Below are 288,358 nucleotides of genomic sequence, written 5' to 3' on the forward strand. Positions count from 1 at the left end.
AGACATTTCATAGGGTTACCTTTACCTAGTGGACACAGGCTCCGATGTTTCGCTGCTGCCTACGTCCTTAGCGTCGTCGAACATCTGCCCTCATCATACTTCACTGCAAGCCGTGAATTCAACTAAACTACAATGCTCGGGTTCAACTTTTCACATCGTCTCACTCTCCACAAACTACAAACTCGAGTGAACTTTTTTAGTGTCCGAAATTGACGAACCTATACTAGGCATTGACTTCTTGCGACACCACAAACTTTCACCGGACCTAGTGCGAACCACCGTGTTTCATCATCCGTCCAAGACTCACTTCCCCTGTGCTCCGTCAAGCAACCCCCCACATGACACATTGGTCCGGGCTCATCTTATCCGTACATGCTCGTCTCTGTCAACGACGTTACAAGAAGCCACGCACAAGTGCCTTTTCGAGCTTGAACAAGTCACTCGCCTATGCAAGGAAAACTTTGAGCTCTTCCTCCCACTCCACGAAACACAGCTCCAGCTCTCCAATGCAGCAAAGGAATTACAGACACTACAGCAAGGACAAAGCAAGGTCAGTAAGTGCGCTGAATCTGCTTGCAATCCAAGCAATCGAGCCTCCGTGTGTTTACCTCCCACTACCCCTCACAATTGTGCTATCAAGACTGCCATAACACGTACTGATAGTTCCACAGGGTCACACCCTCCTAACACAGCAGCGTTTGACACTCGGCCGGACACAAGTGCGCATGCGTGACAAGCATCACGTGTTCCAGAACTGACGGCTCCTACCCCGCCCCTCGTGGACAGCGCCTCAAACTATTCAACTTTGGCTCCTGTGCGCTGCCGTGCAGCCGCCACTGACAACACAAACAGTGCACTCATGCCAATCGTTTCACGCATGACCGTGCTGCCACAGGCCGCACCCTCAGACAATGGACTCACTAACGGCTCACGGGCTCTACCAAGCTCACCCGACCACAGTGCCAATGCTTCTGGCCGGCGGCCATCTTGTCACCTTGACTCCTGGGACACTTTGCCGCCTTGGCTCCCATCGGATCCGCCAAGTGGCTCCGAACACCACGACCATGCCTCACCTGCCCCGCCCGCCACACATTGTAAACAAACCACCTCCCGTGCCGCCGACAACATTTCCGTCATCACCAACGGCATGGTTAACAAGCTTCGCCTCATGACAGGTCCCCTGATCTCCAGTAAACCACATTGACTTAGTCCCGAGCACCTCTCCGACCTTAAAAATCAGATTTCTGAACTACTAAGCTCTGGCGTCATTGAACCCTCTGCCAGTAGCTGGTCTATGCCCATACATATGACACCCAAGAAAGACAGGTCCTGGTGCATGTGCGGAGACTACCGTCGACTAAATGCATGAACAATTATGGACACCTACCCCATACCCAACAATGCCGACTTTACCAGTTCCCTCGCAGGTACGACCACGCTCTCTGTCATTGATTGCAAACGGCCCTACCACCAGATCCCCATGGCACCCGAAGACATCGAGAAGACAGCAATCGCCACCCTGATCAGGTTATTTCAGTTTCGATTCATGCCCTTCAGTCTAACAAACGCAACACAGACCTGGCAACACTTGATCAACGAAGTGCTATTCGACCTAAAATTCTGCTTTGCATATCTTTATGACATTCTTGTGTTCAGCTCCTCCATCGAGGACAACATTTGACATGTGCAAACTGTTATGAACACTCTCACGGCAGCAGGTATCGAGACCAACCAGGACAAATTGCAGCTACATCAACCCACTTTCACTTTTATTGATTTTCGGGTCTCTGCCAACAGCATTTCACCGCCTCCTGAGAAAGTACAAACAATACTAAACCTACCCAGACCTTCATCATTCAAAGAGCTCTGGCGCTTTCTGGGGACGGTTAATTATTATCGCTGTGGAGATCCAGGCTCCACTGACAGATGCCTTGGCAGGCACCAACACTTCTGGATCACGGCCCATTCCATGGACCCCTGCTATGACTGACTCTTTCATTGCCCTCAAAAATCTTCTTGCCGAGGCCTGCACCATCATGCATCCTCATCCCAATGCGCAGCTTTTCATCACCACAGATGCGAGCGATACTGCCACTGGCGCTGTCCTTAGCCAGACAATCGATGGCCAAACTTCGCCTCTGCAGTTCTACTCGCGCAAGCTCACCAATGCACAACGGAAATATTCCGTGTTTGACAGGGAGTAGCTCGCCATCTATGAAGCGATTAATCATATTAAGACTGACGTTGAGGGACGCCCTTTCTATGTTTTAACAGACCACAAACCCCTGGCTGCAGCCATTACAAACCCGCCTGCTGACCCGCCTGCTCGCCGCTTCAGATACATGGACTTCATATCTCACTTCACACCAATGTCAGACACAAAGGGTGCTGACAATATAGTTGCTGATTTCCTTTCACGGGCTGACACTGTCCATTCGCTGTTAGACCTCTCTGAACTGCCTAACCTCCAACCCGCCACAAGGAAACACAAAACCTGATTTCAGACTATTTCTTCACTACACTTTGTCTGCACCACCTTCCCTGGCATTTCTGATGAGAACTGGTGCGATGACAGTATGGGCACGTTACACCCCCTCATCCCAACCAAGCTTCGTCGAGCTGTCTTCAACGCAGTGCATAATCTAGCCCACCCTGGTTTATGTGTGTCCGCCCGCCTCATAGCAGAGCGCTTTGTGTGGAGAAATGTCAACAAGAACTGCCAGCAATTGGCACGATCCTGCATTGCGTGCCAATGCTGAAAAGGTCACAAGCACACTTCACCCCCCCTCGGCGCCTTTTCGATCCCTCCTGGGCGTTTCCAGCATATTCATATTGATATTGTCGGCCCTCTCTCCCCGTCTTAACAGCTTTCGTTATGTTGTCTCCTCTATCGACCGATCAACTCGCTGGGTCGAGGCTGTCCCCCTCCCCAATATTATGGCAGAAGCTGTTGCTCGAGCTTTCGTCGAGTCATGGGTATCACGTTTTGGATGTCTAGCTATCATCACGACTGACCAGGGCAGACAATTTGAGTCAGCCCTGTTCAACGGGATTTGTAACATTTGCGGCATCCGGCGCATCCATACCACAGCATATCACTCGCAAAGTAACGGGCTAGTCGAGTGCTGGCACTGCACTTTCAAGGCGGGTCTTTGATGCCACAACTCTCTTTGGACAGAGGCCCTTCCCCTTGTGCTACTCGGCATTCATGCGATCTATAAGGAAGACCTCAAAGGCACAATAGCCAAGTTTGTATATGGCCAGAACATTGTTCTCTCTGGCGAACTTGTGAGCCCTTCTGCTTCTCTCCCTCAGTCTGACTTACCTTCCTGCATGGACCGTGTCAGACACCACTTCATCAACCTCCACATCCCTTCGCCTGCCAGCCATTCCCGCCCTATGGTTCACATCTCAAAATATCTGAAAAATAGCGAGTATGTCATGCTCCGAGATGACACTGTCCGTGCTCCCCTCCAACCCCCATATACACCTATGACATCCAGATAAAAGATTCAGCTGTTACAGTCTATCTCAACAGACTTAAGCCTGCTCGTGTCAAGCCCGCTTCTAGCCCCCTTCAGGCCATGACCACGCCACTCACTGTCATGGCTCACGACGCTTCGACTACTCACTCCACGTCAGAATTACTCAATCAGTTGCGTGACTTCCAGCTCCAATCATCGAGCTCTTCTCTGACCTCGCCCTCTACTCCAGTCTCACGCACTCCATCGAGTGGTCACATGCTCCCCATGGCGAGCTTCCCTATGATCACGCCCTTGCCACCGGGCCCCTCTCTGGTTCTTTTGAGCTCTCCCCCATCGCCTGCCTCGCCCTGTCAAGGTTTCTCACGCCCTTCCCCATCTTGAACGTGCCCTCGCTCGAGGTGTTTGTGCCTGTCCCCCCAGACATAATCCACGACATCTCTATAATGCTATGCAATGACACACTGTTTGTCGTGTGTTTCCCTTCATCCGGTTCTCATGACACAACCTCCGCCATTCCCTGCCATCTGGTGAAATGTGTTCCCCTCTCGCCCAACGTCGACCTGGACATGCTTCGTGTGTTCACCACGCACACCGGAGACATCGTCGTCGTCGCTCCGTTCCTCCCTCAAACCGCCGACCTACCTGTCGCTGCATGATGAGCACACCTAGTACGACACACAGCGTGCTTCAACGACTTCCAGGTTCGGTGGCTGGACCTTCCTTCATGACATCTAACCACACGGCTCCCCAACGATGCTGTTGAGCTGACCGTGGTCCGGCTCCTGTGGACCACACCTACCGACATCTTAGTCAGCCCCCCCCCCCCCCGGCCTCTCAGAAGTACTCCGCACTGCAGTGGGGGGAGGGGCTATGTGGCACCGATGAGATCGACACCAGTATCGATCTTAGTATCATCTTTGGACTAAGCAAAACATCATCTTTGTGTTGTTCCGCTACCCAGTTCTGTGTAAGCCTTTGTTGTGTGAAGATGTGAATATATGAACTCCTGATTATAAGGTGTTGTTTGGTGTATCTCACCCGAGCATCCACCTCAGGCATAAACTCCAACTAAGTTAGTAAATACTTTCGGCAACTCTTTATAACAACTTATTTCTAATAGAGTAACACAACACCGTTTGAAGTGAAGAAAGAATTAAAAAGTATTGTGACTGAGGGTGAACTTGCTGAGGTTCATATTACTGCAGAACAGTCAATACTATAAAGGTGTATTTTATTTCAGTATAATGATGATAATTTTTTGCTTTAGTGATCGGGTGTTTGTATTGGAACTATCATTAAGTAATGACTGTTATGCAGTGTAGTACAAAGTTTGGTTGCAAAATTAAGTACAGTACTGCACTGGAAAAACAAACGTATATTTATAGCAACTGTGACCTATTAGAATCTTGGCAAAGCCTTAAAATAAAAACAAGGCTGAACTGTTCAGACAAAAACCTTACTTTCTAATATTCATTCCGGTGTAGGGAGGGGGGGGGGGCAAACCAGTATATCTCCCCCATGTAGCAATTTCAGGACCACCAAATTCATATTCTTTAAGGAAAAAACCTTGTTGCACAAAGCGCCTAGCATCCAATGCATGTTGGTGTATCAATTATTCATATCATTTTGAAACGCATCTGTTGGTTTTTGAACACTTTCTAAGTTGATTTCTGAATGAATCGTAAGTTTATTTTTGGATGTGTGCACAGTGTACGTGATCTCTGCCAGGGGAATCCCCATCACATCTAGAAACAGAAAACTTTCTTACAGACAAAAGGCGACAGGGCTATAAGAGTTGAACCAGATAAATGCGAGCGGGTTTTCGCCGATCGTTGTTTATTTATATGGTTGATTGGGTGTGCAAATGATCAGCGCTGTTATAATTATTAGTAAAATCCATAGATTCAGTTTACCAGAGTAGAATTAAAGGCCTAACAGGAAAACAAGTAAGAAAGATCACATGTTAATCTTCTCAGTGTATCCAAGAAAATGAAATTATGTCAGAAAATTTTTGCCAGATCGCTACACTACTAAGGGCGAGTTTTACATGCCCTGGTTAGCAACTGCATAAGTTCTTTCTCCGAATAGCGTGGAAAACGCGTTTTACGAACACATAATGACGCCCAACTGGTGAATAAACGCGTGATGGCTAAACTGGTGATTCTTGCAGGGTTAGTGAAGTTAACCGAAGAATAAATTTTGACAATGGCAGGAATAGTTACAGAATTAGTAATGACCAGATTGTTTGTTAGAACGAGGTGGGAGAAGGAACACAAAATCTCCAAATCATAGGGATGAATATGACAATTTCACATTTATTTAAAAATTTCGTTCTACTGCTTTTTGATCTCGTGCTTGAGAAACTGGAGCACGAGGGGAATATGAAACCTTTTCCTAATATAAAACTTTTTGCTTGTAGTGGATCCAATAGGCATTTGATGTTGGTACTTCGTGAATTATAGGCTGTCGTGTTATTTATGTACATAAGGTAAATAACAATGACCATTGGAGCCAAAACAGTCTCACTTATTTGACATGTGCTACAAATGCTGCATGTTACATTTCGTTTGATCTAACAGCCAGCCAGAAGAGGATCAAGTAGGTAAAAAGACGAGGGCTAGTAGAAATTCTTGGGTAACAGAAGAAATATTGAATTAAATGAAGCAGGCAAAAAGGAATAAAAACGTCTCAAAAATGAGATCAACAGGAAGTGCAAAATGGCTAAGCGGGGATGGCTGGAGGACAAATGTAAGGATGTAGAGGCTTATCTCACTAGAGATAAGATAGATACTGCCTAAGGGAAAATTAAAGAGACCTTTGGAGAAAAGAGAACCACTTGTATGAATATCAAGAGCTCAGATGGAAACCCAGGTCTAAACAAAGAGGGGAAAGCAGAAAGGTGGAATGAGTATATAGAGGGTCTATACAAGGGTGATGTACTTGGGGACAATTTTATGGAAATGGAAGAGGATGTAGATGAAGATGAAATGGGAGATATGATACTGCCTGAAGAGTTCGACAGAGCACTGAAAGACCTGAGTCGAAACAAGGCCCTGGGAGTAGACAACATTCCATTAGAACTACTGACAGCCTTGGGAGAGCCAGTCCTGACAAAATTCTACCATCTGGTGAGCAAGATGTATGAGACAGGCGAAATTCCCTCAGACTTCAAGAAGAATATAATAATTCCAATCCCAAAGAAAGCAGGTGTTGACAGATGTGAAAATTACCGAACTATCAGTTTAATAAGTCACAGCTGCAAAATACTAACGCGAATTCTTTACAGACGAATGGAAAAACTAGTAGAAGCCTACCTTGGGGAAGATCAGTTTGGATTCTTCAGAAATGTTGGAAGACGTGAGGCAATACTGACCCTACGACTTATCTTAGAAAATAGATTAAGGAAAGGCAAACCTACGTTTCTAGCATTTGTAGACTTAGAGAAAGCTTTTGACAATGTTGACTGGAATACTCTCTTTCAAATTCTAAACGTGGCAGGGGTAAAGTACAGGGAGTGAAAGGCTATTTACAATTTGTACAGAAACCAGATGGCAGTTATAAGAGTTGAGGGGCATGAAAGGGAAGCAGTGGTTGGGAAGGGAGTGAGACAGGGCTATAGCCTATCCCCGATGTCATTCAATCTGTATATTGAGCAAGCAGTAAAGGAAACAAAAGGTAAGTTCGGAGTAGGTATTAAAATCCATGGAGAAGAAATAAAAACTTTGAGGTTCGCCGATGACATTGTAATTCTGTCAGAGACAGCAAAGGACTTGGAAGAGCAGTTGAACGGAATGGATAATGTCTTGAAAGGAGGATATCATATGTACATCAACAAAAGCAAAACGAAGATAATGGAATGTAGTCGAATTAAGTCGGGTGATGCTGAGGGAATTAGATTAGGAAATGAGACACTTAAAGTAGTAGATGAGTTTTGCTATTTGGGGAGCAAAATAACTGATGATGGTCGAAGTAGAGAGGATATAAAATGTAGTAGACTGGCAATGGCAAGGAAAGCATTTCTGAAGAAGAGAAATTTGTTAACATCGAGTATAGATTCAAGTGCCACGAAGTCGTTTCTGAAAGTATTTGTATGGAGTGTAGCCATGTATGGATGTGAAACATGGACGATAAATAGTTTGGACGAGAAGAGAATAGAAGCTTTTGAAATGTGGTGCTACAGAAGAATGCTGAAGATTAGATGGGTAGATCACATAACTAATGAGGAAGTTTTGAATGGGATTGGGGAGAAGAGAAGTTTGTGGCACAACTTGACTAGAAGAAGGGATCGGTTGGTAGGACATGGTCTGAGGCATCAAGGGATCACTAATTTAGTATTGGAGGGCAGTGTTGAGGGTAAAAATTGTAGAGGGAGACCAAGAGATGAATACACTAAGCAGATTCAGAAGGATGTAGGTTGCATTAGATAATGGGAGATGAAGAAGCTTGCACAGGATAGATTAGGATGGAGAGCTGCATCAAACCAGTCTCAGGACTGAAGACCACAACAACTAACAGACAGTGACAAAATAGATCTAATCAAATCGAGAAACCACATCAGTCTAGGGTACTATTCGTATTAACAGCTTTTTCAGTGTTGGACAATCACATTTCGATTTTTCATGTAGAAAACTTTGATGATGTGATAGATTCTTTCGCAGAAAGGAAAGCATCCCGTGAAAGCTCTAGCAAGATCAGAAAGAAAAAATGATGGGACCTGAGTATTGAAGAACTGTGTACTGTCTTGCCTGTGTCTTGTCTTTGCTGATTTTATGTTCTTTACATTATGCAAAAGAGAAAGTTATTAGATAGTAGTCAATAAAGAGTGCAACCTTTCAGAAGAGTTCTTATTCTCCCAGTTATAAATAAACCCAGTCAGTATTAATTGCGAGTTTTTTTAAATGGAGGTAGAATGTCAAATTGGCCAACGGTGAACAGAAGATGTACCATATGACATTTTAATTTCCAGGATTGATGGTTCCCATTACATAATATACCTGTCTGAATTCCATGGAGCAAAATGCAGTGACATATGACAGAAGAGTGTGGTGTGAAGGGTCATGGCACTGCACCTTGCCACACTTAAGACCACACTACAAAATGAACATACTTTTGAAAAATCTTTTTTTTTCCTTTTTAGCGTCCAATCTCAATCGCCCCTGGTGGTGGTGGTGGTGGTGGTGGGGGGGAATGACACTATCACGTTTTTGCCCATGTTTGGAAATATTGCAGATCTGGAGCTATAGTTTACAAAAAAATTTGGAAACAGTGCTCTTTGGTATGCAATACATATTCTAACAGTTCTGTCACTAAATGTAACTGGGTTTTCTCTTTTGATGCTAGTCAATTGTCAGGATGAGCATTACTGCAAAGGGCATTTGACTCTAAAGCATTATGTCAGGGTGAAAATAATAAATAAATTAACTTTTCTCTCTTAACAACATGTGGGCAGGGTGGGTTCTTCCTTGGCTTGGGTATGAGGTAGAATGAAACAGCATTTTTACATAAGATAACTTTTATTGAAGATTTGTGCAACTGTTCCCTTACTCAACTGTTCTGGCTCAGAGAGCAGCAGCTGTGTCATTTGCGAAGCCTTCTGCAGCGGCAGCGGTGGCGCCTGATTACGCCTGGCGGAGTGTATCTCGTGTCGCCGTCTCGCCCAGTTGACTGGAGACGTGCATCGTGCTGTGGCCCGTTTAATTATTGAGAATGAAGTCGTGAATCGGATGGCGATACCTTGGATATGGCGTCCCAGTGTTTCTCTTCTTTAGTGGCCGCATGTGTCAGTGTTGTGTGTCGGCCAACGGAGCGGCGCGGCGGGGGAAGGCCAGTGTCCCAGACTCGAACAACGGACTCCCACTTGCCAGTCTTCGGCTGTCAGATCTTCATCCCAGCTCACAGGTGACTGCTAATGTGAAGCCGTCTCCTTCCCGTCCTCACGAGTCACCCGGGTACGTAAAAATCAGACTTCAAATACCTTTTAACTTCTGTCTTCTGGTGCCAAGGCTGCTGCTTGCTATTCCATTACAGCGGTGGACTTGGTGCGTCAGCCGGCTGTGGTGGTCTAGCGGTTCAGGCGCTCAGTCCGGAACCGCGCGACTGCTACGGTCGCAGGTTCGAATCCTGCCTCGGGCATGGATGTGTGTGATGTCCTTAGGTTAGTTAGGTTTAAGTAGTTCTAAGTTCTAGGGGACTGATGACCACAGATGTTAAGTCCCATAGTGCTGAGAGCCACTTGGTTCGTCTGTGTATGATGTAGTCTCTTCTTGCATGACGGTCTTCAGCACCGAAACTGACTGAAAACTACTGCTCTTCTTCCTTCTGGGGCCCACTGCGTCTCGCGTATTTATTCACTTCAGTTCACTGGAGGTGAATGACTTCACGGTCATTGCCTCTTCTGCCACGTTGAAAAGCTTCTCGAAGAATCTTCTTAACATCGGCCATTGGCTCTTGGAATGTAGGTGAGGGCCTTTGATCACATGTGACAACTGAGAAATATGTGAGCCGGTCATTGCCTCTTCTGTCACGTTGAAAAGTTTCTCGAAGAATCTTCCTAACTTCGGTCATTGGCTCTTGGAATGTAGACAAGGGCCTTTGCTCACATGTGACAACTGAGAAACACGTGAGCTGGTCGGGCGATGCCCTGACGGCTGAATCAACAGCATCCGCTTATGTGGGGAGGACGATGGCTTCTCCTGAACTTGCTGACTTCACAGTCATTGTCTCTTCTGCTCTGCCCGCTGTTTGCCAGTATGTAACTCTCTAACTAAACAAAGTTTTTCATTTATTTTCTAGTTTCTACTTCACTTTGATTTCGCTAATTTATTTACTGATCTTAAGTACCACTCAACATTCCTCCGCCCTTCGGAGAAATTCGCCCTCAAATTTACCACTCAACATTCCTCCACTCTTCACAAGGCAAAAGCACTAACACAAGCAATGAACAACTCTCGACTTAGAAGATTACACACGCTTCACATTAAGAATGTTGAAAATACTTTACCACTTTACTAAAGCACTGTACGCTCATGAATCACATAGTTCACACATAAATGGTTATATTAAGTGTAACAAATCTTGATGACAATGAATAAACAAACATAGTTTGTTCACTTAGAAAATTACATAGCAACACCTGTTTAATCTACCCTATATTAATGAAAGGATATCTATTCTACAGTATTGTTTATTTTAACATGAGACTGTTTAGTAAAGACTGAGTACAATAAACAAAATTAATACACTAATGCTCAAAAGTAACCACTGAAGTACACCAGTTAAGAGTGTGGTACCCAGTTAACAGGGATTTGATGAAGTGGTATATTATTATTTGACTTATTTTTTCGTCTTAAATAAAAGAAAACTGTACAAAGCAGAAACACCAACACAAAAGTTCCAGATATACCTCTTCCTAGCATTATAATTTTAGTTTTGTGTTCACTTTTTAATTTTAAGACATGTTGCAGCATAACATTCTCATCAATTTTACCTTGCTGTGAGTTTATGGACATATCTAATGACTTCAGAAGGGAACTATCAAGGGAGTCATTGAGGTGGGATAGGTTTTATGTAGGAAATGCTTCCATGGCGTTTTCTGAAAAAAGCAAACAACATGGTTATGCGCCTACCAACCTAGGAAAAACAAAAACAAAGAAAAGAAGGAATACATTGTTAACTACAAGATCTACATGTTTCTACGTTCAACAGTTTTTTCTTAAAAAATAAACCATTACCATTTAATAATTATTTACATTTGTATATTATCCACAGTCTACTATGATTGAACTAGGACATTCGCACCCTTGGTCGAAGATTGTATGGTGCCATGTATGTATGTTGTGCTGGCGTGGCCACTCTTTTCCCTCTTTGGGAACTTCCTACAACCTTCGGAAAGGCAGACACTATTGTTGAAGGAATTACATCTGGAGCGCCCTTAAAAGGTTTTAAATGACTTGCATGGACAATAGTAGTTCGGGTGGGCAGTTGCAGTTTAACGTTGACTGGTGACATGATCTCAATAATTTGATAAGGACCTTTGTAGTTTGTTACAAATTTCTTCGTTATTCTTTTTGCAACGTATGGAGTTGATAGCGTCACCCACTGACCGATTTTGTAATTTGGATATTTAGCTTGGGCATTACCTAATCTTTCCTGTCATTCCAAAGCATTTGTATTAGATTTTTGAATCTTTTCCCATACATCCTTCATCACTCGACAGAAATCTTTTACTGTTTCTCCGACTTTTCCGTTTTTCTGCCTGATTACATCAAAAGGGGACGGCATTTTTCTCCCATAGACCACTTCATAAAGTGACACGCCAGTTGCTTCATGCGTTTTGGCGTTGTATACCAACACGATTATTGGTAAATACGTATCCCAATTAGAATGTTGTTCGTTAATATAATAACTAAGCACCTTGCCAATTGTCCGATGAACTCTTTCTGTGCGTCCGTTGCACTGAGGGCGTAACGGAGTTTTGCGTAATTTACGTATTTTTAGTAAGTGGCATAGCTGTTTCAATAATTCAGGCATAAAATTAGATCCCTGATCTGTGATAATAGCTTCAGGTACGCCAAATTTAAGTATACAGTTGTTAACTAAAGCTTGGGCAACTGTATTTGCTTGCTGATCTGGGAGACTGACAATAGCTAGATAGCGTGAAAAGTGATCTATAATCCTAAGAACATACTTATTACCAGCAGGTGTTTTATGAAATGGGCCATAGAGATCCACTCCGCAGATTTGAAATGGACATGAAGCCTTGGGGAGCTTCTGTAAGGGTATTTTTAAACGAGAAAGTTCAGCTTGTTGTGCGCACGCAATGCAATTACGAACGTACTGCGCAACATCCTGCTTTCTGGTTTGCCACCAAAATCGCTCTGCTACACGTCTTTCGGTTGTCCACTGCCCACCGTGTCCTGCAAGGATATGATCGTGGGCCTCTGCCATTATTTCTTGTTTAAGGTGTTAGGGAACAACAATTCGCGGTCCAAGTTTTATTTTACGGCATAATACACCATCTTCAAAGCAAAATTGTTTTTGAGTTGCGTATTTTTTGCATTCTGTATCCTCATCTTGTGCCTTTTTCCAGTCCTCAGTATCTCGGCCTGTTGCTTCCAAAAGTGCTATTTTCCGACTTAGGCAATCTGCATTCATATGTTTTTTGCCTGGTTTTTGGATAACTTCGAAATCCATTTCGGAAAGGCATAGGACCCAACGGGTAAGACGAATAGATGGATCCTTTAAACCAATCAACCATTTTAAAGCTGCGTGGTCTGTTATAACCTTGAATTTCCTACCATACAAGTAGCATTTAAAGTACAGGGTGATTCAAAAAGAATACCACAACTTTAGGAATTTAAAACTGTGCAACGATGAAAGGCAAAGCTAAGCACTATCTGTCGGCGAATTAAGGGAGCTATAAAGTTTCATTTAGTTGTAGATTTGTTCGCTTGAGGCGCTGTTGACTAGACGTCAGCGTCAGTTGATGCTAAGATGGCGACCGCTCAACAGAAAGCTTTTTGTGTTATTGAATACGGCAGAAGTGAATCGACGACAGTTGTTCAGCGTGCATTTCGAACGAAGTATGGTTTTAAACCTCCTGATAGGTGGTGTATTAAACGTTGGTATAAACAGTTTACAGAGAATGGGTGTTTGTGCAAAGGGAAAATTTCTGGACGGCCGAGAACGAGTGATGAAAATTAGCACGCATCCAGCAAGCAGGAAAATCGACTCGCAGAACTAGCAGAGAGCTGCAAATTCCACAATCAACTGTATGGAGAGTCCTACGAAAAAGGTTAGTTATGAAACCTTATCGTCTGAGCCACCACATTGGCACTTATCTGTCCGTAACTACCTGAACGTCAACTACCCGAGGCGATGGATCGGCCGCCAGGCAGCCCGTGACAGAGCACTTCATCACTGGCCTCCAAGAAGCCCTGATCTTACCCCCTGCGATTTTTTCTTATGGGGGTATGTTAAGGATATGGTGTTTCAGCCACCTCTCCCAGCCACCATTGATGATTTGAAACGAGAAATAACAGCAGATATCCAAACTGTTATGCCTGATATGCTACAGAGAGTGTGGAGCAAGTTGGAGTATCAGGTTGATATTGCTCGAGTGTCTGGAGGGGGCCATATTGAACATCTCTGAACTTGTTTTTGAGTGAAAAAAAACCTTTTTAAATACTCTTTGTAATGATGTATAACAGAAGGTTATATTATGTTTCTTTCATTAAATACACATTTTTAAAGTTGTGGTATTCTTTTTGAATCACTCTGTATTTGATGCCATAAATAACACTTCACAATTCTTTCTCCATTGTGAAATAATTTCTTTCTGCCGTTGTTAGTTGTCTCGAAACGTAGGCTATGGCGTGTTCCATGCCATTAATATTCTGACTCAAAACAACTCCTACTGATTGACCACTTGCGTCACAGGATAAAATAAATTCTTTATTATAGTCTGGGTAGGCTAATACTGGACTGTGTGTTAACTTATCTTTAAGGGTTTGAAATGCTGATTCACAATCTTCAGAGCAATGAAATTTTGCACCCTTTTTCAATAACTGGGTTAAGGGTTGGGCAATTTCAGCAAAATTTTGAACATACTTTCGGTAATATGATGCGAGACCCATGAAACTTTGTACTTCCTTAACGCGTTGTGGTGTTGGGAAATCCTTAACTGCCGAAATTAATCGAGGATCTGTTTTAATTCCTTTTTCACTAACGACATGCCCTAGGTATGTAACCTCTGTCAATGCAAAACTACATTTTTCCATATTTAATGTTAATTTAGCTTTTCTAAGTCTCTGAAAAACGTTACGCAGACGCACAGCATGTTCATTAATGTCTTTGGAGAATACAATGATATCGTCTAGATATACACAACATTGCTGAGTTTTGAGTCCTCGCAATACTCCATCGAGTAGTCTTTGAAAAGTTGCTGGTGCATTTTTCAAACCAAAAGGAATTCTTTTAAATTGCCAGTGGCCTCCAGGGGTCGAAAATGCTGTTTTATGCCTATCTTCAGGTGCAACTTCCAATTGATGATAACCGAGCGAGGTGGCGCAGTGGTTAGCACACTGGACTCGCATTCGGGAGGACAACGGTTCAATCCCGTCTTCGGCCATCCTGATTTAGGTTTTCCGTGATTTCCCTAAATCGCTTTGGGCAAATGCCGGGATGGTTCCTTTGAAAGGGCACGGCTGAATTCCTTCCCCATCCTTCCCTAACACGAGCTTGCGCTCCGTCTCTAATGGCCTCGTTGTCGACGGGACGTTAAACACTAATATCCTCCTCCTCCTGCTCCTCCAATTGATGATATCCGCTACGTAAATCGATTGTTGAAAAGTATTTACTGTTACCCAAACTGTCAATGATATCTGTAATGTTTGGAAGAGGATAAACATCTTAGATTGTTTGTTAAGGTGTCTGTAGTCACAACAAAATCTATATCGTTTCGTACCGTCGGGAGACTTCTTTGGAATAATTACAGTATTTGAATTATAAGGCGAATCAGAATATTCTATAATTCCATCTTTTAGATGCTGTTCTAAAAATTCATCCAGTACTGGCTGTAAGTGATGCGGAACTCCATAAGGCTTCCTATAAATTGGGGGGCTAGTTCCTGTTGGGATCCTATGCTGTGTCATATCTGTTGCTGGCAGTGGACCTTCTGCATTAAATAAATCTTGGAACTCAACTAAAACTGCTTCTATCGTGTCTCTATCATTTCCTTTCAAATGCTCAATCTTCTGGCGTAATGCGGTTTTATAGGCGTCTGGTTTCTGACCATCAGTAATATCTGACCAAATGAAATCTTCTTCTTCAAAAGTATTGACTGTAGCTACTAATATTCCCTTATGCAACTCTTTGTCCTCCACTCTGAAATTGTCAATATGTACCGGTACTTTTCTTTTTCCTTCATCATCTTGAACCTGTACAATACTTCTACATACAAAACAATGTGATACATCCAATTCCTCATTTTCCTCTAATGGCTCTATTAGACATATTGTATCTGTAGGTACCTCGGCACCAACGGTCATCCAGAAAAGTTTTCCTGAGCCAAATGGTATCATATCCCACAAATCAACCTTCAAGGATGATGCACGCAGTGAAGTTGATTTTGCCTTCCGGTTGGGGGGAAATCTTGCGGCAGCGGGCCCTTTGCAGCAGTGTCACCTAGTTGAAACACTATTCCGCTAAGTTCTACAGCTTGCTGTCTGAGGTCAATTTTAGCGTGATGTTTATTCAGGAAATCCAGCCCTAGGATCGCATCGTACCCGTCAGTTACCTTTGTTACCACTTCTACATCATCTTGAAATTGTACACCGTGTGCCGGCTGAAGTGGCCGTGCAGTTAAAGGCGCTGCAGTCTGGAACCGCAAGACCGCTACGGTCGCAGGTTCGAATCCTGCCTCGGGCATGGATGTTTGTGATGTCCTTAGGTTAGATAGGTTTAAGTAGTTCTAAGTTCTAGGGGTCTAATGACCTCAGCAGTTGAGTCCCATAGTGCTCGGAGCCATTTGAACCATTTTTTGTACACCGTGAATATAGAAAATCAATGATGTACATCCTAATGACTTCACTGTACATCCTCCTACCCCATTCAATCTATACCTTGGAGAGTCATATTTCTTTTCTCCAATGCATTCATTACTCACTATTGATATGTTTGCGCCTGTATCCACCAGTATCCTTGCCTCTTTATCCTGTATGGTAGCAGATAACCAGCATTCCGCCTTCACGTTCACCTTAATGGCATGAAATTTTATGGGGAACGCCTGGCAGCGGCTCCAACATTCCCATTTGAGTTTAACTGGTTTCTAGTTCCAAAAACTTCCTTAGACCTGCATTCCTTGAATGTGTGACCTATTCTTTTACAATTAGTGCATTGAGGTTGTCTGCAGTTTTTTGCTATATGTTCCTGTCGATCGCACCTAAAAATTCGTACTCCTGCTGAAAATACATTTCGCTTCTCCTTGTATCTGGTGGCAATGTCTATTTCTTCGAAAGCCGTTGCTCCAGATACAGCTTCCGCTAAATTTTTTGGGAACTCTGCCCTGACACGACGGGACGTTTGAGGAGGTAACCCATGTAAAAATGTATCCAGAGCTCTATCTTCTGCCTCTTGTAAAATGACTTTATTTGCTTCATCAATAGTTGTCAACTGATAGGTGTTAATATTAACTTTTCTAATCCTATCTACAAAGCTTTCTAACGACTCGTTTTGCCTCTGACTCATAGTGTTTAATTTTTCTCTATAAAATCTACAGCTATTCTGTTTTTGAAAACGTTTAAATAATCCTTTCTTCAATTCCTCAAATGTTGGAGCATTCCGTAATTCTTCGTGGTATAATACGTGTGCTTTAGCCTCTCCTAGCAATCTTAACTTTGTCATTTGTAAGAGCTGTTCATCTGACCATGATCCTAACTTTGCAGCTGCTACTAAATCATCAAAAAAGGCTGTTATGTCTTCGCTAGGTTTACCTGAAAAAGGAGTTACCAAGGCTGCTGCTGAGGAATCTAGGGTGGGAGGGATTGAACCGGGTTGTCTAATCTCACACAACTGTTTAAATAATGCATTATTATAATTTTTAAGCTGTACTATTTCATTAACTAAGCTCTGAATAGCTTCCTCAGTAGAAACCGCTTGTGGTGCTGACTCTGACTTTGTACGATTTCGTGTCATCGTTTTACGAACTATTAGTTACACAATCTTACTACACTGAATTAAAAAGATGTTTAAATATTTTCGACAAACTCTTAAAATTATGAGAGAAAATAAACTTCTAAATAAAGAAAATATTACGACTGCTATGCACACCTCTATCCTTTCACACATTAAACAATACTAACTGTGGACCTTTAGTGACTGTCTTTCACACCTCATATTGAGCCAAGGGTTTTTTCTCTGACACCAAATGTAACAGTTCTGTCACTAAATGTAACTGGGTTTTCTCTTTTGATGCTAGTCAATTGTCAGGATGAGCATTACTGCAAAGGGCATTTGATTCTAAAGCATTATGTCAGGGTGAAAATAATAAATAAATTAACTTTTCTCACTTAACAACATGTGGGCAGGGTGGGTTCTTCCTTGGCTCGGGTATGAGGTAGAATGAAACAGCATTTTTACATAAGATAACTTTTATTGAAGATTTGTACAACTGTTCCCTTATTCGATTGTTCTGGCTCAGAGAGCGGCAGCTGTGTAGTTTTCGAAGCCTTCTGCTGCGGCAGCGGCGTCTGATTACGCCTGGCGGTGTGTATCTCGTGTTGCCGTCTTGCCCAGTTGACTGGAGACGCGCATCTTGCTGTAGCCCGTTTAATTATTGAGAATGAAGTCATGAATCGAATGGCGATATCTTGGATGTGGCATCCCAGTGTTTCTCTTCTCTAGCGGCCGCGTGTGTCAGTGTTGTGTGTCGGCCAGCGGAGCGGCGCGACGGGGGAAGGCCAGTGTCCCAGACTCGAACAACGGACTCCCACTTGCCAGTCTTCAGCTGTCAGATCTTCATCCCAGCTCACAGGTGACTGCTAATGTGAGGCCGTCTCCTTCTCGTATGTAAAAATCAGACTTCAAATACCTTTTAACTTCTGTCTTCTGGCGCCGAGGCTGCTGCTTGCTATTCCATTACAGAGGCGGACTTGGTGCGTCTGTGTATGATGTAGTCTTTTCTTGCATGACGGTCTTCAGCACCGAAACTGACTGAAAACTACTGCTCTTCTTCCTTCTCGGGCCCACTGCGTCTCGAGTATTTATTCACTTCAGTTCACTGGAGGTGAACGACTTCACGGTCATTGCCTCTTCTGTCACATTGAAAAGCTTCTCGAAGAATCTTCTTAACGTCGGTCATTGGCTCTTGGAATGTAGGCGAGGGCCTTTGATCACATGTGACAACTGAGAAACACGTGAGCCGGTCATTGCCTCTTCTGTCACGTTGAAAAGTTTCTCGAAGAATCTTCTTAACGTCGGTCATTGGCTCTTGGAATGTAGACGAGAGCCTTTGCTCACATGTGACAACTGAGAAACACGTGAGCCGGTTGGGCGATGCCCTGACGGCTGAATCGACAGTGTCCGCTTATGTGGGGAGGACGATGGCTTCTCCTGAACTTGCTGACTTCACAGTCATTGCCTCTTCTGCTCTGCCCGCTGTTTGTCAGTATGTAACTCTCTAACTAAATCAAGTTTTTCATTTATTTTCTAGTTTCTACTTCACTTCGATTTCACTAATTTATTTACTTATCTTAAGCACCACTCAACAATATAGTGCGGTGACTCCAGTTGCCAGATATTTCAATGTTACTTCTAATTTAATGTGGGCTGCAGTGGCATCTCACATATTTACATTAGACTTTTGTACATAGCGTGATATATTAAGCTCTTCATCTAAAAGCTCCAAAACTCCCATAAAAATTATTTCTGTTGTCACCATCTTAAAAGGTGTATACTAGTATTAAGTACCATTTCAGCATGTTAAAAGCATGTGAGGTTTGTCACAATGACAAAAAGCTTCCATCACTATCATGTCACATCATCAAAGTGGAGTGCACTCACAAAGGATGACAATCACCGAATTTTTTTTTTTTTTTTAATCCAAGCGCCATCCGTCTATATGGATTTTGAGGAGATGGTCATTATCTGTTAACTCTTGAGCTGTAAAAGAAAATGTAATAAAAAATAATAGTGAGTACATACTTTTAGTGTGACAGGCTAATAACTGGAAAGTTTTACACAATGTTTCATAAACCTTCACAACATTCAAAGAATTTAGTTTTCAGCATTTTAGAATGAGTGTTTAAAGCCTTGATGAAAATACTTTGCATCTCACCTGCATTAACATATGTCAAAGTCTGACAGATAGTCAACCAGAATTTAAGATCAAGTTATGAGAATTTATCAATGACAACTCATTCTACTCAATATATGATATAAATTAGTAATCACATACTCATTAAAAGAAGTTGAATTAAGACATTTAAAGAAACATTTGGTAAATGGACAATTTCCACATCATTACGAAGTGTCATATTCATGATGTATGGAGCAAGTTTTAATCTAATTAACAAAAATATGAACATGATATTTTCTGTCCCAAATGAACTGAAGTTGTCCCAAGTTTGTGAAAATATTGTTCAACTGATTTCTTCCCCTCCTTTAATTTTAATATTTCAGTTCGAATAATGCTTCAAATTTGTGGAAAAGTGCTGGCCTTTTTTCCACCTCTGCTATAAGAATAGCATAATCAATATAAAATTTGTACATAGTCACATTGAGCAAAGATATTGATGCCATGTCTTTATGTCACTGTGTCGATAGTTGGAAATCAAATGGGTAGTGGAAAATCCACGGAGAGCGACAATTTTGTCACTTGCATGCAAAAAGCTATTAAAACCTAGCAGTGCATATACAGTTTTGTCTTGGCTTGTTTGTGAGTTGGTTGACAAAAAGGCAACCCGGTTGTCATGTTGTAACATGCATGAATCTATGAGTATCTATGCACAGACTTGAGAAGTGTGCAGAGGCAGTCATGGCGACGAAAAGCACCCATTTGTGGTAACCATAACTTGCATGTAAGCATAGTGGTGCAGGAATGCACATGTAAGTAATTCATGTCTGCGGAAACCTGGTTTAGACACATCTGGAGATAATAAACAAGTAGAAAAAAACAGTGCTGCTGCCTTTCTTCTATAATTTTCTGTAATACATTATCCCCACATAAAGATGAAACCTCAGTCTGTGCTCTCCAAGATAAACAGTGTGCCATTTATTCACGTTTGTCTTGACAGCGTTTAACATAAATTGTACAGTCTCATAAAAACGGCTCATGTTTAGCCAACAACTAAATTAACCCCAAGAAATTACCATTATCTGGCTCTCCTAACTGATGACTGCTTCCCCTAAATAGTATACTTTGTGAGGATAAAAAGATGGTAAGATCTAAAATTCTTTTTAACAGTCATGTAAAAAGTCTCTTTTTTTCAACAATAGTTTTTACATCGTGAAATGCACACTGCTACCTGTTAAGCTTTGCTTGTAACATAACAAACTATTCTCGTTATCAGGAAAAATAGAGTATAACTCTTTCCAACTTGTTTTTGTGTAATCACATACCTCATCTAGTTTAGCTAACAACTTGTTTTTGTGTAATCACATACCTCATCTAGTTTAGCTAATCTTGAAGTAACAGGCTTTTTGGGATCATTCTGAAATAATAGGCACAGTCAACAGAAGGGATTTTTTCTGACTGTCACTCCACATGAACCATCTCTTTTTACTCCAGTTTTGTTGTTAGAGCATTCTTTTCTGCTTTATCTACAAACTGTTGAAATGTTCGAAGGTCAATAATTGAAACACCCTTTCCTAAATTGTTGATATTCCTACCTGGAGTTTCTACTGTTATTAATTCGATGTGGACATTGTCCATTATCACTTGCATTCCAGTCTCAGTCACTATATCCATCGAATTCAGATTTTTGTTCGTTTACCACTCATTCATCAGATGGCAAAATGCCTACACCAGGAACAGTTTAGGTTTTTACTCAGAACAAATTCCTGCTGACATTGAAGGGTTACTTATGTTCGACAGTGGATTGTCTTTTGGTAAAAAGGAGGTAACTATTTTTTTATTTTCTCTAGCTCTTTCACAAGTTTTTCATTGCTTTTACATTTTTCTGATTGCTCCTGTGCACCGGATTTACGTGTATAAGCTGACATTATCCTGGAAATAAATAATTAAAATACCTATTGAAATATGTTCATACAAAAAAGGAAAGCTTTAAATAACAGTGAAAGTGGTAGTACTAAATTATTTTTTAAATTTTGTAAATACCTCAGATTGAAAACAATATAAAGAGAACTGCCTGATGGATTCACAGATACCTGTAGTACCTGCAAAAATGAAGCCCAATTTTTTCAAAAATAAACAAATTCCATAATGCCATCACTGGTAATACTAAGTGAATAAATGAAAATAAGCACAGACTTAAATCAGAAACACACCACATGTAATACACCAGCCACTAAAAAAAGAGCCAAGTGTGAAAACAAAGGCCATCAGTAATGTTGCCATTTTTACATTGTACAATCACATTAATGTTACCACCTGTTAGAACCTTTGTCAGTGCGGACTGCTGAGGAACCTGCAGAAAGAGAATCAATGAGGTTGTGGAAAGTACTGACAGAAATGTGGAACCCAGCTGACTCCAGTGCCATTGGCAACTACGCTAGCTTCCTCAACTGAGTATCCATGCCTGAAAAGCCCAATCGAGATGTCCCGCAGTTTCTCGGTTGGGCTCAAATACAGGTAGGTGCCACTGTGCTGAGGAAAATCAAACTGCATGTAGAGGTTGACGTGGACACCAAGGATAAATGCATACTTGTATTGATCCATTGTGCCTTCCAGAATGATGAGATCATCCAGGGAATCCTAAGAAAATATTCCCGAGATTATAGTGCTCCTTCTTCCAGTCTGGACCCTTCCAACGGTTGTCACAAGGTGTTTGTTTTCAGACGATGCTGATGGAGCATAAAACGTGATTCACCTGAAATGGCTGCCTGTTACCAAATTCCAGCCTTCATCGCTGATAAACAGCTGTCACCATAGGTGCACGAAACAGGCGTCTACTGTCGTACGCAGCCGTGGTTGCTGAACGATTACTGAGAAGATGCTGTTGGTAGGCCCTTGGTTCATCTGTATGGTCAGTCGCATAACAGTGGTACATCTATTTGCCCGTATGCTCTCCACAGTTGTCGTTCACTTTGTCATCTATGGACCATCATGCACCACAGTTGCTTCAGTGCCTGTTTTGGATAGCGCCATTTTGCCATGCATGATATATTTTAACCATTGAGTCATATGAGCAGTTTACAAATTTGGCCATTTTGTAAATGCTTCCGCCCTTGGCCCAAAAGCCAATTCTCATGTCCTTTTGATGTATGATAAGTCACATTATGACAATGACTACATTTCTTTTTGTGTCTTTCAGACATGCTTTATATCCCGCCGACAGCTAGTGCTGCCACCTATCATTTGTGAGTGATTATTGTATGTTGACATCGAAAATAGGTGGTGGTCACATCAATGTGACTGAACCGTGTATGAAAGTAGCGAAATCACAGTAGTAGAGTCACTAAATTCCTGTAGGCTTATTATCAATGGAATAAACTTGATTTTTGTCATCAAAGGGGTTTTGGAAAGTCACTCAATCCATTTTTAAGTATATTTCATCTCTATAAAAGCTAACGTTATTTGTCTCTGACAAACGTGACAGATGCCATTTGTGGAGATTTATCATTTAATTTGGCGATATTAGTGTTCAGTCATCACCGCAATCGATTATCAGTGTGTTGTACAACTGATTTCGATAGCTGGAGGCTGTAGCTTGTCCAACTTTACTTGAGTCGTATCAGATGGTAGTGCAGGGAATGAAGGGTGGCCGTGGGGTGAGGAATGTCAAGTGGGGAACATTTCCAGCAATGATGACAACATTGTAAGCTCGCACTACATTCTGGCCATGTGCTGTAAAGCAAATGATGCACAGAAGTAACAAGGCTTCATGAAAGTATGTTCAAATAATGTTCATTTTCACATGTTGTACTTACTTGCAGCAACAAAATTGGTATGAAATTTAATTACGGCCATGGTTCAATGTCAAACAGTAAGCGGAGTATTGCGTAATTGATGCTGCAGTGCCACTCAGTGTCATCTTGCATAGATTGTTAGCAGTGAGAAGCACAATGGCCAACATTACAAAACTTAAGAGCTCTGTCTATGAGAACCAAGAAGTATTAGGGGGCATTGCCCCACGAAAAGTTGGACAAGTTATAAGATATTTTGATTGCATCAGTGTATTTTCTGTCACTTTAAATTTAGAAACTAAATAAAAGAATGTCTAGCATCATTGTCACTCAAACAATCACACAGCTTAGACACAGAAATATAATTTTTTTCCATGGATTCCCCAAAAATCCCGTCATACCAATATTCGTCGAAGTTGCAACTGCCTCCCCCCCCCCCCCCACCCACTTATAGGCGACCCTGATGACAGAACACACTGCTGAGCACAACATGCTAGAATTTAATGGCTGATTCATGTGTGTGTGTGTGTGTGTGTGTGTGTGTGTGTGTGTGTGTGTGTGTGTGTGTGTGTGTGTGTGTTCTCCAGAAGCATGTACTGTTACTAATATTAGAACAAATATAGGCAAAATATGAGGGCCATTTCAAAAGTCATGTACACTGCACATGCGCGACCATTACGGTGACATGACGAAGTTGAAAATTGTGAGTGACACTTTAGGTGCAATGGTCGTATATATATTAGCTGGTTCGCGTACCTGTGCTTTGAGTAACTCAGTTTCAAAATTAAGCTGAAACCGAAGCAAGTCACATTACATGTAGTGATCAGAATTTCTACGTGAAAATCGAATCCCTATGTGGGACGAACCCAACAGAAATTTACAATGCTTTGAGAGACGTGTAAGGGAATAGTGAAATAGGTTGTAGCGCAGTATCATGTTCGTCTGCACGTTTTCGTGAATTGTGCGTAAGCACTGAGGGCAACCCACGAAATGGAAGGCCATCAACTGCTGCAGAATAAATCTTTCAGGTAATTGATAATGACATTTTGTGAGAGGATCTACGAAAAAGTCAGGAAATTGCATATAATGTCAGAATGTTTGTCCGTTCAGTTTAAGAATCATAAGTTAATTGGTATCAAGGTTCATAGAGGCTCTCCAAAAAATTTCTTTACTGATAGTGTTATAAATAATAACACCAGTGTCATCACAAAGTAAATCTAATGTTTCCAGAATTAGATTTTCACTCTGCAGCGGAGTGTACGCTGATGTGAAACTTCCTGGCAGATTAAAACTGTGTGCCCGACTGAGACTCGAACTCGGGACCTTTGCCTTTCGCGGGCAAGTGCTCTACCATCTGAGCTACTGAAGCACGACTCATGGCCGCTCCTCACAGCTTTACTTCTGCCAGTATCTCGTCTTCTACCTTCCAAACTTTACAGAAGCTCTCCTGCGAAACCTTGCAGAACTAGCACTCCTGAAAGAAAGGAGACGAGATACTGGCAGAAGTAAAGCTGTGAGGACCGGGCCTGAGTCGTGCTTCGGTACCTCAGATGGTAGAGCACTTGCCCACGAAAGGCAAAGGTCCCGAGTTCGAGTCTCGCTCGGGCACACAGTTTTAATCTGCCAGGAAGTTTCATATCAGCGCACACTCCACTGCAGAGTGAAAAATCTCATTCTGGAAACATCCCCCAGGCTGTGGCTAAGCCACGTCTCCACAATATCCTTTCTTGCAGGAGTGCTAGTTCTGCAAGGTTTCGCAGGAGAGCTTCTGTAAAGTTTGGAAGGTAGGAGACGAGATACTGGCAGAAGTAAAGCTGTGAGGACTGGGCGTGAGTCGTGCTTCTGTAGCTCTGATGGTAGAGCACTTGCCCACGAAAGGCAAAGGTCACGAGTTCGAGTCTCGGTCGGGCACACAGTTTTAATCTGCCAGGAAGTTTTTTAAATCTAATGTATTTATTCTGTTACAGAGCTGGAGATAGTATCCATTAAACTTACATCGCTTGCTTTTCTCTGTGGTTTCGCTGTGGAGGAAATTAGAAAAGGAGTTACTTGTGGATCGCACTGTAGCCCAATTCGATAAGAAAATTGTAGTCCTCCACTGATGGACATTATTTTTAAACAAAATAAGTGTAATATTTTCTTGTATCATTCAGAATTATTGGTTTGGTTAGTAAACTATGTGTACGATTTTGTATGCGTAGATTGCACAGTTTTAACTATGTCAGTTCTTACAACATGGTTCAAGTGAGACTGCAGATCATACTGAGAAATTAGGCCAGGTAATCTGCAATACTATTATATCAACCCTCTTATAACGCTGGAGACGAAATTACTGAACGTTTCCGAAAGGTGAAATATTTAAATAACAAAACGTTCAGTAGAAAAGTAAATTGACTGCAGCGTATGTGATAAGTCCGTGTATTGTTCTGGTACACAGAAAAAAATACAAGTACCATTTCTGTATACTATACGAAGCTGTGTTTGTTTAGTTTACAGTTCATTGTTAGCTATTGCCTTGTACCTTCTAACTCTTTCATGCAAGGTAAATTTCACAATTATTCTGCAACGTTTACATATATATTATCTGTACTGTCACTAAGGCTGCTGACAAATAAATTTCCTGAAAGACAAAACCATATAGCAATACAAAGTGTTCAAAACACTGACATGAAAAATTTCTTACTATAATCAGCTCATCAGATATGGGCAATCACAGTAATACGTTTGATTCAAAGTGCATTTCTCTACACCCACTGAGAAAGTTCTGTACACATCATCAGGCAACAAAACTGTTACACCAGTGCTTTGTCGCTAATTTCAGATGCTAATAGCGGAAAAATATTTAATGTTAATATGAATCACTTTACAGGGTGTTATGTTAATAGGCAAGAATTTTGGGGAGGGAAGGAGGTGGTCAAATTAGTAATATGGAGACATCAAATTTTGATACATTGTTTTTCTTCATTCAGTATATATTCACATGTCATACTTTGGCAAATATAATTAGCTTCCCCAATGTTTGCCTCATGTGAGAATAGTCACCCTGTGCAGCAGCTGTTGCTTTTCTGTGTTTGCCTTTAATCTAACTTGGAGGTACACAATAGCAATACGTTTAATTAACTGTGACTCATGCATGTCATCACAGGTAGTGGCAGAGATTAGCGTATGCACTTTGCTAAATACATACATCAAAAAAAGTTTTGCATCACCCCAGTTCCCAGAACTCATGAAGATAGACGTTGACTGTGGTTATTGTATCACAGACACAGTCCCTTTGACTGTTCAGAGATGTCACTAAGCCGCCCAAAGATGTACACAACGATACATGAGCAGAGCCTATTAGATGGAGGGGATCGGACAGCTGATCAGTTCCAGTCAACCCCCCAAGAAGGAGGTAAACTGCTCATGATGTATGTAGTTTAAGCATGCCTAGACAGTCAATACCGCGGTTCGATGGCGTCTGCCTAGTTACTTTGTGCCAGGAAGGGCTCTCAACAAGGGAAGTGTCCAGGTGTCTCGGAGTGAACCAAAGCAATGTTGTTCGGACATGGATGAGATACAGAGAGACAGGAACTGTCGATGACATGCTTTGCTCAGGCCGCCCAAGGCTTACTACTGCAATGGATGACCGCTACCTTCGGATTATGGCTTGGAGGAACCCTGACAGCAACGCCACCATGTTGAATAATGGTTTTCGTGCAGCCACAGGATGTAGTGTTATGACTCAAACTGTGAGCAATAGGCTGCATCATGAGCAACTTCACTCCCAACGTCTATGGGGAGGTCCATTCTTTGCAAACACGACACCATGCAGTGCGGTACAGATGGGCCCAACAACATGCTGAATGGGCCGCTCAGGATTGGCATCAAGTTCTCTTCACTGATGAGTGTTGCATGTGCCTTCAACCAGACAATCGTCGGAGACGTGTTTGCAGGCCGCCCAGTAAGACTGAACGCCTTAGGCACACTGTCCAGCAAGTGCAACAAGGTGGAGGGTCCCTGCCATTTTGGGGTGGCACTATGTGGGGGCGACGTACACTGTGGGTGGTCATGGAAGGCGCCATAACGGTTGTACCATATGTGAATGCCTTCCTCCGACCAATAGTGTAACCATGTCGGCAGCATATTGACGAGGCATTTGTCTTCATGTACGACAATTCGCGCCCCCATTGTGTACATCTTGTGAATGACTTCTTTCAGGATAATGACATTGCTTGACTAGAGTGGCTAGCATGTTCTCCAGACATGAACCATATCGAACATACCTGAGATAGATTGAAAAGGGCTGTTTATGGACAAAGTGACCCACCAACCACTCTGAGGGATCTACACCGAATCACCGTTGAGGAGTAGGACAATCTGGACCAACAGTTTCTTGATGAACTTGTGGATAGTGTAGCCATGACAAGTACAGGTATGCATCAATTAGAGAACCTGCTACTGGGTATTAGAGGTACTGGTGTGTACAGCAATCTGAAGGTCTTGCTGTATGGTGGTACAGCATGCAATGTGTGGTTTTCATGCGCAATAAAAAAGGTGGAAATGATGTTTACGTTGATCTCTATTCCAGCTTTCTGTACGGGTTCTGGAACTCTCGGGCCCCAGGTGATGCAAAACTTTTTTATATGTGTGTTATACACTCAAATAAGACAACAGAATTATAAACCTCCTTTTACAGGTGACGTGCTGCAACAGTACGAAATTTTTTTGGGAATATAGGATATTAATGCATTGTTCCGTTCACTCTTCTCTACTGCTTGCTATGATAAAAGTAAATGACTAATGATGAAGTTAATCACTGTTGTTTCCACAAGACATTGTCTTGTGAGCTCCCACATCCATCTGCACAAATGAAAAACTAAATGATGCAGAAAAAACACTGTTGATACGGCCTCCTAATGCGTGGTTGAATTTTAAAATTTTGGCTATGTCTTTGACCAGGGGACAACCAACGCATTCATCACATTGACCCAAATGAAATAAGTCACAGTTTAATAAATATTTAGGCAGGAAAGTGTGCTGAAGGCATATTCACTTCTCACTTTTTACAGACTGAATTTATTGCAGAAAAATTAAAAGAAATGTCCTTTCACACCATTCACATCAATGTATTATTATAATAATACTATTATAATAGTATTTCTCAGAGCGAGACCCTAAATGAGTTCACCAGCATCACATGTTCACTTATCATTTAGGAAACCTATGGAAAATATTTAAAGTGCTTCAGCACACTTCTATGTTGAAGTTCTGTAATCACATAATAAATATATTTTTAATTGTGGGTCACCATAAAAGTTAACTTCAGAAATGTTCACAGAAATTTATATTAAGGCACCAAACCTAAAACTGTTCAGTGTCTTCACACAAATAATTGTTTCAAATTCTTTGTGACTGAAACTCGTGAAATGTTTACAAGTCCCAACCAGCCAATTCACATGATAAGATTCTTCAAATTCCACACAAACTAAAAAGTATTTCAGAGTTCCTCATGATCATCATACATGAAACATTTACAACTCCATGACTTAAGACTACACACAGTGGTGGCTTGTGAAAAATTTTGCCAGTATGCTACAATATTAAAAAATAGACAGAAAACAAATTCATAAAAAACATATTAAAATAAAACTAGTACTCATTCAGTGACGAAAAATGAAGCTGATAAACAACTGTTTTCTGCTGTAGAATTTATCTATACTTCTGGAGTTGAAACCCTCAACATTGGTTGCCATATTCCTCTCAGTGAAGAGCATTGTAGGACCATTATGTCATTACGCTGACATGTTAATCCAAAGAAAGGTCTTGGTCCTCTTCAGAGATGAAAAACAACTTTAGTTCAGCAGTGTCATCAGAATGGTCACTATTATTTTCAGACGTTTTGCTACCTTAGAGAAGGTGTCCTGCAGATTGTTGTTGGATACAGCGGTACTGGGCACTATTTACTGAAGTTTGAATAGTTTGGCTCGAGCCCCCACGTGCTATGGCACGAAAATATATATATTTGTTACACTCAGCTTAATTGAGCGGCCCAGAGATGTGACTGGTCTCAATGTTTGGCTACGTTCTTCGTCATAGGGTGCCAGCTCACACCTGTCATAAACTCAATTTTGAAGCTGAAATAAAATATAAAAACACCATGCACGCCTGTATTGCAGTGAAATTTAAAATATTGAGTCACTCACGTTGATTTATAATTTGAACAAGTAGTTTAAAATGTAGTCTGAGCAGCTCTTACATAAGGGCCGTTTTTAACAAATGATGCTACAACACTTCATATGTCGCGATCACGGCACTCGACAGTCTGTTCACAATTCACAAAATGCACTTTTGTCTGCTGTCCTAAACCACTATATTGTGCTCCACTTGATCCCTTTTGAACGTGTCTAACAACCCACTATTACCTCTAGGTGCGCAGCACCTCTTAGCATCGCTCAGGATTCACCCTTCCCCAGACGTGCAGCACGTCTGGCTCTTAGCCTCGCTCAAACTCAACTCCCCTGTCATCAAAGGTGGCCGCCCTATGCACTGTCTAACTCAAAACAATGTTTGACAAAAAGAATTACGAATACTCTAAAACTAAACACAAAAAAATATGATACATTGAAATATATGGAAAATTTCCGGGCAATAACAATTTAAATTCCAATTTTCTGTATCTGCCACCGTTTTTTCACAAATAATGTTCTTGTGGCATGATATTGCTTTTCCCGGGTTTTTATACTAAACATAAATAAACAAATAAAAATACATACTTAATTACTGATCTACCTCATTAAACTTTAGAATGCCACTGCTAGTTTCGTCTCTTTAAATTTATTTATTACCAAAAACACAGTTTCTATCAGTCGAATCCTAACACACTATGATAAATCGGCTCTGATTGCTCGATGCAGCCCTACTAGCCGCATCTGTAGACACTATGTTCATATTAATCAGCCAAAGCATTGCCAAGATAATAGCTTTTGAACTTTCATAAATTTACAAATTTGAAGACAACAATAACTTTCAAACTATATTTTTGTGGCGCATCTAGATAATTTAGCTTTACATATTTTTCTCTCCGTGTGTGCCAACTCGCACCTCCATGTCACTCTTAGTTTTGTTTTTATCAACTTTTCTCTGGCATATAAATTTCTCCAAGTGCGCAGACACGGCCATATGCACCCCTGCCAGTTCTTGGGTTTTTCCAAGGCCGGGCAGATGCCAGCCGCTCGCCATGGCTCTGTAACAACCGTCAGCCACGTGCTCAGTGGCTGGAAACTGGAGTAGTGATGCAGGTACAGCAACCTGAAGTCTGATTGTTGCTATAATACCAAGAACTCAATCTTTGGCCTTCATTTCTTGTACATGGTGTAAGCCTTGACAGGAACATTACGTTCTCTCACAGGGAAATGTCTTGAGTATTTTTCAAACTTTGAGGACATCAACATTGTTGCTGTGCGTAGATGATCTAGGGTACGGAAACGATTGTGGGCCTCTCTGTTCATTCCATTGCAGACTTCGTATGCATCAGAATGTCAGCAATGTCTGCTGGTGACTCTGTGAGGTAGCACTTGTTGTGACTGCAGAATGAAATGGGGTACTGAGCTTTTGACTCTTACAGCATTGGCTGATCTTGCCTGCAACTGACAGTACATGACAGCTACATGAGGCATTATTTTTGGAAGACTGCAAAAGAGAAATTATTCATATTATAGATTGTGATGGAGTGCAACTGCTTGACAACAAGTTTGGTCAAAGGTCATTTTTCCAGCACTGATAAACCCAGCAGCAAGGTTTTATTAATACACATTACATGTATAGTCCGTGACTTTAAATTCTATCTGGTAGCTGGTCTTCTAGGAATCCTTCATGCGTGAATGCCTCTAATGTGGAAAGTCGTTCTGGCTGAAAAACCTGATGAATTTGTAAAGAATACCACAGCTGACCGATTTTGTGAAGCAGGATGTTCCATTGTTAAACTTAATTGCTGCACATAACAATGCACAGTATGAGCATTAGGATAGACTGTTTTAATTTTTGCTTCCACCACACTTTTACAACCACTCATTACAGATAAACTGTCACATATTTTTGCAAGAATTTTGTGTGGCATGTTTTTTAACAAAGGATGTATAACATTCAAAACAAATGTTGTTAGAACATTAGCATTACACCCTTCAGGATTAGGAAAAACTTAGAATCTTTCATATGGAATACTATTGTGCTTTCATACTGCAACACTTATTCTAACTGCATATTTTCAGAAACATGTCTTTTTGTCTGCCATTGTAGCAGCAAACTCAGCCTGCTTTATTTCTTCCAAAATAATGTCATGAGATTTGTACACACATTCAGTAGCTCATTTTGGATGGATTTTGGAATACCCTCAAAAACCTAATTACTCTCTGTATGTTCTTTCATAGCACTGTCTGTATCAGAAATGAAGGCTATCAAACCCAAAATGTCACCCATAATGTGATTCTGATTAGTCAAGCCCTTTCAAAGCCAGTTAGAAAGCAACAAAGAGTTTTACGTGATCGATATTTCTAGATAGCACGTATCTGTTTTTTCTATTTGCTGATTGTGTTTAACTACATGGTCATGAAGGTGCGACTTAAAATTATTGCAATATTAGCTTTGCCTAATGCCCTAAGATCAAGTATGTTTTTCGTATGTTTATTATTTCCACTATATTTTTTATTAATCCATTAATATGTCCTAGGTCTTTCACTCCCTATGTACCCCATCCATCGTCGTTCTCAAAAAACAATGATGGGAAAGAAAAAAGTGGATTGGAAACATTACATTTGCAGATTTAACTATGTCCCTCCTATAGCCTTTTGACTTACATTTAAATTTGGAGTAGGTTTTCCTAACTCTTTGACTTTCATTTTCTCCTCCAAAGATCTGCTGGAAAGGGGCTATTTAGTAGATCATTTGCAGAATTCGCCATGTCGCCTGCTCGCACATCACATACACTTCCAATAAAAAACACACTATGAGACACTTCTTCCAAGAAACAAAGCACTCCATAACAGCACTCTACTGATGTAAGAATGGAAATAAAAGGGATCTAGCCGTATCTCCATCACATCATCTGAGTTCTAACGAAGCCATCAATGAGAAGTTGTAAATGGAACGCCAATCGAAAAGTAGTGTGATTCACTCTCATGTGGTTTTTATTGCTAATGTTGTTTTTAGTGCATTGGAGAATTTCACTAAAAAGTCACACTTGGTATGATTTCTTGTAATTAAATATCAACTACTGATGCAGTGGGAATATAAGCCTTCAGAAGATCCTAACATGACCAATAATATTGTTGCCACTGCAAGATGGCGTCAGTAACAGCATTGTGTGATAGTTTCTCTCAAGAAAACAGTAATTCTAAAGTAATCGTGTGTGTAATCTGTAATTCAAATGTGCAAAATGGTTTCAGACTTTGCTTAGAATCACAAGTATGGATACATTCTGCGTGTGTGAGATTCATTAATGCAAAAACTGTGTTTTCATGTGAATGTGATCAGGGAAGTTGTAACGGATTTAACGCCATGTTAGTCGCTTACGCTACCGGACGTGAAATTAATGTGTTACAAAGTGTGTTGTATGAATTGCAAAGTGCTAAAAAAACAATAAAAGTCCTAAAAGCAAAGCTTCGTGAATGTGAATTGAATGGAGTATCATCACTTATCACAAACTCCGAAATCTACAGCACATCTATTCTTCCAAAAACGAGCGAAAATTTAAAAAAATACGAACTAAAAGCAACTAAAAAGATCGCTGTACAAAGCAGATACAATGCTCGGGAAATATGTGATGAGATAAAATCTTGCGGAGAGAGAGTGGAAGCAGTAAGTGTCGTGAGAACTGAAAGTAAACAAGCCTCCGAAAAGTTCGTTACACCAAACATACAAGCAACTGTTAACAGAAACCTCGAGCGAAAACTTAACAACTCAGCCTATAATGTGCTCAAAACGTTAAAATCTGTTAATAATATAATACATAGAGACTGTGAAAAGAAAGAAGATCGTATAATAGACTGCAAAACTTCGGAAGACTTGAGCACAACAAATAATGCTTTTACTGTACATATACTTGCCGACAGTCTCGGAAAAAGACTGGCAGAAACCCTATATAACTCAGGATGCAGTGTTACTAGCGTAATAAAACCTGATGCTCCACTGAAAGAGATCGTCAACAACTGCGAAAATCTGAGTATCAAGATAAAGAAAAATGATTGTGTTCTAATCCTAGGGGGCGGAGTAGACGTCCGCTGCAATGATGTATTATCAGCAAGACGAGCGCTAAGAGAGACGCTCGAAAAGCTCAAAAATGTACATGTGATGGTAACCAGCATTCCATACGATTTTTTTAAGAAATCTCGTGTTAACGAAGAAATAAAAAAACTAACAGACTGCTTCACAAAATAACAAAGTGCTACCCAAATTCAACATTTGTCCAGCTAGATTTCAGAAAACATCATTTCATAAACAGTGGAGATCTCCTAAATAGAGCAGGACAACTGTATGTCTGTGCTCAAATTATGAAAACAATAAATAATTTCAATGATCAACACAAACTGCCTGGTATCCTCACCATAGCAGTAACTGAGCAAATGGAAATTTGCAAGGAAACGTCTAAGATGAGAGAGATACCTAACATACCGGTACCAGTATCTGAAGGAGTGGTAGAATATGGGGTACCAGCAGAAATGTCAGGAACATCCAGCAGAGTTGAAGAGGAAACAATTTCTTCAGATGAGAAAGCCTACAAACCTAGTGTAAACTCATGTGCACCTGAAACCTCCAAGGATGAAGCTGTCAGCACATTCGACACACTCGATGCTTCATGCTCACTTGTAACTAGGACTGCAACCACACCAACAGCCAAGAACCCTTCAATTAGATCCAGAAACCCATCAGCTGCTCTGCAGACATCTCAAAGGAAGAGCCTCAGGATAAGAAGAGCTGCTGTGCGTAGTGACTATTTTTTATGGGACCTTCACAATTTGAAGAAGAAGAAAAGGCAGAATCTTTACAGTGTCAGCAACAAGAAAGTACAAAGGTAAATAGTGCAGCAAATCCACTACATGAAACTTTAACAGTTGTATACCAAAATGTGCAAGGACTAGAAAGTAAATTAGCTGAAATAGAAGTTCTATTAACTGACTATCTAAAAGACATTAACATACTATGCATAAGTGAGCACTGGGTAAAAGAAATGCAAGCGTATAGCATAATTATTCCAAATTTTGAAATGATTAGCAAATTTTGTAGAATCAACCATAAAGGGGGTGGGACATGTATTTATGTTAGGACAGGGCTAGAATCAAAAGAAATTAAATGTAAACTAAAATGCATAGAAAAAGATTTTGAATACAGTATATGTGAGCTAACCAAATTAAAAATTACTATTGTGTGTTTGTACCGATCACCACTGGGCAACTTTGCCATTTTTATGGAAAACCTTGAGGGACTGCTGAATGAACTTAAACATAATGTAATTGTTCTTGGTGATTTTAATGTTAACTTTAAGAATGATTGTAGTAAACAACAGCAACTGTGCAATCTGTTTTTGTGTCATAATATGATCGCAACTGTAAATGAAGTTACCAGATGCGGAAATATGTCTGAAACTATAATAGATCAAGTATTTATAAACAAGGACAAGTGTGAATATAATACTGAAGTAATTGACACTGGTTTCTCGGATCACAAGGGTATCAAATTGAGTTTAAATGTCACATCTTACAAGGAGCCTGTTATCAATAACAATTACAGAGAAAGGAGATTTATAAATGATGACAGCATAAGAATTTTTAATTACATTCTGGAAAATAACAACTGGGGTAGTGAATCAAGTGGTGATGTCAACAGAAAGTTTGACTCATTTCTTGAAAGCTACAAACACTGCTTCGATGTTGCCTTTCCTATAAAAAGAGTCAAAACTAAACATAAAACCAAAACATGGGTTACACAGGGGATTAGAAAGTCATCAGACACTCTCAGAAAGTTAAATAAATCAGCCAGGAAGAATGTAGTACTGAAAGCACATGTGAAATGTTATAGAAGCCTGTACAAGAAAGTAATAATTGCAGCTAAGAAGCTTGATAATGATACCTATATTGAGAAAGGTAACAACAAAATGAAGTCAACTTGGGAGGTAATAAATAAAAATATAGGTAGACACAAAAGAAAAGATAACAGCTTTGTCATTAAAAGTGGGGGTAAAACTGTTAAGGACCCACTTCAGATTGCCAACATATTTAATGAACATTTCACAAATATAGCCATAAATTTAATTAAAACTAAATGCAATTCCAATAGCAAGGTAAAAATCCCCATGAATGACATGACAATGTTCCTTTATCCAGTATCTGATTCAGAGGTACTAAATGCTATAAATAAGTTAAAAAATAAAATGTCATGTGGGTGTGATGGGATTCCTGACAAAGTCATTAAGCAAAGTGCAAGAAACATAGCCTCGCATCTCACTGAAATTATAAATGAATCTTTTAAGACAGGGGTGTTCCCATCAAAACTTAAAATGTCTACTATAAAGCCACTTTACAAGAATGGTGATAAATATGATGTTAGTAACTTTAGGCCTTTATCAATGTTGTCAGGTTTCTCAAAAATAATAGAAAGGATAATGTATCAGAGACTATACAAATTTCTTATTAAGAATAGAATATTGGTTAATGCGCAAAATGGTTTCCATAAACAGAAAGGAATTAAATTGTGGATTGTTTTTAGACTTATCAAAGGCCTTTGATGTCATCGACCATAAGTTACTGCTTAGGAAGTTATATGCCTATGGGATACGTGGAGTTGCCCACAAATGGTTTGAATCATATCTGTCAGACAGGTATCAGAAGGTGGAGATAAGCCAGGCAGATAGGACATATTCATCAAGATTCGAGAGAGTTTTGTATGGAGTACCCCAGGGATCTGTATTAGGGCCATTACTGTTTTTAATATTTATCAATGACCTACCAAGTCATCTATCTGAAGCAGAGGCAGTACTGTTTGCTGATGATACAAGTTTGTTTGTTAAAGCAAATAGTGAAGCTGACTTACAGGAAAAAGTCACATTAGCAACAGACGAAGCAGACAGATGGTTTAATGAAAACAGACTCATTGTGAATGCCAAAAAAACAACGTGGATCAACTTCAGACATATTACAAATAAAATAAAAACTAACCTTACAGTAGAACTGGGTAAGTGTAAGATTGAACAAGCATCATACACTAAATTCTTGGGAGTATGGTTTGATGAACACTTAAGATGGGAAAAGCATGTAATATCATTGAACAAAAAATTAAGTCAAACATGTTATATACTTAGAATGCTTAAAAGCTCATGTAATATTAAAACAGTGTTATGTGTTTATTTCTCATTCATGCACAGTTTATTAAGATACGGCGTACAGTTTTGGGGGAACATCAGTCTAACAAAACACTCATTTAGACTACAAAAGAAGGCAGTCAGAATAATAAAAGGTATAGGATATAGAGACTCTTGTAGGCAAGCTTTCAAAGAATTAAAAATCATGACACTACCATCTTTATACATATATGAAAGCATATGTTTCTTAAAAGAACACGAGGAATTTTCTACATTAAACAGAGAATTTCACAACTACGAAACAAGGAATAGGAATGATTTCCACAGAGAAATTCATAAAACAGCTATGTATCACAAAAGTGTACTATACCAACCCAAAATCCTCTACAGTGCTCTCCCCAAAGAACTAAAAATAATACCAAAACTGTACATATTTAAAAGAGAATTAAAAAACATGTTATTAAGCAATAGTTTTTACAGTATTGAAGAGTTTGTGAATCGTTGACAATAAAAGCGCAGTTAATATTTCCCTGACATACTAAATATGTGTAATTGCTCACATTTAAATACTTGCTGTTTCTATGAAAGTGTGAAACTGTTAATGTAAGAATGTAAATAATCTTTGATGTGAGAATCACTAACTTTTTTTTTGTATGTTGTTATCCTACTTGTGTATTTTTATGTTAATGTTCTAAAAGTTCTATTAAAATTGTAATGTCTAAGTGACATGTAAATTCAATTACAAATTTTCATGTATATGTATTTTAAATTGTAAAGTTTATTGACAAGTCCTATATCATTTCGATGATGTACTACAAGGACGCTAATAAATTGAATTGAATTGAATTGAAGTATGCAGGGGGGTAGTAATTATCACTGAACTGAATACATTATTTTTGAAATATGTAAATTGAACTGTCTAAATATATTTAAATTTTATAATTAATTGTTCAAAATTGCAAGGATAAAATAAAATTAAAGAAGGAAAAAAATGTTGGTAGGAGTCGGGTATCAAACCCATGCTCAAAACTTGAGAGACAATGTATCTGACCACTCTGCCCTGGAGGCCTTATCACAGTTTCTGCTAAAATATCCCTCATACTCTACTCTTGCACAATATGATACAGAGTTTCAGAGAAAACTACTGACCTGTTTCTGTGAGTAATGTAGCGCTCCTAGTGCCAGAAGGAACGATGTCACATCACAGAATGCGCAGTCGAAAATAGACATCTGCTTCCCTTCTCTGAATTGATTGTGGCGGGACTGAGTATCATTTCACCACTCGACTCCAATTCCTAGTTACCACGGAGAGAGCACAAAGCAATATGTTTTTGTCCCTTTTATTTGCATACCAGCATGCATTCAAACAGAAATGGCGTTAATTTTAGTGGCATTTTGGGCTCACATTCGAAGAGAAATGGCATAATTTTAGTGCGATATTTACACTGTGCAGTAGCACATAAAGTAGATGATAGCCAGTCGCCATGGGTATACACACAAGGCGACTCTCAGCTCTGCATATTTCCTATCTGTATGTGAACTCTGCTCCAACTGCCTCTAACGAAGCAAATTATTACGAGTTGTCACATTGCATTGAAACCATAGCTTGCCGTGGAACCAGGAGGAGAGAAGATGTTGGTTCTCACGCTCGCACAGTTGATACTGGCTACTGGGCCAGGCATGCGGTGTATGTGCTTCATGCTGCGTACAATGCATTACACATAATCTCTATGAATATGAAGAAGTACTATTAAGTATTAATCGATGTTTTTCATACATAGAAAATGGAAATGAAGTTCCATGCTTCTTGACAGAGCATAGGGAAATGATGCGGGAGACCCGCACTGCTGTACTAGGCAAGGTACTAATGGAGGTGGTTTGCCATTGCCTTCCTCTGAAAATTCCTGACCCTGCAGGGAATGGAACCCAGCACCATGTGATAGGGAGGCGAGAATGCTACTACGACACCAAGAGCTGCGGAATTTCCATACATAGTGTACCAAACTCTATAGATAAGAGAACCATACTGCTAAAATTACAAATCAATAATTTCAATATCTTTGGAGACATAAATTTTTACCTAAAATACATAATAATCGTGCTGGCATTGTGGAACCAAGTAGGGACTGTAATGTATTGATCTGTAGTATCAACTGAAACTACAACAAAGAGGATACATTCATATAATATAATTTTTTGGAATTTTCTATTGTTTCATTGCCACAAATTTCTGATGTAATTAAAAGTAAAATAGAAAATTATTATTTCAATGTGTTTTGGCTCTGTGAGTGTTTTGGAGAGACTGAGAGAGTCACTATATATTGTTGTGTGATGGAGGAATTAGTGATGTATGTCCGAGTGAGCTTCATTTTTTTAGGGCAGCCAGAAGGGCCTTGAGTACTATGAGGGTGGTTTGAACAGCTCTCAGAACAGAATAGAAAAAAAGTACCTACATCAATGAAACTTTTTTTATTTTTCAAAGTAGTCTCCTTTTAGATTAATGCACTTGGTCCAACTATGTTCCAGTGCCTTGATCCCATCTCGAAAATGAGTTTCATCAAAGTCTGCAAAATAGTTGTCAACTCAGGCTATCAATTCTTCATCTGCAGTGACTCTTCGTCCACAAAGAAAAATTTTCACTTTTGGGAAGAGATGAAAGTCTGACGGAGCCATATCAGGTGAAAAAGGGGGATATGACAACAATTCATACGTAAGTTCGTGTAATATTGCCATGGCGACTGCACATGTGTGCGGATGCGTATTGTCTTGATGGAAGATGACTTCTTCCTTGCTAAACCTGGCCTTTCTGTGCGTATCTTTTGTTGCAGTTTGTCCAGGAGGTTAGCATAGTATTCTCTAGTAATGGTTTGTCCCGTGGGGAAATAATCTACAAAGAGAATCCCCTTCACATCCCAGAACACTGATACTACGACCATTCCCACTGAAGGAATTGTCCTTGATATCTTTCTTGGCGGAGAATGTGCATTCCACTGTTTTGACTGTTGTTTTGTCTCTGGGGTGTAGTAGTTCACCCAAGTTTCATCTGTGGTCACAAACTGGCGCAAAAAAATCTTGTTCGTTTCTCCCAAAACAGGTCAAACAGTGTTTTTGATTCAGCGTGAAAAGTCGCGGCAATATCTTGCAAATAATCTTTTCATTTCAATTCTTCAGTTAAAATGTGATATACCCTTTCTGATGACATCTGGCAAGTGTGAGCAATTTCACGCACTTTCAATTGGTGATCCTCCATGGCCATTTTGTGCGCTTTTGCAATGATTTCTGAAGTAGTGACAAATCTTGGCCGACAACTGCGTGGATCATCATCTAAGATCTCCGGACCGAATTTAAATCCGTCTGTCCACTTGGCAATAATTGAATATGAAGGAGCAGAGTCCCCCAGCGTATTCTGTAAATCAGTATGAATGTCATTTGTCTGCATACGTTTCTTTACGATTTACTTAATCACTGCTCGAATCTCGATTTATTCCATCTTCACAAATCACTATGGAGGAACAACAACAGAGCCACAGCTCTCTTCTAAGAACACTGACGTGGCATGTGTTTACAAGCAACAGTCGAATGAATATCACATGAACAACTCGTTGCACTAGCACTGACCTCTCGAGGTGATTCCGAGAACTTTTCAAACCACACTCGTAAATTTATTAGTAATTTATTTTGTGGAAAAGAATCGTATTTTGTTTCCATTAAATTTTATATAGTGTCGGAATTACGAGATTTATAGTCTGAATTACGTGTGGTAATCAGATTGGCTGACAATCGAAACACCACGTGTATAGAAGTGCTCGAGATGATTTGATTGGCTGCTTAACTTACTAGTCAATAGGAATTCAGCATTTCCCGCGCTTTGGAGTAGAGCTTCTAGAAAACACCTATCATAAACCACACTGATCAAAATTGTACCAAAATGAAGAAATGTGCGCATTTGATCGGTTCTCGTGTAGCTGACGAAAAGCGACTATATTGTTGAGTATTCTGAGAAATTTTGAGTTTTGTGAGTGATTTATTTTAGGAGATTTCGCGTTTGTACATTTCAAGTTGTTCATAAACTCCGTGTGGCCTGTTACGTGCAAATTACGAGACATTATGGCGAGCACTTCCTGTAGAAGATGACTACTGAACGATTGACTGTGTTAACTAGCAAATGAGCGAGGATCAGTGACTGTTTAGGACGTTTAAAATATTGGGTTCACCTCTTCGTCTGGAGCAAATCTATTGCACAAATGCCTCTTCAAGTCTCCGAAATTTGGAAATTGTGTGGGGGGAGAACAAGGCTGTATTGAAGATATATAAGTTCTGCTCAGCACAATTTCAGCAAAGGTGCAACAACCTTGGCAACATGTGGGTGGTTATTATCCTGCAACACAGTGATACCATCTGCCAATCCGCTGCTCATTGACTTTCTGGAATATTGTGCCACAATTAATGTGCAGCAGTTTGCGGACACTGTGAAAAACTGTATTGTACTGTTAAGTGCAAATGTGCAGGAATGTTGACAGACAGCATCATTCTGTTGCAGGATGATGCACACCAGCATGTTACCAAAGGTGTTTCACTACACTGCAGATGTTTTGCTGGAAAGCCCTTACCTATCCTCCATATGGTTTCAATCACTCCTCATGCTATTTCCATATTTTTGGATCCCTGAAGAAAGACATTCATGGCTGTTGATTTGCTCCAGACAAAGAGGTGCACTCCTGGGTACAATCATGGTTCTGTAGGCAACCGAAAAATATTTTTCCATGAAGGTGTTGATCATCTTTTCTCCCAGTGGGAGAAATGTATTAATAGTTATGGTGATTCCTTTTGAAATAATGAACAGTTGCTTTACTTTTTTGCATGTGTCTCATTTGCATTTGAATGCCCCGTACAAATAATACATGAAAAAGAAACATAATTATTATTATAATGTATAATGTTTAATATTTGAATTAGATTACTTAAGAAATAGTAACATGTTGTCACATTTATATGGGGTGCAAATGTTAGGGTACAGAATTTTTTCGAGGTTAAATTAGGATTTTTCCCTCAAGAGTAAGAGGTGTGAAGTTTTCTGTATGTTTGTATTGTATAAATGAGTAAAAGTGTTTCTTATTAATTTTATGTTTAATTTTATCAACTTAAAACATTATGCCCCATGTTGCATATTTTTATATATATGCTATTATGTGTTAGTACAGCTTGTGTGTTGTGTGGCAATTGGAATTCGCCAGCAGTTTCAATACAGCTATCAGCATCGAACGCATAGGAAAGACTTATAATAGGCAAATTTTAACATTCATAAATGAAGAATATCCAATGACAGAAGAAAGAAAACATTTTGTGAAATATTGGCATGTCGTTTTTAGGAATATAAGAAACAGTTGATGAATGGCACAACTTGTCTCATTGCTTCAGTCATTCACCGACTATTTTTAATGACTGTGGAGCTTACAAGATCCAACCTGGATGAAGTAATGTCAAGAATGTTCTCACAATGACATTTTTTTGTAAGGGTTCATGTAATAAATGGTCATAGCTGTGTAAATTTGTTGAAAGTTATTCAAAGTACATAGAAAAATAGTTAGTGAATGATATACTGAAATTAAAAGTGTGTCAATATAATTTTAGGCTTTAGCCTCCCAGAACACTCTCAAGTGGTATCTTATAATGTCTTGAAAATAAATGTTCCTTTTTTTGGGAAAGAGCAAAGGTAACTGTGAAGTAAATTAAGGCTGCATGTCAAGTCCTCTGTTTTTCTTATTTTTTCTGGGTAATTTACCATACAATCAGCAGAAACAGTGTTGTTTATCATAGAAAATTTGTCATGAACAGTCATTATGAATTTTGATATGATCATTAATAAAATTAATCACTGCCAGTTTCTTAAGTTTCAGTCACACTTGATGGAATGGAATGGCATTTGAAAACGTCCTACAATACATTTCAAATGGTGTCATTCACACAGGCCATCAATGGAACAGAACAGGATGTCAGAGTCAAGGTTTTTCTGGAAGAGTTGTGGGGGACATGGGCTTTGTCGTCATATGTTAACATCAGAAATTAATGTATACCTGTTGCCCTCAGTCTTTTATTGCTGTGGACTTCGTACTTTGGAGTCTTCGTAGTATGACTGAGATTAATAGATAAGTACACTGTGGAAGTAGAGTGCTCCTTTTACGATATGCTACCACACATATAAAAAAATAAAAGTATTGGCGAAATTCAGACACAAATTGAAATGTTACGAGACTATGAAACGTCAGTATCAGAATTTCTAGACAAACATCTTAGCAACTACCCAGCAACTGTATGTGCCTATAGGTAAATGTGACTAAAGCAAACACATGTACAACTTACGTAGAATCAGGCTCTATCTGTATTGTGTATCTCTGCTACAAATAAAGTATACAGAGTGAATCACATAAGACTTGTAACGCAAATATTGCAGAAACGGAAAGTGCCATTGATGCGCCGTTTTCATAGAATGGATTGGTAGCAGGGTTCGTATCGTTAGCCAATAAACAGATCGAAATAATACGTAGAAAGTGTATCTATTGTGCAAACATATACTTTTTTAAAATAGATCAATGCCTATTGACAACAACAAATTAAATGTAGGGTAAACTAAAATGTCGGTGGTGTTTATTGCAGGATTCTAGTGTGAGTCGTTTACGAGATATCGTATTTTGAAAAGTTCTCACATCGACACTTGTACGATACATGAGGCAGCACACACTAAACAACAACACAAGTGCATACACTATTTATGTGGATTCCGACCAGTGACGAGACAATTTACCATCACTGCTTGCGTGCAAAATGACCACCTTCAGCAGGAATACAAGGCTTTCAGTCTGGTATGGAACGACCACTGCACAGGTGCTAGAATTTCAGAGGAGATGTCCGAGACGGCTGCAGTAATACGTCGTCGCATATCATTGGGTGTAGTTGGTATGTCCTTGTAGAAAGCGTCTTTCAGCTTTCGCTATAGAAAAAAGTCTATAGACATCAAACACAGGGCGTGGGCAAGCCCAGTTACAGGTCCTCTGTATACAATCCAACGATACAGAAACAGTTCGTGAAGACATGCTGTAGTACTTAATGTACTGTGGGCTGGACAGCCATCATGTTGGTACCTCAGGTTTCTCCTGGTCTGTAGAGGAATGTCTTCTAGCATCAGTGGAAGACGGTCTGTTAGGTGGCTGCACGTTCTATAAAACACAGGCCTATGAGATGATGGCTCACTGTCTCACACCACACGTTTACACTCCATGGACGCTAACGTTACACCTGACAAAGCTAACAGGGATTATTAACAGACCAACAGCGTATCATGTGGTGGTTCATCTGGCAATGATTGGTAAATGTGGCTTCATCACCAAATGAGGTACATGATACATCTGGAGTATCCTGTCTTGACCACTTACAGAAATTAACACAATTGTCATAATTGTTTCCATGCAGCGCTTGATGGAGAAAGAAGTGACAGGAATGGAACCTATGTCCATGGACAATGCGTAGAACACGTGCCTAAGACATGTTACTTCCTCGTGCAATTGCTCAGGAGCTAATGTGTGGATGATCTGCAACAACAGCAAGAACATTGACGTCCTCCTCTTCTATTGTCACTTGTTTCCTTCTGTTACGTTGCCTAGGTGTTACACCACTACTTTCATGTAACTGGTTGAAGAGGTTGATAAATAACTGCCGAGATGGTTGACGTCTATTGGGATATCTTGTTGCATACACAGAACAAGAACAAACTGCTTTTTTCCTACACCCTCTATAGACCACGAGCAAGTCGGCTTGTTCTGCGTTTTTATATCCCATCGTCCACACACGATCTACTGGTTTAACTGTAACACACAGACTAGAAAATCGCAATACACACAAATTAAACATAAGCACACTGTAAGCAAATGTAACAACATTGTACCTAGAAATTATGCAGCTTGAGTGGCGCAAACAAGAGTCAGTATGGAAACTTTTCAAAATACCACATCTCATAAAAGACTCGCACTAGAATACTGTAACAAACACCACTGCCATTCTAGTTTACCCTACTTTTAGTAGTTGATTCCAATAGACATTGTTCTTTTTAAAAACACAATTTATAAGTATTATTACAATCTGTTTATTGACTAACAATATGAGCCCCTGACTACCAATCCATTCTATGAAAACTGCACATAAATGGAACTTTTCATTTCCACAATATTTGCAGTGAAAGTTTTAGGTGATCCATACTGAGGATGTGTGTAATGATAACAACTATACAAAGAAATTTTTCTAAGAATGAAGAAATAGATAAATTAGATAAATAAATGATTTTGCTTGCTTTCCTGCCACATTGAAAATGTTCTATGGTGACTTGGATTTCTTCCCTCAGAGTGTTTTTCCACAAGAGAAGCTGGATATCTGAAAGTGAAAAAGTTTTAGGTTATACAATACCTGGACTGAGAAAAAGTCTGTATGGTGTATAAATAAGAATGTAAATGTATGAAGTAAATTTCATTAAACAATCTTATTTACGAGTGAATTAGTCAGCTCTATTGCTGGATAAAATTAATTGTTTTCACAGTATTCCATTCTTTAGGAAAAAACCATAATGTTTAAGGTAGAGAAGCTCTACGGTTTGCCTTATAAATTCGGTTTGATGTATTTCTATGTGAATCTTGTATTTTTGCTATGAAATAAATGTCGATACTGTGGTGTTTATCGTGTTCCCTGGTGTGCTGTGTTTCACCTTACTTGACACCAGGTGTAACTCCACCTTCTCTTTAGGTGGTTATATGTTCAATATGTTATCACTGGATTGATGGTCGCCTACAATAATAATTATGAGCAGGACCTACTAGTCCATTCCACCTTGATTTCTTGCAGTGGTCAGTAACTTCTTTTCCAAAGTGTGACAGCTTCAATGAAAGAGAGAATGGTTTTTGCTGTCCTTAGCTATGTAAATTATTTTCGACAGAGACTTTGCTTTAAACACTGTATTTTCTCCACTAAACTTAAACAATTACAGTTCTCAACCATTAACAATAACTTTTAATCTTGACCTTCACCCAAAATCAATCAGTCTCTTTTGTGTCTGTTCTAGTATCGACTTTCTTGGGGAGGTCTACTTGTGTATAGTATAGCGGCCCTTTCAAAGCACTTTCAACTGGCGGCAGTATGGAATAGTGCAGCTAGTGTAGATTCCCACTCACTATTCAGGCTTCACACCCGGGCAGCGCCTTATCTCGCTTGACTCTCGTAGGTGTGCTATTTTTATAATGTCCATGTAAGCTGTATGTAGTACTTTATATTGCATTCACGCAGCATTCCTCCATACTTTGAAGAACCTAACAGTGTGCCTTGATCCCTCCCACAGAGACTTTATGGGACATTACAATATTTTTAAATTTTCGTAAGACACTGTTCCTATGTTCCACTTCTTAGCAGTTGGCCATACAAAATTTATGAACAACATCCGTTAGGAGGTTTGCTTTGTCCATTAACAAACTTTATCGTTGCTAGTTCTTTAATTCTTATACTATATTCTGACTTTTTGCAGTGCAGATGATATCTCATAAATTCACTTGCACTGTTTCACTGAGCTAAGCAAAGTGACATTTTGTTGACTTTCCAACTAATAAGAACAGACCACTGTTTGATGGTGACGTCTAGTGTGAAACGACCTTACTTCTGATGTTATATACCGCCTTTTTGTATAGCGGGTTACAGCTGATATTAGGTAATAGTCTAAGCAAAGTGACATTTTTTGACGCTCCATCTAGTGTGAAGTAATGAGCCCAATTCAGCAGACTAGGCTGAACGCACAACCATTTGCCGCTGATGTCGCGTTCTGTTCTGTTCCGTTAGCATAAAGTCCAAAGTGAATCCACCTGTATTAGATATGAATATCTATAGTAAGGTGAAGATAATTCTCTAAAACTACGTCATTTCCATGGTTTTTCTATCACCTACACACTCGCCACAGGGTGTATTCATTGCAAAACTTGTTTCATTGTTTCTTTACAATCTGAGTATGGTCACAGTCTAACATAACAGTCGCGACAATCACTGCTGTAAAAATTGTTACCATTTGACACGTGGAGCGACACTAGCGCACCAAGAAGCGAGAAAAGAGAACGTCACATGCGTCGCAAGCATGACGTTTGTTTTACATCCCTTTCCTACGTGAATTACGAATTGCCTCCAAGCATATGTGTAATAACAGAAGAGATAGATGTTTCTAAAATAAGAGCAAGTAGGAATAAAAGTCATGAATTCAGTGGCAAACTTCAACACACTCATGAAGAAACATTTATGATGTTGGATAGAACTGCAGTTTACCATATTGATATCAAAAGAATATAAGCACACAGATCCACACGTAAGAAGCACAGACACTGTGTGCAAAAGTGATCGATGCCCCATTTGTTGTTCCATAGGCCTACCGTGTTTCAGTCACTGTCGCCTGTTGTCACATTATATTATTCTAAATGGGACAAGCAACTGCCAAATACTGGGAGAAATATTATGTGCGTGTAAACCCCAAGTCCTCAAAGACAATAACATTGTCAGAATTGCTGTCATATACTAAATTTGCCATTAGAGACATTTCATCCAATGATATATTCACTACTTTATCAGTATCGCAGAAATGCTGTGCCTTCTACTTTAAAGGGTGGAATATATTGTCACTTATTCCACATTTTATTTGTATGCCTTCCACATCCCTCTGTAATGTATGCACTGATGGAAGCATAAAACATTTTGACAAAATCTGTATGCCTGAGTGCCATAATACAATAAATTTAGAGTAAACATCTTATTTTCGTCTTTCCATCTCACATCATATTTCTCTTCAGTGGCATTTGGTTCGGTTCGGTTGTTTGGGGGGAGACCAAACAGCGGGGTCATCGGTCTCATCGGATTAGGGAAGGATGGGGAAGGAAGTCAGCCGTGCCCTTTCAAAGGAACCATCCCAGCATTTGCCTGGAGCGATTTAGGGAAATCACGGAAAACCTAAATCAGGATGGCCGGAAGTGGGATTGAACCGTTGTCCTCCTGAATGCGAGTCCAATGTGCTAACTGTTGTAGTTTATGCAGATTAATGCACCTAAATGACAGGTAACACTATTTGTGGGACAAAATAAACTTATGCTTTATTCGCACAACACATATTTATACATTTGACTACCAAATTATATTATGTTGCCCCATCAACAAACACGGAACATGTATATTCCATAGAGTCTAATGCACTCTGCACATCATATCTTGTGCGCCACTATGCACGCTGGAAAATGTTTTTTCACATATCCCCAACACTCCCCCTTGAACAACACTATACATCCCAGGTTAAACCATAATGTTTCACCAGCTTCTGAAATTTGTCCTTACTGAAAGACTTGGTCAGGAGATCAGATAGCATTTCTTCCATGCATAGATAACTGATGATTTTATTCCCCTGTTTCACATGAAGTCTTATAAAGTGATGCCTTAAGGCAATATGTTTGGATCTTACACTGGTGGCATTATTTTTTGCAAGTTTAATAGCTCCCATATTGTCACAAAGTATCAGCGTTGGCTTTAATGTTGGAGGAGATTCTATTTCACTCATCAGTGTACAGATCCAAAGAGCTTCTTGGATAGTGGAGGACAAGACCATATATTCAGCTTCTACAGTACTCAAAGCAACAGTTCTTTGTCTCTTACAAGACCATGATATCAATCCTCTCATTAGTCTAAAACAACTTCCAGTGGTGGAGTGTCTGCTTTCCAACTCATTTCCCCAGTCACTGTATCCTTCCAAATTTATATTTCCAGTTTTAGAATATTTTAACTTATAATCATTTAAATATCTGAATATTCTCCTGACTGCCAATGAGTGCTTTTCTCTCTGATCACTGCAAAACGTGCTTACTGCATTTGTGGAAAATGCAATGTCTGGTCTGGAATTCTGTGCTAAGTACAGTAGCCTTCCTACAGCTTCCAAATAGGGTAACCTTCCTTACATTTCTTGTTATCATCAGTTATTAGCAGTTTTGCATTGTTTTCCATAGGAGTACAAACAGGTTTAAAATGTTCCATACTGAAATTTTCTAAGATTTTCCTTGAGTACAGAGGTTGATCAATCCACAACTCTTCTCTGTTGGCACTTCTTAGAATATTCATGCCTAAGTATTGATTAATTTCACCTAAATCATGCATATTAAATTCTGGCCGTAACTGTTCTTTAAAAAAAGTCCATCTGGCTTTCACTATTGGTTAAAATAAAAAAAAAAAAAAAAACATCTACCCATATGACCATGATTGCAATTTCTTCATTGCTACTTTTATGATTTATACTGGGATCTGCCTTTGACTGTAACGTGCCTAGTTTTATCAAACTTTTATGCAAACATTTATTCCAGCAATGACCACTTTGCTTTAATCCATATATGCCTTTCTTCAAACGCCAAATTCTCCTTTTCCCCTTATAAGGTCGTTTAACTTCGTCAGGTGGAATCACATATATTTCCTCTTCCAGTCTTCCATTCAGGTTTGCTGTTTTTACATCCATTTGATGAATTAATAAGTCTTTCTTTATGGCCAGAGCTAACAGGTATCTTAATGATGAATACTTCACCACTGGTGGGGAAGTTTCACTGTAATCTATTCCTTCTTTCTAGGAATATCCTTTAACTACCAATCTGGCTTTGAATTTTGGTATTGCACTCTCAGAATTTTTAATACTAAACACCCATCTTGTTCTTAGTGGCTTTTTATTTTCAGGCATGTCAACCCATTCATGAACCACAAAAGATTGCAGCTACTTTTCAATAGCCTTTTTACAAACTCGAGCATTTGAACTTGCTAAAGCTTCATCAACTGTGATTGGTAAATATTTGATTGTTTGGGCAGCATACATTTCATAATGTGGATATTCTTTTCGTTTTTCTATATGTGAAGGCTGCTTTAAACTGACTTCTTCTGTTGAATCTTCTTCCTCAATTTGATTCTCAGGTAGCACATCAGCTTCCTCTTTCTTCCTCTGTTTCAGTTTCCATCTCTGTTTCAGCACTATCACACATTATGCTTGGTTGCACTAATGTGTCATTTTGTCTACTTTTCTTTAGTTCAGGTCTATAATCCTCCAAAAATACTACATCTCTACTACTTATTATCTTCTTATGCACATGATTATAAAATCTGTAGCCTTTTGAATTCTCACAGTAGACAACAAAAATATATTTTTGGGATTTTGCATCCCACTTTCCTCTTAATGGTTTTGGAATCTGCACCATGGCTTCACATCCAAAGACTTTTAAATCCTTTAGATCCAGTTTCTTCCCAGACCAGACTTCATAAGGTGTCTTGTATCTCACAGCTTTGGTAGGTGATCTGTTAATTAAACACACTGCTGTTGACACAGCCTCTACCCAAAATCACTTAGGTAGCTCAGCATCGCTTAACATGCTTCTTGCCTTTTCTGCAGTTGTTCTGTTGGCTCGTTCTGCAACTCCATTCTGAGAAGGACTGTAGAGAATGGTGGTCTGATGCCAAATACCCATTCCATTCAACTGTTCCTTAAATCATCTATTTACATATTCTGATCCATTGTCTGATCTAATAATTTTGATTTTCTTCCCAGTGTGTATTTCTACCATTTTTTAATGAACAACAAATACATCATTCACTTGATCCTTGTTACTTATAAAATAAACATGCATGTATCTAGAAAAATCATCTATGAATGTCAGGAAATAGAAGCTACCTCCTAGGCATTCATTCTCCATAGGTCCACAGAGATCTAAATGTGTGAGTTGCAAGACGTCGGTAGATCTGCTCTGACTCGATTTAAATGCCAATCTAGCCTGTTTCCCTTGCAAACACACCTCACATTGCACATTATTCATTCCATAATTTTCCATCCAGTTGCCATATTCTTCTGTAAAGTCAGACTTTTCCTATTCAAATGTCCAAGTCTCCTATGCCACAAGAAACCTTTTGCAGCATAAACAGAGTAATTTCCTGTTTCAGCAGTATTTTGAACTTTATTCACTTTGTAAATACTTCTTACATTACTTGCAGTAGCTACAATATCACCACAAGAGTCTATCACTTTGGCTCCCTCTGTATCGAAGATAACTTTATTACCCTTCTTTACTATTTCGCTTACTGACAACAAATTAGTTGCAATATTCTTTACAGAATTTACTTTATGAGCAGTAACAATTTCCTGTTCCACATTCACAAGGAAATTAAGATTCACTTTTCCTGCCAGTTCACACCTTAACTTAGATCCATCAACTGTAGAAACTCCAATGTCAGTCCTTGACTGAACATCATACAAACCTGACAGAGCTTTGGTAACGTGCACAGATGCTCCTGAATCTAGAAACCATTCTGCATGATCGTCACTCGCTTCATTAAAAGAGCCAAAAAGAGAAAATGCCTACCTTTATCAGTAGTCTTTCTCTCAGGACTACTAGAATTAACATGCTTCTTTTCTTTTATACTTAACTTTTCGTTACACTTTGAAGCAATTTGTCTAATTTTCTGGCATCTGAAACATCTTATTTGCTTCTTCTTCTTGTACTTAGAGTATAATGCCGACGCTGTTTCATTTTCAGAAGCGTTGGAATCTGGTTCATTCTTCACGTCCTGTAGAATCTTTACTTTAACACTATCCGCTGTAATGGATATTCCCGAACTTTCCAAACCCATAAACATTGGCAAATACTTCTCTGGTAGTCCAGCTAACAATAAAGTTCCAATCCATTCATCCGCAATTTCAAAACCAATATTCATTCAGACGATTGGAGATTGAAATTATTTTATTAACATATTCACCAACGCTTTTACACTTATTCAATCTTGTGGTTATCAGCTCAGGAAGTAATCCTGCTTTTCTGGTTAAACCACCATCTTCAAATGCGTTTCTCAGTTTGTCCCATACTTCCTTTGCTGACACAGCCTTTACTATATGAACATAATTCACTAGATCAATCAAAATGATTAGTTTTGATTTCGCCTTCCGATCCTTAGTAGCAAAACTTGATTCCGTAGGTGTCAATTTACCGTTCACGACGTCTCATAAGTCATCCAAGTGCAAATACACCTCAACGGCAATGTTCCAGGTCGCGTAATGTTCGCGCCCTACAAGCCGCTCTATTTGCGGTATCTGTTTTGTACTCATTTTAAAGTTATTTTCTTCTTCGTATAGCATACACAATCCAAGTGTATACGAACTCCCGCGCACCTTTTACGCAAATACATGTTACCTTAAAGCTTATTATTTCGCTTTCATCCAGTACCTGGGCCCACAAACTGTTATAGTTTATGCAGATTAACGCAGCTAAATGACAGGTAACACTATTTATGGGACAAAATAAACTTATGCTTTATTCGCATAACACATATTAATACATTTGACTGCCAAATTATATTACGTTGCCCCATCAAGAAACAAGGAACATGTATATTCCATAGAGTCTAATGCACTCTGCACATCGTATCTTGTGTGCCACTACGCACGCTGGAAAATGTTTGTTCACATATCCCCAACACTAAGCACTGCGCTACCTCGCTCGGTTCAATGACATTCTAATCTGACTTGACAACAAGGCAAAGGCATTCTTTTTAAATATCGAGATCCTATAGTCTTCCAAATTTGTTTGTCCTTCTTCACTCGATCCTTGTGATTCAATTTCTGTTGCTGTCTGTACTTAAAATGATAGGCGCTCTTCCTTGTTCCGTAGTAGTTTTGCACGAAGTCTAGCGATCTGCACATTCTGACACTTCACGCGCTTTTGCAAGACATGAATAACTGCTCTTAATCTAACCATTTCATCGTCAAAGTAGGTCTGTGTTGGCGATTCAGATGAATCTGGTACTGATATATGGAGAGTTGAACTGGCTGCTTCCGTGCTGTAGAACTGTTTTACAGCTTTAGACGGATTATCGGATCTTTATGGAAGTTTCCTCTTCGTCGTCAGTTGACGTAGCTTCTTCGGGATGTCAAACAGTGTAGGTACTGCATTCCACATGAGTTGGGATGTCAAACAGTGTGGGTACTGCATCCCACAAGAGTTTATTATTGTCTGCAGTCATGAACTAGTTTGGTTCAAAGTGTGGCGAGCAAAAAAGCTTAACATTATTGTAAAGGTAAATAGGGTATTTTTTCATAAGGTCTTCTCGTCTGCTATTCACTAACCATTTTCAGCTCCTAAAACGAAACATTAATCATTAATACATTTTTAGTTTGCAAGCGAATCATGATGATACAGTTTAGTAACATGATGGTGTATACCTCTCAGGGTCCTCAGGAAACCTAAATAAAGACAGATGCAGTATCATTTTCTTGTTGTGGCTGCATGTTAGTGCGATACAGACGCTCCCGTTTTTAAAAACCATTTTGCAAACCAAAATAAACGACTACCATTAGCTTTCACGATTGCGCCGAACTCAATAGTTTTATACGTAATGGCTGCTTGGCGCGTTGCTGGCGCAGTAGGCAACAAAATCGAGTCGAAATGTGGCGACTGTTATTTTAGGCTGTGGTATGGTGCGGAAGCTGCTCCTGCGATTTTATTGTGATGTGTACACTTTCATCATAGATTTAGCTGTTGCGCAGAGTTTAACACATCTCTGGCGCATATGTCAGTAGATTGTGGCGTAAACAGTTTGTCGACAGTGGGTGTACCTTTTGTTTATATGATATTACCACACTATGTTTATTAAGTTTATGATAATTATTTCATTCGTGTGTGTTGGATACGCCAGGATACATAAGCTGGAAATCAAGGTTAGTTTGTCAAACTGTCTTTACGTCGTGTGTCACATGAAACTGTTTTAACAAATCTTTGTCACTTATTCCGTAGAAGCGTGTATTTTGGTTCTCGACTTGCAACGCAAACTATTTTTCCCTTTTATGGCTGTGTTCATCGCAACGTTGCTAAGGCATGGTTTGTGTTACTTTAAACTGTTCACGGCAACATTCCTAACTCATCCATCCATCACCATTTACGTGCAGCCGACGTCTTCATGAGTTATTTGAAACAACGTGTACACTGGGAATTGACATGTTCTACAAAATGCTTACGTGTTGTATAATACTACCTGCTGTTAACTAGTCTGTAAAGGATCAAATAACAAATGTATATAAATTGTATGAAAGAACATCACAAGAAGAAATATATAGTTTCTTGATTGATAGTATAATCATTAATTCGGTTGTCATAGTGCTAACGTGGTTTTGAGTTTAGGTAGTTGGTGTGATAACGTGGGTTGTGGAAGAATTTTCAGTGAATTGTTACGATTTTTTAAAATATAGATCTGATTAGTTTAGTGGTTTTTGTGTGGAAAGAAGTCTAATTTTTTGAAGTTGCTTTTATGTTAGGTATGAATATGACAGTTAAGTTCATGAGTGTATCGTTACGTTGTGAGATGGGTGGTAATTTCAGCAAACAGTTTCTGCAGATGTTCGGTCTTATTGCTGAATATGTTAGATGTCGTGTTTGTGGCAACAACATGAGGTTGACGAGAGTTCCATCTGCTCGAGCCCTGGACATGTGTATGTGGCGTTGTTGGAGCGCGCGGTGGCGTGTGTGTTGTAACGCAATGCCGTAAATTAATTGTTTTATGATATTATTCGTTTTGGGATGGTGCGGTGTTCTTGTTGTTGTACATTTAACACGTCCTCTCCCTAAACTCCCAATTTTCCTCTGTTGTTTTGCAAGTTTCATTTTATTGTTGGATTATTGATTTATTTATTTTAATTGTATTTATGGACCTCTGAATTAATACTGTACATGACATGCACATGGTGATGCAAGTACATACATTTGATGTTGGACATTATGATAATTTGCTGGTGAAGTTTACACAAACATGAGCTTACATACATATTTTCTGAGAAGTTATGAACACACAAATTATATACTCAGTTACACATTTATATTTTAGTGCTGTATTCCTGTGACACATATATACACAACAGTATCTGGTCGGATATTCTCTCTGCACTTAATTTGTTTAGTAACAGATGATATATATGCAATATTTTTATTCTTTACAAAATTCTTTGCTGCAATATGTTTCATGTTTCTTTCTATCAAAGGGCCCAAAACTTAGGCAGTAAGAATCGTTCCTGTCGACATGAACTACAATTGGCAGCCAGTTGTTCCCATTGTGTTCAGTTGTCCCGGGCAGAGCCTCCTCCACATGTTTGACAAGACATTTCAGCAACCACAGTTTGTTCTTATTTCCTGACCTGCCTGCTAGTTCCCTGAATGGTGCCATTAACTGCATAATGTTGGAGCTCCAACTCAACATTTGGTTTTAAATATTTCACATGCTATTGTGCCATATTTCCGTGTATTCTATTGAAAGTCCCTATGAAGTCCAGTGCATGGAAAATTTTAATGTGTTTAATAGTTCCACCTATTAAAGCTTTTGCTGTACAACCTTCACTTCTTTTTGAAATATGTTGATGAACCCATCTATCAGCATCCTTAGGGAAAGGGGGGGGGGGGGGTCTTAGGGTGCCACCAGTTGCAGGTGTGTTACATTTGAGCAAATAATTCGTAATTTCTTGACAATTAGTCATACTTGAGCAGCCTTGCTCATGAGGTTTAAGTGAAGTTTTAACAGGTGGAACATAGAGCATGGAACTGAATTTGTTTATGAGCTACATATAAGTTCTGAGCCAGATAGTATTTAGACTTACTTCAGGGGAGTAAGGAGAACAAGGCCTCTTTGAGTGGGGAGGTGTATTATACACAAGTATCAGTGATGCTGTGCATGAATGGAATACAGACAGTGGTTTTCTACACCATGGATTCTGCTTGCCAATTGGGATAGAGATAGCAACAGAGAGCCTTAGAATATCATAGTAGAACCAAAATGTTTCAGACAGATGAAAATTTAAATTATTAGTGATGAACAACAAAAGCTTTCATGAATTGTACAGAATTCGAAGGACTTTTGTAAGTCAGGTGGATTAACATAAAACTTTGTACCAAATGTCAGAAAAAACTCAAAATTGGTTTTAGAGAAGACCTCAGGGTGCAACTATATGGATACTGAAATCACAGGTTAAAGTGGATTGATGTGGATGTGATCTTAGCCACTATGTAAGCAACTAGGGTATAAGCTGATTGTGTTTAGAGAATTGTTTGTTTAAGATTCTCGAAGAATGAGCCATAAATATGAAATTGGACATTCTGCCGGCTGCCAGATTCACCTGCAGGGTTAATGGGGAACTTGAGCATACCTCAGTCTTCAAGTACATTTATTTAAGGCTTCTACATTCCTGTAATAGACTGGGCAAATTACAATTATATATATCATTTATCATTGATAACTTCCTTTGCAGGCAGTGTTAAACCCTTCCACGAAAATGACCAGCAACAGATAGTTTAAAAGTACATTTCCGATGAAAATATGTTGATGGTTTGCTAATTAAACACTTGACATTATTGAGGATATTTGCATCTTGATTGGGATCAGTGATTGTGATGTGGCTGCAGTCTAAAGTGATCACTAAGATACAAAGGGCTTCTAGAACAAGTATTAAATAAAATATGTTAAACAAATTCCGCAGATCACATCAGGCAGAAGAGGCATTGTGATCTGAGGTATTGTTGTTCCTGAGGAGAAATATTCCTGAATAGGCCAGTAATTGGATCTGCAGAAGAATTGTGCACTGAATTAAATTAAGATAAGAAGAGGACAAGGGAAACATCTCTGTTGGGGATTGCTGCATGGAATTTGAAGACAATGAATAAGAAGGTAAAATAGAAAATTTGGGTCTAGTGTAGCAGGGGATACAACCCGTCGGCTTTGGACAATGACGTCACAAGTCGCCAGATAGCAGTTTACCATTTTCGCTTTTGCTGTTATGTTTCAGTTTCGTTTTTTTACTGATTGCTTAATAAAGTGGATCTGTTTATTCTATCTGGTGAAATTTTTTTTTAAAAAGCCAAAAAACACTTATCAGCCACTGAAGGGAGCTACAACACTAAGAAGAATCGCTTCTCGATTGGCGACTTGTGACGTCAATGTCCAAAGCCGACGGGTTGTATCCCCTGCTACACTAGTCCCGAAAATTTGAAGAGAGAAATGGAGAGACATAATATGCTTCTTTTAGGGTTAAGGAAAAGGGGAATTTATTGTTGAGACTACAGTATGAGTTACAAAGGATTGGAGAGGAAGGAAAATGGGGTTGGAATTATGTGCAGGAAACATCTAGGCAAGAAGACAATGAGGGTTGTTCCAGTTTGCGACCGAGTGCTACCACTGAAATTAAAGAGTAACCCTGTGGTTGCATTGATCATTCAAGTTTAAGTGTCAAGATCAGATGTAGAAGAAGAGTAAGTGGACAAAATATTCGAGCTTATTGAGAAAGTAAACGAAGAAAATGGGAAAGAACAAATAAACTGTAATGATAGGAGACTGGAATAGTATCGTGAGAAAGGGAAGAAGATAGTTGGAGACTATAGACTGGGAAAGACCAATGAAAGGAGAGAAACTGATCGCCTTCTATGAACAATTTGATCTCTGGATTGGTAATATATGGTTTAAGCACTATCAACGAAGATTAGACAGGGTGAGTCACTAACTATTGCTACCAAGAATAACTCTGAAAGTATGATAGGAGCTGAAAAGTTTGTGGGACAAAAGTTGCTTGGGACAACAGGGGCCATAATATGGCATTGGTTTCTCGTTGCTAGGTGGGGTCGCTTCAGAGATACGAAGGTCAACTTTGTTTTTTTTTTTTTTTTTAATGGGATGCTATAGTTTGGTACTTATATTCTGATAGCGGCTATTGAGACAAATCCAGTTATGTGCAACAGTAAGGTCTTTGAAGGTTAATGAAGGTCACAATTGTGGCATGAATGTACATTTAGAGGTGTTTGAAGTGATGACCATTGGTATCAATGAATTGCTGCAATCTTCTTATCATGGTTTGAGTGGTATGCCTTATCACAGCAGCCCTTATTGAAGCACATGCTGTGAACATTTCCGTGGTTCGTGAATATAGCCTCATCAGTAAATAAAATCAAATTAATAAATGTGTCGTCCTTCTGAATCTGCAGTTGAGCCCATCAGCAGAATTCAGTGCAACACATACAATCTGTCTCAGTTAATTCTTGGTGGAGACTGATATGGTAAGGATGATATTTATGGTGATGCAGAACACGAACAACATTGCTCTGGCTCATGCCAGATTCCCTTGCAATTTGACATGAACTGACACAAGGATCTCGAACGACAGTGGCAAGAGTACTCATTTCCGTTTCCTTCTTAGTAACTTTCCTTTTGCCAGATATGTTTCCGATGCGTTAAATATCCAGTTGTTCTCAATTCATCATACACATATTTACACGTATGACATTTAGGGTGAGTACGTTGAGGATATCTTTCAGCGTATAAGTCTATAGCTCTCACCGAATTTTGTTAGCATTCTCCGTAAATGAGAAGCATATTGACTTGTTCTTCGAAGGAATACATCATTCACATTCTCTTAATTCGACAATACTAGTCTTATGGCTTCTATTAGTGTTGTATTGTGAAACCGTCGAATCGTGTTTACATGTCAGTAGCACGTTAGATGGATACGCATTATTTAGTGAATATTTACTATTTGCATGATATACAAGAGAGAATTGTCAGAGCATGTGCTTCGATAAGTGCCAAAGTGATGAGGAATACCACTCAATCCATGATAAGAAGACTGCAGCACTGCATTGATAACAATGGTCATTACTTCGAACACCTTGTGTAAATGGACGTTAATGCCGCCTTTTTTACCTTCGTTGACCTTCAAAGACCTTACTGTTACATATAATTGGATTCATCTTGATAGTTGCTATCAGAAAATAAGTACCAAACTATAGCATACCATTTAAAAAAAAACAAAGTTGACCTCCATATCTCTGACGCGACCCCACATAGCAACAGGAAACCAATGTCATATTATGGCCCCCATTGTCCCATGCAACATTTGTTCTTCAAACTTTTCAGCTACTATCATACTTCCAGAGTTATTCTAGGTGGCAATAGTTAGTGACTCACCATGTATATGTGGAAAGCTACAGGAGATATTGCTAGATATCAAATAGACTTTGTTATAATCAATCAGAAAGCCAGAAACAGCATTAAGAAGCCAAAAACCTTTCCAGGAACAGACACCGGTACAGACCATGATTTACTTGTAGCAGATATTAGGACAAGATTACAGTATTTTAAGAACAGATTATAGGTAAAGAAATTGGATGTTGGGAAACTGAAGAATGAGAACTTTAAGAAAGAGTATAGTCACTATGTCAAAAATAAAGTGGAATGCTATAGCTACCAATTTTGTGTGTATGCCACTCCATAGTTAGTGAATGAAACTTGTGATTGATTTGGTCACTAGAGGCCATGCAGCCTGCTAATACAATAGCAGTTGCTTGTGCAGCCTGCTGGCTGCACCCCCTGTTGGAACTAATGAATATATAGCGCAAGGCTCCTTGTGCCTTTGTATTGCTAACTGTGTTGTACCCTGACTTCCATGTGTGTGTGCTGTTCAAATAATAAATTACAGTGTTCTTGGGTTAGAATATGGAATGTGCATAAATCAATGGAGAGTGATATACTATTAGAAATACAATGTTGAAAGGATTAGAGATAGAAATTGGAGAAGTGAAAAGATCAAGTAATAAGGAGAGTGGATACCAGGAATTTGTTGGATAAAATGAAGTGCAGGAAATTGAGAACCAACAATTTGGAAGAAGGCAGAAGACAGTACAGAAATCTGAACAATTAACTAAGAAAGTTAACTGACTAGGCTAGAGATGATTGGATGAGGAAACAATATGAGGAAATAGAAGAATTAGAATAGAACATAAAATTGGAAGAAATGTACAGAATGTTGAAATCTTTAACCAGAAGAGAAGTGAGGAAAATAACCAAACAAGGAATGTTTAATAACCATGGGAAGAAGACAGTATGTGTAAAAGAAGAGAAGCAAGTTTGGAAGGAGTATTTGGAAGAGCTATACAGTACAGTGGCAGATAACACCAGGCTTATTTTGGAAGATGAAGGGGCATAGAATGAAGAAGATCAAGGTCCTAAGATATCAGAATGGGAATTAAAGAAATTAGTCCAGCAGTTCCTGGAGCAGAAGACATTAGGCTGTCATAGAATACCATCCGAGACACTGGAAGTCTTAGCTCCAGATTCAGTAGCCCCATTAACTGAGGTAGTAAACAGAATTCGTGACACAGGAATTTGACCTCAGTGGCTACCTAAGATCATTCTACTACCTTTACCTAAAAAGTGCAATGCAAAAGAACGTAAAGACTGTAGGACAGTTAGTTTTGTCAGTCATGTTACAAAGGCTGTAGAGAAAGTTGTTCTAAGGAGAATTGAAAAGAAAATTGAGAAAATACTTGGGAAGACCAGATCAGTTTCAGAAAGGATTAAGAAACAGGAGATGATACAGGTTGTCTAAGGGTGATTGGAGAAAGAGTAATAGAAATGAACAAGGAGGTGTGAATTTGTTTTATCGACTGGGAGACTGGAGTGTACTGCTGAGAATTTTAAAAGATATTGTTACAAATTGGAGAGATAGAAAGTCAATAAAAGAGATGTACACAAAGCAAAAGGTGACAGAATAGGGAATGAGGGGATGGAAGAGATGAGCATTGGAAGGGCTTGTAAGGCAAGGGTGCTCACTGTCACCAAAGCAGTTCAGCATGTATCTAGGAGAACTGATAGGTGAGGTACTAAAGGACACAGAAGGTGTTGTAATTGGAGGAGAATGGGTAAAGACTAATAATAAATATGTGGACAATCAAACAGTGATGGTGGGGTCAGATGATGAGGTACAGCAGATGTTGAAGAGTATTGCAAGAAGGAACGAGGTGTGTGGCATGAAGGTCAACGTGGTAAAGACAACAGTAGTGAGAATAAGTAAGAAGGAAGCTCCAGTTAGCATATTTTAGATGCAAAAAAGAGATAATAAGTAAAACTTAATGACATGGAATGGAAACTGTACAGATGGAAATAAGGAGGGCGGTATCTTTGGGAAAAAGAGCATTTGAAAAGGTGAAGCAGTTAGCCTGATAACATCTAGAAGAATTCCAGTGGAGATGAGGAAAAGATTGGTAAATGTTGTATCTGAAGTGGAGTGTTATACGGCATTGAATCGTGGCAGTTAGGGGGGGAAAAAAAAGGAGAAAGATATTGAGAAAGTTTTGAAATATGACTACAAAGAGGAATGCTTAAGAATGAAGAAGTAATGAAGAAATTAGGGGAAGCAAGATGATTATTGGAAGGAATCAGAAAGATGAAAATATCCTGGCCGGCACATGTACTGTGTAGGAATTGTTTGCAACACGAGTTATGGAGGGAAAATTGATATGAATGAGAGGAAGAGGTAGGAAAAGAATTGTAATAATGAGTGACATTAGAAGACGACAAACTTACAAGCATATGAAGGAAGATGCTCAGAAGAGGACACAATAGAGCCTCTAGTCAAAACGTTTCATAAGACACACACATTAAAGAAGGAGTTAGAAATATCCATTCTAACAGATAGCGTTTAGAGGAACTGTGCTCCAAGTTCATACACGTAATTGATGAAGTCCTAACCAAACGTCTATGAAGAAGGTCTGTTAAAGTTGCCAGAGAAGTACCTTCACCATTATTTCCATCTCCCTAGCATTACATAAAACAATAATGGAAAGAATGAAATGTTCTCAGTCTTCCAGTAATACTTTATCCGTACAATAAAAGGAAAGTTAGAAAAGGCCACTTACTGTACTGTACACTTATCAGTCACCATTATTGTGACACTATACTCGTCCCCCATGTGCATCTTTTCAGGGGTGCATTTGGCCTTGACTTAATTTTTACGGAGGACAATGCATGACTGAATTGAACAGCACAGGTCGAGGAGCTCTTGGAACGAGACGATATTCAATGAATTGACTGACCTGCTCATTCCCCCATCTTAAATACCATTGATCACATGTGGGATGCATTGGGCAAATGTATTGCAGCATGTCCACATGCACCAATGACCATCCAGCTGTTGTCAACTGCGGTGGTTGAGAAATGGAACACACTACCACAAGAACTGCTTATGAATCTTGTGGCCAGCATGGGAGCATGTTACAGAGCATACATTGTCATCCGCAGTAATCCCACACACTTAAGAAGTGTGTCCCAACTTTTGTAATGTCCAGGGAACCATCATAAATTGCAGAGACTTCAGTGTAATTATTGTGTTTTAATAAAAGTATCATTTCTGTTGGTCTGTGTATTTCTTTCAGTTACCTTCTGTACTATACTGTAGCAGCTCTGTCTATAGTCCAGTTACTGAAGGAAGATTAGGGGGAAAATTGGTTTAGTCATCAATCTTTGCATATGGTAGGGAAGAGTGCATACTAAAAATCCTGGCTGGTGGTTATGTGCGGATGTTTGAAGGTCACTTTTTATGTTTTTTGTGGCTAACAGTAAAACAGCAGCTACCAACAAAAATGTTTTCCAATACAAAATTTAACTACATGACATTTCCAACACAAAAATTTTATTCGTTTTTTTATTAGGACTAATAGTTTCCACGTTGCAAGGGATGGAAGTAGAAGGGAAGGTAGAGCGCTGATTTATGGTCATGCAATTTCCTTCTTCATAGCTCTGCAAAATGGAGAGTGAAGAGGTGATTTCCCAGTTTCTCTACTGCAGTGTGTCACAAAAAGCAAATACAGTGTATTTCACAAAATTATACTGATCCTTCCGCAGCACATCTTATGAATGATTGGCAGCACAGTGTACAGACGTGCCTGGAATGGGGGAGGGGGGGTGGGTTGCTTATATTCCACAAACACAACACAGAATACAGATATGAATTACTATAATACTATCACAGGAAATGTAAATGGACAGAATCTAAGTAAATCTCTGCACACTATTCTGCACTTCTAAAGAGGAAATTAATTAGCTTACTCAACCTGTACAGCAGCTGTGGTGTTCTTCTGGGAAAGCTGACTTCCTCTATTACCAGTGCTGCTCACTTTTCAGTTTACTTTCAGGCTATTCCTCCCCAGCATTTGCTGTCCAGTTTTCTTATTTGAGTAGACAAAATAAATTCACTGAGCCTGCATTTATGTAGGGAAGTTATTTTAGTTATGTGAGTATGTGTTTGCAGTTTTTAAGTGAGCTGTCATGGAAAAAAGCTCAAGAACAGGAGCTGTCATCTGCCTACCATACTGAAGAACCCCCAAAGTGTAACTTAAAAATGGTTCAAATGGCTCTGAGCACTATGGGACTTAACTGCTGAGGTCATCAGTCCCCTAGACCTTAGAACTAGGTAAATTTAACTAACCTAAGGACATCACATACATCTATGCCCGAGGCAGGATTCAAACCTGCGACTGTAGCGGTCACGCGGTTCAAGAAGGTAGTGCCTAGAACCGCTCGGCCACTCCGGCCGGCAAAGTGTAACTTCCCATCGTTATGTATTTTACAATGTTGGTTTCGTTGTTGTTGCTGTCAGACGCTGGAATACTTTTCACAGCACGAGAGGTATAAAATGCATCACCCAAGCCTCAGCTGTCCCAACATCTGAAGAGGCCAAGTGTTTTAAATTGTCTCCCTCTGCAACAGAAGTAGGCCACCTAGGTGTTATGCAGCTTCAGAAATTTCAACATCATTTAAGCAATGCAATACAGCAGATTATTGTTCTAGACTTGAACATGATCAGTCCCAATCCATCTGACATTTTCACATCCATCTTGTGAGATTGACTGTGGATGTGTGGTAAGTGGCTCCATTCAGTGTAGCCCACTATTCAAGTGCCAGCAATTCCCAAATGGAAGAAATTTATACAGTCCGTCAGTAACACAATGGTGGGAGAAGTGCAGTAACTTTCTGGTCATTCATCAATTCGCCACCAAGTGACAATAACATGATTACACAGCTCTACAATACTCAACCAATGCTAGGTAGCAGCAAGGTGTCACTTTTACCAACACAGCCCCTTTCCCAGCCACACTGCGTAGATCATTAACATCACACTTGCAAAATATACACTTCTCAGTGATTGTTTATAGGACTGTATTTTACACAAGAGCACACTTAAAAACTCCCATTTTAGTATTCACTTGACGAAGGGAAAATATCTCCACTGTATAAACATGAGCTCAGTGAAGTTATTTTTTCTGCTCACATAAGAGAACGAGACAGGAAATTCTGTAAACTTGAATGTGAAAGTAAGCAGCTCCCATTGTGGGAGAAATTGTCTTTTCCAGGAGAACGTTGCAATTGCTGTACAAAACGACTAACAATCAATTTCCCCTCTAGCATTGTAGAACAATGCGTAAAGATTTACATAGAATCTGTGTGATGTGTTTCCTGCATTTGTTTTATTAGCAACTCATATTTGTATTCTTTGTAGTGTTAATGCACCTAGTGGAAAATAAATACCCCTGGGCCTCTCTGCATACTGTGTCACCAGTGACTCATAAGGTGAGCAGCAAAACTATTGGGTTAACTTTGTGAAACACCGTATAATTGCTTCTTGTGACATAATCCTGTATAAATTATGTTATAGGGTGTGATGGGCTGGGGTGAAGGGTAGAAGTGCGTGAGAAGGCAGGTCGCCACATTGTGGTCGTGCACTTCCCTCCTTTGCAGGTCTGCTAACTAAAGAGCAAGCAGGCAATTCGCACTCTCTCTACCACATTATGTCACAAGAAGCAATTATATGGCGTTTCACAAAGTTAACCCTACCGTTCCGCTGCTCACCTTATGAATCACTGGTGACTCAGTGCGCCGATAGCACAATTCTTCTGCACTTAGATGTGCTGGACACATTTAATGTTTGTTCTCAACCAGTTAGATTAACAATAAATGTGAATTTTATACCATTAAACCATTATTTTTAATCATAGCTGAGATTTTCCCATCACCTGCGACATGTAAATTATTGGTCCTAGAAAAGAAAAAACAAAAGGGCTGTTTTTGTAGGAAATTAATTTTAATTTAATTTTGTGCATGGAGCCATTTTTCACTAAAACTGTGGTTTTCGGAGTATTCAAGAAAAACATAAAACAGTGACCACCTCACTCCCCCCCCCCCTCCCCCAACCCCTTTGCTCACACCTCACCAATCAGGATTTTTAGAATGTGCTCATGGTAGGCCATCCTACAATTATACAGAATTTTGTCTACACAAGTCTTTTCCCCTGTTCAATGTTTTTTGGTCTTCGTTGATTGGCCTACTTACTATACATCATGCAAAAGTTACTTTCATCCTTATGTTTTGCACACCAGTTTGCATACTGTTGGTAGTCCATATACATTGTCCAGAAGAATCTAGCTATGCAACTGAATGTTTCAAAGACAAAATTAGTTATAATAGAGTGTGTATCAATGCGGTCAATTACTTCGTGGACTTTCTGCAATTCCTCCCAAGGTAGCTATATATTGTTAAATCAGTCACATTAGTTTCTAGACAGAGGATGCACAGGTGAGAATATTTGTGTGTGTGTGTGTGTGTGTGGGCGCGCGCGCGCGCGCGCGCGCGAGAGAGAGAGAGAGAGAGAGAGAGAGAGAGAGAGAGAGAGAGAGAGAGAGAGAGAGAGAGGAATATATATTCAATTGTGAATGTTTTACAAAATGTGTTTGTTATTTTTAACATTTGATATAATACTTTGTTATTTAATGATCATAATTATAACTATTTATTGTTGCAGAATGATGCCAGAAAATACATTGCTCTTAGCACGTTTGGTTTTTACAAACGTGGAATATTAGATGTGAAACTTACAGACTTCCATGCACATCCTTTTGATGAAAATGCTGTTGTGAGTATAATACATGATTACTGGAGCTTTTACATTGTTTTTCTTTACATATCGAATTTTAATTTGTACAGATTGTGAAAGACAACAGCTGTATAGAGATGTATTTTTTCGTCATTTTCTCTGATTGTATGCTCTCGGCCTTCTTTCTGCTATTTGTACTTGGCCTTCAGAGGAATAGAAAACATGCATTATGACCTTGCTTTGCCATTTGTGTTTGCACACTACAACATGGACTGGCGCTTGAGCTTCAAGTACCCATGTCCGGAACACCATTTTAATATATCAAGCGTTTTCATAAAAGCTCACACTGCTGGATGAAATATTAATTCAGGACACTGACAGTGATGTTAGATGATACGTGTGTCTCCAGATATACTCCAGATAGAAACAAGAACATGCCGATGCGATTGTTTAAAGATTTATGATGACCTTTGACAACAGAAGATGCTCTATGTACAGGGTGTTCCAAAACTATTAACTGAGATTAATACAGGAGGTAGAGAACATCAAAACAAATATATTTTGGTAAGCAACATATGGTGTTTGAAGTCAACTTGTATTCCTAGGAAACATTTTTTTAGTGGTGCTGAGATAAGCCTTTGTGTTTGTCACTGACTGGAATATGTACTGACATGCAAATATTCACAATTCGCGTGTTTGGGCACATGTGAATCCATGTCGTACTCGATCTTGTGCTTATAAATAGTGATTCGGTGTTAAAAGTGTGGGCCAGCATTCTCGGTGATAGGTTGATTGGACCATACACTCTTCCATTCCACCTCAGTGGACAGAGATACTGCTTCTTTGTGGAAAGCATATTGCCAGAACTGCTGGATGCTGGAGTATGTACCTCCAAATGTTAGACAGAGGGCGGACTTGCAGCACAATGGGGCACTAGCCCATTTGAGCATTGCTGTGAGGAATCATCTGAGAGCCTTCTTTGGGAAACAATGAGTTGCCCAAGGTGGCCCTGTGGCCTGGCATCCAGGTCACCTGACCTCATGTGTCAGGATTTCTACCTCTGGGGACATATGAAAGAGCTGTTGTATGAAACTGTTGTGTAAACAGAAGACAACCTCATGGCTAGAATTTCTGTTGCTGCCCGTACCGTAAGAACTCACCAGGAATCTTTGGAGGCACAACAGTCAACGATCCGATGATGTACAGCATGCAAACAGGCCAGTGGTTGCACATTCGAGCATTTTCTGTGAATGCCACTGCTGTATTTAGCATGCTAAACTACCTTCTGTATAAATCATCCCTAGCATCAGAAATTGCTGTCAGGGACTGTATGACCTGAACTAAATATATTTGTTTTGATGTTCTCTATCTCCTGTATTAATTTGAAAATATAGTTTTGGAATACCGTGTGTACTTAAGTATTTATATTAACTGGAAAATTAAGCAAGAAGGTTGAAGTACTGATCAGGAATATGATATGTACTACTAGCACTATTATGCTTCAGTTAAAATAACTCTGTGATTAATGTTTCAGCAAGTTGAGGGGTATGGGCCAGGTGCCAGCCAGTTGTCTCTGTCTTTCGAAGGCCTTATTCTTACTGTGTCGTCTGTTCTGTAGGTGCAAGCAGCCCCTGTTGACCATGGCTGGCTGCACACTGATAACACTGCTCCCTGACCACTGCAAAGTGTCAATCCTAAATTTATTGTGTTCAAGCTGTACAAGAAGTAATAACACATTGAACAACATGGAGCATTGGTTAAGATGCTGTATTTAGTGAGGAGTGGGCTTCAGATACTTGCATGGCATCCCAGATTGAGTGTTTTTACAGTTTCCCGAAGTATAACGTCACAATATTTGTTGAACTTTATACACACTACTTTAAATGTATGGCAACCAAACCCAAAATATTCCATGATTTCAATAAACAGGACTGCTGTGTGACTTCGTAGGCTTTTCCAGCATAATATGTCTTGAAAGTCTCTTCAGATTTGCAGCCGGATCCAAAAACCAACTCGATTCAATATTTGAGAACTGTGCACCATCTTCAAGTGCTTATGCTGATGAGTCCCTCTAAGAACTGATGCCAGGCTGCAGATGGATGTTCTATATAGGCCTCCTTACCATACACGGCGCATGTGCTGCCCATCAGAGTTGCTCCCCTCCAAGACTGGACAGGTGATGCCACCCTTAGTAGAACACCATCACCAATGATATATCGCAGTCAGAGGCGATTTTCAAACACTAGGACTGTCTGTACCGAAGAATGTACTGTTTTGATGTGGGGTAGTAAGGGGTTCCATGTCCTGCTAAGAGGAAACCCATTGTCTCTATTAATTAAATTATCCACCAACCTAATTTCAATTGCCTCTTTACAGACATTGTTCCAAAGACCGGAAGTGTTGGCAATGATAATAATTTTGTAAAATTTCATACCATGTCCTTCGTTTAAGCAATGTTCTGCTACCACTGATCTTTCCAGCTGTTGTAGACTTCTATGATGGCAATGTTCCATGCACTTGTCATGAACTGTGCAAATCGAACAGCCGATGTAAGCCTTCCCACATTGACCGGAATTTTGTATGTACCAGGCTTCAAATACCCATATGGGGAGGAGATGGTGAAACTTGTACGGAAGTTAGATAAACTTCGGAGCAAAACTGGAAAGCTGTTGAGTACACCCGCCTTACAGTTGAACTTGTCATTGCAGTTTTTGAGAGATGTGTCTCCCTGAGTTGATGATTCCACATGGGCACTATCATATTGGGCACATCAGAGCACCATTACCAGACAGTCTTCTAAATTTGAATGGCTTCAGTCTCATCCTACAGCATCAGAAGGGGAAGAACACCGATGCACTGTGGTTAATCTTTTTAACAAAGCATTTGATTGGTCCACAGTGGCAATGTTGGAGAAACATTTAAATTTTGCTTGCACTCCAAAGAGACTTACTTTCACAGAGTTTATCTGTTACGTAGAACAAGCAGTACACAGCCTCCCAGAGAACCAGGTGGAAGAAATAAGGCAAGAGGTGTCCCACCATGGCCACCATGGGATAACATCTCTTCTGCAGAGAGAGCAGCCATTCGTCCCCTTAGGAATGATGATGAAGTCGTAGTTCTACCAGCTGACAAGGGGAATGCTACAGTTGAAGTGACATAGGATGATTACATCCTTAAAATGGATTTACTACTCAATGGCCTGGCTTACAGAAGACTATCTAGTGACCCCATAGAATGGATTAAGTGCTAGTCACTTTCACTTTTGAAAAAGAGCTCGTTGTCCAAAGATTTATGTAAGAAGGGGTTCCTCTACATCCTATTGTTAGTAATTTGGGTGCACCCACTTATAACCTGGCAAAGTATTTAACATTGTTTTCAGTCCTTATGTTGGCAAGTGTGAACAGCATATCTCCAATTCAGTGTATTTTATTTGATGATTGAAATCTGTGAGTCTGGGTCCTTCAGATTTGTTAGTGAGTTTTGATGTGGTATCTCTGTTTCCATGAGTCCCACTGGAAGAGTCCCTTAGTTTGAGTAGTGAGAAACTAGATGAAGAGCTGGTGAAGCTTTGTTGTCATATGCTGATATCTAAATATATTTTATTTAACAGTAACATTTTTGAACAGAATGACGGAGTGGCTATGGGTAGTCCTCTGTCACCCATAATCGCTAATTTATTTATGGAGGACATTGAGGATGTGGCACTGAGGACTTTGGCTTTGCGACAAACGTGCTTCTGGAGGTATGTGGATGATACCTTTTTTGTGTGGCCACATGGATGTGGTTCTCTCAATGGATTTCTGGACCACTTCAGCTATCTTCATCCCAGGATTAAGTTTACCATGGAGGTTGAAAGTGATGGGATGCTTCCATTCTTGGATGTTATGGTTTACAAAATATCGGGTGGTACTCTGGGACATACTGTTCACTGAAAGCCAATGCAAACAGATCGGTATTGTATTATAAGAGTTGTCATCCACCACACCAATGCAGTGGTGACCTTAGGACTCTGGTATGCAGAGCATATGCCATTTCCGATGCATACAGTTCAATCCAGGAACTTGCACATTTGCTTGCTGTTTTTATGGAAAATGGATACTCTGAGAAGCAGATTCATCAAGCTATGGAGATTGGACCATCACCAGAGATGCAAGAAGAGGAGCGTAGATTGGTGACCTTTATTCCTTTTGCTGGGGGCATATTGTTCAAGTTTGGAAGAATTTTAAGGAGTTTTAGCATTAAGAAAATAAGAGTGTGTTCTGTCCACCTTCCAAGATTAGGGGACCACTCAGCTCTGTGAAAGATGAGTTGGGGCTTAGGAAGCCTGGTATATACAAAATTCTGTGTCAATGTGGGAAGGCTAACATTGGCCGTTCGATTCACACAGTTTATGACAGGTGCATGGAACATCACTGTCATATGAGGCTACAACAGCCGGAAAAATCGGCAGTAGTAGAACGTTGCTTAAACAAGGGACACGGCATGAAATTTGATGAAACTGTGATCACTGCCAACACTTCCAGTCTTTGGAGCAGTGTCTATAAAGAAGCAATTGAAATTAGGTTGGCAGATAATTTAATTAATAGAGACAATGGGTTTCCTCTTAGCAAGACATGGAACCCTATACCATCCCACATCAGAACAGAATGTTCTTTGGTGCGACTAGTCCGAGTGTTCGAAAATCATTTCTGAGTGCGATACATCATTGCCGCTGGTGTTCTGCTTAGGGTGGCGTTACCTGCCCAATCTTGGAGGGCAGCAACTGTGATGGGCAGCGCACGCACCGTGTGTGGTACGGAGACCTGTATAGGACGTCGATTTGCAGCCTGGCATCACTTCTCACCGGGGCTCATCAGCAGAAGCAACATTCTCCTAAAGATAGTGAACAATGGGATCCCTGAAATATTGAATTGAGTTGATTTTAGTATCCGGAAGAAAATCTGAAGAAATTTTCAAGACTGCTGTGACTGTTAGAATTCATTATTGGATAACATGACCAGTTTCACAAATTAAATTTGCATCTTTGGGTGCTTCATGTCAAAAGATTAAAGGTTCTATTTAAACTGGGTAAAGCCATCTGTTGACAGTGGTTAGTTGGTGCTGGCAAGAGCAATGCTTCCTCACCAGGCTGTCTACAATGGAGGTTGGGGATGGTCCTAGCCCCCAGTACATTTAATCATAGATGCTTGCACATTTGTGACTCAGAGATTTTAAATACCAGTGTATAAAAGTTGGAAATGGCTTTATCTGGTTTAAATAGAACCTTTAAACTTGTGTCTTGGAGGACCTGAAGATGCAAATTTTAATTTGCCAAACTGGTCATGTTCTCCAATAAATAACTCTGTCACAGTGGTCTTGTTTATTCAAATAATGTTCGACTTTAATAAAGTAATACACTCTTTGTAAATAATAATAATAATAATAATAATAATAATAATAATAATAATAACAATAATACACTCTTTCAAATTCTGAAGATAACAGTGGTAATATACAGGGAATAACAGGTACAGGTTATGCTCTACATGTACAGAAGCCAGATGGCATTTGGGAGAGTCTAAGGACATGAAAGGGCAGTGGTTGAGAAGGGACTGAGACAGGGTTGCAGTCTATCCGTACTGTTATTCAATCTGTACATAGATCAAGCAGTAAAGGAAGCCACAGAAAAATTTGGAGAACAAATTAAAGTTCAGGGAGAAGAAATAAGAACTTTTAGGTCAGCAAATATTATTGTAATTCTGCTAGAGGCAAAAAAGGACATGGGAGTGCAGTTGAATAGAATTGATAATGTCTTGAAAGGAGGGTGTAAGATGAACATTAACAAAAGCAAAACAAGGGAATGGAATGTAGGCAAATTAAATCACATGATGCTGAGGGGATTAAGTTAGGAAATGAGACACTAAAAGTAGTTGGTAAATTTTGCTATTTGAGCAGCAAAGTAGAAAGTCCCTCAGGTAAATGGTGATGACCAAAGTAGGAAGGCCCCCAGGGGCTCAGCATTCATTTGCTGAGTACGGGCTTGGCGACCCCGGGGTCCTGAGCTGGGGACTGGTCAGCGCCACCAGTCTCCTGTCACCGTAACCCCCAGACATGCTTCAGCGACCACCATATGGTGTGGCGGTGGAATGTTGTGTGCTGCGGGGAATGGTAATCTTGGCTTGACCGCCTGGATTGCGAGGAAGGTAAACCTCTATAAAAACCCCTCAATCTTACGGTGTGCTGCGCGCCTATAAGATGCATGGCTGTTGGGGTGGAACAGTCGCAAGTGGGCAACCTCTGGGGCACCTGCCGCATCCTAGTTGTATAAGGCTTACCTAGGCACACGGGGCTCTGTCTAGGTGGACTTCTAGTTCCCTAGCTGCTCTTGGGACTGAGATAGCTCCTTCGAAATCCTATTTTCTTCCTCCCAGTGGAAAGGGTGGGCCGCTGGAAGGTTCTAACACCCAGTCTCTTAAGAGGGCTTGTGCAGTCAGTCCCCCTGACTCTGGCAATTCTTTGACAAGTCGAGTCTTAAGTAACAGAATGCATTCTGGTAACCTGAACGTGTTTCTCATTGTGAAACAGAAGGAGGGTAGTTTCAAGAAGGTTTCGCCTTTCTATATACAAAAGGGTTTGGAGGGAATCTGTGGCTCCTTAAAATCGGTGAAGCGCTTACGTAATGGGACCTTGCTAGTGGAAACTTCCACTTCCCAGCAAGCAACTAACCTCCAGTCTGCTAAATGCCTTGGAGAGTATGCCATAGACACTGAACTGCACAGCACCTTGAACTATAGCAAAGGTGTTGTGACATGCCGGGATCTAGTTGACATTCCCAAGGAAGAACTGCAACGTGAGTGAGCTCCGGAAGGTATCGTTGATGTCCAACATATCATGAGGAGGGTTGATGGCAATCTTGTCAAATCCGACTCCTTTATTCTGACCTTCAGTAGCACGAAACTTCCTGAACATGTTAAAGCTGGCTTCCTTCCTCTTAGTGTGAGGCCTTATTTCCTGACCCCAATGCGCTGTTTCAAATGCCAGCATTTTGGGCATACCACCTTAGGATGCAAAGGCGAAGCAACTTGTGGCAACTGTGGTAAGGCTGCTCATGAAGGAGTTGGTTGCCCCTCTCCAGCCAAATGTATCAATTGCTCTGGGAACCACCCTGTTTGGAGTAGGGACTGCCGAATATTTTTAGAGGAACGCAAAGTCCAGGAAATAAAAACAACCAAGCGTATCCCCTATGGTGAGGCCAAGAAGATCTGTAAGTCGATGCAACCTCCCACATTTGCTACATCTTTTGCATCCCTGGTTCAGAAGCCTACTCCAAAAGTCGGTGCCTCAACGCAGACAGAGGTGGTGAGTGTTGGCACTAATACCTGCAGCTGTCAGTGCACTTGCAACGCAGCCAGTGTTTCAGAGCCAGTAGCCCCTATTCGAACGGCAGACAAAGGTACAGTGGCGAACTTGGGCCAGCCCCTGGCGCCTCCAACAGCTGAGGATGTTCCGAAGCCCAGTACAGCCATTACCACTCCCACATCAGCTCCCCCAAAGCCCACCAAATCGCAGAAAGCTCCCATACAGCAACAACAGCGGGTCAAATCCCATGGTAAACTGTCTGACCATGCAGATGTTGTTTTACGTGAGGCTTCATCTGACTCTTCCCCGGAGTTGATGGAATATGATGTATGTGTGGGGCAATCATCTCACCCCACGCCTGCCCCTCCACCTGCAGCGGTCTCCCCGCCCCATCGGAGAGACAGGATGAAGGTGCTACCCCCATCATAGATGGCTCCCATCCTTCAGTGGAACTTGCAAGGGTTCAGGGCGCATGTGGAGGAACTTTGTCTACTATCTCAGGGTAGACCACTGTGCCTATGTCTCCAGGAGACTTATTTCCATCCCTCTTACTCCCCTGAGATACGTGGCTATACACTCCACAAAAAGGACGACCTGCGTGGAGAGAGAGCTAGAGGAGGCGTAGGTATTTTCGTCAGGACAGACTACCACTCCTCGCCTCTCTCACTTACGACGACTTTACAGGCCGTCGCTGTGTCCGTGCATGTGCATCATCCATTGACTGTGTGTTCGCTCTACTTACCCCCACATGATGTACTTGAAGCGGCCCTCACTGACCTTCTTACACAGCTCCCCCAGCCATTCATTATTTGTGGTGATTTTAATGCCCACAATGTGCTTTGGGGCTCTGCAATTACCTGTCCAAGGGGTAGAGCAATTGAGAGGCTTCTCCTGTCATCCTGTGCCTACTTGCTCAATGGAGGACAGAGCACTCATTTCTGCACGGCGACTGGGTCGTTCTCTGCCATTGATCTCTCGCTTTGCTCTCCAGCTTTTGCCGCGAGTGCTCATTGGGAAGTGGTCGCTGACTTGCACAGCAGTGATCATTTCCCAATCTGGATTCACCTGCCAGATCGCGAGGGTCCCGAAAGGAAACCACCACGATGGGTGCTCAGTGGAGCCGACTGGACATTTTATAGCCAGCTGGCCCAGTTCAAACACTGTGCGAATGTTGAGGCGTGGGTGGATCATATTACCAAAACGGTCCACCATGCTGCTGCAGCATCCATTCCACAGTCCACAGGCCACCGGAAGAGGCCACCTGTCCCTTGGTGGAGTGCCGAATGCCGCTCTGCAATCAGGACCAGGCGTGCGGCTCTGTGTCGGTTCCAGTGTCGGCCGACTGCTGACAATCTTGCAGCCTTTCAGGTGGCTAGGGCAAGATGTCACCGCATTATTCGCGAGAGCAAGAAGAGGTCGTGGCAAAAGTTCCTGAACACCATTAATCGTTCCACCAAATGTTCCATTGTGTGGGAGAGGTGGGAGGTGCCCCATAGCTGCTGTAATGAATGACGGCACTCTCCACATGGATCCGCGAGACATTGCCCAGACTATGGCAGTGTATTTTGCCACAGTTACTGCAACAACCAGTCAGGATCCAGGTTTCCAGCACCATAGAGCGGTTGCTGAGAGATGTAGTCTGGACTTCCAGTTTACAACTGCCCATTTTCTATGTGGGAGCTGGATTCTGCATTGTCTGGAGCTCGTGGCACATCCCCTGGTCATGACAGGATCCATTACAGTATGCTATGGCACCTCACAATGCTCAACAGAGAAATCCTCCTCGCACTTTTTAATGCCATTTGGGTGTCAGGTCACTTTCCTGACGCATGGCGTGAAGCAGTTTTAATCCCTTTTTTGAAACCTGGGAAAGACCGCACGAGCCCAAGTAGCTACCGTAGTGTTGCCCTCACTAGTTGCATAGGGAAGACCTTGGAGCGGATGGTCAACCGCCGCCTTGTCTGGATGTTAGAATCCCAGCAACTCCTTAGTTGCTTTCAAGTGTGGGTTCAGGAGGTTTCGTTCCACCTTCGATAACCTTGCCCTCCTGGAGGCGGCTATACAAAAAGCTTTCCTACGCCGTCACCACCTTCTAGGTGCATTTTTCGACATCGAGAAGGCCTATGATACCACTTGGAGGCGTCTCATCCTGGAGCAGCTTCACGAATGGGGTTTTCATGGTTGTCTTCCTCTTTTTATTCAGTCTTTCCTCTCGCCACGATATTTTAGATACTGAATTGGTGACGTCCTGTCTGATCGCTTTAAGCAGGAGAACGGTGTCCCTCAGGGTAGCATTTTAAGTGTGACTCTCTTTGCCATCGCTATTAATAGCATTACGTCCATAGTGAAAAGTCCTGTCCAGTGTTCTTTGTTTGTGGATGATTTCTCTTTGTTTTGCTCTTCTTCAAGCCTTGCAACGACAACTCGTCAGTTGCAACTTACGATTAGGCGTTTGGATGACTGAGCGCAGAAGAGTGGTTTTAAGTTTTCCACCGAGAAGTCCGTATGTTTTCTTTTTCACCGTTCTCGTTCAATTTTAACCTTTCCTGAGTTGCAGATGAGGGACACTATTCTTACTTTTAAAGACACGGTGAGATTTCTGGGGTATCATTTTTGACTCAAAGCTCACGTGGTTACCTCATCTTAAAGACCTGAAACGGCGGTCGCTTCAGGCTTTAAGTATTTTTAAATGTCTTAGCCACAGTACATGGGGAGCTGACAGGACTTGTCTGCTCTAGTTTTACAGGGCGTTTGTGCGAGCTCGGCTCGATTATGGGTGTATGGGTCTGCAAGGCCTTCTTACTTAAATATGTTGGACGTTGTGCACCATGAAGGGCTTCGGTTTGCCACTGGGGCATTCCGAACTAGCCCCATACCAAGCCTCTGTGCAGAAGCTGGTGAACTGCCACTTCATATGCGGCGGCGGCTACTTACAGTACGCCAGGCGTATAAAACTTTGTCCACCCCATACACACCTGCATCCCATACCGTTGCTCAGTCTCCTCTGGCACGGTTATTTCATAACCGAAAACGTGCAACGCAGCACTATGGGATTCGCGCACAGGATTGCCTCGCTGCGATGTCTATGGATGGTCTTCGTGTTTTACGTCGCGGTTGGAGCAGATCTCCACTTTGGCTCCTCCGGAGACCCAAACTTATTTTAGATTTGACTAATTTTAAGAAAGATAGCACACCAGATCTTACATTCCAATCTCTGTTTTTTAACATTTCAGATGTGCATCACGGTTTCACTGTCGTTTACACTGATGGCTCCAAACAGGAGAATTTCCTTGGCTGTTCTGTAGTGTTCCCTGATCAAGTTACCCGAATTCGCCTCCCTGCTGAATATACCGTTTTCGCAGCAGAGCTCCACGCGATCCTGAAGGCACTGGAGCAGATGAATCGTGTTTGGGGTGATAGATTTCTTCTCTGCTCCGATTCTCTTAGTGTCTTACAATCACTGCAGAACCTGTACCCGACTGAGGAGATGGTCTGGCTGATATATGACCAACTGCACTTGCTCCAACGGTGGGGTGCAGAGGTATCCTTCTGCTGGGTGTCTGGTCATTTCGGCATATGGGGCAATGAACAGGCCGATTGGGCTGCCAAGGAGGCCTGCAGAGAGCAGGATGTGGTCCAGTGTCCTATCCCCTTGCAGTCTGTCATCTCTGCACTCCACAGGAAGTGCATGGAGTTGTGGGAGGACGAATGGCTGGCGGTGACGGCCAGTAAACTGCGGTTGGTAAAGTCAACCACTCGGCCATGGCGTTCCTCCTGCCGGTTGCTCAGGCAGGAAGAGGTGGCCCTCACACGTCTTCAGATCGGGCACTGTCCTCTCACACATAGCTTTTTATTACGGCGGGAGGATCCTCCATTTTGTGATGCTTGTGGTGTGCACATCTCTGTCCGCCACATTTTAACAGACTGCATTTTATACCGTGATGCAAGGGCAGAAGCACAAGTTGATGGGGATCTGGCTTGTGTTTTAGCTAACGATGAGACGTGTGTGTCTAGGGTTTTTAAGTTTTGTGATGTGTCTGGACTCTGGCCTAAACTTTTAGGCTGGAGGTTTTAGTGTATTGCAGAGTGGCTGACTCCACCCTTTTTCCTTGCGGTCAGTCAGCCACTTCCATCTGCTACTTTGTTTTAGCTCTCTCTACCATTTTCTTTGTGTGTTGTCCATGTTTTACTACTGACGCCTTGCTTCATCCCACACTTCGGTGTGGGTGAGCACATATTTTTCAATGATTGTTCCCCGTGTTTTATGTTCCGTTTTATATAACTGTTCTGAGTTTTTTTCTTGACACCCGTCTCACTATGTTACTGAACGGGCGCTGAAGACCTTGCTGTCGTGCACCCAAAAACCCCTCTACTACTCTACTACTACAAAGTAGAAAGGATATCAAATGTAGACTGGCAATGGCAAGAAAAGCATTTCTGAAGAAAAGAAATCTGTTAACATCAAATATAATATTAAATGTTAAGAAATATTTTCCAAAAGTATTTTTGTAGTAACACGATTCACATTTTCCGTCGCACTTCACCTAGTGTAGACCGGGAACTGTCTGCTAGGCATGCCCGATGTGAACTGACTGGGCATGGCCCGTACTTCCCAAGTTGTTGTTCTGCCGGCAGAGGGCGCGGCTGAATTCTCGCGTGCCCTCTAGTGGACGGGACTTTACTTGCAGCAACTACTGTCTGTGCCATGCCATGCCGTGCCGTGCCAATGTGCCCCTCCCATGATCTTTCTGGTGGCCACTGCACTCCTCCTCCTTCGAGGGGTGAAGCCACTGTGATCCACTGCATCGGAAGGTGGAGCATCGTGCAGTAGCGATGACCTCCACGTCCGTTGGAAGGCTGGAGTCAGGGGGATCTGCAACCCTCGAGCTGGAACCTTCGAATACAGTTGGAAGTGACCCACACGAAGAGGACCCAGTCATCCCACCACCGGAGCCCGGGACAGAACGGGCGACAAGCCGTCGAACTCCGGATCCCGGTCCACCTACAAAAATCCTGGAAGGTCTGCGAAATAAACTGAGGTCCATTGTCCGATACCAGGGTGACTGGGAGACCTTCTACAGAAAAGATTTTTGCTAGTGCTTGGATTCCAACTTCTGAAGTGGTTGAGGAGCAGCGAACCACATATGGGAATCGGGAATAAGCATCAATGACAATGAGCCAGAAGCCATTGAGAAATGGGCCTGCAAAATCTATGTGAACACGTTCTCATGCCTGGGTTGCAGGCAGCCATGAAGAGAATGCTGACCTGGGAGATGCCTGTTGGCTTGCACACTGGGAACAGGTGGCCACCAAGTGCTCAATTTCCCTGTCAATACCGGGCCAGTACACATGTCTGCGAGCCAAGGTTTTAGTATGGGAAACACCCCAGTGCCCCTCATGTAATAACGTGAGGACCTCCATTCGCAAACTTGCAGGAACAACCACGTGAGGAGCTGTATCATCGGTAGCCAGAAGGAGAACTCCTTCCAAGACTGAGAGGCGGTCTCGTAGAACAAAATAATTACGAAGAGGGTCCGAGGCCCGACCTGGAGGTTGGGATGACCACCCCTGCTGAACGAGGCGAACTACTTGCTGGAGAACCGGGTCAGCTGCCGTTTCCCTGGCGACTCTAGAACTAGTGATCGGGAAGCCATCCACCGCTTGGCGGGACGCCACATCCAAATGAAAACACATAATCTCCTCCCGATCGAACTTAGGATCCGGGCCCACCAGAAGATGGGAAAGAGCGTCAGCATTGGCATGCTGTCCAGTAGAGCGAAAATGAATGTCATAATGGTACTTAGAGAGGAACTAGGCCCAGTGCTACAGTCTGTGGGCCGCTCTATCCAGAATCTGAGAGGTGGGGCCAAATAACGATACTAATGGCTTATGGTCAGTGATTAATTGAAACTTCGTGCCATACAAGAAAGGGTGACACTTGGTAACAGCGTAGACAATGGCCAAAGCCTCTTTTTCCACCTGGGAGTAATGGGCCTGCGCGGGACTAAGAGTTTTAGACGCAAACACCAGTGGCTGCTCGGAGCCATCCACGTTGCAATGGGCCAGGACCACCCCCACCCCATACTGCGAAGGATCTGTAGCCAGGACCAACGGCTTATTGGGGTCAAAAGTAGCCAAACAAGGCGCTGATGTGAGGAGGCCCTTCAACGAGGTGAACGCTCACTCGCATGCAGGCGACCAATCAAAAGGAATACCCTTGCGCAGAAGGCAGTACAGGGGGAAGGCTATGGTGGAAGCCCTGGGAATGAACCAGTGGTAATAGGCAATCTTGCCTAAGAAAGCTTGTAACTCCTTCAGCGAAGCGGGCCATGGAAGGTCAACGATACCTTGGACCAAACTTCCTAGCGGCTGGATGCCGTGCCGAGAGATGGTGTAGCCCACATACTCAATGGACGGTTGGAAGAAGTTCGACTTATGCAGGTTGCGACACAGACCCACGAATCTGAATTTGAGAAAGAGGGTTCGAAGGTTGTGCAAGTGTTCCTTCATGCTGTGGCCTGTGACAATTGTGTCGTCCAGGTAATTAATACAATGAGGGATTGTCGACATGACGTGCTCAAGATAACGCTGAAATATCGCCGGGGCACTGGATATTCCGAAGGCCAAACGGGGTGTTGACGACCGCCAGCCGTTTGGAGTCCTCATCAAGTGGTATCTGATGATAAGCCTCCGAAAGATCGATTTTTGAAAAATATTGGCCCCCCGCCACGGTGGAGGACAATTCCTCAGAATGAGGTGAGGGATAGGTGTCCACCACCAATTGGGAATTAATGGTGGCCTTGAAATCGCCACAAAGATGTAATTTTCCCAAGGGTTTCCTGACAATAACGAGGGGTGAAGCCCACTCACTAGAAGAAATGGGAAGAATGACCCTGAGGGCTGTCAGCTGGTCTAGCTCTGCTTTTACCTGAGGGTGGAGAGCCAAGGGGATCTGCCTCGCGTGTAGAAAACACGGGTGAGCCGACGCCTTCAACGTTAAGTGAGCTTCAAAGTCTGAAACACGCCCCAGGCCCTCCTCAAAGATATCCTGAAAGTCAGAGATCAAAGATTCCAATGATTGATAGGGAACGTCTTCGGAGACCAACTGTATGGTGTCTGTGATAGAAAAACCGAAAGCTTGAAAGGTGTCCAATCCAAAAAGGTTAGCGGAGCTCGCATCACTGACAACAATAAAAGTAAGAGGCCGAGTGACTGATTTGTAAATAACATCAGTAGTGAATTGACCCAGTAGGAGAATGAACTATTTACCATAACTGCATAGATGCCGGTAAACTGGTGTCAACGGGGGCGACCGAAGGTCGGAGTAAGTTTGTCCATTCAACAAGGAAACTGCTGCACCCGTATCTAGTTGCAGTTGTAATCGGCGCGACCGAACTGACACATCGATAAAGAGTTTGTGTGCCGATGCGTTGGGAGCCTGACCCGATGAAACTTCTTGAATGTCAACGTCCATGTCCTCCGTACCTGCTTCCTTCGATTCTTTTGAGGCTGAGCAGCAAACTTTAGCAATGTGTCCTTTTTTATTACATTTGCAACAAACGGCCCAACGCTGGGGGCACTCGGACCAATCATGATGTATATAGCATGACGCACAGGACGGTAACAGGGGCAGGCGGCCGGAACTCTGTTTACGCGCCGTGCGGGAGTGGCTGTAACGGCTGGATTGTACCGCTCGCACAGCGTCCACCCCGGACGCAGTGGACGCGGCCGCACCGCCCTGAACCGCCGCGACGTCGTACCACGCTTCCCACTGTTGACCTGTGGCGTGAGAAACTCCATACGATTGAGCAATGGACAGGATTTCCTCAAGGGAAGGGTCTTCCAACTGCAGGGCTCATTGCCGGGCCTCCCTATCAGGGGCCGAATGAACAATGATGTCGCGCACCATAATGTGGGCATATGACTCTCGCGACTGGTCTGTGACAAAATGACACTTGCGACTAAGACCGTGCAGGGTAGCGGCCCACGCCCGGTAAGTCTGATGGGGCTGTTTCTTGCATTGATAGAACTCGACCCTAGCTGCCACAACATGCGTGCGGCGGCGATAATATGAAGACAGCAATGAACACAATGCGTCAAAAGACAAGGCTGAGAGTTCCTGCAACGGCGCTAGCTGCCGCAAAACTTGATACAGCAAGGGAGATATCCAAGACAAAAAAAGAGAACGACATACTTCCGCATCGGCAACATGAAACGCCTGGAAATGCTGCCGAAGGCAATGTTCATATGCGTTCCAATCCACCGCCATCTCGTCATACGGGGGAAAGGGAGGAGGGAACGGCACTGCAGCAGACTGCGTGGAGAGCAATGCTGGAAGCACTTGTTTCATGGTTGCCATGAGCTCCGTCTGCTGCTCAACCAAAACCCGCACTAAATCCTCCATGCCGTGGATAAGCTGTGAAACCGGAACGACGCAACACGCAAAAGAACAACCCTACTCGTCGCCAATTGTGTAGTAACACGATTCACGTTTTCCGTTGCACTTCACCTAGTGTAGACCGGGGACTGTCTGCTAGGCATGACCATTGTGAACTGACTGGCACGGCCCATGCTGCCTGAGTTGTTGTTGTTCTGCCGGCAGAGGGTGCGACCGAATTCTCGCATGCCTTCTAGTGGACAGGACTTTACTTGCGGCAACTACTGTCCATGACGCACCTTGCCGATGTGCACCTCCCGCGATCTTTCTGGTGGCTACTGCAATTTTGCTGTAGTGTAGCCTTGCAAGGAAGAGTAAAATGTGGAAGATATGCAATTCACACAAGAGAATAGAAGCTTTTGAAATGTGGTGTTACACAAGAATGATAAAAGATTAGATGGGCGGATTGCATAAGTAATGAGGAGGTACAGAATGGAATTGGGGAAAATTGAAATTTGTAGCCTAACATGGTTAAAAGAAGGGATCAATTGTTATGACACATTCTGAGACATCAAGGAACCATCAGTTTATTATTGGAGGGAAATTTGAAGCGTAAAACTTACAGAGGGAAATCAAAAGATGAGTACAGTAAGTAGATTCAAAGAGACATGGATTGCAGTAGTTATTTGGAGATGATGAGGATTGTACAGGATAGAGTCATTTAGAGAACTGCATCAAACCAGTATTCGGACTGAAGCTTACAACAACAACAGTGATGAAGCATGGCTTTTCATTGATAAATTGATATTGACCAGTGTAATGATTTTTTTTCTTAACTTGATTCATAAAAATAACTCCATAATGCATCGAAGTATAAGTTAACTATCAGTAGGAATGATGAAAAAGCTGTAGGAACTTGTTTTATTTCTGGAGAACACTGCCTTAAAAGTGGTGATATCAGCTTGATAAAATCATAGGCTACAATAAGCAGAAAAATCAGGTTTGAAGAATCATGCATTCTAGTAGAGCAATGAAAACTTTGACGGAATTTTAGTTGCTTATACAAGGATCCATTTTTTTATAGTCTACTTCTTCTTGGTCTTGTTAGGATGATTAGGATGTGTGCATGCAGTGTGTGGAGTGGGTGGATGCAGGAGGAGCTGGCCGCAGTTTATGAACAGCTGAATGGATTTTCAGCTACATTCAGTCACCTTCAGGCTGCTGCCTCAGGGTGTAGTGGTGGCGGAGAACCTGGCTCGTCACATGGGACACCTCAGGTATCACTTGTTTTGCCCATGGGTTCTGCTTGTGAGGCAATTCCCAGTCCACCCGGCACAGTGGATCCAAACTCACAGCAGTGTGAGTGGCAGATGGTAATGCGTCCATGTAGCTTGAGGCGGAGGGCCAATGTGGAGACAGGCCATCGCCTGGCCTCGCCCTTTCTCCCTGTGAGTGATGTATGGTCGCTTCTTCAGTGGACTGTAAGCTGTTACACAAGGGGGAGTGGGGGTTTACTAGCTATCAGGAGCTCCAACGTTAGACATTTTGTGGAGCCCCTTAGGCAGATAGCATTCGGGTCTGGAAAGAAAGCCAATGTGCACTTGGTATGTCTGCTGGGGTGCCTCATCTGAGATGTTGAGGTGGCTTTGCCTGTGGCTATTGAGCTTGCAGGATGCAGTCTTCTGCAAGTTGTGGCTCACGCCGGCACCAATGACAACTGTCGAATAGGTTCTGAGGCCAATGTCTGTTTACATTGGCAGCTGGAGGAGGTGGTGAAGACTGCTGGCCTCACGTGTGGGGTGCAACAGAGTTCACAATTGGCAGCATTGTTCCTATAGTTGATAGGGGTCCTTTGGTTCGGGACCAAGTGGAGGGTCTCAACCAAAGGCTTCATTGACTCTGTGATGGTCTTGGCTGCAGATTTCTAGACATGTGTTATCATATTGGGATTTGTAGGACTGCCCATGATAGGTCAGGGGTGTACTACACAAAGGAAGCAGCTATTCAGCGAGCAGATTACTTGTGGAGTGCACATGAGGGTTTTTTAGGCTACAAGGTAGTTTGAGATGCCCTGATGAACACTCGCCAGTCAAAATGCAGCAAAGGGAATCAGATGGCATTTCAAATAAAGACACTTCAACTGTCAAAATTGTATCAGTAAACTGTTGAAGTATTCATAATAAAGTTCCCGTAATAAAGTTCCCGAATTACTGCCCTCCAGGAAAGTTCACACACTCAAATTATTCTTGGGACTGAGAGCTGGCTGAAACACGATATGGAAAGCTCTGATATTTAGTGAGTCTTGGAATGTTTATTGGAAAAGACAGGTTTGACACCATAGGAGAGGGAGTTTTCATTGCAGTTTACAAAAATATTGTCTCTATTGAGGTCAAAGTTGGGTGTGAAGTGAAGTTATCTAGTTGCGTATAACAGGTGTAGGTGAAACCAAGTTAATTATTGGATGTTTTTACAGGCTACTTGATTCCGCTGTGACAGTTCTAGAGTCATTTGAAGAAGGAGCCATTCCTGCATTTGCCTTGAGAGATTTAGGGAGACCTAAATCCGGATGGCGTGGTGGGAGATTTGAAATAGCACTCCTCCAAAATATGAGTCCAGTGTGCTAACCACTTGCTCAATCTAGATAGGACTGGGGAGAAAAGAAATTCATGACACAATCTGACTACAAGAACAGATCTGTTAATAGGACACATTCCAAGACATCAAGGAATCATCAGTTTTGTATTGTTGGCAGGGAGGGAGGGAGAGGGGAGAGAGGGAGGGGGGAGGGGAGAAAGAAAGAGAGAGAGAGAGAGAGAGAGAGAGAGAGAGAGAGAGAGAGAGAGAGAGAGAGAGAGAGATTGTGTGGAGGGGCAGTAGAAGTCACAGAGGAAGACCAAAAGATGAATACAGTAAGCGGTTTCAAAAGGATGTAGGTTGCACTAATCATTCATAGATGACGAGATTTGGACAGGATTGAACGGCATGGAAAGCTGCACTGGACCAGTCTTCAGACTGACAACTACCACCGTAGCAACACAACAATGGCAGCAGCAACAACATGAGAAATTCTGCATCCAATTGCTTTTTGCTTCCATGTGCAGTTTTGTCTTTCTGATGCTAGAGATCATGGCGTCTATAGTTATCTGTGAGTTTGTTTTACTGAATTTGTCACATACAGCTATGAAGGGAAAACATTCACAGGAGACACTAATGAACTGTGATAAGAAATAATTATAGTTCACACTTATTTAACTCTGGTTGCTGAATTAGCAAAAAGTTTTGTTCAGTTTCGGGACAAATATATTAATGTTTCACTGAATAAAGTTCCTGAAATTTCACTGTACAGGTTCAAATAAACTGGGACTGAGATAAAAAGGGCTGAATGGTCAGATATTTCAAGTCTGAAATGAATTTTTTTGAAGGACCGCAACTGATACTGATTACAATATTACACAGATTCAATGCAAGCTAGGTGATGGGCCATGCCGTACAGTACTCTCTGTAAAACTGAAATAGGGTTCCATCGAGACCTAGTGATTTATTTTCTTTCAAATTTTTTATTTGTTCCTCTATGCTGGGAGTGCTTATTATTATGTCGTCCGTACAGGAGTCTGTCCGACGGTCAAATGACGTTATGTTTGCTTGATCCTCCAGTGTGAATGATTTCTTAAAAATGAAATTTAAAACTTTGGCTTTTATTTTGCTATCTTCAACTGACACACCAGACAGGTCAACAAGGGAGCAAACTGAAGCCTTGGACCCTCTTAGAAATTTTACATAGAGCCAGAATTTCCTTGGGTTCTCTGGCAGATCTTATGCTAGGGTGCAACAATGTTAGTAGTTGTATGCTTCATGCACAGATCTTTTTACAGATGCACTAATCTCTACTAACCTTCACCAGTCATCATATGGGCGTTCTCTTTTGAACAGAGAGTGCAACAGCCTCTGCTTCCTCAGCAACTTCCAAATTTTGTTGTTAAACCGTAGTGGATCTTTTCCATCCTTTATCCACTTACTAGGCACATAACTCTCCACCCACAAATTATAATCTGATCAAACTATGCCCATAATTCCTCTACTTCCATCTTACTGGAACTAAGTGGTGTCAAGTCATTCTCTCTGTGAGATGCTAACAAGTGCTTATCTGCCATATCTAGAAGAAATACTCTCCTAGCCTTCATGACTGATTTATTAACTTTCGTAATCATAACTGATATAATGACTCATGGTTGCTAATCCTCATTTCTATACTGACACTGTTGATAAGGTCCGAACTGTTTGTAGCTACAAGGTCTAAGATATTTCAATTGTGCATGGGCTGCCGAGCTACCTGCTCAAGACAGTTTTCAGAAATCATAATCAGAAGTATTTCGCATGACTGTCTGTCTGTACCAACTGCAATGAATCGCTAGACATCCCAATCTATACTTGGTAGGTTAAAGTGGGAACAAACAACAGGCTATTAATCAAACCACTATTCAGAAACCTTGATTTGATGACAGTTCCTCATCTGTTTATGTGCTGATCATCATTAAAAGAGCTGCAGCCAGAAGGACTCTTAACATTTCACTGCAAACTAGATGGGTATGTTTCACACTGTCAGCTATGCCAGTGATAAAAAATTTGCAGCGTTGGCCATGCGCTCGGGGAACTAGTATGGGGGCTATGACGTCTTACCCATCGGTTGATGTAAGAGACTCCATACAGCCATGCTGGCCAGTACGATAGCAGCTAGTGTCATTAGAGCAGCACCAGAATGTGCACTATGTCGAGGCGATATGTTTGACAGCATGTTGCCCAGATATACGAGTTCGGCAAGCACCAAATTGTGGGACTGTGGGAGCTTGCTTGGTCATATTGCATGCCAGACCAGTCATATGGACATTACTATTGTTGATGGCAACGGATACAGGAAGGCATGCATGTAGAACATGTAGGATCTAGACATCTGACACGCACTGCAAGGAAGGAGGGCCGACAGATTGTTCACCATTCATCAAACCACGTCCATTGGCAGTGGTAGGTGCCATTCAGTGTGCTTGACTGTCTTCTATGCAAAATCCTCCAAGTGCTAGTACCATGGTAGGCTGTTGCATAATGCAGGACTCACCCCATGCTGACCATTATGATGCCCACCACTCACACCCCACAACATTGCATCCAACTCACCTGGTGTTGATAATGATGGACATGTGGCAGTGGGTCCTTTTCACCTTGCTTCTGCTTTGGAGGTGACAACCACTGGGTCCATAACTGTTGGCATAGTAAGAGCACCACAAGGAGTGGTTTGTGGTCTTCCATTACACATCCCACTAACGTGGTGTGGGGAGTTATATCCTGTGGTGCCTGTTCACTGTTTGTGTTCCTTAGAGGCTCCACAACAATTACACTGTATGTGGAGGAAGTCTTGCCAATGGTGGCTCTTCCATTCGTGAACACCTATGACCATGCTTTGCTCATCATCGTATGTTACCACCTCCCCAGCATGCTTTGGAACTATGGATACACTGCTGTGGCCAGCTGTATTGCCCGATCTTTCCCCTATTAGAAATGCAATGGGGTGCCACGGAGCTTGCCATCAGGACTCTTATCTTCACTCATCTGTTGTGGAAACTGTATGCTCAGATGCAAGTGGCAGTGATTAGAGTATTACATGGCTACATCCAAGATCTCTACAACTCCATTCTGCTGCTTCACATCCATGGGGGCCTGAAGCTGCAATAATAGTACGTTTTGTGGCTGCGTAACACAGTAAACATTGGTTCTTCAAAGTTGAAAGCGTAGTCATATCGTATACATGGCACAGTCTACCTTCCTGCCAACAATGACTACGTTCCACCTTGTCCTTCTGGGTGCATCTCTTTTTGTGATTAACACTATATATGAATTACTCCTCCTGGAGCTAAAAAGCCTACAACTTTTCAAAGGAAATCCTTTTACTCATGCTTATGAAACAGCACATAGAGGAGACATGTTGCCTTGTAACAGACTTAACTTGGCTGACAATACCCCGTATTATGTGGCTATGGAGTTTAGCAATAAAATACAGTCCAAGTACAGGGACTGTAAGCTAAAAAGTAAAGAAGGAAACACCGAAAAAACCTTAAGTATTACAGTGTGGAAGATTTTAAGAGCGAGGAAGACTTCTGGCACCTGTTTAGATTTTTGCGTGGCTGTCTACTTGTGTGTGCATCCACACTTACCAAAGAGGGTGTCCCAGGAGGAATGGTCATTCAAAGCAAAAAAGTCTAGAAAATATGGGCTCTAAAATGCATACCTTAAGAGCTATGACAACTTGTCCAGTAGAACAGATGTGTTTACAGCAGCAAAGATAAGCAAGTGCTCGTAGATTTTAAGGTATACACAGTAGAGCCCATGCTTTCCGCATATTTTTTCTTGTTTTGGTCCATACTACTACCTGTTGAACATATAAAGTCAAGAACTTGCAGTAGAAGAGAGAAGTGTTCCACAGTATCAAAGGTGAATAAGTGCTCATAATCTTAAGGTATGCATTTTAGAGTGCTTGTTTACTAGACATTTTTGCTTTGAATGAGTGCCCCTATTTTATCAATGAATATTATGACCATATCTCCTGTGATACTTGGTATGACTGTGTTCTTTTTATACACTGAAGTGCCAAAGAAACTGGCATAGGCATACGTATTCAAATACAGAGGTATGTAAACAAGCAGAATATGACACTGCAGTCAGCAACGTCTTTATAAGACGATGAGTGTCTGGTGCAGTTGTTAGATCAGTTACTGCTGCTGCAATGGCAGGTTATCAAGATTTAAGTGATTTTGAATGGGGTGTTATAGTCGGCGCACGAGCGATGGGACACAGCATCTCCGAGGTAGTGATGAAGTGGGGATTTTCGTGTATGACCGTTCCATGAGTGTACTGTGCAGGAATCCAATAAAACATCAAATCTCTGACACTGCTGCGACGAGAAAAAGATCTTGCAAGAATGGGGCCAACGACAATTGAGGAGAATCGTTCAAGGCGGCAGAAGTGCAACCCTTCCACAAATTGCTGCAGATTTCCTTGCTGGGCCATCAACAAGTGTCAGCCAGCGTGTGAACCATTCAGTGAAACATCATCGATATGGGCTTTTGGAGCCAAAGGCCCACTCGTGTACCCTTGATGATTGCACGGCACGAAGTTTTACACTTCGCCAGGGTCTGCCAACACGGACATTGTACTGTTAATGATTGGAAACATGCTGTCTGGTTGGTTGAGTCTCGTTTAAAATTGTACCGAGTGGATGGATGTGTACGGGCATGGAGACAACCTCATGAATTCATGGACCCTGCAATTCAGCAGGGGCTGTTCAAGCTGGTGGAGGCTCTGTAATGACGTGGGGCACCACATTTGGGGTGATATGGGATCCCCTGGTTCGTCTAGATACAACTTTGTAAGCATCCTGTCTGATCACTTGCATCCATTCATGTCCATTGTGCATTTCGACAGACATGGGCAATTCCAGCTAGACAATGCGACACCACACATGTTCGGAATTGCTACAGAGTGGCTCCAGGAACACTCTTCTGAGTTTAAACTTTCCCGATAGCCACCAAACTCTCCAGACAGGAACATATCTGGGGAGCATAACTGGGATGCCTTGCAACATGCTGTTCAGAAGAGATTCCCCCCTCCCCCCATAAATCTTACGGATTTATGGACACCCCTGCAGGATTCATGGTGTCTGTCAATTCCCTCCAGTGGTATTTCAGACATTAGTCGAGTCCATGTCACGTTGTGTTGTGGCACTTCCGCCTGCTTGTGGGGCCGGACTGGTCTCGACAGAGGAGCCAGACAAAGTGTGTCCCACAACATAGGGCAGGGAGGGCTCTAGAGGCGTAGTGAAGCCAGCTTCCCTAGAGGAGTAAACCTCATACAAATCCTGGTCCTCCAGGTTGGGGGTTGGGCATGTGGCTAATAACCCCATACTGTAAAAAAAAGAATATTACGGAAATTCAACAGAAGCCTCGGAAACTGGATGGAAAGCATGTATCACGACCCCGGCAAAGGAAACGGATAAAGGATCTAACAGTAGCATCGTGGGATGTGAGGACAATGCTTCAGCCTGGAAAAATGAAAGAAATAGCCAATGAAATTTTAAAATTCAAATATGATATCGTAGGGCTACAGGAAATAAGATGGCAGGGGAATGGGCAGATAGATAAACCTGAGTACTCATTGGTATATAGTGGCCCAGAAGAAAGAACAGGCCAACTTGGAACAGGGTTTATAATAACTAGGGAAGTTAGGAAAAGCCTTCTAGAATTTGAACCTATAAATGAAAGGATGTGCAGACTCAGACTAAAAGGTAAATTTAGGAATATATCAATAGTTAATGCACATGCACCAACAGAGGAAAAAGAGGATATAATTAAAGAACAGTTCTACGAAGACTTGGAAAAAGTATGCTGTGCAGTACCTAAATATGACCTGATGCTAGTAATAGGAGATTTTAATGCAAAAATAGGGAGGAATGAACATCCGTATGGAGTTTCTGGAAAATATTCACTACATGAAGAAAACAATGAGAATGAAGACTTACTATGCCAATTCGCAGCAAGGAATAATATGATTATTAAAAGTACCTGCTTTCCACATAAAAGGATCCATCTGGGTACTTGGAAGTCTGCAGCCAATGGAGTAGTCAATCAGATTGACCATATTTTAGTGATTGCACGCCACTCCACGTCAGTTACGGATGTACGGAGCTGCAGAGGACCAAACTGTGATTCAGACCACTTTTTGATAAAATCAGTCTTGAGAGAGAAACTGTCACTAACAAAGGGCAACAGAATGGGGAAGATAATGAAATGGAATACAGACAAACTGAACAGCCCTGATGAAGTAAAAAAATACCAAGTAACACTAAGCACAAAGTTGAGCAATGAAGAGACCACAGTAGGAGTAGATGAAAGGTGGAACAGGTTTGAAAAAGCCATTAAGGATGCTGCAGAGGAAATAATAGGCATAAGAAGGAACAGAAGAATCCAGGAGTGGTTTGATGAAGATTGCAGGTCAGCAATAGAGGAAAAGAACAGGGCAAGAACAAAAGTGCTACAGAGAGAAACCAGAAATAATGTGGAACAATATAAAGAATTAAGGAGAAGAGCTAACAGACTGTGCAAGAGAAAGAAAAGAGAGTGGAATAAGAAGAAATTTCAAGAACTGGAAGAACTAAAGGAACAGAGTGAAATAAGAAAGTTCTATCATGCCATAGGCAAAATGAAGAATAGATTCCAACCAAAAACAACGGCCTGCTCCAGTAAAGATGGGAAAATGATAAGGGAGGAAGAACAGATAGTGGGAAGATGGGCAGAGTATTTCAAAGATACACTAAGCACCAGCCTAGAAGATGAAGAGACCTCTGCACAGGAGGGAAGAGTGGAGCTGGAAGTAGACAATGAAACCAATGAGGCAAGAAAGCCAACACTACAAGAGGTCTCCCAGGCTGTGCACAAGTCAAAAAACAATCGAGCCCCTGGGGAAGACAGCATAATTGCTGAATTAATAAAAACTGGTGGTGAGGCTGTAATAAAGGAACTGCACACACTAATATCAGATATATGGGAAACAGAAACTATGCCAGATAATTGGAAAATTGGAATAATAGTCCCCATTTATAAAAAAGGGGACAGAACAGCATGTGAAAACTATAGAGGTGTAACACTCCTAAGTACAGCTTATAAGATCTTCACAAGTATATTAAACGAAAGGATACAGAAGTGTGCAGAAGGCAAACTAGGGGAATATCAGTGTGGCTTTCGACCAGGCAGAGGAACAACTGATCAAATATTTGTGATAAGGCAAATGATGGAAAAGTTCTATGAATATGATATAGATCTGCATTTCTTATTCATCGATTTCAAACAAGCCTTTGACAGCATAAATCGGCAGGAACTATACAGAGTACTGAAAGAAGTTGGAATATGTGCTAAATTAATAAGACTAATCAGAATGACAATGACAGAGACAAGAGCAAAAGTAAAGGTCCTTAGCAGAACAAGTGATAGCTTTGACTTTAATAAAGGTGTGAAGCAAGGGGATAGTCTCTCCACTGTCCTATTCAACATAGCCCTGCATAGTGCAGTAAATAAAATCAACAAAAGAGGCACCATATTTATGAAAACTAGCCAGACATGTGCATACGCTGATGGCATTGCTATAGTAGGAAGAAATACCAATACACTCCTAGAAACGTACCGGGCAATGGAAACAGAAGCCTTAAAAATTGGCCTCATAGTAAATGAAAACAAAACAAAATATATGGTAATGTCACAATCTGAGGCCAGAAGAACCCCTAAAAACCTAAACATCAATGGGAAATGCTTCAATGGAGTGTCCTCTTTTAATTACTTGGGAGCCCTAATAACAAATGATAACAGTATTGGAAAGGCTATAAGAGAAAGAATACAGGCAGGAAACAGAGCTTACTTTGCAAATATGCAGCTTTTCAAAAATAGCCTTGTTACAAGAAAAACTAAACTGCTAATATATAATTCCCTAGTCCGCCCAGTTATCACATACGGCTCAGAGTTATGGACATTGACAGAACACGATAAAAATGCTCTAAGAAGCACTGAGCAGAAAATACTACGCAAAATCTATGGGCCAATAAGGGAGGAAGAAGGCTGGAGAATACGCTACAATGCCGAATTACAAGAGTTAATACAAGGCAGGGACATAGTAAAATTTGTGAAATCACAGCGAATACGATGGCTAGGACACTTGGAGAGAATGGCAGAGGATAGAATTCCAAAGAAAATGATGAAAGGTATGATCCATTCAGTTAGGCGAAAAGGGAGACCTAGAAGAATATGGGTCGATGAGGTAATAATGGATATCACCAATATGGGAGTCCGGGGGTGGAAAAGAGCAGCAAATAACCGAGAAGTGTGGAGGAAGATTGTTGAAGAAGCCAAGGCTCACCAAGGGCTGTAGAGCTACTGAAGAAGAAGAGGATGGATGTGTACGGGCATGGAGACAACCTCATGAATTCATGGACCCTGCAATTCAGCAGGGGCTGTTCAAGCTGGTGGAGGCTCTGTAATGACGTGGGGCACCACATTTGGGGTGATATGGGATCCCCTGGTTCGTCTAGATACAACTTTGTAAGCATCCTGTCTGATCACTTGCATCCATTCATGTCCATTGTGCATTTCGACAGACATGGGCAATTCCAGCTAGACAATGCGACACCACACATGTTCGGAATTGCTACAGAGTGGCTCCAGGAACACTCTTCTGAGTTTAAACTTTCCCGATAGCCACCAAACTCTCCAGACAGGAACATATCTGGGGAGCATAACTGGGATGCCTTGCAACATGCTGTTCAGAAGAGATTCCCCCCTCCCCCCATAAATCTTACGGATTTATGGACACCCCTGCAGGATTCATGGTGTCTGTCAATTCCCTCCAGTGGTATTTCAGACATTAGTCGAGTCCATGTCACGTTGTGTTGTGGCACTTCCGCCTGCTTGTGGGGCCCTACGTGATATTAGGTAGGTGTGCTAGTTTCTTTGGCTCTTCAGTGTATATACTTACTGAACCATTGACAAGTCATCAATGTGTGTATGAATGTATGACGGTAAAATTCTATTATGTTCTTGCTGAAAACTGTTGTAAGTGAATAGAATTTCCTGCAGCGTGCTGCGTAAAACGCATGCGAGACCCCAATGCCCACTCGCACAATGCATACAGTTACTCCACAAAGTGTCTGTCTAATACACGGTTTAAGGGTGTATAAAGGATGGAAAAATGGTGGACTGAAATAAAGCACAAGGACATCTTCATCGATTAGTGAAAATGAGAATACAATAAAGGAATACAGATTGCTATGTAAATAAACATGGTTAAGCATTCAGAGGTACAGACAGGCAATGTAAGACGCAAAATAAGTATTCATCTACAGTACTGAAAATCACACTTTGAACATAGAATATTGTTGTTAATACTTAGTAAGGCCTCCTTTCCTATTCTTAATCATTTGCATTCTTCTTGGCATGGAATTCACCAGAGATTCTGTTGTTTGCACTGTAATTTTACGCCATTACTCTTGTAGAGCGGTATGTAGATAATTTCTATTGGATATCTGACAATTTTTGATGTTTTTGTCGAGTAAATGCCACAAATTCTCGATAGGTTTACTGTCAGGGGATTGTGTTGGTGTCTGCATCCAGTGGGACATGTACAGCTTCCTATCTAGAGTCATATGTTTTGGATCGTTATCTTGTGTGAAAACATAGCCACCATTAAGATCCATATGATTTACACTACTGGATAGAGGTGTTTTTAGGGTATTTATGTAGATCTTGTGGTCCATAATGCCATCAATAAAACACAAACCCCTCACACCGTCTGCACTCATGCACCCCCACACAAGTACTGAAGCTCCTCCATGTTTAACTGAGGCTGTTATATTTCTCTCTTCAAGTTCACAATTCTTTTTTCTCCGCATATACAACCTTCTTTCAGAAATCAAACCCATCTGCTTTATGTTCGCTTTCAAATGCAAGTGGCTTTGTTCTGTTGATTTTACTGATGTACAGTTTTCTACAGGCTGTTTGGCCTCCATACCCAGCTTCATAAAGCATATTTCTTATAGTCTGTGCTGAAACAGACCTTCTTGTGCGCATATGAAAACCAGTGGCAAGGTGTGGAGCCCTCAGTTTCAGATTTTTGATGACTTCTGTTTCTCCATCTTGGACAGAACTGCAGGACGGCCGCTTCATGATTTGTTTTTGTCCTTTTTGCTCTGATTGAAGCAGTATATAATACTCTTTATTGTACTAGTAGGTCTAACAACGGTTTCTCCGATTTCTTGAAAACATTTACCTTATCAAAACAATCTGACACAGATTTCTCTCTCTTCCTTTGTAGTTTCACAATGTTTTCGACCCGTATTACGTAAATATCACTCAATGGTTTTCAGACCGGAGAGACACTAAGCACTGTGCTGGATGGAACACAACTGCGTAACGAACATGAGAGTGGCATGTGTCAGTGCGGCCCAATACCACAGATATTGCTTACTAGACAAGTACTTGTTTGGCGTCCATTGCGGTGTAATTTTACATAGCATGTATTTGGTCACAAATTAAATGACGTATGAACCATAAAGAGCGTTTCATTTCCAAGTGTAGAAATCAACCAATGTAAGAGAATAGTTGTTATTCATTTCGCAGCTATACTTGTATGACTGTGCGTATTATAGTCTATGCGCCACGGTCGCACGAATACTTTGTGGAGTCACTGTAAAAGACCCTTTTCCTAGGGTGCGGACAATGCAGTGCCACAGCAGGCTCCACCTGCGAGAAAGGCTTGCGTGCTTCGGATGGAGTTTGTCAAACAAGTCGCAGCGATTTACTTGGCCAGAGGAGTGGGGGTAGTCGAACTGGGCACCAGCAAGGGGACAGCTGCACTGTTTGTTTCGCACACATGGGCAACAATAGGCAATTTTTAACAAAGTTGTAATAGAAACAATCACCAGAAATGCTGGCTATCCGCTTCTCTGCGTCAAAGGATAAGCAACTTACCAAACTGGTTTCCGAAAAGCAAAATTTGTGGAATATTGCCAACACCGATTGGAAAAATCAAATGAAAACTCTTAATTCGGGCAGAAATCAGAAGAAAAATGAATAAAACAAGTAAGTAGAAATGTCACTCGGTTACAGGAATTACTTCTCAGTTTGCCTTCAGTTAGCAAAAGAAGATAATGAAACTGGTTGGGTGTGAATCAGAAAAATTCCTCAAACTTCTCCGCATCATTGAGTAAATGTTTTGTAACTAAAATTTTATATGCTCCTTCTTCTTCATGATACAAGAACATTTGTCTCACTTCTTTGCGCTTCTTGGGTACCCTTTCCAATAACGTATAGTCCTCCTCCTCTTCCCTAACTTCCACGTACTTTCGGAGTGCCAAAATTAACAGTTTTCTGGCACGAGCACTGCGCTACATGTATAGCCTTTACTGCCTCTGCTGCACTGCCCCAGGCCTAGCAGAGCGCCTCGCAGCACACAGGGAATAGCGTCGCACCAATGAACCGCACGGAACTGCTCTAGTCTAGGAGAAACCTGTAGCATCCACTGACTTCCAACAAACTGTAAACATTATTTCAAACCTTTCAGAAACTTTTTCTCGCTTTCACTCTCACAAAAAATGTAACGGGGAAAAGTTTGTCACTTGCTACATTTTGGACGTTGCTCTGATAAAAGTCCCACGTCAGACGTTACATTTTAATTAAGAAAAAGGTATCAGGAGGTACCTTACGTATCACTCTATCAAGTGCAGTTGCCAAATTCTAAAAAAAAAAAGTCATTATTTAGGTTCTGACATCCACCACTCCACGCCTAAGAAAATGTTTCACGCAGTGCCCTGCGACCCGCATCACACAGCAGAAGACACAAGCGTATTCCACAGCAAGGAAAAGTAGCTTTATTGTCACTTCTAAAAGTTCAAAGTGTTATTTTTGCTATAGATTTTGCTTGGTTTTCATTCAGTGGTGTGTCCAGAATGATCTCTGTCTGAAATCTCTTTGCTGGCAGCAAAAACTAGCACATATTTCATGAGCTGTCGAGATCTAGGGAGTCGAGGAGTTACATGCACTGTCATGAGCAGTAGGTATATTTTGCAGCCCAACCTGTTTTTTGCACGAACTGCAGGATGTGTGCTATATCTATGTATTAAACAAGTAGCAAAGAATACCTCTGAAGAAATAATCTTAAGTGATTTGATCTCAGATCTGTATCTATATAAATTCTGTAAAGAAGAAAGACAGAAAGGACTCTAAATTTAGTTACAGCTATGAATAATACCAATTATGTTAAGTGATTACCAAAATGGCTTATTTCAGTACTCCTGGCTGCATGTGGTGTTTTGTTTGACAGTGTCCGATTTCACAAAGTTAAAAAAAAAATAAATAAATAAATAAATAAAGCACCTATTTTTATTTTTCACAAATGAAATATTTGTTCTGGTGGTAGAGAAGACATGACCAAACAGCAGCCGTTAAAAATTGTTAAGGCAAATCTGTAGATGGATTTTAAAAGAAAAGACGGTTTCCACCTCTATAATGTATTCCCTTCCACTGTCACATGATTCCACTTGATTTAGAACATAATTAGATGAAAAGCACCATTCAGATAATCTGATGGAAGTTCTGCTGATACAGTTTAAAATTTACTCAGATTGCTGAAGATGTATTCAGAATTTATGAGTACAATACTCATTAGGAATCATCATTGGTAATTAATATGTTTGTTCATATTACTTACATGCACTCCCTGCCAAGCATTAAAGTTATGTCAGACAAGTAATATTACGTCTATCATCATAATATTTTAAAATTATTATCAAGGCTGAAACATACAGATTTACCGATTGTATACAAATCAGTCACTCTTCTTTTACAAGGAAATCACAACACGTGATATGTTATAACTTTGTTCTTCATGCTATGTGAGCCCAGAATTTTGTATCAAGGCACTTAATGAGTACTTGCAGATGCTAAGCTTTTAGGCTATTGGAACACATGATTTCTGTTACTGATTGCTGTCACAATTCATGTCACTTGTTTGAGGCATTCATGATCATATGTTCTCTTTGGATCGTCCTGTTCCTGATTGTAATCTGCTCATTGCCTTTCAACTCAGCCACAACTTTAATAGTTTCCAGAGCACTGTTGTGCGTTTGTATTCATCCATCCATGGAGGTGAGGTCATCTTTCACATTTCCTGCTTTTCTTTACTGAAGAAACAGTAAGAAGATTGCAGGACCCCTCACTGTGTCAGAGAAGATTGTAGGGAGCTTCACTGGTGTGCAGGCATTACTGAGTGGAGATATGTCTGTGCCATGAATGGACACTATCCAGTTCCACTTTGTCTCTCTTTACAGAGGGTACCATTATTGTGAAATGTAAACATGCACAGCCAGAAATGTCACAATTAATAAAATATTCTGGGCTATATGCTGCGGTCAGATGTATTTCACATTAATTCACTCAATTTCATCCCCACCTGCGGAGGACATTTTCAAGGGGGTATAGGTTCTTCGAGTGTCCAGTTCACACCCTGTCGTGCTAATGACTGCAGCAAAATTTCATTTACCTGTGCTTCCGCTCAGTGGCGCGACATCACACGCTGTAACCAGCCGCAGTTGGCCATTGTCAGTTGCTGTCATCCACTGTTGCTGTCGCCCTGTGGTGGAAGACTTGTACAAATCTTCTTCAGCATTGCGATCCAGATGTCATTCACTTTCATGCTCTCTTGCTTTCTATTGAAATTCCTGGTGTGTTTAATAATCTTTGTGGCCTCTCTGAATAATCTTTCATGGTATCTGCTTGTGAGTGCCAGCACTTGAGTTCTATCAAAATGAATGTGGTGGTCTTCTGTCTACAAAGCATGTTTTGCAACAACTGATATGTCAATGTCTTCGCTTCTGCAGTTGTCCTTGTACTCTTCTAGTTATTTGTTGACCATTCTTTTTGTAGTATCCACATACTCCTCCACATAACTACATGGAATCCGATAAATTTATGCATCATTAGCCAAATTTAGTTGATCCTCTAGCGTTCAGGTGGGTTTGTAGATTGTCACAATATTTCGTTTTGTCGAGGTTTTCCCTATGCAGTCAGTAACATCCTCAACTAAAGGCAAGAAAACTCTCTTGATTTCATAGGCCCTTGTGCATCACAATTAGTTTTGTACAACAGTCTTAATGCTGACATTGTCTGCCTGTAGATATTAACACATTCACATGTGTAAACACTTTGGCATATGTACCAATTTGAAGTGCCCAATGTTAAAATTACTAAGAATTCCATTGTTATAGGCAAAGAGGTCATAAAAGAAATCTCAAGAGTTTTATTCTGTGCTGTTCAGTTACAAACATTGTTTACACTGCAATGTATTAAAATCCATTCATGTTATCTTTGAAATTTTGGAACATATTGGTAACGGATTATTTTTCTATGCAGTTTCCATTTTGCAACAGCTATATTTTATTCTTTACTCTTGCAGTTTGGATTCAGTCTGGATCGGACATTAAGTGATGCTATGAATCCATATTTGGATAGCCATCAGGATGGTTGTCTCCTACAACACCCTCCAAATGAGGACTCCACAGGAGCTGTTATTTATTTTATAATGGACCTACAAAATCAAAAGTAAGGCATTTTAAGTTCTTATTTGTTAGTGATTTATTGTTAACTGCAAAAGTTATACATAGGCTAATGTGAGTATTGGTGTGATACAAAATTTATATATTACACCTTTAGTGACTAGCACTGTGTAGATTGCTAAATTATTATTTTTTATTATTTTTTATTATTTGATAACGTATTTGACCACTGACATCATCAGGTCTAAAAGTACAACTGCTGAAACGAATGTTGGTGATAATGTGCAGTAAAACAATATTTGCATATGTGCTATTGAACTCTGACACCAAACTTTGTTTCAGAATGTCAAAGTTTGAAAATGATGATGGTAATAGCCAAAACATGTTATGAAATAATAATAAATTTCAAAAACTCAATTCAGCTGGACAGTATTATTCATAAAAGTTCATAATAATCTTTGCACTCCAACAAATTAATTTCCTGTTTTAGTAGGAGAAGTTTCAAAAAAAGGTAATGCACTATTTGTAGGAAAGTGTTGCACTACAAAGAAAACAAAATTAAAAATGGAATTAATATTTCAATGATCTGAAACAGCATAAAATTTCATAAGAATGAAAATATAAATAACCAAAAATTTTTAACTCATAAATGGAGTCTTTCATTTGACATTTGAAGGAAATTGTGGCATTGCAGATAAAATAAAATCAAAAAACCAAGTGAATTTATCAGACATGAAGTAATAACATAAATATGAATAACCAAAGTATTTTCAATTGCTTTTGGATGGAGAACTGGCAACTGCTTTTAGAGGTAGAGTTTATTTTATATATAGAAATACCTCGCTGATTACCTGCCTATACTGTAAAAACAAAACATGTTTTTAAAAGTATAGATACAAACTTACGAATTATAATGTGGAATCTTGTACAAATTAATTTTATTATTGACTTAATGCAGTACTTGTTTATGTGGAATATTCTCAGTTTTCCCTCCAGACGAAGCAATAAATAAATTGCGATACCATGTATTTGACAGTAATATTAACAGTATAAGGAAACGATAGATTGCTACTTACTGTAAAGGTGACATGTTAAGTCGCAGACACATACAGCTAAAAGACACTTACCCATTAGCTTTCCACCACAGCACACACACACACACACACACACACACACACACACACACACAACGCCACGCGCAGCAGGTTTCCTGTCTGCAACTTAATGTGTCTTCTTTACTGTAAGTAGCAATCTATCTTTTCCTTATATTGTTGATATTCTAACCTGCATTTTCCATTGCTCCACAGTAATATTGATGATTTTCTATTATTTTTATATTATCTTCTTCACATTATCGCTAATCAGTGTCAAAAATGTAGGATTTGATGATAATGTTGATTCTTTTTGACTGTTTTCTTCTATCACCTTCTTCTCACCCTGAATGCCATGCCTAGCATCGTTGAGTGTGTTTTATACCCACAGTATGGTTTCCTAGATTGTAACCCATATGTGTAGAAGTTTGGTAGAAATTTTCTCCATGTGTTGCAGAGGTATTCTTATATGTCCTGTCTTCCCTCCTGTACTACCACCTTCATCCGTAGAAGTGCTAGACATTTTCTAGTCCCCAGTACTTCTTTCCAGGTAGTATATCATGTCTACATAAAGTTTGGTTGAAATTTCTCAAATAATTCCAGAGTTATGCTTTAACTGTCACCATTCTTACACCCAAGGCCATCTCTAGGGGTTAAATGTCATCGTCACTGTCACTCGTCAGCCCAGCAACCTCAGATACTATGGATTCTGTTGTCTCTCCCAATGATGCCCAGGCTGTTTTACCCCAACAGTGTATTTTCAAGTATGTGCGAAGTTCTGTTGAAATTTCTTTGGACATCCCAGAGTTACGTTTAATTTATTGTCCTCTCCCAGTCAACCAAGTATTAAGCTTAGGGTGTGTTACACCTAGATAATTGTGTCCTGGTACTAGGTCTAGAGTGTACATATACATCTACCCTCCGCGATATAGATGGCAAGTCACAGAAGTTGTGCATGCACAGTAACACCCTTAGCATTGTACCACCATGTTTGTTTACAAATGCCTGTTTGATCTTGATTTGCACTATGTGGTTTTTCCTTTTTTTGTCCAAAGGGCCAAGTGCACCAGAACATAAAACTGTAAAGTCTTGGGGAGCCATTGCAAATTCTGAAGAGCTGTGCACTACCAGACATACAGATACAAATCACAAGATGTAAATGCATGATCACACGTGTATGACTTGCAAGTAGCGTACATCTACGAGTGCCGATATGTGTCCCAGAGATGCGTATATATGTCGCGCATACTTGAACCGATAAAAATCTGAGATGTAAATGTACCTTTAGGGTTTCTTCTCATTTTATTCATGTGTGGAGCATGGGAAGGCTGATTGTGTGAATGCCTCTGTGTGCTTTAATTATTCTAATTTTGTCCTCATGATCTCTGTGTGAGCAATATATAGAGGGTTCTAGTATTTTCTTAGAGCCATCATTTAAAGCCGGTTCTTGAAACGTTGTTACTAGACTTTCTTGGGTTAGTTTATGCGTATCTTCAAGAGTCTGCCAGTCAGTTTCTTTGGCACCTCAGTAACATTCTCCCACTGGTCAAACAGACCTGTGAATATTTGTGCTGTCCTTCTCTGTATATGTTCAGTATCACTTGTTAGTCCTTTTTGATGTGGGTCCCACAGTGCCTGTACCAAGTATATGTGAAAATGCACTAGACATTCCAGAAATATGTTTTCTAAATTACTTTTGAAAATTGTAATTTCACTTTGTAAATAGTGCAGCTGGGCATTACTTTCATTATTGGTTTCAGCATATCTATGAATGCTGTATGAATGTAATGTATTATACCCTCAGATTAAATGAGGATCTTCCTCAAACCCCAGTTATGTTGTGACAGAGAAATTCTTGTTAAGGATATTTGTGTAATAATATGCTTAGAAAGTAGATTGTAGATTATCAACACATTACACAACATTTATTTCGATATCTTTATCACCCAACTGTGTCCTTGAGTCATGCTAGCTGGAAGCGTGATGTGTGTAACAGTATCTCAGCAGAGCACAATAAAGATCATTTTGTTTCACAATCCTTAGAACATAAAAAAAGAAGTTGAAACTATGTACTTGAGCGTTACATACTCTTCCTAGCAAGCAGTTTCCCCGCAGCCTATAAACCATGCAAATAGTGGAACTAAATGTCTCAAAAGAAGACAGACAATGGAAATATCTTCATATTCATTTAAATTTGAAAGTTGTGATCTATTTTCAAGAGAAACTTACTGAAATCTTGAAGTTGGGAACACTTGTGGTTTCTTCCATCACGTAGAAATTTTACCGCATTAGATTTTGAAAATTGTTATTTCAACAAACCACCAAATACAGATTTTATGCAAAAAAATATGCATAGTGACAGTAATAGCATATTTCACATTTAAAACAAGCACAAGTCCATATAGAGAGATCTGAAAGCTAAAACTGCTTTGTAGAAGATTGTCATTAATGTACTTTCATTGAGTTGTCACAATAAAGCGTTCAGAAGTAGCTTTCCGTAATGGACTCAATCCAAAAGCCCTGCTAATACATTTCTGTGGCCTTCATATCCTGGTCAAATGTTTTACCCATCTCTTCACTTACAACAATTTGTTTGGAAAGAAAACTGAATGAGAATACAAAAAGTTTCAGAGACGTACAGCAACTCACGTCTCTGTATGTAACCAGAAACACCATTATGTCTGGTCCTTCTAGAAGGCCTCCTTGTGGCTTGGTGGTTGAAACTGTGAGAAACTTTCTACAAAATGCAGGAATCATGTTGACTCCCTCTTTCTTATGGGTTTTGCAAATACTTTAGCCAAGCCAAGCTTAAAACGGAACACTGGAATATGCATTCTGAGTAGACAATTTGGGGTTGTGTTCGTTATTTAATATTCTCATGTATTTCACCTGCCCCAAGAGACTAAGGAAACAAGAGCATTTAGTGAAACTCCCCTGTGTTCTCATCAACATGGCATGGACTTCTAAGTCCCTGTTTAGTAAATTACATGTGTAAATGCATAAATTGGTGTACTTGCTGATAATTGACAAAAACATTCTGAACATAGAGTCCTATCATGATTCTCTTGCTCTTCCAACCCAGTGCCTAGCTTATTGTCAAATATCTCTTCCTCCTTGCTGTATTGAAATTTCCCTTTTTTTTTTTTTTTTTTTTTTTTTTTTTTTTTTTTTTTTTTTTGATCATCAATTTTGCGCATGAATTAAAAGCATTGTCGCACCACTTTTCAGTCACATAGTCACATATAAAATATCAACAGATTCCAAGATTAGAGAAGTATGAGTTCCTTTGGATTCAGGGACGGAAGATAAAAGATGATGTGCAAATGGATAATGATATTACAGAGGAGCTATTGAATGGTGGAAAGGCAGTTATTGTTGTGGTGCCATTGAACTTGGAGTTTTCATCAAGACACTGACTAAGAGCATAAGTTTGATAGCTGAGTGACAAGTAATCACTAATTAGTGCACTTACCTGCTGCTCAACAGTAAATAATGTTATGATATTATGACTCATAGCGTATAGCACCCATGGAACCAGTGCAAGTTTCATGTGCATGTACACTGGTCAACCAGAACATTATGACCACCGACCTACTATCGATATAACCTGTCCAGTTGATAGCAGGGTCACCTGGTGAGGAATGACTGCTAATCAGACACATGCATGATGCACATAGTACCACTGAGTGTGCTGTCTGTGTGTAGAATGGGGAAGGCACATGATCTATCTGAGTTTGACTGAGGGCAGATTGTGATGGCCCTGAGGCTCAGCAAGAGCATTCAGGAAACTGCACGACTTGTCAGGTTTTTGAGGAGTGCTGTGGTGTGTCTTCAACATTTGGTGAAACCAAGGTGAAATCACATCCAGATGTGGTGGGGTTGCGTGTCCACCTTTCATTACAGATGTTGGACATCATAGCCTGGGCAGACTGGTAAAATAGGATAGGCAGTGAACTGCAGCAAAAATAACATCAGATTTTAATGCTGGGGAGTGTACAAGTGTGTGTGAACACTCCTAACGAAGGGCCTCTGCAGCTGACAACCCATGCATGGATCAGTGCTAACACCACGATGTTCACAACTACAACTGAAATGGGCACATGACCATTGGTACTGGACCTTGGCGCAGAGACAGAGCATTGCATTGTTTGATGAGTACCAACACCTTCTTCATCATGCCAATTGGAGGGCAAGAATCCTTCGTCTTCCGGGGAAACAGCTCTTTGACACCTGTAGTGGTGGACGCAGACAAGGTGGCGGTGGCTCCATTTTCCTCTAGGGAACATTCACATGGGCATCCATTGGTCCAGTGGAGGTTGTGCAAGGCACTATGACAGCCGAGGAATATGGTACACTAGTTGCAGATGACATACACCCCTTCATGATGATTGTGTGTCCCGACGGCAGTGGCATTTTTCAACAAGATAATGTGTCATGTCACAAGGCCAGGAGTGTGATGGAATGGTTCAAGGAACACAGTGGTGAGTTCCTGTTGACGTGCTGGCCCCTTAACTCTCCAGATCTGAACTTGATTGAATACGTCTGGGACGTGATTGAATCTGGAATCAGAGCTTATCGCCGCCTCCCCAGAATTTACAGGAATTAGGGGACTTGTGTATGCAGATGTGGTGCCAACTCCCTCCAGCAACCTACTAAGGCCTCATTGGTACCATGCCATGACATGTCACTTCTGTTATCCGTGCCAAAGATGAACATCCTGCCTATTAGTCAGGTGGTCATAATGTTTTGGCTGATAAGTGTATATCAGTATAATAATTTCAGTGGATTCTGTTTTATAGTTGTCACCTGTTTTCAGAGTTATCACTAGACCCAATAAATTTCGCCCTTGGCCACATGCCCAGTATAGTTGCAACAGTTAGTGTAATAATTCTAGATCCAAAATAACAATGTATTCTTGCATTGTTCTCCACAGTCAATTTATTGTTTCCCAAGAGTGTAATTGAAGGTTCTCCATAATGTCAGGGTAATTATATTGACAACAATGTGAGGAGTCACCAGAAACTACACATGGTACAGGTAGCTCTTTAAACTGTAGGTCCCTTCTTTCTGGTTGAATAACTTGGGTAGATTAGGTATGCATTGTTGTCACTTGGAATGTGTGTGTTCTTTTTGTTTGTGGCTTAATAACATTAATGTATCAAAATTGGTCCAATATTGGTATCATGGCTAAATTTCATCTGTTTGCAAATAAAATAGCTACTAATTTTAATTACAGGCACTCACACAGTGACAGTGATATGTATATCAACATTTAAACAACATTATTGTCTTCCAAACTAGGTTACGTGTGAACTGCAGTGGTGAGATGCAGAATCTTAGAATTTACAAGAATCGGAATGACATGCCTCCTGCAATGAGACCCAAGAGAGAATTTGGTATATCGCCACTTACACATACAACACTTTTTAATCAGAGAACAAGACGCAGCATAACTCGGCATGATAAACAAGGTATTTTTCTCTTAATTTTGTTATGAATGAAAGAGTTATTTCTTTACTTTTTTATCAGAGCTGTTTCATCATCTTCATTAATTGCTTGATAGCTTACAACAGTATGGTCACTTAAATTCCAACTTCATAAATTCTTTTCTTGACATGTCATTAAGTCAGAAGACTTAGTATTTTGGGAAAGAACCAACAAAATGTTTGAGGTGATAATATTCCTATTTTGTTACAAATTTGTATCTGTCATGTTTCATCAGTTTATTGAATCTTGGTGGGATTAATTTACTCGCTGGTTCTCTCTCTGTCAGTCTCCCCCTCCCCCTCCCCCTCCCCTCCTCCCCTCCTCCCCTCCCTGTGTGTGTGTGTGTGTGTGTGTGTGTGTGTGTGTGTGTGTGTGTGTGTAAAAGGGACCTTTTTTGTTTTAGTTTGCTTCCATATATTATTTTGATTTATGTACGCAACAAATTATATAGACAGTTTTCCAAAGGTGGACATTACATTTGATGAATGAATGAATTCAAAAGTCACACTGATACCTTTTAGGAAGTAATGTCAAGTTTTATGTTTCTGGAAAGCCACCTTCACACCTTGTCCAAGTACTTTCCTTCAAGTTGTATGCACAGAAGCACATTCTAAACGTCCTTGAGCCATAATATGCCTTCCTAGCAAGGATGCTCAGGAGTACTCTGTGCATAGAGGCAGTGACCTGTAGTGACTAAAAATAAGTTCACAGATAGTTTCTTTTCCTTTGGAAAGAGAAAAATGTTGCATCAGGAGAGATTGTGACCATAAGGTGGATATTTAGGACACCTTAACAAAGTTTGTGTCTTGGCTCCCTTGTAGTGAAACAACAGACATGCACAGACCTTATGTGGTATGGAGGCAGCCAATGTCAAGGATGGGAGAGGGATCATTTTTGAGTGCCTGAAGGGAGGTGGTTTTAAATGAAAAAAGAGACTTAAAGGAAATTCAGGGTGTATTCTGGAAACACATTATACAGGAGACCTCATCTGGGCTGTACTGTAGGGGAGTACACCAGTCTGAGTTTTAGTCAAAATACGGAAATAGGAAGGAGAGAGAAAGGCGGTTCATGTTTAAACTAGCCATTGGTTGGTCGGGGATAGCAGAGACAGAGTCAGGCAGCATGAGATCGCCTGCACTGCCTGAAAGATAGAAACCAAGAGCACCTGCTCTGTCCCAGGGCAAGAACTCGAGAGAGAGAAACAACTGCTCTCCAGAATTCAGGATACAGTTGGTAGCAACCAAATGATCCCTTTCTCATATTTCCCTATTGGCTAGTTGGTGGCATGGGCACTTTTTAGTGTATTCAGCAGAGGGCTGAAAAGGTATCCTGTCAGCAGCTTTTACCAGAAAAAATTTCTTCAGTCCTGAGGAAACAGGTCGGTTGGTCATATGGGCACTGGAAGAACTCGTGCAAGTTTCCAAGTCTAATAAATTGTCATGAACTACTCGTACATTTCTTTTAGGTCCACTGTTGGCTAAATCTCATGGATACTGTTGAAAAGCATAAGGAACATACTTCAGTATATCAAACTACAGTTTTTCTCCCATCTTTGTTCAAGTGTCATTTTGGCAATAGTCAGTTGCAGGAAATTGACATTCCAATGCTGTGAGCCTATCCAATATCTTATTGCCATCACAGAGCTGTATCTCCTATGAGAGATTTCTATGGAAGCAAGCTATAGTATTTTTTTGTTTGCTCCTAGAACAATGTTGTCATGTCAACCTTGTAAGAGAATTGTATTGTGTGCATAGTGTGCCAGTTGCCTGTTTACTGGCCTGTGGACTGTAGGCAGGAAATGCGACTTTCAGGGTGTTATTTGGCGCTGTTTCCTACTGTATTAATTTCTTTCCTTGCTACCTGTGGCACCTTCCCTTGTGCCCCGTAGGTGTTAAGACATTGGTATCTCAGGCCTGACTGCATTCCATAGAAATCCATAATTGCAGGTGAGTAGGTCTACTTCTGATGTGGACACTTGACATTTATTTATGTAAGTGTCGACTAAGCATCAACAAGGTTTTACGGTGTGAGGGTTCATGCCAACAAAATGCAACTTCTTGCAGTTTTGAGTCCGGTGCTGGTCAGACGACTACTGTACAAAATCTCAAAAAAACTCTTCTTGTGTTTTCAGGCTACTGGTAGAAAGTCCTTATACTGTGCAACTACTTTCCATAAAATTATTTGATTAACAAAAGTGAAATGTTCTCCCTCTATAATTACTACAATCTATTTTGTTGCCCTTCTTAAAAATTGGGATCAGAATCGACTCCTGCCACCCTTCAGGTATCATCTCTGAGTTCTATACTTTAGTTTTCACTTTGTGAACTACTTCCACCAATTTCTGTCCCCCATTTTTAACTAATTCTGCAGTTATGCAATCTGATCCTGGTGCTTTATGGTTTTTCAATTTGTTGATTGCATCTCTTACTTCCTTTAACATTGGCTCCGGTATCTGGGGGTTCTGCTGTATGTATATCGTATGCCTGCTCATTTCCTGCTTCCTGGTGTACATTTAATAGATGCTCAAAATATGCCCTCCATTTACTTAATAGAGCACTGGGGTCTGTCAGTATTCCTCTGGCATCCCCTCAAAGTGCATTTATCCTAGCCTTGAACCCCTTCCTATACCCATTTATGTCTAGGTAAGGTTCCCTAATGTTTATTGTTTTACTGTTTGTTTCCATTTTTTTAATTTGATTGTTCAAATAATCCCTCTTCTTTGCTCGTAACCTATGACCAACTTCCCTTCTCATATTCAAGAATATTCACCCTGCGTCAAATTTTGGAAAAGAAATGGGAATACAATAAACCAATTCATAATCTTTTCATAGATTTTACAAAAGCATATGATTCAGTATTGCAATCAAAATTGTACAGAATTCTTTTGGAACTTGGAATACCAAAGAAGTATGTTAGACTTATAAAAGCGAGTTTGAAAAACACAAAAGGTAGAGTACGCGTGGGGAAATTGGAGTCAGAATAATTTGTAATAAAGAACAGACTTAAGCAGGGAGATGCCCTGTCCCTGCTACTTTTTAATTTAGTCCTAGAATATATTGTACGAATGGCAGCAGATAATTCAGAGGGTTGGAGTTAAATGGAAATATTAAGATATTAGGGTACGCAGATGATCTAAACATCATTAGCGATAGGCTAGTGAAGACAAAACTAAATACCTGGTTACTACTAGAATGCCAACAGCAGTAGATCAGGAAATGTTAAGAGTTGGAGATATGCAGTTTGAAAAAGTGAACACATTTAAGTCTAGGCGTGGATGTCACTTCGAGAAACGAGATTGAATCCGAACTGAAGAAGAGATTCCGGGCAGGAAATGCATACTATTTCTCACTGAATAGATTACTTTCATCACGGATATTGTCTAGGAATTTAAAGATTACATTATACAAAATTGTTATTCTACCAGTTATGCTGTATGGGTGTGAGACTTGGTCTCTCACTGTGCAAAATGAAAACAAAATTTTGAGGGAAGTTTTCAGAGCAAAAAGGGATGACATTAGCGGAGAGTGGCAAAAACTGCACAACGAAGAGGTTCACGAACTCTATTCAAGCCCTGACATAATCAGTATTATTAAATCACGTAGGCTGTGATGGGCAGGTCACGTAGCTCGAATGGATGAGGGCAGGGCAGCGCGCAGAGTACTGGTAGGGCACTTAGAGGGAAAACTTCCTCTGGGGACACCGAGGTGTAGATGGGAGGACAATGTGAAGGCTGATTTGAGGAGCCTAGGTATTGAAGGTGAATGGAAGGAAATAGCCCAAGACAGGGACAGATGGCGAAAATACGTTGCTGCGGTAATGGACTCTGGAGTCCGGTATGACCAGTGTGTGTGTGTGTGTGTGTGTGTGTGTGTGTGTGTGTGTGTGTGTGTGTGTGTGTGAGTGAGAGAGAGAGAGAGAGAGAGAGAGAGAGAGAGATGTTCTCAAGTTGGAAACAGCATCAGTGTGTTTAAACTTGTATATGGTAACAATGGAGCTTCCATCAAATGGTGATTTGTAACACATTTGAGGTTCAGTAATACATCAGGGTTCAATTCTTAAATATTATTGCTTTCCATTTTTCGTGGTTGTAACTTATTGTGTGTAAATTACTGTCTTAATTAGTTTTCTTGAAACATTGATTCAGATCCTTTAAGTAGCACTACCAGTACATCGGTTAATTACAGTGTACAACATTTCTGATGGATCAACTTCCACTATGTTCCTAGGTGTCTAATTAACCCTTTTTGTTGTGGTATTACAGTTTTGTTTCAAAGAGTGAAGAAGTATTGAAAGGTGATTGGTAGTTAGAGGGCAAACATGTCATTTTCCATGGATATTGTTTGCAATGCAACAAAACTTATGAACTCATATAACTGTATTAATAAGCTCAGTCATTCCATAACACTACATTAACAAAGGAAGAAAGAAATTTTCATTTTACGGAGCAACTTTATAGTCTTTATACAAAAGCAATAAAGAATAATTCACCCATACAAGAGTAGTTGTGCAAGTAGTACTCATTATGTACCTGAATATCTGTGTGTGTGTTCCAGTCTACACCCACCATAAGACTGTCGACCAGTGTGGTTCACTATGAAAACTGACATTATCTATAAGTGTTCAGTTATTATTTGTTATGAAAGGTTGCAAGTCTTGAGTATTATAAATACCTTTCAGCTTTTTTTGTAGCTGGGCCAGTCAGTATTATGCTTTGGGGAAATGCATTCTTGTAATTACAAAAGGTCCTTCATACAATGGGCAGAACTTAATTTTTCAGTTTCTCATTCTTAGAACTATTTTTATGGTTTTTCAGTAATACCAGGTCCCTAGTCTTATAGTATGTTGGACTCCCTGTTTTCCACCCCTTTTTCTCCTTCTTTATTTAATAATTCCTCAATATTATTTCTTGTCACATTTGTGAGGGTTCATTTACTTTGGGCTCTTCTATATGTTTCAACATAGATTCTCCCTCAACTTGTCTACCCCTACTTCTATTGAAGATATTTTAGTGACTGAATGGGGCATTTTGTTCAATGTTTTTTGAATTCCCCCACCAGATCCATCCACATAGATTGTTGGGTTGCACAATACGTGCAACGCAACCTATTTAGTGCACGTGTAATTTCCTTGGCCATATTTCCTTGTGGGTGATATCTGGAAGTTAATATATCATTTACCATCTCCTCAGCCAGAATTCTTTGAGTTTCTTAGATGTAAATAGGGTGCCATTGTCTGATTGCAAATTCTTTGGTTTTCCCACATGTTTAAAGTAATTATTCTTGAGCTTCGACATAGTGGTGCTTCTCAGTGGATACAACTTAAATTTGACCAACATTCAACCACAGTGAAGACGTACACCATTCCTCTCCACCCTCAAGGCAGTGGACCGCAGAAGTCCACAGCCATTAAATCCCAAAATGCTTGTGTTATTATGGAGTAGATCAAGGTGCACATCTCCCAGGTTCGTGTTTTGCCTGTCTGACATGTAGTACATGATTCAGAATTTTTCTAACTTGCCTGGACATGTTTCTAAAATGATAACCCTTTCTGATGTGCATTATGCACTTCTTCAATCCAAGATGAGCTTACCCTAAATGAAGATACCAGGTTATTAGATCTGTTTTACTCTTAGGTATACATAGTAACCAATTGTTAATATTTTTGTTTTTATGGAAAAGTTTAAGGAGCTTCCCGTCCTTATTATTGTCATTTGGATTTTGTTCTAAGTAATGAATATAGTTGCCCAACACTTCATGATTTTGTCGTTCCATTTCTAAAGTTTTACTAAGCAATTTAATATTTTTTGTACTTGTTCACTTTCAAGAAATAAATCATAAAATTACCTTTCGCCTTTATGTCTTCCATAGGTTTTAATCTACTGGTAATCTTGACAGTGCTTCTGTCACAACATTGTCTGTATCCTTTACATAGTGTATTTAAAAATTAAATTCTTAAAGTAATAACACCTAGTGTGTCAACTGTTTATATAAAAGCTTACTTTTAAGTGGGAAGCTCAATGCACCGTGGTCGGTGTGCACTATTGTTTCATGTCCCGCTACACAGTATTTAAACTCCTTGAATGACCAAACAACTGCCAGCATATCCTCTGTAATTCCGTAATTCATGAGATGTAAACATCCCATCCTACTAGCGGATGCAATCAGGCAGTATTTCATTCTATTCACAGAACGTATTTCTTGACAGGGAAGGGATCCAGTGCCATATTCTGATGTGTTGGTAGCCAGATGAGAAGATTCTTTAGAGTTAGGATGTGTCAGTAGTGGTGCTTTCACCAAACTAGTTTTCATGTTGTTAAACTCTGACCTATATTCCTGCGTCCACTGGTAAGAGGTGTTTTGCTTTAGTAACGTTAATAAATGAGCTGTGTTCAATACCCCCTGTGGTAAAAACTTACTGTAATTACCTATCATGACTTTAATTGTTTCTTAATAGATGGTTCTAGACATTTGGTTATAGCATTTAACGTATGTGGGTCTGGTTTTTATACCTTCAGTATTTAATACAAGACCTAAGAATTTAACTTCATTACAGAATTGTGATTTTAAGAGCATAATAGGTATTCTCTGTGAATACAATCATGCAGAAAGTTGTTTTAATGGTTGAAGGTGTTCATTCCAGTTTTTGGAAATGACTGCAATGTCATCCATGTAGTCTTAGATCTTTCCACATAGTTCCTCAGCTATGGCTCTATCCAAATCTTTAATAAATACAGATAGTGAGATCTTGAGCCCGAGATCTCAGCCCCAATGGATGCACCTTAAAAATAGAAAATAAATATAAAATATCCTAGACTCTGCATGTAACTTGATCTGCCAGTAGTCATACGCTAAACCCATCGTGCTTATATATTTTGCTCCTGTAAGTTTTGACAATAATCCTTTGATGATAGGAGGCCTGTCTTGTTCTGGTTCTATGATTTTATTAACTGACCTTGCATCTAGTACTAACCATACCAATCCATCTGGTTTTCTGACAATAAATGATAGACTGTTATAACAACTGTTTGATGGTTCTATAGTCCCTACTTTTTACTACATCTTTCATTGCTGCTGTTATGGAATGTAAAAAAAATTTAAAGAGCTCTCCGTAGTTCAAAAGTGGCTCGCAGCACTATGGGACTTAACATCTTAGGTCATCAGTCCCCTAGAACTTAGAACTACTTAAACCTAACTAACCTAACGACATCACACACATCCATGCCCGAGGCAGGATTCGAACCTGCGACCGTAGCAATCCCGCGGTTCCGGACTGCAGCGCCTAGAACCGCACGGCCACCGCGGCCGGCTCTCTCCATAGTTCTGTGACGTGCAGTATACTAGTGATGTCTGCATGTGGCCTCATTATTCTGCTACCCTTGCTTTGATTCTCTATTAGCAGCTTTGAGTGTTTTCCCTAGCCATGACTATTGCTTCTTGTTGCACCCCCTGGGCGATCGAGCATACATGTTATTTTACTTAGTCACTGTTCTTTTCTGTTTTCCTGCTGTGTGTGCTGTGTCTCACGCAGCTACTGCAGAGTTGCAACTGTGCTGCCTGTCTGTCGTGCATCACCGTGCTTCCTGGTCTGCCACTAATCATGGCATAACCAGCCTATCTTACGTCAAGGTGTTCAAACTCAGTTACAAATTTTATAACTTGGAATCTGTATTACTCTGTGTCATAACAGTATCACAGAGGAGTACTTCAGACATCAGTCTCGGAAAGGCATTTTCCAAGAGAGTTGTACGATTCCCTGTAGAAACTAAGTTTTTATTTAATTCACCGGCAGTGCTCAGAAAGTGATTCTTAAATACTGTACATATATCTGCCTTATCAGTAACACAAATATTTTTACCACGAACTAACGTTATATCGTTGACATTGTGCTGCTGACAAGACACTTCCTTCATGACCAACTATATGGTTTTCACTTTATCCTGAGAATTAGCTATTCTATTTGTGTACCACGTAACTCTTTGCCTTCCTAACAATGTTTTTAAGTGCCTTACAGTACTGTACTCTCGTTTGTGACTACTTCTAACATTTTGATGTAATTCCCACTTTTCCCTACGTAATATCCTTATCCCACTAGTCAGCCAAACAGGCTGCTTTTTATTACTTGTACCCTGTTCGTATCATTCTAATGGAAAGCAACTTTCAAAGAGCATGAGAAATGTGTTAAGGAAAGCATTATATTTGTCATCTATGTTGTCGGCAGTACAAACATCCTGCCACTCTTGTTCCTTAACGAGGTTTAAAAAATCTGTATTGCCATTGGATTAGCTTCTCTTCATAATTATTGAGTATATATAACAATTGTTTGAGTACAAAAATTTTTTAGTGTTAAAATTTGTGCATCATGGTCTGAAAGGCCATTTGCCCTTTAATTAACAGAATTCCCATGTAGTTATGAAGAATGAATAAAAATATTGTCTATGGCTGTGCTACTGTTCCTCTGCACTGTAGCTGGAAAAAATGCAGTCTGCATCAGATCACATGAATTTAGGAGATCTTCCAGAATCCTTTTTCGTGCACAATTGCATACAAAATTAATATTGAAGTAACCATATATAACTAATTTTTGATACTTTCTATAAAGTGAACCAAGAACCCTCTCTAGCTTGAGAAGAAATGCTCTGAAGTCAGAATCAGGGGATTATAAAGAAGAACAATTAGAAGTTTTGTTTCACTAAATTCAGCTGTCCCCGCAAAACATTCAAATACCTGTTCAGCACAGGGCAGAGATACGTCTACGGACTCAAATGGAATACTGGTTTTTACTTACATAACCACTCCCCCACTCCGCAGAGAACTTGGAAAACAGTGAGCTAATCTGTATCCTGGTAAAGGAAGCCTATGAATTGTCAAATTATTCAAGTGGTGCCCCGACATACCAATAATGTCAGAGTCAACATCCATGAGCAGTTCACTCATTTTATCTCTAATATTTCTTACATTTTGATGAAATATGCTAATTCCTTCACTACTTGGATATCTGGCCTCCTTTGAAGGAGATTGCTTAGAGGGCCTGCCTTTAAGCATGGATACCTATCAGCTGACTTCAATATAAAAAAGGTGCAGATCTAACACCAACTACTACAGGAATTTTTCCATGATTGATGCCTCCACTACCCACTACACTGACACCTGTAAGCTTTGCCAGCCACCCCTTCCCATACCTATTGAGGTGCAGGCCATGCCAATGAAACCCAATCTATTGATAGGCTCAGCTGGCACCACTGAAGCGTGAGCCATGCCTCCGCCATCAGCACCTTCCCCAGCCCATGTTAACATGCCAATAGCAGCATTAAGATGCATCCAATCGTGATGTTGAAACAGTTGTACGAAGTGCACATTAGTACCACCAATTTGAGTAGCTAACCGTTCATAGTGCTCAGAGCCATTTTTTTTAGCTAGCTGTTAAGCTAATTTGTAAAAGATAGGAACAGTTGATAGCAGCTGAATCAACCTAAAGGATACATCAACATGGCATACTTCAAGGAAGTACACTTATATTAGGACTTTTCTGTTCCTTGTGTATATTAATGATTTAATTGAATCCCAAAATTGCAAGGTTGTAATATGTATGTGGATGATATAGCCTATGCATAATGCTGCCAACAGTAGTGAAATCAATTACAGAATTCTGTCAGCTTACCTTACTGCGAACATGCTATTTGTAAATAAAGAGAAGACAGTGACAAAGCTATTCCCGCTTAACTATAATCTAAATATAATTGTTACTCCTTTTACACCTTCATTGTTATTCTGCTATACAAATAAACAAACATTTTTGGAAATAATTATTCACAAACACCTGCCATGGAAGAGCAAATAGGTCATATTTGTAAGAAAGTCAGTACAAACATGTATTTTTTAAAATGGATTTCAGCCTCCCTGAACCACGATAATTTAAAGCAAATATATTTCACATTGATAAATCTGCATCTGCAGAACAGTATCGAGATTTTTTTTCTTTCTTTTTGTAATGTGGAAAGCCTGCTTTCTGGATTACAGACTTTCTAGAAAACAAAAAATAAATAAATAAATAAATAAAATAACATAACATAAAGGGAGGGCAATAAGAGTGGTAGGTAAGGTAAACAAGAGAGAGTGTTGCAGAGAAATTTTCAGAAAATATAAACTACTTACCACGTGAAACTAAATCCAGAACATAATGTAATGAACACTAATGTGAATAACAGCAACACACTGAGGAGTGAAAAGTGACTAACACCTGACTTTAAGATAGCTAATTTAATATCTTGAAGAATAAACTGAAACACATGTTAATAGAGAAATGCTGTTCTTCAGCAGAAGATTTCAAACTATGATGCTGCCAATGTATAGAAAAGCGTAAAAACTAACATAATAAACTGCAGACCAATATCGTTAACTTCATAACTTAGCCGTTAATGTATAAAGCCATAAGCTTGTTTTTGTAACAGAAAACTGATAATTTTTGATCCCTACTTTTTATATCAGCGCATACCTGTATCTTTTATTGGTAAGAGACAGTTAGTACAGCTTTGTATCTCAGCAGGCTTGTAAACTAAAGCTCTGACTATGTCCACTGATTTTTACGGGGGTTATCCGGAAAGTAAGGTTACAGGGCATGTAACTTTAGCAGGAAATGTCCATAGGGGAAGTTGGTAACGCTGCTGTGTGGCAGGAAGCCAGCAGAACAAACAAGCATTCCAAACAGTTAGTAGCTCGTCAGTTAGTGTTGTGGAGACTGTTAGAGTTGAGCGTTCTCATTATGGCCCCTGCCAAGTGCAGTGTGTGCTGTAAATCGCTACCTAAATGCTAAGGGCATAAATGCTGCTGCCATTCATCACAAAGTTGTTTCAGCTTATGGAGAGGACATAATGTCAAGGCAGCATGTGACGAAATGCATACGTATTTTCAATTTTGGAAGAACGGAAATTCATGAGGAAAACAGAAGCGGAAGGCCATCTGTTGTGACTGATGATGTGGTGCAGAAAATTGAAGAACATCTACTCTCTGATCGCTGTTCAACAATTGATGATCTGTGTGCAGTTTGTCCAAACATTTCACGAACTGTTGTTCATGAAATTGTAACTGGCTGACTAAATTATCGCAAGTTGTGTGCATCTGAGTGCCCAAAATACTTACCAAAGCACACAAAATGAACATTGACCATTTTGAGGCTGAAGGTCAGGCTTTTCTCAACTCCATAGTGATAGGAGATGAAACTTGGACTTATCACCATACTCCTGAGAGCAAATACAATCAATGCAATGGCACCATACGCATTCTCCTTCAACCAAAGAATTTAAAATTCGGCAAACAGTGAGGAAAATCATGGTTCATTGTTTTGGGACAGAAAATGGGTTCTGCTCTTTGTTTTTTTGGAAAGAAGTGAAATAATAAATGCTGCAGGATATTGTGACACCATGAAGAAACTTCGCAGAGCCATACGAAACAAACGTCGCAGAATGCTGACAACAGGAGTTTATCCCTTTATGACAATGCATATCCTCACTGCTCGTGCAACACAGGAGTTGTTGACTTCATTTGATTGGGATGTTTTAAGCCGCCCCTTTGATAGCCCAGACCTCGCACCTAGTGACTATCATCTGTTCACTAAATTGAAGGAACACCTCAATGGAAAATACCTGTCTGACGACGACGGGTGAAAATCAAAGTGAAGAACTGGCAGGAGATGTCTATGACACAGGAATCAAAAAACACATCTCATGGATGACAAAATGTATTGAGGTAAACGGTGATTATGTGGAAAAATAATGCAAGACCTATACTACAATGCGTGTACATTTTATTACAATAAATTCATTTTTTGTTCTTTGGAAAATTCTTGTAAACTTACTTTCCAGATTAGTCTCATATAAGGACAGGAAATAAATAAATAAATAAACAAACATACATACATACATTCCCCTTTCTTTGTCCAATTAAAGGGAGTTAAAAACTTCCCTTACACCTCATAAACATAATAGGATTTTGGATCCAGTTTCTCCTTAAGACAGGTTGTAAAAATTCACGAAATTTACCAAGTTAGAAAATTATATACAATCACATAGTACAGCGGAGATCAGAAATAATTTATGAACTTGCCTCTGTGTATTGCAAAATATTGTTTTTACAATGCTCTTTGTCAGTTTACTATAACACTACTGTAAATGGAACCTGGGTGAAATAGTTTAATCTAGTAAGTAAAGTGCTAAATAATATCTAGGTGCATTACTTTATAATTTTGTGAGTGAAAATGAAACATGATTACTGGAGAGAGTGTTACCTGAACTAGCCTATAATTCATACATGTAGTAACAGCCAAAGAAAGAATTATCATAGGTGTTCTGAAGTAATCCATTTGCTTAACTAAATTGCTCAATTGCAGTTGCTTTTATTTTACTATGGGATCTATATATTTTCTTTCTATTGCAATGGCAGTTTTTGTTGTTGCTTCATTGTAGTGATGTGAAGTATTACACACTTAATATGCAGAGAGAACTGACAGAAAGAAAGCGAAAAAAAAAAAAAGTTTTGTTACTCATTAGAATTTGTGTCCATGTAAAAATATTTTTCATTAATGATACTGTGTATTTAGAGGGCATTTTAGAAGACACATTAAATTATTCAAGTGCATCTAGAGTCACTATTCCTTGAAATTTCCTTTATATTTATATAAGTGGCTAACGTGCAGAAGTAGTATGATTGCTGATGTTTGCCAGACACTGTGGCTTAGCGGTTCTAGCTGCTTCAGTCCCGAACCATGCTATGGTCGCAGGTTCGAATCCTGCCTCAGGCATGGATGTGTGTGATGTCCTTAGGTTAGTTAGGTTTAAGTAGTCTAGGGGACTGATGACCTCAGATGTTAAGTCTCATAGCGCTCACAGCCATTTGAACCATTTTGCTGACGTTTAGAAAGAGATATGAAGGCATTACCATCTAACAAGCACAATGAAAAATGCTTCATGAATGTGTAAATATAATCTTAATTTCAACTGCCCTTTTATTCCATAGTATCAAAACTTTCTACTGTTTAGAACTAGATGAATTGCATTGAAAAGCAACATTTATAAATTTTTGTTCATAGAATACTTATCTTTATGTAATTTCTGTTGTGTCATTTTACATTTCAGCATCTAGTACACCATCTGGAGGTTGTGTTCAGCAGAGCTTCAACTTGACTGTTCAGACTCGGGAGAATGAGAATTACTACAATGCTAATGTGAGTTTTATGGGCTGACTACTAATATAACAACAGAAAAAAGCTAAATGTCACATTAAAAAGGGAGAAAACCTGTAAATTAAAAAAGTGAAATTAATGCACACCAATGAAAATAATGCACAGTAATTCTTCACTTTGTTAAAAATACTGATAAATTCTAAAGTATGAGATAGTTCCTTTCTTCCTTTCTGTTGTCTACCTCTTGTGTACTTTGATAAATTTATCAATTTATTGCAATATCATGAAGTTACCATAATTTAATGACAATGCTATATGTATCTCCTATGTCTATCTTGGCTGTGTGAAAATTTAATTAGACACACAATATGGATCTGAAGAACTCAGTCGACTCCATGTATGTACCATAAAAAAAAAGGGGAAAAAAGAAAGCGTACACAATCAAGTCCAGAGGACTGCGCAATGTTGACTGGCCAAAATGTTTTCCTCAGCTATATAGCATCATTCAGTTGTGATATGGGAGGACATGTGGTCAGCACACTGCTCTCCCAGGTGTTGTAGATGTTATTGGCTTTCCAGACTTGGTTGTCATAACTTCTCATTGAGGTAGCTCCACAGGTGGCATCACAAGACTGATTGGACCCATTCCAGTCATGCCACAAGGAAAAGTCTCTGATGGTACCAGGAAATGAACATGGGCCTCCTCATGGCAGTCAAGTGCATTCACCTCTCAGTTTTGGGGACAGTTCTTGTATGCACACTGCAGCATACAAAATAGGCTGTTTCACATATAATGCAAGCACTCTGTTTGGTGTTAGGTGGGTGCTGGTACTGAAGAGGTAAACTCCAATTGCTGCATAGGCTCTGGCCTATTCTCCAGACATTTACATGTGGCATATCAGTTTTAACTGAACTGGATGAGTTACAAGTGGCCTTGTCAAGAAGTCTAAAAAAATTGTGCCATTTAGCTAGTGTGTTGAATGGTCAATTCAGATCATGTTGCCTCACATCATTCTGCAGCTGGCTGTTGTGGTCTATGCATGATGGAGAGGTTGATCCTGAAGTGTGCTCTTTTTTATGATAAAGCACGGTTGCCCATTTATCAGGGTATGTGAACTCACAGTCAAGTTTGGAAGGGTGGAGTTGAGGTACCGGCGGAATTAAAGCTGTGAGGGCGGGTCATGAGTCGTGCTTGTGTAGCTCAGTTGGTAGAGCACTTGCCCATGAAAGGCAAATGTCCCGAGTTCGAGTCTTGGTCCGGCACACAGTTTTAATCTGTCAGGAAGTTTCATATCAGTGCACACTCTGCTGCAGAGTGAAAATCTCATTCTATAAATGCATTTGTTCTTTTGGTAAATTTTCTCATTGAACTTATACGAGGGTGGTTTGAAAAGTTCTCAGAATCACCTCTTGAGGGTGGTTTGAAAAGTTCTCAGAATCACCACAAGAGGCCAGCGCAACCAGTTGTTCATGTGATATTCATTGTACTGTTGCCTGTAAACACGTGCCATGTCAGTGCTCTTCGAAGAGAGCTGTGGTGGTGTCTTAGCTCTGTTGTTGTTCCTGCAAAGTGATTTGCAAAGATGGGAAAAATCAAGATTCGAGCAGTGATTAAGTACTTTGTAAAGAAAGATATGAAAGCAAAGGACATTCATGCCTATTTCCAGAAAATGCTGGGGGGAACTGCTCCTTCATATTCAACTGTTGCCAAGTGGAAAAATGAATTTAAATTTGGCCAGGAGAGCTTGGATGATGATCCGCGCAGCGGTTGGCCAAAATGTGTCACCACTCCAGAAATCATTGCAAAAGTGCACAAAATGGTCATGGAGGATTGCCGATTGAATGTTTGTGAAATTGCCCACACTTGCCAGATATCATCCGATATCATTGATATCATCACATTTTCACTGAATAAATAGAAATGAAAAAATTATCTGCAAGATGGGTGCCGCAACTCTTGACAAGCACCTGCACACGTGCTGTCGCCATGGCAAAATTACATGAACTAAGGTTGCCACACTCACCTTATTCACCTGATATGGCTCCGTCAGATTTCCATTTCTTCCCAAAACTGAAAATTTTTCTTGGCGGATGAAGATTCACTTCAACGAAAAATTGATAGCTGGAGTTGATAACTATTTTGCAGGCCTGTAGGAAATTCATTTTTGAGATGGAATCAAGGTTCTGCAACATCACTGGACCAAGTACATTAATCTACAAGGAGTCTACATTGAAAAATAAAAAAGTTTCAGTGATGTAAGTACTTTTTTTCTATTCCGTTCCGAGAACTTTTTCAAACCACCCTTGTAGCATTAATAGTTTGTTTGATGCTACAGATGCAGATTCAGGAGTGGCCTATCTGGAATGGCCCACTTAGTGGTTTTTGTCTGAGTTTTTCGCTGAGAGTCCTGTTGGTGGATGGAGTTTTTAATAATTCACTTCGGTTGTTTATTTTTGTAACTTTCACAGTCAACTGAAATTTCCCTTAAACAAAACTCTGTGTGCACAGCTGTACTTTTTTAATTACTTGACCTCACAATAAACTACTACTTTGGACTGAACTGTATTACACAAACATAAACAGAAGGTACATGACTGTTGTTTTGAAAACAGATGGCCAATACATGGTGAATACATTAGTTTCTTGTTGTGTACCAATAGCCCTGCTTCTGCAAAATATACAGGTACTGAAATAACGCCTCTTAGTTTAAAATTTAACAGGTTAATTATATTCCAAGCTTTATGTTTTCATCTATAATGATGTAAGTGTAGGATTAAGTTTCAGCAATATTGTAACACTGCATTAAAGGAAGTTTGAGCCCAAAACGTACTCTGCCATTGCTGCTAGAGAGCAGAATTGTGCTTCTGTAAGTTTTGTACTTTACTGCTCTCTAACAGATGGAACAGGAATCTCCGAGTCAGAGCAATCTTGCCTTTACCCTTGCCATAAGAACCATACAGAAACTGACAACCGTAGCCCGTTATGCAGAGCTTATGAGAATAGACGGTGTCAATGTGGAGTTGGCTCTAAGCCTCAGAAAACTAATGGGAGAGTGTGTGCAACTAAATGTGCCACTTCTAATCAGAGAACACATTCTCAAAAACAGTGTTTTATGCGCAGTTCATAAGAAAGTTGAAGAGTCTCATTTCTCCAGAATTTGACACACTAGACAGACATTCTGGTTTACAACAACATTCAGTAACCATATAAATTAATGTTGTTTGAATTAAACCAATGTGATATAATGCAGGGTGTTGCAATACTGAAAATATCCTGCAAGGTGTAAAATTATGGTATGTTGTTTGCCAATGGCCTAATTTGGGCACACCCGAGTTAAAACAATAATTTACAAGTCTGCATACTAAGGGGACCTTCCAGACTGATCCTTTTAAATTTTTTTGTGGTTATAGGATTGAAGGTCATTAACCAGACATCAGTTTCCTAAAACAGTATGATGCAATTGAAAAAATAAATATTGGGTTTGAAGATTAGAAGATATTCAAGTTTGTTAAGTATAGAACATTTGTCAACTATCACTATCATCATCAGTAACCCAGCATGTAGCATGAAAGTCCGGCAATTTCAGAGCTATATATTGAATCATAATTGTTTTCATAAAGATAATTGTGAATACTGGCATTTTCATGCAATTAGTGATTAAACATAAAAATATTTTATTTTTTATTAAATTATGATTCAGCATTTCTTAAATAACATTTCTGTTTCTTAACAAATATAGAATTTAAATAATAGTAAAAAAGTTGCTAGTGCTAGTAACAAAATGAACCAGCAACTTTAGCAATCACAGACTTACATTCTTTGCACTGTGCTACCAATAACTTTGTTAATGGATTACAAATTTGTCATACTTAACAGCTCTCAGAAATCTTCAAATTTTTAATGGTGAGTTTTTTGATTTGGTTTGAGACTTGGGTCATATTGCCTTAGGAAATGACCTTCAAATTCTAGAAGTATGTAGAAAACCAAAGGCAGCCAGTCTGTAAGGTCCCATTTAGTATAATAGTTCTGTTGTGTCTTAAATGTTTTTTTTAGTAATTTGAATAGTTCAAACAGTGAATGTTATTAATGCAATGTTTCTATTATTATTATTATTATTATTATTAATGATACTGATGATTTCAGAGTGTAATTGTTAATGTTATGTCACACAGTCCATGCTGTGTCATTAATTCTTATTCTTTTCTTTTCTAGTTTTCTATGCGTGTGACCAGTGAGAGTGATGAAGGATTGTACAATCTGTACTTTCATAACTGTGCAAACTACAAGGAAGGTACAAAAGTGAGCTTAGATTTCACAGTAAGTTTTACATTTTGAAGTATTATGGAAATTTAAAATACATTATAAAGTTAGTAATGTTTTAATTATTGATCCTTGTGTCTTAAGTATGGTACAAATTACTGAAGAGTTGAAAACTGTTTACAGTTAAGGTAATTATGAACATAAAGTCTGAAAAAAATGGGGAAATAAGATGTATGTTGTTAATAAGAAATAATATGTTCTTCCATCAATGCATAAGCCTTACAAATAAAAGTAAAGTTTTCAACTTGGTACAACACGGAGCCATTTTTATAAGTGAGACAGGGTGGTTAAATAGCTGTACTACTTACACTAGTTCAATAAACTTCCCCTATGAATTCTATATAAACTCAATTATAAAACTTAGAGGGCAGAAAAAAATCTTTATATTTTGTGGCAAAATACGGTGTTATGTTTCGCCATATTTTGTATTATTTTTCCAGATTCATTGTTATTTTTACCAAATTAGTTACTGTTTTTGCTAAATGTGTTATTCTTGTTTTGGCGAGGTTGACAACTTCATTATCTTTTTTGCTAGATTGATTGTTAACTTTTTACTAGATTTGGTGTAATTGTTTACCAATTTAGTGTTATTTTCTTTATCAATCCTGGTGTCCTTTTTTGCCACATTAATTGCGCTTTTTTGCTAAATTTGGTGTTTTTTGCCAATTTGGTGTTACATTTTTTTTGCTAAATTCAGTGGTTTTTTTTTTTTTCAAATTGTCTTTCTTTTGCCAAACTCAGTGGTCTTTCTTTTGTCAAATTCATTATTGTGTTCTTTCCAATTCGGAATTAGTTTTCTTGCCAAATTGGATATAGTTTTCTTGCCAAATTCGATATTATTTTATTGAAAAATTCGGTGTTGTATTTGCCAGATTCAGTGTAATTTTTTTCCGTATTTAGTATATTTTGTGTCTAAATTTGGTGGTTTGTTTATTGAGTTTGGTGTATTTTTTTACCAGATTTGCTGCTATCCTTTTTTTTTACAAATTTGTTTTTTTTTTTTCCCCAATTCTGGTGCTATTTTCATTGTCACATCAAAGTTCATTCTCTGGAAAATGAACAGTCATTTTAAGATCATACATGAACCTGAGGCTTGAAGACATTAAAGTACAAACGCAATTTTAACAGTCAGTTAATATCAGTCGGGGGTGGTTGTTGTTGTTGTTGTTGTCTCCAGTCCAGAGACTGGTTTGATGCAGCTCTCCATGCTATTCTATCCTGTGCAAGCTTCTTCATCTCCCAGTACCTACTGCAACCTACATCCTTCTGAATCTGTTTAGTGTATTCATCGCTTGGTCTCCCTCTACGATTTTTACCCTCCATACTGCCCTCCAATACTAAATTGGTGATCCCTTGATGCCTCAGAATATGTCCACCCAACTGATCCCTTCTTCTAGTCAAGTTGTGTCATAAATTTTTCTTCTCCCCAATTCTATTCAATACCTCCTCATTAGTTATGTGATCTATCCATCTAATCTTCAGCATTCTTTTATAGCACCACATTTCGAAAGTTTCTATTCTCTTCTTGTCCATACTACTCATTCTCCATGTTTCACTTCCATACATGGCTACACTCCATACAAATACTTTCAGAAATTACTTCCTGACACTTGAATCTATACTCACAAGGGAACCTCCCCATCGCACCCGCCTCAGATTTAGTTATAAGTTGGCGCAATGGATAGGCCTTGAAAAACTGAACACAGATGAGTTGAGAAAACAGGAAGAAATTGTGTGGAACTATGAAAAAAAATAAGCAGAATATACAAACTGAGTAGTCCATGCGCAAGATACGTAACATCAAGGATAATGTGAGCTCAGGAGCACCGTGGTCCCGTGTTTAGCGTGAGCAGCTATGGAACGAGAGGTCCTAGGTTCAGGTCTTCCCTCGAGTGAAACGTTTACTTTCTTTATTTTCACAAAGTTATGATCTGTCCATTCGTTCATTGACATCTCTGTTCACTGTAATAAGTTTAATGTCTGTGTTTTCCTCCCGCACCGTAAAACCGTGAAATTAGTGGACGAAAGGACATGCCTTTCCAATGGAAACCAAAACATTTGATTGCAAGGTCATAGGTCAACCGATCCTCCCCAGGAAAACACGTCTGATATATTCTATACAACACTGGTGACGGCATGTGCGTCACATGACAGGAATATATTGTCGACCCACCTAACTTGTACATTTGGCGAATGGGTAAAAAGATTCTTCTACCTTGCCCGATTTAGGTTTTCTTGTGGATGTGATAATCACGCCCAAAAAAGTGATGAAAACATAAAAGTTTGTCACATAAACTGCAACAAATGAATGCAACAGTTTCACAGTCACACAGATTTCCCTGTGCTCTGTCAAAAAATGTTTTTAACGTTTTCAAATTTTTCCGTGTGTAGACCGTCAAATCCTGCATATGTCCAAGCAAATCTGAACATGTCCTGGAATTTTAGAGAGCGAAGTTTATTATGAGTGAGTGCCTGGACTTTGATAATTGTCTGGAAATAAAAAATTAAAACTTTTTACTCGAGGGAAGACTTGAACCAAGGACCTCTCGTACTGCAGCTGCTCACGCTAACCACGGGACCACAGCAAACCCTGGGCTCTTGCTATCCTTGATGTTGCATATGTTGCTCATGGACCACTCAGTTTGTATATTTTGCTTATTTTTCTCATAGTTCCATACAACTTCTTCCTGTTTTCTCGATTGATCTGTGTTCAGTTTTTCAAGGCCTATCCACTGTGCCAACTTCTAACTAAATCTGAGGGGGGTGCGATGGGGAGGTTCCCTTGTCAGTGTTAACAAATTTCTCTTCTTCAGAAATGGTTTCCTTGCAATTGCCAGTCTACATTTTATATCCTCTCTATTTTGACCATCATCAGTTATTTTGCTCCCCTAATAGCAAAACTCATTTACTACTTTAAGCATCTCATTTCGTAATCCAATACCATCAGCATCACCCGATTTCATTTGACTACATTCCATTATCCTCGTTTTGCTTTTGTTGATGTTCATCTTATATTCTCCTTTCAAGACACTGTCCATTCCATTCAGCTGCTCTTCCAGGTCCTTTGTTGTCTCTGACAGAATTACTATGTCATCGGTGAACCTCAAAGTTTCTGTTTCTTCTCCATGGGTTTTAATTCCTACTCCGAATTTTTCTTTTGTTTCCTTTACTGTTTGCTCGATATACAGATTGAATAACATCGGGGATAGGCCACAATCCTGTCTCACTCCCTTCCCAACCACTGCTTCCCTTTCTTGCCCCTTGACTCTTAACACTGCCATCTGGTTTCTGTACACATTGTAAATAGCCTTTCGCTCCCTGTATTTTACCCCTGCCACATTCAGAATTTGAAAGAAAATATTCCAGTCAACATTATCAAAAGCTTTCACTAAGTCTACAAATGCTAGAAATTCAGGTTTGCCTTTCCTTGCTCCATTTTCTAATATAAGTCATAGGGTCAGTATTGCCTCACATGTTCCAACATTTCTACGGAATCCAAACTGATCTTCCCCGAGGTCGGCTTCTACCAGTTTTTCCATTGGTCTGTAAAGAACTTATGTTAGTATTTTGCAGTCGTGGCTTATTGAACTGATAGTTCAGTAATTTTCACATCTGTCAAGACCTGCTTCCTTTGGGATTGGTATTATTATATTCTTATTTAAGTCTGAGGGTATTTCGCCTGTCTCGTACGTCTTGCTCACCACATGGTAGATTTTTGTTAGGGCCGTCAGTAGTTCCAATGGAATGTTGTATACTCCCGGGGCCTTGTTTTGAGTTAGGTCTTTCAGTGGTCTGTCAAACTCTTCATACAGTATCATATCTCCCATTTCATCTTCATCTACATCCTCTTCCATTTCCATAATATTGTCCTCAAGAACATCACCCTTGTATAGACCCTCTATATACTCCTTCCACCTTTCTGCTTTCCCTTCTTTGCTTAGAACTGGGTTTCCATCTGAGCTCTTGATGTTCATGCAAGTGGTTCTCTTTTCTCCAAAGGTCTCTTTAATTTTCCTGCAGGCAGTATCTATCTTATCCCTGGTGATATACGCCTCTACATCCTTACAATTGTCCTCTAGCCATCCCTGCTTGCACTTCCTGTCAATCTCATTTTTGAGACGTTTGTATTCCTTTTTGTCTGCTTCATTTACTGCATTTTTATATTTTCTCTTTTAATTAATTAAATTCAATATATCTTCTGTTACACAAGGATTTCTACTAGCCCTCATCTTTTTAGCTACTTGATCCTTTGCTGCCTTCACTATTTCATCTGTCAAAGCACCCTATTCTTCTTCTACCGTATTTCTTTCCCCCATTCTTGTCAATCGTTCCCTAATTCTCTCCCTGAAACTCTCCACAACCTCTGGTTCAGTCAAGGTTCTGTCAGTTTATCCAGATCCCATCTCCTTAAATTACCACCTTCTTGTAGTTTCTTCAGTTTTAATCTACAGTTCATAACCAATAGATTGTGGTCAGAGTCTGCATCTGTCCTTGGAAATGTCTTACAATTTAAAACCTCATTCCCAAATCTCTGTTTTACCATTATATAATCTATCTGAAACCTTCCAGTATCTCCAGGCTTCTTCCATGTATACAACCTTCTTTCATGATTCTTGAACCAAGTGTTAGCTATGGTTAAGTTATGCTCTATGCAAAATTCTACCAGGCGGCTTCCTGTTTCATTCCTTACGCCCATTCCATATTCACCTACTACGCTTCCTTCACTTCCTTTTCCTACTATCGAATACCAGTCACCCATGACTGTTAAATTTTCGTCTCCCTTCACTATCTGAATAATTTCTTTTGTCTCATCGTACATTTCATCAATCTCTTCATCATCTGTGGACCTAATCGGCATATAAACTTGTGCTACTGTGGTAGGCATGGGCTTCATATCTATCTTGGCCACAATAATGCATTCACTATACTGTTTGTAGTAGCTTACCCGCATTCCTATTTTTTTTTTTTTTAATTCATTATTAAACCTACTCCTGCATTACCCCTATTTGATTTTGTATTTATAATCCTGTATTCACCTGACCAGAAGTCTTGTTCCTCCTACCACCGAACTTCACTAATTCCGACTATATCTAACCTTAACCTATCCATTTCCCTTTTTAAATTTTCTAACCTACCTGCTCGATTAAGGTATCTGACATCCTATGCTCCGACCCGTGGAACAACAGTTTTTCGTTCTCCTGATAACAAAGTCCTCTTGAGTAGTCCCCGCCTGGAGATCCAACTGGTGGACTATTTTAGCTCTGGAATATTCTACCCAAGAGGGTGCCATCATCATTTAACCATACAGTAAAGCTGCATACCCTCGGGAAAAAATACGGCTGTAGTTCCCCCTTGCTTTCAGCCGTTCACAGTACCAGCACAGCAAGGCCATTGTGGTTAGTGTTGCAAGGCCAGATCAGTCAATCTTCCAGACTGTTGCCCCTGCTACTACTGAAAATGCTGCTGCTCCTCTTCAGGAACCACACATTTGTCTGGTCTCTCAACAGAGACCCCTCCGTTGTGGTTGCACCTACGTTACGGCTATCTGTATTGCTGAGGCACGTATCTTGTAAAAATCATGGATTTCATGTTACTTCACTCAAATAACTAGTATTGTGTTAATTTTGCATTGTTGCAAAATTTTCTTATATCTACTCGTAACTCATAACAATCACTGTTACTGCTGCCCATTAGAACAGAATGCAAACTCTCACACAATATTGTTATGTAATAAATGTACCAAACACTTACAAACTATACTGAGGTAGACTCACAAAATATGTATCCAAAGCGAATTGTTGGATGCACCCAGTTGTTCTTATATTTTATGATATTTCTAAATAGACCTGTTTTTCTTGACCCCAGCACATACCTCATCCCCTACGTCACTACCATAAAGCTGGAAGATTTACCTTTTAAGACAAACTTTTGTTGCCTTTCATACTGTGCTTCTTTATTCATTATTAGTTACAGTAGAAATATCACACAAAGCTAAGTTGTATCCACATTATTTATTTAGTAATCCAGTGTATCACTAGGCCATTACAACTTATGTAAGTCCACCCCCCTCTCTCTCTCTCTCTCTCTCTCTCTCTCTCTCTCTCTCTCTCTCTCTCTCTCTCTGTGCTGGGCAGACAGATATAGTCAGGATGGCAATTTGCAGAGGAATGGCAGCACTGACATGTCTGATATGATAATGCCGAAGTGAATATACAAGAGTGGAATAAAGAGTTGATGGTATATAATGAAAATAAAATATCTGGGCAAAAGATGACACAGGCAGATTAAAAGTGCAATTAAAGAAGAAAATAGCACAATGAGAGATAGAGCAGGCATTATTAATTGGCATGTTGTAACAACTACAAAAAGAAAATGATAGTTATAGAGAAAATTCACAACAAAAACCAGAGAAAATACATGCAATAGCATTGCTAACTATGCCCCATAGAGATGCAGTGCACGGGGTTCCGGGTTCGATTCCCGGGGTCAGGGATTTTCACCTGCCTCGAGATGCCTGGGTGTTTGTGTTGTCTTCATTATTTCATCATCATTCAGGCACGTGGCAAGATTGGACTGAGAAAAGGTTGGGAAATTGTACAGGTGCTGATAACCACGCAGTTGAGTGCCCCACAATCCAAACATCATCATCATCATCATCATCATCAGTAGAGATGCAGCTAAAACAGCATCTGGTTCTAAAATCACAGCAGTGCAAACAACGCAACAAGTACAAATGAAGACTCAAAGGTAGTGCAACTAAAACTAATAACTTTAATAAACCCCACCAAAGAGAACATTTGTATAATGAAGATCAAGCAAACCAATAATGCAGTCAACATGCAAACAATTACACAAAGTGACACAGAAAGGATAATGATCAGTGAAAAGGTGCAGGAGACACTGATATGTAAATAGCCTAAGAAGAAGAAGCCTTTGATGATAGTGTACATTCTACAGGCCACAGATGCAAAGATACTAAAAGACACATTATACACTGAAGAGTCAAAGAAACTGGTATAATTGCCTAATATCGTGTAGGGCCCATGTGAACGTGTAGAAGTGCCACAACACGGCACGGCATGTACTCAAATAATATCGCTAATATCTGAAGTGGTGCTGGAGGGAACCAACACCATGAATCCTGCAGGACTGTCCGTAAATCCGTAAGAGTATGAGGCGGTGGAGATCTCTTCTGGACAGCATGTTGAAAGGCATCCCAGATGTGCTCAATAATGTTCATGTCTGGGTAGTTTGGTGAGCAGTAGGAGTGTTTAAACTCAGAAGAGTGTTCCTGGAGCCACTCTGTAGCAATTCTGGACGTGTGGGTTGTCGCATTAACCTGCTGGAATTGCTCAAGTCCATTGAAATGCACTCTGGACATGAATGGATGGAGGTGATCAGACAGGACGCTTACGTACTTGTCACCTGCCTGAGTCGTATCTAGATATATCAGGGGTCCTATGTCACTCCAACTTCACACACCCGACACCATTACAGAGCCTCCACAGTCCCCTGCTGACATGTAGGTCCATGGCTTCATGAGGTTGTCTCCATACCTGTACACGACCATCTGCTCGATACAATTTGAAACAAGACTTCTCTGACCAGGCCACATGATCCCCATCATCAACAGCCCAAAGTCGTGCTGACAGGCCCATTCCAGTACTACAAAGCAGTCATTCTACCACCACACACAGTCTTTTTTGTTTCTCTCCTTTTCTGCTACTTCTCCCCCCTCCCCACCTCTCCCCTGCCCTCTGTGTAACCTGCAGCACTTCACTGTCTTCTGCCCCCACCATACTATCCCCCCCGCCCCTCCCAGCCTCCTACTTACCCCCACCCAATCACCACTCCCATCATGCACTGGTGCTGCTGCTCGCAGTGTGGTTTCAGTTGCCTGAGACTGAAGTTGTGTGTGTGAATTGCGGTGTGTGTAAGTGTGTGTGTGTGTGTGTGTGTGTGTGTGTGTGTGTGTGTGATATGAAGGCCCGTGGCCGAAAGCTTTAATTGTGAGAGTCTTTTTGTTGTGCCTATCAGCGACTCAGTATCTCGTCTATATGTTCTATATTTGAATACACATGCCTATACCAGTTTCTTTCAATGTACATGTAGAACCTCGAAAATTAAGTGACCAAGGAAAGCTTCGAAAGCGGCTTTACAGCATGATTCAAGACAGGATCAGTAGGAAGAAAAGTGGTCCATCAAATTATTGAAGTGAGACCTGAAGATAGAACAGCTCTCATGAAATGACAGAGATTATTTCTTGGATTTCGTTTGGTTTTGACAAAAGACTACCTAGTAGCGAGGCGGCGTGCTCGATGCCAAGAACTTGGTTGTCTGGCAAAGCATTGTGATAAACAAGTTGTAATTTGTGGACACTGTGTGGAAGAAGATAACAGCAGAAAAGACTGCAATAAAAGCAAACAAGTGGCATTATGTGTGCCATGCAAATACAGGGGTAAAAAGTGCACGGGGAACAGAGATGAATGTCACATGTATCAAACCCTCCTAACAAGGCACATTTCAGGAACAAATTATTTATAGGCATCTCATAACACTAGAAAACAGTGTGGATTCTGATGACACAAATCACCATTGGGGAGGAGTAGGAGGGATGCCAAAAGAGCGAAGAATTTCTTGCAGAATGTGAGCAGTAAGTACCATAGAAAAGAGCATGTGATGTAGACCAAAGTAAGATCTTCATGCATCTTTGAAAAAATAGGAAAGAAGTTTTTGGTGAAAATTCAGAACTATGAAGTTTAACAGAGAAGGGAGATCACAGGCTGAACAAGGAGTGACATAATTGTAATACAGGTGAGCAGGATTTTGTGACAGAAGCTGAGTAACTTATATGTCGAATGTGATAGCACACAACCTGAGGATTGTACTGTGTTGCCTACAGTGATAAAAGATGATTTGCTGCCAATGCAGGATATGAATCTGCAACATAAACAATATACAAGACTCAGAGTCAATACTTAGAGGAAACAAACACCTGCTGCAGTGAAGCAGGGAGTAGAAAACAGACAGGAGCAGATCCGTATCAGAGTTATGAAAGTATTGAGAATGCAGTGCAACTCACTAAGCTGGTGGAGCCAGTGAAACATACTGCAGCGTTAAGACATCTGGTAAGGAAAATGCACCCAAAAGGAGAATATGTTACTTTTCCTGTATTTGATTTCCTAGATAGAATCCATCTCGAAGTGAATAATATACCAGCAGAAGTGGAATCCATCTCATAGTGAACAATCTAGCAACAGAAGTGGAAAAACTGGAGAAGTTATTGAAATAGATTACTGCCAGAAGAAATGAGTGGTTTTCCTTAGATACAGTGTACAAGGACTTTGTGATGGTTCGTGGTTGTGTAGCATGGAATTACGGACAAGAATGGCCAGATTGTGTAATGTATATCCATCATCCCTAATGGAAATAAAAGTAGGACAGCTTAATACCATGAGAAGTCCCAGTGTATTGCATGAAGCTAGAGGAATTGAAGGCAGATGCTGTGTGTCTTTAAGAAATATATGCTAAAGCAGGAAAGGTTGCCAGTAAAAGCCCATATAATCACACCAAGCATAGTGTCCTATGGCAGCAATAATAGAATTTAATAAAGCAGTTATATCACAGTATTGTTCAGAACAATTAATCTATGTGGAAATGTTAACTGGAAAGGGGAGCTGCATCTTGGTTTCCATGTATTTTCAATTTAGTGATGAGATCGACGAGTATCTGCTAAGGCTAAAGGATAGTCACCTAGAATGTATTAAACCTCTAGTGGCTGTGGAAGACAACTAGAAGTAGTCATTGTGGAACTAAGTCTACAGGTATAGAATGCACCTCACAACACACAAACCTATGAAGAGACGGTAAGAGCAATGTCAAATATGGATGGAGGATCTGCAGAGATTAAGATGCGAAACAAGAAGAGGCAGGAAGCTATACCAGAGCAGCATGACCCAAGAAGAAGGAATCCAAAGGCTGCATAGTTACAAGTATGTTAATCAATGTTTTAAGGAAGAGTTAAAAAACTGAAATACTGGAAGCAATTCATGGATGCTAACTTAGAAACCAATCTCTGGGGTGTACTATACAAAACTTACTGTGAGAAAAAACAAGCTCCAACACTCTTGTCCTCTCTCAAAAGAAATGGTTTGATGGTAACAGGAAGTTGGGTACAGTCAGCTAATGCTAATGGGAACACTTTTTTCTGATGGTGGTGAAGAAGGTGAGACATAATATCAGTGTAAGTTATGAAAAACGATATGGAAATACTATAGGAACAATAAGCTTGTGTACCCCTTTGCATGAGAGGAAAAAGCAAATAATTTTAAGGCTGAAAAAGAAGAAATCTCTAGGACTGGATGGGATTTGTGCCAAGTAATACAAGCTTTACTAACCAATTAGATATTTACTTCCAGAATGAGAATTTCACTCTGCAGCAGAGTGTGCGCTGATATGAAACTTCCTGACAGATTAAAACTGTGTGCCGGACTGAGACTCGAACTCGGGACTTTTGCCTTTCGCGGGCAAGTGCTCTACCAACTGAGCTACCCAAGCACGACTCACGCCCCGTCCTCGCAGCTTTACTTCTGCCAGTACCTCGTCTCCTACCTTCCAAACTTAACAGAAGCTCTCCTGCGAACCTTGCAGAACTAGCACTCCTGAAAGAAAGGATATTGCGGAGACATGGCTTAGCCACAGCCTGGGGGATGTTTCCAGAATGAGATTTTCACTCTGCAGCGAAGTGTGCGCTGATATGAAACTTCCTGGCAGATTAAAACTGTGTGCCGGACCGAGACTTGAACTCGGGACCTTTGCCTTTCGCGGGCAAGTGCTCTACCAACTGAGCTACCCAAGCACGACTCACGCCCCGTCCTCGTAGCTTTACTTCTGCCAGTACCTCGTCTCCTACCTCGGTCCGGCACACAGTTTTAATCTGCCAGGAAGTTTCATATCGACGCACACTCCTCTACAGAGTGAAAATCTCATTCTGGAAACATCCCCCAGGCTGTGGCTAAGCCATGTCTCCGCAATATCCTTTCTCTCAGGAGTGCTAGTTCTGCAAGGTTCGCAGGAGAGCTTCTGTTAAGTTTGGAAGGTAGGAGACGAGGTACTGGCAGAAGTAAAGCTGCGAGGACGGGGCGTGAGTCGTGCTTGGGTAGCTCAGTTGGTAGAGCACTTGCCCGCGAAAGGCAAAGGTCCCGAGTTCAAGTCTCGGTCCGGCACACAGTTTTAATCTGCCAGGAAGTTTCAGATATTTACTTGTGTGAACTGTACAATTGTCTCATGCAAGGAAGGGACTTTGCACTATGAAAGAATGATGAAGTGGTGATAATAGTAAATGACAAGACGAGGATCCAATGATATGAAAATCGTACAGACCAGTTTGTCTTTTGAATCTTCTCAACAAGGTATTTCAAAACTATTACACACAAGATTAGAAGATCCCAGACTGCTGCACTGGATAAGCCCTCACCAGTAGGGGTTTAGAAGAGACAGTCATCTGAAGATGCAATTAATAAGACGATCTTGAGGACAATACATACACTTTCTGCATACGCTCTAGTGATGATCAGTTTTGCTTGTGCTTTCGATAGCCTATGGTGGCCATCTGTCTTGTAAAGCTCCAGAATGTCTTGCTGTTATTGGACTCGTGTATGGAAGTTTTACATAGAGAATATGCATTGTTATGAAAGAAACCTGACCATGTGCCTAATTTGGATACGTGTTCCTTATCCTTCACAAATACTAAACTTATTCAGTTAAAAAATGGAAAATGTCACTTTGAAATAATAACATTATAAGTCAAATTACTTTCTTGTATTGTCCCATAAGCAATTAATATGTTTCCCTGACAATGTCTAATCTCATCCGATCTAGTGTTAACAGCTAAGCTTGTTCCACATTCATTCTGCAGTAACCATTGTACCTTGTTTGTCCCCATTAATTAAAAGGTAATCACTGATCAGAGAAGTATTTTCATTTGCATTCTACTATCAATATGTTTCTCCATTAAAATTACTGATTCACAAACGTGACACAGTTTCGTCCATAAATCTCATAACTAATCCCACATGCCTTTCTGCAAAACAACTGAATTAATCAAACACTTTCCTTCTAAGAAACAACGTGACTCTTAACTATACTTTCTACCGATTACTTCATATTGATTTATCCATGACGCACCTGTGCACAATTGCTCTGCACTGAAGCCCAATGACAATACTACTGTACACAGCAAGATGGTGTGTAGCCATTACTAATGCTGCATTGTTGCCATTATGCAGCAAGAGAATGCTTCCCTTGTAGAAAATGTGCTAGCGATAAGTTAGATGTACAATATCAGTATTTTACAACATCAAAGATAGCAGTACTTCTTGTAGATTTTTTTCGAAAATGAGAGCAAAACGTTTTTTGAAAACCCACAAAATTAGGAAACAGAAATCCCACAGAAATTCTCACCTACCAAAAAAATCCCCACAAACACAAATAACTCATGAACAACCCAGCTATGATCCCATCCTGAGTTGTTATAGTGTTATACAATAAAAATGTCAACCACACATTGCAGTCCCTTGTCCCTACCCCAAAATTTTACAGTTGTTTATATGTTGCTTAATATTTGTGACAAGTGAGCATTCAACATGCATAGAAATGAAAATGGAGAACAAAGTGTATACTACTGTATAAAGACAAATTGTAGATTAAGGTTGTTACTAAAAGTCATGAAAAGTTCTTGACTGATTTACTTCAGTTGTTACACAATACTCTAGTAAGTACTTGGACTGACATAGATTACACATTTTTTAATGTATGTGGCTCATAAATGTAAGTATACTACATAAAAGGAAAAAAATTTTAGCAAAAAACTCGGATAGTTTTTCACCAGTTTATTTCAAATTTTTATCCGATACTCTAATAAACATTTGGACAGACATAGGTTACATACATTTCTTTTCATATATGCATTATATAAATACACTGAGATGGCAAAAGTCATGAGACAGCAGTATGTTCATATACAGATGCACAAGGCAGTGCATTGCCGGTGCTGTCATTTGTACTCAGGTGATTCATGTGAAAATGTTTCTGATGTGATTATGGTCACACAATGGGAAGTAACAGACATTGAGACATTGGACGTGGAGTGGTAGTTCGGTTAGATGCATGCTGCATTCAGTTTTGGAAATTGTTAGGGAATTCAATATCCCAAGAGCCACAGTACTAAGAATACCAAATTTCAGTCATTATCTTTCACCACAGACAATGCAGGAGCCAATGGCCTTCACTTAACGGCCTTCACTTAACGGCTGAGAGCAGTGTCATTTGTGTACAGTTGTCAGTGCTAACAGATAAGCAACACTGCATTGGAGCTATTCACCATGTTCCCAATCAACAATGGAATTTTCATGAATAATGCACAATGTCACCAGGCCACAATTGTTCACAATTTGTTTGAAATACATTCTGAACAATTTGAGCAAATGATTTGACCACCCAGATCGCCCAACTAGAATCCCATCTAATATTTATGGAATATAATCGAGAAGTCAGTTCATGCACAAAATCCCGTGCTGGCAACACCTTCACAATTATGGACGGCTGTAGAGTCAGCATGGCTCACTACTTCTGCAGGGGACTTCCAATGTGTTGAGTCCATGCCACACTGAGTTGCTGCACTATACTGGGGAAAAGGAGGTCCGTACACTATTAGGAGGTGTCCTGTGACTTTCGTAACCTCTGAGTATATACTTAAAATCTATACTTACATATGAAGACAAGTCGTAGTTTAGCTGTGTTACCAAAAATCACGAAATTCTTGACTGATTTACTTCAGATATTTACATGGTACTCTTAAACATCAGATGGACATAGGCTGCATATTTTTTTAAATATAATTGATTTATAAATATATATCTAATACAGAAAGGGGAAATGTTATCAGAAATCTCGAAAAGTTCTTGACCAATTTATTTGAAATTTTTGCACTACGCTCTAATAAAAATTCGGAGAGAGATTACCCAAAACATTATGACCATGTACATAAAAGCATGTTGGTCCACTTCTTGAACGCAATTCAGCAGTGATTCTGCATGCTGTGGATGCAACAAGTACTTGAGAGGTTTCCAGAGGTTTGTGGCACCAAGATGCCTATGTACAGATCACGCACTTCCCGCAATTTACGAGCTGTTGGTTTGTGAGTGCAGAGCTAGCATCCGATGAGTGTCCTAGTGGGGTTTCATCAGATTCAGATAAGCCAAATTTTATGGCCAAGACATCAACTTGGGTTCACTATCGTGTTTGTCAGATCATTGCAGCAAAATTTTGGCCTTGTGACAAGGACTCTTTAATCTGCAGGAAGATGCCAAGACTCAAGCATAAGGGGTTACAGGTGGTCCGTAATAATATTCAAGTAGTCCACAGCTGTCACAGTGCTTTTGATTACTTCCGCAAGCCCCATGAAACCCCGTAACATAATACTGCTCCCACCAGCCTGCATCCATGGTGCACTGCTGCATGTTTTGAGCAGCCGTTTGCCTGGATGACAGCGTATCTGGACATGACTATTGACCTTGTTTAACAATAAACAGGATTCATCCAACCAGGTGACAAGATTCCATTGATCGGCGGTCCAATCTTGATGATCCAGTGCCCACTGTAATCATAATTGGGGATGTTGTTGGGTCAAAATGGGAACACGTAGGGGTCCTCCGCTGCAGAACAACATGTTCAATACTGCGCACTTAACAGTGTGCTCCAAAACAATCTACCCTGTCATCAGATCTGCCACAGACCTTTGCCTATCCTTCTTTAGAGAGCAGGCAAGCCTCCAATATCTGTATTCTGGGATGAGGTACGGACATCCAACTTCTTGTTGCCTACTTGTGGTTTCAGCATTCTTCAACCACTTTCCGTAGATGCTCATGACAGTAGCATGTGAACAGCCAACCAGTGTCACCATTTCTGAGATGTTAGCACCCACAAGCTCAGGGCCACAATAATGTGGCTTTTGTCAAAGTGACTTAAGTCAGCGGATTTCCACATTTCTGCCACTTATCATTGCTAGAATGTTCCCCATTCTTCTCTGCCTGACTCATATATTTCTCTTACCACATCACGCGCCCTCAGCACCACCAGGCAGCATAAAACCTCGTGATGGGCAGTGGTCAGAATAAAAGTTCTGGACCAATTTATTTGAAATCATTACATGATGCTCTGATAAACATTTGGACAGACTGTGGCTGTATATTATTTAAATATATGAATTATATAAATACATATATTTAACATATAAAGGGGAGACATTGTTAGCAAAAATCTCAAAAAGGTCTTGACTGTTTTACTTCATCTACAACAGTGATTGAAGCAGAAGAAGTGAATTAAAATTTGTGCTGCAGCTGGGACTCAAACCCAGGTCTTCTTGCTTGCTAGGCAGAAATGTTAACCATTACACCACCACAGCACTATTGTTAACATTGCTGCACTAACTACCCAAGCTGAGTGCCCTCCCCAATACAAACCTCATTTCATATCTTCTGCTTATTTTCCCTTACATTTTCACTACTGCTAGGGCTTTGTGTTGGGGAGGGCATTCAGATTTGGTAATTCGTGCTGCAATGTTAACCATAGTGCTGTGGTGGTGTAATGGCCGGCATTTCTGCCTAGCAAGCAAGAAGAGCTGTCTTCGAGTCCTGGCTGCAGCACAAATTTTAATTCGTTTCTTCTGTTTCAATCATTATCATAGATAAAGAAGAGACTTAAATGTCTCAGGGAAAAATACGATTATAACATTTTACTTCAATTTGTTACATGATACTCTACTGACTTTCGGACAGGCATAGGATATGTATTTTGTAAACAAAAATGTACAGATTTTCTGTTAGAACAGACTGCGAGAAAAAAAAAATGCTGTGCTGTGAAAATGTGTGGTTTTGTTTTCTTTCTCACAGTCAGTTTTGGTGTAGATGTCAGGATGTTTAAACCGTTAGACACATTGTTTCTTCCACAGATATTCTTTCTTCGTATATATACAGTGGAACATCGCATAGCGAGCATAATTCATTCCAGAATGTTACTCGCAGTGCGAAACACTCAAGTGAAACAGTTTATCCCAAGTAAATTAATGTAAAATATGATAATGTGTTTAAAAAAAAAAGAAAAAAAAGTTTTATCTTATTCATGCCATTTATTCAAAGAAAATTATACATACGTTATTATGTACTTTATTATTCACGATATATAAATAATTAGTTTTTACTAGGAAGCTGTCTATAGTCATTTGTTGCTGCCAATGCTTCAACACATGACAGAAAAGCGACACAGCATTAGTGTTAAATAAATTTGTAGCACGTGTAGCCACTGCTTTATGTATGATGCAACCGATTCCCATGCTTTCAGCATTTCTCTTATTTTGTCAGAAAATTACTGTTTTACTGTTACTGTTACCGCCTCCTCTCCTCAACTTCCTACTGTGAAGCACACTGCAACTCCATAAGGTCTTCAGTGGTTATTTTTTTGCTGTGATCTTCCACAAGCTCATTGATATCATTGTTATCCTCTTCTAGTCCCATGGTCTTGCCCAAAGGCACAATCTCATTGACTACAGGGTCTGCAGGTACAGACTCAAATGCCTGAGAGTCACATTCGACAATGCACTCCTGCCAAAGTGGCTTCCTAATGGAAGTGAGAATTCTCTTAATAACCCCTTCCCACACCTTTTCGATCATCTTGATGCAGGAAATGATGTTGAACTGATATTTCCAAAACTCTCTGAAAGTGAGATTGGTAGCTTCAGTCAATTCAAAGCAGTGCTCGAGGAGTGCTTTAGTGTAGAGCATCCTAAAGTTAGAAATAATCTGCTGGTCCATAGGTTGCAGTAATGGAGTGGTGTTGGGAGGCAGAAATTGGAATTCTTCAAGCAATACATGCACTGACAGATTCATCTCAAGCAAATATTTTTTAACCGAAGGACCAAACTCTTCATTGATCCTATCACAAAAAAGATCACGTTTCACTGAAGCCTTGTTGTTGGACTTCCACATCAAATTTAACATGCTCTTCTGTATTTTACACTTCTTGAAGGCTCGTGGAGTTTCTGAATAGTAAACAAGCAGCAGTTTAATTTTCAAATCACCGCTTGCATTGGTACAGAATGCAGTGTAAGATGGTCTTTCATTGGCTTGTGACCAGGCAATGAATTCTTCTCTGCTTTTACAAAGGTATGCTTTGACATCTTTTTCCAGAGTAGGCCTCTCTCGTCACAATTAAAAACCTGTTGCAGCAGATATCCCTCAGAATCTACGAGCATCTTGAAGTTGCTAATGAAGTTCTCTGTTGCCTTAGTGTCGGAGCTGGCTTCTTTGCTGTGCCTCTCAGTGCTGTGGATACCGGTTCTTCTCTTAAACTTTTTCATTCACCCACGGCTTCCGGTAAACACTTCTTTGGGCACTAATTATCCTGGCCTCATCTTAAAGAGGTCGGCAAAAATCATTTTTGCCTTCTGACAAATGATGCTCTTGTACTTGTGTCATCTTACAATTGCTTTTCATGTATCCATATAAGGAGCACCTTTTGCACACATAAAAATAAACACATGTGAACACAAGTTTTGAAAAAATGTGTGATCACAAGCTGCACTAAGGTGGTGCAGAAAGAGCACTAAGCCCAGACTGCAGCATGTACTAAAAATATTGTTCATATGCTGTTGCCGACAATGAAAGGTTTTCGTATTGGTGAACCTTTTCCCCGCTGCTCACAAACAGCTGGTGACAACACACTAAATCGTCATCACTCTTTATGCAAAATATTGCTTGTTAAGCGAGTCATTTTTTTACAATTTGTTGTGCTCATTATGCATCATGGGAGGTGCTCAATAAGCCAGGTTCCACTGTAGTTTTAAGCAAAAATGGGTATACAGTAGAGTGCTGCTTTGTTTTCTTTGTCACATTCAGCTTTAAGAAGAAAGAGGAATGTTGTATTTATGGTTTATTGACTTATGATTGGAATCTGAAACTTTGCAATTATTCCCGTTCACAGATTAAAACAATGAGAAATACTGTCATTGAAGCTACTGTCTTCACTGATACAGCAGATGAAGGGGTATTTCCTGTAGCCCTTATGTTAATGATCCCAACTGATTTACCCCTTCATTGTAAGTGACTTTATTTTCCAGCTGAAGATTTGTTTGCAATAAAAACAAACACGGCTCAGGGTCAGTGAGAGATAGGGGGAAGAGGAGGTGGACAGAGAGGGCAAAGGTGGAGAAAATAGACAGAGAGAGAGGGGGGGGGGGGAGGAAGAGGAGATGGACAGAGAGGTGTGAGAGGAGGAGATGGAGAGGGGTTGGGGGGGGGGGAGGAGATGGGCAATGAGAGGGGAAGAGGATTTGGTGGACAAAGAGACGTAGAGGAGGAGATAGACAGGGGGAGAGATGTGAGAAGGAGATTAGAATACATGTACAATTCCCGCACATATTTAGCAACAGTGAAGTATTGGCAGGTTTGCTGGTATATCACAATTTCTTTATCCATTGAATAAGTCTCCATGACACACAACTCATCCTAATTATTAATTTTTCTCAATTGACATGATCATATTTACTACAATAAGAGCATATTCACAAAGATCTGTAGGCGTCATGGACACTGGTTGCGCAGAAAATAAGAGTGCTATATGAAAGTGTCGGTTCTCAAAGAATTCAAAACTTTGTATACTTTCCTTTTTGTCTAGTTCCACATCACTACTTTTCTTTTTGTCTAGCTCCACATCTGTGAAAATACAACTTCTTTACTGTAATCCTGTATGACTTTCACTTCCTTTAATTGTATTTCTTCAAACTGAGAGCAATTTGATACCTTAACTGTCCTTTGTATTCAAACATTGGTCAGCCTATGGAAAAGGAATATTATTGTACTTATAAAGACTGCTCAGCACATAAAAGAAATCAAGAAAATGCAAACTTTCATTAAACTGGAACCTAATTAGTTACCAACCAGTTACCTAACATGGTTCAGCATCTTACAGATGTACATCAAATAAAGCGTCATTACTCAAGTGATAATCACGTTAGGAAAAAAAGAAATAAGAATTTATACACATACGACAAACAACACAAGCAGCCATTGAAATTGAGCATGTTGTGCTCAACTTTGTGTGATGCCATAGGGTGGGCAACTTCATTCTTGTTAGCAATTTGGTGTTGGCTATTCTCCCTGGTTGGGAGCTGATTCATAGTTATACTGATATAAAAAAAACTGTGCGGTGTTTGCAGCTGAGTTGGTATTCGACATGGCTGCTTTCACAGGTGGCCCAGCCACTGATGGGGCAATGGAGTAGGAGAAGCCTGTGATAGGACTGGAGTAGGAAGTGCTGGGTGGGTTGATTGGACAGGACTTGGTACTTGACAGTGGCAAGGGGAGTGTTGTAGGGATAGACCAGGCTCTTGTATAGGTAGGGTGGGCTACAGAAAACCACTTTAAGAAGAGTGGGAAGGATTTTGTGTAGAATGCCCCTAATTTTAGGGCATAATGAGAGATAATAAGAGCCCTTGAAAAGAATATATTTAAGTTGTTCCAGTCCAGGGGGATATTGGGTGATTTTTGGGAGGAGGGGGGGGGGGGGGTGCTCCTGTGTAGCAGATTCTTGGGGGTGGCAGGAGGATTGGGGCTATCTGAGGGAGCGGTATGGGAAATCTATTTGTGGGCTAGGTTTGGGGGCATTGCATGTCATGAAAGCCTTCAGCATATTGGGCAAGGTATTTCTAACCACTGCAGATAAGTTATCTACGAGTTGCTGAGCTCTTTGGGAAGGATTTTGTGGTGTGGAGCAGATGGCAACTGTCAAAATGCAAGTACTGTTGGAAATTAGTGGGTTTAATGTGGACAGAGGTGTAGATGGAGCTATCAAAGAGGTAGAGGTTAACATCCAGGAAGGTAGCATGTTCGGTCACAACAAAACAGAGTCACTGATGGGGGAAATTGCAAATGATTGTTTTGTGAAAGCTGTCAACTGGTTTTACACAAATGCATGTGCTCAAACAGATATACTGTTCACTCATCTTTACACTATGAAAAAAGTAATATTAATGAAAAAAGTAATATTGTAAATTTAACTGCAGTCACAGATATCTGTAGTTATATGTCAATAAGTATACTGTCTCAGTGTTTAAAGTTTCTATAATGCATAAATACAACATTCCTCTTTCTTCTTAAAGCTGAATGTGACAAAGAAGACAAAGCAGCACTCTACTGTATACCCATTTTTGCTTAAAACTACAGTGGAACCTGGCTTAATGAGCACCTCCCATGATGCGCAATTCGCATAACGAGCACAACAGATTGTAAAAAAATGACTCGCTTAACAAGCGATATTTTGCATAAAGAGTGATGACGATTTAGTGTGTCGTCACCAGCCGTTTGTGAGCAGCGGGGGAAAGGTTCACCAATATGAACACCTTTCATTGTCATCTTTACTTCTTAGTCTGAACATGAGTTAGTTGTCAGTTATCTGACACATATGACAAAATATGCTGCATACATATTTATCAAGTCTGTCTCATTAATCTTATCCTTCTTCTTGAGGATAGTGCAAATAATAGACGTAGAGTGATCGTATGTGGGGGAAATCACCAACACTCACACTATGTTCGCCTTATTCAATGTTATTTTCATTTCGTTTCTAAGGTCATTTTCTTTCTCTTATGGTCATCTTCCATGGCTTTATCTTCGGGAACACTTCTATGAAGGTTATTAAAATTTGCACACATAAAAATAAACACATGTGATCACAAGTTTTGAAAAAATGTGTGATCACAAGCTGCACTAAGATGGTGCAGAAAGAGCAGTAAGCCCAGACTGCAGTATGTACTAAAATATTGTTAATATGCTGTAATTTAAAAATAAAACTACAAAAAAAATTTTCAGAATGAATTTTCACCCTGCACTCTGTACTGATTTGAAATTACCTGGCAGATTAAAACAGTGTGCCTGACTGAGACCCAAACCTGTAATCTTTGTCTTTCTTGGGAACATGCTCTGTTGTATGAGCTTTCCAAGCATGACTCACAACCTGCTCTCATTAGTAGATGTTTGTGTTTAAGTACATGCTCACTTTGCCCTGTTTTTTATTCAGTTATCAATACTGTGAACAGACTGAGAGTGTCATATTGGGTAGTCTCTTGTCATCCACTGAGGTTAATCTTTTTATGGATTATTTTGAGGAGAGTCGACATATGTACTTTTGGTGATATGTGGATGGCATATCTGTAATTTGACCTGCGGCTTTTTATCACTGGAAGTACTTCTACAGTATCTTAATTTTCTTCATTTTAATAACACATGTATGTTGGAGATGGGAGAAAGGTGTGGAAAGTGTAGGATGTTACCTTGGACCTTGCTGCTTATTGTAAGCCAACACATGTAGACTTATACTTACAGGCCACGAGCTTTCTCAATCTGTGGCGTCGAAGTGGCATGCTTAAGAAGTTGATCCACAGAGCACAAGCCATTTTGGATTCAGACAGCTTTATCCAATGAGGTTTGCCACCTGTACTATATTCCTATGGTTGAGAGATTTGTTGTGCATATTAGACAATGTGAGGAGCTAGAAGAAAGAAGAAATTGGAGAAGATTGCCACTTTCCATATCACGGCAGTGTATGTCTTTAAAAATTGGAAGATTACTGTAGGAACATAAAGTTAAATGCATCTTCTAGAGCTACAATATTCGAAGCTCCTCCAGGCTTAATCAAGAACATTCTTAGCTTGCAAAGTTTGGCATGTATGGTTCCATGTGGCGGCGGGGAGTCATACATCAGACGAACTTATCGCACCAAATCCAAATGAAGTGGTCCTATAAAAATTAAGTTGGTTGCTTGACCATTTTTAAATATTTTAATTTTTTTAATATGTGATTATTCTTTAATTGAGAAGTTCAAAACAGTTTTTAAAATAATTTATCTTGGACCTTTACAGAAGGATGGCCATTTTCATTTGTAAGTGTGTGACGATGTTTCAGTTTAGAGACATTAGCAAAAATATGAATATCTCTGCACTGGGTGAAGTTACAATGTTGCAATTGACTTGATTGTTTTTAGAAAAGTGTTCTCTACAACATTGTCTATTACAAAAAATACCCTAAATTCAAAATAACCAGTCAAAATGACCTTCAAAGTTTGGTATCCAAATTTTCAAAAATCCACTTTTTAGGCCCAAAAATTACAAACAAGGAGTGATTTATGAGAGTCTATTTTTTTTCCTATAGTTAGATATCATACACTACTAGCCTCATATAGAGCAAGAACACTTACAAATGTTTCCTTAATTTTTTATGAATTTTTGAAATTTGCAAATTTTCATTTTTTGTAAAGTTTGGGGATAATTATCTCAGGTGGGACTTAATATAAAAATATGATTTTTGCATAGTTTGTACACCTATATGATAGCAATGTACTGTAAAAATTTCAACAGTGATATCTGACTGTGAACAAAGATATGAATTTTTTAAAATGAGGAGGTAATTCACATTACTCTACAACTGATCTTACAGCTGTTGCCTATTCATGTGTGATATTGGCGGGATGTAATCAGTTATTATTTAAGTAAGGTACTGAATTATGCACAAAAAGTGGAAACATCACTGAAATTAACATTTATATTATTTTGACATACTTAAAATAAATATTTTCAATTAACATCCTCCGAGATCCGACTGTTCCTAAATCTGGTGGTGAATGACAAGAACGCTTATTTCTTCAGACAGCTTCTGTGATATAGAATAAGACCTCCCAGCTGCTGTGGTAAATTCAAGCACTGAATGTTTCTGTAAAACATTTTTCGTTGGTATCCAAACTTTGTCACTAGTAGATTTCTTGAATGATGTTCTTGGGCCAGCAGGGTGGTAAAAATGCACAAAAACATCATTGTTTTCCAAACTTATTCTCTCAATCTCTGCAAGCCACCACTCTCCATCATGCACACATGGCACTATGTCATTCAACATTAAAGACAGAGATGTAATTTTACTGACAATGATCCTCACAAATTTTGGTTTCTGATGTTACATAGCATTGAACTAAGTTTTCTGCAATGCCAAGGAATTTGTGGAAATGCCTTGTTCCTTTTACTGTTATACAGTTTTCAAATCTGGTTTAAAGTGTTGTTGTCATAAGCAGAACCACTTCTTCTTTCTTGATCAGAAAATAGGTAATGCATTTAATATTATCCTTGCAAAAGACATACGTGTCCTGTACTGTAGAATTTGGTCTGTGGTTGGTCTTTGCAGGCTGGCTTTACTTCACGTTTTATTGTACCTCCTACTCCATCAGCATGGCAGTATGCAAAAAAGTACCATTCAGATTCCAACCAAAGGTATACTTTGTGGTTGCACAGATTTGAAAAATTCTTTTTGTTCTTATACTGACTACCACTTCCATATTAAAAGTATATCAGCTTCTCGAACTTTGGAAAATTTTCTTTTATGTAATTTATTACATACTTTTGAAACACATGTACAGTCAAACTGTTGTGCTCCAAGTAGTTGCTTAGAATGCAAATTGAAGAACTGCTAACTTCATCTTTCTCATTTTTAAAGTAGAGAATGAATGGATGCACTGTATTGCATCCTGAATCACAAATGTAAAATTTTCTGCAAAATCAGCTCGCACTATGCATTCAGTTTCATGAAGTTGTGCTTTTTTGTCCTTCAAAAACTTACTTTTGATTTTAGAAACATAGTGGTGACTTTTGAGTTGTTGTAAGTTATCAATTAAAGATTCCAAGTACTCTTCCTGAGATTTAACCACTGTTATCATTTCTGCCCTGTCAGTTATGACCCACTGTTTGAAGGTAATACTGTCTGGCATTTCCTCATCATATTCGTGAAACAATTCAATAATGGTTTTCTTACCAGGGCATTTATTACACCGACTCATCATGCAGTCATAACTGTTAGTGTCAGAGACCATTAAATCTAGTAACTCTTTGTAGTTAAGATCACTGCATTTTGCACCCACAATAATCAGTTTGACATTTTTATGATATAGACAAACACATACGGAGTGTGTCCCTGAGGTTCCAGCCAAAATACACCACTTAGGGTGGAGGTCACAAAATTTTGACCTTCCAATTTTGTATTCAGGATGAGAATTTTTGAAAACTACATAAGGTTCATTTAAATTTGACAGCACTAGTCATTTTTGCTTTGTTACTTTAACTCCATTTATAACAACTCATTTGTTATCTTTGCGACCTGGGCACATGATACTGTTTCCATTATCTTCAAAAACCTGTTGGATCTTTTTAATTGTTTCCTCACTTATACCTACTCCTTTCTTCTTTCTTAAAACTGGAAAAATGCCTTGTTCTTTCACACTTTTTGGGTCCGTTTAACCAAACAATGAGGAATGTTGAATTCATGAACTATTTTTTTCTCTTGACCGTGAGTCAGGGAGCGGACTTAAAATTTTAACTTTTTCCTCTTTAGATGTCACTGAACATTTAATTTTTAATTTCTATATTAAGCTCAAATATTCAGTGTCAGATGGTGGTGGTGGTAGGTTTTCTTCTTCTTAAGAAATAATATTGGTATCTGTATTATTAAAGCATGACTCCAAGTCTTTTCTAATTTTGTTTGAAATTTGTTGTACCTTATTTTCAATAGCTGCTTTTATTTTTCTGCTACTTAATTTTATTATTTTTAAAGTAAGAGATATGTCTAACTTAAAACAAGCAAAACCCATTATGCTAACAGCTTCCTCATTAGGAATATAAATGTCATTAACAAGGTTACATGATTCTGGTTCCGGATTCGCAACAAATATTTTTGAGTAACTATTTGGGCCTAGTAAATTTCCAGGAATCATATTACGTTTCACTTGCGAAGCTGTTTCACTCTCACATAACAAGGACAAATGTTCAAGTTTTATTTCCCTCTAACCTTTAGTAATAGGCTTTTTATGAACTTTAAGTGGATCACAGCACTTTCTTCCAAAAATGTGGTTGTACTTCAGACTATATTTCTTCTCACTATACTCACACACTCATGGGCGTACCCAGCGAGGGGCGGCGGCGGGAGGGGGGGGGCAGCTGTCGGTCCACGCCCCCCCTTCTGGACCCCCCCCCCCTTCTGGACCCCCCCCCCCCCCCGGCACGTTACTGCCGGCAGGGAAGTTTATAGAAATAATAAATTTAAGTGATAAGCAATCCGCTCTGCTATTCGCAGGCATGTTACGTCACCAAGGAACAGCGTATTCACTTGTAGGCAGTAATGGATCATGACTATGTGACGTTTCTAACGAACAACATCGTTTCTCCTACCATATTTAAATGCAAAATGCTTTTCTGCTCCTAAACTATAAATTTTTTTGTTACAGCTGACTTTAGATAAATAGCAGTTGACGTGCAGGTTATGACAAGCGGTAGATGGCGAGACATCATTTCTCCTACCATATTTAAATGTAAAATGCTTTTCTGCTCCTAAACTATTAATTTTTTTGTTACAGCTGACTTTAGATAAATAGCAGTTGACGTGCAGGTTATGACAAGCAGTAGATGGTGAGACATTTAGTGCAAGTGATTTATAAAATAATTTTTAGAGCGTTCCACAAAACTGGCCATCACCGAAAAAACTACCGGGCACTTCAGTAAAAGCCGCATTAGGGCTGCCTGAAGCCCTTGTTCACTTGCATAATTTAATGAGTCCATTTTCTGGATTGTTACTAAGTGACGAAGAAAGATTATTTACCAAAAAATTATCAGCGGCTAGAGTGCTAGTGGAACGCACGTTCAGATTTTTGGCGAGCAAGTTGCATATTCTCCCAAAGAAAAGAAACTCCTTTAGAACACGAAGACATTGTTATTCAGTGCATCTCCTTCTTTCACAACATATTAATCGATAAAGGTAGACCCAAAATCTCCCTTCAGTTGAGTTTTTACCAGGACATAATCGAAAACAGCGCCTTGAAGCATGCTTTCAGAAGCAAACAGTGGAGCTTCAAGAAGGATGAGGAGCGGAGGAGAGGTGTTTAAAACCTGTCAATTGTCATTATTGCAAATTTACCTCATGAATCGTTTATTGAATACTGTAACTACTGGGGCTATCATTTCTTTATTAAAATGAAAAAATTTGTACGTAACTCAAATATGATAATATACCTAAGTTTATGCGTTTCTTGTCTGTAGTAGTTTTGGTAGTTATTTATTTTAATTTTTTGTACTTATACAGTTCATTCCAAGCTTGGCATACCAGACCTCTGTCGTGGCAGTGTTTGTTGTTCTGATCCCGCAACACGAGATGTTTACGTACATATGGGACTTTCGATGTCCATTGCAAGAAATTGCATCCAACGATCGCACGAAACAAAACTTGGAGCTACCATGCAGCACTGTTGTGCATCGCTCAGCTCAGCCCGCAGTCTAAACGGGCACCTCGCTATGTTATTGTTCTTATATTTAAAATGTTTATTGAAAGCAGTTTTTCACTAGTTTACTGTTTTATTGAATAAGTGCTGTATGTTGTCTCGATTCCTTGTTTCCTGAGACTAGTATGACCCCCCCCCCCAGTTCAGATCCTGGGTACGCCCTTGCACACACTGATGTTGCAGAAGAACTTAATCGAAATTTAAACAAAGTTTGTCTAACTTCATCAAAGTCATTGACATTTTTCAAGTTTTTTGAAACTGAACCGGAACCTGTTTTGTGGCACACTTCACTTGCTATCTGTCCAACAGAGCACACTGTTCATCCATGTTATTGCATTCCAGTTAGTCTCTCAAAATTAATTACAAATTATACACAGAACAAAGCACATAACACTTTCTAAACTCTTGATGAAGTATGTAATCAGCTCCAACAGAGGTTTCAGAACAGACTGACTACAACAATGCCACAACCAGCAATAATGTACTTCTTTATCGACAATAAACCTAAACATAAATGGGCATTTTTATTACCATAGAACAAAAGGAAAAGCTCCTATTGTTTAATATTGCATTATTAAAAATAAATAAACTAAATGAATATTGGGTGATAATGTTAACTAAACATATGTCACAATTAAATTTTATTACAATGAAACAATAAACCATTTAAATAGGCAACAGCCATAAGATCAGTTGTAGAGTAATGTGAATTATTGCCTCATTTTCAAAAATTCATATCTTTGTTCACAGTCAGATATCAATGTTGAAATTTTTACAGTACATTTCTATCATATAGGTGTACAAACTGTGCAAAAATCATAGTTTTATATTTAGTCCCACTTGAGATAACTAACCCCAAACATAATAAAAAATGAAAATTATTAAATTTCAAAAATTCATAAAAAATTAAGGAAACATTTATAAGTGTTCTTGCTGTGTTTGAGGCTAGTAGTGTATGATATCAGACTAAAGAAAAAAATAGTAGACTCTCTTAAATCACTCCTTGTTTGTTATTTCTGGGCCTAAAAAGAGGATTTTTGAAAATTTGGATACCAAACTTTGGAGGTTATTTTGACTGGTTATTTTTGAATTTAGGGTATTTTATGTAACAGACAATGTTGTAGAGGACACATTTCTAAAAACAAACATGTCAATTGCAATGTTGTAACTTAACCCAGTGCAGAGATATTCAAATTTTCGTTAATGTCTCCAAACTGAAAAATCGTCGCGTGCCTACAAGTAAAAATGGCCACCATCCAGTGAAGGTGCAAGATAAATTATTTTAAAAAACTGGGACAATGCAATAAAAGAAGCAGTCAAAATTCACAGCTCAACAAATCTTGTAAAAATAGATAATGATTTCCATCTTACAAGGGAACCTCCCCATCGCACCCCCCTCAGTTTTAGTTATAAGTTGCCGCAGTGGATAGGCCTTGAAAAACTGAACACAGATCAATCGAGAAAACAGGAAGAAGTTGTGTGGAACTATGAAAAAATAAGCAAAATATACAAACTGCGTAGTCCATGTGCAAGATAAACAACATCAAGGATACAGTGGACCCAGGAGTGCCCGTGGTCCCGTGGTTAGCGTGAGGAGCTGCGGAACGAGAGGTCCTAGGTTCAAATCTTCCTTCGAGCGAAAAGTTTAATTTTTTATTTTCAGACAATTATCAAAGTTCAGGCACTCACACATAATCAACTTCGCTCTCCAAAATTCCAGGACATGTTCAGATTTGCTTGCACATATGCAGGATTTGACGGTCTACACACGAAAAAATTTGAAAACGTTAAAAACGTGTTTTGACAGAGCACAGGAAAAAGTGCGCGACTGTGAAACTATTGGATTCATTTGTTGCAGTTTATGTGACAAACTCTTATGTTTTCATCACTTTTTGGGGAGTAATTATCACATCCACAAGAAAACCCAAATCGGTCAACGTAGAAGAATCTTTTTACCCATTCGCCAAGTGTACAAGTTAGGTGGGTCGACAACATATTCCTGTGGCGGAATCGATTGACCTATGACCTTGCGATCAAATGTTTTCGGTTCCCATTGGAGAGGCACGTCCTTTCGTCTACTAATCGCACAGTTTTGTGGTGCGGTCGCAAAACACAGACACTAAACTTATTACAGTGAACAGAGACGTCAATGAACGAATGGACAGATCATAACTTTGCGAAAATAAAGAAAAACTTTTCGCTCGAGGGGAGACTTGAACCAGGGACTTCTCGTTCTGCAGCTGCTCACGCTAACCACGGGACCACGGCACTCCTGACCTCAGATTGTCCTTGATGTTGCCTATCTTCGCATGGACTACTCAGTTTTTTGCTTATTTTTTCATAGTTCCACACAACTTCTTCCTGTTTTCTCGATTGATCTGTGTTCAGTTTCTCAAGGCCTAGCCACTGTGCCAACTTACAACTAAATCTGAGGGGGGTGCGATGGGAAGGTTCTCTTGTTAGTACAGCATGGGACCAGCATTGGTAGTATTAAACTCACAGCGACTAAAGGGGGAAACTAGTGGTCAGCCAAGGGATGATGCTTTGATGATGAATTAACTGTTCGGGTAACATTGGTGAAGATGGATGCAAGCTAGCACAGACACATGTATTTTGGCAAACAGCTTCCAAAAGAGATAGCTGCAGTGGCTTGGTGGCAGTGATCTGATGTCAACATATACCGTCCAATCTCCCTTCTAACAGCTTTATCAAAAATTTTTGAGGAAGTAATGTATTCAAGAGTAGCTTCACATATCTGTAAAAATGAAGTACTAACAAAATGTCAGTTCGGTTTCCAGAAAGGTTTTTCAACAGAAAATGCCATATATGCTTTCACCAATCAAATTTTGAATGATCTGAACAACCGAACACCACCCATTGGGATTTTTTGTGATCTCTCAAAGGCTTTTGATTGTGTAAATCATGAAATTCTGCTAGACAAGCTCAAGTATTGTGGCATAAGTGGGACAGTGCACAAATGGTTTAATTCGTACCTAACTGGAAGAGTGCAGAAAGTTGAAATAAGTAGTTCTCGTAACATGCAAAGATCAGCACATTCCTCGAACTGGGGAACTATCAAGAATGGGTTTCCACAAGGGTCGGTCTTGGGTCCTTTGTTGTTCTTAATATATATTAATGACTTGCCATTCTATATTCATGAAGAGGCAAAGTTAGTTCTCTTTGCTGATGATAAAAGTATAGTAATCACACCTGACAAACAAGGATTAACTGATGAAATTGTCAATAATGTCTTTCAGAAAATTACTAAGTGGTTCCTTGTAAACGGACTCTCACTGAATTTTGATAAGACACATTATATACAGTTCCGTACAGTAAATGGTATGACGCCATTAATAAATATAGACCTTAATCAGAAGCATATAGCTAAGGTAGAATATTCAAAATTTTTAGGTGTGTCCATTGATGAGAGATTAAATTGGAAGAAACACATTGATTATCTGCTGAAACATTTGAGTTCAGCTACTTATGCAATAAGGGTCATATTGCAAATTTCGGTGATAAACATCTTAGTAAATTAGCTTACTATGCCTATTTTCACTCATTGCTTGCATATGGCATCATATTTTGGGTAATTCATCACTGAGGAATAAAGTATTTATTGCACAAAAGCGTGTAATCAGAATAATAGCTGGAGTCCACCCAAGATCATCCTGCAGACATTTGTTTAAGGATCTAGGGATGTTCATATTAGCTTCTCAGTATATATACTCTCTTATGAAATTTGTTATTAACAACCAAACCCAATTCAAAAGTAATAGCAGTGTGCATAACTACAATACTAGGAGAAAGATTGATCTTCACTATTCAAGATTAAATCTAACTTTGGCACAGAAAGGGGTGAATTATACTGCCACTAAAGTCTTTGGTCACTTACCAAATAGTATCAAAAGTCTGACAGATAACCAACAAGTATTTAAGAAGAAATTAAAAGAATTTCTGAGTGACAACTCCTTCTACTCCACAGAGTAATTTTTAGATATAAATTAAGAAAAAAAGAAAAAAAAAACAAACAAAAAAATTGTAAAAAAAATTAAAAAAAAACAAAAAAATAAAAAGTTGTTATATTAACTTAATTATGTTGTTAAATTAACTTAATTATGTCATGTATTAGAAAATTTGACTCGTTCTACATCATTACGAAATATCGTATTCATGATCCATGGAACTAGTATTAATCTAATCTAATCTAATCATAGGAGAAATGACAGTCTTAGATCATATACCGATCCTTGATTCATCATCCAACATGTGGTGTAGTGGTCCTTCTCAGTTGTGAACAAGAATTTTTTGCTATTGGCCACCAAATTTGATGCCTTCATGCTTGTGTGCTTCCCACTTAGACTGCTATAAACAGGAGGTTGTAGACACAGCTCAGGGTTGTGGACACACTTGAGCAGTGTGTTCATCTCAGCTGAGTATGTCAGTTGTAACAATGAAGTGTTGTGGAGATTTCACAACATCTGATGTTTTGCCTGAGAACGATTTCTACCTCTAGTCCACTGGGAAAGGCTCAGTGAATTATTATTGTTATTTTCTCCTTTTTTCCACTATGAGGACACAGACTGTTACTCGACGACAGAATAAATTAATTTACAGGTTACAAAATGCAATAGAATAAAGTTACCCTGTATTAAAGTACAGACTACATGAATGCAGAATAAAGAAAGTTTAGACGTTGTACCATAGGAAAGAAAGCAAGAGGCATTAATTATGTAATCAAATATATCTTAATCACAGAGTTAATTATCACAAATTATGGTAGGCACATGTGGAATGTGTGAAAATTAAATTATAGTAAAGGTATTGAAATTCGACAAAGTTATAATTTTCTATCTTTGTTCTGTATGCCTTCCCCTAATCCTTCATTGATTTCACATTTTAATTTTTGTGAATAAAAAGACAGTACCTTATATATATCTTTTATTAATGACTGGTGTGTTTTTGTGTGTTGTAGATATCCATAGAGGAAAATAATGATGGTAACTACTTATCAGCAGGAGAAATGCCACTTCCAGCATTATATTTCACGATGGCTTTATTGTTTTTCTTGTCTGGATGCTTTTGGGTTTTCATTTTGAGGAAAAGCAAGTAAGTTCAAAAAGAAAGACAGGAAAAAATCTGCTACTAAACTAAATTGCTGGAATGAATAGTTTTGTTTGTGCTCTGTTTGACATTATGTCCCATAAAGCTGGAGATGGTGGCAAAGGGATATATGTATTTTGGATAATTTGAATTGCTTCCTAGCGATTATTTAAAGAACTGCTTAACAAGAACTATTTTCTCTTTGGGTGCAAAGAGATGCAAGTGCAAATGAACATGTCTTTAGTTTCAAATGTATTGTAAACTGTTGTCAGACAATTTGTATGCATTGGAATTTGGCAGAAGAGAATCTGTTTGTGCAGCCAGATCATTAAAATAGAAGAATGAAAGAAAGTGAACTTGTTAAAAAGAATGGAGATAATCTGCTAATGATGTGACGTGTTCTGATGATCCTGTATGGGACTCAGAACAGACCTTTCCAGTAGTAAAAACAAATGGAAGTATTTGTATGTGTATTTGCTAAAAACTAACTTGGAAATATTTTGTTTCCTTATTTAACATTGTTTATTCATTTGCCACACACAATCAGATTTATGTGTATGGGTTAATGTAGATGGGGTGTAAGTGCTAAATAGATTATTGGTGAAGACATAACTGAACAAAACATTCTTAATTTAAATCACTGATACTATATGTACAACTTGATAAATAATCACCGCATATTGCGTACAAAATAACATAATATTTTATGGCGATAGGTGGTTGAGTGTCCAATATTAAATGCTTAAAAAAAAATCATATTTTACAGAAATGATGTCTCATCAACAATAATTGCTGTGCTGCTGTCTTCAGCAGCAAGAGATTGTAGATTGTAGATTGTAGATTGTATTTTATTGGTCCTGTTGTCTACATAGCAGCTTATGCATAAGACGTTGGACAAGTCAAGTTATAAATATACAGGCTGAAAGTAATTTCAAGGCATACATATTTAAGCTTACAATAATACACTTTACACACAAGTATTTATATAACACATTTCATAAATTTTAATATTCTTCAATGGAATAAAAGCAGTTATGCTGTAAATATGACTTTAGAGATTTTCCAAATGTATTGACCTCAGTGATAGCTTTTATGTTTTCAGGAAGTTTGTTATAAAGCTTAACTCCCATGTGAAAAGTACCTTTTTGGCACAGTGCTGTGCTGATTTGAGTCATATGTAAGTTCCTGTTTTGTCTGGTAAAGTGCTCATGTATATCACAGTTTTTTTGTAGCCTCTGGTCCTTGCCTATTACATTTAATTTAAAGAACAAAAGGGTTTCCATAATGTATACACACGGTAATGGGGGAATACCAGATTTCTTAAACAGGGCTCTACAAGAGTCTCTAGGCTTGCACCCAAACAAGATTCTAATGGCCCTTTTTTGTAGTTTAAATGTGCAGAAGTGAAGCTATTTTAGAGTTTCCCCAGAAGGTGACCCCATATCTAAGACGAGAATGAAAGTACGCATGATATGCACTCATTACTGTTTTCTCACTACAGCATGATTTTAATGAACAAAGACGATAACATGTTTTGCTCAGTTCTGTATTGAGACATTCAATATGCTTATTCCATCTGATGTTACTCTGCAGCCAAAGTCCTAAGAATTTGGTTTCAGTACTGTTACCAACTGGTTCGTCATTGATAGAGACTGATGGGATAAACATGTCCTTGTTAGGAACATTGTGGAATTTTAGAGCAACGGTTTTCTTACTGTTTATTACAAGCTGGTTACTCTGTGCCCAGCTGCTAAGTTGTTTCGTGACCGTGTTTACTGTCTGCTGTAACTGTTCATCGTCGTCTTCTTTTAATAGAATCGTGGTGTCATCTGCAAATATGATTGATTTGTGTGCATCAATATTTAAGCTTAGATCATTTATGTACAGAAGAAACAGAAGGGGTCCCAATACGGATCCTTGGGGTACACCACATTTTATTTGTTTATAGTCAGATAAGAGATTAGATACAGTTTTTAGTTCAATATTTGTGTGCTTGACGCACACTGCCTGCATACGATTTGTCAGGAAGGAACTGATCCACTTGTTGGACAGACCTCGAATACCATATCTTTCTAGCTTTGATAGCAGAATTTTATGGTCCACCATGTCAAAAGCTTTTGACAAGTCAATAAAGACTCCTATTGTTTCCTGTTTTTTGTCCATCAGGTTTAGGATGGAATTGATGCACTCATAGACAGCAGTTGTCGTTGACCTCTTATTTCTGAATCCATGTTGTTCATTACGTAGGATGCTGTTTTTATTTATAAATTTCATAAGTTTCTCATACATAACTTTTTCCAGTACTTTAGAGATGCAGGAGGAAATTGTAATGGGTCTGTAGTTATTTACATTGTCTTTATCCCCTTTTTTATATACAGGAATAACTTTTGATGTTTTTAACACATCAGGGAAAGTGCCTGCCTGAAGTGAGCAGTCGCATAAATGTGTGAGTACTTCAATTAGGTTTGATGCGCTCTTCTTTAACATTGTTGCAGGTATACCATCAATACCTGCCGATTTGGAATTTTTTAGTCCTTTTATTGCTTTAGCTACTTCATCTTGTGAAACAGAACTGATGTACATTGATCCTCTGCATGTACTTATTTTATATTCATTTGCCTGGATGCTCTTAAAGTTTGATTGTAGCATATTTTCAGCAACACCTGTGAAAAAGTTGTTAAATGTGTTAGCTACTTCTAAGGGGTTTGTTACTTTTTTATTTTTATGTGATAGTGTTATATTTTTCCAAGGTTGTCTGTATTCTCCACATTCTTTTTTTATAACACTCCACATAGCCTTTGATTTATTAGCTGAATTATAAATGATTTCATCATTATGCATTATTTTTGCTGCTTTTATTACTTTTCTTAATATTTTGGAGTATTTTTTATAGTATGCGCGTACTACAGGTGAGGAATTTTTTGAGTTACATATTTCATGAAGTAGTCTTTTCTTCTGGCATGAAACCCTTATTCCCTTTGTGATCCAGCTGTTTGTTCTAGAGTTTCCCTGTATGGTTAATGTTTTCAGTGGGAATGCAAGTTCAAAGAAATGGGTTAATGTATCAATGAAAGTGTCGAATTTTTAATTTATGTCGTTCATTTTGTACACTCCTAGCCATTTTTCTTTCTGTAATAAGTTGTTGAAGTAGTTCACATTATGCTGATTATAGCTTCGATATGCTGTTCTAAGAGACATGTTGTTAATAATACTGCCTTGTACTTTTATGCTTAATATTTGAGCAAGATGATCACTAAAACCTGCATTGAAAATTTTTAGTGAGGTGTTGTGTAAACTCTTCTTTACTAGAAACTGATCAAGAGCTGTTTGACAAGTTTCTGATACTCGGGTAGCTGCTTTTACTTCAGCCTTTAAATTGTAGGACGTTGCAAGGTTCAAAATGGTCTCCCTATTTCCACTATTCGTGAGGAAGTCAATATTGAAGTCACCACAGATTATCAATTCACAATAACCAGGTTGAACTGAGTAATTTTTATAGCTGCAATTTCATAAATCTTTTCGACATTTGCCCTAGTTAAGTCAGGTAGTGTAATAAAATCTACATTTTCCTTTGTGTAAATTGCTACCCCACCCTGTTTGCTGTTTTTCCTGCAGTAGTAAGCAGCCAAGACAAATTTGTTTATTTTCGTATTCTGGATTAATTCTGGGTTAAGCCAGTGCTCAGAAATGCATAACACTGAGATATCATTAAGTTCATGTGTTAATATAACGTTAATTTCATCGATCTTATTACGCAGGGATTGCACATTATGGTGATAAATTTTTAGTTCGGGCGTATTCACGATTTGGTAATTGGGAATCATATTTACAGCATCACATACCTCTAGTTTAAATTGGGAATGTCAGCAACGTTGTATTTTCGTTCTTCTTTCTTGTTTATTTTGTTTTCCTCGCTGTTGGAAGGATGTTCAGGAAGCTGATAAATTGTTCTATCCCTTTCAAGTCTTTCTTTGATTATTTCACTAACACGATCACAAACAAATCTTTTCCCATCATAGTTCAAATGCATTCCATGCTTCGTGTGCAGATTTCCATGCAGCTTGCTTATATCCAGTACATCGCACTTAGTGTATTGAGAACACAGTTTCCTTATTTTAATGTTTGTTTTCCGAATTTCTTTGTTTACACACGAATTATAAATCAGATCATGCCTATGAGGAAGTGTGGCAACTACTGTGTTTCTGCATTTATTAGCTTGTAAAAAATTCTGTAGCGTTTTCACGCAAACCTCTGCTTCATTTTTTGCCACATCGTTTGAACCCATTATACAGACGATAAAGTCATTTTCTTGCATTAATTTCGTCTGAGAGTTAATGTCTACAACATTTTTACATCCCGTTCCCGGTTTCACTACACTAGTTACTGCTATGTCGCGATTTTTCTCACAGAGCATGCTGGATAGATTCCTGCCATGACTGACTGCTAGTAATAGTACACTACTCTTTTTCCCTGATGATCTGTGTTTGTTGTTGACATTATTTGAAAAAACGCTATTCATTTTCAGTTCACTGTCTTTTTCAAGTTCACGATCATTTGGAGAGTCGTTATCACAGTCACTTGTTTGCAAAACATGATATTTGTTTTTCTCTGAAAATGTGACATTTTTAGCAGACTTTGTTGTTCTTTTTGTAGTTGGAACACTATTTTTGTACGGCACTTTTACCCACTCGGACGATATATTACTTTTGTCTTGCATCACTTCACTTAGTGTTGGCTTCGATCGCAGATCCCGATTTTCTTTCTTGATGAAGTGTCAACAGAAAAAAATGCTTTATATCATAACCAAAACCCCAGAAACTTATTGGAGGAGGAGGAGGAGGAGGAGGAGGACATAAGTGTTTAATATCCTGTTGACAGTGAGGTCATTAGAGACAGAGCACAATCTTGGATTAGGGAAGAATGGGAAAGGAAATATGCCATTCCCTTCCAAAGTAAACAATCTTGGCATTTACCTGAAGTGATTTAGGGAAATCATGGACAACCTAAATCAGGATGGGCAGACACAGGTTCAAACCACCACCATCCTGAATGGGAGTCCATTGTGATGACAACTGCACCACCTCGCTCGGTCAGAAACCTATAATATACAAGAATATTTCTCCTTTGTTGTCATCTTTTAGGTGTTATTTATTCATTTAACACGTACTGTAGATCCTGTGAAGAAGGAGAATCTTAAGGGATGTGGAAGAAGGTTAACAAATGGTAGAAACTTGATCTGTATACTCTGTTAACAGCAAAGAGTCACTATATTGATTAATGCTACTCATGCTTGTACTAGCTAATCAAGGAAATTAGAAAGAAAACTGCTAGTCTGTCTCCTCAGTTATATCACGTAACTGGTGTTTGCCTTTTATTGGTAGCTGTAATATTTACTTGATTACAAAAGTGTTTTTTTAAATTGCCTACACCTGTAAATACTGGGTCCTATTTTCAGTAAATTTCTACTTGTTATGCAGCTTTACAGTGAATACTGTTAGTTGCCATGTAACTAACATAACTTTTAAATTCTTAAATCTAGATATTCAGATAATTTGTGGAAAGAGTGGCTAATGTGGTATTTTTTTATTATTATCTTCTTCTGAACTGATAACAATTCCCATTTGGGTGCTTCGTATTATATTTCATGTGTCAGAGTATATATAACTTCACTTTCAACCCAAGGTAAAGGAGACAAAGTATATATGAAAATTATTTTTATGTTTCATGTTGTGATTGTACAAATCAGAACACAGCTGACACTGATGTTTATTGAAACTTCCTGACAGATTAAAACTTTGTACCTGACCAGGACCCGATCCTGGAACCATTGTCTTTTGCTGACTACCCTCACAGGTTTACTTCCACCTGTGCCTCGCTTCTATCTTCCAATATGGTTTGGGTCCTTGTCTTTCACACAATTGCTGCACACTCCACTGTAGAGGGAAAATTCATTCCCGTTTTTACTGTCAGCCACATAGGTCATCAAGGAGTAAATGTATTGGGAAGTGACTCTAATAATTCCAGGATCCTTAAAAAGGCTTCTGCAAGATGTACAGTATCTACTTTACACAGTATTCACACTACTTTCTTCTGCTGAATAAATATTTCATTTACTTTTGTTACACTACCTCGAAGATAATTTCATAAGACAACATGGAGTGAACGTATGCAAAACAAGCCAACACTCTTGTCCTTTTTTTGTTGAGTCTTCTTGCTAATTCCTCTCCTGTGCCAATCCCTTCATCTCATTGTAGCACTTGGAAAGTATGTCCTCAATTATTTGCTGGTTGTATTCCAATCTCTGTCCTCCTTTACAGGTTTTACTTTATACAACTCTCTCTAGTACAATGTTGATGTCTTAACAGGTGTCGTGTCATCCTGTCCCTTCTTCTTATCAGTGTTTTCCAAATATTCCTTTCCTCACTGAATCTGTGGAGAACCTCCTCATTCCTTACATTATCAGTACACCTAATTTTCAACATTATTCTGTAGCATCACATTTCAAATGCTTCAGTTCTCTTCTGATCCAATTTTCCCTCAGTCCATGTTCCACTACCATACAGTTTTGTGCTCCAAATACACATTCTCAGGAACTTCCTCACCAAACTAATCCATATTCTGAATTTGTAGACTGTCCATTCCAATCAACATATCCTATAATTATTCATTTTTACTGAAGATAGCAAATGTCATCAACAAATCTTATCATTGATATCCTTCCACCTCAGGTTTTAATTTAACTCTTCTCAAACAGAGGATTTGCTGTTACTAGCTGAAGTTTATCGCAGAACTCAATTACTCTTTCTCCTCTTTCATTACTTCTGCCAAGCCCATATTCTCCCATAATACTTCCTTCTACTCCTTCCCCTATAACCGAATTTCACTCCCCCATAACTTTTAGATTTTCATCTCCCTTTATGTACTGTATTCCCATTTCAGTATCCTCATATACTTTCTCTGTCTCTTCATCTTCAGTAAGTGATTTTGGCTTAGTGTAACTGATATGTTGTTGTTGGTGTTGATTTAGAGTCGATTCTCATAAGAACAACCATATCATTAAACTATTCACAGTAATTCACTCTCTGCCCTACCTTCTTATTATAATGAACCCTACTTGTGTTTTACCATTTTCTGCTGTTATTGACATTACCCTATACTCGTCTGCGCAGAAATCCTTGTCTTATTTTCATTTTAAGTCATTGCCCCCACTATATCTAGATTGAGCCTTAGCATTTCCCTTCTCAGATTTTCCAGTTTCCCTGTCATGTTAAAACTTTTGACATTCTGTAACCCAGCTTGTAGAATGTTACCCTTATATTGATTATTCAATCTTTTTTCCTCATGTTCATCTCCCCCGTGGCAGTCTCCTCCTGGAGATCCAAATGGGGGACTAGTCTGGAATCTTTTGCCAGTTGAGAGGTCATCATAACACTTTTTCAGTTACAGGCTACATGCCCTGCGGATATGCAGTATGTGTCTTTAATGCAGTGGTTTCCATTGTGTTCCGCATCCTTGTGTCGTTGATCATTGCTGATTTGTCCTCCTATTAGGGGCAGTTTCCCACACCTAGGTCAAGACAGTGCCCTGGACACTCCTTCCACCCTCTTTGACAAGGCCATTGGCAGAATGAGGATGACTTCTTATGCTGGAAGTTTTTTGCAACATTGATGATGGGTTTTATACAAAGTGTAAGCAGTGGTGGGGTTCGAACCCTGGACTAAGGACATTTTGATTACTATTCAAAGATGCTACCCCTAGTCAAATGGTTCAAATGGCTCTGAGCACTATGGGACTCAACTGCTGTGGTCATCAGTCCCCTAGAACTTAGAACTACTTAAACCTAACTAACCTAAGGACATCACACACATCCATGCCCGAGGCAGGATTCGAACCTGCGACCGTAGCAGCAGCGCGGCTCCGGACTGGAGCGCCTAGAAGCGCACGGCCACCGTACCCCTAGTCATTAAGTCAGCACACTAAGAAATGCTTCTGAGAAAAGAACATGCTGAACTAAATTTCTTAATTATTTTATGTGTGTACTGACCTCATTTCAACTTGTCATCCATCTAACCCCCAAGGAAGTTCATTTCATTTAGTGTGTTACTTTTAGTGTCTAGCTTCAGTGTTTGAAACTGTATTATGTGATGCATAATATGAGTCTTAGTCTTCTTAAAATTTGAGCTGTTAACTGTGAACCACATCATCAGCAAACATTTCAATTTTTGAACCACTCTTTCAAGTGATTCAAGAGTAATTCATGTACTCTAGATTAAGAACAAGAGTGTGCCCAATGCTGATCTTTGTGGGAGCCCACACATTATGTTGCCCCATTCTAAGGTTACTTCCAGACCTGTACAGTCTTGTCAGTGAGACACTCTGCTCTCTGTTATGAAGGAAAGACTCCATCCATGCAAGATGAATGCCATTAATCCCATAATACTTCAGTTTGCTAAATTTTTTATTAAAGGCTGAATAGATAATTTTTAATGTTTAGCTCTGCCAGCATTTCATTTGTGGGTCTTGTCTTGCTTTCTATGTGGAAAATCTCTTACAAATCTGAATGGCATTTAGCAAGTTCTGCTTAGTTAAAAAGTAAGTATTCTACTGTACGTATCTTTGTCAAACACTTTTGAGAAGACTGGATGGAGATGATTAGCCAAAACATTATGACTGCCTGCTTCACAGTCCAACAATGTATTCCTTTGGAACAAAATACAGCAGAGATTACGTGTGGCACAGATTCAACAAGTGCTTGGTAGTTATAAAGAGTTAAGTGGAACCAGATGTCTACACACTGGTCACATCATGCAATTCCCATGAATTATGGCCCAGTGGTTTGTGGGTGCTGACGTCGGGCCCAACAGTGCCTCAGATGTGTTCCATTGGGTTCAGATCAGATCAAATTGGCGATCAAGACACCAATATAAGTTCATCAAACAACTGTACCATGATTCTGTCCTCATGACATGAACAGATATCCTACTGGGAGATGCCATCGCCATAAGATGATCTCAAGCATAAAGGGGTGCAGGCGATCTTCAGTAATTTTTGAGCAGTCCACAGCTGTCATGGTGCCTTTGATTACTATCACATGCCCTATGGAAGCCCAGGTGAATATCCCCATAAGATAATGCTATTCTCACCAGCTGATTGCTTGGACTACGGTGTATCCAGACTTGGCAGTTGATCTGGCGTATCAAGAAACATGATTTATGTGACCAGATGACATGTTTTCATCAATCCACAGTCCAATTTCAATGATCCCATACCCACTGCAATTGTAATGCACAATATTAGTGGGTCAATGTGGTAACACACAGGGGTTGTCTGTTGCAGAGCTCCATGTTCAACAATATGCGCTAAATGGAGTGTTTCAAAAACACTTGTGCCTGCACTTGCATTGTACTCTGTCATCAGATCTGCCACAGATGACTGCCTGTCGTGCTTTATAGAGCAGGCAAGCCTGTGTCCTCCATGTTCTGTGACGATGTGTAAATGTCCAACACCTTGTCACCTCCTCCTTGTTTTACCATCCTTCAAGCACTTTTTGTAGATGCTCATGACAATAGCACGCAATCAGCTGACTAGCTTTGCTATTTCTGAGTCGTGCTTGGGTAGCTCAGATGGTAGAGCACTTGCCCGCAAAAGGCGTGGCATGGACTCTACTACTGTCTGAAGTAGTGCTGAAGAGAACTGACACCATGAATCCTTCACGGCTGTCCATAATCCGTTAGAGTATGGGGGCAAGCAGATCTCATCTGAACAGCACATTGCAAGGCATCCCAAATATGCTCAGTCATGTTCATGTCTGGGGAGTTTGGTGGCCAGCGGAAGTGTTTAAACTCAGAAGAGTGTTCCTGGTGTCACTCTCTAGCAATTCTGGATGTGTGGGGTGTCACATTGTCCTGCTGAAATTGCCCAACTCCATCGGAATGATGGATGGGTGCAGGTGATCAGACAAGATGCTTACGTACATGTCACCTGTCACAGTCATATCTAGACGTGTCATAGGTCCTATATCATTCCAGCTACACATGCCCCACACTGTTATAGAGCCTCCACCAGCTTGAACAGTCCCTTACTAACATGCGGGGTCCATAGATTCATGAGGTTGTCTCCAACCCGTATACGCCCATCTGCTTGATACAATTTGAAGCAAGACTCGTGCGACCAGGCAACATGTTTTCAGTCATCATCAGTCCAATATCAGTGTTGATGGGCCCAGGCGAGGTGTAAAGTTTTGTGCTATGCAGTCATAAAGGGTACAAGTAGGCCTTCAACTCCAAAAGCCCATATCAATGATGTTTCATTGAATGGGTTGCACACTGACACTTGTAGATGGACCAGCATTGAAATGGGCAGCAATCTGCGGAAAGGTTGCATTTCATTCACGTTGAACAATTCTCTTCAGTAGTCATTGGTCCCATTCTTCCAGGATCTTTTTCTGGCCCCAGTGATGTCAGACATTTGATGTTTTACCAAATTCCTGATATTCGCGGTACATTTGTGAAATGATCGTACGAGAAAATTCCTACTTCATTACTACCTCGGAGATGCTGTGTCCCATCTCTCATTCGGCGACTATAACACCATGTTTATACTCACTTAAATCTTGATAACCTGCCATTGTAGCAGCAGTAAGCAATCTTTCAACTGCAGCAGACATTTGTTGTCTTATATAGGCTTCTGTAAAGTTTGGAAGGTAGGAGACGAGGTACTGGCAGAAGTAAAGTTGTGAGGAAGGGGTGTGAGTTGTGCTTGGGTAGCGCAGTTGGTAGAGCACTTGCCCGTGAAAGGCAAAGGTCCCGAGTTTGAGTCTCGGTCCGGCACACAGTTTTAATCTGCCAGGAAGTTTCATGTTTAGCAAAGATTATGTTAATGACTTTGGTGAGAGCACTTTATTTTATCTTAAGTGTTGATGGTTTGCTGAGGTATGTACGAAAACTTCCTCAGTCTGTATTGACATTGCCTTTAGTGACCATGCAAGACTTAGTACAAGGAAAACAACATCATTAAGTTTTGGATGTATACTGTGAAGTACACTTCACTGAAGACCGTTGACCACAAGTTCCTGATATCAGACCACTACTGTATGGAATGTTTTATAAGACTACTTTCAGTGATGACCTGAGTTCTGATTGCATTTACTTAAGATGTTGAATCCTAGGATAACGAAGTTCAGCAATAATACAGTTGAATATACTGTCACCACCTGCTGTAACAGAGCAATATCAGAATCTGCTAGCAGTTATGTCTATTTGTGCCTCCAGTTTACCATCCATTCTATACAAATCTTGAAGCACAAATCAAAAATCATCTGTTTCCAAATCATATAAGAGATCACCAGCAAGTGGAGGGAGAAGCACACAATCTGCTGATGATGCTGTTTATTCTGATGGTACTGTATGGAATTCTGAATAGACGTTTCCCATAGTAAAAACAAATGGGAGTATTTGTTTTGCATATGTGCTTGCTGGAAGATCTATGTTTCTGTACGTAACATTGTTTATTCATTTGTCTTATCTACTCCATAATGTGTATAATGAATGAAAGATACATGTATAGATTATTGGAATACATGAAAATGGAACAAAATAGTGTATTACATTCTTGTGTGTCATTAAAACCTGACATTAATGAGAGTCAAAGGGATGTAAGTAACATCCTCAGAGAAAAGAAAGGGAGGGATGCGTAAGTGCTACTTAGATTACATCTGAGCACAACATTCTCAGTTTAATTCACTGACACGGTATGTATAGCTTAATAACCACTTCATATGATGGGTACCATAAACAATATAACAAAAGATATAGAATTTTAAATTTAATTCAAACTTGGAAGCTCATTTTCTCAGAAAAGTGATTTTGTCACTCACTTGCCTTTGCTTTTAACTGCCTCAGTTTTGTGATGTGCACGTTTTTAGTGTTGTCTAGCAGAAAAACTTAAGCAAATTCCTCACACCTTATTGTATTTCAATTCCCCATTTGCAGTGTGAAGAAGATGGCCAGAGAACATTTTTTTCTAGTAATAATTTTGTATTAAATTATATGTTCATTAACAAAAATTTTTTCACTTCCCTTTATGACAGATCTTATCTCACATTTATGATATTCTTTTAATTGGCAGTATTATTAATTTAGCATTATTTATCTGCTATAAAAGGTTTTCTGGTGTATAATTCTCAGGGGCAGTATTATTAATTCAGCATTATTTATCTGCTATAAAAGGTTTTCTGGTGTATAATTCTCAGGTGACAAACTATGTCTTAAGAGGTTTCTTAGGTCAGAGCCCCTATGTAGTGGCTTGGTTTCCTTCTTTGTATTTTTTGATGGAATTTGATAATTTGACTATCTTTTGCAACATTAAATGTCATCTAAAATAAAGGTGCTGAAATATGCTCATAACAATGCTCCTGGTTTGAGTTTCTTTAATTTTTTAATATTTTAACCAATAGGGGCTATGGTATGTTATTTTAAGATTTCTTCTAGTTTGAAAAAACTTTGTAATTCTGAACATACATACAGATTGACATGCTTGTTTATGTAATGTCTATCTGAGAGCAGTCAGTTTGCCAAGAAGCGCCTGACATTTAGGCTTTAATGTTTTGATATGTAGTGTTATTTTCTCACAATATTCAGTCTATACATTTTATAAATTAAAGTCCTCCACAGATTTTTTTGTCTATATGTGAAGGCTACTTGTCATATGGCCATAGATACTTAGTGCTACCTGTGTGTAGCCATGATTGGTCTCTCTTGTGAATACTAAATATTAACTAATTAGTACTGGCAATGGTAACTTCCATCCCCCAACCCCACCCCCCTAGCGCTCTCTCTCTCTCTCTCTCTCTCTCTCTCTCTCTCTCTCTCTCTCTCTCTCTCTCTCTCTCCCCCCCCCCCCCCCAATCGCTCTCTGGAATAGCACTAATGGATCAAATTCTGAAGACACAATTCCCAGCTACTTAGTTCAGATGACTTGCTGGTGTGGAAGGATTCAATGGCACAATGGAGGCAGTTATTGAAGTCATCAGCTTTGTAGTATGTAGAATATTGAGCAGTTGGATGGGCCGCTATACAGCTAGCCACATTTTCGGAATGGCCTTTCATTATTGCTGTTAGACAGCTAATTACTTGTCATATCGATATGGAAGGCTACAGGGTAATTGCACCACAGCTGATGCAAGATATGCCTACTTTCACACATGGCTGTGCCTCCTGTGCTCTGAATTTTTCTCAGCATTATCATAAATAATTCCTCAGGTCTAGATAACCAGAACATTCCTTAGTGTAAAGGTTTTTCCATATGCTTCATGCTTCTGAAGTAGGCTTGCATTGTCTGCTAATGTTGCTAGTGGGAGATAAAAGTTTAATTTAGGAAATCCAGAAACAGATTTTTGTGTCATTTGTTTTCTGTGGCACCAACAAACCCAGCGCCACTGTTAACCAGCCAAAAACCAGTACATCCAGTATCACCTAAGCCTCAAAAACAGTAATCACATCCTTCATCAAGGCTTCACCTATTTCTCACTGGGATCTGATGTGCGGGATATCCTTCCCAAAATCTTAATCCTATGCCATTTCCCAAAGTCATCCACCCATTTTTCCATCCCTATGAAATCTATTTTGACAATCAAGCACCTCACTGGTTATTCCAAAGTGGGTAACAGTTGTCAGACCTGTCCCAATCACTGCAATGCAGTTAGAGATGCAGTCCTCCCGATAAGAGGTGGGATCACATGTGGAAGCAGCCACTTTATATGCAACCCATGGTGTTCTGTGCAACATTCTAGGTGCTGTATTTGTACTTTCCCAATATATTAACCACTTAAGTAGGTCTCGGTCATAATGCTGGATGATGTAATAGTAGTTGCAAATTTCTTTGAGGCACCACTTCAGCTGTGTATGTGATTGTAGGGTCCCCACAGTTTTCATTAGCACATGATGATGGGAAGACACTGACTCATACAAATATTATGCATTTACTGCATCATCTGGAGTTATTCCCAAGAACCACTTAAGTAATTAACCAGGTTTTTGTGTACTTTAAGGAGCGCTGCAGAACTGTTACGGGAAACTTTATCACTCAATTGCTGAAAATCATGCATAACACAACATCAGTGACTTCAGCAGCTGCTTAAGTAACCCTACCATTTGGCTCATCCCCTTTCTCCACCATTAGCTCCTTTGAACTCCAGAAGCAGGAACTTTCAGTCCAACACATCCTTCATTTTCACAGTCCCTTCTGACCTAAACCTGTGCTAGTCTGCGTCATAGGGTGCTCTCTTCTCAATCTCTTGTTCTCATCATTTCCTCTCCTGTCAATGTAAACCCTATTACTCCCACACCCATACACTGTGGTCCACTGAACCCTGTAATTGCCCCCCCCCCCCCCCCTCTACCCACAGATACCATCTATCTTTTTCTGCCTCTATCTCTACCTCTCTCCACACCTCATTCTCGCCTCCTCCTGCCTCATGGACCGACGTATCAGTTTTGTGATTTTTTATTTATTTATTTATTTTTTCTCCCCAGACCAGATTTACTCCCTAGATAGTGGATACACAATTTTTTAAGCACAGTATGAGTAGACATGTTTACATAAATGCGCACACTTTTCGTCTCTCAGCACATTTGTATGAGTTCAAAAGTATGTATGTGTATGTAAATATGTCTGTTCATGCCATGCTTAAAAACTACATAACCACTAGTAGAAAAAGACCAGTACCAACATAAATTTAAAAAAGAAAAGAAAAGAAAAGAAAAAAGAAAAAGAAAAAAAAGGACTGAGATTGACCAGGCAGCCTGAAGATGAGCTCCAAGGCTTGAAATGCATGTATTGAAATAAAAATCATGATTTGTGACTGAAGGCAGTTTCTTTCTGTTTTACAAAAGCAACACTGACAGCAATACACAAATTAAAATAATATTAATAATGTTTTCTAATTTGGATGATTAAATTATACGTCATTTGATTGTAACTGATTGGTTCCAAAATTTTGCCATTTTCTAACAATTGTATGTTGTTTGCAGGCATCCAGTCTTCAAGATACATTATCTGATGGCTATTCTTGTGTACTTAAAATCATTATCCCTAATGTTCCATGGGATAAATTATCACTTCATACAGACAAAAGGTGAACATATTGCAGCTTGGGCAATACTATACTACATTGCTCATTTGTAAGTAAGACTGTAAAATATAGTTTTATTTTGTTTAATAGAAACTGGACCACACGCACGCGCACACACACACACACACACACACACACACACAAGTGATGTATAAGTCTCATTTTTGTTGTTCTCATTGTCATTACATTTTTCCATGTGATCGTCGTACCTTTTTCCTCCAGTTGCCAAATCCAAAATTTTGTGATTCTTCATTTTCAATTATTTCTGTTGGCTGTGTTCTGAATGCAAATAGAGGCTTCCATTCTGTTTCATCTGCGAGACAGCTGAATGCTAATCGAGTCTGAATGGTTCTGCTGCAAAGAGAAGAGTGAATTAGGATTTAAGTGCCCTGTTGATGTTGTGTCTTCAGGGGTGGAATACAAACAGAAATACATCTACATATGTACTTCACTAACCACTGTAGGGCTCATAGCAGAGGGTACCACATACCACTAATCATCATTTCCTTTCCTAGCCAGCTTGCAAACAGTGTGAGAGAAAAATGATTTTCTACCGGCCTCTGTATAAGGCTTAATTTCTAACATCTTATCTTTGTGGATTTAAGGTGAAGTGTGTATTGGCAGCAGTAGAATTGATCAACGGTTGACCTCAAATCTCTAATTCAGCAGCTTATGAGTAATACATATGCTGCACACAGATAAATGTTTGATAATGTGATTCTGTTCTCATGCAAAGATGGCAAAAAATGAGGATCACTTTGATTTCCTGAAATGTACTAACACTAGTACATCCAAAGCTTCTGTGTACTGTTGACTTGTGCGTGCTAGGACAGCGGATGTAATTTTGGTGAAGAGACTGTTTATGTCTTGCAGTTTCCTGAGTTATGTAAGCATGTGAGAACTCACAAGGGGAATCTGCCACGGGTTGATCCATGATACAATCAAAACTTAGTGGAGTGAAAAAAAGATGAAAATAAGGGGAAGATGTTTTGGCTTAGGTGCCAACACGCAAATAGCTTCCAAGAAAATGATGGTCAAAGTTTCATCATGACTTCATCAGGCTACTCACATAGCATAAATCCAAGTGCGCTGGTAGCGCAGTGGCTAAGAACACAGTTCCAAAATTTTGTGCCCTGTTTTCAAATTCCATCTTATGTTTTTTTTTTTCCTTTTGTTGTTTCAGAAGGACGTGACATCAATATTTTTTACTACCTGATACTCATGGCTGTGCTCACATGTCTGTAGTTTTGTTGTGACAAGTTATTGTGAGTAACTAAGCTGTTGTACATGCAGGAGTGTCAGCTGCCCTGTTTATCTAACTATTCTGGTAAGCATAGTTAATGAAGGGTGTGACAACCCCCCCTCCCCACTCCGTGTCCAAAAGCACGATGCAGTGGCATGCACAACATTACTGCCAAGTGGTGTGAGCAGAGGTGTGTGGGCTGAGTTCGCATACTGATGTAACAAAAGATGTTCCCCCCCCTATTTCACACTCTTAGGGATAATTTTTTTCCCCTCTAAAGTAGCCTATGATCTTCCTCAGTGCTCAAGCTATCTCCATACCAAATTTAATTGAAATCACTTCAGCAGCTTGGTCTTGAAAATTTAACAGAGTGAGTTACTGCTACATTTAATAATATTGCTGTGGAAGTACGGATTAAATATGTTGAGGATTGTATGAGCATTGTATTCATTATGTTGAATCATATTATGTAGAACATATCAGTCAATAAAAGCATTTCACAAGTATGATTTAGTCATTTCATAAGCTACGCTGAAGTTCCTTGTAAAAACTCCGTGAAGATTCTTCTAGTAGTTTTGGAAATTAACATGTTGAATCACACAGGCATGACAGTTTTATTATTAGTATATTGTTTATGACATTGTGATATACGATGGAATTAATGGCTAAAAAAAATGAGATTTCAAATCTTATTGAAAAAAATTATAATCACAACTGATATGTATGAACACCTTCCAGAAAACTACTACCAACAATTTTAATCTGTCTCCAAGAAATAAGTGACAAATTTGGTCCTCAAGACGTAAGCTAATGAAGGCAGCCGCACCACCTGGAAAGTTCTCAAAAGAAACCTATCATCAATTTCCGGAGAAAGTTTTTTGACCTTACATAAACATGGAAGCGTTTCTGTACATTGTTGACTTGTGAGATGGGCAAAAATATCCCTATGTATATGATGGGCTGGTCGATGAACTCAGAGTATCAACATGTTCATTAAAAGTAATTCCACCAAAGTGTACGCTGCTATGTAAACCCTGCAATGTATACTCTTACTGACAGGTGAAGAAATACATTCACCAGTTACAGATGTGCCCTACTCTCATAGCACAGCAAAGGGAAATCTCAAGTAGAAGCAATGCAGTTAAAATACACACCTTGATACATAATCAGTTGCAGCCTCCAGCCTTTGAGAAAATGTCTTGATATTCAGGGTTTACTGCAAGATTATTGCCAGTTTGCAATGCAGTTAAAATACACACCTTGATACATAATCAGTTGCAGCCTCCAGTCTTTGAGAAAATGTCTTGATATTCAGGGTTTACTGCAAGATTATTGCCAGTTTGCTGGGTTGTTTCCCAAATGATACACACACACACACACACAAAAATGTGACTGTAATATAGTGCTATATGGGCCTTCATACGTTGCTCATGGTACACCAAATTTTTAAGCTTTGAATGTTTTTATAAATTCACTGGTTCTCTTAAAGCATAAAAGTAAAATACAAAGCAAAAATTGAAATACTAGATTTTTTTGTTTTTAATTTTCAGTTACAGTTAATTATATAAGATTTTTGTTGAAACAATCTATTTTTAATAAATAATGCATATTTCATTTGCCAAAAATTCCATTTTATTTTACAATATTACAAAAAATATTGATGTGGCATAAGTTACTTCCAATACAGCAAAAGAACAACAAAACGGAAGACTGGATCTGAGCATGCTGCGCGAAATTTCGAAACTGTGTTGTTAGCTTCTGTACTGCTACTCACTTGGTTTTATGATGTGCAAGTTGACTGACTAAGCCCTGTCAAAAGGTAGATATCATTTTCTGAAAAACTGTTGAGCACCTAAGACTAAATAAGTGTCCCTTGGTTTTCACCCTTCATTCACCCATGTCAAGTTTTAACTGCGTCAGAGAGGAGCCTGTGGTGAGTTACCTTGTTGAAAACTTAATGTTATAAAAATGATACTACAGTTTGATGTGTCTTGTCATAACAACATCATTTTTCATTTGCTGATTGTATTTGCTATTGTCTTAATAAACATTTTCACTTACTACATTTTATAGAAAAGCATGTGAGTGAAGCTAAAATATTTCAGTAGTCCATAACTTATCACACTGTATTATAAATTGTAACTTCATTTGATGTTGTCAATTACTGTAATGGCCTAAAGACAATAAAATCTTTATTATTATTATTATTATTATTATGAGTACTTATGTATAGAAGATAAAATTTAAATACCTCCCTTCATATAATTGATGCATTTTCATAACAACTTCTGATATCATCACACATTCTGTTAAGATGTCATTTATGAGTATTATTTCTCATTTTCTTGACTTACTGTGGCTTGAATTTTTTGTTTGGAAAGCGTGAAAGTTATTATCTGGTGTTGCTACAAACAAAGAATTGTTGAAACAAATGATTAACTCAATAGTGCGGCAATGCTCAATCACATCAGATGTAACCAGAATCAGAGTATCACATGGAAACGGATTATGTTTATGTTTTTAATGTCATAAACACTTGCATGATTAAACATCATTGTTATAACCATGAAGATGGAAAGTAAAACTAAGGACTCGTGTTGAAGTCAATTATATAATTTAATGTGTAATATTCTCATGATCTTTTTCAGAACTTTCTAGGTATTAATTAAATGATTTTTCTGTTTGCAGACTGAAGGGTGCAGTTTTGTTCATAACAATTGTTCTTGTTGGAACAGGGTGGACATTTATCAAACATATTTTGTCAGAGAAGGACAAAAAAATATTCATGATTGTTATTCCTTTGCAGGTAAGGTACAAAGACATGAATATTTTGTTAATTGTTGTTTAAATAAGTTATCTGTTATTGGTAATGATTTCATCAATTGTGCTTGCAGGTCCTAGCAAATGTAGCTGAGATAATTATTGATGAATCAGAAGAAGGAGCAGTAGAACATAGAATATGGAGAGTTGTGTTTATACTTGATCTCCTTTGCTGTGGGGCAATTCTGTTTCCAGTCGTATGGTGTGTTAGCTATTAATTGAGTATACGGAATGTTTTCTTTAGTAATGTGAAATCAGTATCCTTGTGTAAGGAATATTTACTGATACCATGTTTAATTCTTTCCAGGTCTATTAGGCACCTACAGGAAGCATCTCATACTGATGGAAAGGCAGCAATAAATTTGCGCAAATTGAAGCTTTTTCGTCATTTTTATATAATGATTGTGTGCTATATTTACTTCACCAGGGTTATTGTGTATTTATTGAAGGTTTGTTGAAGTTTTTAATGTTTATGAAGCAATTTTATGGGTGTTCTGCATATTTCTACAGCCAAATTTGTTGATAATTTACAGATGAGTCATGTTGCGCAATCACCTGGTGGTTTTAATGAATGGCACTGGGCATTAAAATTGGAGCATTTTCTAAACTATGGCTGAGGTGGTGATTTACATATACCTTAACTTTTAATGACAATAATCCTAGTAAAATAACAGGTTAGCTAACAAAGAGCTCATGGTCTACTTTGACACAGTTACAAACAACATTTGCTAAGAACAGATGCCAAAATAAAAATAATGTTCTTAAGAAAACTCAATGGCACATCATGGAGATCCTCTGCATCAAACTCTGTACTTTAGCTCTGGGATTGGTTTACCATATTGTGGACTATTGCTCCCCACCTCTGATGAATAGTACTCACACAAGACTTGTTGACATACAGCTCAGTCATACTATTTGTCTTATCATTGGTACAATCAGAACATCACTTACATTCTGGCAACCCATACTTAGCCACGTACCATCTCCTTCACTGTGAGAGGAAAGTGCACTTGTACGAAGTACAGAAAACTACAGAAAAATCCTCACCTCCCTGTTCATGAAGATATTTCCAACATCAGTAAAGGAAACTGCAAGGATATTAGTTCACAAAGGCGTTAATACTAATGACTGCTGGGGGGACACATGGCAGATTAATACTACGAAATAATAACTTAAGATACTGTGCATATCGACCGAACCATCTGGCTTTGAATTTCCATGCAAGATCTGGTCAGTTCTTGACCAAATAAGAACTAACACTGGCACATGTGCCAATTCTGTGCATAAATGAAAGAAAATAGCTTCTCAAAGTTGTGAGTGTGGTGCCTGAAAGCAGACTACACTATAATGTAAATGGACAGATAAAAAAATCTACTCACCAAGCAGCAACGGGAGAACACACACAAAACCTTATTTATTTATTTATTTATTTATTTTACCTATGATGTATTGAACAAAAGTGCATCACCACTCTATCGTTTTCCGGCGTAGTCTCAGTCACGTTCAACACACTTTCTACAACACTCAGGAAGTGCAAAAATTTATTGGTGGGGAATCTTACGGGGAGTAGGATTGGTGAGTATAGTGGATGTGTAAGAGTAGCAGAGTGAAGATTAGTGATGGTGACAGCATTATGCAATATTGCAAAATGACACATGTAGTCAAATGTGTTTTCATCAGTTTGATCTGCCTGCAGGCTGAAGATGATTTTTCAACAAATCAAAATATGTGCAGCGATGATGGTATTTCCACTGGGTGTGCTGTGCTCCAGGATAATGCCTCTCATATCAACTGACAGTCACCATAATCTTCTCTGCAGATGGTTGTTTATAGATCATCTTGGACTTTGGAGATGCGGAATGGCACCAAGCCTCTCGTATCAAATGACAGTCAGCATAATCTTCTCTGCAGATGGCTATTCATAGATCTTCTTGGAATTTGCAGATAAGGAATGGTACCATTCCTTGTTTGCGTTCTTGGTTTTATGTTGATGGTAATGATTCCATGTTCTGTGGTGATTTTCATAAGGAAGCCATCCTCATCTGCTTCAAAGCAGTTTCTCCACAGGCATCAAAGCATCACTCTTTTGTTATGGAGTGACATGCCATAACACTTACATTGCAGACACTTAGCAAAACCTAAGCACTTATTTAACAGTCTTAAATGTTGGGCCATCACTAATGTTCAGATTTGTGGCTATTTTATCAACCATCACATGGTGATTGTCCATCACAGTGGCTGCAGCTGCTGCAGTAGACTCTGGTGTCACAGCACAGTAGTAGTAGTAGTAGTAGTAGTAGTAGTAGTAGCAGCAGCTTTAGTCATCCATAGATCTCTTTCACAAGGATATAGGACATGTCAAAATATTTACAAGATTAGACCAATTTAAAATAAGCTAATTAGTATAGACATATATTTACAGACTTCTAGTTAGAGACAATCATTAGATTTTACTCCTGGCATACAATGCTTTTTTTACAAATAACTTACTAAATAATGTAATACCACACTGTTCACTCATATCTCACTATTAGTCACTGCATACTACACACACATTGTTTCATAACACTTCACTCACTACATACTACACACACACATACACACACATTGGTGATCTCTGGGCCATTTTCTGTACCACAGCTTCCCATTTGCTATCCTGAAAAACTGAGTGAGCATCCCTCTGTAATGAGTGAGATGTTGAGCTCAGAAAGAGAAAGAGGTGTAAGTATTGTGCTATGCATAACTTGGGAGTAAGATTTCTAGAAAAGAAAAAAGAAGGAAAAAAACATAATTTGGAGGTGTTATGTGGAATGTTGGATGTTTTATAATCGTTATTATCATTTATTTGTATAACATTTTTTTTATCAAACCCCTACTCTGTTTTATATAAATAATTCTTCAAAGCATAAAATGTATTGCATAACAGGATCTTTTTAGCTACCTTTTTAAATAAGTGTATTTTTGCAATTTCTTTAATCTCTTTTGGTAATTTAATGTACAGTTTTATTCCTTGGTACAAAATGCTGTTTCGAGTTTTATGTTCATATTTTCTTGGTAAATGTAGGTTGAGTCTACTTCTTCTTGCATGGTCATGGACAGAGCTGTTTGTGCAGTAATTACCAATGTTATTTTTGATGTGTACAACTGACTGTTAAATGTATTCACATGGAGCAGTTAAAATCCCCACTGTTTTGAACAGATCTTTACAATGAGCTTGAGTAGTATTTTTGGTTATTATTCTAATGACTCTCTTCTGGAGTTTGAAAATTGTGTTCATATTTTGTGTGTTTGTTCCCCAGAAAAGAATGCCATAGCTAAGAATTGAGTGTACATATGAATAATATGTAACTAAAAGACATTGCATGTTACACACTGATGATAGAATTCTAAGGGCATAACATGCTTATGACATCCTGTTTGCAAGTACCTTTGTGTGTTCACACCACTTCAACTGAGAATCAATATTAATTCCTAGAAATTTTCCATTTGTTACACAGTCTACAGAGGTGCCATCTACATTTAATTTAAAGTTGTCATCCCAGACTGCTTTGTTTTTATTCTCTGCATTATTTATTATTTTGTCATTAAATGACTTTTTTGCAGCAATCAGCACCTCCCTATAGATCTTTTTGTATCTCTGATAAAAATTTAAGAATTCTGGATCACTGCAAATCTTTTTCATGGAACTGAGGTGTTTAAGTGTTTGGGAGGACTTCTTAATACCTGATGTTACCTATCTGTTTTTCTGAGATGTTGATACAGACATGCATACTTTTCAAAGTTCAATTTAAACAATATGGAGAATTTAGAGAATTTCATATTCACATTGGTTTCCTTATACACTTCATCCCAGCTTTGATTTTCTAGCTCTTTTCAAAAATCTTTTATTTTGATTTCTGATAGATGTTGTTTGTAGGCTTGTAATTTAGGGAATGATTCAATTTCTGATTTTACTGTTGTTATTTGACAAGGATGGTCTGATAGTCCGAGATCTTTTACAGCTACATCACATTTTCCCTGTCCATATTTGTGGCCACATGGCCAATTACTGATGCGGTCTTTGTAGTAACCCTTGTTGCACTGTTGTCCAATAGGGACATGCCAAAACTTTGAAGGATGTTGATGAAGGTGCTGCTGGATTCATTTGTGATATTAGTGTTGATGTTAATGTCCCCACACAGAATTATGTTGACCTTGGTACTTGAGACTTTATCTAGAACTTCAGTTAATTTATTTAAAAAAGTGTCCACACTACCACTGGAAGATCTATACACACACAAAATGATTACTTTCTTGGTGATATCAGGCACTGTTAATTGAATAGCTGATGTTTCAAAGTGTTTGTCTTCACTTACTGTTGTGAGGTCATGTCTTGATTTGAAATGTGTTCCTTTTCTGATGTAAATGCATGATTCTCCACCGCTTGAAGTAGTTCTGCAGTAAGAATTTGCCCTTTCATACAATGATAATACTACAGGTTGAAGCCCCCAGGGGCTCAGCATTCGTTTGCTGGGTACGGGCTTGGCGACCCCGGGGTTCCTGAGCTGGGGACTGGTAAGCGCCGCCAGTCCCCTGTCACCGTAACCTCTAAGCATACTTCAACGACCACCGTGCGGCGCGGCGGTGGAATGTTGTGTGTCTCAGGGAATGGGGATCTTGGCTTGACCGCCCGGATCGCGAGGATGGCATAAACCTCTATAAAAAACCCCTTAATCTCAAGGTGTGCTGCGCGCTGATGAGATGCATGGCTGTTGAGGTGGAACAGTCGGTAGCGGGCAACCTCTGGGGAACCTGCCGCACCTCAGTTGTATAAGGCTTACCTAGGCACGCGGGGCTCTGTCTAGGTGGACTTCTAGTTCCCTAGCTGCTCGTGGGACCGAGATGGATCCTTCGAAATTCTCTTTTCCTCCTCCCAGCGGAAAGGGTGGGCCGCTGGAAGGTTCTAACACCCAGTCTCTTAAGAGGGCCCGTGCAGTCAGTCCCCCTGACTCCGGCGCTTCTTTGAAAAGTCCAGTCTTAGGTAACAGAATGCATTCTGGTAATCCGAATGTGTTTCTCATTGTGAAACGGAAGGAGGGTAGTTTCGAGAAGGTTTCGCCCTTCTATATACAAAAGGGATTGGAGGGAATCTGTGGCTCCTTAAAATCGGTGAAGCGCTTACGTAATGGGACCTTGCTAGTGGAAACTTCCACTTCCCAGCAAGCAACTAACCTCCAATCTGCTAAATGCCTTGGAGAGTATGCCATAGACACCGAACTGCACAGCACCTTGAACTATAGCAAAGGTGTTGTGACATGCCGGGATCTAGCTGATATTCCCAAGGAAGAACTGCAACGTGAGTGGGCTCCGGAAGGTATCGTTGATGTCCAACACATCATGAAGAGGGTTGATGGCACTCTTGTCAAATCCGACTCCTTTATTCTGACCTTCAGTAGCACAACACTTCCTGAACATGTTAAAGCTGGCTTCCTTCGCCTTAGTGTGAGGCCTTATTTCCCGGCCCCAATGCGCTGTTTCAAATGCCAGCGTTTTGGGCATACCACCTTAGGCTGTAAAGGCGAAGCGACTTGTGGAAACTGTGGTCAGGCTGCTCATGAAGGAGTTGGTTGCTCGTCTCCGGCTAAATGTATTAATTGCTCTGGGAACCACCCTGTTTGGAGTAGGGACTGCCGCATATTTTTCGAGGAACGCAAGGTCCAGGAAATCAAAACAACCAAGCGTATCCCCTATGGTGAGGCCAAGAAGATTTATAAGTCGATGCAACCTCCCACATTTGCTACATCTTTTGCATCCCTGGTACAGAAGCCTACTCCAAAGGTCGATGCCTCAACGCAGACTGAGGTGGTGAGTGTTGGCACTAACACCTGTAGCTGCCAGTGCACTTGCAACGCAGCCAGTGTTCCAGAGCCAGTAGCCCCTACTCGAACGGCAGACAAAGGTACAGTGGCGGACTTGGTCCAGCCCCTCGCGCCTCCAACAGCTGAGGTTGTCCCCAAGCCCAGTGCGCCACTTACCACTCCCACATCCGCTCCCCCAAAGTCCACCAAGCCACAGAAAGCTACTGTGCAGCAGCAACAGCGGGTCAAATCCCGTGGTAAACCATCTGACCATGCGGATGTTGTTTTACGCGAGGCTTCATCTGACTCTTCCCCAGAGTTGATGGAGTACGATGTATGTGTGGGGCAATCATCTCGTCCCACGCCTGCCCCTCCACCTGCTGCGGTCTCCCCGCCCCGTCGGAGAGACAGGATGAAGGTGCTACCCCCAACATAGATGGCTCCCATACTCCAGTGGAACTTGCAAGGGTTCAGGACGCATGTGGAGGAACTTCGTCTACTTTCTCAGGGTCGACCATTGTGTCTCTGTCTCCAGGAGACGTATTTCCATCCATCATACTCCCCTGAGATACGAGGCTATACCCTCCACAAAAAGGACGACCTGTGTGGAGAGAGAGCTAGAGGAGGCGTAGGTATTTTCGTCAGGACGGACTACCATTCCTCGCCTCTCTCACTTACGACGACTCTACAGGCCGTCGCTGTGTCCGTGCACGTGCGTCATCCATTGACTGTATGTTCACTTTACTTGCCCCCACATGATGCTCTTGATGAAGCGGCCCTCACCGACCTTCTTACACAGCTCCCCCAGCCATTCATTATTTGTGATGATTTTAATGCCCACAATGTGCTTTGGGGCTCTGCAATTACCTGCCCCAGGGGTAGAGCAATTGAGAGGCTTCTCCTGTCATCCTGTGCCTACTTGCTCAATGGAGGACAGAGTACTCATTTCTGCACGGCGACTGGGTCGTTCTCCGCCATTGATCTCTCGCTTTGCTCTCCAGCTCTTGCCGCTAGTGCTCACTGGGAAGTGGTCGCTGACTTGCACGGCAGTGATCATTTCCCAATCTGGATTCACCTGCCAGATGGCGTGGGCCCCGACAGGAGACCACCACGATGGGTGCTCAGTGGAGCTGACTGGACACTTTATAGCCAGTTGGCCCAATTCGAACACTGTGCGAATGTTGAGGTGTGGGTGGATCATATTACCAAAACGGTCCTCCATGCCGCTGCGGCATCCATTCCACAGTCCACAGGTCACCGGAAAAGGCCACCTGTGCCTTGGTGGAGTGACGAATGCCGCTCTGCAATCAGGACCAGGCGTGCGGCTCTGCGGCGGTTCAAGTGTCGGCCGACTGCTGAGAATCTTGCTGCCTTTCGGGTGGCGAGGGCGAGATGTCGCCGCATTATTCGTGAGAGCAAGAAGAGGTCGTGGCACAAGTTCCTGAACACCGTTAATCGTTCCACCAAGAGTTCCATTGTGTGGGAGACCATTAGGAGAATTTCTGGCAGAGGAGGGAGGTGCCCCATAGCTGCTGTACTGAATAACGGCACTCTCCACACAGATCCGCGGGACATTGCCCAGACTATGGCAGCCTATTTTGCGACAGTTACTGCCACAACCAGTCAGGATCCCGGTTTCCAGCGCCATAGAGCGGTTGCTGAGAGGTGTAGTCTGAACTTCCAGCCCACCTCTCATGAAGTTTACAACTGCCCTTTTTCTATGTGGGAGCTGGATTCTGCATTGTCTGGAGCTCGTGACACTTCCCCTGGTCACGACAGGATCCATTACAGTATGCTATGGCACCTCACAATGCGCAACAAAGAAATCCTCCTCGCACTTTTTAATGCCATTTGGGCGTCGGGTCACTTTCCTGACGCGTGGCGTGAGGCAGTTTTAATCCCTTTTTTAAAACCTGGGAAAGACCGCTCGAGCCCAAGTAGCTACCGTAGTATTGCCCTCACTAGTTGCATAGGGAAGACCTTGGAGCGGATGGTCAACCGCCGCCTTGTCTGGATGTTAGAATCCCGGCAACTACTTAGTCGCTTTCAGTGTGGGTTCAGGAGGTTTCGTTCCACCTTCGATAACCTTGCCCTCCTGGAGGCGGCTATCCAACAAGCTTTCCTACGCCGTCATCACCTTATAGGTGTATTTTTCGACATCGAGAAGGCCTACGATACCACTTGGCGGCGTCTCATCCTGGAGCAGCTTCACGAATGGGGTTTTCGTGGTTGTCTTCCTCTTTTTATTCAGTCTTTCCTCTCGCCACGATATTTTAGATACCGAGTTGGTGACGTCCTGTCTGATCGCTTTGAGCAGGAGAACGGTGTCCCTCAGGGTAGCGTTTTAAGTGTGACTCTGTTTGCCATCGCTATTAATAGCATTACGTCCATGGTGAAAAGTCCTGTCCAGTGTTCTTTGTTTGTGGATGATTTCTCTTTGTTCTGCTCTTCTTCAAGCCTTGCAACGACAACTCGTCAGTTGCAACTTACGATTAGGCGTTTGGATGACTGGGCGCTGAAGAGTGGATTTAAGTTTTCCACCGAGAAGTCTGTATGTGTTCTTTTTAACCGTTCTCGTTCGATTTTACCCTTTCCTGAGTTGCGCTTGAGGGACACTATTCTTTCTTTTAAAGACACGGTGAGATTTCTGGGTCTCATTTTTGACTCGAGGCTCACGTGGTTACCTCATCTTAAAGACCTGAAACGACGGTCGCTTCAGGCTTTAAGCATTTTAAAATGTCTTAGCCACAGTACATGGGGAGCTGACAGGACTTGTCTGCTCCAGTTTTACAGGGCGTTTGTGCGATCTCGGCTCGATTATGGGTGCACGGTGTATGGGTCTGCGAGGCCTTCGTACTTAAAGATTTTGGACGTTGTCCACCATGAAGGGCTGCGGTTGGCCACTGGGGCATTCCGAACTAGCCCCATACCAAGCCTCTGTGCAGAGGCTGGTGAACCGCCACTTCATATGCGACGACGGCTACTTACGGTACGCCAGGCGTATAAAACTTTGTCCACACCGTACACACCTGCATACCATACCGTTGCTAAGCCTCCTCTGGCACGGTTATTTCATAACCGGCAACGTGCGACGCAGCCCTATGGGATTCGCGCACAGGATTGCCTCGCTGCGATGTCTGTGGCTGGTCTTCGTGTTTTACGTCGCGGTTGGAGCAGATCTCCACCTTGGCTCCTCCGGCGTCCCAAATTTATTTTAGATTTGACTCATTTTAAGAAAGATGGCACACCAGATTTTACGTTCCAATCTCTGTTTTTTAACATTTTAGACGTGCATCACGGTTTCACTGTCGTTTATACTGATGGCTCGAAACAGGAGACTTCCCTAGGCTGTTCTGTGGTGTTCCCTGATCGTGTCACCCGGATTCGCCTCCCTGCTGAATATACCGTTTTCGCAGCGGAGCTCCACGCGATCCTGAAGGCACTGGAGCAGATGCATCGTGTTCGGGGCGATCGATTTCTTCTCTGCTCCGATTCTCTTAGTGCCTTACAATCGCTGCAGAGCCTATACCCGACTGAGGAGATGGTCCAGTTGATACATGACCAACTGTACTTGCTCCAACAGCGGGGTAAAGAGGTATCCTTCTGCTGGGTGCCTGGTCATGTCGGCATATGGGGCAATGAACAGGCTGATCGGGCTGCCAAGGAGGCCTGCAGAGAGCAGGATGTGGTCCAGTGTCCTATCCCCTTGCAGTCAGTCATCGCTGCACTCCATAGGAAGTGCATGGAGTTGTGGGAGGCCGAATGGCTGGCGGTGTCGGCCAATAAACTGCGGTCGGTAAAGTCAACCACTCGGCCGTGGCGTTCCTCCTGTCGGTTGCTCAGGCGGGAAGAGGTGGCCCTCACACGTCTGCGGATTGGGCACTGTCCTGTGACGCATAGCTATTTATTACGGCGGGAGGATCCTCCGTTTTGTGCCACTTGTGGTGTGCACATCTCTGTCCGGCACATTTTAATCGACTGTATTTTATACCGTGATGCAAGGGCAGAAGCACAGGTTGTTGGGGATCTCCCTTGTATTTTAGCTGACGATGAGACGTGTGTGGCAAGGGTTTTTAAGTTTTGTGATGTGTCTGGACTCTGGCCTAAACTTTTAGGCTGGAGGTTTTAGTGTGTTGCAGAGTGGCTGACTCCTCCCTTTTTTCCTTGTGGTCAGCCAGCCACTTCCATCTGCTCCAATGTTTTAGCTCTCTCTACCATTTTCTTCCTGTATTGTCCACGTTTTACTGCTGACGCCCTGCATCATCCCACACTTCAGTGTGGGTGAGCCCATTTTTTCGATGATTGTTCCCCGTGTTCTCTGTTCCGTTTTATGTCCCTGTTCTGAGGTTTTCTTTTTTCTTGACACCCGTCTCACTATGATGCTGCACGGGCGCTGAAGACCTTGCTGTCGTGCGCCCACAAACACCTCTTCTACTACTACTACTACTACAGGTTGAATTTCTGTGTCTCTACACCTGTGCTCAGTAATACAAACTACTGTGCAGTTCAAGTTTGGAGCTCAACTTCTAATAGTTGTATTTTATTTTTTATTGATTGTTCAGTTTGTGAAATGCCCCATATTACTCTTTCCAATGGTTTGTTTTTCTTTGTGTCATCTGGCATATGTGATATTTGAAGTGTTAAAATCTGTCTTGTGAGTGATTATTTCAGTATTTTTTAAACTGCTGGAGATGCTCTTTAGGCAGGGAACCTGTTGTCTTGATTTATTCTAAAAAAGACCTACTTTTCCTACCTATGACAACAGGTATTCGACCATGTGTGGCCCGAGATCTGCCCCCTATACTTTCATGAATCAACTGTACCAATCTTCCCTTCCCAGTCCTGTGTAGGTGTAAGCCATGCCTAGTGAAACCCCATCAGTTGATAGTCCCGATGGGCACCAGAGAAACATGAGCAAAGTTGGTTGTCCTCAGAGCCATCCCTAACCCCACACTGACTCGCGTCACAGCTCCATCAAGGTGTGGTTGATCATGATGCCGGAACAGCTCGACAAAGTGTACATTTGTGCCATGAGTCAGGGAAGCTGTCTTGTCCAGGCACCACCTATGTCATATGCACCATCCCTGTCCAAACTTTTTCCCACCCCACCCCATCCACTATCACTACATGGTCCTCTTTTGTAAAGTCCTTACATATAAAGACCCTAGGTCCTCTATCACATAACAGCCCTACATTTGGCTTGAAGATACTGATGGCCTGGTACACTGCCCCTAAATTTTCCTGTAACTGAGGGCCTACACCTCACCCATGGCTATGACCTAGCAGCAGTACTTTCTTCTTCCTAACACTTTGTACATTCCTAGGCTTCTTGGCCTTGGTTGAAGTGTGCTGCACATTTCCTGCTCCTTGTTCTACCTGCGGCTCTTTCTGTTTTTGGTATTGATGATAAAACTGTCAGATCGCATTCTCTTTCTTCCTATCCTCCTACCAGCTGCCAGTTCCCAACCACCCTCCTCCCCCTTATCTCCCTTGATCCTTATGAGTTCCTTCCTTGCTTCCTCCAACTGTGCCTGAACGGCACAGATTTTCCTTTCCTCTTCCCCAGTCAAAATATTCCTACTGCGTACTCTGCAGTTCCAGGAGAGAGCCTCTTCTGTTCTCCCCACATTCTCCCCCCCCCCCCTCCCCCCCCCCCTCCCAGTGAAAATATTTCCTACAAGATTGGCAACAAATCCCTCCCTACCCTATAACTGCTCCCACGTTTCTCACTCATGGTCAGTTTCAAAAGCATAATTAAGTTTAAAGAATGTTTTAAATTGTCAAGGTTGCTTGATTGGCAGTGTATAAACAAAAAGACGACACAAAAGTCTTATGTGCAGTGGTTTTTTTTGTACTGATTTTGAGATACAATGACAGAAAAATTAATTTGTAATTTCTTTTCTTTTAGAGAATTTATGTTATCGGGGGTGTTTTGTCAGATTTTTAAAATGTTTATAACTTGGAAAATTTAGTCCTAGATCGTGTGTATCTAACTAGTAAACAATACAAAATGTGTTAGTTAAATACAATTTAGAAACATTTAATTACACTTTTATTGCGACAGTAAACACTGATGAAACTAGTAGCTGGCTTTTTTAAACGAATTTTGCACTATCAAGAAAACTTGAATAGAATTTTTTGTGTTTATGTCATGCAAAATTTCGGGTTACGTCACGATTATCAGGACTTCAGGAAAAGAATAAGTTTTTTCAAGAAAAAGCTCTGCTGGGGCGCTAATATTCACTTGTGTGACAAGAATGGACACTATAGCAAGTATACAAAACAAAGAGAATTTAAATTTGACACTATTTCCTCTTAAATAAGTTCTTTTAGCGGACGAAGAAAATACCTGTGATCTCACTTGTCGGCCACCTATTAAAAAGTTTAAAGGGATCTATATTTATATTATAATATAAAAAGTCGCACTAAGTAAAATTAGCTTTCTAATTTGCCTCCCCCCTCCCTCAAAAAATAAATAAATAAATAAATAAATAAATAAAAAGGGGGGGGGGTCCTGTGTGTGGGCCTGGCTGGGTATTCTTTAAAGCATTAGTAACTGCACTGCTAACGTACAGAACAATAGTGCAGGAAACCAAATTTTTCTTATTTTTTAATATTTTCATTTGACTCTGCTTCATATATAATAAATTTTGAAGTTTGTGGCCACCTTATTATGACCAGTCCAGCACCATTTCATGGGTGCAGTCTCCACGTAGCACCTTGGCTGGACAGTGCGCCATGAGAAGAACAGTCACCATACCTTTATCCGAAATCACAAATGCATCCCCATCCACTCTACACTTGTACTGTTGTTTACATTGCATATAAAACGTCACACCAAAAAAAGTACAACAGACTGAACTTATGAATGCAAGCAAATAAATCTTCTATGAGCTCATAATACACAAGTAGTGTACAATATCGCCATTAACAGGAGTTAAATATGAATGAGATCTTCAATTGTAAAACATGTGTTTGACAGTCATAGTCAAATGTAAGCATTATGCTGAGGTTACAGTGGATGATGAAAAGTGTACCTTAAAAGGAAAATAAAAGAGGGATACATCTCATTCAAGTGAGGTAAGGACATTAAAGAGTTGCATCATGTAGTGCTGCTCCTGCAAATACATCTGGAAGGAAAGTGCTGTTTACATTATCTGGTCTTCTTTAAGGACAAATTGCTTTTACAATGAATAGAGATGTTTCCCCCCTCTCTAGATGTAGTTTCTCCAAATAATGTTACTTACAGAAAATTCTTTTATTTTGGTTATGTTGTCATCAGCTGTATGAGAAGTAATTATAGTCAGCTAGGTATTAAAGTATTTCAGCAGAATTTGTAACAAGTTATAAACTTTCTTTCTTCATATGAATGGATATTGTTACCAGTTTATATTTATCTGAGTCAAAAAGATGATTGTTCCAATTTGTTTCAGATAACAGTACCATTTCAGTATGAGTGGTTAGATGAAATGTTCAGAGAAATGGCTACATATGTGTTCTTTGTACTAACTGGATATAAATTCCGGCCTGCATCAGCAAATCCCTACTTTCAAGCAAATACAGATGATGATGACGATGAAGAAATGGATGTTGTGTAAGTACTATGATGTGATTTAGAGAACTATTATATTACCTTGAAAGAAATCCATATAATAGAGGGAAACATTCAGCGTGGGAAAAATATATCTAAAAACAAAGATAATGAGACTTACCAAACAAAAGCACTGGCAGGTCGATAGACACACAAACAAACACAAACATACACACAAAATTCAAGCTTTCGCAACCAACGGTTGCTTCATCAGGAAAGAGGGAAGGAGAGGGAAAGACGAAAGGATGTGGGTTTTAAGGGAGAGGGTAAGGAGTCATTCCAATCCCGGGAGCGGAAAGACTTACCTTAGGGGGAAAAAAGGACAGGTATACACTCGCGCGCGCGCGCACACACACACACACACACACACACACACACACACACACACACACACACACACACACACAGACACAAGCAGACATTTGTAAAGGCCTTTTTAAAAGGTGAGGCCTTTGGATAGAACAGAGGTTTCGGATTGGGAGAGAGGTTTGGAGGAAAGGTTAACTACTGAATTAGGGTGTTGTGGTTCCAGATTGTGTTGATTGGAATTTTGAGGTTTTGGAGGGAGTGGAGCTGGAAGTGGGAGATTGAGTAGATGGGAGAGACTGGGTTTGTGTGCAATGAGAGGAGGTTGAGGTTTGCTGGAAAGGTTGTGAAGGGTGAGTGAGTTACCTTTCCAGAGGTGGGAAACCAGGAGATTGGATAGTTTTTTGAGGTGGAAGGTGGCATGCTGTTCTAATTTGCGGTTGGCCTGTAGGAGGATGCTCTGAACAGCCGGTGTGGATGTGGGAGAGGAAAGATTGAGGACTTTTATTAAGGATAGGAGTTGACAGGTGTGTTCATTGGCTGAGTTGATGTGTAGGTGAAGGATTAGGTGGGTGAGGGCAATGGATTGTTCAGTTTGGAACTGGTATAGGGACTGATGGAAGGAAGGGTTGCAGCCAGAGATGGGAACTTTAAGTGTGAGGCCTTTGGGGGTAATGCCAAATGTCAGACAAGCCTGAGAAAATAAAATATGGGAGTGTAATCTGGCTAGGGCAAAGGCATGTTTGCAGAGGGAATGTAAATAAAACTTAATGGGGTCGTTGTGGGGGTGTTGTGAGTGTGACATGGTGTTAGAAGGTGGAAAGTGTAACATGAGGCTGAAATGAAAATGAAAATAAAAATATATGGGGAGAGATAAAGGTGAACTAGAAAGCAACTGGAGATCTGGTGTGAAAAAAGGCGAAAAAGTGTTGGTTAAAGCTGGGCTATGTTGATCCTGTGGTGAACTTGGGTTGGTAGACAATGATGTGCACAAAGGTTAGGTGGTTGTGTTGCCACCAAAACACATTAAAGGAAGGAGAGGGAAAAACGAAAGGATGTGGGTTTTAAGGGAGAGGGTAAGGAGTCATTCCAATCCCGGGAGCGGAAAGACTTACCTTAGGGGGAAAAAACGACAGGTGTACACTCGCACACAATCCATCCGCACATACACAGACACAAGCAGACATTTGTAAAGGCAAAGAGTTTGAGCAGAGATGTCAGTCGAGGCGGAAGTACAGAGGCAAAGATGTTGTTGGAAGACAGGTGAGTATGAGCGGCGGCAACTTGAAATTAGCGGAGGTTGAGGCCTGGCGGATAACGAGAAGAGAGGATATACTGAAGGGCAAGTTCCCATCTCTGGAGTTCTGACAGGTTGGTGTCAGTGGGAAGTATCCAGATAACCCGGACGATGTAACACTGTGCCAAGATGTGCTGGCCGTGCAACAAGGCATGTTTAGCCACAGGGTGATCCTCATTACCAACAAACACTGTCTGCCTGTGTCCATTCATGCGAATGGACAGTTTGTTGCTGGTCATTCCCACATAGAAAGCTTCACAGTGTAGGCGGGTCAGTTGGTAAATCACGTGGGTGCTTTCACACGTGGCTCTGCCTTTGATCGTGTACACCTTCCGGGTTACAGGACTGGAGTAGGTGGTGGTGGGAGGGTGCATTGGACAGGTTTTACACCGGGGGCGGTTACAAGGGTAGGAGCCAGAGGGTAAGGAAGGTGGTTTGGGGATTTCATAGGGATGAACTAAGAGGTTACGAAGGTTAGGTGGATGGCGGAAATACACTCTTGGTGGAGTGGGGAGGATTTCATGAAGGATGGATCTCATTTCAGGGCAGGATTTGAGGAAGTCGTATCCCTGCTGGAGAGCCACATTCAGAGTCTGATCCAGTCCCGGAAAGTATCCTGTCACAAGTGGGGCACTTTTGTGGTTCTTCTGTGGGAGGTTCTGGGTTTGAGGGGACGAGGAAGTGGCTCTGGTTATTTGCTTCTGTACCAGGTCGGGAGGGTAGTTGCGGGATGTGAAAGCTGTTTTCAGGTTGTCAGTGTAATGGTTCAGGGATTCCGGACTGGAGCAGATTCGTTTGCCACGAAGACCTAGGCTGTAGGGAAGGGACCGTTTGATGTGGAATGGGTGGCAGCTGTCATAATGGAGGTACTGTTGCTTGTTGGTGGGTTTGATGTGGACGGACGTGTGAAGCTGGCCATTATACAGATGGAGGTCAACGTCAAGGAAAGTGGCATGGGATTTGGAGTAGGACCAGGTGAATCTGATGGGACCAAAGGAGGTGAGGTTGGAGAGGAAATTCTGGAGTTCTTCTTCACTGTGAGTCCAGATCATGAAGATGTCATCAATAAATCTGTACCAAACTTTGGGTTGGCAGGCCTGGGTAACCAAGAAGGCTTCCTCTAAGCGACCCATGAATAGGTTGGCGTACGAGGGGGCCATCCTGGTACCCATGGCTGTTCCCTTTAAATGTTGGTATGTCTGGCCTTCAAATGTGAAGAAGTTGTGGGTCAGGATGAAGCTGGCTAAGGTAATGAGGAAAGAGGCTTTAGGTAGGGTGGCAGGTGATCGGCGCGAAAGGAAGTGCTCCATCGCAGCGAGGCCCTGGACGTGCGGAATATTTGTGTATAAGGAAGTGGCATCAATGGTTACAAGGATGGTCTCCGGGGGTAATAGATTGGGTAAGGATTCCAGGCGTTTGAGAAAGTGGTTGGTGTCTTTGATGAAGGATGGGAGACTGCATGTAATGGGTTGAAGGTGTTGATCTACGTAGGCAGAGATACGTTCTGTGGGGGCTTGGTAACCAGCTACAATGGGGCGGCCGGGATGATTGGGTTTGTGAATTTTAGGAAGAAGGTAGAAGGTAGGGGTGCGGGGTGTCGGTGGGGTCAGGAGGTTGATGGAATCAGGTGAAAGGTTTTGTAGGGGGCCTAAGGTTCTGAATATATCCATCCGTGGATATGTGTGTGTGTGCGAGTGTATACGTGTCCTTTTTTCCCCCTAAGGTAAGTCTTTCTGCTCCCGGGATTGGAATGACTCCTTACCCTCTCCCTTAAAACCCACATCCTTTCGTCTTTCCCTCTCCTTCCCTCTTTCCTGATGAAGCAACCGTTGGTTGCGAAAGCTTGAATTTTGTGTGTATGTTTGTGTTTGTTTGTGTGTCTATCGACCTGCCAGCACTTTCATTTGGTAAGTCACGTCATCTTTGTTTTTTTTTATATATATATATATATATATATATATATATATATATATAAAAAGAAAGATGATGAAACTTACCAAACAAAAGCGCTGGCAGGTCGATAGACACACTAACAAACACAAACATACACACAAAATTCTAGCTTTCGCAACCAATGGTTGCCTCGTCAGGAAAGAGGGAAGGAGAAGGAAAGACAAAAGGATATGGGTTTTAAGGGAGAGGGTAAGGAGTCATTCCAATCCCGGGAGCGGAAAGACTTACCTTAGGGGGAAAAAAGGACAGGTATACACTCGCACACACACACATATCCATCCACACATACACAGACACAAGCAGACATTTGTAAAGGCAAAGAGTTTGGGCAGAGATGTCAGTCGGGGCGGATGTACAGAGGCAAAGATGAAGTTGAAAGACAGGTGAGGTATGAGCGGCGGCAAATTGAAATTAGAAATTAGCGGAGATTGAGGCCTGGCGGATAGCGAGAAGAAAGGATATGCTGAAGGGCAAGTTCCCATCTCCGGAGTTCTGACAGGTTGGTGTTAGTGGGAAGTATCCAGATAACCCGGACAGTGTAACACTGTGCCAAGATGTGCTGGCCGTGCACCAAGGCATGTTTAGCCACAGGGTGATCCTCATTACCAACAAACACTGTCTGCCTGTGTCCATTCATGCGAATGGACAGTTTGTTGCTGGTCATTCCCACATAGAACGCTTCACAGTGTAGGCAGGTCAGTTGGTAAATCACGTGGGTGCTTTCACACGTGGCTCTGCCTTTGATCGTGTACACCTTCCGGGTTACAGGACTGGAATAGGTGGTGGTGGGAGGGTGCATGGGACAGGTTTTACACCGGGGGCGGTTACAGGGGTAGGAGCCAGAGGGTAGGGAAGGTGGTTTGGGGATTTCATAGGGATGAACTAAGAGGTTGCGAAGGTTAGGTGGACGGCGGAAAGACACTCTTGGTGGAGTGGGGAGGATTTCATGAAGGATGGATCTCATTTCGGGGCAGGATTTGAGGAAGTCGTATCCCTGCTGGAGAGCCACATTCAGAATCTGATCCAGTCCCGGAAAGTATCCTGTCACAAGTGGGGCACTTTTGGGGTTCTTCTGTGGAAGGTTCCGGGTTTGAGGAGATGAGGATGTGGCTCTGGTTATTTGCTTCTGTACCAGGTCGGGAGGGTAGTTACGGGATGCAAAAGCTGTTTTCAGGTTGTTGGTGTAATGGTTCAAGGATTCCGGACTGGAGCAGATTCGTTTGCCACGAAGACCTAGGCTGTAGGGAAGGGACCGTTTGATGTGGAATGGGTGGCAGCTGTCATAATGGAGGTACTGTTGCTTGTTGGTGGGTTTAATGTGGACGGACGTGTGAAGCTGGCCATTGGACAGGTGGAGGTCAACGTCAAGGAAAGTGGCATGGGATTTGGAGTAGGACCAGGTGAATCTGATGGAACCAAAGGAGTTAAGGTTGGAGAGGAAATTCTGGAGTTCTTCTTCACTGTGAGTCCAGATCACGAAAATGTCATCAATAAATCTGTACCAAACTTCGGGTTGGCAGGCCTGGGTAACCAGGAAGGCTTCCTCTAAGCGACCCATGAATAGGTTGGCATACGAGGGGGCCATCCTGGTACCCATGGCTGTTCCCTTTAATTGTTGGTATGTCTGGCCTTCAAAAGTGAAGAAGTTGTGGGTCAGGATGAAGCTGGCTAAGGTAATGAGGAAAGAGGTTTTAGGTAGGGTGGCAGGTGATCGGCGTGAAAGGAAGTGCTCCATCGCAGCGAGGCCCTGGACATGCGGAATATTTGTGTATAACGAAGTGGCCGCCGCTCATACCTCACCTGTCTTTCAACTTCATCTTTGCCTCTGTACATCCGCCCCGACTGACATCTCTGCCCAAACTCTTTGCCTTTACAAATGTCTGCTTGTGTCTGTGTCTGTGTATGTGTGGATGGATATGTGTGTGTGTGCGAGTGTATACCTGTCCTTTTTCCCCCCTAAGGTAAGTCTTTCCGCTCCCGGGATTGGAATGACTCCTTACCCTCTCCCTTAAAACCCATATCCTTTTGTCTTTCCTTCTCCTTCCCTCTTTCCTGACGAGGCAACCATTGGTTGCGAAAGCTAGAATTTTGTGTGTATGTTTGTGTTTGTTAGTGTGTCTATCGACCTGCCAGCGCTTTTGTTTGGTAAGTTTCATCATCTTTCTTTTTAGATATATTTTTCCCACGTGGAATGTTTCCCTCTAATATATTCATATCATTAATTTGAAGCCAACAATCACGTTTGTTATTGTTATCGTTATTGTTATTGTCACTGTTACATTTCGAAGTCTTTTCTGTCGTCTTATTTCCTCCTTCTGTTTTTGCCAGCAGTTTCACTTTCTATTCACCTTCTCCTTTTTTACCGTAATCCAGTATACAATTTTATCCCGTCGATATACACTCAACAATACGTAATAATACGTAAATCACTTCGAAACCATAACCAAAAAAATTTTTTTTTTTTCCACTTTGCTGCTATAAAATCCACCGTTTCCAGTCCACAAACAGTTCCTTTTAGCTATTAAACAACCCTTTCGGCAGTTTTAATAACTTTTGCTTTATTTCCATTTCCGTTTTTCTCACATCACCGATCATTTTTAGCCGCTTCCCACAGGTTTTAACGTAATTATTTCTTCATCAAACAATTGTTAGCTTCATTTCCATAATCTGCCACCACGAAACCACTCCTTTTAATACATCCTCACGTAGTTTTTTCGAAATTTTCCCGAATTTCTCCACCCTTTAACGTGTTTTGGCGGCAACACAACCACCTAACCTTTATGCACATCATTATCTACCTACACAAGTTCATCACAGGATCGACATAGCCCAGCCCTAACCAACCCTTTCTCGCCTTTTTTCACACCAGATCTCCATTTGCTTTCTAATTTTACCTTTATCTCTCCCCATATATTTTTTCATATTTATTTTCATTTTCATTTCAGCCTCGTGTTCCACTTTCCACCTTCTAGTACCATGTCACCCTCACAACACCTTCACAACGACCCCATTAAGTTTTATTTACATTCCCTCCGCAAACATGCCTTCGCCCTAGCCAGATTACACTCCCATATTTTATTTTCTCAGGCTTGTCTGACATTTGGCATCACCCCCAAAGGCCTCACACTTAAAGTTCCCATCTCTGGCTGCAACCCTTCTTTCCATCAGTCCCTATACCAGTTCCAAACCAAACAATCCATTGCCCTCACCCACCTAATCCTTCACCTACACATCCACTCAGCCAATCAACACGCCCATCAACTCCTATCCTTTATAAAAATCCTCAATCTTTCCTCTCCCACATCCACACCTGTTGTTCAGAGCATCCTCCTACAGGCCAACCGCAAATTAGAACAGCATGCCACCCTCCACCTTAAAAAACTATCCAATCTCCTGGTTTCCCACCTCCGGAAAGGCAACTCACTCACCCTTCACAACCTTTCCAGCAAACCTCAACCTCCTCTCATTGCACACAAACCCAGTCTCTCCCATCTACTCAATCTCCCACTTCCAGCTCCACTCCCTCCAAAACCTCAAAATTCCAATCAACGCAATCTGGAACCACAACACCCCAATTCAGTAGTTAACCTTTCCTCCAAACCTCTCTCCCAATCCGAAACCTCTGTCCTATCCAAAGGCCTCACCTTCAGCCCCACTCCCAGATTTAACCAAACAGTCCTCGTCAAAGATTTACTGTCCTACACCCGTACTCTCTGCTGGAAATATCACTTTGCCACGAAGAAAAATGATCCTAATCCTACTCCTAATGATCCAACTCCCCAAGACACTATCCAAATTGAACCATGCCTGGAACAGTTCCGTCCTCCGTCACAGCGGGACCCACCTCCTCTTCCTCAAAATCACCCTCTCCTAACCTTCCAGGAATTTCTGACTTCCAGCCTTGCCTCTCAATCCTTCTTAAAAAACCTTAATCCTACTCCCAACATCACCACTGCTGAAGCCCAGGCTATCCGTGATCTGAAGGCTGACCGATCCATCGTCATTCTTCCGGCGGACAAGGGTTCCACAACTGTGGTACTTGATCGTCGGGAGTATGTGGCTGAGGGACTGCGTCAGCTTTCAGACAACACTACTTACAAAGTTTGCCAAGGCAATCCCATTCCTGATGTCCAGGCGGAGCTTCAAGGAATCCTCAGAACCTTAGGCCCCCTACAAAACCTTTCACCCGACTCCATCAACCTCCTGACCCCACCAACACCCCGCACCCCTACCTTCTACCTTCTTCCCAAAATTCACAAACCCAATCATCCCGGCCGTCCCATTGTAGCTGGTTACCAAGCCCCCACCGAACGCATCTCTGCCTACGTAGATCAACACCTTCAACCCATTACATGCAGTCTCCCATCCTTCATCAAAGACACCAACCACTTTCTCAAACGCCTGGAATCCCTACCCAGTCTGTTACCCCCGGAAACCATCCTTGTAACCATTGATGCCACTTCCTTATACACAAATATTCCGCATGTCCAGGGCCTCGCTGCGATGGAGCACTTCCTTTCACGCCGATCACCTGCCGCCCTACCTAAAACCTCTTTCCTCATTACCTTAGCCAGCTTCATCCTGACCCACAACTTCTTCACTTTTGAAGGCCAGACATACCAACAATTAAAGGGAACAGCCATGGGTACCAGGATGGCTCCCTCGTATGCCAACCTATTCATGGGTCGCTTAGAGGAAGCCTTCCTGGTTCCCCAGGCCTGCCAACCCGAAGTTTGGTACAGATTTATTGATGACATTTTCGTGATCTGGACTCACAGTGAAGAAGAACTCCAGAATTTCCTCTCCAACCTTAACTCCTTTGGTTCCATCAGATTCACCTGGTCCTACTCCAAATCCCATGCCACTTTCCTTGACGTTGACCTCCACCTGTCCAATGGCCAGCTTCACACGTCCGTCCACATTAAACCCACCAACAAGCAACAGTACCTCCATTATGACAGCTGCCACCCATTCCACATCAAACGGTCCCTTCCCTACAGCCTAGGTCTTCGTGGCAAACGAATCTGCTCCAGTCCGGAATCCTTGAACCATTACACCAACAACCCGAAAACAGCTTTTGCATCCCGTAACTACCCTCCCGACCTGGTACAGAAGCAAATAACCAGAGCCACATCCTCATCTCCTCAAACCCGGAACCTTCCACAGAAGAACCCCAAAAGTGCCCCACTTGTGACAGGATACTTTCCGGGACTGGATCAGATTCTGAATGTGGCTCTCCAGCAGGGATACGACTTCCTCAAATCCTGCCCCGAAATGAGATCCATCCTTCATGAAATCCTCCCCACTCCACCAAGAGTGTCTTTCCGCCGTCCACCTAACCTTCGCAACCTCTTAGTTCATCCCTATGAAATCCCCAAACCACCTTCCGTACCCTCTGGCTCCTACCCCTGTAACCGCCCCTGGTGTAAAACCTGTCCCAAGCACCCTCCCACCACCACCTATTCCAGTCCTGTAACCCGGAAGGTGTACACGATCAAAGGCAGAGCCACGTGTGAAAGCACCCACGTGATATACCAACTGACCTGCCTACACTGTGAAGCGTTCTATGTGGGAATGACCAGCAACAAACTGTCCATTCGCATGAATGGACACAGGCAGACAGTGTTTGTTGGTAATGAGGATCACCCTGTGGCTAAACATGCCTTGGTGCACGGCCAGCACATCTTGGCACAGTGTTACACTGTCCGGGTTATCTGGATACTTCCCACTAACACCAACCTGTCAGAACTCCGGAGATGGGAACTTGCCCTTCAGCATATCCTTTCTTCTCGCTATCCGCCAGGCCTCAATCTCCGCTAATTTCTAATTTCAATTTGCCGCCGCTCATACCTCACCTGTCTTTCAACTTCATCTTTGCCTCTGTACATCCGCCCCGACTGACATCTCTGCCCAAACTCTTTGCCTTTACAAATGTCTGCTTGTGTCTGTGTATGTGTGGATGGATATGTGTGTGTGTGCGAGTGTATACCTGTCCTTTTTTCCCCCTAAGGTAAGTCTTTCCGCTCCCGGGATTGGAATGACTCCTTACCCTCTCCCTTAAAACCCATATCCTTTTGTCTTTCCTTCTCCTTCCCTCTTTCCTGACGAGGCAACCATTGGTTGCGAAAGCTAGAATTTTGTGTGTATGTTTGTGTTTGTTAGTGTGTCTATCGACCTGCCAGCGCTTTTGTTTGGTAAGTTTCATCATCTTTCTTTTTAGATATATTTTTCCCACGTGGAATGTTTCCCTCTATTTTTATATATATATATATATATATATATATATATATATATATATATATATATATATATATATATATATATATATATATATATAATGGAAGGAAACATTCCACGTGGGAAAAATTATATATAAATACAAAGATGAGGTGACTTACCGAACAAAAACGCTGGCAGGTCGATAGACACACAAACAAACACAAACATACACACAAAATTCAAGCTTTCGCAACAAATTGTTGCCTCATCAGGAAAGAGGGAAGGAGAGGGGAAGACGAAAGGAAGTGGGTTTTAAAGGAGAGGGTAAGGAGTCATTCCAATCCCGGGAGCGGAAAGACTTACCTTAGGGGGAAAAAAGGACAGGTATACACTCGCACACACGCACATATCCATCCACACATACAGACACAAGCAGGCATATTTAAAGACCAGCTTTAAATATGTCTGCTTGTGTCTGTATGTGTGGATGGATATGTGCGTGTGTGCGAGTGTATACCTGTCCTTTTTTCCCCCTAAGGTAAGTCTTTCCACTCCCGGGATTGGAATGACTCCTTACCCTCTCCTTTAAAACCCACTTCCTTTCGTCTTCCCCTCTCCTTCCCTCTTTCCTGATGAGGCAACAATTTGTTGCGAAAGCTTGAATTTTGTGTGTATGTTTGTGTTTGTTTGTGTGTCTATCGACCTGCCAGCGTTTTTGTTCGGTAAGTCACCTCATCTTTGTATTTATTCATATATATATATATATATATATATATATATATATATATATATATATATATATTTTTTTTTTTCAACATTTCCACATAAACCACTGGACCAATTTCAACCAAACGTGGTACACATATCCCTTACTTACTGTCACGCAACAATCAAAGTGAGGATAAAAACCACGTATCTATCATAGTTCATAAGATATGGCATCACACTCAATGAGATGTGTGATAAACTGCCACATCATGCATGAGATTTAAATGTAGCACTTACGTGCTACAAACTCTATTCGCAATAAATTTCGCACACAGTATACACACAAGGCGCTAAATGCACCTACAAAATTATATCATGGCACTACACACAGTTCAGATCATACGAGATGTGTGAAAAACTGCCTCATTGTGTCTGACTTTTAAATTTATTACTTCTTTGCCAATAACTCTATTTGTAATACATTTTGCAGGCAGTATCCACATATGCTGCTGAATGTACCTACAAAATTACATTATTGTAAGACACATAAATTAGGAGATAACAATGTCATGAACACTGAGATCTATGAAAAACTCCTGCATCATGCATGACATTTAAATTTTAATACTTCTTTGCTACTAACTCAATTTGCAATCTATTTCACAGACAATATCCACATATGCCACTGATTGTAACTACAGAAATACACTGAAGAGCCAAAGAAACTTGTACATCTGCCTAATATCGTGTAGGGCCCCCGAAAGCATGCACAAGTTGCCACCACACTATGTGGCATTGACTCAAATAATGTTTGAAGTAGTGCTAGAGGGAATTGACAACATGATCCTGCTGGGCTGTCCATAAATCTGTAAAAGGACGAGGAGGTGGAGATCTCATCTGAACAGCATGTTGCAAGGCATCCCAGACACAATTAGTAATGTTCATGTCTGGAGACTTTGGTGGGCAGTGAAAGTGTTTAAACTCGAGGAGTTTTCCTAGAGCCACTATGTAGCAATTCTAGATGTGTGGGGTGTTGCATTGTCCTGCTGGAATTGCCCAGGTATGTGGGAATGCACAATGGACATGAATGGATGAGGTGGTCAGGCAGGATGCTTATGTACATGTCACCTGTCAGAGTCATATCTAGATGTATCAGGGGTCCCATATCACTCCATCTACACATGCCCCACACCATCACGGAACCTCCACCAGCTTGAACAGTCCCCGGCTGACATGTAGGGCCCATGGATTCATGCGGTTGTCTCCATACCCGTACACATCCATCCACTTGATTCAATTTGAAACGAGACTCAACTGACCAGGCAACATGTTTCCAGTCATCAACAGTCCAATGTCAGTGTTGACGGACCGAGGCGAGAGGTAAAGCTTTGTGTTGGGTAGTCATCAAGGGTACACTAGTGGGCCTTCGGCTCCGAAAGTCTGTATAGATGATGTTTCGTTGAATGCTTTGCATGCTGACACTTGTTGATGGCACAACATTGAAATCTGCAGCATTTTGCAGAAGGGTTGCACTTCTGTCATGTTGAATGATTCTCTTGTGTTGTCATTGCTCCTGTTCTTGCAGGATCTTACCGGCCACAGCGAAGTCAGAGATTTATTTTACCCAATTCCTGATATTCACTGTATACTCGTGAAATGGTCGTATGGGAAAATCCCCACTTCATCGCTACCTCAGATATTCTGTGCCCAATTGCTCGTGCGCCAACTATAACACCACGTTCAAACTCACATAAATCTTGATAATCTGTCATTGTGGCAGCAGTAACCAGTCTAACAGCTGCTCCAGACACTTGTCTTATATAGGTGTTGTCTGGAATCCAGCATACTAGAAATTTCTGAGTTAAATAAACATTATATGGAATTACTATTTTGCATACTATATTTCTTATCTTGGATACTATACTTTTACATGTGTACATTATGCATATTTCTTTGTAAAACTTTTTCATAATTTCAAAAGTGATTTCACAAATACATGGAAATGAAATTTTTTCAATATTGCACTACAAATAAGCTAATCTTTTGTTTTTGTTTGTAGTAGAAAATTGGCAAAATAAATACCCCGACAATGCTGGGTTTGACAGCTACTAAACTCCAACCTTACCAGACAGAAAACTTATCACTTTGTGCATCAAAGCTAACAACAAATTCAGGACTCTGTATGCAGTGTGGAATGAGGGATTTTTGGTGGAAGTTGGTTGATAAGTGTAGTGCAGTTTGTGTAGCTAATACACTATTTTATTAGTCACCACATAACTGTAATTCTTGAAGAAGCTGAAATACAAATGCACTCCACATGCACAAAGCAGACATTCTTGTTGATCTCCTAAGTTTGGTAGGTTTTCCCTCAATCTGTGTATTTTCTGGTTCAGCCCCTGAGGTGTTCTGGGGTCCATTTTTTATCATGTTCTACCACTGATTCAGCAGCTGCGGTCCCTTTTCATCCTTTTCACTCCTAGTTCTTGAGGTTGCCATTTCTCCTCAGTACTGTTTTTCCCAATGTTCTTCTAAAGATGCTGCATTTTATGATTTGGTTTTGATGTCTTCTGACATTTCCATAAGACAGTTTCACAATGTACAGCATATTTCCAAGCAACTTAATTATACTGCCAGTGATCCATGGTGACCCACTTGACAAATGGTTTGAGAAATATTTATCATACACTTTATCTCCAATCTGGAACTTGAACTGTTCTTTGGCTTTGTCTCCTCTTGTGATCGAAGGATCAGTGACAATATGATCCTTGGCTGTTGGTGATGAAGTAGTTCAGCAGGTGATTTTCCTGTTATTGGGTTTGGAGCTGTACAATAAGTAATCAGCATTTTCTGTACAACATCTTGCTTTTTCTTTCCTTCCTACTTAGCCTTTATTGTAGCTTCCTTGAAAGTCCTGACAAATCTTTCTGTTTTAACATTTGAAGTTGGGTGAAATGGAGCCATTGTCAGAAACTATGGCATTGGGGAATCCGTCTATGGCAAATACATTTTTGAGTACCCTTATTGTGGATTCTGAACTTGTTGATGTCATGCCAAATAGAGAATGTCCCAGGAGGAGTAGTCAGTATTCATGGATATGACAGGAACAAGCATTTCAAGCAAACAAGTGTAGTAAACCTATTCTCTAAAGTGAATACCTTTTTAAGAACAATGAGAGCTGCTTGGTTGTTGATACTGTGAAACAAACCTCTTCTACTACAAACTCTTTGCTTTCCATATTTTGGGAAGATGTGGTATGGACCAAAACAACAACAAATGTTATGTTAAACATGGGCTTTAAAATACATACCTTAAGAACTATGAACACTTGTTTAATAGCAGAGTTGAACAAGTGCTCATAGCTCTTAAGGTATGCATTGCAGAGCTCTTGGCTACTGGACATTTTTTCTTGTTTTAGTCCACACTACCACCTCTCAAAATATGGAAACCAAAGCATTTACCGCAAAAGAGGCTGGTTTCACAATATCGAAGAAGTGCTCATAGCTTTTAAGATATGCATTTTAGACCCCATGATTGCTAGACTTTTTTGTTTCGAACGATTGTCCCCATCATATTCCTGAATACTGGTCATTTGCATAGGGGTAACATGTAAAAACCCGAGCAGGATCTATGCGTCCAAACACATGAACCAAGATACTTTCCAGAATAGTCCAGCACAATCAGTGTGAATTCTTTCCCATAGTTTTGTTGCTTGGGCCCAGTTTTGAAAATCTTTTTAGGGATTTGATTTTCCTTTTTCACACCGTGAAACCATTTCTTCAATTTCTTTGTCCATTTCTGGCCACCAACAATTTTTTTTTTCCATTTGTTTCATTCTGATGAGGCCCCAATGTCCACTATGAAGTGTCTTCAAAATATTATTTTAGTACATTTTGAGTGTGACAGATCTGTCTGAAGAAGTAACAAGTCTTAGCTGGTGCTGAAGGCAGACATTTTGTTAAAATATAGCTGCACAATTTTTTTGTCCTTTTGAAAGTAGTCTGACAATCCATTTTTCACATAATGCAGACTCATTTTTAGTGTAGCATCTTTGCCCATGGCTTCATGAATTTTTCTCTGATCGACTAGAAATGAATTGATCTGTTCATTAATTTCTTGATACAGTTGCAACCAGGATACTTTAGACATATCAAATTTTTCAACCAGAGCACCAGGCAGTCCAGATAAGGTATCAGCTTTGCAACATTTTTCTGTAGGTCTGTGTCTGATTTCATAGTTATAGTTTTTCAGTGTGATTGCCCAACTCTGTAGTCTCTGAACTGTCATTACTGGCAGCTGTTTGCTTGGATGGAATATTGAAACAAGAGGCTTGTAGTCTGTGATCAGTTCAAACGTTTTTCCATATAAGTACTGGTGAAATTAATTGATTACATAACATATGGAGATTGTGTTCTTTACAGTCTGGCAGTATGTCAGTACTGGTTGAATTCCATACGAAGTTGTATCAGCGGCTAATACCACAGTTTGAGTTGGGACAAAGTATGCCTAATAAGTTTCCTTGATAATTTCCTCCTTGAACCTCAAAAAGATGCTTTTTCTTGCTTGGTCTGTTTTAACTGTGCATTTTTCTTTTGAAGTTTATTCAGTGGGTCAGCCATTTCAGAAAATTCTTTGATAAATTTGTTGTAGTAATTTATTTTCCAGTCGAAGAGTGTAGTTCCTGTATACTCTTTGGATGAGATAGTTTTTTTACTGTTTCCATACTAGCTTTGGATAGTTGGGTTTCACCTGTATTAATGATGTGGTCTAGTTATCCTGCATTGTTCTTGAAGTATTCTCATTTTTTTTTCTTTTATGTCTTAGGCAACATTCTTCCAGTGATGTAAAAGTATGTCCAAATACTTCATGTGCTCATCTACATTTATGTCTGACAAATATATTGTCCAAGCCCTTTGCACAATCAGTTATTGTATTAGTGATTTATTCCACAAATTGTTGGTATATTGCGGGAGCACTTGCTATGGCAAATGGGCATTCGAACAGTCCAAGCAGAGTATTGACAACTGTCATCTTCTTGGGCCTTCAAGGCCTGTTTGGATGGTGTTTATTTGTTTATATCTTTCATCTTCTTGGATTTGTCATCCAGTTGTAACTGGAGATATGCATCCAATAAATTTATTTCTGTAAAACGTTTGCCATTCCTGATTTTTTCAAAAGAGCTCCATTTACCTTGGAATCAGATACGATCTATTTCCAGCTTTGGATTTACAGTCAGTTCGAAATCTCTACAGATTGTTATTGATCCATTTTGCTTTGGTACAGCTGCAATTCATTTATCCCATTGGCTGGTCTCCACTGTTTCCAGATTCCTTCTTTGACCAATGTTTCACTTTATTCTTTAACTTTATCCATCAGCAAATGGTACTGGTCTGGGTTGAAAAATGTTGGTGTGGCTTCTGTCTTTATTTTCAGGTCTGCTTTATAGGTTTTGCTTGTGCCCGATCCAGACTATAAAGGAAATTCATGATCCTGACTTATTTTCTTCTCGACTTCCTTTAAAGCTATTTTGATCCTCCATATTTGCAATCTTAACTTATTTTCAATAATATTAAAATTGAAGGTAGTGAAAGAGTTCATGCCAAAGAGATTGGCTGTTTTTTGTGGGGTGACAATCATTAATGGAACTCTCTCATTTGTTCCATTGTATTTGACCATTTCCATCATTTTTCCCTTTAAGTTAATCTGGGTTCCATTGAATATTTCAGTGTTTAATATGTATTGAGGTATTCTGGTGTTACCAGCAGTTTGTAAGCATCATGGTTTATTAGTGATCAAGTTGCACCAGCATCGTAGGAATTTCATTGTACAGCCATTGATTTCCAGTGGAAAGTGGATTTTGCCTGTGTCTTACCTGCTGATGATTTTGTTACTGCTGATTTCTTCAGTTGATGCAACTTCATTTGCTTCACTCTTTTACTGGCCTATGAGTTGGAATTCTGAAGCTTCTTGGCAATGGAAGTAGTTTTATTTCTCTACAGGCATATGTTGCATATGTGGCCAGTATTCTTGTAGATAATGCACACTGTATTTCTGAATTTGGTTTCATTCCAGCTGTGGTTAACTCTACATTTTGGGCAAGACATGTACTTTCCCTGGTAAGGGTTCCTCTCTTTTGATGCATTTCTTCAGTGTGGCCCTTTCAATTTGTAGTGGCTTGTTATTTGAAACTTTTCAGGTGAATCCTCTGTATTTTCAGCCTTGAATGTTTTCACAGTTTGTTATGTAGTTTCATGTGCTTCAGCAACCTTTAAAACTTCATGCAGTGAAGTATTGATGTAGTGTAGAACAGAATTCTGCACATTGTCATGAGGGTATGCAGTATAATGATATCTTCAGGGTATGCTGTATAATGATATCTTCAATCAGTCTGTCATTATAAGCAATCTCCTGCCCAGGCTTTGTTTTTGTACTGGGAAATTTGTAAGTGGCCGCCAGCGTATGCATTTTTGCCTTGAAATAGGTTGATAGTTGCTTACCCAATTCAGAATGTTTTGCTTCCTTACATCCTCGTGTCCGTTGTGCTTTGTCATTAGGTCAAATGCATCATTGTTGACCCATAACAGGAAATAAGCCCTTTTTTGTGTGCTTCTAAATGTTAATCTAGGCAGGAAAGCAGTAAGAACTGGTACCTTTGATTTTTTATCAAGTGATGTAGCACTGCATTTTGTCAGCAGTGTAACAAATCACATTATTCTTTTAGGAAAAGGATAGATTGCTACTGGCCATAAAGCCGACACATTGAGTTGCAGACAGACATGATGAAAAGACAGTTACATAGAAGCTTTCAGCCAAACCCTTCTTCAGAAAAGAAAAAAAAAACACACACATTCACACAAGCAAGCACACTGTACACACACACACACACACACACACACACACACACACACACACACACACACACTTGTGATTGCCATCTCCGGCCAGAGTGCTAATGAAATGTGTCAAATGGGAGCAACAGTATGCAGTTACTGAACTATATACAAAAAGAGATGAAAATCAACCAACTGTTTGTTACATGGCATTCTGATTATATATTCACAAAATGCATCATAAATAAAGAAACATTTAATGCATTTCAGACAACAGTACCTGCAGTAAAGTGGCAGCCTGGATTGGCAGACATGCCAGCAACTGATGCATTGAAAGGGTTTTTCCACATTGTGAGAGCCAAATTTGATTACGACTATCCACAGAAATTTAAAAAATGTCCTGTGAGCAAGTCATAACACAGCCACAGTGTGCAAGAAAAAACATGGTATACTGATGAACTGAAAAAATTATAACTACAAAACAGCAGCAGGTCCCATTTCAAAGAAAAACGTGTGCACATTCATACAAGTAAGAACACCACACACACACACACACACACACACACACACACACACACACACACACACACACAATTGCCATCTCCGTCCAGCAAATATTTACAAGTAGAAATGACGTAGAACAAGCCAAAAGAAAAGCAATTATAGTTTCATTGAAGGAATTCGCAACTCATGCTAGGCAGCCTGGGACCTAATCAGTGAACACTGGAAGGAAACCACGTCTCCTTTAAACTTGTGAAGTCCAGATGACTTTAAAAGTTATTTTATTGACTTGTGGAAAACATTTTAAGTGCAATCCCGTGCTTCGACTGCTGTAATAAATGACAGAAGGTGCACCGTGATGAACTTAGGTAATTACAAAAAACTGAAATACTACAGATTGTACAATCTTATAAACCTTCTGATAGTCAGGATACATACAAGATACCTGCTAATGTCCTCAAGAAAATTACCTATGAAATTGCTGAACCATTAACTATGGCAGTTGATAAGTGTTTCACTGCAATCTATCCTTTTGCTAAAAGAATATTTCCAGACTTTCTGAAACTTGCATGGACAGTGCCCATTAATAAAAATGGCGACCCAGCCATTGTAGCAAGCTTCAGAACAGCCTCGGTCATTCCATTCTTAGCTAAAAGTCATTGAGACTGCAATAAAAGACCAACTATCAAATTACTTCAAAATTAATGAAGTCTTGACAAATGCACAGCATGCTTTCTGGAAAGACAAATCTGCGAAGTAACAGCACTAGATCTGGTTACTATGATAAAGCAGAGTTTTGAGAACAAAGAATTTGTAGCTCTGATACTTTGCGGCCTTTGTAAGGCATTTGACTGCAATTCCCAAAAGGTTCTACTAAACAAGCTCAGTAAATACCGTATGGAGTTGGAGGCACTGTTCCAACATCCCTCAAATCTTGTTTGGGAAAAAAAAGCAGATTGTATCACTCCAAGGAGCACTACGGCATGAACAGAAGTTAGAAAACGGTGCGCCACAGGAATTGGTAACGGGCCCCCTCCTGTTCCTAGTATGTAAATGATTTAAGCTCCTGTGGACAGTGTTGCAATTTGCAGACGACACAACTCTGTACTCGAAAGGCATTGATGCCAGCGAGGCTCAAGAAGAAGTAGATGCTTTGTTTGATGATGCAAGGTAATGGTTTGTTATAAACAAAATGAAGATAAATGAAGAAAAAATGCGAAAATTAGTAGGTAGCCTCAGTGACATAGGATACCTAAAATGTGCAGGAACTGTGAAGCTTCTGGGATTCATGATGGATAGTAAACTCACTTGGCAAGAATACGCTGCACATGTATGTGACAAACTTCATGATTCATCTACCTCTTGAGGAAACTGAAGCATGTGATAGCTGATCAATACCTGCTGATGGTGTAGTATTCGCTGTTTTACAGCCATGCCATCTATGGGTTGTTACTGTGGGGCCACTCTAAAGACTGCAAGAAAATTCTACTACTACAAAAAAAGCATTAAGGATCATAGCATCAAGCAGGAAACTGTACCTCTGCAAACCCATCTTCACATGTCTAGGAGTGATGACAGTTTACAGTCTATACGTCTTCACCTGTCTCCTGTAAGTGAAACAAAATCATGAAACATTCATCAACAGGAATGACGTCCACAATTATAAAATGCACAGTAAGGAAGACAGACATCCAAAGTTGTCAACTCTCCATGACACAGCACAGTTTTCCAACATCAACCATCTAAATACTAAAGTGTGGTCCTTGGACTTGGTGAAATTTTGAGAAAAGAGTCACAAAATCTATGCCAAAAACCACTGTACAGTATAAATGAGTTCGTTGACAGAGAAACAGTAAATTGGACTCCCTAAACAATGCACTGCTGTATGAAATCAAGTGAATGTGTACTTATTGTAATGTTTTGTTGGCACTTTAGTGAGGACAGGAATATGTTAACTATTACCACATCTATATCTATACTAATCTAACTTATGACATGTGATGTACGATGGAGAATAATTTGCCTATCCATGCCACATTCCTTCTTTTCTGTTCTATTTGCATATGTTACAATGAGAGAACAACAGTTGATAAGTCTCCTTACAAACTCCAGCCTCTCTGATTTTCTCTTCAGGCTCTTTTTGCTTGGTATATGTAGGAATAAATAATATATTATCTGACTCCTCTAAAAATATACGCCCTTTTAACAGTAAATCAATTAATGTGTAATGCTTTTCTTGTAGCCTGCCACTAGTGTTGAATCAGCATTTCATTATTTTTCACCTTTATTAAATGAACCTGTGAGTAAAGTGTTGTCCTTATTTTACTTTCTTTATTAGTGTCAGTTGAAGAACGGTTCTGTAGCCTGCCTTCTGATGATTCTTTCAGCTGTTGTGTGCCTTTATTGCAATTAAATTTGTGTTGTCAGTCCACTTTAAATCACTCTGCATGCTTACTCCCGAATACTTAATTAATGTGACTATTTCCAGTCATCATTCTGCAATCATGTATTCAAACAATAATTTCTACCTATTCAGGCCTAATATGTCACATTTGGTTATGTTGTGGCTCAACTACCAAATTCTTACCAGTCATCAATCCTCTGCAGGTCTTCCTGCATTTTTCTACAATTTTCTACCATTGGGAATTTTCCATGTACAACACCGTTATTCATGAACAGTCTCATGGCTGTGCGGGGTAGCCACATGGTTTGGGGTGCCTTGTCACTGTTCACACAGCTCCCTCCTTCAGATGTTCAAGTTCTCTCTTGGGTATGGGCTTGTGTTGTTCTCAGTGTAAGTTAGATTAAATAGTGTGTAAACCTAGGGTCTGATGACCTCAACAGTTTGGTCCCATAGGAACTTACCATTGCCAAAACACTCTCGTGGAGCTTCCAACATTATCTTGTATGTCATTTAAGAATATAATGTGTAACAGTAATGGTCCATTAACACTCACTCAGAATATGCTTGAAACTACTTTGACATCAGATAATTTCTTTCCATTAATAGTGACATTCCGTTTGCGAGGAACTCTTCAAGCAGTTACAAAGCTGGACTATTATTCTGTATGTTCTTGTTGTGTCCCGTGGGGAGTATATGTGGAATTGCATCACACACATTCTGAAAGATGAGACACACCATCAATCTGGATGCCAGTATCTTCTGCGTTTTGGATATTGTGACCAAATGGAGTGAGCAGGTTTTCACATGGTCATTGTATGCAGAATTTGTGTTAATTTCTAGATATGAGATTTCAGTCTGCAGAAAAGTCATGATTAGAGACTGGATTATATGCATCATAAAAACCTTAAAATATGCACGAAAATGCTTAAAAATGTATGAAAAGTGCTGAAATGTCCAAGATCAAATAATAAAAGAAAACATGGTAGTTACTGCATCTCAAAGTCAAACGTGTGCATGTCAATCACGAGGAAAAATGCCAGCCATGCAAAAAAATGAAAAAATGGTACATTTAGAAGGCTGAAATTTTCTGAATACTTTCTGGTAGAGCTTAGAAAGGGGACCTTTCTGGGATTGTTTTTCTAAAAATTTGCAAAATGGGAACACATACTGTGTTTCAAGAATTGTTCCTTCTTTGCTATTGTTGTCAGTAACAAGCGGATGCGATGCAAGTGAGTCACAGTGAAACAATCAATACGTACAGGACCAACTTTGAGATATATTGCACGCAGAGGGTCAGGCTCAAAAACTACATAATATTTTATTTAAAAAATAACATACAGTCGTAAATTTTTTGAACAGCATTAACTTTTAAGCATCATTTACAATTTACAGGGTGTTTCAAAAAGAATATACGTACTCCGAATGCATATATTTATTAAACTTTAAGAGATACGAATATGAAACTTTACACACATATTTAGAACCTCTCAAGTTCAGACTACAGATGTTCAATATATCCTCCATCAGCGACACGAACAATATCACATTGATACTCAAATTCCTCCCATACTCGGGCAAGCATGTCCTTTGTCACTGCTGTTATGGCAGTAGGGATCCAGTTCTTCAACTCTTCCAGGTTCTGTGGGAGTGGTGGTACATAACGCTGTCTTTAACGAAACCCTACAGGAAGAAGTCAGAAGGTGTCATATCCCGTGACTGTGGAGCCTAGCTGAGACATGCTAATTCGCCAGCTCCTTGACGACCAGTCCAACGGTTCGGTAGAGTTTCATTCAGATATTCACGCACTTGGCGACTAAAGTGACGGGGGTGCCCTGTCTTGTTGAAAAATGAAGTTGTCTTTGTGCAGCCTCGGAAACAACCAATTTTGTAACATAGCGAGATACTGCTGACCGTTAACCGTGTTTCCATCAAAGAAGTAAAGGTGGTAAACAGATGATCGGGATATCGCACAAAACACATTGACTTTGGGCGAATGTCGTACATGTTCAATGGCTGCATGTGGGTCTGTAGGCCCTAAATTCGAACATTGTGTTTGTGTACCTGACCACTAACATGGAAAGTCGCTTCATCACTGAACACGATGCGTTGTGCACAACTTTTATCATTGTCAATAGCATCAAGAATCTCGTTACAAAATGCCACACGTTTGCGTTTGTCATCAGGATGCACAGCTTGTAACACCTGTAACTTGTAAGCCTCCATAACCAACCGACGTCTCAAAACACGCCAAGTATTTGTTGTAGGCAGTTGTAACTCCCGACTGGTACGACGAGTTGATTTTGAAGGACTACGTTGGAAAACAGTTTGAATTCGTGCAACATTGTCTTCAGGAACATGAGGGTGGCCAGGACTCTTTCCTTTATATACACAACCTGTATCTATAAACTGTCGATACCACCTGCGAATGTTCCACCCATTTGGAGGATCAATTTGGTACCTGAAACGTGTTTACACTGTAATCACGGAATTGCACTTCGCAAGCTCGAGAACATAAAATGATTTCTACTGCGGAGTAGCCATTTTAAACTTATGACGGTTACCAAGCAAAACGGAATACAATTGACATCTAGCGGCTATTAATATAAACTAGACTATGTTTTCGTTTCTCCAATAGCCGAGCCGAGGCGCAGTGATCAATAGTTTGGAGAAAATAATACTTTGCAATACATACATTCTTTTTGAAACACCCTGTATTTTACATTTTTATGCAGTTGTAACCAGAAACAACCAAGTACTGCTCCAAATTTTCGGTATCAAGATTGTGTCTTCCATCACTCAAAATATTTTTATAAGCAGAAAAGGACTGTTCTACATCAACCGAGGTAACTGGGCAGTATTTGAATTTGGGTGCTATGTTGGCACTTACTGTTTCTGGTAAAAGTTCACATGTCCCATTAATAAAACTATCAATTTGGCACAAGGGTTCAAAGCCCGGGTTATTGTTTAAAATAATTACAAATTTTCTGTAAGTTTTCTTGGGAATACCATCAGCAATGAGGAGTTCACTAGAATAATTTTATTCATTAAATGGTTAGTTTCATTCAGTGCCAAACCTTGAGTTTCAAGCTTTTTAATACTTCAAGTATATGGGAAAAATGAGTGCTAATCACAGCAATGTCTTTTTTTTAAATACCAGAATCATTAAAAGCTTCCTTGCACTGGCAAACTGCCAAAGCCTCTGCACTATCGAAGTTGTTTACAACCCCTCTAATGGCCTCGAAATGTTCATTGTATAACAATACAGCTTCAACGCATGTACCCCAACGAGGTACCATTGGTTCAGGAGGTAAAGGCATATTTGGTACCTTTTCTTTGTAGGTCTTGATGTGAGCAGCAGCCTTTAGAAACACTTTCTTTGTGGATGAAATCAGTTTATTTACATTCACAAACGTGGAATGTAATTCTTCAGCTAGGCGATGTACTCCATGAGCAAAGCACGTCACATGAATCAAATTGGGATAAACTACTCGGAGAGCGTTTCCTGCTTTGATCAAATATAGAGCAGTATCTGAAATAAACATAAACACCCTTTCATCTGCAGAAGATTCTGGAAATATTTTTCTAATACCCTCATTCACAAACCTGGCGATCACAGAGTGATTTACTTTTTCATGTTCTTTGCAGGCCGCTAAATAGGAAGAAGGAGGCTTTTTTTTTAAAGCACCGACAATTAAATTTGCAATGTAACAGCCACAAGTGTCTGTAGTTTCATCTGCTGAAATCTAGATAATGCTGTCCTTGAGTTCATTGCGTATTTCTTCCAGAACATTTATATAAATTGTCGGTATGTAATTTTTACACAATGTTGATTTATCTGGTATATTTTGATTTAAGCAATATTTGTGAAGGAAGCCTTTGAGGATGGGGTTTGTAAGTTTGTGAAAAGGAATATTGATTGCAATGAATGCTTCACATAGATCCATGTTAAACCGACTTTTTGGTTACCTTTGGACAAATCCCTGCTACTGCAACTTGCTGTTGTCAGAAGTCGTTGTCGTGGTCCTTTCTTCTGCATTCCTGTGATATGAAGACTTGTCTTGACATGCTGGTCTATTTGAAACTGTTTTCTGCAGAAATGTTTTTCTCGCAAACTTGGCAATATAAAACAATACCATCGTATCTAAATGTTCCAGGATGGTCAGCTATCCACGATATGGTCAGCTATCCACGAAATGATGTTTCTTTTTTTTGGGCATCATGCCACACAACACGTTAGACATTACATGTCGTAAACACGTTCAGCTGTGTACAAGCAAATAGAAAGCTAAACTGAAACAATGGAAGTGTGACTAAAACCTTGCATAGTTTAATTTAATTGCTGCCCACACATACGGTATGACAGCGGAGGGGATTAATCGGGGGCATGGACGCAGGAGCATTCACTCTGCCTGCCCGTGTTCCTGTTTCTCTTCTGTAATGATTTTGTTAGGCAGTGGCCTCTCGGTTAGTGATTGCATGCCGTTCTAGGTCGCAGTCAATCTGTGAGATATCAAAACTAGATCGAGCTAGAGATCGCCTGTCTAAATTTTTAAAATATTGTTATATCTAAAAACAAAGATGATGAGACTTACCAAACAAAAGCGCTGGCAGGTCGATAGACACACAAACATACACACAAAATTCAAGCTTTCGCAACAAACAGTTGCTTCATCAGGAAAGAGGGAAGGAGAGGGAAAGACGAAAGGATGTGGGTTTTAAGGGAGAGGGTAAGGAGTCATTCCAATCCCGGGAGTGGAAAGACTTACCTTAGGGGGAAAAAAAGGACAGGCATACACTCGCGCACACACACACACACACACACACACACACACACACACACACACACACACACACACACACACACATTCATGGATGGATGTGTGTGTGTGTGTGTGTGTGTGTGTGTGTGTGTGTGTGTGTGTGTGCGCGCGAGTGTATACCTGTCCTTTTTCCCCCTAAGGTAAGTCTTTCCGCTCCCAGGATTGGAATGACTCCTTACCCTCTCCCTTAAAACCCACATCCTTTCGTCTTTCCCTCTCCTTCCCTCTTTCCTGATGAAGCAACTGTTTGTTGCGAAAGCTTGAATTTTGTGTGTATGTTTGTGTTTGTTTGTGTGTCTATCGACCTGCCAGCACTTTTGTTTGGTAAGTCTCATCATCTTTGTTTTTAGATATATTTTTCCCACGTGGAATGTTTCCCTCTATTATATTCATATCATTATTTTTAAAATATTGTAAACATTGAGTGAAAATATGCATCGTCACTAGTTTTTAGTTAAAACATCCAATAACCAGTGAAAAGGAGCCAAATATGCATATGCATTTGCAACATGCAAATGCATTTATTCCAGTCTCTAGTCATGATATTCGAGCATAAAATATGTTCCAAAATTCTACAGTAGCTGTTCATCAGCGATATAGACCTATAATTGTGCGCATATAGTTAATGATCCTTCTTAAAAGTGAGAATAACATTCCTATTTTTCCATTCCCTTCAAATGCTTTGTTCCTCTAATGATCTGTTATGGATTGCTGCTAGAAGAGGAGCAAGTTATTTGCATACTCTTTGTGGAAACATGTTGTTATCCCATAAGATCCAGTAGCTTTTTGTATCCAGTGGCCTATCATTTTGGTACCTAAAGAGTGAAACAGCAGTATGATTTTCCTCAGTGAAACAGTTTGAGCCTTCTCCCTCTCATCCTCCCATTTCATTTCCATTAGGGTTGCTGAGTGAGTGGATAAATGGATTTGATCCATATCCTGATGTAACATACGACCAAAATTTCTAAGGACAGATTTGGTAGATAGCATTTTATTTTCAATTTTGTCGAACACTTAATTTCATACAGTTGTTGTCTTTGGTGAGCAAAAACATACTAAAGAACAACTGGTAGGAAAAATTTTATACATATGGCAACTGAATATGGAAGGCAGTTCTAGTTTCCGTAATTCCACTTTGATGGATTCCACATTTTTTTAAAAAAAGAAACAGAAATTTCAGGAAAGCAATTACAATCAGACAAGCTGTTAGTCTTAGCTTTTTGTCAGTGGGAGCTTCATTCCAGAGCCTTGAGTATTCATTTCATGTTTTGAAGCAAGCTACGACAAATGTTCTCATTTTGTTTCCTACACAGTCTTTCTCAGTATTCTTCCAAATGTAGCAGCAGTTTTCTATAGAGCATCTTGCTTTATTTCTGTTCTCATACTGCTTGCTTCATATATTCCACAAGCAGTCGTCAGTTTTGTTCAATAATAACAATTCAATAGTCTGCTGTCACGTCCACTGCATTTTTTTATTTTTTTCTGGAAAAAAATACAGGAAGAGAAAACAAAACACTAACAACTCTACATGGCAGATGACACAGTACGACATAAAAACGTACACCTGCGTTGCGTGGTGGTGGCATGTGGTAGCTGGCCTGAAACATTGTTCTCTTTGATCTGTATGGACACTGCTACAGATAGATGCTTCCGTATTTAGATGGTTCCAACAGGTGTCCACATCAAGTGGCTCGAAAAATGTTTCAAAAATATGTCTCAAGCTGAGTGTGTACACGCTTGAAGTCCAGTCAACCAAATTGCTACAGAAGGAAACCCCCCTCCCCTCCCCCACCTGTTAAATTCCAGCACCTTTCACTGTACTTCACAGTTTTCCAATTATTTCACCATGTTCATCAATTTTTTTTTGGCTGAGCACAAAGGAAAGATGTCTCAAACATGTGTGTTTTGATGTATAATTTGTGGTCATAGCATGTCAGAAAACAGCTCGATTACCTTGTACCCAGATACCAATTTCAATTTTTGACGAGTTCTTACTTGCTGTTAAACATCTGTGATTTCTTAAGAACTGATGAAATTCATTACCACAAATTATTGTACATTTAACTTCTTTCATTTATGCAGATTTTATACACGGTATAGGTGAGGACTATGATTTTTAATCATATATGCAAATTACATGTGTTTTTGCTTATGTTTTGGTGGTTTTAACATTATTCTTGATTCTGAATTTTCCTCAATTTTAAGGATTTTAAGTCTGGACTCCACAAAAACGTAAAATAGATGTTTCACGGTAATCGACGTGACTCTGTCAGACAGCACACCACTAATACTTTATTTGAACATTACCTAATTATTTTTCGTACTCATCTGCATTAACTTATGTTTTTCTATATTTACAGCAAGTTGCTGTTCATCATACCAAAGAGAATTTCTACTGCTGTATCTTCCTACTGTCTCTTAATTATGTCACTTTCCCATAAACTACAACGTCATCAGCAAACACTCACCAAATCCATCAGATCATTTACATATATAGAGAACAAGAGTGGTCCTACCACACTTCCCTGGGATGCTCCTGGTGATACCTTTGTCTCTGATGAACCTTGCTGTCCAGGACAGTGCTCTGGGTTCTATTACATAAAAAGTCCTCGATGCACTCCTGTATATGAGAACCTGTTCAGTATGCTTGGAGCTTTGTTAACAGTTTACAGTGGGGCACTGTGTCAAATGATTTCCAGATATCTGGAAATATGGAAATTGCCTGTTGAGCTTCACTAGGAATTATCATCTTATTTGCAGCTGTTAACACACTTTCATCACTAGTGTCCAGCACAAATTTGTGATATAAAATCCAATTGGGATTAAAATTTTTGTTGTTGTTCACTTCTGATTTCATCCAGCTTTCTGTTCCTAGTAGTTTGCAAGCAGTGTTTCACTTTATATGTGAGACTAGTGCTGGAAGCTTTCGTGGAGGCAACTACAGTTAATTAATGTTATATCTGTTTTCTTGCCTCTATTTGCGATGATGAATGCTACCCTTTGCAATTAATGGGACTGATTATCTCCCTTCTCTGAAATCAGTACATAATTCATCAAGTCTGAGGAGGGATTAGCCGTTTGTATTCTGCTACCCTAATAGCAGGTTCCTGAATATAGTGTACTCTTGACCTATTAAGGGGTGTGTTCTAAAATACTCCACCCAATATAGGAAGTCAAAAAATCCATACTTTCAAGAGCGTCACAGAATTATCTGAAACTTTAGTTGAAGCCTTCCACATGGCTCCAGACCAGAGGACTTTGTTTAGTTCTGGAAACACTACTGCAAAATGCTAAATGAGCTTTCACTCCATGTGCCAGCTGTCTTTAAATATCTCCTACATCTACATCCATACTCTGCAAACCACTCTGTAATTCGTGGTAGACTGTACTTCACATTGTAGCACATATTAGGGTTTGTTTATAAATAACTCATCTGCTATCAGTCATGATTTTATTTATTTTATTTTTCACACTACGCGTTTCGGGAAATGATTCCCATTTTCAAATGCATTTTTTGTTTTTGTTATTGTATACATGGAAGAATCCTGGAGATACTAAAAGGTATCAGGTAGATTATATAATAGTAAGACAGAGATTTAGGAACCAGGTTTTAAATTGTAGGACATTTCCAGGGGCAGATGTGGACTCTGACTACTATCTATTGGTTATGAACTGTAGATTAAAACTGAAGAAATTGCAAAAAGGTGGGAATTTAAGGAGATGGGACCTGGATAAACTGACTAAACCAGATGTTGTACAGAGTTTCAGGGAGAGCATAAGGGAACAATTAACAGGAATGGGGGAAAGAAATACAGTAGAAGACGAATGGGTAGCTCTGAGGGATGAAGTAGTGAAGGCAGCAGAGGATCAAGTATGTAAAAAGACGAGGGCTAGTAGAAATCCTTGGGTAACAGAAGAAATATTGAATTTAATTGATGAAAGGAGAAAATATAAAAATGCAATAAATGAAGCAGGCAAAAAGAAATACAAACGTCTGGAAGTGCAAAATGGCTAAGCAGGGATGGCTAGAGGACAAATGTAAGGATGTGGAGGCTTATCTCATTCGGGGTAAGATAGTTACAGCCTACAGGAAAATTAGAGAGACCTTTGGAGAAAAGAGAGCCACTTGTATGAATATCAAGAGCTCAGATGGAAACCCAAATCTAAGCAAAGAGGGGAAAGCAGAAAGGTGGAAGGAGTATATAGAGGGTCTATACAAGGGGATGTACTTGAGGACAATATTATGGAAATGGAAGAGGGTGTAGATGAAGATGAAATGGGAGATACGATGCTGCATGAAGAGTTTGACAGAGCACTGAAACACCTGAGTCGAAACAAGGCCCCGGGAGTGGACAACATTCCATTAGAACTACTGATGACCTTGTGAGAGCCAGTCCTGACAAAACTCTACCATCTGGTGAGCTAGATGTACGAGACAGGCAAAATACCCTCAGACTTCAAGAAGAATATAATAATTCCAATCCCAAAGAAAGCAGGTGTTGACAGATGTGAAAATTACCGAACTATCATTTTAATAAGTCACAGCTGCAAAATACTAACACGAATTATTTACAGACGAATGGAAAAACCGGTAGAAGCCGACCTCGGGGAAGATCAGTTTGGATTCCGTAGAAATGTTGGAACACATGAGGCAATACTGACCTTACGACTTATCTTAGAAGAAAGATTAAGAAAAGGCAAACCTACGTTTCTAGCATTTGTAGACTTAGAGAAAGCTTTTGACAATGTTGACTGGAATACTCTCTTTCAAATTCTAAAGGTGGCAGGGGTAAAATACATGGAGCGAAAGGCTATTTACAATTTGTACAGAAACCAGATAGCAGTTATAAGAGTCGAGGGACATGAAAGGGAAGCAGTGGTTGGGAAGGGAGTGAGACAGGGTTGTAGCCTCTCCCCGATGTTATTCAATCTGTATATTGAGCAAGCAGTAAAGGAAACAAAAGAAAAATTTGGAGTAGGTATTAAAATCCAGGGAGAAGAAATAAAAACTTTGAGGTTCGCCGTTGACATTGTAATTCTGTCAGAGACAGCAAAGGACTTGGAAGAGCAGTTGAATGGAATGGACAGTGTCTTGAAAGGAGGATATAAGATGAACATCAACAAAAGCAAAACAAGGATAATGGAATGTAGTTGAATTAAGTCAGGTGATGCTGAGGAAATTAGATTAGGAAATGAGACACTTAAAGTAGTAAAGGAGTTTTGCTATTTGGGGAGCAAAATAACTGATGATGGTCAAAGTAGAGAGGATATAAAATGTAGACTGGCAATGGCAAGGAAAGCGTTTCTGAAGAAGAGAAATTTGTTAACATCGAGTATAGATTTAAGTGTCAGGAAGTCGTTTCTGAAAGTATTTGTGTGGAGTGTAGCCATGTATGGAAGTGAAACATGGACAATAAATAGTTTGGACAAGAACAGAATAGAAGCTTTTGAAATGTGGTGCTACAGAAGAATGTTGAAGATTAGATGGGTGGATCACGTAACTAATGAGGAGGTATTGAATAGGATTGGGGAGAAGAGAAGTTTGTGGCACAACTTGACTAGAAGAAGGGATCGGTTGGTAGGACATGTCCTGAGGCATCAAGGGATCACAAATTTAGTATTGGAGGGCAGCGTGGAGGGTAAAAATCGTAGATGGAGACCAATGGATGAATACACTAAGCGGATTCAGAAGGATGTAGGTTGCAGTAGGTACTGGGAGATGAAGGAGCTTGCATAGGATAGATTAGCATGGAGATCTGCATCAAACCAGGCTCAGGACTGAAGACCACAACAACAACAACAACATGCTATTTCTATGTGATATTGTCGATGTGTGAGTGTCTGCTTAATTTCATTGACTTTAAGTTTCCTTTTGGTCCATTTGTGCAGAATCTCACACGAAATGTCAACGAAATGAAGCAGACTCTCACACAATTGACAACATCACATAGAAATGTCATAACAAACACAAAAAAAACGCGCTTGAAAATTCGAATCATTTCCCGAAACGCATTGTGCGAAAAATAAAATAAAGAAAATCGTGACTGGTAGCAGATGAGTTATTTATAAACAAACCTATTGTTTTCACAGTCACAGGCTTTCAGAACCATTTATAATGGATCAAATCACATATTAGGACTTACACCCATTCCACTGTATGTGGTGTGTGGGAGAAATGATTGCTTAAACACCCCTGTGTGCACTGTAATTAGTCTAATCTTGTCCTCATTATCCCTAAGAGACTGAGTTATAGAAGGTTGTAGTATATTCCTAGATCCATCATTTAAAACTGGTTCTACAACTTTGTAAGTAATGCATTTTGTGGATGTTTTGTGTCTGTCTTCAAGTGCCAGCCAATTAAGTTTTTTTTAGAATCTCCTTAACACGTCTCCATGGATCAAATAAACCTGTGACCATTTGTGTTAGTCCTATTTAGTATAGGTCCCACATATTTCAGCAATATTCTCGCGGAGTTGGATTGGTGTTTTGCAACCCATCTGTTTTTCAGACTGATAGCGTTTCCGTAGTATCCAAACAGTGAACTGAAGTTTGCCATGTGGTTTACCTACAACTGAACGTATGTAATGATTCTATTGCATATCCTTACAAATTATTATCCCCCAGGTATTTGTATGAATTGACCAATTTCAGTTGTGATTCATTAACATTATACTCGTAGGAGACTACTTTTTTTGAAGCGCAAAATTTTGTATATCTGAACATAAAAAGCAAGTTCCCAAACTTTGTAGCATTTTTCTGACAGTTCTTCATTGCAGACAACTAGACCATATGTGAAAAGTCTGAAGTTACTATTAATATTGTCTGCAAGGTCATTAAAAAACAACATGAACTGCAAAGGTAACACCACACTTACTCTGTGACAAATCTGAAGTTATTTGTAAATCTGACGATGACTTTCCATCCAGTATAATGTGCTGCATCCTTCCTATCAAGAAATCGGTCACAAATTTCACCTTATACCCCATACAGTTGTAGTTTCACTAATAAGTGTAGGTGCGGTACTGACAGATATGCTTTTTCGAAGTCAAGAAATACTGTAGCTATCTGATTGCCTTGATTCACAGCTTTCTGGATGTCGTGAGTAAAGTGTGAGTTGAGTTTCACATTATTGATGTTTACGGAATCCATGCTGCTTGTGATGGGAATGGTCATTCTGTTCAGTATACCTCATTACATTTGAGCTCAAGGTATTATGACTGTACAACAAATCAGTGTCAGGGATTTATTGATCCCTTCTCGTAGCTGGTTGTGACCTATGCTTTCTTCCAACTACAGTGCATGCTTTTTCCTGTTTGAGGGATATACTGTATTTTATGGTTAAAAGAGGGACTAACTTAGCCACAAATTCATTGTAGAATCTGATGGGTATTCCTTCGGGTCTTGGAGCTGTGTTCAGCTTTAGCGATTTCAGCTGTTTCTCAACACCATGGTCATTAATATCTGTACCACTCATCTTAGCAACAATGTGAAACTTAAATTGGAGCAATGCTCTTTATTTTCCTATGTAAAGTAACATCTGAAAACAGAGTTCAGCATTTTTTTCTCTTGCTTTTATTATCTTTAATTTTAGTTTCTGTCTCATCCATGAGTGACTGGACTAACTTTGGTACCACTAACAGCCTCTATATATGACCTGAATTTCTTAGGGTTGTGTGAGAGATCTTTTAATAATATTTTGTTACTGTAGTTGTTGCGGGCTTGACGCATTGTCTTCCTGAGAGCTAAAGCCATTTAATTCAGCATGTCTGTACCTTTGGCCCTTTGCTTTATTTTACTCTTATTGTGCAGCAGTCTCCATTTCTTTAGAAGTTTCTTTACAGTGACTGAAAATCATGAAGGGTACTTCCATCATGAACTTTTATATTTGCTACATTTCTGTCAACTGATCATCTAATCATCTATTCTTTTAAAACTGGACCACAGTCCTTCCATATGCTCCTCTCCAGAGCTAAGTGTATTTAGCTCCTTATTGAGATATGACAGTATCTACGAGTACCTTCCTGAAGATGTAAATCCTTCTATTTCTTTTAGTTGCCTTTTGTACTGTGGTTATCTTTATTGCTACAACTGCCTCATGATCAGTGATACTAGTTTCATTGTGGACACCCTCAAAGAGTCTGGTATGTTTGCTGCCAATAGATCCAGTAGATTTCCAGCATGATTAGGCTTCTGTACTATCTATTCTAAGTAGTTTTCAGAGAAGATATTAGTAATATTTCACAGGAAATCTTATCTTACCCATCACTTACAAAATAGTAACTTTTCCAACTGAGTGTTGGATAACTGAAGTCTCATCTGATGATGAAAGTATGATTGGGCCATTTACATACTAGCAAACAGGTTTCTCTGAAGTTGTCAGATGCATCTGGAAGTGAGTCTGGTGGTCAATAGAAGGATTCAATTGTAAGTTTATATCCATCCTTGATACCAAGTTTTGCCCAGATAATTGTGCTTGTAGCTTCAGTTTCTGTCTTGATGAATTTTAGTTTCTTGTCTACTGTGACAAATGCACCACCTCCATTTTCCATTAGCCTGTCCTTTCAATGTGCACTTAGATTTTACCTAAAAATCTCACTGCCATCAATTCTGTGTTTTAACCATCTTCCATCTAATATTTTGTGAACACCACTGTTTTTTAGGAACATTTTGAACTCTTTTGACACTTTGTTGTGAATGCTTCAGAAATTAATGACAAAGGTTTTAATATATTCACCTCTAGGGATCATTTCTTTGGATCTTATACTGATACTTTCAGGTCTGCTACAGCTGTCATTGACTGGACTTGATGGAGAGTTGCCTAATCTAAAAAAAAAAAATCCTTTTGTGCACCCCAGACACAGTCAGCTACCTGGGTAGCAGCCTCTGATGTGTATTGGACACTTGGCCCATAAAGGGAGACCCCATAGTTCTCAACTGTATGGTGCAAGTCTAGGAAGTCACAGCCTAGCATGCTGCATAGTTTTTGCAGTATCTGGTTCAAGCTGTACACTCAACACAGTACCAGGAGGCCATATTCAGTTCAGGAAAAGTGCTGCAAATTGTGAGCTTCATTAAAACACCGAGCGCAAGGCTAAACCAGCCATGTTTGCAGTAGGTGGAATGATACAAGTACGATCTCGGAACCCAGATGACAGGCACTGCTTGTACCGATGTGCACAACAATCTGCAGTTGGTTGCACTCTTTTTTCCTCAGTGACTGCCAGAACAGCCTCTTGCCAATACATTTTCAATTTCTGAATCGATGCTAAAATTATTAAGTTTCCTTTAAGAACTGAAACAAGAAATATGAAAAATGTGATTTCTATTAAGGCAACAGAAAAACCAGGTATAAAAGTTACTAAATTTTGTGAAACTGTTTTGTGATCTCTGCTGTTAACAAATACAAAAATAGAGTTAATTTATGATAAACACATTTAATATACACTCATGTTGCAAGAGGAATATGCCTTTATTCAAGTTAATATACACTGAAATTTTTGGGAAATATTTCTTTCTCCTCCTCCTACTCCTCCTCCTCTCTCTCTCTCTCTCTCTCTCTCTCTCTCTCTCTCTCTCTCTCTTATTTTCTCTCTCTTTCTCTCTTTCTTTCTTTTAATACTACTGCTAAAATTGTCAAACATTAGATTACATCAGATGTCATAGAACAGAATATGGTTTTCATAAATCTCATTGTAGAAAAACATACTCTGTATCATCATTCACGCACAAGTTTTGATACAGTTAATGCGATAAGCATGTTTAAATTTTATGTGACGTTTTTGGACTTATGCTTTCAAAGTGAATGTATCTGACACACTTGATTCTACTTGGATACAAAGGAAATACCAGAAGTCAGTTTACATATCTAAACATCAGTAAATAAATATGCAAAAAGCACAGATTTTGCACTTAGCTGGTTACATGATACCTGATACATTCGTGTACCAAAGCTGAGCACAGCAGCATAAGAAAATCTCATAAAAACAATGTAAAATATGGAACACAAAAAAGCACATCTTTTGCATGCACACCAACAGTAGCATCTGAGCCCATGCAGTGGTACCATTTGTGCCACTGTGAGTCATGATTTGCAGATGACTGCACCCAGTGTACTCAGTAGCCACCAGCAGAACCACCTCAACTCTAGAAATTAGCTTATCCCCTCCCTTTCTGGCCAATGTACTTGAGCAGTTACAGTTCTCCCCGGTATTCGGAAGGGTGTACCGTAGTAGCACACCTCCACCAGATTAAATTAAAAGAGGCAAGGGAGATATTAGATTACCGCATGAAAAACAAATGAAATGATCATATGTCATTGTTGGCCGAGAGGTCCCATTCAGATTCGGCCAACAACTGCAAGTCTTATTTCAGTCGACGCCACATTGGGCGACTTGCGTGCTGATGATGAGGACAACACTAGATCCAGTCCACGAGTGGAGAAAATCTCCAACCCGGCTGGGAATCGAACCCAGGTTCACTGCACGGGAGGCAAGCATATTACCACCCAGCTAAGCGGGTGGACTAGATTACCCGATGCTGTGTTACGTCGTCATTTCATGAGGTTTACCATGACCATATGCTACAGTGTGACTTGCTGCAGGCAGTGTAGATTATATCCTCCAGTGAAAGAAAGCATAATTGTAAAATTTATTGTTGGTACTGAAATTAGAGTTGTCCCTTAAAGTAGTTCTCAGGAGCACAGAAAATTTGATCTTATTTGTGGTTGCTGTTAACTGTGATTAACTTTTCAAGCATCATTTGTTCTCTCTTTCTCTCTCTCTCTCTCTCTCTCTCTCTCTCTCTCTCTCTCTCTCTCCCCCCCCCCCCTCCCTCCCATAAAATTTTCATTATAGTCTCCATACAGTCTGTTCTTACTTTGTTTATTAATTTGCTGGTGTTTCCCTCTTGTTGACCAGGAGATTCGTAGGTTCTCTGCAGTTGCCCTACATTTGTTCCCAAAGAGGTATATAATCAATGTGGAGAGGCTATCTATGTGCGAACAGCACTCTGGGTGGCAGCAACATGCAACACTGGCCATCATATTTGTAACGTACACACACTTGTTGTGTTAGTTAAGTGGATGCGATACAATGGCCTATATAAACATTATATACCTCTTTTATACAACAGAAGCTTTGTTTTGTAATCAGAAACTAATACAAAAGTATTTTTTTCTGAACCATAAATTGTACCCAGTCTATGTTCAAAGTGGCAGAAAGAGTCTTATGGAATTGTCAGCCATCAGCAGACAATTTTCACGTAAGTTTATATCTCGATGTATTCAGAATGTTGGAACAAAGACTAAGTTTATTTACTAGGTTTGATCACCTAATGGTTCCCACTGAATTTGTAGAGGACTGTCATTAATGTATTCTGATAAATCTGTTGTTAAAACAGTACTTCACCTGTACATTACATCATTTGTGTGAAACTAAATCAATGAAGGACAGAGGAAAATAATCAGAGAGATGTACACAAAGTTAATTTTATTTCAAGAGCAGTGATAGGCCTTTCATGTAAATTGGTATACTTAATGTATAAATATAGTTTCAAGTGCATTTTAATGTCGAATAACTGTAGGTTGAAACGGGCACTATTTATTATTATACTTGCCAATTACTGTATGCCATAAATATATTTTATTTCGTTTTGACAATATTATGAAAACCATATAGCAGAGATGCTGAGTTGCAGACTGCCAAACAAGTAAGCTTTTGGCCAAAAAGTCTTCATTGGAATGACTGAGTCTGGCCTCGGCAGCCAGAGACTGTGTGTGTGTGTGTGTGTGTGTGTGTGTGTGTGTGTGTGTGTGTGTGTGTGTGTGTGTTGTATTCTGGATCTTTTATTTCATTTCTATTTATTTCTCTTAGCTTAACAACAGAAATATTAAGTTGTCAGTAGATATTCTTTTCTTAGCTCAGCGCATAACATACAATAAAATGATTGTTTTATTTTATCCATTATCAAATGGTACTTGAAAGCTTGCCGCTGTAAAACCAGTGCTCTTGCTTGTTAAAACAGTAATACTTGCTTTTACATGATGACAGCGGCAGGTTGATATCAGATTTGTGGTATCCTGTAGGATTTTGAATCATACAGTGGGTTACACAACGTAAATGCATTGAGCCTAGAGGTCCTGTAACTGCTCTGTTCTGAGAAACAACTGTCCTAATGCAATGTGACATGAAACCTAACGGTCTTGTCATCCATTATAACAGCTCAAAGCCACATAAAAACACCAATCACAAAACAACAACAAAGAAGTCCTATCTATATATTATCTTCAACAGCAGTGATAATTAAGTGTCAAACCACATTTTTAATTTTTTGTCTACACGTCATTTGCTTTCACTATAAATACTGGTACAAACAATCTGCTGAATGTACCCCCGATAAATATGCAAGGCCTGCTTCCCAAGCGTGAAATGTGATTTGATTAGAATAACTGAATATGAAAGCTATAAATGAATGTGCTTGTGTCTGTACAGAAAGGCAAATGGTAATTATAAAAATAATGCAGCAGCTCGTACATCGCAAACGTCGTGCATCAGATGACATAGTATATGACAAACACATTTCATTATTGGAATCATTTCCTAAAACTTGTAATTTCAGTGACTGGCAGCAGCAAATCCTATTGTGTAACAAAAACAAACATATAATCCTGTGCTGCCAGACGACTAGTATTTCCCAACTTAATGTAGCAAAACATGGTGGCTAAGTTTTCAATTGACTCCAAATGTGGCGCAGCCTTTGCCTGTCTATGTTGTTTATATAGGTCATCGTTTGAACCTATGCTGTGCTTCATTGTTTCCCAGTTGCAGAACAGCAACAGCTAGAATCTGTGCAGGATACTGTGGCCGGTAGATATGCAGATGGTAGAGCATGCGGAGGAAAGTGATAGTGGTGGGGGTTGTGGGAAGATGCTGTACAGGAAATGCCAAGTGCTGGAGGGAAAGTGCCATTCTAAACTGAAGCCTGCACTCATATTTCTTGTAAATATTAAGTGGAGCTCCTCCACATCCACGCTTACATGGTGAACATTCAGAAAAATCTGTCACCACTGCTCTGGTTAGTACCTATATAGAATTAAGCCGAAAATGCACCAATTTATTTTTGCTTGGATTGTTAACTATTTCTGACCTTCAGAGAAGTGTCAAGAGTGGCAAGTTTCAAGTAAAACCTACACATTTCTCTTCTTGCTATGTTAAAATTTGCTTCTTTTGCCAAAACACAGTGGAGTTTACACAGTCTCAACTCGTGAATGTGTTGCGCAGATGTAATTGCAAGAAAATTCTGAAACAATGGTTTATTAAGTTTATTACATGAGGAACTGAGGAAAAGTGAGGTCAGTATCTTATGAAAAAGCACATCATTGGTACAAAGTAAATGCATAATGTCTTCATTTATATTGGTCCTTAAAAATTACATTATTTCATCAAAAAAGTCTGTAGTTAGTGGATTAACATAGTAGATAATGAAGTTTTGCATAATAACTGTATGGAAAAATACTCCCTCATTGCCTGCTGTCATTTGTCAAAATCTCATTTCAGTATCTCAAACAATTTATGAAATATGAGGAATGTTGTAAATATTTCACTCTGGCTTTATCGCTGGCACGACATGATCACAAAAGGGTGTGCTATGTCAGATGAATTTTCTCAAGATTGGTGACAGATAGAGACTTTCAGTCAAGTCTAAAGAAAAATTCGATTTGTTAACTAAATTTCATAAGAAACAACATATTACGTAATATGCACCAAACGCAAAATAATAACAACCCCTAGTTTTCATTGAAAACCTTTTCAAATTTTGCACAATGTCTTACTTCCACATAAATATCACAATAACTATGACCATTAACAAAGTGACAGGCACATCATCATGAACCTGACGTATAAAATTACAAGTAAAGCAAAAATGATTTTTTTTATTGAATAGTTTCTGTAAAACCATTTGAGAAAGATTGTGGGGCATGCGCCTTGATTCTGTCATTGACATCTGGCTGAAGGATGGCAGTCACTGTCGGCCTGCCCTTCCAAACAAATGAACGAACTTGCCAAGTGCTTAGGATGAAAATTCGTCACTGCATCTCGGCCACCGTATCTTGTGTGGACTCAACCATTGAACTTGGTCTGTGTGTTGTCAGATTGGTGCATAACTGGCATGGTGGAATACACTTCTGATGTGATTCCACTTATTCTGATCATTATCCTTCTACTTCTTTGCTTCAGCGTAGCAAGTGACAAAAGACTAACACACACAAATGAAATCTTGACACTAGCTTTTGAAAACAGAGGTTTCCTGCTTCGCAAGGAAGAAATGAACAAAATTTCAGGAAATGGAAACTATTAGTTGGTTACAGATTATTTGCATTCTAGATCATTTGCAGTGGATATAGATCGAGTGTTAAATTTTAGAAGTATTTTACATTATGTCATTTAAATGGGGGGGGGGGGGTATTGTTATAGTACAGTCCAATGATATGTTTTGTTTTTTAATTAATTTGTGATTCTGGTACCTTATTTATTATTCATACTGCTGTTAATTTTTTTTAATTTTTATTTTTTGTTTCTATTTATTTGCCCTGCAGTGAGCACATGTTATTCTTTTATTGTTGTTTGGATTTGAAATTTCAGTCATTTTTTTAGCTTATATTTTATACTGCTGTTCAAACATAATCATTTGTATAGTTCATTTTGTTATGTTTTTAATTTCTGTTTGTTGCAGGATTAGTCAATCAGGCCTTACCGAAGGGCTCACAAAGATTGCACGCTCCTCTAAGCAACACCCAGTGGAAGATGCATCTGAAGAAGAGAAGGATGCCCTCATTGCTAAACGTGAAAGTAGTCATGAATATGACTGACTGAATCATGGAAATTCAGTGTAATTTCCAAAGTTTTACACATGTGGAAAGAAAGTATGAACTGTGTACATATTAATGGTTAATTTATTGACTGATCACGATTGAAAAATACATTTTGTATCAAAAACTTTAAGTGGGCAAACATGTTCCTTGTTCTGTTCAAGACACAATGCCACTCAAGATCTCAACAGAGAAGCTCTTCTGGGTCATAATGCTGCATATTTTGTGTAATCTGTGAAATGTGGGATACCAGATATTTAATTTAAAGTGTCATGATGAAGTAACACAACTGTATTATTATGGTGATACATCATCTTTGATGTGTTAATCAGCATCCGTTGCATAACTGTATTCAGTGACTGTGCAGATGCAGTATTGTTAAATTTTGATGAATTAATGTTTAGTTTTGAATTCTCCCTGTCAGCTAAGATGTGACTTCATACTTTGGTAAACACTGATAATGAGGTAGTATATATTGATGGATAATCCATGATGTATTGCAAAATGAGGACAGATAACTAATTACTAAATAGAAGAGTTGCTGAGTAGTGAACAGGCACATAGAATGTATGGACAATATATTGACAAGACAGTCTTCCTTCAGAACACACACACACACACACACACACACACACACACACACACACACACACACACACTAAAAACTGACTTAGGTTTACCATACATTTGTTAAGTGTTGATACTTTACCTTTAAGTCTCTATGGTGAATTAATTCCACAAGTAAAAATCAAAGTGTGTATGTACTCATGAGAATTGTTAATTAATTAAGGTTCAGATTATTTTTGTCAGTTTGGAATATTAAAAAAGAAAACTTATCTTCGTGAGGAGCTATGGTCTTCAAGCTGCTATTTTGGAGTAAGCACCAGCAAATACATATATCACATTGGATAGAGTAGTACATTGTAGTATTCAGTATGACTTTATAGACATTTACAAGCTCCCTAACAAAAGGAAGCCTTTGCTGATACATCAGTTGCCATTCTTCAGGACTGAATTTACACGTTGGCACCTATAACTAAAATTTTTAGCTATGGTAAAAATAAAATATCAGTGTTTATCAGTAAATGGAAGCCACAAATGTTTCAGCTGTCCTTTACTTGTAGAGCTTCAGTGTATGATAAGGAAAAGTGTAGCCCTAAATGAAAATTAATGAGCTTTCATTTTACCTTTTTTAAAATCCTCTTGTGGGTACCTTGTATTGTGTGACATTTCTATCTAAAGCTTGATAACATATTTTCTCCAACAATCTCTTCTTAAAAAGTGAAGGCAGTTCAGGTTAGTATATTACTGACTCTTCTGCTTATGTGTGTTAGTCAGTGTTCTGCTACCTAATGAGTAGATGCTTTTCATAATTTTAGTATTTGTGATACATCACCATTGTTTTTGCTAAAGCAACAGAATAATAAAAGTAGTATTAACGTAGATGTCTGTTGAAGGACATTGTACAAAAAGACTTTCTGTTCATTCTCTGAATAAACCAGTTTGCTGCTGCTGTGAGACTGTAATTGGCTCTATCCAAAACACTAGCATTTCATAGTATTTTAAAAATGTATGTATGTATTGTAAAATGGACTGTAAATACAACTTTATGCTGTCACTAAATGGTGAAATTTATTAAAACAGCTCGGTGGGATAATGAAAAATGGCATCTTGATGTTAAATTATTTATCTTTGTACATTCCAGTAGCTGTTGTGTAGTGTAACATGGGATTCTTTGGAATAAAAGGTTCCACTCTTTTCCTCTTAGGCTGACGAAAGATGTTCTTGAGAGCTGAAAGACATATTTTAGGTAGCTGGTAAGGGTAAAACACTCAACACACTCTAGTTTTATGTCTGCACAGATAAACTGTAAGTCATCAGATCTGGACATCGACAAGATGACACGACAAATAAACCTCTCCACCTTCCGTGATAGAGCACTTGTTCTTTAGATGTGCCTTGGAGGTCAGGGACCAGAGAGGTGCACTCAATAAAGTAAACAAGCAGAAACAAATGAAATATCTTTTTAATAACTGTCACTTACTCTTGATCGCTAATGTTATAGCAAGGCACATGGCTGTTTTAAATAGTCTTGACCCATCATTGCGATTTAAGCTGTGGATAAAAATCATTCGACGTAAAATACAGAAGAATTACTGATAAGCTGCTTACATCCTTTAGTAGCTTGGGCAGATTACATTGTGACAAATCGAAGTAGTCTGAGAGAACCATGTGGCACTGCATAGCAGGACTATGCAAGTAATTAACTTTGAGAATGGCAACCAGAAATTAGGAGATAAATTGACATACATGTATCCTGGGTAACAGATTGTGCTTGAAGTGCACAACATCAGGTACATCTATGTCTACATTGGCATTATTGCTGCACAATTCACAGTTAATTGCCTGGCAGGGAGTTCATTCAACTACTTTCGAGTTACTTCTCTATCATTCCAATCTCAAACAGCATGTGGGGAAAGCAAACACTTAAATCTGTCCGTGCAAGTTCTGATTTCTCTTATTTCATTATTACGATCATTTCTCCCAATGTAGGTAGGCACCAACAAAATATTTTCACACTCTGAGCAGAAAGTTGGTGACTGAAATTTCATGAGAAGGTCCTGCCCCAACAAAAAAAACTCCTATGTTTTAATGACTGTCACCCCAATTCGTGTATCATATCCATGGCACTTTCTCTCCTGTTTCATGATAATACAAAACGAGCTGGCCTTCTTTGAACTTTTTTGATGTCCTCCATCAATCTTATCTGATGCAGGTCCCACATTGCACAGCAGCACTCCAGAAGAGGATGGAAAAGTGTAGTGTAAACTGTCTCATTAGTAGACCTGTTACATTTTCTATGTGTTCTGCCAATAAATCACAGCCTCCGATCTGCTTTCCCCACAACATTATCTTCAAAATCATTCCAATTTAAATTATTTGTAATTGTAGTCCTTAAGTACACAGTTGAGTTTCTAGCCTTTAGAATTGTGTGATTTTTCATGTAACCAAAATTTAGAGGATTCCTTTTAGTACTCATGTGGATGACCACACTTTTTGTTATTTAGAGTCAATTGTCACTTTTCACACCATGCAGATATCTTGTCTAAATCATTTTTCAGTTCATTTTGATCATCTGATGTTTTTACAAGATGATAAATGACAGCATCATCTGCAAACAATCTAAGAGGGCTGCTCAGATTGTCTCCTAAAATTAAGATAATATGACGAAACACCTGATTTGACTTAATCCTGCAACAGGACTGGTTGTTACACCTCAGTTGTTAACTCCTTCAAGACTCAAACCAAATATGATTGCAAATGTTGCCCAAAATAAACCTGAAAGTAACTGCACTGGTTTCCAATTTTTTTTTTTAGCACTCCAAACAGTCAACATGCTATTTTGAAACCTGCCATAACTGTCATCGTTGATGTGAAGTAAAATTCATATAGAAGTACACACGAAAGTCTGCTAACAGATTTGTGAAAACCATTGTTTATTAGTGTGGTGCATGTGAAGCAGTTGTACACTAGTGCTTTAGTTAGCTGTTGTTTCAGGAAGTGTGATACCGCTTTATCAAGAGAATGTGGTGCTCCCTGAAAACGCTTTTAACTCATCAAGGCATTAAAAAAATGAAACAAACCGTAAGATAATATTCTGGTAATTGCTTGAAATACACTGTTCTGACTAGAGTTCGAGCTTGAAAAATATTCTGTATGTTACTGAATCTCGTAGTGCAAGTGAAGCTGAACCCTCGGAACATTTTCTGCTTGCTGTGGATATCTTCAGCAGTTGTTAGCTGGTGCCAATAACAGGACACTTGAGGATAATTTGGAATGTGAAATGCTGATTTAATTTTTTGTACAAATTCAGTGTTCATGGGTATTGCGTAATGATATGAAACTGTCATAGCAATTCTAAAGAAATTGTGTTTTTGAATTTTCTGAAGTTCTTCTGTATACATAGAAAAACAGTGTTCCAGATTTATGTAAGACACACTCAGAAATAATGGTGACCCTTTGAACTTCTCCGTAAAACTATTTCCATTTAGTGTTACTGATATTATCCTGCCTGATGGGACTTAAGATACTGCAGATGATAAGGATGCCAAAGAATCCGTTGTTATTTTAAGTTGGAGTACTTGTTTAAAGAACTCTTACAAAAGTGAGTCTAGAAAGATAATATAATTTGAAGGCCAGAAGTAAATTGTTCTCTGATTGCCATTGGCAACATTTTTTAGAAATTGGTTCTTTTCTTTGGTCAGTATTTACTTTTAATTTTCTAATTCAAAATAGGTTTATATATTTAGTTAATGGCATAGTATACTGTGCTCAATCACTAAGAATACAAAAATTGACCAAGAACAGTTTTAAAAAATGCGAAACCCAGAACATGTGGTCAGTCCTACATCAATAGTATGTGTCAGAAAATATGCTGTAATTGCCTGAGACACATCCCTTTCGACGGATGTTTCATTGGATGATACCTAATCATAGGATAGGCATAACTTAAATCAAACAATGGAAAATCCATGATGGAATGTAACAATATTATGAAAAGGATAGAAGCTAGTCACCATATAGCGGAGATGATGATTCACAGATAGACACAACAAAAAGACTCGCAGAAAGTGAGCTTTCAAACAACAAGGCATTTGTTGGAAATAGGAAACTAACTATTTTCGACGAATACCTTGTCGGCTGAAAGCTCACTTTCTGACAGTCCTTTTGTTGTGCCTATCTGTGACTCAGCATGTCCACTAAATGGTGAGTAGCAACTATCCTTCTCTTAACATTGTTACGTTCCATCCTGGATTTTCCATTCTTTGAATTTGCTTACAGCTTTTCTTCCATCTTGTAACTCAGTGCTGTTTTCCTTTGTTACTATTTTCTAATGCCTTACTGTACTCAGTGTTTGTCCTTCTTTCTCTTCTTTCCTCTGCTTATCTTGTCACCTTACAAACTGCAGTGGATGCTCTACTTATGAGGCACGCTGTATCAACTGTCTTGGCCACGCACAACAGACAGCTACAAGGTGATGCTGATTGTTGGTGCAGCATCTGATGCCTCACATTACTCCTACTGATATACCTTCATATTGATCACTCTTCCTCCATCACTCTCGTGTATTTTTGTGTGTTATTTCCCTACCTTCCTGTGCCACATGAACTTGTATCTCATTCTACCAACCCCTCTGCACCCCGCCTCCTCTCTTTTCCAGTTCACACCTACTAACTTCACTTAATCTAGTCACATCTACCATCCCCATTCTTCACGCTCATAGACCTGCAACTAACATTACAGTCTTTTTATTTCTTTTTGCTTTGATTTCATTGTGTCTTCACACCAATGTCAGGTGGTTTTTGGCTTTCACTTTCAACGTACCTCCTCAGATTTCATCTGTTTCATACTTTTTCGTAATTTTTCCCATGAGTGTATTTTTACAAATTGTTTCAGGTTTATTTCTAAGTTATTTACATATTTTTAGACATTTTTATCCACCACCATGGAGCCTTTCTCTCCTTCCATCTGTGTCGATACAGGAAAATTTCCTTATCTGTAGCCAGAACCCAATCCCACATGCTGTTCTTTTGTTGCTGCTTGGCTCATGGACCCCCCCCCCCCCCCCCCCCCCAAATTCCATTCCCTTACCATCAAATTACCTATCTGTTCGGATTCCGACAGTCCTGAACCCTCACCAACGCAGTCCTGCTACAAAACCATGTCAGTCAGGGATAAACCTCCTAGCAGTACCTCCTCTCCATCTGCAAAATTTTCATGCTATGCAATCCCAAATTCATGGATCCTATATCACACACTGAAACTCTTGACCTCCTGGAACTAGAGCAACATGCACAATGCCTCCTCAAAAAACTCTCCACCTTGTTCACTTCCTACCTCCACTACTATCACTATCCACCACCTCTACAACAACTTCCAAACCTCCCCCACATCCCATCATAGCTGACAAACCCTTTCAACCTACTACATTTACTCCACCCTCAAAAACTCCCTCCCACCACCATACAGATACCAGAATCTAAACAGACCTAAACAAAGTCGTGAACGTTTTTTCCTAAAGAGGCCTCGCCTTTTAACCCACTCCCAAATTCAATCATGCAGGACTTGTTAAAGGCCTTCTCTTGATCCCTACAGTGCAAACACTTTTTTGTCACCAACCCTACCAATCAGGCTCAACCAAAGACCAATACTGAAACCTGCATGACTATGTTCACTCCTCCGTTCAACCATGATCAACCCCCACTGCCTGGTGAGGCAAGGTTAGAGGTTAAGAAATTCTGCAATCCACCACTTACAAACTGATCCTTTGTTCCTCTGCCAGCTGTCAGATTCATCCACCTACAAACCCTGGCACAGTGACCCCATTCCAGAAATCCAGCAGTATCTATAGTCTCTCCTCAAAACTAGGTCCCTCCCAGAACCTCTTCCTGAGTCCATCTCTCTCCTCACGCTCACTGCTCCCCACATGCTTACCTTCTACATGTTTCCTAAAGTCCATAAACCCAATCACCCAAGATGCCCCACGGCGGCCAGTTACTGTGCCCCTACTGCTCTGCTCTCATAGACCAACACTGTCAGCCTATTTCCCACAACGTACCCTACTATATAAAAGACACCAACCACTTCCTCCACTGACTCAATAATTCCTGCCCCTTTACCACCTAGTGACCACCTGCTTGTCACTTCCTCGACACTAACTTTCCTAATGCCCATATCCTTACTGCTATTGAACACTATCACTCCCAACGCCCTCCGGATTCCAAACCTGAAACCTCCTTCCTAGTTGCCATGACCAACTATATCCTCACCCACAGTTATTTTTCCTTTGAAGCCATTACCTATAAATGAATCTGGGGTATGGATATGGGCACTCACATGGCACCATCCTATGCCAACCTATTCACAGGCCATCTAAAGGAATCGTTCCTAAACACCCAGAATCCCAAATTCCTTACCTGGTTTAGATTCGCTGATGACACCTTCATGATTTGGATTGAGGTTGAGGACACCCTGTCCACATTTCTCCATAACCTCAACATCTTCTCCGTCATTCTCTTCACTTGGTCCTACTCAACCCAACAAGCCACCCTCCTCAATGTTGACCTCCACCTCAAAGATGGCTACATCAGTACCTCTGTCCATATCAAACCTACCAACCACCACCAATACCTCTGCATCGACAGCTGCCACCCATTCCGCACCAAGAAGTCCCTTCCATACAGCCCAGCCACCTGTGGCCGTCGCATCTGCAAATGAACGGTTCCTCTTGAAATATACTGAGGGTCCCACAGACTGTAATTATCCTCCCAGCCTTGTACGAAAACTGATCTCCCGTGCTTCATCTTACCAGTCACCTACAGCCTCCCAAAGTCCCACTGTCTGGCCAGCAAGGAGCATTCCTTTGATGGCTCCGTACCACTCAGGACTGGAGCAACTGAACCACATTCTCTGCCAGGGTTTCAACCACCTCTCGTCTTGCCCTGAAATGAGGTATGCCCCTCTCACCCATCACACAGTGGTATTCTGTTGCTTACCGAACATACACAACATCCTTGTCCATCCCTACACAACACCTGCTCCCAACCCTTACCTCATGGCTCATTCCATGTAATGGACCTAGATGCAAGACCTGTCCCATAAATCCTCCCACCACCACCACCACCACCACCTACTCCAGTCTGATCACAAGCATCACCTACCCCTGCAAAGGCAGGGCTATATGTGAAACCAGTCATGTGATCTAGAAGCTAAGCTGCAGCTACCATGCTGCATTCTAAGTGGGCATGACAACCAGCAAGCTGTCTGTCTGCATGAATGGCCACCAACAAACTGTGGCCAAGAAACAGCTGGACTACTCCATTGCTGAACACACCACCCAGTATGATGTTCTTCATTTCAATGGCTGCTTCACAGCCTGTACCATCTGTATGCTTCCTGCTAACACCAGCATTTCTCAATTTCACAAGTGGAAATTCTCTCTGTAATCTTCCCGTAACCCTCCTGGCTTCAACCTTTGTTAGTCATTGTCCACACAGCTGCCTCTCCCAACATATGCTGCTGCTCGCAGTTTGGCCTCAACAGCCAGAGACTGTGGTCGGGTGTGTGAGTTGCATTTGCGCACGCACCTGTGTGTGTGTGTGTGTGTGTGTGTTTTATCTATTTCTGATGATGGCCTTGTTGGCCGAAAGCTCACTTTCTGACAGCCTCTTTGTTGTACCTATCTCTGACTCAGCATCTCTGTTATACGATAGGCATTGGTTACCTATTCTTGCTTTTGATGATAATAGAAGTAAACAAGTAATACAAAAACTGACACCTTTTTAAGTAAAATCCAAGTTTATTAATACACTATTGAAATACACTAATACAATCATACTGGAATAATAAAAACATTCCAAACATTGCTTGAATTTTGAGATTTGATGCATTCATAAAGCAGTATGTCTTCAAGTTTTACCAAAAATTTAATCACAATTTTTAAATTGTCTTTCTTATGTTCTGTAAGTGATTTGCACATAATCAGTATTGCTGTCTGCGATACTTCCTTTTTAGCCACACCTTTCTTGTGAAATCATTAATTTAAGTCCATTGTTTGAGTTTATTGAAGATCCTTTTAACGAGGACCCTGGTTTATAAGAAGTAACTTTTACTCATGAAAGTTTCGTAATGTTAACTTTGCTATGTTAATAATAAAGTGTCTGCTACTTTTTTAAATAAAAAAAATTAATCTCCCTTTGGGTGATTACTTTAAACGGATTTGTCAATTTAACATTTTCTATCATAGATGGAACATCGCATTTAGTAAGTCTCTTTTGCTTTTCAATACTAGCGAATTCATGATCGCCATTAAGAAAGAAGTGTCCCCAGACTAAGAACTTACGGTTTATTCCAATACAAGTTAAATATACCCACAAAAATACTTTTATTGTGTTTTTATTCTGCCCACAGCAGTTACCACTCCACATTGTAAGTTTGTCAGTAGATTCAATTTCTTTGAGGTCTCAAAAGACACAGGATGCAACTTCATGCACTCCCCTACCTGATATTCTTTCATGTCATGTATTCGTAATACTGGTGTTATTGTGGAAATGGGTACAAAGGTTGAAATTTGAAAATTGTCTTAAGTAGTACATGTTAGTATCAGTTAAGATCGGTAAAGACAGTAATGCTTCTAAATCAAATGCAAATGTTGCACTAGGAATTTGAGATTTATTAAAGTCAAACAATGGAAAATACAGGAGGGAATGTAATAATATTATGGGAAGGAAAGTTGCTACTCACCATATAGTGGAGATGCTGAGTCTCAGATAGGCACAAAAAAAGACTCTCACAATTAAAACTTTCGACCATTAAGGACTTAATCAATAATACACACGCACACACACACACACACACACACACACACACACACACACAACATACACACACAACTACAGTCTCAGGCAACTGAAACCACACTGCGAGCAGCAGCACCAGTGCATGATGGGAGTGGCAACTGCAGTCTCCCACCTCCTCCCAAAGTTCCACTGTCCGGCCAAAGAGGAGCATTATCCTCGTAATCCGGTACTACCTAGGACTGGAGCAACTGAATTACATTCTCCGCCAGGATTTCGATTACCTCTTGTCATGCCCTGGAATGAGAAATGCTCTGCCCACTATCCTTCCCACCCCTCCCGCAGTGGTATTCCGCTGTCCACTGGACCTACACAGTATACTCATCCAGCCTTACGCCACACCTTCTCCCAATCCCATACCTCATGGCTCTTACCCCTGTAATAGACCTAGACGCAAGACCTGTCCCATACATCCTCCCACCACCACCTACTCCAGTCCCGCTACTAATATCACCTATCCCATCAAAGGCAGGGCTACCTGTGAAACCAGTCATGTGGTCTACAAGCTAAGCTGCAACCACTGTGCTGCATTCTATGTAGGCATGACAACCAACAAGCTGTCTGTCCGCATGAATGGCCACTGACAAATTGTGGCCAAGAAACACGTGGACCACCATGTTGGTGAAAATGCTGCTGAACATGATATCCTTCATCTCAATACTGCTTCACAGCCTGTGCGATATGGATCCTTCCCACCAACACCAGCTTTTTTGAACTGCGCAGGAGGGAACTTTCCCTACTATATGTCCTACATTCCCGTAACCCTCGTGTCCTCTCCCATCCAGCCCCTTCCCGATTTCCGTTCCAGGACTACACATCCATCATTCCACCACCACACCCAGTCTTTTTTTACTTCTATCCTTTTCTGCTACTCTCTCCTTCCCCCCCCCCCCCCCCCACTCCTCTGCCCTCAGTCTAACCTGCAGCACTTCACTGTTCGTCACTCACGCCATACTATCCTCCCCTCCCTGCCCCCCAGCCTCCTCCTTACCCCCACGCAGTCGTCACTACCATCATGCAGGTTCCCTGAGACTGCAGTCGTGTGTGTGAGTTGCATAAGTGTGTGTGTGTGTGTGTGTGTGTGTGTGTGTGTGTGTGTGTGTGGGCGTGCCCGTGCGCTAGCTATTGTTGATGAAGGCCTTAATGGCTGAAAGCTTCAATTGTGACTCTTTTTGTTGTGCCTATCTGCGACTCAGCATCTCTGCTATATGGTAAGTAGCAACTTTCCTTCTTATAATTTTGTTAAATTTATTAAAATCTTTTTTTTCTTTTCATTTCTTTTTCATTTTCCTTTTTCAGGTTTCAAATTATGAAGTTTTAGTGTATTTAACTCCTTTAGCTGTACCAGACAATGTTGCAATTTGACAAACAAACAAACCACATATTGTACATTTGTTGTTTCTAGGTTGCTCAAAGGATAATTTATTTTTGAAATGCTTATTAAATAGCAGGTAATAAAAATGGTATGACACAATGGCGTGGGAACTGAAACGAAAATCTCTGGAGGGAAGAACACTATTAAGAAAATTTAGAGAACCAGCATTTGAAGCTGACTGCAGAATGATTCTACTGCTACCAGTATATATTTCAGGTAAGGATGATGAAGATAGGAGAAATTAGGGCTCATTCAGAGACATACAGTCATATTTGCCTCACTCTGTTTGTGAGGGTCAGGAAAGGAAATGTCTAGTACACACCGTACTATGACTTGCGGAGTATGTATGTAGATGTGGATATTTTTTCTTAAAAACCTTGTACAATGTGGAGATGTTCAAATGGTGGAAAAAGTGTTCCTTCCCTGAATCCTGCCTCCTGTAGTGGCTCATAAAGAAAGGCTTTGTCATAATGAGTAAATTTTCTGTCAATTTCCGTACTACCCCTTTTTTCAACTTACACTGAGTTAGCAGTCTGCTTGATTCAAACTAAAAGCTCGCACAGCAAAAAATTTCAGAAAGTATTCTTACAAACTTGCATAATTCTCCGTTCACCATTTGCAATAGTGGCCTACCTCTTTTCAGTCTGGCCTCTGTAACCACTTCTAATGGATGGTATCCACTCCGTAAGTCCATTGTTGAGAAGTACTGGCTTTGTTCTAGGATATCCATCATCTATGTGATGTTCAGAAGTGGTTATGCATGTGTTGCAGTCCTGCTACTCAAGTGGCGGTAACCATAACAAAAGCTATACTTCTTGGGCTTTATCATAATTCCCAGCCCCCAGGGGCTACTACTCTCTTCTATCAACCCAGGAAGTCCTCCAAAACTGGTTGCAGCGACCATTGTATTCTGTATGAACTTCAATACACTAGTGCTTTGTTCTCTGTTGGAATCCTGTGTTGCGTTACTGGCATAGATGCCAACAGAAAACAGATACTGTAATTTTAGCAACAGGTCCTCCCTCTGTATCCTTTCTATCTCCTTTAAATGCTTCAATTTCTGATGCAATGCAGTCTTAGCAGCATCCTGTGACCTCTTATACCCTACACACTCTATGTGGCAATTTTCTTCATCTGTAATCTCTAGTGTAGCCAATAATGTTCCTTTCAACAACTTAACCACTTCAGCACCAAAATTATCCACTTTGATGGGTACTACTTTGCCTCTGTCCCATTGTTGTACACACACAAGACTAAGTTTCAACAAACAAGAAGCTATATCCAATAATTCACTACCTTCCATTAGTTCTAATACAACTAACATTCTTAGGGGTATTTATCACATTCACCATGAAACATAAACTAGTTGATAATACTGCACAGAGTATTCTTCAGAGTACAAAACATGGAACATCAACACACTCAAAAAGAACCTGAAGTACTTTACACTTAGATATATCATTTTAATCTTACAAGTGATCGAGCCCTGACACTTGACTTGATTACACAATCAACAATAATAATTTTTTTTTGTTGTTGCAAATGTAGGTGTTCTTTATCTATTTCAGCTTCCTGAATTCGAAAATGATATTCAAAGTATCATCCACAGTTTTGGCACCAATCGTATACTTTGCCAATATTGATCTCCCATATTGAGTAACTGGTAATACAAACACATGGCACATGAATCATGCTGAAGTAGAATACAAATTAAAACAACATCATACTCAAATATACACACAGCAAACAGTTGCATAAAGAGAATGCAGTACAAGACATACACTAACCACATTCATTCCATGCTTTCTTAGTTGCCATGGTGTGGCCCCTACTTTTCCTCTTATGAGCCCTCACTGCATGCTCCCATTGAAGCGTCATCCAAAAGCATTTTGAATTTTTTCAGAATTCTCTCAACTATATCGATATACTCTGGGCTACGATTGTTTCCCATGAAGCTTTGAACCACTCGCTTAAAAACAGTCCAGGCTTCATGAGAATGGTCCACCATGCCTATTTCGGAGTGAAAGTAGGTGAGATTAATAAAGCATGGGCACCACAGGAAATCTTCATCTAGTATTACTTTCCAAATGTCAGGACCAGTGAGCATGCTTTTTCAAATTAACATCTGACAGGGGTAACACTAATATTTTAAACAGTTGCCACACTTAGGTAATTCTGTGACAAACTGCTTCATTATGCCCAGTTTGATGTGTGGAGGTGGCAAGAGTATCTTGTCTGTTACCACTACAGGGATGAACCAATAAATAGTATCCAGTCACCTGGCGTGTATGGAATGTTGGAATAACCTATCAGACCTTGTACATCACTGCAGTACACCAACAAGCCATTTTGAGCAACAAAATATTGTATAAATATCAAATCCCTTTTTTCTGTAAAGGTAGCAGATGTACCAGCCGCTAACAAATGTCTTTCATGCAGTCTTAACCTTAGGAGCCCTGCTTTATCTTTCATCAGTCCCAGATCATTGACTAATTATTTTAGATCTGGCTGAGTGGACAGAAGAGGGCCTTTTCATGTGCCTACTTCAAAGTCGGTATCATCTGTCTCCTGCATGGTATCACTGTCATCCTTATCTGATGTCTGTGGAGCCTGTGGTGTAGATGTATCTGGGCTATGTAGAATAGATCGAATTGCTAGGTGAGTGTTGTTTCGATACTCAGTAGTCTTCTTTTTCTTCTTGGAACCAGTAAACTTACAAGAGCAGAAGGAGCAGTCATTGGTATGATTCTGTTGCTCCTGCCGGATAATAGGGATGCCAAATTGTAATGACCTCTTCTTTCCTGCCACCCACCATCTTAAACTGCACATGACCTGTGGTGCCCATGCTTTATTAATCTCACCTACTTTCACTCCAAAATAGGCATGGTAGACCTTTCTCATGAAAGCAGTAATATTTCTTTGGTCTTCTTTCGCAAGTTCACCAAAAATATAACAAAAACTTTAGCCCCAGGTAGGCATTGTACACTAATGCTAAAACGTCCTCCCTCCCACAAAGACTATATAGCGACAGTCAGGCAGTGCCATGTGCAGTATGACAGTTCAGTGTGTGCTGCTAGGGACGCCAAGTGTTGAACGGTTGACAGCGTATGGTGGTTTCATGTATATTATCATTATTGCAAAAGTATATAATTTGTGCAAAACTGTGAGCAATATGATGTTTAGAGAAATGTTTTCAAATTCAGAAGATTTAAATAGCATTGCGTTACTGAGTCAAGTCCACCTCATCAGCCCCCCTCCTATTTTCCCTTGATGGAGAGCTGTGGCTCTTCAAATGACTTACATTGTATACACAGTTTTCAGCAACACCTTGTGGTTTCCCAGAAAGGTTATTAGGGACCAACTTGCTGCCTCCAAATTGTCTTCATAATAAACAGGTTTAGGCAATCTACCAATATGTGTCTGCCTTGCCATTTCTTTTAATAATAAACGCTTTCAATATTTCAGTGCCTGTGTTTTTCAAATCATTGTCATAACTTCATTATACAGCTGATGGCTGTCCATATTCGGACTGCAAATACGTTTCATGTAATAAAAACTTTGTCTCCATGCTAAATAACCTTAAAAGGACACAAAAAATGGTGGGCTGACCACATTGTTGCTGATCCAAAGAAGCTGACATGTATTCAAGTCTTTGTTGAAAAAGGTAGGCCTTTGCGCAGATTCTGCATAGTCTCTGATATGCAAACTCTATAGGGGTGAGGGCGAGAAGAAATCACCGGGTAATTTCAGTGGTTAACCATCTCATTACTGGTGGGATGGTAACTCTCAAGCGGTTGTGTTTATATCCACATATTTGCTACAACTCTGTAAATAATTGACACTCAAATTGACAACCCCTGTCTGAAGTTATTACCTGTGGGATGCCGAAACATGTGAACCACTTACAAACAAAAATGCAAGCCACTGAAATTGATGAAATATCCAGTACAGGCACTGCCTCCAGCCATCTAGTGAAACTGTCTATCATGGTATCCAAGAAATGGTACCCATTAGAGAGGGAGAGGGCCTACAATGTCCATGTGCAAATAAGAAAATCTCCCAGAAGGAGAGGGAAAATGACCATTAGGAACTGAGATATCCATATTAATCTTGCACTTTTGGCACTGTAGGCGTTCCCTTTTCCAGCATCGGCAGTCCTGTATTTCCCGCCTAATGCCTTTTTCTGCTATCAATCTCATGGTTGCCCTAATTCCAGGGTGTGCCAAGATGAGAAAAGATTAAAAAATAGGACATTGCCACTTCATAGGAACGAACAGATGTGCCTTTTTTCCAGGTCTGTCACACCAGATACCTTGACTTCAATGCAGGAGGAGGTTAAAACCAGCTCCATCTGTCAATGGACAAGGAACGGGTCTGTATCATGTTCTGCAGCCACGTCCACCCAATTAATAGTTGTAACTGACCTGCAGTTGCAGGACAAGCAGTCTGGCACTAATCTGCCTTGCCCCCTTGCCTGAGGCAAGTTGAATATCAGTGGAAAATTGCACAATGAATTCTGTGTGATGCACCTGCCTTGCAGAATTAAGCTCTGTGACTCGTCTGAAGATAGATGTCAGTGGCTTATGATTGGCGAAAACTGAAAAAAGTCAGACCTCCTAACCATGGGCAAAAATGTTTCACCACTAAATAAAGAGCTAGAAGCTCTCGATTGAAGGTGCTCCTTGATTATTGCTGGACCAATAAGTTCTTGGAGAAGAAAGCCAACCTCCAGATATATGCTGTTGCAAGATGGCTCCTATTGCTCTTTGGCATAAACTAGCAGGGTGATGGGACCCTTGGTAATTGGGTATGGCAATAATGAAGTCTGAGCCAGTGTATTTTTTAAATCCTCATAAGCTCTCGCTGCTACTGGGGAATCCAAGAAATCTCCCTTGTTGCCTTCAGAGGTTGTTGAGAGGCTCTTGAATTTCAACCAACAATGGAAGGTGTCTCAGTAACAGTTGGGCATATTTACTTATTCTTCATAATTACAGCCTATTATCTGAAAAGCTAAAGTAGGCCACACTAATCACATTTCTTTGGATAGGAATAAATTTATATATTAACTGTTTATTTCTGATACTTAATACTACAAATACTTTTACTACTACAAAACTACAATCAAAACCTTAAACTGTTGCCCAATTACTAATACTATTACAAGTCCTACAGAATCTGTTTGTTAATTTATTTTGGTGCATTTAACTCATAGATAGTTGTTCCCACTGTTGGATCGGACCTCATACTACTCCAGTCAACAGCCATTGTTTGCCAAATTCTTGGGCGTCGGGCAGCACATCAGCAGCATTTCCACTCTAACACGCAATTCCACCCATCAATGTCACATTTTAAAGTCCGTTCTTCCATGATCAGTTGCATCAATGCATTGCAGGCTCTTGGGAAACTATTTCATTCAATTGTGAACAACCTCAGATGTCTTCTCTCCATCTGCAGAGTATGTTGTCTAGAATGGATGGCATCATGCTGACTTACAGTTGAATGACTTCCTTGATTTTCCTGAATACTGCAGTTGCAGTATTGTCCAACATACCCTAGGTCGACTTGTTCTTTAGTGCTGCTTTTGGGATCCCCGCAGGCTCAGCTATCACTCATCTGTATTTTTATTTTGTGTAGGTACGTAGCATATGGGCCATGGCCAGTCAGGTAATGTGTCAATCCACTTGACAGGTTAAGAAATCTGATTTTTAATCCCTCCCTGATGTTAGGGAGAAATCTGTATGTTCTCCTGCCTGTGCCTGAAGTATTGGTCCATGAACATATCACGTCCTGAGTCCTGACGTGGCAGTGTTGTGACATGATAGGCCATTTAATGATATACTTATTAACTAAGTTGGGCACAATAGAAAAATGTCTTAAGAAATTGGCTTGTATTATTGGTTCTGTTGTAATTGCAACAGGAACGGTCACGGGGTTGCCACTAACGCAAACACAGTAGGACCAAACGGGAGCACTCAGCAAACAAACAAGATGGACGAACGGGAATGGATGGACAAGCACGACGACTGACAACCGAGCAAGACACCAAGATCAACAACAAAGTATTAAGCAATGGGGTCACAAGAGAGAACCTCACGAAATCAAAACAATGTCCCCTCGTAAACGGGAAGTAAGCACATGCAACATAAACACAGTGTCTGTAAGCGAGATGTCAACTGACTTAATGCGAATACCAGACTGCCTCACTGAGTGAGAGAGGCAGCCGCCTAAATACATGACAGGGTATGTCATTATTGGCTGCTGGGATCACATGCTCCACAGTGGCACCCTCACGTTAGACTCGGGGTCAGGAGTGTGCACAGCCACGACATACGGTGCTACTGCTGCAGAGACCTCTAGTGGTCATCGAGTTCCATGCCGTCTGGTGCGGATTCGAGACCCATGGCGCTCGGTGCCAGAGGTTCAGCCACATCAGCCACAATAAAAGTCCACATCGGCAAGAAACTGTCCTCAAATTCCAAAGCCATAGTTCATTTACCAAATGTCTTGTTAGGCAAAATGTTTGCCTCCATGATTTCTCGTCTCTGACAAAAAGCCTCACAGGATTGATAACAGCAGTCACTGTTGCATTCAGTTTCCAATGTACGCGCTATGAATGAGTCTGACAAGCACGCACACCTACTGACACTCATCAATCATGTCTGTGTAAGTGCAGGGTCTTGTGCACAGCCTTGCCACTGCCCCAAAGCATTTGTGACACTAGCACCAACGGTTGTTTTGCTATTCTCTGTTTCATTCCCAATTAGCGGCCCTGTCTTCCTGCCTGCACCGTCTCCTACCCAGCCATGCGAGCTCATTGGATAAGCTCTCTGTCAGTGCAGGCTGTTTGATGCATGATTCCATGCACCCCATAGCAGTAAAGCAAGGGTCGGGGCCTCCATCTATAACCTCCTGTATGGCTGCACCTTCAATACCCACTGCATTAGCTTTCCTAGCCAATTAATCGATGAAGAAACAGGTAAAAGCTGACATAACTGCCCTCACATTTTTTGGGAGTCTTTGCATCCAAAATATTTTTAAAGACACCTGCACCAGAAGTTCAGTACCCACCAGTATGCATAGTGGCTGGAGGATCTGAGATGGGGTTTCACCCAAATACATTGCACTGCCAATGATTTTCTGTAGATGTGAATCTGATATTAATACAAAATGCTACAGCACAGCCTCTTTAAGCAAGGTATAACTGCTGGTGCAAGAGTCATCCAATTGTTCAGTCACTTTCAAGTCCAACTGAGAAATGATTAAATCGCTCTAAATATGGTCTCAACTTGAGTAACCCACAGCTGTGCTCTTGTAGACCAAATTGGAAGCAACTTTATGTTGAAATTCCAATTGGAGCTGCAAAGCCATAGGCACCAGGGGCAACAACTGGTGAAGAAACAATGTACCTTGCTTTAGGCAAAACAACCATCTTCCAGCAGTGTTCGTGAGGGGTTCCATTGTGTTACTTTGAAGACACCAGAAAGTGAAGCACTGTTCAAAATCAGGGTCATCACTTTTGCGAATTCATAACATCCACCATGAAACATAAAGTAATTAATACTGCACTTCATTAGCAGCCTAATAAATATTCTTCAGAGCACAAAACATGGCACATCAATACACTCACAAGGAACCAAAGAATCTAAATTGTCATATACAAATATGTATCATTTCAGTCTTAGCCATATACGATCAAACTTCTAACACTTGACTCAATTATTTACTCAAGTCCCACAGCACCAATTGGTAAGCCAGGTTCCACATTAACCCATGCTAACTTTCTGGTGCCTTCAGACACACAATGACATGAATCAAGCCTTAATGTCATTGCTTGGGATTTAAATAGATTGTCTCGTATACCAGACACTCTTTGCAGTAGATTAACATTGACAACAGTTTCCCTGAGCTGGAATGCATTCCCACTAAGTTCCACTAAACACTGTTGAAGCTCAGTTATAGAATGATGTTGATGCAGAAACTCTTGACTCTAGTATTATGCTGTAGCCTCTGCTTCCATGAGGCACCACCTCTACACATTGAAACTCTGTTGCCTCCAGTGAGAAAGCCTCCATTACTGACTCCACTGGTCATATATCACTGTCCTGTACCCCAGGCAAATTGTATGGTCGATTCCAATGCCTTCTACCTAATAATTTTCTTTAGGCCACTGACACATGTGCCCCTGTATCCAACAAAACATTATATTCCCTGCTGTCTACCACACCCACTATGGTGCATTCCACCTCTACATTCACTTTTACTGCATTTGTCTTTACTGGGAACTCTCTCCAGCATCTCTTGAGCTTAACAGGTACTTCTTACCACCCAGACCACCACCCCTATTACTCCTACATCTTTGCTGGTGGTCCATACAACCCCTACTATTGTTTCCTTTAAACTACCTGGAGTCCATGCCATCTCTATTAACCGTACGCAGATAATTGTGTAGTCTGCATGTGCCCTGCACAACCACAATTAAATCCTCTTACATTCGATGCAAATGCACTCCTTCGATCCCTTACGCTGACGGAAACATAAATCTCCTCATACTCTAATGCTAGCCTAACCTCTGGATGGAGATCTTACAGTACCACAGCATGTACCCTCCTAGACATACCTGATCCCAAACCTCTCAGAAAGGCATCAAGCATGCACATTTAGTTTTCTAATCCTCAACTGCTGCATTATGTCTTGTGAAAACGATGCCCAACAGCTCACAGAAAAGCTGTGCACAGTTCCGCTTCCTATACCTTTTAAATTATTTAGATCATTGTTGTAGTTAACGAAGGTAGTGTCATCTGCAAACAGCACAGTTTTGGAACTTATAAAGGACCTACCCTCCTTTATAAGTTCCGAAACAATTCTATTTGCAGATGGCACTACCCTCCTAAACTACAACAATGATCTAAATAAGTTAAAAGATTCTGCTGACAGTACACTCGCCCAAATGTCATATTGGTTCAGGTCAAATGGGTTTGTCCTGAACAAGAACAAAACACAAAAAATGGTATTTAGTCTAAAAGACAAAAGTCCTGTTAATGATCCCTGTTATATAAAGTTCTTGGGGGTATACCTAGATGACAAATTGTCCTGGGAGCAACACATAAAATACATTTGTGTTAAATTATCCAGAGTATGAAATGTGTACCAGGAGCTTATGTTAAAATATCTTATTTTGCACTTTCTCAAAGTACTATGTCATTTGGACTTATTCTCTGGGGAAACTCAAGCCATGTTGAAAACATATTACTTCTGCAGAAGAAAGCAATCAGAGTCATTACATGTTTCAGCATAAAGCACATTGTAAGCCCTTGTTCTCTGACTGTAAAATAATGACTGTTATAAATCTGTATATATACACACACACACACAAGATAGCACCTTCTTGGCAGATGTGTTTTTCTTAAAATATTTTTCTACACATACAGTATGGAAAGCAGTCATGAGAATCTTTTCTGAGACAGTAAGTAATGATGAAGTGAACATAGGTATGATTGAACACACTGCCAATACTATTATTCCAGTCCTCGCAGACATCTTCAATCTCTCCCTTGTTCAAGTGGTACATGTAGTACTGAGTCAAAGCAAAGCTTAATTCAACTAGTACTCAGAAATGATAAAACAAAATCAGCCAGCACCTACAGGCCAATCATCACCTGCAGTACCTAAAGCCTTGGAGTACATTGTTCATGTACAACTGACATTTGATCATAAAATTAATAACACTCTTGATGAATATCATTCAGACTTCTGAAAACACCACAGCACAGCTACTGCATTTATAAAGATGGCTGATGACATCAAGCACGTTATGGACAGTGGTGAAGTGACAATTTTAACACTGCTTCATTTCAGCAAGGCTTTTGATGTTGTTTATATCCATATATTATTTATGAAAATGAAACAGCTGAATTTCTCGAACATTGTAGTACTTTGGTTCGATGGATACTTTAAAAACAGATGTCAATGAGTGATCTGTGGATCAGAGAAGTCACCGTGGAAACATGTGATCTCTGGAGGCCCCAGCGTTTTCTCTTTGACCTATTGCACTTTCTCACTGTATACTGATAATGAATATCTGTGTTACATTCTTGTAATTTATCGCTTATAAGCTGAGACATCCAATTGCAGTTACACAACAGCCCCGAAAAAGATTGCTGCTGCCATATCAGGCACTAGTGACGGCCTGTGTTCAATAGTGCGAGGGGCAAAAAACCTGTGTCTTAAACTAAACTCTAAGAAGTCACAGGTCATCATCATCATCATCATCATCATATCACACTGAAAGTTGATCAGTGGACATTTTCCAGTTAAATTTCAACATAATCTTGGATGACATATATATAGGAAAGGACAAGCTATTAAAGCATGCAAGAAATCTTTCTTGCTTATTAGTAATTCAAAAATTTTGAAAAGTATTCCAACCTTCAGCCCTGCAAATCTTTACTACTCTGATTTAGAGCAACATGGGACAACAAAGACTGAAAACTCTTGACAACTTGAGCTAGCCATGAATGCTTACATGAAATTTGTGTGAAACATTCTGTTGTTTGATTATGCCTTCTATGCTCGGTTAGGGTCTGTGTGAGCAGATAGGCGACATAAATTTCATACACACTGTTTTCTTCATCATGTTTTTAGTTCTCCATATCTATACTCTCATATTGTATACCTCACAAAAGAAATATTCTGACATCAGCCATAATCGCTCATTGAAATAAATCCAGTTTTGACAAGTGAAAATTTGCACTAGACCAGGACAATAATCCAGATTTCCCACTTATTGAAAGTGGTCACTTTAACCACTCTTGCTATCTGAGCATGCTTCCTGCCTAACCAAATTCCCATATGTCATACACTGCATACATAGTGTTCCGTGTCCATTATTCTCATTCCTTTGCCTATCCAGCCTCCTGCAAGAGGTCAAACAAAGAGTGCACCTGTACTGAAGGTATCATTACTTGCCATCAGGACATGTTTACAAGTGTCTGTTCTTTCAGGTGTGTGTGTGTGTGTGTGTGTGTGTGTGTGTGTGTGTGTGTGTGTGTGTTGGGGGGGAGGGGGGGCTTACCTGTCAAAGCTGGTATTTCCTCCTTTATCTGCATCTAAATGTGTTGTTGTACTTTCATTTTTTGAATTGTTTTCACTGCAATTAGCTTTTGATACTGATGAAGCGCCACCATTTGAACGCTTTTCCATATTGGGAGGAAGAAATATTGTCATATCTGTGTCACAGACCCTAAAGCAAAAGAAATATTTTATTGTATTGTTTTACACTGACATAGTATTCAAAACATCTTACATAAGACATTTTGCTGACTAAATTAAATAAATCATTACCACCTTTTATATACATTACGTTATCAAACAGCACGTGTCAGGCAACCTTTTGCTGGCGTGGGTGCTTGCTCAGATAATTGTCCTAAAAGGACAAATTATCTCGGCGGGACAGTGACGCCGCCATCGCGACCTTGGGACCCGGGGGGCCCCTTTTTTTTTAGCAATTGCTGACCCTCGAATCATGAAACGACGCGACGCAGTCTATATGAAGTAAAACACAGAAATAATATTCATGGTCACAATACAAGAAATAATAATTCCATACGTATGTCATACCATAGATTGTCAAGTCAGTCAATAGCTAAGAGCTAGTGGGCCACAAACTATTTAATAAGATTCCACACAGGGTAGAAGACCTTCCAGAGTGGGCATTTAGGAAAACATTAAGCAAATGGCTAGTTGCCAACCCCTTCTATGAATTAAAAGAATTTTTGGACTGCAACATGGAATTGTAAGCTAAAAACTGACATGTCCAAACAGTTTTATTTGCTAATGTAATGATTATGTCATATGTATAAAGAAACTGCACCAAACAAATGACTTTGCTTTCCATGTTAAACATAACCTTGCTATCTGTAACAACTGTCCATCAGACTAACCCCCTATGTCAGTTGATGACCTGAGATCCTCCACAAATGCCAACACATCCTCAGACACTATCAGAGAAGGGATAAACAAGTTTAGCAATTGCTGAATTCACTCCTAGAGCCTGTGACTTTAATCCCTCTCACATATAACCATATGGCTGCCTCATTGGTGACATCTTGTATCTGTGACTTTGCCACTGCCTCCTCCCAACTCACCTTTACAACTTACGATCAATACCTCAAAACAACAGAAAACAATAATCTACTAATAATTGACACAGAACAAGTAGCCACAGACTGTTTACTATCCTATTTATTCTGTCTAATCATGAGTCACCTGAAATCTCTACATTGTCTGGCCATCTGCCCAAAATGATTACACATAAAGCAAACAACTGCTACAGGCCTGGCACAAGGGGCAGAATGTCCAAGAAATCTGCACTATGCACAACACACAGGTAGTAATCACTTATCTCTAGAATTCCCCTTCAACTATAATAATTCAACTGGTTCCTCTGGTTTCATAAAGGTAATCCTCATATATTCTTGCCACCTAAACTCCACTCCCATGACTATCACCACAGAAGAATAAAAATAGTCTCACTTACCCCAAATAAAGACATTGTAGGCCGTGGCTCAGATATTGTGCTGTGGGGGCCAGTACATCTACATCTACATGCATACTCTGCAAGTCACTGTACAGTGTGTGGCTGATGGTACCTTGTACCACTACTAGTTTTTCCCTTTCCAGTTCCACTCGCAAAAAGAGTGAGGGAAAAACAACTGTCTATATTACTCTGTATGAGCCTTATTTCTCTTACCTTCTCTTCACAGTCCTTACACAAGATGTACATTGGCAGCAGTAGAATTGTTCTGCAGTCAGCTTCAAATGCCAGTTCTATAAATTTTCTCAGTAGTGTCCCTTGAAAAGAACATTGCCTTCCCTCCAGGGATTCCCATTTGAGTTCCTGAAGCATCACTGTAGTGCTTGTGTGTTGTTCAAACGTAATGGTGACAAATCTAGCAGCCCACCTCTGAATTGATTTAATGTCTTCCTTTAATCTGACCTGGTGTGGATCACAAACACACAGAGTACTCAAAAATAGTGTCCTATGATGGTGTGTGGGATACAGCTTGCAGCTTTCTGGTAGGAGTCGAATGATGGCTGGCACTATGGTGCCAAGCCCACTACAAACTCAGCATCAGTAGCAGCAGACATACACAACAGTTCAGTGGGACTGTGGTACCAAGTCTCGTGAAGGATTTAGTGCTGGCAGTACTCAGTTGTCCTGCTGCAGGGGCATAGCCATGGCATTGAGGTGGTGCTGCTGATTTCCAGCAATGAGAAGTGATCCCCTCCCTCAAAATTCAGACTTATTATTATGCCTCTGGCATGCTGTTGTTTCCCTAAAATCCAGCACCTAGTCATGTTGCCCATAACCGGGGACTTGCCCTGGTGTGGTGGAACACGTGTTGCCACACTGGCGGCTTCCAACTCATGGCTGTTAACGCAATTCTCCATGACAGCTTCTGCGCTATTTCTCATTACTTTTGCTATAGACTTATAATTTTTACTCAAAGACTGGGTGGTGGTGGCACAACATTACCAAATGAGAACAAAACTTAAAATTCTACCTGCCACAGTTTTACTTTGACTATTAGACTTATAATTGTTTTATTAATTGAGATGTGTTAGAGATCATTAATGTGCGAAATTATTATCAACTGATCACAGCAGTTTCAAATTAACCACTGAGACAATATTCTTAAATTGTTGTCATTAGTATACTATCAGTTTTCACCATCACAGTTTAAAAAGTTGTCGAGATACATATAAAATTCATTAAAATAGACATACTGTATAAAAGAGATAATAAATTCTCATCTCCTGCTCAGTAGGTCATAACTACTGCTTAACTCCTGAATTGAACAAAAATAATATAAAAGAGAGACAGTAAAAAAAAGTCTCTCATTATTTCTTTAGATTTTCATTTAACGTAATCTCTTTAACATAAAACCTACGAAATCATGAGTTATCTCATTTTTCTTACTTTAACTAAATCCTGAGTGTTCTCAGGAAATTAAATAAGACTCCTTAAAAGTTACTTTCTGCCATGAAACTGATATAGCAAAACTCACTTTCTGCCATGAAACCGATACAGAAAAACTAGCCATCTGCAGCTAATTTTTGTAGGATGAATAGTTTTTTTATTTTTATAATGCCATTTTCAAAATTCATTTTGGTAACATTTGTGGAAGTAACAATAAGGCCTGGTAACATTTCCTTTCTGTCCACTTCATTATTGTCACATCACTGTCAGTTGCAAAACTGCCTGTCTTACATGACAAAGGTGTTGTTTGTATGCTTAGTCTGTGTTTAGAAGTTTAGTTTTAAATAAAATGGAAGACAGATGTCCAAAACCCATAATGGAAGTTGAAAGGGGAAGGAGGAGAAGAAGAATGTCATGTAAAAGAACTAGTGGAAGATACCATGACGAAAGTACAGGGCCATTGGATACCAGATCCAGCCACCTTTCAAGCTCACCTGTATGTCAACAAGAGGGCCCATGGGCTCTTATGCTGTTGGCTTGTCCTACAGTGAAACTGATGGTAAGCACACAACAATACTTCTGATTAATATTTCATCCAACAATTGAAACAGTCTAGCACTGCATACACAGTATTAGAAATTAACTGAATTTTACTAGACTACTTTCCAGGTTTTCGGAAGCTTCTGTATATGAATGCATTACAACTTCCAGGTACGGATTTCTTATATATATATATATATATATATATATATATATATATGAATATAATAGAGGGAAACATTCCACGTGGGAAAAATATATCTAAAAAGAAAGATGATGAAACTTACCAAACAAAAGCGCTGGCAGGTCGATAGACACACAAGCAAACACAAACATACACACAAAATTCTAGCTTTCGCAACCAATGGTTGCCTCGTCAGGAAAGAGGGAAGGAGAAGGAAAGACAAAAGGATATGGGTTTTAAGGGAGAGGGTAAGGAGTCATTCCAATCCCGGGAGCGGAAAGACTTACCTTAGGGGGAAAAAAGGACAGGTATACACTCGCGCACACACACACATATCCATCCACACATACACAGACACAAGCTGCTTGTGTCTGTGTATGTGTGGATGGATATGTGTGTGTGTGCGAGTGTATACCTGTCCTTTTTTCCCCCTAAGGTAAGTCTTTCCGCTCCCGGGATTGGAATGACTCCTTACCCTCTCCCTTAAAACCCATATCCTTTTGTCTTTCCTTCTCCTTCCCTCTTTCCTGACGAGGCAACCATTGGTTGCGAAAGCTAGAATTTTGTGTGTATGTTTGTGTTTGCTTGTGTGTCTATCGACCTGCCAGCGCTTTTGTTTGGTAAGTTTCATCATCTTTCTTTTTAGATATATATATATATATATATAGTGGGGAGTCATCTTAGTGGAGATTCTCAGGAAAGGACAGGAATCCCTCAGTGCCATGGACACAGCCCAAACAATGAATATGATGAATAATCTCAGTAAAAAAAGATACAGGTGTGGCAAAGTTGATAAGCTCTTTGAAATACCCATGATGTCACAGGATTCTAAGGAAACATATTGAAGGGGAATAGTTCTGTGGATAGTGCAAATATAAGTGATGTGATGGGAAATATAGATGGTGGGGAAGCAGAATGAGACACTGGACTATAAACATATTAGTTGGATTGATTTAAGATATTTAAATATTTGTTGTAATGTAAATACTACACTCTACATTAGTAATACTTAAAAATGTTATATGTAATATTTGTTTAGTGTGTTTTCTTGGTAAATGGATGATAAGAATGAAAGATGTACAAGATTTAAGATCATTTACTTTGATCCAAAAATATGCCATTGTTCAAAACACACGTTTTCAGTAACTTTACTATTAATAATGATTAGTTTAAGAGAAGCCTAAAGGAGCTGTTGTTATCAACTCCTTCTACCCCATTGACTAATTTCTCAATAGAAGTGGGGTGGTGTACAGGAAGTCATTTAATTTAAAAACCTTGTCAAATTTTCAGTTTTGCTTGTACAAGGTTGAAAATGTGCACACTGTATACCATCTAGGTAAATTTTATTAACAGAAGACAAACAAATCATGTGGAAAACAATATCAGGAAAGTAACAACCTTTGCTGGCAATGTTATGCAGTAAGGATGTATTGAAATGATTTGATATTTTCATGGTCCTTTTTAAATATATGTATTCAGATTGTTCAATATAATAGAAAGAAACATTCCACGTGGGAAAAATTATATATAAAAACAAAGATGAGGTGACTTACCGAACGAAAGCTTTGGTAGGTCGATAGTCACACAAACAAACACAAACATACACACAAAATTCAAGCTTTCGCAACAAACTGTTGCCTCATCAGGAAAGAGGGAAGGAGAGGGGAAGACGAAAGGAAGTGGGTTTTAAGGGAGAGGGTAAGGAGTCATTCCAATCCCGGGAGCGGAAAGACTTACCTTAGGGGGAAAAAGGGCAGGTATACACTCGCACACACGCACATATCCATCCACACATACAGACACATGCAGACATACTTGGTAAATCACAGTTCGGATTTCAGAAATGCTGTTCCTCTGATACAGCAATATACAATTTCACTGTCCACGTAATAAGAGTCTTGAAATAGCAAAATTTCACCAGTAGGAATATTCTGTGACTTATCCAAAGCATTTGATTGTGTGAACCATGACATTATGTTAGAGAAATTACAATTTTATGGTATAAATGGAACAGCATATGAGTGGTTTAAGTCATATGTACAGAACAGGAAGCAAAAAGTCTCTTTATATGCTTCAAGTGATTCAAAGGAGTTTACCACATCATCTAATTGGGGTGAAATTGCATTAGGTGTTCCACATGGTTCGATCATGGGTCCCCTCCTGTTCTTGATATATGTAAACGACCTCCCTTCTTATGTGAACAAGATGCTGAACTGACACCGTTTGCTGATGATACAAGCATAATTATTAATCCAGTAAAAGAAAGTCTGACAAAAAATGATACAAATAACGTCTTTGGAAAAGTCATTAACTGGTTTTCTGCAAATGGGCTTGCTCTAAACTTTGAAAAAATACAGTACATCACATTTCCTGCAGCAAGAAGTCGGTAGCCGGGGTAGAGCATACTAAGTTTTTGGGTGTACATATAGATGAGAATCTTAATTGGAAAAGTCATATTTTGGATCTCCTAAAGCGACTAGGTTCAGCAAATTTTGCAATCAGGATAATTGCCAATTTTTAGGATGTAGAAATTAGTACACTAACATACTTTGCATAATTCCACTCTCTGATGTCATAATATCCTGGGGCAACTCAACACTTAGGCAAAAGGTATTCACTGCTCAAAAGAAAGTAGTTAGAATAATGTGTGGGGTTCATAGTCACACATCTTGTAGGCATCTGTTTAAAAGAGTAGGAATTTTTACAACTTCTTCACAGTACATTTACTCAGTAATGAAATTTTTTCTCAACAACATGGACCAGTTTAAAATCAACAGTGACATTCATGATTACAATACCAGAAAAAAGAAAGACCTACACTATCCTTTACTTAACCTATCTTTGGCACAGAAGGGGGTAAAATATGCTGCTATAAAACTTTCTGGTAAATTACCAGATGAAGTAAAATGTCTGACAGACAGCAGTAATATTTTAAAAATCAAATTGAAATCATACCTCCTTGACAACTCCTTCTATATCATAGATGAATTCTTGAATATGAGTAAATAAATCTGGAGATATAATATATGCATTTTGTGCCATTTAAGTGAATGGGATAGATAATAGAAATATTTAGGTATAACACTATAATGTAAAAAAAATAGAGAGAGAGAGAGAGAGAGAGAGAGAGAGAGAGAGAGAGAGAGAGAAAACTTGTTTCCTGTGCTCATTTCTTGTGCATTTGACACTTTTCACATCATAACGGTTTTCTGTGCTATTGATCAATGGAACACGTAACTAACTATCTCTCTCTCTCTCTCTCTCTCTCTCTCTCTTTCTCTCTCTCTCTCTCTCTCTCTCTCTTTCTCTCTCTCTCTCTCTCTCTCCAAGCTGTTGCTCTGCTCATGGAACCAATACTTGAAGTAAGGATAATTTACTTTGATCCAAAAATATGTCCATTGTTCAAAACACGTTTTCAGTAACTTTATAATTAATAATGATTAATTTAAGAGAAGCCTAAAGGAGCTGTTGTTATCAACTCCTTCTATCCCACTGACTAATTTCTCAATAGAAATGGCGTGTTGGACAGGAAGTCATTTAATTTTAAAACTATATATACGAAGACAGTAACTTGTTCTCAAAAGAACAGTTACTGTTGATGACGTGTAGCTTTTCCCTGGAATAAATGATGACTAACTGACAACCTCAGCTGCCGACAGGTGTTGTTGATATACCTCGATGAGGACAGCTGAAAATGTGTGCCCCGACTGGGACTCGAACCCGGGATCTCCTGCTTACATGACAGACACACTATCCATCTGAGCCACCGAGGACACAGATGAATAGCGCGACTGCAGGGACTTATCCCTTGCACGCTTCCCATGAGACTCACATTCCCAACTGTCCACAATTCTACATATGTATTGTACCTTATACACATGTGCCCACCAACTCATTACTCGCGCAAACTTTGGCGATTCCCGTAAGAGTTTGGGCAACCTGTGCACATGCGCACAGACAAAGGTCAATGGTTGGGTAGCCTTTAACTATATATACGAAGAAAGTAACTTGTTCTCAAGAGAACAGTTACTGTTGATGACCGTGCAGCTTTTCCCTGGAATAAATGACGACTAACTGACAACCTCAGCTGCCGACAGGTGTTGTTGATATACCTCGATGAGGACAGTTGATATTCCACACAGGCATGACTTATTACAATCCTCGTGTCTAAACAAGGCAGTAATTGCAACAAATAGATGTTATGCAGGTACCTGCAGCAATTTTACGAATACTCATAGGAATGGAAAAAATTAATTTAGCAATTATAATTTGTGACATAGTTGGAAAGGCAAGGAACAATGTGAACACAAAAAAATAAGATTTGATTTGAGAGTGTACCAGTACACAAAATAATTGCAGGCATGGATATGGGCAGACCACATTGGACAACTGGATGGTGAAAAAACAAGAAAAAAGTGCATCTTTCCAATCTGCAAGTGTGTGGAAACAGACTAATTTGGAGAGATGGGTAGTAAAAAATATATTACCCAGACCTTCAATCGAACTTCTTTTTTAGAGAAAAGAGTGTAACTGCTTCTGCTAAACAAATTACTTGCAATTTATCACCAGAACACTAGAGGCCTAAGTAGTAAGATCAATGAGCTTATAATCAATATACATGTGTCACAAGGTATAGATTATGCCCCTGTTTTATGTTTTAGTGTTCACCATATTATTTCTGGTATAGAAAAACTTATAATAAACAATTATTACTTAGCAACATAATTTTTAGAAAATGTAAATAAAAAGGAGGTGTTGCCATTTACGTTAAAAATTATATCACATGTAGAGTAATTAATGTACAGAATTATTGTTTAGAACAACATTTGAAAGTGTGTGCCACAGAACTGTCCTTGAATAATTCCCATGTATCAATAGTCACAGTATACAGAGCACCTTCAAGGAACTTTAGTCTCTTTTTGAATATGCTAGATCCTCTTCTAATATACGTATTCAAACACAAAACAGATGTGATGGTGCTTGGGGACTTCAATGTTAACTTTCTAACGAATTCTAGCGACAGAGCAGACCTAGAATATCTGATGTCCACATATAATCTTGTTTCTGTGGCTAGTTTCCCTACAAGAATAACTTTGTGTACAAGCACGCTGATCAATAATATATTTATAGACCAGACCAAAATAGGCGACACGACTACCAGGTAAGTCATGAATGGTCTATCTGACCATGATGGACAAAGACTCACTATAAACAGCACAAGTATTTATGTGAATGATAGTGGCCCCAGATGGAAAACAGTTAGGACAGTTAATGAAGAAACTATCCAGCTTTTTAAATCATATCTCCAAGCCACAAACTGGGCACCTATGTATAATTTAGAAAATGCCAATTCCAAGTACAATTTTTTCAGTAATGAAGTGGCACTGAGATTTGAAAGCACGTTCCCAAAAAGGATATAACAACATTCAAGCCATAAAACACACAAAAAAGCCCTGGATAACCATTGGTATTAAGATTTCATGCAAAAGGAAACGATAACTGTACACTGCCAAAAAAAATTCAGGCAACCACACCCAGCTAAATCACTATAAAAAATACTGCAAAGTGAAAGCAAAAAAGCGAAATTATTCAGAAGTCAAAAAGTTTGTATCTGTGCTCCAAAATTAATAAATCTAGTAACAAAATCAAAACTGTGTGGGAAGGGATAAAAGAGTGAGACTGGTGCAAATTGCCCCAGTAGGTCCCAAAACATTGTTCCCAATAATGAAAATAGACAGGTACAAAATCAAAATACTTTGGCAAAAATTTTCAATGAGCATTTTCTAAGTGTTGCTGAGAAAGCAGGACACAATGGCTCCATAGAAGAATTAAAAATACTGAAAGGTCATTTCCCAAACTCCATAGAGCAGATAGTTATAGCCCCTATAACAGTACAGGAAGTAAGAAAAACCATTATTTCCTTAAAAGCAAAAAATTCAAATAGTGTTGATGACATCTCTAGCAAATTACTAAAAGCCTGCTGCAATGAGTTCAGTGAAGTGCTAGCTCATATATTCAGTGCCTCTCTCAAACAAGGTATCTCCCCTGAAAGGATGAAATATGCTGTTGTAAAGCCCCTCTACAAAAGAGGCAATGCCTCAGGTGTCACAAACTATCAGCCTATCTCTCTTTTGACTACAATTTCTGAAGTTTGTGAAAAGCTAATATAGGCCACAATAGTCAGTCACCTATAAAAACATGCAGTAATTAGTACAATCCAGTTTGGATTCAGAGAAGGTATCTCCACAACCGAAGCAATATTTTCATTTACGAGTAACGTTTTGCAATGCCTCAACAAAAAGACATTGCCTGTAGGCATATTTTGTTATCTTTCTAAAGCCTTTGACTGTGTTAGTGATAGAATACTTATAGAGAAAGCGTGCCACTATAGATAAAGATGAAATAAAAATACTAATAGTATGAATATGTAAAATACATCATTTGCTTCTATTAAAAAATTCGTCAATAGAGTAGAAGGAATTGGCCACTAGTAAGTATTTCACGCTCCTTTTAAACTGATCTTTATTTGTAACTAAATTTTTTATGTTTGCTGGCAAATTATTCAAGATGAGTGTTCCTGAGTAGTTGACCCCTTTTTGAACTAAAGTAAGTGCTTTTAAGTCCTTGTGCAGATCATTTTTGTTCCTGATATTGTATGTATGAACTGAGCTGTTTGTTGGAAAAGGAGATATATTATTTAGGACAAATTTCATTAAGGAGTGAATATACTGAGACACAGTAGTTAGTATACCCAATTGTTTGAAGAGGTTTCTATAGGACATCCGTGAACTTACTCCACAAATAATACGTATTACACGCTTTTGGACTCTGAAAACTTTTGTTTGACTTGAAGAGTTACCCCAAAATATTATACCATATGACATTATGGAATGAAAGTAGGCGAATTATGCAAGCTTTGTCATTTTTATGTCACCTATGTCAGCTAACACTCGAATTGAAAATACAGATTTGTTAAGCCGTTTCTGCAGCTATGTGGTGTGCTCCTCCCAACTGAATTTATTATCAAGTTGTAATCCCAGGAATTTAAGACTGTCAACCTTTTCTATCTGCTCTTCTTCATACTTTATGCATATGCTGGGTGGAAACCTCTTATAGGTTCTGAATTGCATATAGAGTGTCTTTTCGAAGTTTAATGTCAGTGAGTTTGGCTTTAAACCATTTATTAATATCCATGAAAATATCATTAGCAGATCTTTCTAGAACTACACTCATACTATTTATTGCACTACTTGGGTTATCTGCAAACAAAACAAATTCTGCTTCTGGCAGTGTAGCTAATGAGAGATCATTAATGAACACAAGAAAAAGCAATGGACCTAAGATGGATCCTTGTGGGACACCACACGTAATTTCTTCTCATTCTGATGACTTAATTCACTAGTCCCTTGCACTGACACCCTTTGTTTCCTGTCAGCGAGGTATGACGTGAACCATTTTGCAGCACTGCCTGTGACACCTTAGAATTCTAATTTATTTAAAAGGATGTTGTGGTTCACACAATCAAATGCCTTTGACAAATCACAGAAAATACCTGCTGCTTATAATTTGTTATTTAATGAATTAAGTACATTTTCACTGTAGGTGTAAATAGCCTTCTCGATATCAGAACCCTCCAGAAATCCAAACTGTGTTCTTGATAATATGTTATTTGTGGTCAGATGGTTGAGAAGCTGCCTGTACATCACTTTTTCTAAAATTTTTGAGAATGCTGGCAAGACTGAAATCGGTCTGTAGTTTGATGGTATCTCTTTATCCCCTTTCTTGAATAGAGGCTTAACATCTGCATATTTTAGCTAGTCAGTAAATGTCCCAATTATAATTGACTGGTTACACAAGTAACTTAGAATTGTACTAAACTCACAAGAACATGCCTTAATTAACTTTGTTGATATTTCATTGTAACCACTAGAATGCTTTGTTTTTAAAGATTTTATTATGGAAGTTATTTCTTTTGGTGAAGTTAGTGACATATTCATGTACCTGAAGCTATTTGTAAAGGCTAGTTTCAGATATTCAAGGGCATTATTTACTGATCCTGACAATCCCATTCTATCAGTTACAGATATAAAGTACTCGTTAAATAGATTTGCCACACTATGCCCATTGGTTACTAATGTGTCATCTACCCTTAATGCTATTTGCTCCTGTTCCTTTTTGGTTCTACCAGTCTCCTCTTTCACTGTATCCCATATTGTTTTTACTTTGTTCCCTGGCATTGCTATCTTCTTCTCATAGTGAATTTGTTTAGTTGTCTGAATTACTTTTTTTAATATTTTACTGTATTCCTTGTATTTAGCTAAATCATCAGCATTGTAGACCATCTCAACTTCCACAGTATCTTAAGCAAAAATCAGTTTGGGTTTCGTGCCGGTCTTTGTACTGAACAGGCAATATTCTCTTTCAGCAACCAAGTTTTGGAAGCCATTAACAAAAAAATGTCTCCAGTGGGTATTTTTTGTGATCTTACGAAAGCCTTTGACTGTGTAAACCACCAAATTCTTTGGAAAAAGGCAGAATACTATGGTTTAGGTGGTACTGTTGGCTTGTGGCTACAATCATATCTACAGGATCGGAACCAGACTGTAATGCTAAATGGCTCTTCTGGAGAACCTGCCTCGTCTGAATGGGGCACGATAACGTGTGGTGTGCCTCAAGGCTCTGTTTTGGGCCCACTGCTTTTCCTCATCTTTATTAATGATCTTCCTCTTTGTTCTGAGACAAACAGCAAATTTACCCTGTTTGCCGATGATACCACAATTCTAATTGACGATGTGATTGATCATGACCTTGAAAAAACTACAAATACTGTTTTTAATGACATCTTAAATTGGTTCTCCTCAAATGGTCTCTCGCTCAATGCAGATAAAACTCATTATATGAGGTTCCATACATTACAAAGTAATCCCGATGAAATTAACATAAAATGTAGAGATCAACCAATACAGAAAGTTGAAGACACAAAATTCCTGGGTGCTTACATAGACAGTAAATGTAATTGGTCGGTTCACATTCTTCATCTATGTAAAAAAACTTAGCTCGGCAACATTTGCATTACGGGTAATTTCTTCAGTGGCTGAAGTTGACACTATTAAGGTTGCCTACTTTGGCTACTTCCACTCATTGATGTCATATGCTATCATATTCTGGGGGAACCAACCACTTGCAAAAAAAGTTTTCACCATCCAAAAAAAAGCAATCAGAATAATGTGTGGGGTCCATCAAAGACACTCTTGCAGGCACTTGTTTCGGAAGATAGGTATCCTAACAACTGCCTCACAGTATATTTTTTCCTTGCTGACCTTTGTGTGCAAAAATTATTCCATCTACCAAGACAACAGTAAATTCCATGGTTATAACACCAGAAACAAAAACAATCTACATTTAGAAATGAAACGTCTCACTCTGGTACAAAAAGGAGTTTACTACTCCAGCATTAAGCTGTTCAATGCTCTACCACTACATATCAAATGTGTTCATACAGAACTGCCAAAATTTAAACAAGTTCTCAAAGATTACCTGACAGAGAAATCTTATTATACTGTGGATGAATACCTGAAAGAAAATGTATACCATCACCAAACTTATTGTGTCTAGAAGTAGTTCAATTGATTTTATTGTGCATTTGGGCATTAGCGCATTTTTTGTAACAACAGATTGGCTGTACATGTATTTACTCTTGTAGGTCTAATATCTGATTTAACTTTGTGCTCTTATCTTTAACCTTTATTTGAAACTCCTTTTTCTGTCAAATGGTAGTTATGTTATCTAGCTGACATTGTATCTGTTACTTTATTTATAGTATGTCTTACTTAAACTATGTACAATTTTCCATTGAATTGCCCTTGTATTTATTGTAAGTTTAAATTGAAACCTGTACAATTTGACACGTTCCATATCCTTGTGATTGACTCACTAACTGGATCTACGGAACAAGAAATAAACATTGGAGCTATTCTTGGTCGACAGATACATTTTCCTTTTTGTCTTACAGGAAATCTTTATTCTTTGTGTAATCCATGATTTTATTATAGACTTCCATTTGAGTAACTTTTAGAGGAAAACAGTTTTCAAACATGGTACTGACATTGTTCATGAATGTGTTATATTTTTCATTCATGTCATAAGCACTATAAACATCTTTCCAGTTCATATCTTTGAGCAGTTTTCTAAAACACTCAATTTTTGGTTGATTGACTTCTATCCTGTACTCAGATTTAGCAGTCTTGATAATCTGCTTAGAATTTACATCTGAAACAAGGAGCTGCATGTCATGATCTGATAGTCCATTTATTACAGGTTTTATAATACGATTTTGTTCCTTTGATTTGTAAATAAAAATGTTATCAATGGCTGTCCTTGATGATTTAGTGATCCTAGTTGGAAAGTTTACAGTGTGAGTTAAGATAGAAAGACAACATTACTAACTGCAGTAAATGTTTACTGGAGGATTACATTAGAAAATCTGCATTAAAGTCACCAGCAATCAAAATTTCTTTGTTTCTTCCTTTTAAATAACCCAAAAGCGCTTCTAGACGATTTATGAATAGATTATAATTTCCTGCAGGTGCTCGGTAAATAGTTACTATTATATAGGATCTGTTATGGAACTCTACTTCTGTTGCACATGCTTCTAGATGCTGCTCTAAACAGAATTTATTAATGTCAATGTGCTTGAATTTATGGCAGTTTTTAATAAATGTGGCAACTCCTCCTCCATCCACATCTACTCTGCAGAAGTAGGGAGCTAGCTTAAATCCTGAAATGTCTATCATATCTATACCAGTAGTCACTTGATGTTCAGAGAGGAAGATATTTCAATTTGGTTAGATGGACTCCGAGGACAAATGGCTTAAATCCTACCTACAGGGCAGACAGCATAAAACAGTGCTAGATGGTAACAATAGTCACATAGGAGGGGTAGAGTCCGACTGAGGAACAGTAAAATACGGAGTTCCACAAGGTTCTGTCCTTTGTCGCCTGCTATTCCTCATATACAGGGTGTCCCAGCTATCTTGTCCACCCAAAATATCTCTGAAACAATAACAGCTATTGGAAAATGACTTTCACTGGTATCAATGTATGGCTGGGGCCCATGAATGTACGTATTTGGAAACATTCTAAAACGAAAATGTATGTGTTTTTTTAACACAAACTTATGTTTTTTTAAATGGACCTCCTATATTTTTTCTTCAGCAGTCCATAGCATGACAAAGCACATACACAATGGCGTTGATTGCATAGCAATATTCCCATTACATCCCAAGATATTAAGACGTGAAGTTGACGCTTGAAATACCCAACATGCGGTGCTAGCGCACGTCCTGAGGCTCAGGTGTGAACCCCATGCTGCCCGTTATCGCGATGTGATTGACATGCATAATCACACCTCCATACTTATCAAGAGGTCCAAAACGAATAATACGGTCTGCTGCCATCCTGTATAACATTCCAGCAGGTATTTATCCCATAGGCTAGGGGTGACGCAGTTCTGTAACATATCTGTGTACCGCAACGTTAGTCACAAAGTTAACTTTGCTCACCATTAATCCAATACCAAAAAGGTAATGCCATTCAACGTTAAAACTTTACATTACTGTAGATCTAGCGCAAGTGACAGTTAATCATTCACTCGTAATAGTAAAATTCATGTTGATGGTTTTAGTGAAACGAGCAAGTGGACTAAAAGTTTTACCGTTGTTTATGTAAAAATGTTTTGATTTGGGAAGTTCAGGTAGGACATAGAAGATGAATGTAAACATGTTTAACCAATTAGTTTTATTATCACATAATTATCAATGTTATGTTTATCTAATGCATTAAATGACAAATTGTTGCAAACAAATGTTTCTTAACATCACTGGGTAAAATGGCCCTTTGTAGAAACTTCCACTGTGATACCAGCACTACATACTACAGCACTACATACTAAACATAGCGTTCACATCTGATGCTCAAAGTGATGCCCATTGGCTTACATACATAGGGTCACTCTGCGGATGAAGGGTGCCCTACTTCGTGCTACAGTTTCCTCTTTGATGGCTGTACAAGCATCAATAATGTGTTGCTTATGTCCTCTGGGGTTGTTGGTTCATGTTGGTAAACAGCATCCTTCACTGCTCCCCAAAGAAAATAATCCAGCGGTGTAAGGTCCGGAGATCGGGCAGGCCACCAAACTGGGTCACCTTGTCCAATCCACCTACCAGGGAACTTACGGTTCAGAAGTCGTCGTGCTCGTAAGGCGTTATGTGCAGGGCATCCGTCATGCTGATACCACATGACCATTCTCCAGTTCAGAGGAACGGTGTCCAAGAGAACAGGAAGATTGTGTTGTATAAATCTGGAGTATTGATTGCCATTTTGGATGCCATTTATAAAGAAAGGTCCAATAATGGTATCTCCAATAATCCCACACCAAACATTAACTTTCCACGGACGTTGATGCTCTACCTCACAGAGCCATTTTGGATTGTCTGCGGACCAATAATGCATATTCCTCATATTGACAATTCCTTTGTTGCAGAATGGTGCCTCGTCGGTAAAGAGAACATCTGCAAAAAAATTTGGATTAGTCAGAAGTTTTTGCTGAGCCCACCGACAAAATGTTACCCTATTGCGGAAGTCATTTCCATGAAGATCCTGGTGTAAATGAACATGGTAAGGATGAAATTTATGACGTTTAAGAATACGCAGTGCACTTGATTTTGACACATCAACTTCACATTCAATTTGACGTGTGCTGGTTTGAGGATTCACAACTATGGTAGCGAGCACAGCAACTTCAGCACATTTATCTGTGCGTGTTCTAGGACAATGTCGAGGTCTTGGATTTAAGCTTCCCGTTTCACATAGATGAGATGTGAGACGACCAAATATCCGTTGCGAAGGCAATGGCTTGTTAGGGAATTGTCTTCTGTACAGTCATTCTGCCTGAACAGCATTTCGTCCACCTACAACAGGGTACAGTACAGGCATGTAAAGTAGGGTAGAAAACAGACATATTAACTTAATAATCATAATGTTCGCTAACAGTACTATCAACAAACAAGCAATCTCATAACGTATATCCCGTCTACGTACATTCTCCATAGATCAGCAGCATTTCTACCATATCTTCATGTGTGTACATTACACTGTACAGTATAAGTTCCACAACACAACGTTTATTCACAATGTGTACTACCTCCGTGCCGTCACTAGATTACTCTGATGCACGACTACACTGGCAAGTGGTGTACTGCATGCCAAAGCAACAACAAATGGGATGCTTGGAGGGTGGTGGATTACAGGAGTTTGCATGGGTCGCAAATCATAAACAAGGCGAAGTGGTAACTGTGGCAGTAGTGGGAACTACGTTGGACACTTGACTAGGTAGAGCCAGGCCCTGCGCTACAGGCACAATGGGTCATATAACGCATTAGATAAACCTTATTTTGGGTGTGCAGGATAAATAAGGCAACCTGACGGGTGTACACCGATCGGTACTGGTTCATATTGTGTACATAGACACGTAAAACGTGCAAGACGGAAACCATTATGTGCTTATGAGAGTTGATGGCAGCAGACCGTATTATTCGTTTCAGACCTCTTGTTAAGTATGGAGGTGTGATTACACATGTCAATCACATCGCGATTACGGGCAGCATGGGGTTCACGCCTGAGCCTCAGGACGTGCGCTAGCAGCGCATGTCAGGTGTTTCAAGCGTCAAATTCGCGTCTCAATATCTCGGGATGTAATGGGAATATTGCGATGCAATCAACCTCCATTGTGTATGTGCTTTGTCATGCTATGGATTGCTGAAGAAAAAATATAGGAGGTCCATTTAAAAAAAACATAAGTTTGTGTTAGAAAACACATATGCTTTCGTTTTAGAATGTTTCCAAATATGTACATTCATGGGCCCCAGCCCTACATTGATACCAGTGAAAGTCATTTTCCAATAGCTGCTATTGTTCCAGAGATATTTTGGGTGGACAAGATAGCTGGGACACCCTGTATATCAGTGACCTACCATTGTCCTCAAACAAAGCAATCAATTTTAGAATGTTCATTGATTACACAAGTATTGTGAAGACAGTAAGATACCCTCTGATCTAGAATTAAATGCCAACCATTTACTTGAGGATATTCTGAACTGGTTCACAGTAAATCCTCTATCAACAAACCTCAGCAAAACTAAATATATTCATTTCCATTCTGGTCACAAAAGTCCACAGGAAATGAACATTATACATGAGAGCCAGTAGATAGAGAGAGCAGATTGTTTGAAATTCCTGGGCATATACGAGGGCGGTTCAGAAAGTAACCTCCGATTGGTTACAGTGCGGGTTGTTGGGGGAGTAGCGACGCCATCTGTGCGTTCACGCACTCAACAGGTCAGTCGGCATCAAGCCGTGGTCGAATGAACGTCGTACCTGCGCTAGTTTAGTTTTTGTGGCAGTTTGAAATGTGTGCTGCAATAGAAAACCCCGCCAAATGTGAAGTGCGTGCTGTCATAAGGTTTTTTACAGCCAAAGGATATTCTGCAGTAGCTATTCATCATGAGCTTTGTGCCGTGTACGGACCAAGAGTTATGAGTGAAGGAGTTGTCCGTGAATGGGTACGTTTATTTAAAAGTGGACGAGAAAACGTTCATGATGAAGAGAGGAGTGGTAGACCATCATTGGTGACTGACGAACTCGTTCAGAGAGTTGATGCAAAAGTTCGTGAAAATCGACGTTTCTCAATGTCGGAGTTGTCTACTGGTTTTCCACAGATTTCTAAGACTCTCTTCTACGAGATAGTGACAGCAAGATTGGGTTAGCGTAAGTTCTGTGCACGATGGGTGCCCAAAATTCTTACCGACCACCACAAAACTCAAAGAATGGCCTCTGCATTAGACTTTCTGTTACGTCATGAGGACGAAGGAGAACCATTGTTAAACAGAATCGTGACCGGTGACGAAACCTGGATTAAGTACGTGAACCCTGAGACAAAAGAACAATCAAAGATGTGGGCACATTCAAATTCGCCTACCAAACCAAGAAAAGCCTCGCAAGATTTTTCTGCCAGAAAACTGATGGCAACGGTGTTTTGGGATGCCAAAGGGGTGTTGTTGGTTGAATTCATGGAACGTGGTACGACCATTAATCAAGACGTGTACTGTGAAACAATAAAAAAGTTACGACGGGCTATACAGAACAAACGCCGTGGTATGCTGACTTCCGGTATCGTTTTTTTGCACGATAACGCCCGTCCTCACTCTGCTCGCAGAACAACGGCCCTTCTTGAGTCCTTCAAGTGGGACGTTATCAACCATCCACCTTACAGCCCAGACCTGGCGCCAAGTGATTATCACCTCTTCATGCATTTGAAGAAATGGCTCGGGTCACAGCGGTTTGATGATGACGAAGAGCTCAAAGATGCGGTCACAGGCTGGCTCCAGGCACAAGCGGGTGATTTTTATGCAGAAGGAATTTCAAAGCTTGTGAAGAGATACGATAAGTGCCTCAATCGCTATGGAGACTATGTAGAAAAATAGTGCAAAGATGCAGTTGTAAGATGTATATATTAAAATATTTTTATTTAACTTGGTGTATTTTTTTAAATCAACCGGAGGTTACTTTCTGAATGGCCCTCGTATATAGACAGTAGGCTTAACTGGGAACAACACATCAACAAAACCCTGAAAAGGCTAAGCTCAGCAACATTAGCGATTTGGATAATCGCCAAAATCAGAGACATCAGAGTCTCAAAATCTGCTTACTTTGGCTACTTCATTCACTTATGTGTTATGGAATAATCTTCAGGGCAATTCACCACTATTGAAAAGAGTGTTTTGCAAGTCAGAAAAAGGTTGTCCAAATTTTGTGTGGAGTGCCTCCCAGAATCTCATATCACAATCTTTTTAAATGAATAGTGATCCTAACCACTACTTTACAATATCTCTTTTCAATCATGACATTCATGCTTCACAATCCTTCTCAATATGAAACAAATGAAATGTAACATCACCATAACACAAGGAGGAAATATGACATACACCGTGACCTGAAAAATCTGTCCCTGGTGCAAAAAGGTGTGAAATACACAAGCACAAAAATCTTAAACGCACTTCCAAGTAATATAAAGCGTCTATGAGATAAAAAGTACTGTTCAAAAATAAGCTAAAGGAGTTCTTGCTTGAAAAATTTTCTATTCTCTAGAAGGATTCTATAACAGAGATAGCTACTTTTATTTTCCAAACACTATTGTATATTCCTGCACAATATATCTTCCTGTGTTAACCAGATTAATTGGTGATCTGTAAAAAATTGTTTGGACAAAATCAGAATGTTGTATCAGGAACTCTGCTTGTGAGAGTGATTTTATCCTACCGACTGTGTTTCCAACTTGTATTATTAATCTTTGTTAATTGTCCCAATGGAAACTAATGTAATAATCAACTAAATGTTCTTGAATCGTTCCACATCCGTGCGTTAACACGCAGAACTGGATCTACAGAATACATATTGAAATAAATATTTATTTATTTAACCTGATCGGAGTAGGGCCATCAACCCCTCTCTTACATCGGACCAGTGTTCCAAACGTGCAACATTTCACACATCAGAGTTACATCATGACAATAGTTTAAATAAGAAAATTAGATTACTCTAGTGACAATGTGAATAAAGAGTAATGACTAAGACCTCATAAAGTAAATGTTGGCAGTATTTTTACAACAGGTGCTATACATACAAGTAATGATAAAAGCAATAATAATAACAGTAAAAAAATCAAATAATAATGATTAACATGAGAAAAATTGGCAATAGTTAAGATTTGTGCAGATGTACATTAATATCTTGGTGTGTAAAGTAGATGTTTACTAGTATAGCAAGTTTTGGGGAAGGGAGATTTAAGGAGGGGGAAAGAGGGAAGTAATGAGGTGAAGCGCATTCATGTACAGAGGGAGGCATTACTGTTGCTTAAGTAGATACATCATTAACTGTTTTTTGAAGCCAGACAAGTTTTTAAGTTGCAGTGGAACAGAGAGGATTTTATTATGATGGGAACATGTGTTTCTGTTATGTTGTTCCGACATAAGCGTTAAGGACGAGGAGAGATATGAAGGACAGTGTACATTTATAAGGCAGTAGATGAGAGAGAGTGTATGGAAATCTCTGCGTTTGTCTGCACGCAGCCAGGACAATTTTGCATATGCTGATGAAATGTGATCAAAAAGTCAAACGTCACAGATATATAGGACGCAGGCATTCGTGACCAGTTCCAGACATCGCGAATTTTCCTGAGAGAGGCCTTGTAGGATAATATCGCTGTAGTCAATGATTGGGAGTATAAGCGTTTGTACTAATTTCTTTTTCAGCTCAAAAGGGAAGAGTTTTTTATATTTTGCAGGACATGAAGGGATGCTGATGCTTTTTTGCACACTGCAGTTACAAGCTCTGTCCAATTTAGATTTTCATCTATTATTACTCCCAAACTCTTTACTGAGGGAGAGACGTTAATATTTGTTCCATTTAGGATAAGAGATGGTACGGATTCCCAATGTTTTGGGCTAATGAGCTTAGAGTGACCAACAAGTACCGCCTGGGTTTTAGATGGGTTTAGTTTTAGTCCTATGTCCTGTGCCCATTTTGATAATGCATCGAGGTCAGTACTGAAATTTTCAATAGTTTTCTTAAGATTGATTGGTTTTGCACTTAGATGCAACTGAAGGTCATCAGCATACATATGATATTTGCAACAGGTCAGAACTGATGACACATCACTGACATACAGAGAGAAGAGTATAGGACCTAATACTGAGCCTTGGGGAACACCTGACACTACCTGCCGCCATTGTGATTTTATATTCCCGACAAGGTCACATTGCTGACGAGACGTCATGTATGAGCGAAACCATTGCACTGCATTTGGTGAGAAATTTAGACCACTAAGTTTGGCTAGTAAGATGTCGAAGTCAACAGTATCAAATGCTTTGCCGAAATCTAAGAAGCAAATGATAGTTGCTTCTTGCTTGTCAATGGCAAGTTTCAGGTCATCTGTCACCTTTATCAGTGCAGATGTTGTGCTTCAATGTGTACGGAAACCTGATTGGTATTCGTCTAGTAGGTTGTTAGAAGTTAGGTATTTTGTGAGCTGGTCATGGACTATATATTCTATATAAATACTACTCATATGTCTTCTTCATTATACAAACAGTGTTGCTCTAATGAACACATCTATTCATTTTGGTACACTTCCAGAATGAACATTGACAGGGCACAGCTGACTTCCTTCCCCATCCTTCCCTTATTATTATTTATTTAGCGTATGGCTAATACAGACATATCATGAAATTAAATTACATATACATATGTACATATTGACACACAAGAATCTTAAGTTTGTCTTTACAACTGAATATCCAGTCCTTCAATCCAGCGCACTGCATCTGGAGTTGCTAGCAGGAAGTCCTCTTTGGGCCGTGATAGGCACGAATCCTGCATTCACTGACAATGTGGTGAACAGTCTGGTATGGAGCCCCGCAGTCACAGGCTGGATCAGGCAGCTTCTTCCACTTAAAGAGAGCATCCCTGCATCGGCCATGGCAGGTACGGATTCTGTTGAGAGTTGTCCAGGTCTTGCGTGAAATGTTGAATCCACTTGGAAGTTTAGCACCTGAGAAGATGTTATGCAGGTACTCATCTGTCACTGCTTCCCACCGACATTTCCATTCTTCAAAAGGTTTGAAATGCTTAGCAACCATGTCAGCAGCATAGCACAGAGTTGGATGGCATGATTTCTGTCTCTTACGATTTAAAAGTGGCAGGTTGCTATGCATGGGTAGGTTAGAATTCCTGAAGATCTTGTGGAATTCTGTCATAAGGGCAGTACATCCGCGTAGATCAGGAGGCATTATACCAGTTAACAGTGGAAGCCAATAAACTGGAGTAGATCTGATTGCACCAGATATTATGCGCATTGTCGTATTCAGCTGGGTATCAACAAGCCTTGTATGATGACTGTTCATCCAAACAGGCGCACAATACTCAGCACTTGAGTACACCAAGCCCAGAGCTGAAGATCGCAGGGTGGTTGCTGAAGATCCCCAGGTAGTTCCACATAGCTTATGGAGGATGTTGTTTCGAGTCCTCAACTCTTGAGCTAAGTTAAGAAGGTGGTGTTTGAAGCATAGTGTACGATCCAGGAAGAAACCAAGATATTTTGGGTTCCGATTGTGACGAAGAATTCTGCCTCTGAAACTTTACTTCCAGTTTTACGTTCGCCAACTGGTTCTTCAGATGGAAGCAACACACTTCTGTTTTACTCACACTGGGTTGGAGTCTCCAGATTTTGAAGTAATTATCTAATGCAGACAGGTCATTGGCTAGAATCTCTTCTGTTGTCTTCATTTCCTGATGTTTTACGGCTAGAGCCAGGTCATCGGCACAGCAATATTTTCTGGACGAAGTGTCAGGCAGATCAGATAGATATAGGTTGAACTGTAAGGGTGACAGAACTGATCCTTGAGGCAATCCATTGTTCAGCTTCCTCTCCTAACTTATGTTGCTTCCAGTAATTACCTGGAACTTCCGATCACTTAGCATGCCGTTAATCAGTCGAGCCATTTTTCTGCAGGGTATGATGCGGAGAAATTTGTAGATAAGGCCTTTCCTCCACACAGTGTCGAAGGTGGCAGTTAGATCAACAAATGCCACTTGGTATCCTGACTCTATGAAGGATGTGAGAGACAATACTAATCCGATGAGACCAATGACCACGCTGTTTAGTCTCTTCCCCCAGATCAACCCAATCCCAACCAGAATGAACAAAACAGACATCTGCATCATACCATTGACATAACAAATATACTGTTACATGCATGCACGTGCATACACATTGTGGAGAGAGAGAGAGAGAGAGAGAGAGAGAGAGAGAGAGAGAGAGATTATCACAAACCATATAGTTTAAAATTGTTTTGTTGTACATTCACAGAGAGAGATGTAAAGGAAAAAATGTTAAATATTTGTGCGTATATGGGTTTTACCGACAGCTGTTATTGACAGTATACAATACAGTTGACTCAGATCCAATTCAGCCTGTACCTGATGCATTATCTCCACACTGGAAACACATTTATGATTAAATTGTAAACTGGTTTAATCAGTAAAACACCCATTCATTTACATAATTTTATTCCAGATAGTCTTAACACATATAACTTATAGTGAGACACAGATGCCCAAAAGATAGGATCCTGATCAGTAACACTACGTGATGAAAACTTAATATGTTATTGGCACAATTTTTTTCAAATTATTTCAATTATTAAAAAGACACTTTATCTTCTCTACTGTGGCAAAGGTTCTTGCAGTGTCTGTTGATCCTGAGCCACTGGTATTTCCAGTTGGTGTGGAATTCAATCTAACCAGTGGGCAACAGTCACTGGACAATCCATTAGAGAGTCTTTCTGCTGACCTACAAGCTGATCCTCTGTCAGCGGCAGCTGCTGGCCCAGCCTGCTAATCTCATGCTGACCCCATGGTTTTCTAGCTCTCTCCCACTGCTTCTGCTCTGCCCTGTTGTCTTCGTGCCCTTGCTGCAGCTCTAGCTCATTACCTTCATCCCATTGCTGCCGCCCTGGCCTGTTCCAGGTGTGCTGTCGCTTCTGCTCCACCAATGCCTCTGCCTCTGCTGCTGCCATTGCATGCACCTCTGCTGCTGGTGCTGCCTCTGCCATGTCCTGCCATCCCTGCCCTCACATACTGACACATTGCCGCAGTTCAGTCCTAATTTCCTTACACTTCTGGCCATTTGTCGAGTCCTGGAGCTACTGACTTGACACATTATCCAAGCCTATTCAGCTCTTCTATACCAGAAGAAGTTGTAAATGGTAGAAGTTGTAAATGAAGAAAATCTGGTGAGCAGAATATCAGATGAGCTGGTGGAGCAAATCTTTCATTATCTTTCATCACACTACATAAAATGAACATTAGGTTGACCAGGAACATCTTCTTGAGTCCGTTCTGGAAGTATGAGTGTTGGATCATGTTTCAGTTGAATATTGGGATTCTTAGCTAGAGTCTCATTTCTAGCCTTTGTTGCAGCTTCTTCAACAGCTTTGACATGCAGGTCATCATTTTTACTGAACAGTGGACACCTTTAAGGGAGAAGAAAGAAGAAAATAAATCAGTAACTGGAAACATCAGAGCATTTTTGCTGACAACAAACTTTAACGTTTAACACACATTATACAATAGAACAAGGATTGACAGTTTTTAAAAATTACTACAATTAGACATACAATAGAACAAGGATTGACAATTTTTAAAAATTACTACAATTAGAAAACATCATGAGTTCAAATAAAATCACTGTCATGCTTTTTACAATAATACAATTTCCTCACATGTACAGTTCTTGTTCCTATTATACACTGTTCATGTGAAACAATACTAGCTCTACAAGTAGATTTTGTTACACAAATAATACAATAATTTGGCAACAATGCACTCCTTTATCCTTAATTTGCCACAATAATACACTATACATGTTTCTGCAATACTGAACTTCTGAGTCAATTGTGGCTCTTCAATTGTGATCAGTATCCTTTTCTTAATATTTTTCACACAGTAGCACAATATTAGATGAAAGCTAATTATAAAAAAATGCAATAAACAAGTTCATTATAAAATTACAAACATCATTTCTACCATGTCACACACCACACGCTTAAGTCAATGAACAATGGTTTTATTGGAATAAGTTAATAACAGCAACCAGTGCTTGATCTGTGACTGTACACACCAGAAAAGTAAGTTTTAAGATGCCTAAAAAACAACATGACCAATAAATGACTTTTTTTGCAGGGCGTGGCCTGCCGTGTTATGATAAATGCTTGTTATGAGGTCTGACACGTAGTTGGTAAGCCTGGCCAGTAAATCTTTGCTTGACGATTACCATTGCCTGCCAAATGTGTCTTCATCACATTTTCTATATTCTTCAGATATATTTGTGTATGGCCAGCCAGAATGGGGTTTTCTTGGTATCATAGTAATATGTTTTCCATTATTCCCCATTCGGTATGTTGAATGGATGGACCGAGTTGGGAGCGCACGTGGAGTGGCTGTGCATCTTGGTGTGCATGTCTGCCCCCTCGGTTTGTTTCTGACTTGGCTATGCAGGTTTTCATAGTCAGTCCGTACTACGTTCATAATGAGTGTATAGATGGTGAGAGCCTTTTATAGCATGTTAGTAATTTTTTAGAATTTACGATACCTAAGACCTCGGTGCCCAGGCAGGTAAAGTCCAGCATACACGTTTTAGTCACTTGTCACATTGTATCTAAGTCATGTTATGAACAGCTTACTATGTGTACATTCCTGACTTCCACATATGAATAAGGGTAAATTATAATATGTAGTTCTGTATGGTGCTAATACGGATAACGCCTTTTTTACTCTGTAATTGATGTACTTTATAGTATGTATAGTCTGTTTATAGCATGTATAGTATGCACAGTAAGTGTATGTGGAAGTGTTCTTTGCATGGGTATTTGATTAGCAGTAATAGTAAAGTTGTATTGTAGTAGTAATGAGTGGTTATACTGTAGGACTGTGTGTGCACTGCTTGGACAGCACTATCTAGTGGCCGGTTGTGAACCACTAGAATCGCAGCAGGTAAACTGGCACGGAATAGGGCAGTGTGATGCCAACCATTGTTAGTCGAGCAGCGGTCATGTAGCAAATAGTTTTATCTTGTTAACTTCGGTTTTACATATCTGATGGAAAAGAATGACCATGAGAGCAGTTGTTTTTTATTTTTTTATTTTATTTTTTATATCAGCTGGTCTGCCTCAAGTATCGTTATATCCAAATGGTTCATTAATGTTGAGCTACATTCAGGTATGTGGTACTGTGCTAATAGTAATGTATATAGTGTAACTCATGTAAGCCCTCCCTTAAATCTGTACAGTTATATCTTCACAGATCCGATGATGGTACCTTTAGTGTGTTGAAACCGGTTATCCAGTAAACAGTATTTAAGCGATCTTGGCTTTTGAATTATTTCTGCAACAGAGTGATCGCCCCACTACGCACTGTATGTTCACTGTAAAGATAATGGAATGTAGTCAAACTGAGTCAGGCAATCCTGAAGGAAGTAGAATAAAAATGCCTATTTGGGCAGCAAAAATTATTTCAGTTTTTTTAGCTGAGAAGATGTAAAACATAAGACTAGCAACAGCAAGAAAAGCATTACTGAGAAAGAGAAATTTTTTAACATTTAAAACAAATTTATATGTTAGAAAATCATTTCTGGAGATATTTTGTCTAGAGTGCATCCTTGTATGAAAGTGAAACTTGGGGAACAGATAGTTCAGACAGGAAGAAAACAAACTTTTGAAATGTGGTGATCAGAAGACTGTTGAAGATTAGATGTGTAGATCACATAACTAACGATGAGGTACTGAATCAAACCAGGGAGAAAATATATTCATGGTGAAACTTGACTAAAAGAAGGGGCTGGTTGATAGGACACATCCTGAGGGAACTGTGCAGCAAGCAGGTTCAAATGGATGGAGGGTGCAGTAAGTATGCTGAAATGAAGAGGCTTGCACAAGATATACTAGCATGGAGAGCTGCACCATACATCTTTGGACTGAAGCAAACAACACTGGTACCACTGATATAGGTTTATATTTCTGTACGTCGACCCTGTTACCTCTTACAGATCAGAATGACCACCACTTTACTCCCAAATGTGTTGCACAGTTCATCATTTCACTAAGATGTTGTCCCTGGTGGGTGCATTTTTCTGCATATTCAATATGTGCACCTAGTGTTGTAATTTAATATTCTATCCTCAGCCATCCAGATTAAATGTGCTTTGTCGCACTTGCTTTTGATCTGAAGATGACCTGTTCCATCTCATATCAGTAATCACAATAATAAATAGTGATCCATAGGTGTTTTCTTTCATTACAGTATCTAATGGGTACCCAATTACGTCAGTAAGCAATTCCTCTATCAAGTGAATTAAATCAGTTTTAAACTGAGCACTCATTTATTTCTACATTCGTCATTTCTGCATTTGTGTTATGATTAATACTAAAAACTGTGCTGAGAGCTCCGTCAGTAATGTAATTTCAAAAGACAGAGTTTAGGCATATGTTTGGCAAAGGGGGAAAAGTGTTCATTTGCAGATGAGATATTCAGAATACTCTCTTTGCTAGCATTTATCCGATCATTAGGGGTTTCTCATTTCATGATTTGGCAAACCTATTTTATTTTAAATTTTGCATAGATGCCCTTCCTCTCACCAGTCAGCCTGAGGGAGGGAAGTTGTGTGCAGTAATGATTGGGGACCAACCCAATATTTGCGTAAATGAGTATGGAAAATTGTTATAGGAGCAGATCAGATATTCAGAACAACACACACAGATTACCACATTAATAAAGCCTTGTATATTCACAATGGATGGTATCAAAAACATAATTTATCTCCTCAATTTGGTACCAAATGCGTTGCCCACCAGGGTAGCTTAAGGTTAAAAATTCATGTAGAGTTTTTCTTGAATACGGCAATATGAGAATTTCTTGATGTAAGAGTGATACTCTGTTTTATGCATGAAAATAGTTTTCTTTTATTGATGCAGTCTCTCTTTACATCGTACATGATGTCCAATGTTTTCCCAGTGACTGGATTCCATCCAAATACATGATTCGGCTACATACCCATTCAACACTGCCATAGCCTCATCATTGGACTCTATACTATTCTAGCCATATATCTCTTTAAGATATAGGTTAACATGTCAATATGTCTATAAAGTGTGTAGCTGGAGATGGTAGCAGTGAAAGAAAGAAGCTGCGTAAGGGGAACAGTACTCAGGAGGTTATGTGCCCCCCACCACCATATTATTGCCCGTTTAAGCAGTATTAGAGTAGCAAGTGCCACCTGTCACATGGGACTACTCCACTCCTATTAGTGTCAAGGCATTGTGTCAGTAATTTGTTCCACTAGAAGATCTTTGTAATTCTGATCATGGTTGTAATGTAGCCAAGTATACTTTATCGATTGCACAAAATCTTTCTCCAATATTTTGATTGCATCATTCAGTAAGAATATAATATTTTTCTTTCACTTAGCTCAAATGAGTTTGACAGTTTATAACTTTATCTGAGAATTTGCTTGCCCATTTTTAGAAAGGAAAGTATGAATTATTAACGTTTGGAATCTTTCCTTGTTGCTTTTATTAAGGAAGGCAAGTTCTGCTCTGCAAGTAACTTCATGAAATAGAATATGTCTTCATGAAAGCCAGTTAATCATTTCTGCTTTTGGAGTGTAAAGGGATGGAATAACTTAATGTTACAATAAGATAAATTATCAATCAATAACTACTAATTTGTACCTCAGCAATTGACTTATTTCAAAGTTCAGATCATTGTGATAGTTATGTGATATCACCCCACACTGCAATATTAACAGTGTGTATCATATGAACAAAAATGCACGTTATACAGAATCAGTGCAAAGCTACTCCACACACTTAAGTGCTCATGCTATATAATTTGGGATATACTCAAATCCCACAACTTACCTATTGCAAAAGCTCCTTTGCTGGCAGGCGCATTACACTCAACACCATAATATTCAAGACAGATCGTTTAAACCTTTGCCCAGGATAATCAACAAGAAGAACCTGTTAAGCACTCCAAAATGAAGTAATCACGGCTGTTTGGGTGTATGTCATTGGCAACTGACTTTGCCTTTTTCATGCAGGTTTTGACTTATTCCATTCATTTTATGATTTAATAAAGTCAAATAATTAACGTTTTTCAAAAGATGTTAGTGATAAGCATTGACATAAACTGCACATGACAAGGTACAAATGGAGAGGCAATGATTATAAAGCTGCATTCATCATAATATTTGAAAAAATAATGGTACTTATTTTCACTCTTCTGTGTAACCTTCTCAAAGTTTCTTATATTAAATTGCTCAGTGTCTGTCTGAGTATGATCTTGCTGTCTGAGTATGATCTTGCTTTGCAAGGAGAAATCCAAGTTCTGCAATCTTCTTCTTCTTCTTCTTCCTCCTCCTCATCTTCCTGAAATGTTTCTGCTTATGGAGGTTGTTCAACCAGCCTCTTCCATGTTTCTCTTTTCTCCCACAGTCTACCATTCAGCATTTCTCCTACTACTCTTCAGATCAAATAATTCACCTGTTCTCTCCGTCTTGTTTGTTGACTTCCAATGGGTCTTTGTCCACATTCTGTACACTGTAGGGTTCATCTTGGAAGTCTATTTTGTGCCATTCTTTTGACATACTCAAACATAGCCATCATCTGATTAATTAATTAAACTTCACAACACTTATTGAGTAACTTGATAACAAGGTGGTACCAATTTAAATAAACTTTAAAAGGCTGACTACTTAGCTTTTATAATGGAAATCTCCACCATGTTGCAGAAACTGTACATTAGGGTGCTTAATCCATTTTCAGATAGTCCTGAGAAGTCAATATGTGAGGTTCTCGTATTTCAAATTAAAGTCAGTTCCAGAAAATCTTCGTTTTGACAGTCAAACATTTTACAAAACAGCATTGTTACACAGACCTTCCATCACAGAACAACAACACAACCTGCATTTCTTTCTCTTTTGGTTTAACATGCAGCCCAGCTGATATACTTTCTTTACAATACATGCCCTTTTGGTCTCACTGTGTACAAAATAGATTTACTGAATTATAATTAGAAAGTTTCATTACAAAATACACTGATCAGTCAAAACATTATGACCCCCTGCTTAATAGTTTGTTAGTCATCTTTAGTGACTCAGATAGGTTCCATAGGACTTCATCAAGCAAATATGGTCACTGAGACATCAACTTGAGTTCACTATGACACTCCTCAAACCACTGTAGCATGGTTCAAGCTCAGCGATATGGACAATTATATTGTTGAATGATGACATATCTGTCAGGGAAGACATTAAGCATGAAGGGATGCAGGTGGTTCGCAGCTGTCGACATGTCTTTGATTATTACCAAGCCATTGCAGGAGAATGTCACCCATGGTATAATACTAGTCCCACTAGCCTGCGTCCATGACACACTGCATGTTTCAAGCTGCCATTCGCCTCAATGATATCATTTGTGGAGATGACCATTGACCTAGTGTAGCAGAAATGTGACTCACCTGAAGATTTCCATTGATTGACACTCGAATCCCAATGGTCCCATGCTCACTGCAATCATAAATGACAATGTCAATGGTAAACATGAACATTAGGGGTGGTCTGCTGAGGAGCTCAATGTTTGACAATGTAGGATGAACAGTGTGCTCCTAAACAATTGTCCGTGCACCAGTATGGTGCTCTTTCGACTGATATGCCACAGATCATCATCTATCCTACTTCGCAGGGCAGACAAGCCTCTGAATCCCATATTCCATATAGAGTTGTGAACATCCAACCATGTAGCGCCTAGTAGTACTTTCATTGTTATTCTACCTCTTCCCATAGATGGTCACGACCATAGCACATGAACATTCAACCAGCTGCGCCATTTTTGAGATACTAATTCTCAGGCACTGCGTAATAATAATCAGTTCTTTGTCGAAGTTGCTTATCCCAATGGTTTTCTCCATTTTCAGCCCGAACTTTATATCTTTGCTAGGGTGATTCCCCATCTGTGTCTGCTCCACTTACATACTTTTGTTACTGTGTCACATGCCCACAACACCACCAGGCAGCCTCCAATGTTAGGGTGGACTGTGGTCATAATGCTTTGGCTTATCAGTGTCAGCCGCGCGGGATTAGCCAAGCGGTCTAAGGCACTGCAGTCATGGACTGTGTGGCTGGTCCCGGCAGAGGTTCGAGTCCTCCGTTGAGCACGGGTGTGTGTGTGTTTGTCCTTAGGATAATTTAGGTTAAGTAGTGTGTAAGCTTAGGGACTGATGACCTTAGCAGTTAAGTCCCATAAGATTTCACACACATTTGAACTTTTTTTTTTATCGGTGTCAAAACAATTTTGAAGTAAACCAACGTTAATTTATAATAAATATAGTTTCAAGTATTGGTTTTTAGATTTTGAGATAAAAATAAAGTGATGAAATGTGATTAACAATACTTGACACAAAATTACAGGTTTCTTATTAATTACTGAATAACTTTTTGTGCTAACATAAATTGGAGAATTTAAAAGACTGGGGAATAAGATTACAAGCTTAACATTTTATACAGAAACATTGTTTTGTCAGAATCTCAAAGAGGTCATCCGTTTACATTGCAAAATTCTAAAAGGTGTAATTACAAAATTAATTGCAGGCATTCTGAGTTTGGCCTCTTCACTAACACATTTCCCTACTTGAGTTTAATCACATCTGGTTGTGGAACATTTAAAATTGTTAATTTGTCTTTACATGAAATAATCAAATTTTAGTGATTAATTTGCTAATTATTTCAAAGTTGGAATTTGATTCTTATGTTATCATGACATCTTCACTTTTTGTCTCAACAGTTACATAATTAGTTGTCCCATAACTTTTATCAAATAGCTGATTCCGAAATAATGCAATACTGGTAATTACAGATTCTGGTAATTACTGTTAATCTAAAGGCCTGTAAGTTAATTAGTTATATTGCATTGTGTATATAATGTGTGCATTAGCATCTAATCACAAATTATGAAGCAAAAGATGTTTCATTACATACTGTATTCTGTGTAATGTGGGTCAGGTGGTATACAGAAAAGCTATCTTGGGCAGTATCGAACACCATAAAGTGTCCCTCACTAACTCCTATTACAATGTCCAAACCATTTAAACCTATTTCTCTACATAGTTTCTTTTAGGGGACTGATCTAAGGGGTGTATTGTGTTGTTTCATACCTTATCCTGTCCCTTCTCTTCTTACCCAGGATTCCTCATAGCCAGCATATCTCTGTTACTTGTATTCTGCTTAGATCTTTCTTTATCCAAGGCCAATATTCTGAAGTGTAGGTCAAAACTGGCAAATAATACGACTTGTGCTTGATAATTTTTGCTTTTCCAGGTATTTCCCAATTTCTGATTTTGCCTCATACATAGTAAAAAAGTTCTTAACAATTTTCCAGGCCCTCTATTCTCTCTGAAATTTCATCCTTGATGTTTTCTTTCTAGGTTAACTTACCATACTTCCTGGATACCTGAAAGCAACTACATCCTCAATAATTACCAGTACTGTAGGACACCTAGTCTTCAAAACCCTGATTTGTAATTAAGTCTACTGCTACTGTTGTAGTTGACTTTCTTCCAAAAGCTGTGCTGCATATCATAAAAGAGGTTATTTCCTTTAAAACAACTTAATAGCTAATCTTTTACTACAGATGCCATCACCTTAGTAAGCACTGGTATTATAGGTATAGGCCTGTAGCTTGACAACTGAAGTGGATTACATTTCCTATAAACTGTTACTGTTTTTTCTACTTTTTTTAAGTCAGGTAATCCCCAGCACGGAGGCATTTATTTACTACTACTGTCACTGGCAGAGCAATTTCACAGATTACAGTTTTAATGTGTGCAGGACGTGCTGTAAACATCAGGGTTCCCTGAATGTTTGTAATTTTTTACTATTTTTATTTGCCTTTGAATACAGTCTCTTCCACATTAACATGCTGCATTTATTTCCAAATTTCACATGAACTGCAGAATTTGCTCCACAGTCAGGAATTTCACCTACTGAGCTTCCCACAAGGTTTATAAAATAGCCATTAAATTCACCTGGACTGCAAGAATTAAAGCACGAAGTGAGCTTTTCCCTATTTTCACTGATTAGATTCTACACTGCCTTGCAATGATTGTGAGCTTCTTCAACAAACCAGGAATTGCTTTCTTTCTTTGCTTTCTCTACTTCTTTTCTGTACATCCTTAATGCCAATATCTTTAGTGGCTTTGACTTCATCATTTAGTAGCTGTACAATGCATTTTATTTTAGCTAATCTAGCACTACACCAGCTCTATACTTTGACAGTACTCTGTTTGTATTCTGATTTAGCAACTGGGCATTGTTTGGGTTTTAGTGGAAAATTTTTATCAATTTGGTTTTAAGGGTCTGGAACATGACACTGAATGTATCATTTGGAACCAATTCTTCAGACATCTGACGCCAATCTGTAGAAAACACTGCAGTTTTGAATTCATATAAACTTTTCTTTGTAATAATTCTATATCCAAGGACATAATTTGAATGCCAGTTGGGAATTTGCTGTGTGCTTACTGAGTTTGTCCATAGCTTCATGATTACTGCACTATGATCTGTAAGCATAGGGTCAACCACACTTACTTTGTATTTCCAGATATTTAGGTTTCTGGCAATTGTATCAAGACAGACATCTCCTCTTGTTGGTAGATAACTTGCTAAAAAGAATCCATAGGTGCTTACCAAGTTCATAAAAGCTGTCTCTTTGTCACACACAGACAGCTTTCCAGTTTGCTGATGTTCTCAATATTGTCATTTGAAGGAAAGTACACAGAAATAATAATTAAGTTAACATCTGGTGGCCCCCAAGCAATCATTTCTAGATCCAAGTCCACACAGAAGTCATTTAAGTCAATTTTGTTTGCACTAAGGTATTTCTGAAATCAAGGTAGATGATAAAACTATTGTAAACCCTGCTCAAATTTCTGTGTTGTTTAACGAATTCTTTATAAATATAAACAAATCTAATTTCAATCTAGCAGAGTATCCAGACATGGTAAATTTATTCAACGGTGAGAAACTTGATGGTGAATTTTTCAATACATTTACAAAAACTACTGGAAAAGATATAGAAAATGTGATGCTGTCACTAAAAAGTAAAACATCAGCAAGATGGGATGGGATACTAACAAAAGTGTTAAAAACAGTCTCCAAAATAACTGTGCAGCCACTAACTACAATAGTTAACCAGTCCCTTCAAGAAGGTTATTTTCCAGGCACACTGAAATACACAGTAGTTAAGGCACTATTCAAAAAAGGCACAAAAGAACATATGGGAAACTATCGTCCAGTGTCTCTTCTTCCATCACTGTCAAAAATATTTGAGACGATAGTCACCATACAAATTCAAAATTTCATAGAAAAATTTAAAATAATCTCAAAAAATCAGTATGGATTTCAAAAAGGCAAAACCACAACATCTGCTATAAATAATTTTTGTTGATAAAATTAGCTTGTCTCTAGAAACTCACTGCATGCCACAGGAATTTTTTGTGACCTATCAAAGGCCTTCAATAGAGTGAATCACTCCTTGCTATCCTGTAAACTGGAAAAGTGTGGAATTAGGGGCACGGTATTAGAATGGATTAAGTCCTACCTAACCAACCGAAGACAAAGAGTGGTTGTAACATCACAGAGAGAGGAACTTATACTTCAAAATGGAAAACCATTTCACATGGAGTACCCCAATGTTCTGTCCTAGGTCCCACTCTTTTTTTGTTTTACATAAATGATCTGTCACTTAATATTGAATGTCACTCAGTTTTATTTGCAGATAACACATCTTTAATCATTGAAAGTAACATTACAGATCAAATTCCACAAACTGTATTATATACTTTAGAGAATTTAGATACCTGGTTTGATTTAAATGGGTTAAATTAAACATGGAAAAGACTCAGTTAATGCAATTTAAAACAAAACAAGCAAAATTAAATGCTATTCAAGTAAGTAACAGAAACGAGGATTTGCAGGAAGCTAGCTGTGTGAAATTCCTAGGAATGCAACTAAATAAAAATCTATCATGGGGGTCACACATACATTGCCTTGCAAATAAAGTAAATAGCCTAGCATATGCAATGAGAATAATGTACAATGCTACCAGTATGGGGATAAGAAAAGTAGTCTATCACAGCTACTTTGAGTCAGTAATAAGGTATGGAATTGTATTTTGGGTAACTCAAACCGTATGAGTCAAATACTAAAACTTCAGAAAACCATCATTAGAAATATACACAATGTAGGGTGAAGAAACTCATGTCGCCCACTCCTAAAAAATCTGAGAATACTAAGTGTTCCATCACTAAACATATATGAGCTGATTATCTTTGTACACAGCAACTCTGATTTATTTGTAGGAAATCATTTTCAACATGATTACAACACTAGAAACCAAAATAATTTTATGCTGCCCGCCCGCCATTTAAAACTTTACACTCAAACTCCACATTATATGGGTATGAAAACTTATAACAAAGTGAAAGGAAGAGAATTGCTCAGCATAAATTTAGAAATACTGAAAAAATCCTTATATGAGAAACTAGTCCAGAAATGTTACTATTCAGAAGAAGAATTCATACATAAGTACTTAGGACTGTTAACCTTAAAAGTTTGTTACTTTTGAAGAAAAATTATTAATTACTTAATTCATTAATTAGTCAGTACTGTATATTATATTACTGGTATTATAAGGAAAATTGTAAACCAGTTTTTGTGTTTTGATGAGTCTCTTGTACTTTTAAGTCAATGGTTTGAAATTGTATGTTACGAGACAATAAACTTCTATGACTACTACTACTACTACTACTACTACTACTAGTAGTAGTAGTAGTAGTAGTACTTCTACTAAGCTCACTATTTATATACACAGATGCATGACCATGAGTAAAAGTTTCTCTACACTACACATTCACTATTTCCAGATATTCTATATATCTGCAGTATTCTGTTTCTGGTAGGACTAGCCACTGTCCACATATACATAATACATCAAGTCTCACTTCCTCAACAAACAATGATAATGTACAAGTTTTTGTTGTAAGGCACTGCACATTTGCACTGGCTTTAACTACAGTTGCATTCTTTTTAGTGGTGATATTTTCTTTTCAACTGGAATATTCTTGGTCTTGGGCGAGTTTATCTCACTGCAGCACTGTCTGAACATCCTCCAGAATAAAAAAAGTTTTACCACATTGTCCTTGAGCCATATATACTTGTCCATTATTTTATCTTTTAAGTCAAAACAAACATCAATTTTAAAGCTATTATTTAATCCTTTCATTTCCACTTTTTCAACTGTAGAACTGTTGTGACTTGGGAAAGCATTTTGTAAGAAGTTAGTTACATTGTCAATTGTGCTGCCACCCTTAGATTGCTAAGGTGGAACCAGGACTTTTTTTCGTCATACAGCATTCCATTTTCATTGCCAATACCTATTGTGACTTTACTTCTGTTTTTTAGTACTGACATTTTCACCAGCTTCCCCATTTTGTAGCACAGTCTTGTACGACAGTTTATTTTCGTTTGCTATTTCTGCAGGTACTCCAACAGATGTGCTGCATGGGACTTGTATAAAAGCAAAGCACCCTTCATTCTCCTGATTAAAGAGGATTTTTCCTTCACAATACAGATACATTCTCCTTTACAAAGTAATCAATGGGAATAATTTCTTTAGCATGCTGTAGAACACAGGCCAAAATATACTTTCCCTCTTTTGTGGATTTTTCACCCACTGTTTTGTTTCTGGTATTAACTGATGGACCCACAGGTACAAACCTGTGCACAGAACCAGTTGGTGTTTATAAAACAGTCCGAATAAAACTGTTTTCAAATTAGCTTTTAGTCAGCATTCAACAGTCATAATGCTCAACTTACAAAAAGCTTTCTCACAGTAATTCACAGAATTGTTATTTATTTTTATTTTCCTAAAGGTCAGCTATTTCATATGCAATTATCATAGGTTTTCACACACCACAAGGGGACTTTTTGCAAGATTTCATTTGGGTGGAAGCTTTGGGAAGTCCTTCACTTATATTGTATTCCAGAAAAGTACAGCCCCTTCTCAATTCAGATACATGCCAACCAAATGTTGAACATAAAGATGGGCAGCCTTTATAAGCCTTTTCCAACTTTTAATGTGGTTACAAACCACTAAAAACAACGCATTTTATGTGGACACAGTACTCCATCTTATCAATTCGTAGATAAGGTCAGTATGAACAAAACAGTTCTGTTGATGATTTAACAGTTGACATACATTATTATACAAAGTGTGCCTATACAACAAAATGAACATTCTACTGATATCAGTCACACCTCCCTGCAGAGTCCAGAGTCAAGGATTTTTCACCCTGCTCTCATACAATGTTCTATCTCCCACCCAGCAAGAAGAAGTTCATTATTTGGTACCAGCAGAGCTGCCTGCTCATAGCACTCCAAACTGACCTACAGTAAAATACATTAAAATCAGAGCTGTTACTCAAGTTACAATTGGCCAGTTCAATTAATATCAGAGTGTTACATAAACAATTTACATGATTATTACTAGAGCAAATTTACTAGATACATTGCAGCAGTTGTTTTACTGCATCACCGGGCATCTACTGAAACCCAATTGAGCAAATGATCGAAATAGAAGCAACATATACATCTATACTGCAAACCACTGTGAAGTATGCTGAAAATGATACTTTCCATTGTAACACTTATCTATTTGGCCTTTTTCCAATTTCATTCCATTATGGAGAACATATTTTTCCTTCAGAATTCCTAAGGGAGTGATACATAAGGCATTTTAGTCTATTCCAGGATTCATTGCTTGAAGTTGGCTTTTGAAATTTACTAAGCAGGCTTTCACAGGATAGTTTGCAGTATATTCCAGCATTTTACAGGGCAGTTTGTTTGGGAATCTCTATGATGCTCCCACATGGGCCAAACAAACCTGTGATTGTTTGTGCTGTCCTATTCCCAGTAGTACTATTGGTATGGGCCTCACACAATGTAAACAATCTCACTTGTAGACAGATATTAGATTTCCATAGTATTCTACCAATTAACCAAGGTCTGCCATTTGCTTTACCTACATCTGTGCCTATGTGATTTTTTCATCTATTATCTCTACAAATTGTTACACACAACAATGTAGGAAAAGACAGGTTGCAACCTACCGTAAAGAACACACGTCAAGTTACAGACATGCTCTATTAAAAGACACTTTTAATTGTGCCTGTCTGCAAATTGTTGAGTCTTCTCTACAATAAGTAGCAATCAGTATTTTCCTACTTTGTTGATGTTCCTATCTTTAGTTTCTATTGTTTAATTGTTACAGGTAGGTACTAGTAAGAGTTAACTGATTACAACTGTGACATATATATTGTAGTCATAGGATACTAAGTTAATTTGTTTTGTAAAGTGTGTAATTTCTGAACATTTAAATAAAATTGCCAATCTGAAACCTTATTAGTTCAGTTCGGTTCGGTTGTTTGAGGGAGGAGACCAAACAGCGAGGTCATCGGTCTCATCGAATTAGAGAAAGAAGTTGGCCGTGCCCTTTGAAAGGAACCATCCCGGCATTTGCCTGGAGCGATTTAGGGAAATAACGGAAAACCTAAATCAGGATGGCGGGACGTGGGATTGAACTGTCATCCTCCTGAATGCGAGTCCAGTGTGCTAGCCACTGCGCCACCTAGCTCGGTCCTTATTAGTATCTGACTGAATGTTTATGTAGCTTTTCCCACACAGTGCATCATTACAGATAACTGTATTGTGACGGCAGCACCGTTCAATGCACGAAGGGCTGAACTACAGCACTGCCGACACAAGTAGCTGCAGCTGTACCGTTACGCCGAATTTCGGCAACGGTGCGTGACACACCGGACCACACGGGGACAAAAGCAGGCGGACAGTGCGAGCTAATCGACACGATGCGACACACATCTCTCAGTTCTCCCGCCGCAGATCACGTGCGTCGAGTCAACGTGACTCCGCCGTAAATGTGTACGCGTGGTCGTAAATGCAGTCGCCGTACCGCAGTGTGCACCATACTGTTAAAGTGTCTTTCGCTCCTTCACGGACATTACGGCGCCTCTGGTCGCGCCAGGAGCAGAACATTCAGTGATGCGGTCTTTTGTCTCACTTGGTCCACGCGGTCGTGCCACAGCTCATCACTGGAGTGTATACCCTCCGGGATTGGTGATCGAGCTGTGCTCCCAGTGCAACGCACCTGTATGGACAGACATTAGCGACGAATGGTATTTGTCATTTATTGTAATGCCAGGAAGAATAAATGTGTCCTGTCCCGAAACTGCTTTAGTCGTATTTGTCACCAAGCCTCTCCCTGGAGCATAGTGCGTGGGCGCGGCGATAAAGCCGGTTCACTGCATGTGAATGACTGTAAGTGGAGATACCACACGATCCCGCTTCAGTATCATCTGCAGAATGTCTGAGGTTACTACTAATATTGTGTGTAAGGTCATAAATATCTGGCAGCAAAGATCCCAACACACTTCCCTCAGGTGCATCTGAAGTTACTTTTACATCTGTTGATGACTCCCCATCCATGGTAACATGCCACATCCTCCCAATTTAGAAATTTTCAATCCAGTCACAAAGTCTGCTTGGTATCTCATATAATCACACTGAGGCAAATGCTTTTTGGAAGTCTGGCTTAACATGATTGACATGTTTGGAATACATACTGATTTACATGGAGGAGGCCATTCTGTTAAAGATACCTACCCAATTACATTTGTGATCAGAATATGTTCTAAGATTCTGCAACAAATTGATATCAAGGATATTGGACATTAGTTAATACCTCTAAAAGTGTGAGCATGGAAACCATTAGGAAGGCAGAAAATAGATACACTTAGGAAGGACTGGAATGTAGGCATTGCAGAGTACCTGCCAGAAAGATAATTGACTGAAAATACTTGCCTGATGAATTTATGGAACAAGTACCAAAAATAAGTCTGAGGCATTTGCTAAATTA

The 288,358-nt window shown here is 39.7% G+C and overlaps 1 protein-coding gene and 1 non-coding gene across 2 annotated transcripts; one reads left to right on the forward strand and one right to left on the reverse strand.

Moving 5' to 3' along the window:
* Positions 1 to 52,986: 52,986 nt before the first annotated feature.
* Positions 52,987 to 227,775, forward strand: LOC124795120 (protein GPR107). The gene is made up of 13 exons (XM_047258983.1): positions 52,987 to 53,179; positions 65,120 to 65,230; positions 97,941 to 98,086; positions 104,433 to 104,602; positions 117,745 to 117,833; positions 122,005 to 122,109; positions 153,503 to 153,636; positions 168,660 to 168,809; positions 172,692 to 172,809; positions 172,898 to 173,025; positions 173,131 to 173,272; positions 186,094 to 186,254; positions 226,017 to 227,775. The coding sequence occupies exons 1-13, from the start codon at positions 53,105 to 53,107 to the stop codon at positions 226,150 to 226,152; spliced, it is 1,665 nt and encodes a 554-aa protein (XP_047114939.1). The 5' UTR covers positions 52,987 to 53,104; the 3' UTR covers positions 226,153 to 227,775.
* Trnaa-agc lies at positions 137,503 to 137,575 on the reverse strand. Its single transcript has one exon. It is a non-coding gene; the product is annotated as a tRNA-Ala (tRNA).
* Positions 227,776 to 288,358: the final 60,583 nt, after the last annotated feature.

Source organism: Schistocerca piceifrons, chromosome 1 (assembly GCF_021461385.2).
Source record: "Schistocerca piceifrons isolate TAMUIC-IGC-003096 chromosome 1, iqSchPice1.1, whole genome shotgun sequence".
Classification (NCBI taxonomy): Eukaryota; Metazoa; Arthropoda; class Insecta; order Orthoptera; family Acrididae; genus Schistocerca; species Schistocerca piceifrons.

Bases quoted from the DNA above. Each gene is read 5' to 3' on its own strand.
- LOC124795120 (XM_047258983.1), top strand. From the start codon at position 53,105: ATGTTTATTAAGTTTATGATAATTATTTCATTCGTGTGTGTTGGATAC. The intron at 122,110-153,502 runs GTAAGTTTTACA...TGTGTGTTGTAG, and splicing joins AAGTGAGCTTAGATTTCACA to ATATCCATAGAGGAAAATAA. The intron at 173,273-186,093 runs GTTTGTTGAAGT...AATTTGTTTCAG, and splicing joins TTATTGTGTATTTATTGAAG to ATAACAGTACCATTTCAGTA.